The sequence below is a fragment of the Stegodyphus dumicola genome, chromosome 7 (genome assembly GCF_044657685.1).
Source record: "Stegodyphus dumicola isolate Sdum_Otavi_A_Nest chromosome 7, ASM4465768v1".
NCBI lineage: Eukaryota > Metazoa > Arthropoda > Arachnida > Araneae > Eresidae > Stegodyphus > Stegodyphus dumicola.
This window is the reverse complement of record NC_140774.1, coordinates 117,132,357-117,401,476: the sequence shown is the minus strand read 5'-3', so window position 1 is coordinate 117,401,476 and position 269,120 is coordinate 117,132,357. Positions and strand designations below refer to the sequence as shown.

The 269,120-nt window shown below is 33.4% G+C and overlaps 1 protein-coding gene across 7 annotated transcripts; it reads left to right on the top strand.

Moving 5' to 3' along the window:
* The first annotated feature begins 86,152 nt into the window (after positions 1-86,152).
* On the top strand, positions 86,153-244,759 carry Pisd (phosphatidylserine decarboxylase). Of its 7 annotated transcripts, none has more exons than XM_085820745.1 (8): positions 86,153-86,402; positions 203,824-204,002; positions 207,891-208,096; positions 210,799-211,035; positions 215,640-215,774; positions 222,570-222,714; positions 222,959-223,119; positions 243,917-244,759. In XM_085820745.1, the coding sequence occupies exons 1-8, from the start codon at positions 86,329-86,331 to the stop codon at positions 244,025-244,027; spliced, it is 1,248 nt and encodes a 415-aa protein (XP_085676871.1). In that variant the 5' UTR covers positions 86,153-86,328; the 3' UTR covers positions 244,028-244,759. The 7 variants fall into 7 exon arrangements, with proteins under 7 accessions (XP_085676871.1, XP_085676868.1, XP_035209213.1 ...); XM_085820742.1 differs by lacking the exon at positions 243,917-244,759 and adding an exon at positions 236,810-242,528; XM_035353322.2 differs by lacking the exons at positions 86,153-86,402; positions 243,917-244,759 and adding exons at positions 146,665-146,852; positions 236,810-242,528.
* Positions 244,760-269,120: the final 24,361 nt, after the last annotated feature.

Below are 269,120 nucleotides of genomic sequence, written 5' to 3'. Positions count from 1 at the left end.
AGGCTCTCTAAACATAACTAACCTCACCGCGTTCTATAGTACCACTGATACTTCAGCAAACTCTGAATATTACGTTGAAAGATTAACAATTTGCCGAGGCAAGCACACAGGCCGAAACGCATGGTTCTTCAATTTCTAACTAACCACCTCCGCGCTCGTGAAGTAAGAAAAGCACACTTCGAACTCGTTTCCTTTCTATTTAACTCAGAATACTTCCGCTGATAATTTGAATCCTTGCTCGTTCTACTAAAATTTACATACTCTGGCATTGGCAGTTCCAGGGGAAAGTAAGGCTTGACAGAAAAGATAGTTTAAACTTAAAATAAATGTTAGTTAAAATAAATATAAACCCTACAAGGTGAAAATATCACTGAGTGCAATTTGGTTGGAATTAGTCCAACACTGTCAAAGCATTATTGTTATGATTTTACTTGGAATAAACTTTAAATCCTCTTTTATTATAGAAATATTTTATGATATAAGTAATCACTGTAATAAGTATCAGCTGTATGTACATTTTATGATTATTTTTGAATACAAAAGTTTAAAAGAAAGAGAGAGAAAGAAAAAGTAGATTTAAAAAAACACTTTTTTTAAAAAAAAGTTTATTCTGAAAATAATAGTTTAAAATAAATTTTAATTTTTGCCTAATAATTTATTAATGTAATTCAATGTTAGTACAGTCAAAAGTCGATAATTCGGACACCCATAATCCGGACCTCAAATCTACAAACTTTCTGCGCATGCGTCGCTTTGACGTAAGACCTTTACGGCTGCGAATATGCGTGTGCGCATGCGCATAATACGTTTACACAAGCGCGTTTAATGTATAAAGGACGGTATAAGCTAAGCTGAAATTATCTAATTCAGGTAATGTTGCAGATTGCGTTGTTCCTTAATCTTCGAATTGGATCCGGCTTATTATTTTTTGCAGACTGTTACAGCAATTTTATAAAAGTTAGCTTGAACTTTCGATTATGTCAAATAGAATTTCCGATATATATTTACTAATATGTAAAGGATCTACAAAGCAAAAGTATGTTTCGAAGTCCATTAAACCAAAAGTGGAATTGCTGCAAAAAATGGATGAAATATATCCTTTGATTATCTGATCATTCCGAAATATGTTTATCAATTTCACGCTGCTCTGCGGGGGAAGGGAAACGACACGGCGCGCAATGAATTGGAAGTTGATCTGTCAGCACTATCCTTATCTTCAGGGCAGATGTTTTTATTTTATTTGTCTTATAATTCCTTACTAAATGTAGTATTTTATCTCGATGTACTCCATCTTTGATATGATTTAAATCAAATTCCTCCTCATTATAACTCACTTCCAATAGTGAAGAAAGTGACACAGAGGTTATTGAAAACGAAAAAATTTCGATTGACAAATTAGTCATTATTCTCGACACAGCAATTATAGGACTTGACCAGCGGAACTTTGTAACTGAAGGAGAAATTATGTCTGTTTATAGAATTAAAAAGAAAGTATTATCACATAAAACAAAGCAACTTAAACAACTTACATTGAAAGAAATGTTTAATAAAAAAACAAATAAATATTAAGCTCTTTTTTTTTTTTTTTTTTTTTTTGTAAATTTTGATATCCTTTAGATCATAATTGTTCTTTATTTCATAAATTACGGTTTCATATTTTTAATTTTATAACTTCTGCATGCCATCTTACCAGATTTAAACTGATGATCTATAATCTGGAAAAATCGATAATCCGGAATCGCCGAAGTCCCGACGAGTCCGGATTAAAGACTTTTGACTGTACTTATTAATGGAAAAATTATAAAATCTTCCCACTCTTAAAAATATTAAATGCCCACAATTAAATTGCGCCACAAAAATTAAATCAAAATTATATTAATTTTGTTATTTATTGTTCTTAACATCTATAATCGTAATTAGAAATAATTGAAATTATCATCTTATAAGGTATTTCTCCTGCCTTCGTGGTGTAGTGGTCTGCACACTCAGCGTGTAATTGAGAGGTCCGGGCTTTGATTCCCGGCGAAGGCGTTGCTAATTTTTCATCTTGCCTGCTTCCAAAAATACCTAATGTCTCTACAGTGGCTCTAGAACTTAAAGGTGTTGGATGATGATTCTCCTCACCCATGATTTGGCGATTGGGTCCCCTAAAAATCCCAGTTGCTCTTTAAAAAGGGGAGTATGTAAGGTATTTCTCCCGCCTTTCTTAGCGAGCCTTCATGGTGTAGTGGCTTAGTGCGTAATTAAGAGGTCTGCGGTTCGATTCCCGGCAAAGGCGTTGCTAATTTTTCATCTTTCTTCCAAAAAATACCTAACGTCTCTAAAATCTATAATTATTTCTGGTTATTAGGATAGGTTATAAATGACAAACATACACCACCTGGCAGGTAATGGCCAGTAGATTACCTGTAACACATTGACAGATGCATAACAGAACAACAAATGAATTATTCTCAATTTAAACAACTGTAAATGTTATCTATGTAATGGGGGTAATTAGTTTAAATGGTTATGAATATCATTTACACAATCTCTTTTTTAAAAAAATCTGCTAAATTTTTCTTCTTCAACACACAACACCCAAGGCCTCAAGAAGCCTAATTTTGCATTTTAAAGTAAACAAGAAGTAGTTCAACTTAAAAATTAGCACAAATAAAGGTGAAAATATCACTGACTGCAATTGGGTTGGAATTAGTCCAACACTGTCAAAGCATTATTGTTATGATTCTGCTTGGAACAAACTTTAAATCCTCTCTTATTATAGAAATACTTTAGGAGATAAGTAGTCACTGTAATAAATATCAGCTGTATGTACATTTTATAATTATTTTTGAATACGAATGTTTAGAAAAAAAAGAGAGTCAAAATTATCAAAGTCTGCAGTGGTCACCAAGCATAATGTCAACGTAAAAGGTTGCCGTGCTATTTGGTATTCAATTACTGATATTTAAAACAAAAGTTGCTTAAGACATCGCTGCTTGAGTCATTTCTGAAGCTGCCGTAAGTTGATAATCATGTGGTGATGAAAGCAAAAAATTATTCACTAAGTTGGCATAAAGATTGTATCATGTTCAATAAACATAAAATCAGTGATAAACTTTGACAAAATGTTTTAATTTGAGATGTGTTCCAAGCAATATGGTGGCAAAGGAACATAATTATTGATAATACAAATAAAACTAATAAATGATTGTGTTTCTTCAATGTATGAAGGTGTTATTCAGTAATACATTAGGGGTAAAGAATCAAGACCCTCCACTTGCTGTATTTTTATTTATTTATTTATTTATTTAAGTCTACTGTGCATGCTCGAAACTTTAAGCATATGCTAATCGCCGACTATTTCCGAGGCACATTTAATTATTTCTTATGGGACATGTGGTGCCATAAGTCACTGCATTCAGTTTGTAGTCTATGGCGTCTCATGTTCTGCAGTTTTCCACAAAATGCTTAACAAATCTTTTTGGGTTGGTAATATTAAAATTTGGCTAAACATTTGTTTAATATCAGCCGTTAAAATTATTTTATACTTTCGAAATCTTGGCATAATGTTTAAAATATTTGCAAGTACCCTGCACAAAAAAAAAAAAAAAAAAAAGAGAGAGAGAGAGAGAGAGAGAACAGTTCTATATTTCCTGTTCTACTAGGCCGATTGACGAAATTCAACTTGCGTTTTTCATTTCAAAAGCGCCAGTTAAGATATGTATTAAATTTATATATAGCATTTTTATAATATAGGTATTACCATCATCTTAAAGTAGACGTATTTCTAAGCATACCTGTAAAAAATTACAGTTTTTAATCAAAATTTCCGCAGATATATGTGAATTTATATATTGGCGCGTTTTGAAATTTGTCATATTTTTTTAAAGCGATAAAACATCAGATGTAATTTAGATACTTTGTTAAAATTATTTGGAAGCAGAAATGATGTGACTTTTTTCCTTGTGATGTGACTTGACTTATGCGCAATGTAAGAATGTAGGAACGAGGTGCTTTTTTTTCTGCTCCAGCATAATGGAAGGGAAAGAAAAATTGGTTAAGAAGTTAGTAGTGTGAAATGGACAGTTCAGGGGCAGGAGGCAGTGTGCGGTGCAAATTGCGAGGGCGGATTGCGGATGAGCCAACACCCAGAGGCGCAGTAGATAAGGAGTGTGTCAACATTCTTCATTTAACTGATAAGATGACGTCACACTTTGATAAGAGATTATCTTTTATTGATTTTCCGGAGGTTCTTTGTTAATCCATGTTTAGACTTTATATTTTCCTTTGTATTCCAGCTATTTTACTAAGTATATGATGGTTATTTTCTAGGTACCTTTAACGACGATTATTTTCGAATTTAATGATTAATTCAGAAGGCCTTAATTTTAGATGTAATTTTTTTTAAGACTTCCCTATATACTCAGAATTTTACGTTATTTCCTAAATCTTCTGTTCATAATACCAGATTTACTTTCCGTAATCTTAATTACATTACTCATTTTTAGTATTAAATTTATTCTACCCAGAATTCCTTTTAATCAATACTTATCTGTTATATTTTACAAGTGTAATTACTAAAACACGTGTTTTTTATGTGTTATTTTATTCAATGTTAGATGCAGTTTGTAACTTTTTTTTGCTCTTTTTAAAGTTAGCGATCTTCAACATACTCTGTATTTTAACTTATTTCATGCATTTTGATCATATAGATGACCTTTACTTTATTTTAGATGTTACATTTTTAGCTTGTTTTATACATTTTAACCTTCATAATATTCAATGTACTCTAATTTTTAACCAATTTATATTTTCACACTACATACATGAATGCTATTAGATTGTTTTCATACCTTTTAACCTACTCTGAATTTTTAACTAATTTGCTAGATTTTACACTATGTACATGACTTTCATTTAAGTTTTAACTACTTTCTTACGTTTTAACCTTCGTAATTTCAAACATATCCTTAATTTTAGCTTAATTTCTCTATTTTCTTAACATATATATGAACTTTATTTAATTTTAGATGATATTCTTAACGTGTTTCATACATTTTAAACCTTCGTAATTTTTAAAGTACTCTAATTTTGAACTTGTTTATTGCATCTTCCTACCATATACATGAACTTTAATTAATTTTAGATGTATTTTTTATACATTTCTGACACTTGTTTCTTTCTAGTTTCCAAAATACTCTAAATTTTAACTCTTTTTTATAATTTTCCATTGTAATCACGCTTTTGATTTTACTATTTCAGCTAAATTTACACATTTCAATGTAAATATAGAGACAGTTTTCAATTAAACATTTTATTTTAGAACCTTTAACTGTTATTCCAACCCAATTCGTTGAATAGCCTTACTTAGTCTATATTTTATAGTACTGTTTTAATTTGCTTACTGTACAATTTATCATTCTGTAGTACTCTTACCATGAATGATTCTACTATTTTCCTTCATTATTAACTTCATTCGCATTTTCAAACTTTAACATTTCTTGCATATTCTGATATTTTCTTACATCATTTATATCTGAATATATGTTTTTTAAGCCCTTCAGTATTACCAATGTTCAGTTTTGAACCTCGATTGCCATTAAGCTAACTTGATAGGCTCCGAATTTTTAGAATGGATTCTCAGTTTTCATCTATAATTTTAGAACCATTTTCACTGATTTATGTAATCATACAAAATCCTTTCTTATTACTTTGAACGCTCAGTACCTTTTAATTCGGTATTTTTTGCTAATTCACTGCATTCATACAATCATTTTTACACTTTAAATGTCTCGACTATGCAAATTTTAAATTTATCACTTTTTTTTCTGCACCAAGTACGAGTATTATCCTTCATGGACAACGTTCAAGTGAAATTACCGATTATTTACGTTACATGCACAAAGGAAATTCCTAAGATAAACATTTTCAGTATCAAATGAGAGATGAAGGACCATAGATTTTACCCATTGGTTATCATTTCAGCTCTTGAAATTATGTTTAATCGATATACTTTTATTTCTAGTGCATAATGTTAACACATTTCTTCGAACCTAGTTCAATTCCAACTCAATTTCCCTAGACAATTGCATATATAGTCTATTTTTCTAATTTCTTATACTAGGATTTTCTTTCGTGAGTGTCAGTTTTGTTAATTTATTTACCAATATATTCTCTTGTGAATGAAATCTTGTGAAACACTACCATACCTTTACACAACATATATCATTACCAATATACTTATATTTACAGAACGAACCAAAGAAAGAAACAGTAAGAGACATTTTACCAAAATCTCCGCTATATTTTCGAATATTTTAACTTTCATCCATCTCGAATACAGAAATTTATTCATAAATACTCATTACCTCAATTAAATATTCCTTACTAATACCCATTTAATGAGGTATAACCCCTTTAGAATATAAAATTACAGTGTTTCATTTTCCTCTAATTGTACATATAAATTTACATTATAGGAACTTTCTGTGTATGCAATTTAATTAATGCTGTTAAATATCACCTTTTTCTGAGAGAAAAACTTCAAAAACCATGTAAATCATTTAACTTTTCCTGTAGTATTACCACACTAGAGAATAACTTTCTTAGAACTATTTTCTTAGTATTAAGAACTAAATATGAAATAAGCATTCTTCACTGTAGAATATTTAAGTTTTTATCCAAATGAGGATATAACCTTTACCGAATTCAAGATATTTACCCAGAATTCCCAACAAATGTTTAGAAAATGTGCGATAGAAAGCAATTTATTTACCTAAAAATGAGTCTTAACAGATTCTTATCGCCTGCAGATTTACTATCAGTGGGAAAAACCTGAAGTTCACTTTATCTACCCTTGTCAGTATACACAAAAACGTCATGAATCATTCTGTAGTACAATTAACATTTTAATACTCATTAACTAATTTTAATTAACTTTCAATTAAGATTTTAAAAAGAAAATATATTTATGTGACATATTATTAAATTACTCCCAAGCGTTGTTGAGAAAAATGCACTTAAATATCCACGTACACATTAAGAAAATCACACTCATTAGGAACTGTAAACTTTAACAATACTTAAATGAAATATAAAATTTTGTAATGCATTAATATAAAACCTGAGTAACAAATCATTTCCTGTAAGCATCATACGGTTAAAAAGGGTTTTCTTATAAGTTATCAACTTTTAAGAAGTAAGAGTAAGGTAATGAACCAACGTTTTTAGAAATTTTCCTTTATTTTCTAAATCTACCCTTTTGTAGTAACGAGAAAGTTCAGTGACACTCCTATTTTATTTTTATGTAAGCATGCGCATTTCTCCTAATAGACGAAAATCCGAAGATCTCACTTTTCTAAAGATTTAGCTTTAGACTTAACTTTCATTGGAAAAGGAAAATAATTTTACTTATAAAACAGATATCTTCTACTAAAAGACCTTGAAACAATCATGATCACATCTATATGTAGCACTCAGTGATTTAGTTCCAATTTTGATATTGTTTAATCATGCAAGCAACAATTTTCATCTTCAAGTTAAATTTTATGACTGCAACAGATTTTTCAATGGCTTTCATGCTCACATTGTGTAAAAGACTTCTAGTTTTGACTATTTTAATTTATAATATTGAGAAATACATTGATTATTTTCAGAAAACGTTATTTCAGGATCATATTCTACCGCTCTGAAACTTTTGAATAACACTTTCTAACATAATGACAACCAGATACTACATTATTTTTTACAAAAACGTGAAATAGTTTTGGAATTCCTCTTCTAGAGATAATATTAAATTCTGCTTTCACTACCTATTATAACTGTATGCGCTATTTGCAAAGAGAAAAGACTAGATGATAACATAGCATCATATAATCCATATATTTTAAAACATTTAGATCAATTTCAGCAAGGCAAATTATCTACAGAGTTTTCAAATACTTATATTTCTGAAAAAAACTGCCTAACATACCGCTCATTTACTTCTAAACCATTTAAATAAAACCAACCAATTAATAAAATATTTGAATTTTCAATAAAGTTTAGTACATCTATACAGTTATTTAATTCATGAAGTACCAAATTTTGAAAATAATAAGAGATACAAGCGATGAGGGAAGTGACAGCCTGTTAAACTACCACTACTAGGATATGTACATATCCTTGTTTAACAAAGCCTCACTTCCCTCATCGCTTGTTTACCAGCTTAAGATAATAAAATTACCCCTTCTTATTTTAGATGATTCATTTTCAAAAGATTGGATATGTTGGCCATTGTCTTGGAAAGCGTGATGCTACATTTTTAAAAACATGAAATGTGCTCAATATATGAAATATGCATAGAATTATATAAAATGTAATTAATTTTTTGAACAGTTTAATGTATTCTTTAAGTAGGTCCTTGAGTATTGTAGTCTATGTTCTGTATGTAATATGGATTATGCAGCTTTTCTTATAGTTTGTACTGTGTAACTGTAGTATTACGTGAAATTTATGTATGCTGAACTTCGAAAATGAAACTTAAAATAGCTTTGTGCAGTAAAAAATGGTAAGTAATATGGGTATAAAATGTCATTAATTCGTTGTAATAGTTTGCGTATGAAAAATATAAACTTCTATTTTTGGAAAAAATATCAGAAATGTATCAAATCATGTAATAAATCTGGTTGGTCTTCAAGTTCGAATGTAGTGATATAACTTCGAATATAACTTTACATAGGAATATCTGAAATTTTTAATGGGAATTTAGATTTTGGAAATAGTTTTCTATTTTTGGTACTGTTTCATTGCACTAAGTCTTCTAGCTCGTATGCAATATCATTGTTATTCACAAATGTTCATGAAAGATGAAAAATATTTGATTTTTTCCATGAAATTTTTAGTGTCATTCAGTAAGCATCTGCAGTTAAACTCATATGGCACTCTCTAATTAATGTGAAATGATATATATTCTTTGAAAAAGATTGGGCTATGTTCTTAGAATCTATGAAATAGTGAAATGTTTGGTATGAAACGATAAAAATCTTGCACAAAGTTTGGTACATGTTCACTCTCATTACTGAAGATCTCTTCCTAAATTCTGAAATAGTGATGTTTTTACTCTTATTATTTTCAAAATTTGGTACTTCATGAATTAAATAACTGTATAGATGTACTAAACTTTATTGAAAATTCAAATATTTTATTAATTGGTTGGTTTTATTTAAATGGTTTAGAAGTAAATGAGCGGTATGTTAGGCAGTTTTTTTTTCAGAAATATAAGTATTTGAAAACTCTGTAGATAATTTGCCTTGCTGAAATTGATCTAAATGTTTTAAAATATATGGATTATATGATGCTATGTTATCATCTAGTCTTTTCTCTTTGCAAATAGTGCATACAGTTATAATAGGTAGTGAAAGCAGAATTTAATATTATCTCTAGAAGAGGAATTCCAAAACTATTTCACGTTTTTGTAAAAAATAATGTAGTATCTGGTTGTCATTATGGTAGAAAGTGTTATTCAAAAGTTTCAGAGCGGTAGAATATGATCCTGAAATAACGTTTTCTGAAAATAATCAATGTATTTCTCAATATTATAAATTAAAATAGTCAAAACTAGAAGTCTTTTACACAATGTGAGCATGAAAGCCATTGAAAAATCTGTTGCAGTCATAAAATTTAACTTGAAGATGAAAATTGTTGCTTGCATGATTAAACAATATCAAAATTGGAACTAAATTACTGAGTGCTACATATAGATGTGATCATGATTGTTTCAAGGTCTTTTAGTAGAAGATATCTGTTTTATAAGTAAAATTATTTTCCTTTTCCAATGAAAGTTAAGTCTAAAGCTAAATCTTTAGAAAAGTGAGATCTTCGGATTTTCGTCTATTAGGAGAAATGCGCATGCTTACATAAAAATAAAATAGGAGTGTCACTGAACTTTCTCGTTACTACAAAAGGGTAGATTTAGAAAATAAAGGAAAATTTCTAAAAACGTTGGTTCATTACCTTACTCTTACTTCTTAAAAGTTGATAACTTATAAGAAAACTCTTTTTAACCGTATAATGCTTACAGGAAATGATTTGTTACTCAGGTTTTATATTAATGCATTACAAGATTTTACATTTCATTTAAGTATTGTTAAAGTTTTACTGTTCCTAATGAGTGTGATTTTCTTAATATGTACGTGGATATTTAAGTGCATTTTTCTCATCAACGCTTGGGAGTAATTTAATAGTATGTCGCAAAATATACTTTTCTTTTTAAAATCTTAATTGAAAGTTAATTAAAATTAGTTAATGAGTATTAAAATGTTAATTATACTACAGAATGATTCATGACGTTTCTGTGTATACTGACAAGGGTAGATAAAGTGAACTTCAGGTTTTTCCCACTGATAGTAAATCTGCAGGCGATAAGAATCTGTTGACTCATTTTTAGGTAAATAAATTGCTTTCTATCGCACATTTTCTAAACATTTGTTGGGAATTCTGGGTAAATATCTTGAATTCGGTAAAGGTTATATCCTCATTTGGATAAAACCTTAAATATTCTACAGTGAAGAATGCTTATTTCATATTTAGTTCTTAATACTAAGAAAATAGTTCTAAGAAAGTTATTCTCTAGTGTGGTAATACTACAGGAAAAGTTAAATGATTTACATGGTTTTTGAAGTTTTTCTCTCAGAAAAAGGTGATATTTAACAGCATTAATTAAATTGCATACACAGAAAGTTCCTATAATGTAAATTTATATGTACAATTAGAGGAAAATGAAACACTGTAATTTTATATTCTAAAGGGGTTATACCTCATTAAATGGGTATTAGTAAGGAATATTTAATTGAGGTAATGAGTATTTATGAATAAATTTCTGTATTCGAGATGGATGAAAGTTAAAATATTCGAAAATATAGCGGAGATTTTGGTAAAATGTCTCTTACTGTTTCTTTCTTTGGTTCGTTCTGTAAATATAAGTATATTGGTAATGATATATGTTGTGTAAAGGTATGGTAGTGTTTCACAAGATTTCATTCATAAGAGAATATATTGGTAAATAAATTAATAAAACTGACACTCACGAAAGAAAATCCTAGTATAAGAAATTAGAAAAATAGACTATATATGCAATTGTCTAGGGAAATTGAGTTGGAACTGAACTAGGTTCGAAGAAATGTGTTAACATTATGCACTAGAAATAAAAGTATATCGATTAAACATAATTTCAAGAGCTGAAATGATAACCAATGGGTAAAATCTATGGTCCTTCATCTCTCATTTGATACTGAAAATGTTTATCTTAGGAATTTCCTTTGTGCATGTAACGTAAATAATCGGTAATTTCACTTGAACGTTGTCCATGAAGGCTTAATACTCGTACTTGGTGCAGAAAAAAAAAGTGATAAATTTAAAATTTGCATAGTCGGGGCATTTAAAGTGTAAAAATGATTGTATGAATGCAGTGAATTAGCAAAAAATACCGAATTAAAAGGTACTGAGCATTAAGTAATAAGAAAGGATTTTGTATGAGTACATAAATCAGTGAAAATGGTTCTAAAATTATAGATGAAAACTGAGAATCCATTCTAAAAATTCGGAGCCTATCAAGTTAGCTTAATGGCAATCGAGGTTCAAAACTGAACATTGGTAATACTGAAGGGCTTAAAAAACATATATTCAGATATAAATGATGTAAGAAAATACCAGAATATGCAAGAAATGTTAAAGTTTGAAAATGCGAATGAAGTTAATAATGAAGGAAAATAGTAGAATCATTCATGGTAAGAGTACAACAGAATGATAAATTGTACAGTAAGCAAATTAAAACAGTACTATAAAATATAGACTAAGTAAGGCTATTCAACGAATTGGGTTGGAATAACAGTTAAAGGTTCTAAAATAAAATGTTTAATTGAAAACTGTCTCTATATTTACATTGAAATGTGTAAATTTAGCTGAAATAGTAAAATCAAAAGCGTGATTACAATGGAAAATTATAAAAAAGAGTTAAAATTTAGAGTATTTTGGAAACTAGAAAGAAACAAGTGTCAGAAATGTATAAAAAATACATCTAAAATTAATTAAAGTTCATGTATATGGTAGGAAGATGCAATAAACAAGTTCAAAATTAGAGTACTTTAAAAATTATGAAGGTTTAAAATGTATGAAACACGTTAAAAATATCATCTAAAATTAAATAAAGTTCATATATATGGTAAGAAAATAGAGGAATTAAGCTAAAATTAAGGATATGTTTGAAATTACGATGGTTAAAACGTAAGAAAGTAGTTAAAACTTAAATGAAAGTCATGTACATAGTGTGAAAATCTAGCAAATTAGTTAAAAATTCAGAGTAGGTTAAAAGGTATGAAAACAATCCAATAACATTCATGTATGTAGTGTGAAAATATAAATTGGTTAAAAATTAGAGTACATTGAATATTATGAAGGTTAAAATGTATAAAACAAGCTAAAAATGTAACATCTAAAATAAAGTAAAGGTCATCTATATGATCAAAATGCATGAAATAAGTTAAAATGCAGAGTATGTTGAAGATCGCTAACTTTAAAAAGAGCAAAAAAAAGTTACAAACTGCATCTAACATTGAATAAAATAACACATAAAAAACACGTGTTTTAGTAATTACACTTGTAAAATATAACATATAAGTTAAAAGTATTGATTAAAAGGAATTCTGGGTAGAATAAATTTAATACTAAAAATGAGTAATGTAATTAAGATTACGGAAAGTAAATCTGGTATTATGAACAGAAGATTTAGGAAATAACGTAAAATTCTGAGTATATAGGGAAGTCTTAAAAAAAATTACATCTAAAATTAAGGCCTTCTGAATTAATCATTAAATTCGAAAATAATCGTCGTTAAAGGTACCTAGAAAATAACCATCATATACTTAGTAAAATAGCTGGAATACAAAGGAAAATATAAAGTCTAAACATGGATTAACAAAGAACCTCCGGAAAATCAATAAAAGATAATCTCTTATCAAAGTGTGACGTCATCTTATCAATTAAATGAAGAATCTTGACACACTCCTTATCTACTGCGCCTCTGGGTGTTGGCTCATCCGCAATCCGCCTTCGCAATTTGCACCGCGCACCGCCTCCTGCCCCTGAACTGTCCATTTCACACTGAAGTTCGCTAAGTGAATTATTCGTGGCGCAAACTGAAAAAATTGTGCCAAGATAAATTTTTGAATTTCTCCGCAAATCTTGCACCAACTTTTACAAAATTTAATATCTAGGCATAATTTAAGTCGTAGAATCGAAATATGGAAAAAAAAAGGCATTTTATTTCAGAAAAAGTCCGATTTTGTTTCAAAATACCTATGTTAGAACAATGCTATATATAAATCTAATATATATCCTAAGTCGCGCTTTCGAGACATGAAAAACGCAATTTGAATTTTGTCAATCGGCCCAGTAGAACGGGAGATGTAGAATTTTTTTTTTATTATTATTTATTTATTTATTTATTTATTAACGCAGTGTCAAAAAAGAATAATGTCATTCCATCTTCGACCAGTGGTTGAGGGCAGACCCGTTGAAAAACTACCCGAAGTTTTCTCAGCTTTAAAGATGCCATGATGTGGCAAATAGTAAATCATGGGGACTGGGCATTCCTCGGTCACTTTTTGTGTATAATAAATTCTTGAATTCTTGCGATTCATATTCTTGAAGAAACTCACAATAATGCTTATGTCAGGATTTTTATTCAATTTTGCAGAGTAGCCAACTCTCAAAATTTAGGCGAGAGCAGTGACGTAGCTAGGGTGGGGCAAGGGGGGGACATCTGACTGCGGGCACGGCATTCAGGGGGCGCCAAATTGATGTTATGAAATTTTAGAATGAAATGTTTTTCATTCTTGGCACAGAGAAAGGGACGCAAAATCTTCAGTTGTCCCCGGGCCCTGAAAACCGTAGCTACGCCTCTGCGCGGGAGACTCCCGATTTTTGACCATACTGATGCCTACCCAATTTTTAACATATTTCTCCCAACATTCTGTTATTCTTAAAATTTCTCACGATTTTTATGTAGCTTGGCTTAATACTTCGTTATTTGCCCCCCCCCCCCAATCCCCAAAGTGATTTTTGGCGTCTGAAAATGCTTATTTTTCTCTAGATGCATATAAGAAAAACCGAAGTCGTTTCATCACTAAGATATGGCACAATAATAATGGATATGGCGCGTTTCTGCTTTGTGAATAAGAATCTGAAACACATGTCCAAAAACGTCGTGTTTCAGGTCTCCAATGAGAATCAAGCACTGCTGCGGTTAATCTGGCATCAGTGGTGTAGCTAGGGTGGGGCAAGGGAGGACATCTGTTCCCAGGCGCAGCATCCAAGGGGCGCCAAATTCATGCTACAAAATATTTTAATGAAGCGTTTTCCATTCTTGGCACACAGAAAGGGGCGCAAATTCTTCAATTGTCCCCGGGCACTGGAAACTCTAGCTACGCCCCTGTCTGGCATATATTAACCAATCAGTGGCGTAACTAGAACTCTTGGACCCCTACGCAAAAATTTTTCCTGGGCCCCCCTCAATAAATTTAATGTGCTTAAAAATAAAAATTAAAATTAAAATTTTTAAAAAGTTAAAAAAATCAAGGATTTCACGAGCCAGTGTTTTTATGATTAATTTTATTACATCTGGATTATTTGTTAAAAAATAATAGCACATCCTTAGGGAACCAGTTGAAAGGTACGTAACATGAAGAAAGAATAAAAAGGAAAATATTTTCCCTTGATCAACTGTGAAATTTGCTTTAGTCTGGGTATTTGATATCAGATGATTTTAATCAGTTATTTAAGACTTTTTGTGTGCGTGCGAGAGACAGACTTTTCTCTCCTTTCACTGAGATACATACTGATAATAAATATATAAGTCTATATAAAAAAAGGAACATGTCACGTAAAGTATAGCATTAAGAAAAGTAAGAAAGCTTAGTTTTACGGAGATTTTTATATAAAATCCAAGAGGTTTTACATACAAATATGTTTTGAATTTTTATATAAAATCTGCACCAATCTAAGTTTTTTTCGCTTAATTTAGCAAACTTAAATAACTAATATAAACTAACTAATATAAAACATTGAAAACAATATATTCTGTGAAAATAGAAGAGAAACACGCCGAGTGAAACAAAATTAGTAACACAATAACCTTAAGTTTTGTGTAGATTTATGTTAAGATCTCAAACAATTTCTAGGGCAAGCAGGTTTAGGTCCCTCTTCGTCAGAAGTAAAGAATCTACAAGACTGAAGAATAGTCATTTTTCAATTGCGCCAAAATATGTATAAATATTTATTTTTGAATGTTTTTTTTTTTTTTTTTTTTTTTTTTTTTTTTTTTTTTTTTTTTACCAGGGCAGGGTAACAACTTTTATTTTATAATATTAGCTATAATTTTATAAAAGCTCCTTGCCTTCATTTCCGAAAACTCTCGAACATAGTCAGAAAGATCAATTTCTTTAGGTATATTTTGCTCTATAGAAATTAGAGCAAGATTTGTCAGCCTAGTCTCCGTCATAGATCTTAAACAAGTTTGTATGTATTTTAATTTTGAAAAATATCTCTCTCCACTTGGAACTGTTATAGGAAAGTACAGCAAAATTCGAAGTTCCACTCCAGTATATTTGCAAAACATTCAAGATTTTATACATATTCTAAAATGACAAGGAGCTCCGCTCCAGGAACGATGTATTTTGACAGATCTGCCAGTTCATCACAAAGTTACGAAGCGTTCAGATTACTCGAATGTTTGTGAGTTTCAATTTCTAGTCTTTGAATCTATTCAAAAGTTCTCTGAAAGATGAGGGTTCCTACATCATTCAGGATACTGTACCGTAGTATGCTCCGTATTTCCGAGTAAGTTCAAACCTTTCTTCTACAGAACGAATAGCAATGTCTAACGTGTAGAAATACAGTTCTACTTTAAATTACTCTTTCAACACTTTGTATGTTTTCATATGAAGCCTCGTACCCAAACAATCTACGTCGCCTTAGGGTATGATGGACTGGCTAAACGAAGGGTAGATTTCTAACGTTTCTGCCATTTACTTTTCTTCGGAGATGAAATCTATTAAATTATTATTATCACTTCTACAACTTTCTAAAAATGTTTTCTCATTCTGCAGAGCTCCGACAGCTGACTGCAGATTCGTCTTTATACTTTGCAGAATTTACTCGCATGGTTTACATGAATGAGTATATCATTCCAAATAGCAACTGAGACGAGAAATTTTAAATTTTGTCTGCCAAGGATGACGCCGAATGCCATAAGAAACTAGAATAAATATTTTTAGCAAGCTATAATAGTACAGAATAAATTTCCTCCACAAATAAAAAAAAAAAAAAAAATGAAAATGTAAACAATGATTTGTGTTAATTTTTATTTACTTTTTGTTTTAACCTTTAAAAAATTTTGCAAAATTTGTAAAAAAATAGCTCTTTCTGTAACTTTATTTTATTGGCAATAAAATACTGAATAAGATGAAAATAAAAGAATAAGAGCAATTAACTTAAAAAATTTCCACTTAATTTACCAAACAGACAAAATATTCTACTTCTGTGCTATGATTCGGGGGAGGGAGCGCTATATAAGTTATCCCTGAAATAAATATATAATGAAAAGGAAATGAATAATCAAGCCAGAAACGAGACAAGGGTAAAGCCAGTGAGAAACTTACTGCAAGTAAACGGCTAGAGGGGCAAAATTAGTTCATACGAAATTTACAAAAAAAGCTGAAAGCTTTCAGGTTTTATGTTACGCCCAAAGGGGCAGTTTTTTAAAGTTTCGTGTGCTACTTTTATTTATTAAATATCATGTTCTTCCCGCTTAAACCATTAATTTAAATTCAACAGCAATATCGCATGAGCATATCTTTAGAATTTCTGATATACAGTCTCGCGCACTAGCGATAATTTTTTTTTTTTCGTAACAAATTTCCACTGCACGCTTTGAAATCGTTGAGTTTCTTAATCAAAAACACGTTAAAGAGTTATAAAATATGAAATCGATAATAAAACAAATTTCAAATTCCAAATTCAGGCTTCCAGATGCCCATATTTGGTGCAAGATTACATGATTCAAAATTGGATGGCTCTAGGTACCGTTGTTTTACCCCAATGCGAGAGATATAGATACGTTTATGCAGATTTTTCATTATTTAATTTCTTTAAATATAATACAGGGCTGTAATATTTAGTGGCAACAATTTGAAAAGTGAAACGATATTTATAGTGAACCAACGCAAAATGCCAAAACGAAATCAATAGCCTTTTGGGGCTAAAAATTTAGAACTTCTAGCGCAAATGTAGCGAAAAAAATCTAGCGCAAATGTAGCTAAGATTGATCAAATTTAATTTTTTTAAATTTATTGTTTATACTATCAGGAGAGAGTAATATGCTTGTGAAAAAGATTATTGCAACCAGTATAAATACTTAAAGACTAAAAATTAAGCAAAATAAATTGATTTTTTAATCCAAAAAAGGTGCAATTTGCTCTGTTGGACTATTATATTTTCGTTTTGGCTTTTTGCGTTGGTTCACTATAAATGTCCGATTCACTATTCAAATTGTTTCCACGCAATATTATCGCCCTGTGTTATATTTAATGAAATTAAATAAGGAAGAATCTGCATAAACGTATCTATATTTCTTGCATTGGGATAAAACAACGGTACCTAGAGCCATCCAATTTTGAATAACGTACGTTTCCACCCGAATATGGGCATCTGGAAGCCCAAATTTGGAATTTGCTTTATTATCAATTTCATATTTAGTGATTTTTGATTAACAAACTCACCGATTTAAAAGTGATCAGTGACAACACTCTACGAGGGAAAAAAACGCGCGGAACTGTGTATCGGAAATTCTAAAGATATGCTGATTTTTAAATTATTTTGCGACATTGCTGTTAAACTGAATATTATGGTTTAAATGTAAAAAAGATGATATTTAATAAATAAAGGTAACACACAAAACATTAAAAAAATGCCCCTTTAAACGTAATTTAAAATCTGAAACCTTTCAGATTTTTTTCTGAATTAATGCTATATTAAATTTTTAACTAATTTTATTTTTTAAATGTTTTTATTATATTAATTTCCTGAACTAAAATCTGGAAGGATTAATGTAAAAATTCATTACAATAAGTTTCTGATTAACTAGCTTCTGTAATGTATGTAGTTTCTGTGTGATTAACCTTTGCCGGGATAATCCGAAAAAGCATACAAGTCTCTAGAGGTTAAAATTATGCACATTGATATTTATTAAACCTGGGCTTAAATTAGGAACTAAAGCTCCTACTGTAAGCCATCAAGAACAGTGAATGAAAAATGATTATAAATTAAACAAATAAAACAAGGAATAATTAAAATCAAATAAAATGTAAAGTTAAAAGGTATGTTTTAATTTTAAAACTAATGGTATATAAAGAAATAATAAGCAAATCGTAAAACTTATATGAATATTGAAACAAATGAAAAGTAAGAAAATTAGTAAGATAGGATACGAAAGACAAAAGAAAGGAAGATATTGAATACACACATATACATGCAAATACACACATTTACATAATATACACACATATACAAGCAAAAACATATCTCGGGCAATTTGGAATTTATATTTTGTTGACTTTTATGCCTGTTATCAAATTTAATATTGCTTTAGTTTAGTTTTTTGCATCATTTTAAAAATCAAGGATAATGCAAAGAGTATACAGAAATAAACACTTTAATTTAATGATAAAAGAATGGATTGGATTGGATTATTTAATTATGGCAAAGCACACGAGGGCTATCTGCCTAAAGGGAGGGATGCCTACGTGGAGAACTTTTTAAGGGAAACTAGCTCGTATACACGTTACACATGGGGAAAACCACGAAAACGCCTATGCAGCCAGCCCGTTTGTCCGAGGATTAGAACCTCGGACCGAACTACCAGTGTTCAGTGTCTTTACTGCTCGGCCGTTGGTGGGCAATAAAAGAATGAAAGGACATAAGAAAAATTTGTATTTTAGGCAGAATTACAGTTATAAAAACCGAAGATAAGGGAATTACAGATATTTAAACATACATAAGCACAAAAATTGACAATTAAAACTTTTATATAATAATCTTAATATTAAGGTATTGCATTACTTTCCTGTCAATTACAATTTAAGCTGCAGTATAGTTTTCATTGTTTCTAAGCCGTATAATTAAATTCTCAAATAAGAATGTTTTAAAAATATTTTAAATGTATGCAATAAAACACGAAAAGCATTATTATAAAAAAAGTTTTCAATAATTTCATCACTCATTTCGTTTGTTAAACGAATTGTTTATGTTTTGAATTATTGGAGTTCAGATTTGCCGATGAATTTGCAGTTCGAAAACATTACACATTAGAATTACATATCAAGAACTTAAAAAATAAAAAAAATAAAAAATCATGTTTGCATCATCTCTTAGACAAAACGCTCAGAATATGTGAACTATTTCGGGGATCACCCAATTTTTTAGTGTTGTTTAAATGACAATTTGGTTTAAAGTACATTTGCTTTGCTCTTTATTTGTAATTGCTTTTGAATTTCGGATTTGCATATGATGGCTTTAAACCTTTTTTTTTTTTTAAGGTCAATTTGTATAATGAAAAGTTTTATGATTTTTTTGAGTAGTCAATTTGGCACAATGTTATGTTTTATTCTTTTTTCCAAGTGTTTCGAAAGCGTGTAGAGAAAATTCTCGTACATTTCAGATTCGATTTTTCGGTTTTATATCAATTTTAATGTCTTAAATGAAAATTTAATTGATTCTTTTTACGGTTTTAGATCTCAAATGAACCAGGACAATGAAATATGTTTTCAAAACGTATTAATCGACTATTATGAAGCTTTAATTCATTTTCTCCTGATGAGTTCTGAATTGGAGTTTCAGTAAAAGAGAATAATTTTTATAATTTTGTACGAGGGCCATCCAGGAAGTAGATTACGTTTCCGTCTGTGTCCGCTAGGGGCGGGGCTAGCGCGGCCATCTTGGGGTCAGAGCGTTGCGCAGCTCAGTCTGCATCTAGCCGTGCTAGTGAGAGGTTCGTGCTGTGCTCCGTTCAGATACTGTGACGGTTTGAAATGTCTGCGTTAATTGAAAATCCCGCGAGCTGCGAGGTGCGCTCAGTAATAAGGTTTCTGACTGCAAAAAACTGTAAACCGATAGAAATCTATCGGCAGCTTCGTGAAGTGTATGGGGACAACATTATCACTGAAGGTGGAGTGCGTCAGTGGGTCATAAGATTTCAAAATGGCCGAACCAATGTTCACGACGAAGATCGAAGTGGGAGACCCAGCATAGTGACCGCCGAACTTCTCGAAAAAGTCGATGCTAAAGTCCGTGAAAATCGAAATTTCACAATAACGGAACTTTCTTTGACTTTTCCACAAATTTCGCGAAGTTTGTTGCACGAAATCATCAGCGAAAAGCTTGGTTACCACAAGTTTTGTGCAAGATGGATTCCAAAAATCTTGACAGAGGACCACAAAAATCAGCGAATGGCTGCAGCGTTGAACTTTTTGGACGCTTACCATAAGGATGGTGACTCTTTACTCGATCGCATCGTTACTGGTGACGAAACATGGGTGAAACATGTGAACTGTGAAACGAAATTGCAATCAATGCAGTGGGGGCACACAAGTTCTCCCCAAAAACCCAAGAAATGCATGCAAACAATGTCGGCAAGGAAGATGATGGCGACTGTTTTTTGGGACAGAAAAGGTGTAATTTTGGTGGACTTCCTGGAAAGAGGCACTACAATAAACTCTCAAAGGTATTGCCAAACTCTCCAAAAACTCAGAAGAGCAATTCAAAACAAGCGCAGAGGAATGTTGAGCTCTAAGATCTTGTTGATTCACGACAACGCCCGGCCTCACACGGCAAATGTCACTCGTAAAGTTCTTGAATCTTTTAAGTGGGAGTTGTTTCCTCATCCGCCGTACAGTCCCGACCTGGCACCGAGCGACTTCCACCTATTCCCAGCAATGAAGAAGTGGCTGGCTATGCAGCGTTTTGATGACGACGCACAGCTGCAAGAAGAGGTAACGAAGTGGTTGAAGGCGCAGGCGGCCGAATTTTTCGACGAAGGAATTTCCAAGCTCGTACATCGCTACGATAAATGCCTTAATTTGTATGGTGACTATGTAGAAAAGTAGTATTTGAGTGTGGCTTTCATCTGTATATAATAAAATTTGTTTCCTATACTTTGTTTATTTTTTTATTCCAAAACGTAATCTACTTTCTGGATAGCCCTCGTATGTTTTCCCTTTTGAATTTTTATTTTTCGAGTTTGTGCTACTATAAATTCTTATTTTAAATTTGTTTAGATATTGTGTTAAACCTCTTATACACGGTTGCAGTTATTGAAGGAATTGCCTTCCTTTGATTCCAATTTAATTTTAACTTTAGATGCTTTAAGTTTATTTTACTTCAATCCTGCAACTATAGCCCAGGACAAGTTTAAAAAAATTTGTTTTTTATTTTTGGCCTGTCATTATGTTTCTTAATGTATGGAAACATATATTTATATTTCATATTTATCATAAAATATTTCATGTTAATATAACAATACGTTATTAATATTAGAAGACATTTGCATTGTTAATGGTGATAAGTTTGGATTTTTAGATAAATGGATTAAAAATTTAGTTAAATTGAGTTTTTAGTAAGTTTGAAATTATAAGAATTTAGTTTATGTAATATTACAAATCAATAACTTACCTTTATAATGAAGAATTATATTTGAGATCCCTTTCAAATTTAATTTTAAAGAAAAACTTCTTTATGCTCTCGATGTAGTGATGTAGACTAGAGAAATGTCATTAGAATACGAGCAAGTTCAGTTTACTGTTCTGAGTCATCAGTCAATTACAAGTATACTGAAGATAGCATTTCACACTTCAACGCAGCTGTTTAGCAAAGAAATGGAACCTGCCTCCACCATAAATTTCCAGTGTCTTCCCAAGTTGAGTCACAGTAAAACTTTCATCTAAGGTTTTACTGTAAAGATGTCCACTTTCCTTTCTAAAAAGCTGAAACATCTGTTTCCCCCCCCCTCTCAGTCAAATTCTACTATTATTGTCATATTCCAATGATACATAATACATGACCTGCAATATCTTTTAGCATTTCCTCTGTACTATAAATGTATTTCAGTTAATGTATAGTTATTAAATATTTAACAGTAAAAATTATGGATATTCGAATAATTTTAGGAAATTCTTCCACAAGTTTAGGATGACATAATAAACAAATTTTATTGACCTGTATCCAAAGAGCTTTCAAGGTGACTGTGTAATATGTGAAATGGAAATTTTAAAATTAAACCTTCCAAGTTTCAAATTTCCAGAAATGTTTAATAATTTGTAGTTAAACTTATTGACACTAACGTATTTGAAGATGAGTACTCTGTCGCATTTTAAAATTAAACCTTCCAAGTTTCAAGTTTGCAGAAATGTTTAATAATTTGTAGTTAAACTTATTGACACTAACGTATTTGAAGATGAGTACTCTGTCGCATAGATTCTAAAATTAGCATAAATAAATACTTGTTTAGGAAACAAGCATAAAGTTTCTTCATAATTACTAAAAATAAAGTTGTATGAAACAAGTTTTGCACACTTCTTAGAGAAAAGCGAAAAACATCATTTAATGAAAATAGATATTTTTTTTTTAACTCCAGGTGGATCAAAAAGCAAAAATCAGTTAGGAAAACAAAAATCACATATTTAGGATAATATTTTTGATTATTGTTATATTTTTTATTTACGTCTTAAAACAACTATTTCTGGCTCAGAAATTAATTACGTCAGATTTCCAGTTTTTACATTGCTTATAAGTTAAGCCGTATCATTTTTATCTTAAACATTAATTTATTAATGACAAAAATATGAAAAATACATATAATGTATGGGAACATATATTAACGGAACCTATTTATGTCTTGGAAAAGCTACGCAAAAGGGATTTTATGAGTGAAAATCGCATCATTTTCCACTAAAACGTTTTAACTAATTTTTTTTAATTGCGAAAATTATTGAAATATTGCAATAAAAGTGGAAGAATTCTTTTCCATTTGTCTGTGTAGTGAACATTGTATTGTAATTCGTGTTCTTTCAGATGTTGAAATGCAACTTAAAACTATTAGGTCCAACGCTGCCATTGATATGCTTAATATTTTCAGTAATTAATTTATCGAAATTTACGAAGTAGTATATAATTTTAGTTGTATGATGTCATTTTATTATCATTATTATATTATTATTGATGATTTCACGAACTGAATGCTCTGTGCAAAGTAAAAGTACAATAAAAATTAAAATAAATTAAAAGCAAAAGTGTAAATTTTAAAGTTTCATTTCAAATAATGGCCCACTAGCGACCGAGCAGTAAAGTCGCTGAACACTGGTAGTTCGGTCCGAGGTTCGAATCCCACGAACGGACTGGCTGCATGGGCGTTTTCGTGGTTTTCCCCACGTGTAATGTGTATACGAGCCAGTTTACCTTAGAAAGTCCTCAACGAAGGCATTCCTTCCCTTAGGCAGATAGCCCTCGAGACTTTGCTACAATCAGACACGCACACACTTTTTCATTTCAAATAACGATTAGAAAGTACTCCACGAAGACGTTCTTCCCCTTGGGCAAATATTCCTCGAGTGCTTTATTATTATACAATAATTCAATTCAATTCCGTTTAAATAACATACAAATTATTGCGCATTACTGAATTCTAAGCTTAAATGTTTCACGTTGTTAAAATGAATTGTAATTTATTATATTTTTTCAAACGAAGGGAAATTAAAATATTTCTTTCAAAACAAATTTAATATCTTCAGAATTATCTTTTACAGATTAGTGTGAATTTTTGGTAGATGAGTAATTTACAGACTAAGAAACACCACAGCTGTTGTCTTTCCTAAAGCAAATCAATTTACGAGTTCTATGCCCTCAGATTTAATTCTCATTTAGGAATTTTGAAGAATTCCTAACCTGCACTTTATCTGCAATGTGAGAATATTTTGTAAATTTTGATATGAAAAATACGATAAATATTGATTTACTCATTATTTCAAGTAAAAATATTCATCCATTCCATTTCCTCTCCCCATAAGTGAAGAAGTCATGAATTTCGATAAATTTAAGGAAAAAAAATTAACTGGAATATTTGCCGCTTAATGTTTAAGCAACCAGAATGAAACTTTGTGTTCTTTGTTGAAACACAACAAAACCCGTTGAATTGGGATTGCAAAGGGAGTTAGCTTTGTCGAAACATGCCCCTTTTTTCTTTGACCTTGAATTCATTCAAAGATCCCTAAGAAACGGGAAATCTCTCTTTTCTAAATGTGGTGTCATAAATTCTTTGCATTTCCTGGACAAGGACACCATTTCGACATGTGGGTGGGGGCAAAGTCCTTTCATGCCACTACTGCTCAACTTACGTCAATGATTTTGTGTCCTTAAGAAAGGAAAGCATACATTCTTGAGTTAGCAATTGATACTTACGAATGATTTCCCCCTCCAGATTATTAGTCTAAAAAAGAGAAAAAAATCAATCCGCCTTTAACTTTGCCATTTTGGAATGTTTCATACTTCTAAAACCAAAATGTTCCCGTCCCTATACCCTGCTTTCTGGTGCGACTGCACCGTCGTTTTTTACATTGTGAGAACCATACATTCAAACATTCTAGGTAACGCTGTTTCGTCATAGTGTGAGAAACATACATACATTTATGCAGATTCTTCCTTATTTAATTTTTTAAAAAATAGTACAGGGTGAACTTATTTGGTGGCAACAATTTGAAAAGTGATATGTCGTTTATAGTGAACCAACGCAATACATGTTATATTAAATTGTAAAAATCGTTCACATTAATAAATTCAATTTCAAGCTTAATATTAGTTCTGATTTTTGGACTTGGGTTTTAATGGAAATGCTAGTAACAGATTCAATATATGAGCAAAATTAAACGCTTCGGAATGACATATTATGAAAATTTCGAATTGCAAATAATATACCACGTTTCCTAACTTGCAAAGGTCATTCGAAATTAAGTACCAGAATCCTGTTTAGTTACTTCTTTATTTATATTTAGAAAATGTGTCTATTAATTATTCGATCATAATAACGAAGATATAGAAATAAATTAATATACAAAATAATTACATTATAATAAATAGTTACAATTAATTTCCATTTCCACCCCATTGAACCATTCCATTCCACTGAATTGGGATTGCAACCTTTCCTTCAACCTTTTTTACAAGTGTGAGAAAAATTAAGTAATTTCTGCACCTGCGAGCAATTTAATTGGCTATTCTCAAAATAATACCACAAAATATAAGCGTAAAGCTTTCCCAAATAATAATAATAAAAAAAAAAAAAAATCGCATTACAAGGGACACATTTTCCGATTATTGTAAGTTTATCTTGTGAAGAACGAATATTTGTTTTTGTCTTTGGACCTTAACAAAGCTTTTTAATTTTTTGTACGCTCCATTTTGATATCATTCGATGTTCTTAAACGCAATTCCACAGTGCAGAATTGCATTAATTCATGTTTTGCAATCAATGATTAATGATCTGGTTGAAGTATTTCATAATTAGGGAGACTGATAATAGTATTTTTCTATTACAGTCAAAAGTCTTTAATCCGGACTCGTCGGGACTTCGGCGATTCCGGATTATCGATTTTTCCGGATTATAGATCATCAGTTTAAATCTGGTAAGATGGCATGCAGAAATTATAAAATTAAAAATATGAAACCGTAATTTATAAAATAATGAGCAATTATGATCTAAAGGGTATCAAAATTTACCAAAAAAGAAGCCTAATATTTATTTGTTTACTTTATTAAACATTTCTTTCAACGCGCGGATGCGTAAAGCATACCTTACGCATAGCCGAAATTAGAAAATTGCAACCAGAAAACTATTTGATTTGTATTCGTGATATTTATAATGAGGAGGAATTTGATTTAAATCATATCAAAGACGGAGTACATCGAAATTAAATACTACATTTAGTAAGGAATTATAAGCCGAATAAAATAAAAACATCTGCCCTCAAAATAACGATAGTGTTGACAAATCAACTTCCAGTTCACTGCGCGCCGCGACTTCCCCTTCCCCGCGCAGAGCAGCGTGAAATTGATAAACAGATTTCGGAACGGTTAGATAAACAAAGAATATGCCTTTATCCATTTTTGGTAGCAATTCGTTTTTTGTTTGATGGACATCGAAACATACTTTCGTTTTCTAGATCCTTTGGGAGCTCCAGCATCGGAAATTCTATTTGACATAATCGAAAGTTCAAGCTTACTTTTAGAAAATTGCTCTAACAGTCTGCAAAAAATAATAAGCCGGATCCAGTTCGAAGATTAAGAAACAACGCAATCATCAACATTAACTGAAATAGATAATTAGATAATTTTAGCTTATACCGTCCGTTATATATTAAACGCGCACGCGAAAACGTAGTCTGCACTTGCGCAGTCGTAAATGTCTTGCGCACACGAGTAAAACGCCTATGCGCATGCGTCAATGCGGCGCATGTGCAGAAAGATTTTAGCTTTGAGGTCCGGATTATGGGTGTCAGAATTAACGACTTTTGACTGTATTAGAAGGTACAACTAATAAAACTTTTTTTTTTAAACATGCAAGTATTTTTTCATTATTTACATTTAAGAAATAGTAACTGAACTTTCAGATATTAATTAGTTACTATTTAAAGTTAATTTATTATTAAAAATATATTTCCTTTCTACATATTTTTATTATTTTAAAAAATCTTTTTTGTCGTTGAGAAAATTCTCCTAATTTCCTTAAGGAAAAAAAAAAAAAAAATCTGATTTTTGAGTATTGTAGGTTATTAAAAATAAATCCTGCAACTGTTTGTTGCAGTCTCTCTACTAAAATTCGTAAATTACCTACAGCATTTAATTCCTGTTCCTTGGCAGTCATCTGAACAAAAAACTCTACTTGTGCAATCACGTTTATGCGTTTTTACTTCCTTGTACGAAGTAAAAAGGAAGTATTGTAATCGCGAAAAGTTTCAGGGAGCATATTTCAACGAAAATATCCATTTTGACAGCTATCGAATGCAATTTAACGATGTTTCTGCGTCACATCTGTACGTGAGGACAGAATAAAAGACTTTTCCTCCAAATAAAATTATAAAACTGCTTTAAAATGAATTCTGAAGAGAATTTTTCGTGGCATCTGTACGAACGTATGTATGTACGTACGTATCTTTCTCGCACAACTCAAAAACGAGTAGCCTCAGAACGTTGAAATTTTGAATATAGGACTGCTATAACATGTAGATGTGCACCTCGTATTTTGGTTGCAATCGGCCGCACCAAACGTATATAAATATATTTATATATACAGGGTTATTAAAAAAGAAAGAGCAGATTGCAAACATGTATTTATTCCAAACTATAAAAGATAGAAACATGATTCTAACGTTAGTGGATAGAGAAAAGTGTACAATTTAGTACGGGTAAAAGTTCCAATCATGGCCGCATTGGTGCTGTTGTTTGTTCTGGTATTAATTGTCGGTTGGTAGTTTGTAGTGAAATGGCGGCGACACCACAGCAGAAGTCTTTTTGTGTTCTACAGTTGGCAAAACTAGAGTCCATTGTTGCAGTTCAGCGAGCATTTCGCCGTCAATTTAATAAACAACCACCGCCTCATAAGCAAATTTACGAGTAGTATCGAAAATTCGTAGAAGATGGTTGCAATTGCAAAGAGAAAAGCACGAGACGTCCACGCACATCGAACGAGAATGTCGAGGGTTTTCGTACACTTTACAAAAGGAGCCCAAAGAAATCCACATCGCAAGCAAGCAAAGAACTTAAAATTTCTCAACCAACGGTATGGCGAGTTCTAAAACATCGTCTGCACATGAAGCCTTACAAACTGCAGTTATTGAATGCATACCATAATTGTAAACTTTTCTCTATCCATTAACGTTAGAATCATGTTTCTATCTTTTGTAATTTGGAAGAAATAAATGTTTGAAATCTGCTTTTTCTTTTTGAATAACCCTGTATATCCACTCTGTTACTCGGCTCGGTGATCTCAGTTTCTTTACTCTTATATGTTTGTAAATTGCACATATTTTGCTTTAAATATGATTGAATTATGTTGTTCTTATCTTCCGGTTAAGGTTTTTATGCCTTTCGTAAAACTGGAAGCAATATTTGTACAATTTAAAAGCTGTTTAAGTGCGGTTAAGTTTTAAATAACGTGGCGGACATAGTATTTGTTTATATTTGAAACAGCAGAATAGTAGATTTGTTGCCAAATTAGAGAGACTAAGCTTCGCAACAACAAAGATAGCGCCTTCATTTATTATTGCGAATTAAATCATGCTTAATCCTTTCTGGAATTTTTTCGAGGAAATAAGTGCTCAAAATTTACTTCGTAATTTTTAATACAAATATTTTGAGTTTTAATGTATTTTTGCCTTGTCGCGAAGTGAGAACTGAATTAATTGAATGAGAAATACTCAATCGTCCGTGAAAATCTGTTTCTTTTTTTGTTTTGTTTGTTTAATTTCTTTTATGCATCGTTCTAGCTTTATTATAGTATTTGAATAGAACATGTGGCAAACGATTAGATAATTCTTTAAGTGATACTATAAATTTTGTGAGTACGGTGAATCTACGGGTGAAGTTTCCAAATAGCTTAATTTCTTAACTAGCATGCTGTTTTAAATCTTAGCTTGAGAAAATTTTTCGATCATAAAACAAATTTAAAAAAAAAAAAAAAATCCTTTGCTGTATTTGATTGCATTTATTTTTGACTTACTTCTTTTTTTTTAATATTAGTTATTATAGTTTAAGACTTTTTAACTAATGGTAACATCCTGGTTTTTAAGACCAAATAGCGTGTGTAACGTTTTGCCTATACAAGAGGTTCTTGAAAAAGGTTAAGTACACAATGCATTAGTAACGATTTCCTATAACATCGGAGGATTCAGTCTCTTTTTCGAAACTCAAATGAAAGACTATGGAATTTTAAGTTGTTTCAATGTTGTAACTATTTGGAATGTAGCAATTATTTAGTATTAGTAATTTCAGTTTAATTAGTAATTCTAGTTAATTTAATTAGTAATTCAAAAGCAACTAGTTTATAAAACTGAAGGGGGACGAGAAAGGCTTACAAAAGGACAAATTGCTCATTCTTATTTTGCAGAAGTCGGAAATGGTCATACTAAAGCTTTGAGATTGACTTATTTATTAAGGATCGCTGCATAAATTTTGAGACGCACATGTTAGTATGTTGAAATAATCTACTCAATTGTTAGTTTTATTATTATTATTATTAAAGACCAAAGGAGCAGTTTGCCCAGAAGAACTATTAATTTCGTTTCGGCATTTTGCGTTGATTGCCACCAAATATTATCGGTATTATATTTAAACAAATTAAATAATGAAGAATCTGCATAAATGTATGTATGTTTCTCGCATTGTGATAAAACAACTGTACCCAGAGCCATCAAATTTTGAATAACGTAATCCTCCTGCGAATATGGGCATCTGGAAGCCCACATTCGAAATTTGGAATTTGTTTTATTATCGATTTCATATTTTGTAAAACTTTAATGAATTTTTGATTAACGAACTCAAGGATTTCAAAGTGAGCAATGGCAACGTTATATAGAAAGAAACATCTTTATCTCCAGAGCGAGAGACTATGTATCGAAAATTCTAAAGATATGCTCATTTTAAAATTATTCTGCGATATTGCTTTTGAAATGAATTTTATGGATTAAATGTGAAGAACATGATATTTAATAAATAAAGGTAACACTTTTTTTTTTTTTTTAATCTGAAAGATTTCAGATTCAGTTTTGACTTCCCGACAAGGCAAAAATACATAAAACTCAAAATATCTATATTAAAAATTACGAAGTAAATCTGAAACACTTATTTCCTCGAATAAATTCCAGAATGGATTAAGCATGATTTAATTCGCAATAATAAAAGAAAACGTTATCTTTGTTGTTGCGAAGCTTAGTTTCCCTAGATTGGCAACAAATCCGCTATTTTGCCAAGTTTAAAATGTAAATAAACATATCCGCCATCGCAAAATTCATTAGGCTTAGCTGCACTTAAACAACTTTTAAATTGTTGATAACTCCACAAATATTCCATGCAGATTTCCTAAAGGCATAAAACTCTTAACCGGAAAATAAGAACAACATAATTCAATCATTTTTAAAGCAAAAATTGCACAATTTACAAACATATAAGAATAAAGAAACTGAGCTCACTGAGCCGAGTAACAGAATGGATATATATATACATATATTTATATACTTTTGGTGCGGCCGATTGCAACCAAACTACGAGGTGCACATCTACATGTTATAGCAGTCCTGCATACAAAATTTCAACGTTCTGAGGCTGCTTGTTTTGGAGTTATGCGAGATACGTACGTACACACAGACGTCACGAAAAACTCTCTTCAGAATTCATTTTAAGTCAGTTATATTTTTTATTTATTTATTTATTTATTTATTTATTTATTTGAGAAAAGAGTCCTTTATTCTGTCCTTAATTGCGGATGTCACGCAAAAACATCATTATATTGCATTGGATAGCGGTCAAAATCGATATTTTCATTGAAATATGATACCCGAAATTTTTCGCGATTACAGTACTTCTTTTTACTTCCTTGTACGAAGTAAAAAGGAAGTATTGGAATCGCGAAAAGTTTCAGGCAGCATATTTCAACGAAAATCTCCATTTTGACCGCTATCGAATGCAATTTAACGATGTTTTGTGTGATATCTGTACGTAAGGACAGAATAAAAGACTCTTTTCTTCCAAAAAATATATATATATAAAACTGATTTAAAATGAATTCTGAAGAAAATTTTTCGTGGCGTCTGTACGAACATACGTATCTCGCATAACTCGAAAACGAGTAGCTTCAGAACGTTTAAATGTTATATATAGGACTGCTATAACATGTAGATGTGCACCTCGTAGTTTGGTTGCAATCGGCCGCACCAAACGTATATAAATAAATTTATATATATATCTACTCTGTTACCCGGCTGAGTGATCTCAGTTTCTTTACTCTTATATGTTTGTAAATTGTACATTTTTTGCTTTAAAAATGATTGAATTATGTTGTTCTTATCTTCCGATTAAGGTTTTCATGCCTTTAGTAAATCTGTGTGCAATATTTTTAGAATTATCAACAGTTTTAAAGTTGTTAAACTGCCGCTAAGCCTAATAATTTTTTTTGATAGCGGCCATTGTTTGTTCACATTTGAAACAGCAGAATAGTGGATTTGCTGCCAATCTAGAAAAACTTAGCTTCACAACAACAAAGATAACGCCTTCATTTATTATTGCGAATTAAATCATTCTTAATCCCTTCTGGAATTTTTTCGAGGAAATAAATGTTTAAGATTTACTTCGTAATTTTTAATACAGATATTTTGAGTTTTTATGTATTTTTGCTTTGTCGCGAAGTGAGAACTGAATTAATCGAATGAGAAATACTCAATCGTCTGTGAAAAACTGTTTCTTTTTTTTGTTTTGTTTGCTTAATTTCTTTTATACATCGTTCTAGCTTTATTATAGTATTTGAATAGAACATGTGCAAAGATTAGATAATTCTTTAAGTGATATAAATTTTGTGCATTCTGAGCTACAATATGAACAGTGCTGGCATGAGGTGTTGCTGTTGATGATTAGAGAAATTATTCTTTCTGTCTGCGGCGTTGCTTTATTCCTGCAATTTCGTGAAGTAAGGGGAAAAGACATTGCTCTCGCTGCTGAAGCTGATCCTGAGTTGCTGTCGTCTGTTCTTGATGTTCACGATAAGTATGCTTTCATTATTCTTTTCGCCATTAGGTTAAAAGTTATGATTCATGCATATCATGGACAAGGAGGCGATCGAAAACCGTATCAAATCTGTCTGTAATCAGAAATCTGGAAGTTACCAGCGATAACTTAGAAAAACGTAAGCAACTTATGCTTTCTGGGTTTCATGCTTATCAAAATTCTTTTAATCCAAATAATGCGACTGAAGTTCACTTATCTCACGTCAATGCTATGGAAAAGGATACACAAATCTTAGAATTATACATTAATGAAATGAAACAAAAAGAAACCCTAAATAATCCAACACAGGAAACAAGTCAATCTGATATTACTCTTTGTCAAAAATCCAGAATCAAAAAGAAAACCACAATAGATAAAGAAGGATACATAACCCCTAGAATAACTCATAAGAGAACTCTATTAAACTCCGAAATAGAAGAACCAGCTCAAAAAAATAAATTCGAGAAACTAAACCCTGAAGACAATATGGAAGCAGAGGAAGGTGAATTTATTACACCCAACAAAAAAGCGGACACATTTCCCCTATAGTGTTAGCAGACTTCACGGGGGATTGGGATAAGATGAAAGATGATTTTGAAGAGCAATTAAATATTAAAAAATATCTTGGAAACCTAAGTGGAGGCACACTGACCATAAGAGTTTATGACTCAGACAACTACCGCACAGTTTCTGAATACCTAACTAAACTACATATTCCTTTTCACACTTTTAAACTCAATAGTGAAAAGCCTATCAAGGCAATAATTAAAAAACTTCCCAAAACAGCTAATATGGAACTAATCAAAACAGAAATTTCCCAAGAAGGTATCTTAATTCAAAAAATTCGACAAGTAATTCACACTATTGAAGGAAAGCAAGTTCTTCTTCCTGTTTTTATAGCAGAATGTACTAGAAATAAAGAAGGTAAAAGAATATATGATCTAAAGAAACTCAGAGGTCTGGATGTCTTTATCGAGCCTTTTAAAGCTCGCCCTGGACCCGTGCAGTGACATAAATGCCAAAGGTACGGGCACACACGGGACAAATGTTACTATAAACCTCTCTGTTTAAAATGTGCAGAGACGCATACTCATTCACTTGTAAACAAACAAAAAATGACAACAAACCCCCTGTCTGTGCCCTCTGTGGGCAAAATCACGTTTCTTCCTTCAAAGGTTGCAGTAAACATCCTTATAATGTTCAGAAGCAAATCGAAGAATTTAAAGCTTTAAAAGAAAAAAGAACAATTTAAATTTAACAAAAAAGATTTTCCTTCACTTCCTGAGAACAAACCAAAAAATGCATAGACTACTTCAAAGGAAAATGAAAACAATAATTAAACAGAAGACACAAACTCAAACCCACTTGGATTTTTTAACTGGATAAAAATCCAATTTACTCAAGTTAAAAAATTCTTCCAGAAATTTAAAACAGCAAAAACAATATTTGACAAACTAGAGGTCGGTATGGCGGCCTTCGAATATTTCTCAAATCTAAACTATGAATTTTAATCAAACTCATAGTCAAATAAATTTTATCTCAGCTACAAATAGCTTCTTAAAGATTTGTTACTATAATGCAAACGACATCAGATACCAGCAAGTGGATATTTCAAATTTTCTTACTATACATAACATTGATGTTATGCTAGTAAATGAAACGCATCTCCGCTCTTGCGACAAATTTAAAATACAAGGTTACCGCATCTACAGAAAAGACAGAAGACATAATAGTGGAGGAGGAAACGCAATTCTCATTAAAAACCATATCAAAACAGCCAAATATGATTTAAACCCTGCTTGTACTAGAAAATGCTGCAGTACTTATATATAGTGGTTTTAGAGAACCTTTTCTTTTTATCTCCGTCTACAATCCCCCTCAAGCACTCTTGATCTCAATAATCTGAAACTACTTACTGAAAATAACTACCCCACCTTAATAGCAGATGATTTAAATGCTAAACATTCCTCTTGGAACTGTAGAGTCACAAACAGAAATGTAGAACATTTAAACAACTTTTATCCACGATAGTAACATCAATCTCATTGCTCCTACTTACCCAACGCACTATACGCACAACGGTCTCGGAGATATTTTAGATATAGTTTTGATGAAAAACCTTCCTAATATTCCTAATCTTGATGTTCTCCCAGAACTTTCGTCTGACCATCTCCCTATAGTCTGGATCCTTATATTGATTTTGAAAGGTTCTTTAGTTTGCTTTCATCCGTGGTGTTAATCCAATAATGGGACTTCTTTCTTCTCACACATTATTTTATTTATATATATATATTAAAGAGGTATTAATTAGATTACAAAATAAGATTAACATTAATTAAAGTCAATTGAAGAGTACACGCCTGCATATTATCGTGTAGTCCTATTAAGATATACCATGAGTGCACGCCTGCGATAGTCGTGCAGTCACCTCCGACGCTGTCCAAACCCTAACTGGCTCTTCCCTGCGGCAATCAATCGCCAGAGGGAGTTGTACAACTTTTTCCCTCGAATACCAGGGGGAGGGAGGTATCAGACATTACACCCCCCACCTAAGATTGTGATTGGGGTGCAAACCCAAGATCACATATCTAATAACCAAGTAAATTTATATGAACTGATGAAACATTTCTATCATCAATTCATATAAATTTCATGAATAATTTTTCATACAATACAAATTTCTACCTTGATCATTACAATTATCAGTAATAGATTAATCACTATTATTTATATAAAATACATGAAAAAAATGTTCTAATAATTCATAGAAATCATAGCAAATAATATATCATACAACTAACTCAGCATAACATATCTAAACATAAATACCAAAGCATGAAATATGAAAAATTCGATTAAAATATACTTAAACAATAACCATATGAGAATTCTTATCTCCACTGAACCTGTAAAATATAAAAGATAGATATGGTTATTTAATATAACAAATATAGCAATAAGGGGTATGTGTGTTTGTCATATCTTTTAGCTTCCACTTAGTGTTTTTAGTTAGATATTGAATAAAGTCACTTATTTCAATATAGTTCACAGAGTTCAAGTCACACAGAAGCACATAAAGTGTCCACTTAGTCCGAAGTGAATTACTTAGTTCACCATTAATGTCACTTAACCCTTTAACTGTCAAGTTATTTTGATGATTTGGGTACACAAATTGTCACATTTTTTTATTGCAAAAATCAAATGTTTAGTACAAAATAAAATATACTTAAGTAGTTAAAAATTGATATTTTGAAGTACATGGGTAAAATTTTTAAAGTTTTGTAGCCACTGCATATTTGCTTGAGGCGGCTGCCACTCAACATGGCAGTTGTAAAGTTCGCTTCTAGTGGAGCATTATTTTCTAAAAATGAAAAAAATTAATTATTTTCTAAAAAATAAATAAATAAAAGTGAATACCTATTAGTAGTTCAGTAATTCAGTCTTGTGTGGTACAACTGGAAACACTTTTCCAATCATAAACCAACTCCACAATCACTACACCAGAATCGTGTTTCCTTCCTTATCTTTTTTCCATTTTTATCCTTTTTCGAACAACACACTTTGCACTGTCTTGTAGGCTCACGTTTCGTAGGAGTAGGAGGAATATGGGATATAAAATGTCGTTCAGTAAGACGGACAGGGTTATCTATTGTAGGTGGCCTGCCAACATTCTTTTGTCCAGAAGCTGCATCATCATATTTATGTAAAAGCTCTTCTACAACTTGCATTCGAAATTCTAAAAATGTAATACATTTCTCAACTACATTTTTATAGAGCAAATATGAGTTCCAGAGTACCTTGTCTAGTAAATGTAAAAATATCTTTTTATAATATTTTTTCTGACGTTTTCGGATTGTTGGATGAAAGGATATTTCCTGATCACAGCGATCTACACCACCCATAGTTAGACTGTAGTCAGAAACAATCTTAGGCTTGAGTATATCTCCATTTTTTTTATTTTGGAAGCTGACCATGGAAGTATCATGAATACTGCTCATCAAACACTCATCCTTCATCTTCGATTGAAGAATATAAATCATCTACATAACTTTTCAAAGAACTGGACGCCATTTTACAACAAAAAGATCCCGTGCACTTTGAACCAAAGAACGTATAACCTCTAACCTTTAAAATCTTCAGTAAATGCTGTCATCTATTGAATTGAGCACACATTAACTTTTCCCGAGATGTAGTCGGGTTTGACAGAGAGATGAAGCCGAAATAAACGTCTCCCGATATATATTCGGGTATAACAATACGAGGCACTCAAAAAAAATTACCCCGAATTATACTCGGGCGTGACATTTTCGAACATCAGTGCTATGCCCGAGATAATCTCGGGCATAGCACTGATGTTCGAAAATGGTTAAAAGGTTAAAGTCACACAGAGTCATTATGATATATGAAATCGTCAATTAAAAGAAAATTTCCTTTCCCCTTCTTTAAATTTGATCTGACAGTTCTTCTTTTAATTTTTCCCTTTCCGATTTCTCTGCCTGTGGCGTTGTTTCTTTAATTTCTTCATTATTCACCTTAATATTAGCCGATATAAGTCTGTCGTTTTCACTTTCTAACGAAGGTGTTCCCATTACATTTAAATTCTGGCGCTGAATTCCATCATCTGTTGTCTCGGATTCTAGGCTCTTTTCGACTACTATCCCTTTGTCTGATTTTTCTGAATCTCTAAATGTTAACGGTGTAAAGAGGTTTTCATATTCCTTCTCCATCATTTTTAATACATTGGTAGGAATTAACCCTGGCCCCTTTATTTTATCTGTGACCGCTACAATGACTTCTATAGGTTTTGTTAATGTACTGCTTCTACCCTTATTTATCTTAATTAACTTGGCTCTTATTTCTTCCCCGAAAGCTGAACTCAATGTGATGACTCCATAATCCTCATTTACATTTGGGACATTTTCTGGTCTTAAGATGGTAATCTGGGTTCCGCTATCTTCAATACATTCAATCTCCCTTCCATTCATGTTTACTGTAATAAATCTCAGGGGCTGAATAACTTCCTATACGTTTACTTTACGACGACTCCCGAAGTTGCGCGAAATCACTTTCGCAATTACCACGTCGTTGTTCCCCCGTTGAGTCGAAACATTCTGTTCTGTTTGGTTAGCCTTCTGAGGACAGTTCCGCGCTAAGTGCGTTTGGTCGCCACAAATATAGCACTGCTTTGTCCGAAGGTCCCGTGGCTTATCAGAGAAAGTTTTCCCCTTCCAGCTGCTTCTAGTTTGGGAGTGGTTATGGGGGTCTTACCCCCTGGGTTTGAATTATTCTCTCTGCGCTGGTAATTCGAAACTGTTGACCGGGAAACGCAGCTGCATCGCTCATTACTGTCTGCGTAAGAGTTTTTCCTTTCGAAGTAAGAGATCGGTTTCTTTAGCTAAATCTATTGGAGTGGACCAGTTATCCCCTTCACGTATTTTTATATGGGCTGCTGTTTCGCTATCTAGTGATTCCATCAATTTATCTGCTACAATTAATTCATTTAAAGTTTCAAAATCTTCAACTTTTCTTAATTTGCAATAGTAATCCCATGTCGCTCTAAATCTCAAGGCAAATTGTATATGGGTTTCATTTCGGAACCGTTTAGCTTTTCTAAAATTGTCTAAGCATGCATCTGCCGTTAGTTCAAATTCCCTTAGAACGATTGATTTCACCCGTTCGTAATTACGCATTTCTTCGCTTTTAACATAGGTTAATAGAATCGTTGCTTTTTCTCCCAATATATGAAGTAATATTTCTACTTTCATTTCGGTAGGGATGTTCTTAATTTCAAAAGCTTTTTCTAAAGAGGTGAAGAATAAATTCCAGGTTTCTGCAAGTTGCGGTACGGGAATTGTCAATGCCCGAACACTTTTAATCATATCTTCTAATGTTAATGTTCTTTCCACATCGGAATTCCTACTTGTATTACTTTGGATACGAGCCAGTTCTAATTGATTATCATGCACTAATTTTAATTTCTCTAGTTCCAGGGCTCGATTCTCAAGCTTTAGCCTATCTGAGACCGTGCTCCTTAAAATTTCTGTTACGAATTCCGGATCATTTTCACATTCTGAACTTTGTAAAATAAGTTTTCTTAGATCAGCTACTGTTGAGTTAGGAGGAACAGTCTGACCTAATTCTTCCGCGACTGTTACGCCATCCATTGCCCGCCGTAAGAGGGCGCTGTTTAATCTTGCTAGTTTTTCTGTATCATAGTATATGTTAGTGAGTAGGAATACATGTCTTGTCCTGAAAGGTAGCATCGATCTCTTTTGATGAGTGTGCAGTTCAATTTCTGCCCCCTTTCACAAACCATGTGAATTTTTTTTTTTTTTTTTTTTTTTTTTTTTTGTGTCAGGAGTGGGGTAGGGTGAGAATGTGATGGTAATAATGTGTATCATCGAATTTTGTGTGAAAAAATAGTGTGGCGATATGGGAATATGTGTTGCGCGGAAATCGAAACTGAAGGTATTCCATTGTGTAGATTGTGGTGAGTAGTTATTTTGATTTGTTGTAATAATGTTTAGTGTTAAATTCTGTTTATTAGTGTTGTGTATTGAGGTGTTCCTACTTCATAATTTGAGTTGATAGTGTCTGTGTTGAGTTTGATTGTGTTCGTTTTTGTACTCATTGTGTTCTAGTTGTCAATTCAAGGTTGTATTTTTATTTGAATTAAGATGAGTCTGAAGGCGCTTAAGTCATTAAAAAAAGACGAGTTGACGCTCGTCGCGGAGGAATTAGGATTAGTAATTTCGAGCGGGGCGAAAATTGTTACTTTGAAAACTTTAATAGAAAGTTCAGAAGTTTGTGCGAATGATGCTGAATTTGTGCAAAATGTTATTGATAATATTCTAGAGAAAAAGAAAATACAAATTGAGAAACAAAAATCGGAAAACGAAATTAGATTAGAGTTAGAGAAAATAAAACTTTCTCAGTTAGAGGCGGAATTAGCTTTAGCTAACACTAGAAAAGACTTGCTACAAAATCCAAATGTTGAGACGGACAACTCAAATCGAAATATGGAAAATTTAATTAAAAGTGTAAAAACATTAACAATTTCTGTACCTACTAAAGCAAAATCCTTTAATATCTTTTTTCAATCAATTGAAAGGGGTTATAGGACAATACAAGTACCTGAAGATTTAAAAGCTTAAATCCTATTAAATATTTTGGGAGAGAAGGTCACTAATTTAATGGTATATGTGAAGGAAGAAGATATTAATAATTACGATAAACTAAAGTCCATGATTTTAAAGGAATTTCAATCAACCCCTCAAGAGTGCTTAAATCATTTTCGTTCTACGCAAAAATTGTCATCTGAGGACTTTGTACAGTTTGCATCAAGGTTAAGTGCAAATTTTGAATATTATTGTCAGTTGAGAAATGTAAAAGATTTTAAATCGTTATGTGATCTTATGGTTTCGGCTAAAATATTCAGTGAACTTGATCGCGAATTGAAGACCCATATAGCAGTTAAACAGGGAGAGGCATGGTTCGAACCCCAAACTTTAGGTCGTGAATGCGATATTTATTTGTCATCAAAAGGTAAACAAAAACCAGAATCCCTTTTTGTAAAATCATTTACAGGTAACGATAATAAAAGAGCCGATGGAAATAATATTAGTAAACTTCGTAATTATAATAACAAACATATTTCTAATGTATATGTATCTGGAGCAAAAGATCAAACATGTATTTTGTGTAAAACTAATCAAAACCACCCGTTACAAAATTGTCCTAATTTTAAAAGGCTTTCAGTAAATGAGCGTGTTGAAATTATTAAGCAAAATAACCTTTGTTTCAAATGTTTTCCTTCGCATTGTAATGCGAAAACGTGTAGAGCCAGAAATTGTTTCTGTGGGAAAGCTCATCATTCTATGATTCATTTTTATAAACAAAATAAACCTCTTTCCAAAGTAGAGAACGGTGGCGCCGAACAAACTCAGTGCAATGCTTCAGTATCAAGGTCAAGCCGAATACATAAATCATCTGTGCTGTTACTCACGTGCAGTGTATACGTTAGCTCTGTTGATAAAACAAAATTGGATAAAATGACGCGCATATTATGCGATAATGGCTCTGAAAGAAGCTGGTGTACGAAGGCTCTTACTAATTGCTTAAAATTAAAATCAATTAGAAAGGAAAGGTTGTCAGTTTTTTCCTTTCGCTCAGCAAAGCCTACTGAGAAATTATACGAAGTAGTAGAATTAAAATTATCTAGTAGATACAACCCTAACCAGTGTATTGAAATTGAAGTGCTAGTGGCCGATACTATTACAGCGGCATCTGTTTCTGTTCCAAATGAAGCAGTACAAAATATTATGCAGTCCCGCGGATTAGTCTTAGCCGACTGCTGTGACAGTGATATAACCATTGAGATATTAATTGGGGCAGATGTGTTTTGGCATTTTATTGAAGCTTCAGCTTTCGAAAAAATAAACCAGGAAATTACTTGCGTGCCAACGATTTTCGGGTTTGCTTTATAGGGAAGTAAAGATGTTTACAAGCCAAATGTTAAGACTGCAGTTTCAGCGAATTTTTGTGTAACCGCTTCAGATGTTCAGATATTATGGGAGCTTGATACTTTAAAGGAATTAAAGAAAAAGAACAGTTAAGTGTAGTTGATAAAGCGCTGATAGATAAATTTGAGAAAAATTTTAAATTCGTGAATGAGAGATATGAAATTGATTTATTATGGAAGTTTAATTACGATGAATTAGGAAATAATTATTTTTTAGCTAAAAAGAGGTTTGATGAGTTAGTAAAGGATTTTTCTAAAAATGATTGGGTTGCTAATGAGTATAGGAATATAATAAATTACCAAAAACAAAATGGAGTTATTGAGGAATGTGGTAGAGATGAGCATGAGTATTTTATGCCTCATAGAGCAGTTATTAGGGAAGATAAAGAAACAACCAAAGTTCGTATAGTCTTTAACTGCAGTTCAAAATCTAAAGGTAATCTTTCGTTAATTGTTTGGAAATTGGCCCAAATTTAAATCCAAATATTCTTGATGTGATTCTAAAATTTCGTAATTACAAAATAGCGTTTAATGGTGATATAGAGAAGGCTTTCTTAATGATAAAAATTTCTGAAAAAGATAGAAAATTCTTAAAATTTCTTTGGTATTCAGATAACTTTTGTGAAGAATATAAAATTATGAGAATGAAAAGACTACCCTTTGGATGTAAAAGTTCCCCTTTCATTTTGAGTGCTACGATAAAGCATCAAATAAAAAAATATAAGAAAAGTAAACCGAAGTCATTTGAAATGTTAAATTCATCACTTTACGTAGACGATTTATATTATGGTGGAGACAGTGTGAGAGAATCATTTGAGTTGTCGTCGGATGCTGTATCAGTATTAAAGAGTGGTGGATTTAATTTAAGGGAAACTGAGGTCGAACAGTAGAGAATTAGAAAAATTGTGGATAGGAAATGGACTTAGTGACAGTGAGATAAAGGGAATTCAGCAGCTGAAAGTCCTAAGGGTGAATTGGAATCCTGATAGAGATGAGTTGTCGCTGGAGGTGAAGGGTTTGGTGGATTCGTGGAAAACGTTGCGACGAACTAAAAGATGTGTTTTACAGACAGCTGAAAGAATCTTTGATCCCATTGGTTTGATTGCGCCGTTTGTGATACGTAAAAAGTTATTGTTACAGGAAATTTGGGAGAGAGCGTGTGATTGGGATGAGAGTTGCCGGAGGACTTGTAGGAAAAGCGGATAACGTGGTGTAACGAAATTGAAAAATTAATAGACGTTACTATTCCGAGATATTGTTTTCTGGATTGTGAGAATGAGCAATCGGAAGTATATGTGTTTTGCGATGCTTCACCAACTGCTTACGGAACTGTTGTTTATTTTAGATATTGTGAGAATAACGGGAATTACAGAGTATCTTTTATAATGTAGAGTATCACCGTTAAAGAAACTAACGCACTGTTGGTGCTAATGGCCGCCATGGTAGTAGGTGCTAGAGTGGGAAATTATTTATTAATTAGTAGTGTTTCCAAGGATAAAATTGGAAGAATAGTGTTTTGGGGTGATTCTTGTATTGCGTTGCATTGGGTGAAGGAAAGTGCGAAGAGATGGAAACAGTTCTTTGCCAACCGGGTTGTGGAAATTCAGGAAAGATCGAGTCCAAGTGATTGGGATCATCGTCCCCGCAGATTTGCTTACTAGAGGAATCTCGGCTGAGAAGTTGGTACTTAATGAAAAATGGTGGTCAGGTCCAATTTGGCTTCGAAAAAGTTTTGAGCGTTGGACTAAACAGTGGGTTAGAGGGTTACCAAATGTAAAGAGTGCGGAAATACTAAGAGAGCAAAAAAAAATTCTGTCAAATGTTTTGTAGTTCAGCTGGAATTAGTTGAGCAGCTTTGGAACAAATTTTCAGTTTGGAATAAGTTGCAGAGAGTTGTTGCTTGATTTTTAAGGTTTATAAGAAATGTGAGGGGGAATAGGATTTTGACTTAGAAACAAGTGAACTAAAAGAAGCGTATGATATTATAATCAAACTAGTCCAAAGAACTGAGTATAAAAAGAAAATAGCTACTTTAGAGAAAGCGAGAGTGTTAAAGAAAAGTTCTTTAATTTCTCTAAATACGTTCTTAGCCAACAGTGGCATACTACGTGTAGGAGGATGTTTAAGAAATGCCAGCTTACCAGACTCTGTGAAACATCAAATAATATTGCCTAAGAATCATCCTGTTACAAAATTGTTAGTGATATTTTATCACCTTAATTATATGCACGGAGGAGTACAATTAGTTAACTCTGCGATGAAACAAAAGTATTGGATTATAGGAGCAAAAACTGCAATACGCAGAGGAATAAGAAAGTGCGTTATCTGCGCCAGATTTTGCTCCGAGTTTTCGAAACAAATGATGGCTGATTTACCTTCTGCGAGAGTGAATCCCCGAAGACCATTTCTTAAATGCGGAACTGACTTTTCAGGACCACTCTTGATCAGCCCTAGACGTGGTAGAGGAGTTAAACCACTGAAAATGTACGTATGTGTGTTTGTATGCTTTGCAACGAAAGCCGTCCATTTAGAACTTGTTAGTGACCTTAGTGCTCAGGCATGCATTGCAGCTCTGAAACGATTCATAGGACGACGAGGAAAGCCCGCTGAAATATTCAGTGATTGTGGAACGAACTTTATCGGTGCAAAGAATTACTTAAAAGGGTGTACAATGGAGTCACTTGTTACGTACTTGACCAACGAAGGCGTTAAATGGACAATGAATGTTCCATCAGCCCCTCATTTTGTAGGCCTATGGGAGGCTGCCGTTAAATCCATGAAGTTTCACATGAGACGTGTTATAGGATCGCAGATCCTCTCACAAGAAGAATTTTCAACTTGTCTAGTGGAGATTGAAGCCATACTTAACTCCCGTCCTTTAGTGGCTGCTTCTAAGGACCCAAATGATTTTTCTGTCATTACACCGGGTCACTTTATTATCGGTTCCGAGTTAAAAAGTGTTCCTGAGCCTGACATAACAAATGAGAAAGTTCCCATCCGTGAACGGTGGAAATTAGTCACACAGATTTCCCAATCGTTTTGGAAATCGTGGTCAAAAGACTACTTAACTCAGTTGCAAGTGCGCAACAAGTGGAAACTTCCCAGTGCTGATTTACGTGTGAATGACTTGGTGCTAACCAAGGATGAGAACTTGCCGCCACTTAAGTGGAAGATGGCAAAAGTAATTTGCACTTATAAGGGAACTGACCAAAGAGTAAGGTCAGTCAACTTAAAAACTGCGTCGGGTGAAATGAAAAGACCAATACATAAACTGGTCAGACTTCCTATAAATAACTGATTGAATTATTTCTTTCCATGTTTTATAATTATATTTACAGTTTGTTTAAGTTTTATGTGTTGCATTATATTTCAGTTTATATTTCTAATTGAGCTGATGACGGGGTCATGGGGGCTCAGTGTGTTACGCCATCCATTGCCCGCCGTAAGAGGGCGCTGTTTAATCTTGCTAGTTTTTCTGTATCATAGTATATGTTAGTGAGTAGGAATAAATGTCTTGTTCTTAAAGGCAGCGTCGATCTCTTTTGATGAGTGTGGAGTTCAATTTCTGCCCCCCTTCACAAATGAGGTGAACAGCGACAAATATTAAATCTTCTTTTCTTATTCCTTTTACAGCAAACATTTTACCTTATTTTCATGCAATAAGAGACGAAATCAAAAGGTCAGATAAAATTATTGCCTACCTCTTATCTTCTTGATGACGCTCACCACGACGACAAAGTGACCCCACTCCGGACACCAATGTGATGATTGATTCTGAAAGGTTCTTTAGTTTGCTGTCATCCGTGATGTTAATCCAATAATGGGACTTCTTTCTTCTCACACATTATTATATATATATGTAGGGTTCTCTTTTAAATCAGAGCATGAACGTAGCATTTTAAATATGCTTTTATTTAACAATAAGAAATAAAAATAATAAAGATAAATTAAGTAAAGAGTAAAGTTGCAGGATTAAGTTAACAGTCCACCCGATTCATATAATGATGCACAGACAGTCCTTTCACGCAAACATTCATGAGTAGCTTTAAATAATATAATCAGCTAAAGGCATAACAGCTAAAGGCGAAACATCAAGAGAAGAATCAAAACTCCGAAATAAGACCTAAGAAGACCGTCTGTCTTCTTCAACTCTTGAAGGCATGCGAGCCGTCTGCTCGCATCTCCACTCGCATCCACGTTTGGACGCTATCTACTGCTGTCTGGAATGATTCTTACTGCACTGTGCGGTGATGACGTCAGCTGGTACTTCACTAAGTCGGCATCAGGCGTTGATGATTTCCACATATATATATAAGAGGTATTAATTAGATTACAATATATTTACATAAGATCAATTGAAGAGTACACGCCTACATATTATAGTGTAGTCCTATTAAGATGTACGATGAGTGCACGCCTGCGAAAATCGTGCAGTCATCTCCGACGCTGTCCAAACCCTAACTGGCTCTTCCTTGCGGCAATCAATCGCCAGAGGGAGTTGTACAACTTTTTCCCTCGAATACCAGGGGGAGGGAGGTATGAGACATTACAGTCTTCAACTTCTGTGGATTTTATCCCCCTCTCCCTAAAGCTCATACAAAGGTTAATTGGTATATGGTTACCGAACAGCTAAATTCTATAAACAGCAGATCCACACTTCGTTATGACTGCGATATTGAGCTGGAAATCACCAGATTAAACTCCAAAATTCAAAAAGGTATCAATAATGCTACCTATACAGTCAAGAATAAAAATCCTTATGGCATCTCAGAAGAAATTAAATCCCTTATACAAGAAAGAAATGGACTTAAAAAAAGATAGCACATTACTCGCAATCCTACTGAAAAACGTCATATTAATTATTTAAACAGAAAAATAAAAGACGACATCGTCACCCATAGATCAAATTCGTGGGATAATTTTCTAGAAAACATGGATCTTTACCCAAACTCTGTTTGGAAAGTAGCTAAATCACTCAGAAATGTTTCACCCAATCAAATTCACTCCCTGTATCACATGGGCAAATTTCACCACTTCGAAGATTCCATTGCTGAAATTCGTGCAAAAGAATTAGAAAATATTTTTAAACAACATGAAAATAATAATTCGGATCACGAAAAGGATATTAATTACTCTGTCAATAGCATCCTCAAGAGTCCCAGCATTAATTTTTTTACGTCTGCATCTCCAAACGAAGTTCAGCAAATTATTAAAAAATTAAAGAAGCGCAAAGCTAAAGGATATGACATGATTTCTAATGAAGCGTTGCAAGCTTTACCTAGAAGATGCATAGTCTTAATTGCAAATATTTTTAATGCTTGTATTAGACTCAGCTACTTTCCATTGCAGTGGAAACACTCAATCATTGTTAGCATCCCGAAACCAGGAAAAGATCCAAAGCTAGCGAAAAATTACGGACCCATCAATCTTCTGCCAGCGCTTGGAAAAGTTTTTGAACGAGTACTTAGTGCTCGGCTCACCAATCATCTAGAACGCCTTAATCTAATAGACAAGCATCAATTTGAATTCCGCAAAGGCCACAGTACCACACATCAAATATTAAATTTAGTTGAATTTATTGTCCAAGAATTTACAAAAAAGAACGGAGTAGCGGCATGCTTCCTCGATTTCGAAAAAGCTTTCGATCGAGTGTGGCATGTTGGCTTACTTCATAAGCTAATTTCCTTTTACCAAACAGCTTTATCGAGCTTATGCATTCTTATTTTAAACATCGTATTTTTCAAGTGCGCTGTGGTGAAGCAATCTCTTCAAAAAAAAAAAGTGATTTACAGTGGAGTAACTCAGGGCAGTGTTTTAGGACCGAAGCTTTTTACAATATTCATAAATGATATGCCTCTACCTTTTCATTCTAATATACTCAAATATGCCGACGACACAGTCATCCTCACCAGTTCACAAAGTCCAAATAATGCTTTAGAGAAACTTCAGCTCCAAGTCAACATTATTAACAAATTTTGTCAAGACTGGAAAATCAAACTAAATACTGATAAATGCTGCGTAGTTCTCTTCCGCAGATACAGGAAAAATATCAAAGTGAATATAAATATCCGACTCAATAACCAAGATATTCCTGGTGCCAACTCCTATAAATATTTAGGTGTCTATATTGACAAAACCCTAAATTTCAAAGATCATATTCAATATGTTACAAATAAGGCTAACGCTGCTTCCATTGCTCTCTACTCATTAATTGGAAGAAACTCTAAGTTAAACCTCCGTACCAAGAAAAATATCTACATCTCACTTATTCGCCCAATAATCCTCTATGCAGTTCCAGCCTGGGCTACTGCCCGAAAAATAGACAGATACAAATTAAATGTTCTTCAAAACAAAATCTTACGTAGCATAGTGAACGTAAGATAACCCTGGTTCGTGCGAAATTCTCAAATTCACAAAGACCTGGATATCAACCCAATTCACGACCAAATCCTAATTTCTGCACACAACTTCTTTGAAGATATGAGAAATTCTCCCTATGAAGCTATTAAATCGTTTACAGACTATAACCCTACTATTGAGCACGTAGTGAAAAGACCTCGAACGATCCACCACAATTCTAAGTGGTGGTAGTGTATATTATATTGTACAAAATTTTTATTTTACTATTACTCTCCAGTTACTATTCAAGAAAGATGAACTTTGCAAAGTTAGGACTTCATTTTTCATCGATGAATTCTTCGTTTTACTAATAATTTAACCAAGATTTTTACTTTTACTTTTTATTTTTACTATTTCGTATATCGTGTGTTTTAAAATCAAAGTTCGTGGTCAACACCAAGTGCTTACTCTCACTCATTAGCCTTAGTGAGCCACATGACCTCATTTTCGTCTTTTACGGTTTACTATTCATTTAATGATTATATCGCAAGTTTAGATGATTTTCAAGTGTTTCAAAAGACATAGGACTCTTAAATTCACAGATAGATGTTGCTTTTACTATGTTCGAACTTTATTTATTTCCAAAACCTACAAAAAACTTCATTTTTCGAACTCTGACTCCTCGACCAATCTTAATGCCGGACGCTGATCACGTGTTTCTGCTCTTCTAGACTCACACAGAAGCTTAGGCTTTCATTTCGCCTCTCGCCGCCATTGATATAATCTGCCATGATATGCAATTTAGCAAAACTTATTTTATGAGTTCTCTCATTTATTGATCTCGCCTTCGGGCGTGGTGTATTTTTAAATACACCTTTTAAATTTTTAACTTTATGGCCTGTGGTATAATGATAATATACTGGTAAGAGCTCCTAGTAGCTAAAGCCAGCAGTAAAGATATGATCCAAGATCCACATAATATGAACGAAATATAATACTGTTAAGTGGACCTAGCGCCAGAGTGTCGCTATGGTAAACAGTGTAATACTTCTTTGGCGATATGAAGCAACTCCAATGATGGAACACAGTAATAACTTTTATTTAACACTCAAAAAACGCGACATACAAAACAAGAAGAAAAAAGAATACTAACATTTAAAAATAAATTACATTCTTCGTGCGAGAGTCGCACGTGGCACTCGAGTCTGGTTTCAAATATTGCCATTCACAAATACCTTAATGTTCATCTATTTAAATTATTTAAACTACAAGATTTTAATATTATTTAAAGTTGTTACAACCTCTACCCCAACGGAGAGACTTTTGCCGAAAGGAAAAGTTCTGTAAAATTCGAAAGTCTATAAACTCGGCTTGCTCAATTGCTTAAAGAGAAAAGATAACTTCTCTCATAAGTTTCCAAATTTTCAGGCCGAAAATTTTAAGTTTTAAACAAATATTTTTACACCACATTTAAATAGGAAGAAAAGGGACAGTGTTCAAATTAGTCTTCTTTTTTTTTTCTTGACGGCGCCTAGATCTCTTCCATGGTGGACCAGTTCCTCGGCTATAATTCACAGCAAAGCCTTTCCTCAGTTCATCTGTGCCTTTCGGATAATATTCATTTGTCATTTGCTTTCGACAATTGTTTTCTTCGTCTATTACTAGCGGCTTTGATATTAAATCAAAAGCCGAAAGATGATGATAACGCTGCATTGCAAAATGATTCTCAATATTAATTTCTTTATCGTTTTTCAAATTTTCGTGAACATCTTCCACGTTTAATTCCGGTGATTTAACTTCTTCTCCAAATACATCTCTGGATGCTTTATTTTCTTCCTTCATCGGTTCAAAGATCTGCTCTTCAGCTATTTTTCTTTTCCTTTGAGCTCTAGTAGAAACGGCATTAAAATGGTATCACTAAGTTTACGTTCAAGTGATAAACTAATAAAATAAGGCAGTTCAGTGTTAACAGGAAGTAATAACCTGATATCACTAATATTACGTTCAGTGATGAACAAATTATTCAATATCAACAGGAAGTTACGTTCAGTGATGAACTAATAAAATAAGGCAATTTAATATCAACAGGAAGTAATAACCTGGTATCACTAATATTGCGTTCAGTGATGAACTAATAAAATAAAGCAATTCAATATTAACAGAAAGCAATAATCTGGTATCACTAATATTATGTTCAGTGATGAACTAATGAAATAAAAATACGCACGATTATTCGATCTCGGTTGTTTTGTATTTTGGTGCCTCCAAAATAATTATGACTGTAATACTTCTTTGGCGATATGAAGCAACTCCAATGATGGAACACAGCAATAACTTTTATTTAACACTCAAAAACGCGACATACAAAACAAGAAGAAAAAAGAATACTAACATTTAAAAATAAATTACATTCTTCGTGCGAGAGTCGCACGTGGCACTCGAGTCTGGTTTCAAATATTGCCATTCACAAATACCTTAATGTTCATCTATTTAAATTATTTAAACTATAAGATTTTAATATTATTTAAAGTTGTTACAACAGATAGAGTGAATTTTAAAGAATGCATTTATTCTATTGTGGTTTATGCGCTGTCGGCGAAGTAGATTTAATTCAATTCAATAAGTTTAAATGAAACGCAAGAAAAAAGGCGTATAATTTAATATTCCGTACAAGGAAGTCATGTGGTGTACACATCAGATATCTCGTAATTCTAATCTTTTGCTTTCCAGAAATCTCGAGAAAACGGAAATTAGCAGAAATTTCTTGTGACTGATTAAAAAGCTTTAAAAGGCCGGAGAGAAACATCTCAGTTCAGTTGCTTACTCAGTTGTTGTTGTTTACTTTGCTGCTGTAATTTTAAGATCGGATTAGCTTTCTCTGCGCTTTGGATTGCGTTCTATTTAACGTTTTAGTAGTTTAAAATATAACTACTGCGTGATATTGTACAAATATCTTTGAGGAAAAACGTAGCGTTTTGTTATATTGCTTGTGATAAAAATAAATTTTATAAACTTTTTATCGGAGTTGTGCATTCAATGTATTACGAACCCGTACACACGCAACAGTATTTTTAGACTTTGGAAACTTATAACGAATTTTAAAAAATTCTTTCGGCAAACCAAATGTAACAAAATTATACATAAAGACACCAGTATATCATAAAAAATATCAATGAATAGTATTTAAGGGGAAAAAACCAACCTCAAATTGTTCTAATTTATTTATTAACCGATTCCTCAATGCAAATAGAGAATGATGTCAAATATCGCAAATTTTGAAATTAAATATCTCACTCAGTTTTTGTCGTGTGGGAATCAAACTTTATGTGTTTTACTTTTTTTAGCAAGTATAAAATGTTCTGAAATACAAGTATTGAGATCGGAAGAACATGTAAAAAGTTAGATATCGTATTTCATATTTTTATTATTACTATTTGGTAACGTGGATCTTTGCGCCATTTAAAGCACTTTTGTAGTTGAAAATGTGTCTCCAACCGACGGTTGCGAAAATAACCGCATTCCTTGCGTATCTTCTCTCTCTTTCTCTCTCTTTTTTTAAAACTAATTTATTTTATTTGGTCGAAAAATCGAGAGGGGGAAATATAGGAGTAACTTAACTTCGGAAGAACGCAGTGATAGTAAGAACATAACGAATGAAAAGTAGTCATGGATAAACTAGCTGGTAACTATATCACAATATAATTTCTTTAAAAGAAACCTACATTACAATATCTGACAGATATTGAGCAGATATCTGACGGCAATTGAGCTAACGTGTCCAGTTCAATTACCTTGTAAAACCCCAGAGACATTTACATGAATTAATCTTGCACTGAAAGCTACAAAATGTTTTGCATTTAACATCACTAAAAGCAACTGGATATTTCTTTAATCGGGATTTTTGCTATGGGTGCCAAGTTAGAATACAGCGCTACATATTGCAAAGAGAAAGAAACTTGCACTTGGCCACTGGTTTCGGCTATAGTAGCATATAGTAATCACCATTATATAAAGTTGCTAGTTCTCTTTTTATACAGTCCACTCATTTAATTTAAAAGTATAGAAGCATAGTACGTTGGTCCTTCTTAAGCTACAGTAAAGAACAAAATGCTGGCACTGGATAGAAATAAAATAGCGTTAAAAGCAAAACTAACTCGATTTGAAATCGTAATTAAAGAATATAATGATGGCGTAAACAAAAGCGAAATTCAAATAAAGTATAAATCGCTTCAAATTATTTAAATGGACATCAGAAATTTAAGAAACAGGTATTTCGAAAGTGTTGATGAAAAAGAAAATGTGACAGCCATTGATGAAGAAATCGCTGAAGTGGAAGAAAGAATAGCAGTTTTTAAGGTAAGAATTGTGGAAATTCTATCATCATTCTATGTACATTCTGAACATGAAAGTGATTGTAGTAAATCTGATTCTAAAGTACAAATACGTTTGCCAGAATTACCAATTCCTAAATTGTATGCTAAGTATACCGAATGGAATAATTTTAAGTTGCAATTCGAAAACATTATTGCGAGTAATTACTCAATTAACAAATGTTCAGACGCTTTATTATTTAAGGCTTGCGTTAATTGATGAAGCAATATTAATTGATGAAGCAAAGTCTTGAAATTGTGGATGATACTTTCAGTTCTCTATTTAAAGCTCTTCAAGATAGGTATGGGAGAGGTGAAGAATCAAAACTTTTGAAGCGTCTAAAGCAGTGGTCGACAAACAGAGGCTTGCGAGCCAAATGTGGCTCTGTCCACAAAATAACACATGTGGGAGGGCGCACATAAGGGCAAAATCTTGAAAATACAACACAAAGACTATCAAATTTTGCACAAGCTCTCAAAACATATTCGCCAGTGTTATTCCTAGGAAATTTTCTGTACCGATGTCGGCATTTTGATTGTACTAATTATACATCAAATTGTGATGTCGTAGTAATTGTCATATGCCACATTTTAACTAATGAAGTGCTTTGAATTAATATACCATTCAACGCCAATTTTACCTTGAATGAGAAACCAAATAAAGTAAAAATGGAATGTAGTTTCAAAATATCAAGATTTTTAGCTTCTAGACCTTCCAAATTGGAAGTTTTTTCCAGTATCTGAACAGCAATTTTCCTAGCAGCTGAATTTAGGCAATATAAAATACATAAAGAGTGTTTGGGTTGCTTATAATATGAAAAACTTCAAATTGGAAATGTCTAAAAACTAAAACCCCAGATATTTTGACACGAAATTACATTTTTATGTTATTTGTTGTATCAAGTTAAAATTCCTATTGTACTGATCCTAGTAAGATTTTTACTGATGGGCCATTATACTGACTTCAGTACCAATTGTACCGACAAGAATAACACTGATATCCGCGTTCGATTCTGTCCCTGCCTCTATGCGACGCACTCGTTTTATGTCGGTCTGTCCCGCTCCATTTGGTTAATGGTGTGCAGGCATGCATACTTAGTCTCCGACGGCTCTGAAATTTATTGCACCGCATCTATGTATTTGATTGCTCCTACGTGCTTATCTATTTTCGGACTTGTTATTTTAGAGACATGACGTAGTCGAAAATCGTCTAAATAATGTTAAACTGGGGATAGCGCTTATGCGCGGGAGACCAACACTGCAGACCAGCGTCTGAGAGACCTCGTGAGATCGGAGAGAGAAAATTTATCGAATTCGACCGTTCATGATCATTTGAAACGTCTAGGTTTAATCTCAAAGCTCGACAAACTGGTTTCTCATGTTCTTACAGAAAGAAATTTGTGCCATTGACAAGTGCGATTTGCTTCTCAAACGTCAAGAAAATTATCCGTTTTTGAAACATAGAGTCACTTGAGGACGAGAAATGGGTTTGTCTACTACAATGTTAAACGCAAGAGATCATGGAGTAAAAACGAGGAACCGGCTCAAAGCACTTCGAAAGTCGATATTCATCAAAAATGATACTACCCATTTCGTGAGACTCCAAAGGAATCTTTTTATTTTTTTGCTTCTACCGGACAATACAACCATCAATTCTCAAGTGTGCTGTCATCAGCTGGACAAATTGAATGACTCGCTTAAACAGAAGCAACCAGTATTGATCAATACAAAAAGTGTAGTGTTCCACCATCCACAACACCTCATCCAAGTTAACTCACCAAAAGCTTTAACAGCTCGGTATGGATATACTGCCACGATATTTCTCAGATCTGGCACCTTCTGATTATTATTTGTTCCAGTCTCTACAATATTTTTTAGACGGTAAAACCTTTACTTCGGATGGGGAGATCGAAAATCAACTGGATCAGTTTTTTGCCAGAAAAAAATGCGCATGGGATGAAATTGCCAGGAAGATGGCAAAAGGTACTAGACCAGAATGAACGGTATATAATTCAATAGAACACACTGGTTATCATAAATTAAAGAAAAATCACGATTACTGAAAAAGTTACATGTAGAATTTTATGAAACTTACCCACAATATACAACCCATAGTATATTAAATAGCATAAAAAGAAATTACCGGACAATTATGCTAGTATAGTAATTAGCACATATATAAAATGAAAAAAATAAAAGGTGTCAGTTTGCTATAGGAAAAGTACCTTCATTATGGAATATGATCGCCTCTAGAAGCAATACAACGATGTATGATGCTTTCAATTTTGAGGTCTATCAGTTTCATAGGAAGCGAGAGCCATTGCTCTTGCAAAGCAGTTGCAAGCGCGGCAAGGGTCTGAGGAAGCACATTGAGAGCAGCTAGACGTCTCCCTAAATCAGCCCAAACGTGCTCGATAGGATTCAAGTCCGAGGATCGAGCTGCCCATTCCATGCGCACAACTGTTTCCTTTTGAAGATAATCATCTACGATCTTGCGTTGTCGTCCTGTAACAGGAAAGAATTACCTATTGCCCCGGCATATGAGCGTACATAAGCATCAAGGATGTCATCTCTATAATCCTGAGCATTCACGGTTCCCCTTGGAAAGACATAGAGGTCTGTGCGTCCACCCAAAGAGATGCCACCCACAGACCACCTTCGTGAAGCCTTCTACGCACAGTTTACGTTGGCACTCACCTTCCGGTGGCTGCAGCAAGGGAGGATATGAGAAGAGTCTGAGTAGCGGTTCTATTCCTGCGTGCACCTAATGTCAAATATCAGTCATCGGCGCTCGTCGTAGCAGTTGGCCGTCCTTGGCTGACCTTCCTTAGATGCCGAATCTGTGGTTTGAAATTGCCTCCAATGTCTGTGAACCACAGAAGGACTCACATTTAGCCATCTGACAACTTCTGTTTGACTTTATCATGCCTTTAGTCTCCCAATAGCTCTCCATCGTAGTTCTGCAGGCCTGGAGGTCATTGTTATCTGAAGTAACTATCATAGTGAAATATGTGGGCTTGGTCTCAAACATGGACTTTTATGCTCCTCGCAGATTACGTAGTCCGTGTGCAGCACCAGTAATTTGCATATTGCAGGTTTACTCAGCTACTCTTACTTGGCAACATATTCAAATTTTACACGGTTTGGCTTATTTTTGAGAGAGTTATCGCTATTTTTGTTATTTTTACTTAATTTTTGATAACCAGTGTATTTATTCACTATAGGAAAATCTTTCATTTTCATTAAAAAAATTATTTTCCGAACAAACTAATAGCTAAAGCTCTTAATCATTGCCAGTTTAAAGAATTTTAAAGTTGAAATGGAGAGTGAGTACACAGATCTTCTTGCTGCATAACAAAGTACGTTGGTTATCAAGAGAAAACGTTTTGAAACGTTTCGCGTCCTTATTAACAGAAATTAAAGCATTTCTCCTTGAAAACGGTGTTTATTATCCACAACTAACGAATTATCAGTAGATCCAAAAATTTTATTTCATAGTAGACATTATGTCTTATCTAAATGAGCTTAATCAAAAACTACAGGGGAAAAGATACACAATTTTTTCGATGTTAGAAGAAGTTATTCCATTTGAAAACATACTATCTCTTTTTTACTCAAGATTTCGAAAGAGAAACTTTCCAAGCCTGTTGAAACATCGCCAAGAAAATAATTCTGATATTGACATTTGCTATTTCAAAACAACAGTTTTGAAATAGCAATGAATTATGAGAGAAATTATGGGAGAAGTTTTTTTCAGCAGGCTTCAGGAATTCAGAAACAACAAAGTGATGTTAGCTTTTTTTAAAAAAAAAACCTCTTAATACTATTGTAGCAGAATTAAAATTTTCTTCGTTTAATATTGCCATTGCGACTTTGAAATCCAATTGCTGAAAAAAAAAAAATCTGATGTGCACACCGCATGACTTCCTTGTACGGAATATTAAATTATACGCATTTTTTCTTGCATTTCATTTAAACTTATTGGATTGAATTAAATCTACATCATCGATACCGCATAAACCACAATAGGCTAAATTCTTTAAAATTCACTATATTTGTTTACCATAGCGACACTCTGGCTCTAGGTTCGTTTAATAGCGTTACATTTCGTCCATATTATAACTCAGAATGCATATAAATTTATATCATTTGAAGAATTATCTAATCGTTGCCACATATTCTATTCAAATACTATAATAAATCTAAACGATGTGTAAAAGAAATTAAACAAATAAAAAAGAAACAAATTAATTAATAACTAATTAAAATTCACTATATTTATTTACCATAGCGACACTCTGGCGCTAGGTTCACTTAACAGCGTTATATTTCGTTCATATTATAAATCAGACTGCACAAAATTTATATCATTTGAAGAATTTTCTAATCGTTGCCACATGTTCTATTCAAGTACTTTAATAAATCTAGAACGATGTATAATAGAAATTAAGTAAACAAAACAAAAAGAAACAGTTTTTCACAGACGATTTAGTATTTCTCATTCAATTAATTCAGTTCTCACTTCCCGACAAGGCAAAAATACACTCTTAGAACAAAACAACAAATAAATAAATAAATAAATAAAAAGAACGTTGCACCAAGAGGGAGTTCTCCGAATTGGACGAAAATCGGTAGAAATGATGTACATGTACAGAAAAACAAATGATAACAGTTTGAGAAAAATTGGATGATTTATTGAAGTGATAGAGCTTCACAAAGTGTAAAAGTCAGTAACGAGTTTGTCCACCTCTGGCCCTTATGCAATCAGTTATTCGGCTTGGCATCGATTGATAGAGGTTGCGGATGTCTTCCTGAGAGATATCATGCGAAATTCTGTCCAACTGGCGCATTAGATCGTCAACAAAGTGACGTTAATATAATAATCCTGTAAACCATAATGCTCCGAACGTATTCCGATTGGAGGACCCTGACAATAATGCTCCGAACGTGCTCAATAGGAAAGAGATCCGGCGATCTTGCTGGCTAAGGAAATGTTCGGCAAGCAGTAGAAACATGTGCAGTGTGGGGGCGGGCATTGTCTTGCTGAAATGTAAGCCCACGGTGGCGTTACATAAAGAGCAACACAACGCGCATTAGAACTTCTTCGACGTACCGCTCTGCTGAAAGGTTGCTACGGATGATAACCAAAGGCGTCCTACTATGAAATGAAATGGCACCCCAGACCATCACTCCTGGTTGTCGGCCTGTCTGCCGGAAGACAGGTTAGAATCACACCGCTGTCCGGGGCGTCTCTAGACTCGCCTTCGCTGGTTATTGGGGCTCAGTTCAAAGCGGGACTCATCACTGAAGACTATTCTACTCCAGTTAGTGACATTCCAGTGCGAATGAGCCCGACACCACTGCAACGGGCTTGACATTGTACAGAGGTCAATGGTAGTTAGCGCAAGGGGTGCCGTGACCTCAGCCCCCTTTCTGGGATCCATCTGTGGATGGTCCTTACGGTCACTGAAGCACTAGTTACACATACGATCGATGATAATGATGCACCTGGGGCTGTGAGTGACGCTTCGACGATCGCTCACTTTTCACGTTCTGTCATTTCTCTAGGCCTACCGCTTCCTTCTTGACGCTGTGTGCGGCTATGGTTCACCCATTCCTGCCAACATCGCCTAATAGTGGCATCGCGCCTGCTCAAATGTCGAGCTATTTGCCAATAAGACCAACCGGCTTCTTTGAGCTCAACTACATGACCTCTCTCAAATTCTGACATATCAGCATATCGTTCGCGCACCTGTATGCGAGCCATAGTTACTGTCTACCAGAGTACACGGAATGAAGTTCGTGAAGAATTTATGACCTCAAATCGTAATTTCTCCTCTTAAATATTCTGCCAGTTGCGCAGATCAGATGCGCTGTAGCGACAACCGTTCATTCATCAGCAGCCAAAACGTAAACTGTTGTATTTTCCGACGAAACCTGTATGCATATCAATTTGCATCCAATTTGCTTTATATCTTCTCGGTGCGTCGTGGTGCATAAAAACTCAAAATATCTATAATAAAAATTACGAAGTAAATCTTAAACACTTATTTCCTCGAAAGAATTCCATAAAGGATTAAGCATGATTTAATTCGCAATAATAAATGAAGGGGTTATCTTTGTTGTTGCGAAGCTTAGTCTCTCTGCATTGGCAACAAATCTACTATTCTGTTGTTTCAAATGTAAACAAATATGTCCGCCATGTTATTTAAAAATTAGGCTTAACCGCACTCAAACAGCTTTTAAATTGTTGATTATTGTACAAATATTTCTTGCGGATTTACTAAAGGCATAAAATCCTTAACCGGAAGATAAGAAGGACATAATTCAATCATATTTAAAGGAAAAAATGCACAATTTACAAACATATAACAGTAAAGAAACTGAGATCACTGAGCCGGGTAAAAGAATGGATATATATATATATATATATATATATATACGTTTGGTGCGGCCGATTGCAACCAAAATACGAGGTGCACATCTGCATGTTATAGCAGTCCTATATACAAAATTTCAACGTTCTGAGGCTACTCGTTTTTGAGTTATGCGAGATACGTACGTACGTACAGAGACGAAAAATACGTGAACAGACACGAAAAATTCGCTTCAGAATTTATTTTAAATTTGTTTTATAATTTTTTTTTCGAGGAAAGAGATTTTTATTCTGTTCTTACGTACAGATGTCACGCAAAAACATCGTTAAATTGCATTCGATAGGGGTCAAAATGGATATTTTCGTTGAAATATGCTGCCTGAAACTTTTCGCGATTAAAATACTTCCTTTTTACTTCGTACAAAAAAAAAAAAAAAAAAAAAAAAAAAAAAAAAAAACCAAGAATTATGAAACTCGAAATCTAAACGTCTTAGCGTTCACAGAAGCATTGGAGGAAAAAAAAAATGTGAGCTTAGTTAGCACAAGCGATCTATTTTCAAAGAGTGAAGGAAGATATGTTGATTTTTGACCCACGGCAATAGTAATCCTGACTCATATAATTAGCTGAAAACTTAGTGTTTGCTGTTATTTCCTTATTAGGGTCTACATATTCATGCGAACAATCTTTTTCAAGCACAAACCTTATCAAGAATAAATTGAGAAGCCGTCTTATTGATGAGAACTTTGAATCATAATTAAAATTAAAAACAACATGCAAACCTGAGTTACACAAACTTTCCAAGGAGATGCAAGGCCATTGTTCACTTTAGTGTTTGTTCGTCATTATCACAATTTAAGTCTATGTTTACCTTGCAGTTTTATTTTATCAATAAATAGTATCGCCGTTAAGTGTAAAATCAAGTTTTATTCGATATATGTATATAGTTTAACTAAATACCTAATACCTAAACACTATAGGTATTCGACATACGTATTTAGTTTAACTAAAAAAACTGAAGTATCAAGTTAGTTTTGGGGAGTGTTTAGGAATGAAAAAAAGGGGGCAATGTTAAGAATTGAAAAAGGAATGTTAAGATGATTTGGTTATATAGAGAGGATGGACGAAAGAGGATACGCGAAAGGCGTATACAAGAGAAGTGTAGATGGGAGAGCTGGAAGAGGGTCGACCGCAGAGAGCGTACGTTGATCAGATTGAGGACGTTCTTAGCAAAAGACAGCTTAAGAGTTCCTACCTCTGTAATTTAAGTTTAAAAAATGTGGCTGTCAAAAGATATTTCAATCGTTGAGCTGTTGATAACTGGCTCTGTTGACTAATGAGTTTGCCGACCACTGTTTTAGGGGGAACTGTAGAGACATCAATGAATTTTTAATAACATTTGTTTTGCCTTTTTAATTTTTGGCATTCATTTAGCATTTAGTCTAGTAATGTTCACAAGGTGAAAAACACGTGATATAATTGTGCAATTGATTACAAACCTAAACAGAGAATATTCAGAGATTAAATTGTTTATGGATGACAGTAGCAAAATATACTAACTATATTTTAATTTTGTTCTAGCAATTAAAGCTTGTAAGCGTATTTAAATGAAAGAGCGTTAGTAGGCCTTTAAGCATTTTATTATTATTGCCATTAAAAAAAGGATACAAAACCTGGTAACAGATCGAAAAGCGCATTGTCTAAAAACAATTTTCTTTGAAAACCTTTATCAAATCTGTGTTTAGAAATATGAAATATAGATCAAAGAATATATAAAGGAATTTCATTTCTACCATTACAGATGGAAGCGAAAGAAACGATGAAGAATCAAAAATATTTCTACCGAAATAATAGAAAAAAGATACCTTATTAAGTGTACTGAAAAATATTTCTGATCTGGCGTGCATTTCCCTGTGCTTCTTCATAATAACATGTGAATGCGTATGAATTTGTATTTTAAAACTGCAGATTTTCGTCCCTTGATTAACTATAATATGTTACTTTAAAATACGGATTTCAAGGCCACTTCTTATCCCCAAATAATGACTCATAACTATGGCAATGACTGCTTCGGGAAAAAGTTTGAATCCTCTAATTTGATAAAATCTCTTCATTCCCTTTGTGCGGTGATGACGACAGATCACGCTAAGTTACGCTCGCAAATAAGGGTAAGGATCGCTAAAACCATGAAGTTCATATTTTAAAGTAACGGACTATAGTCACAAACTTTAGTCCAACATTTGACTTGCTTGAAAATGAATAATGCTATTGCTGAAAAGAATTAAGGTTTCGTGAAAGCTCGTATCACACATTTAAAATATATTCGAAGAACAACATTTTACACTCATGTCCATAAATTAAGGATAATGCAAAATCAGGCAAAGGAAGAGTTAGAAGCAAAACAAATTTGACTTATTTGTAAAGCTTATTTATTAAACAAAACGTAAAGAGCAAAAAAGATGCTATATGTTTGATATTATTAAAAAAATTAGCGATTTTTTCTCCCTGGAGCAAATTACAAAAAAAAAAAAAAAAAAAAAAAAAAACAATAATACATGGTTGGTATGATTGTTAATACATTGTATGTCTCCCAGACGATGCAATACAGTCCGTACAACGCCTAGGAATGCTGAGTATCAAATTATCGATCTGATCTTGGGGGATATTACACCACTCAAAAAGCAATGCTCTCCGAAGTTCCGGTTCCGGTAGACATGTAGGAGGAGGTTGACGGGCTGCAACTCGTCGGCCAAGCATGTCCCACACGTGATCTAATGGATTCAAGTCCGGTGAGAATACTGGCTAGTCCATACGGGTGATATCCTCCGATTGAAGGCATTCGCTTACGATGTTTGCACGGTGAGGACGGGCGTTGTCATCCATAAACACAAATTGTGCGCCCATATCGCCCCGAAACAAACGTACATGTTGTTCCAGAATGACGTCCCGATAGATTTGGCTTGTCATGGTTCCAATTTGAACATGCAGGTCACTTCTGGAACCCAGAATAATTCCACCCCAAACGAGCACTCCTGCACCACCGTAACGGTGTCGTTCAATGATGTTTTCTTGGTGGTAACGGGTACCTGGAGCTCTCCATATGAAAGTCCGGCGAGAATCAGACTGCAAGCTAAACCTGGACTCCTCGGAAACATCACACAAGCCCACTGTAGCGGTATCCACAATGCATGCTCTCTACTCCAGGCTAACCGCAGGCGACAGTGAGTTGCAGTAAGTGGAACGCATCTGACAGGGCTACGAGCATATAGACCAATCTGCCCTAAGCGTCTGTACACGGTCTGCCTTGAAATTGTCGTACCAGTGGCTGAAGAGAGCTGACGAGACAGGTCTGAGGCTGTGTTCCGCCTGTTTCTTTTGGCAGTAACTACCAAATACCGGTCCTCATTCGACGTTGTAACTCTGGGGCTACCTGTGCTGTAACGTCTGCTCACATTACTATCATCTTGGAATCGTTGCCAAAGCCTGGAGATGACACTCTGGGCAATTCGAAGTTCGTCTGATACTTCCAGTTGGGTACGCCCACATTCCAGATGGCCGATAATTCTACCACGTAAAAAATCATCCAAATGCGTCCTTTGTGTCATAACTATTCGGTTATTGCACTGAAATGCTTATAAAGCACCTGCGAACAATTTTACTTCTTTGCCTTCATTCCTTATATATCACTCTCTTACACTCTCTTCATTGTGACTTACAATCGGTGTCATTTGGTTACTTCCTGAAATTTGCATATGATTCTTGAAGATGTGTGTAGTGATTTTACAGGTGATATATTTATTTTAGAGTTCGATTTCCGCATGACTCCGAATTATCCTTAATTTATGGACATGAGTGTATTTTGCGACATTGCTATTGAACTGAATTTTATGGTTTAAGTGCAAACATAATATTTAATAAATAAAGGTAACACACAAAACGTTAAAAAACGCCCCTTCTGACTTTTAAATCTGAAGTTCAATTTTTCTACTTTATCACTTGATATAAAACAGACAATTATCATGGGTCACTTTGGGTTTAGCATGTAAAGGGGGAAACTAGTTCTCCATTACAAAAGATGGCTGATAATCAGGAATTCCATGCTGTAGCTGCCTGGTTATTGAAAATCAAATTTTTTTTTTTTTTTTTTTTTTTTTTTTTGACTAAAGGAAATTAAAACTCGTGCGTTTTTCTTTCAGTGGCAGTCACTTTGCAGATAAGTTACGAGGTATTTATTTTATTCTATTGCTCTGAAATGGAACAATAACAGTATTTTAAAATTCCTAGGTTATGATAAATTTCTAGCACAGTAAGGCATCTAGAGATAAAATGAAATATCAGAAACTGATATTGCTGATTAGCTGTTCTTTACTGTCTGCCTTTTCATTTCTTTTTGTTGCTTATCTAAATTATTTAACAACGACCGAAAAAAAAGGTAAGCAAATATTTTGCACTCATAAGCAGCAGAGGTATTTTTTCTGCTCTGTCATCTTAAAATATTTCAGTATTCAGTGAAATCGATTTCTATCCGCCAGTGTATCAAATTTGGAAATTAGTTGTGCAAATGTAGTCTTCTTGAGGTAGGAATTTGGGAACAATTGTGGATGTTCTGGTAGGTAAATTCTCATTGCTGCTTCCTTAGCAAGTTCGTCTGCAATTCCGTTACCGATTATGCCAGTGTGCGCTGGAACCCAGCGTAACTGGGGCCTTAGGTATGGCGGAATTTGAAGCAGTTGCTTTTGTATTGCAAAAACAAGTGGGTTCCTGCAATTGGTACTGCCAGTGGCTTCCAGACTTGAGTTCGAGTCGCTCAAAATTTGTACAGATGCATTAAAGCGGCTGGAGAGGTTAATCGCCTTTTTAAGGCCGTTAACTCCGCTTGTAAGACTGAATTGTTTTGATGCAACCTTCGTCGCCATTTGTGTATGGGGATACCATCTTTTATAACACGTAGGCCACTGCCAGTTCCGGTTTCCGCCCTGGAGCCGTCAGTATACATCGTAATTCCACAATTTGTTGTTGGTGAAAATTTTGTGCTAATATTTTTTTTATTTCCAATGGCAGATTATGAAAAGTTACAGGAAAAAAAAAGAACATAGAATACAGTAATACAATGAAAAAAAAAACAGCTCCATTAACCTAACATATCTCTTGCCTACCAGTAACGCTCGGTGAGAAAAGTCTTGCGCAGAGCAGGACAGTGGGGTAGATGGGCGGTATCCATCACCTCTCCAGAGCTGCACAGAGTGCATATCGGAGAAGGAAGAATTTTAAATCTGTGATTATTTGTGTGTGTGATTATGGCAAAGCCTCGAGGGCTATCTGCCTAAGGGGAGGAATTCCTTCGTGGAGGACTTTCTAAGGGAAACTGGCTCGTATACACGTTACACATGGGGAAAACCACGAAAACGCCCATGCAGCCAGCCCGTTCGCGGGATTCGAACCTCGGACCGAACTACTAGTGTTCAGCGACTTTACCGCTCGTCCAATGGTGGGCCCTTAAATCTATGAAGATGATATTGTAGGCAGTCATGTCCGGTTGGCAAGGCGGAATTCAGCACCCGCTCTACGCCTTGGGCCATTACACAGATTCGGGATATCATTCTTCCAAGACTTATGGGAAACACGATGATCGAGATCTTCCTGAGCACGTACTTTGAATGATCTTTTAATAAGATCCCTAACAGTATGGAAAGGCAAAGGACGAGAAATATTCTTCATGATTAAAGCACCCTTTTTTGCCAAGAAGTCGGCTTTCTTATTGCCTGGAATCCCACTGGAGGACTATAGTTTTCTCAAGTGAAGCCAGGGTTTGTAGATAATGTCGACAATCCAATATGTCCTGTGATATGGGATTTTTATCTGAAACGATATCCAACAGAGCAGCTCGGGAATCACTGAGTACAACAGCTCTTGTGAATTTTCCCAAGTGGCATGGTGGCTGGTACAGAGCTGTGCGAATCGCAGCATTTTCACCGTCAAACGCATAACCTCGGCCCACAGGGATGCAAAAAGAGAAAATTTCGGAGAAAACTCCACCACCTGCATTAGGGCCACCAGACATGAGGGATCCATCAGTAAAGATCCGAAGCCACTCTGGCTCAAGGTAAAAAATATTTGATACTTCGAAAGCGAGGGCTCTCAAAATAAAGGGATCCATATTACGTTTCGTTACTTTTTGACTCAGTTCAAGATTAATACAGAAAGATTTCAAATTTATTGGATTTTGTAGTGGAACATGTAATTCTTGTTCATTCATTAAACCAAGTGAATTTTTTAACTGAAAAACTCTCTGTAGAAAGCCCATCTGGGTCTTAGATTTTCCATCTGTCTTGATTGACTTCTTTCCAGAGTGAAAGACATTCAGGAACTCTAATGATCTTTTCCCAGAGAAATAGGGCCTTCTCTTGAATTACGGTTCTTAAGGGTTTATCACCAGTTAACATAAACATGGCGTGAATTGGGGTGGTCTTTATTTCTCCAGAAACAATACGTAAGCACTGATTTTGGATTTTTCTAGACTATAAAGTACATTTTCTACGGCTACAACAAGTCGTTCACAGCAAAAGTCAGAAGGGGGAGGATAAACGAATGATAAGTTTGGAGCAGGGTTTGTCTAGTGCAACCCCACCTTGCCCCAGCAAAGAGTTTAAGGACACTGAGTCTCTTCGTAGCATGGTTGTACAAGTCCTCAACATGTGGCTTCCATGTTAATTTGTGGTCAAACGTCACACCCAAATATTTAAATTTATCGCACAAGGGGATTTGGGTACCCTTATACATCAGCTGAAGACCCAAAGATTGGTGCATGAGTGAGAAAGTCAGGCAGTATGATTTATTTAAGTACACCTCCATATTATTAGTATCACACCAAACTTCCAAAGCATTCAAGGCAGCAGAGAGTTTAGTCTCGATGTTTCTCACTGCAGTTTCCTTTCTAGAAACTTTCCAGAAAACCAAATCATCAGCGTATAAGAGGCACTTGACGCCAGAAATCTCTCGTATTTTATAAATCAAATCATTAATATAGATGTTAAAAAGGGACCAGCTCCTAACAACTCCCTGCGGGAGACCTGTTTTTAAGATCTTAGATTTCGATAGAGCGTTGCCGTACCTGACTCTGATAAGCGCTGGCATGGGAAGTCTCTAATCCAATTAAAAAGATTTGCTTTAATGCTTAGCCCCGACAGTTTCAGTAAAAAGCACTCCCGCCATACTTTGTCGTAGGCAGACTTGAGGTCAATAAAAACTGCGGTCAGGACCTGTCTATTATCCAGGGCGTCCTTGAAACATTGACTCAAGAGGGCAACATGTTGGTTACTAGATCTGGAGTTTCTAAACCCCGCCTGCTCCTCGGCATGAAGTCCGCAAGTTTCTAAGTAATAATTAAGTCTTCTCACAATTATTTTCTCCATAGCCTGTAGAGATATTAGGTTATTTGGAAGCCGGAGAGATGAAAAATTAGCAACCACCTTCGCCGGGAATCGAACCACGGACCTCTGGAATACCGGCCCAGCGTGCAAAACCTTTACACCACGAAGGCACGCTAGGAAAGTGGGAGAAATACCTTACAAGCCTTTCCCATAATACTAGTAAGCGATATTGGTCTATAGTTACGGAGTTACGGAGACTATCCCGATCTTTGTCTTTCTTATGTATGGGAATAATGATAGATGTTCGCCATTCAGCCGGTACAATACCAGTGTTAAATGTTGAAAAAGTGTTTTAACACTGGTATTCTATATTATTGTTCAAAAAGTTCAAAAGTGTTCTAAAGTGTTTTTCCCTCACTAGAGGGCACGAGAGAGAGGCTATACAGTTACCATAGCTACCGAAATTGAATAATTAGGAAACTCATAAAGTTAAGCGCTACAGTGTGAAAAGAAAATTCTGGATAAAACATGTTAAGAAAATGTACTGAAGTATTAATTTTTTTCTTTTGAATTTTTTTTTTTTTTTTTTTTTTTTTTTGTGTGTGTGTGTGTGTGTGTGTGTGTGTGTGTGTGTGTGTGTGTGGTAAATAAAATATGATGTCATGAAATGAAATGGTTGTTTTTCTGTAAAGAAAATTGCCAGCTGAGACATCACGTCAGATTCAACGATGCATCAGAAAAGTAAATGAATTTTGTTCTTGTTTTTTAAATAAGTTATATAAATAGAAACTTCATACGTCAGTGAATTTTGACAACCTCGATCAGCAGTAGTTGATTAATTACGTAGTATAATAACCAGTGTTACAAATTAGATTGAAAAAGATCCAAACAGTCTCAAATGCTTTAAGACCAAGATGGTGGAGAAACTCAGAATGGATTCTATCTCCACCAGGTGATTTTCCACAAGGAAGGCTTTTCAAAGCATAGGTCAATTCGTCTCGAGTATTGGAACCTCAAAATCAGTAGAGGATTCAAATTCCGATTGCTGGAGTGTAGTTTTTTTTGCTTAATTCTTGGACGAATGTATTTCTGCGTAAGTGTTTTTCTTATTAGCTCTACAGAAATGTTATGCAAAAGCATTCGCTACAGAAGAATTTGAAGAAAGTAATTTATCTTTAACTATGAAGGTTTATTTAGGTGAGTCAGCAGGATCATTCATTAGGTTGTCTACAAATTTAAACGTTCTTTTACTATCAGTTTGGTACTTTATTTTTGAAATAAATTCATTAAATGAGGATCGCTTACTGGCAATAAGGGCCTTTCTAAAGTATGAAGATTGCTTTCTCCAAGCCTGAACATCGCAGGGTCGGAAGGTCAACTCTGCTTTTCTTCTAAGCCTGTTTCTCTTAGCTTTCAGGGAGGTCAGTTCATCAGTCCAGAAGTATTTATATTTCTTTTGCCTCCCTCTAGGGGTAGACTTTTTAGCACAAGGTATCATTGTATCCTTGATAATGCTATAAACTTTATTAGGGTTTAAAGTAAAGTTTATCATGATTAAGACCATGTTCTAGCAATTCAGTAAAGAGAGGCCAATTGGCTTTCTTAAAATTCCAAGAGACCTTTGATGGCGAAAAGGGTCTCCGATCCGCTTTGGGTATTTTAACGTCTGCAAGCACCTGTATGTGTCCTGATCCAGGATCTTTCAAGACGCTACGCTTTGTGAGATTATAAAGGTCAGCAGTGACCATCAACAGATCTGGGGTTGTATTTTTACACGTATAATGCAGATAAGTATGGGGATCCTTTTTATCGTATATTAGTTCGAATGTAGTCGAGCTCAAGAGGTCCTGAACACTCCTTCCAGCTTCATTTGTGTCAGAATATCCCCACATGGGAGAATGAGCATTAAAATATCCTAAAAACTAGAATATTTTAAATGATTAGCATAGGAAAAGTCCGGATGGTTACAAGGAGGGCTATATATAGCTAGAATTTTAAAATAAGCTCCACATTTCCATACATCCAAATGTACGACTTCACTTCTGTCCCCATCAACACCCATCTCTTTTATGATACGAAAATTAGCTGTTAAATCTTTCTTGACACCAATTAGTACACCACTGGCAACTTTCTAAATTTTGTAAGTGCGTAAAGAGAATATCCTTTTAAAAGATAGTATTTTAGGTTTTCGATAGTCAAATTAGCTTCCATGATAGTAAATACATCAATGTCCTTTCACACAGAATTTGCAAAAGCTCCGCGCGCTTGGATTGGGACAGTCCGCCATCATTCCACTGAACACTCGAAGAGTATCAATCCGAGGAGGAGGAGACATAGTGCCAGTTTTAGATCTTTTAGCCACTATAAAGTGTTACCAGGTGCACCACGAGGAGGTAGATCTACAGCGCACCCTTTTGTGTTAATATTGTCCTTAAGATTATTACTTGAAGGTAGCAGAGATAATTGTGAGTTTTCCCTTTATAATTAGAACGCAAATATGTTCTGTTCCATAGAGGCCAAGGCGCAAAACACAGGTGAGTGTACCTTCCCGCTCTGCGACCAAGTCAAGAGGCGGAATACCAGTGAACACTTGCAGAACTGTGGTGGGTGTGGTACGGTATCCCTTGCTAATTAGCAGCAGGTGAGGTCGCTGAATTGATACAAGTACTCTTTGTTCATGTTGAGTGAGCGAAGAAGTCCAAATACTTGAACCATAGAGATTAATCCGCATTCTTACTGTGTCGTACCATACTTTGAGAAATTTAGATACTATACACAGACATGCCGTCTCCAGGATTCGAGCCCAAGTTTAACAACATAGCTGCCAGTATTTCTAACTATTATATCGACTAGGGCGTCAAAGCAATTTTGAATTATTTTGATAACTTATCTTAGGCCTTATTATTATAATGCAGGTGTAGATAAATTCCTAGAACATACCGTGTTTTGTAAAACCGTGTTATGCGAGATTAACAACGAATAGAAAATAGAGGGATGCGTTCAGAAAACTTTTGCAAACAAAATACTTTTTTATTGGCTTTCCCTGCTGCCTTATTTAAATTCAGACTTTTTACAACGTCAGATGCTTTTTCTCTTTTAAACAAACGATACAAAATTTGTATTTTCATCCCCAGAGAAATGAATTCTCTTTTAAAAGTTGTTTTCTTACTTTCAGACGTAGTTTAGAACTGAAGTATGATTTCGCGATAATATTTCTAAAAGTGATTAAGCTAATTAGTAACATATAGCCAAGAATTTAAAAAAAAAATATTCTTCCAAAATTCCAATTGCGTAATTTACGCAATTTACCAGCTGAACACTAGGATACATTTTGTGTAAATAATGGGCACGACTCAATTTCAAAAGAATTTCGATGTGAAAGAATGCAGATATTCTCGGAATTTATTTTATTTTTGCGTTTATAAGTGTGTTTTTGTGCATTGCATACGATGGCGCAGTACGTAATTTAATTTTGTAAATGTTTAGAAAATAGACCGAGTTATCTAAATATGTAGAGTTATCTAAATATATAACAGGGCTTGCACATATCCATTAACGTGCTAGAATGAAACTATGTTGCCATGCTATACGAGGTTTCGCGAAATTTTCTTATCGTGTAACAGCGAAACAGTGTTATAATTGAGATACTCCTACTTCGTTTTACATACGGAAGCCTTAATATAGTTAGCCTTACTATAATAGGTTTTTTTTAATACTCTTGCTGAGTGCTCAGTCTGCTGTTGCACTCTTTCTTGCTAACCTATTTTTTTACTTTAGCTTTATTATTAAGCATCATTTTATTAGCGATATGCAATTCAACAGCATAGCAGCATATGCTATTGAATTGCATATGGTAGCATATGTTTAAAAAAGCATAGCGGTATCTGTTTTGAAAGCAGCATATGTTTAGAATTCCCAATGCAGTCTTAAGTGTAGGAATAATTCCCCCCCCCCCCCAGTATTTTCTCAGTTCTTTTCTTACTTAGCAAGATGGCTTGCATTTTTTTTAATTTCAAATCGTCGAGTTTGTAAATCAAAACTTCATTTAAGTTTTACAAAGTATGAAATATGAGATTCGAAATTAAAAATTCATGTTTCCAGGAGTATATACTCGGGTGGAGAACTACATTATTCAAAACTTGATTACCCTAAGTACCATCGTTTTTCTCCAGTGCAAGGAACATTTCATGCAGATTCGTTTTATTTAATTTCTTTAAAAGTAATATAGAGCGATAATATTTGGTGGCAACAATATGAAAAGTGTTACAGCCGTTTATAGTGGACGACGCAAAAGCCCGTTTCGAGACTGGCTGTATTTCATTATAAGAGTAAATTTAATAAACATTTTGCTCTTAGAAAACAATAAAATATTTACAAAGAAAGTATTAGAAGATTTATTTGTTTTTATAGTATATATATGTGTGTATATATACTAGAAGGTCCTGCGGTCATACGAAATGATCACTGGTCTAGATATTATAAATTGTAATTAAAATGATTTGTGCAAAGGTGTCTGCTAATTTAAACTGAATTACCCAGGGCAGGCGGCGAGGACGCTCCACGGGGTTGCTTACTGCCCCACGGAGTTTCCCCCTTCTATTTGCTTAATTGTTTAAAGTAGAGTGCAATGAAGGAAACTACTGGCGGTACATTTCTAAAGAGCCCACCGCTACCTCAATAAATAAAGGTGATTTAAATAATAAAATGTTAATTCACATTTCAAAGATCTCTTTGTACACAACATTTCTTATGTAGATCTTTCCATCATATTTAAGGTCGCCTTTGCAGAGGACCATCCATTATTTTTAATTTTGCGTCCGTTCTTTCACGAACTCTTGAACAGGCAACATAAAGTTGACCGTGTCCAAATGCAGGCTCAGGTAAAAAAATCCCAACACGCTTAAGCGTTTGACCGTGAGACTTATTGATGGTCATAGCAAAGGCAAATTTTACAGGAAATTGTCTACGTCTCAATTGAAACGGCAACCCTGTGCCGCGGCAACTTCACCCCATTGGGTAGTACAGTTACGCAAGCAACCAATAAACTATCGGCGACAAACAGACATTTAAGCCGCATATATATATGGGGTTAAGTAATATCATCTCCTCTGAAAGGGCTGGCTCCCGGGCTTAGCGAAGCACACCGTTGGATTCCTCAGGTCCGTGGCATGCCATTTTGACCATTCGCGTCTTCTTGGGACTTTAATTAGCCGAGATATTAATCAAAAACTAATTTTACCCTACGTTTTCCCTACATTTTCCACTTTCTTTCTTGGGTTTTCCCTATTAGAGGGATTTGGCCACGTGCCAAATTCTTTTTTCTTGAATATCTGCGGAACTGCGCCGATTTGAAATTCAAGACGCGTATCCTCGGATTTCAAAAAATTCTCCGAATCCATCGATACCGTTCTCATCTTCGTACGACTTTAATCGGCCGAGTAATTAATTAAAAACTGCGGAAACGTTAATTTCCGCGCTCATTTTTTTCGAATGGCAACAATAAACTATCGGCGACACACATTTTAGCCGCTTATATATATAAAGATAAACCAAAATCTTTAGTCTGAGGAGGGTGACTCCCACGTGACTACCACTGTCCAATCTGTGTTTTACAGAAAGGATGAATTTGAATATTTTGTTTAGCTAATCTGTTGCACTTAGTTGTGCCATTTGTCTTCATTTAGATCGCGATATTAGTTTAATTATTCCAATCTAGATAACCTGTTTCAAAACTTGATAATTATTAATATTTCCAATATTTCTCATTGTACGCGTAAGCTGGTGACCACCCACGTGACAGGCTCCTGCCAATCATCTCCCTTACTCCACCTACATTTCACAAAATTTGACAAGTTTCGCCTAGTTGGCGCGGCGTAAATCGCCTTAATTAAAAACTTAAGTACCAACGCCTTAGGGCAATTTACCAACAGAGACGGTTAAAGTAGCGGTTGGCTACTAGCCATTGACTCGATTTCGATTTCGATCGATCTTTAGTCTGATGTCTCCCTACTGCTTATCCTTCACTCTTACTAGCTATATTGCACTCACCATCTGCATTTGCCATACAACTCACTGCACCTGTCTGCATGCTTCAATTTAATGCCATTGCTTATCACTGCACAATTTTTATGATGAACGCCTACTTTCGTAAGTATTAAGATTTGCCTGCTCACGCAGCTGAATTTTCGTCGCCCATGGGTGTTGGTACTTCCCTAGTACCATTTATTTGAAAATATCTTTGCTTAGTGCACTTTAATGGGATCTACTGGCGAAAACTCTTTAGTAGTTAATGACCAGAAAAAAGTAAGTCATAAGTCATAAAATCTTTAGTCAAACGTTTTGAAATAATACTCGAACTGATGCTGGTACACTTAACAGCCAGAGCAGCTCTAATGTTATCGCAGAATGTTGTTGGACATCGAGTGATCATCCTTTTTATCACACCATCATCGCGTGCGCAAGATTTTCTTGGGCGACCTTTTCTCTTAAGATCCATATAATTTCTCGAAATTTTGAATTTACTGATAGATTGATGCACACCAGTCTTGCTGACATTTACCTTAACTTATTTCACTTTCAGAAAAGCCAGTGTCAGGCAGGCCAACTATTTTTGCCAATTTTGAAAGAACAAGTGAAGGTTTTCTACCCATTACAATAATTATACAACAGCACTCTGTACGCAAAATCCAAAAAACGAACCTAGAGGAAATGGACAAGTGGAAAGAATTCATCTCACTCTGATTCCAGTCCTATCCAAATTATCCATAGATGATCCAACCTAGTGGTACAAATATGTTGGAGATGTGCAACGGATTTTGAACAGCACTAAGAGCAGAAGCACAAAGAGTTCTCCATTTCAGCTCCTCACTGGTGTTAAAATGAGAAATCGAGAGGTCTTAAAGATTATGGAAATTCTCGAAGAAGAAGAAACAAATATTATGATGAAAGATCGAGAAGATATGAGAGAGGAAGCAATTAAAAACATTCTAAAAATTCAGGAAGAGAATAGAAAAACACACAACAAGAAGAGTAAAGAGACACAGGTATACAATGTGAACGACCTAGTTGCCACACAAAGAACGCAGTATGGAGGTGGTCTAAAGTTAAGGCCAAAGTTCTTCGGTCCGTATCGTCTAACAGCTAGAAAAGGCAAAGATCGGTACCAGGTGGAAAAAGTAGGACACCATGAAGGTCCTGGCTATACCACTACAGCAGCTGATAACATAAAGCCTTGGGCTGTTCCTGTTTAGGACTGTTTGTGGTTCTTCCGCACTTCTCTCTTTTTTTTAAAATTTATTTTCAGGTGCTGTCTTGATGTACCAATGTCACTGATCCGTGTTTTCGAGGGCGAAAACAGAGTCAGGGTTGCCGAAGTTGTGGTAACAGTTAGTTCTGCACAGCCACCAGAGGGCATCACCTATGCGCCTGCAGCGAGAGGAAAGAGGAGGATGTCAGTCATATAGACACATGTTGTTTCTACGCGAAGCTGGTAACTGAAGAACTGTATGATTTCTACGCGAAGGTGGTAACTGAGGAACTGTATATGATAGCGAGCACGAGTAGTAGAACTGTATACGCGCCAAGCAGCTGTTTAAAATATGTAAAGGTTATGCAGAACTTGTATCCAACAAGCGCAAGAAGGCGCAACGACGCTGTCATTCAATTCAATCTGTACCTTTTCTTTTATTTTCATTAAATGTCTGTGGTGTGGAAGTGTTATTTACCTAAGGATAGCATCTTCAACTTCCCAACCACATATATATACTGCAATAGAGGTTTGATACTGGTCCGGCGATTTTTAAGTGGACTGTAACTCTCAATTAAACTAATTTACAAACTACTTTGTAACATATCTTTATCTTTATTATACTAATTTTTGAGAGACGCTCAGGCTCCCACAATCACTCTCTGTTTCGCCATTGAAGCCAACTCTAAAGTAATTAACATTCTTTTTGTAAATAGTAACGATGGCAGCGCCATCTGGCTTCAGAGGGACTTAACACTCCCCCGGATTGAAATTACAAAATTTCAAGAAATTATACAAACATTCTTAAACCGGTTATTAAAGTTAATATATTATTTATTATTAAAGTTAATATAAATTATTAAAGTATTAATAATTATTAATTAATATAATTATTAAAGTTAATATACTTATAAACAACATAATATACTATTATTATAACTACAGCTATTACAATACTATAACAATACAATACATATGCAAAAACATCATTTCAGTTTTCTATCGGAAGAACGGCGATCTTTGTTATCGCTCTTTTCAATTCTCCTGATTTTGTTTTGATTTTAACCGTTCTTACTTTATTGTCAGATCCATGATAGACTTTAATAACCCGACCTAATATCCATTTGCAAATTGGCAGATAATTCTCCTGAGTACCATAGTACCAACAGAAATATTGTCCTTCTCTATCATCCACTTGTTTCTCTGCTGCAGTGTTCCTAAATAGTCATTTGACCATTTCTTCCAAATAATCTGAACTACTTTCGTTGTTCTCTGCCACCGGCTTAACCGATTTTCATTTACGTCTATTATCATTGGCTCCGGAATCATCTGTATTGATCTCCCTATTAAGAAATGACCTGGGGTCAAAACGTCATAACAATCAAAATCATTGGAAATAGGTGTAAGAAGTCTCGAATTTAGTATTCCTTCTACCTGCACAATTATGGTTTCAAACTCCTCATATGTAAAACGCAAATTTCCTATCGTTCTCTTTAAATGATATTTTACGGACTTTACACTGGCTTCCCATAGCCCTCCGAAACGAGGGGACTTGGGAACATAAAGTTCCAGTCTATTCTTTCGGACGTGAAATATAAGGCCAAAGTTTTATCAGGAAAATTAATTACATTGTAAAATTTCTTCAACAGAGAATTTGCTCCTACAAAATTAGGGGCATTATCAGTGAATATTTTCGCACATTTGCCACGTCTGGCCATGAAACGCTTAAGAGTGGCAATTAAAGCACTAGAAGTTAAATCTGACAAAGGCTCAAGATGAATAGCTCGTGTCACAAAACATATACATACACAAATGTAAATTTTATTTAGCACGCCCTTTCTCTGATGCTTGTAAGTCACATAAAAGGGACCGCATACATCCAAACCTGAAACACTAAATGGGGGTGATCTATTAACTCTCTCGTATGGCAAATTGCCCATAATCTGTGAAGACAAAATCGGTTTGCATTTAAAGCATGTCACACAAAGATGTACTGTTTTTCGCGCCAAATCTCTACCACCTAATGGCCAAAATTTTAAACATACTGCATTCAATAATCTTCTGTGCACACTAGAAAAATAAATCTTACTTAGCTTAGAATTTTTTGGTAGGATTGCAGGATATTTCTGAGAAAATGGTAAAGAAGCTTTTTCAAGACGGCCACCAACGCGAATTATTCCTTTACGATCAACAAAGGGATGTAAATTTTTTAAGTTACCTGTTATGTCCTTTTTACAAAATAGAACCTTCTGCTCATGCTTAATAAGCATTTCCTCAGCTATTCTTACCTCTTCTAGTTGAAGAGGGCCTACCTTTCTTGATTCACCTTTCCTGCAATTACAAATAACCCTAAAAATATAAGAAAGAACATTAATTATTCTATAATAATTGTTACTAATATTCAAGAGTTCGTCTAAAACGTTAGAGTTCATGTCAATCAACATAGTTTTCTCAGAAATGTAATTAGAACTTTTGCTTTCTTGCACAAAGGACTCCCTTTCATTTGGTGTTAGGTTCTCAACCTCTGGAACTATTGGTTGTAAGCACTTGTAGGGAAGATGCGGCTCTGTAAAAAATTCTGCACAAGTCCACCACTTAGAATTGTTCACTAGAGAAGAGGCACTAACTCCACGCGTTAGAAGATCGGCTGGATTGTCTTTGGTTGAACAATAACACCATGAATCTGGATTAGTCAACTTCTGAATCTCGTCGACGCGATTTTGAACGAAAGACTTCCATCTCCTGCTTGATCCTTTGATCCAATACAGTGTAACTTTAGAATCACTCCAAAAAAGATATTAGATGAACCTTTACGATCTAAAACTTTTTTAACTTCCGTTCCCAATCTTGCAGCAATCAGTGCACCCAGCAATTCAAGTCGAGGCAAGAAAACTTTTTTGACAGGTGAAACTCTGCTCTTGGAAGCCAGCAAATTCACAGAAATTTTTTCTTGATTCTGTACCTTTACGTAAACGGCTGCACCATACAACTTTTGACTTGCGTCAGAAAAAACATGGATCTCTATATTTTCATCACATGAATCCAAAGCAAATCTTGGAACACTAATGTTACTAAGTTCTGAAAGCTCGCTACACCACTCAGACCACTCGTCGTTCAAATCAGAAGGAAGCTCTTCATCCCATGGTAATTTACGTAACCATAGCTTTTGTAGTAAAAGTTTTATTCTAACAGTGAATGGTGTGATGAGTTCAAGAGGATCATATATTTTTCCAGCTGTTTGGAGGATGAAGCGTTTGGTACTTTTCTTTCTCCTCGAAATTTTCGTCAAACAAGAAGTCTCTATACTCAAACTATCTTCCTGAATGTTCCATTGAATTCCTAATACCTTCAGTATCCTTTCATTTGAGCTTTGGGGATGAATATCAAAATTTTCTTCTTCCCATTTTTTAGCTAAATGATAATCATTCGTCACCCATTTGCGTAGATTCATCCCAGCTCCACGCATAATTTCCTTTGCTTCCCTTGAAGTTTTTAAGGCTTCTGATACATCATCTGCTCCTGTAACAAGATCATCAACATACATACATGTATCAAGAATTTGAAAGGTATCGGGATACACATTTCTGTACTTTTGGTTATGCAGCTTTATAGTTGCCGCTAACAAAAAAGGACTGGAATTAACACCAAAGAGCACACGCTTAAATCTATACACTTCTAGATAATCGTCGGTATTCTGCAAAGGTGTATCAATATTCTTAACAATAAAAATCTAACTGCATCTCGATCTTTCTCAGCTAACACGATCTGTAAAAATGCCTTTTCGATATCTCCTAAGATTGCAAATCTATTAAGTCTAAAATATATCAGCAAGTGAAATATATTTTGATTCAGATTAATACCTGGCCACAAACAATCATTCAGGGACAGACTACCTATTTCATGTGAGCTCGCATCAAATACAATACGCATTTTTGTTGTAATGCTTTCTTCTCTATAAACTGCCTGATGCGGCATATAAAAAACTGGCTTGTTTACTGGTTTCGTAGAATCTAATACTCTTTCTATTATCCCTTGATTTAGGTACTCTTCTAAAGTTTCTCTATATTTCAGGTATAATGTATTATCATGCTGCATTTTTCTCATCAGGATTTTTATTCTTTTTTCTGCGACACCAAAATTGTCGCCTAAATGTTCCCAACGTGTCTTCCAAGGCAGACTAACAATATAACGACCATCTTTGAAACTAACAGTTTTGTTGAATATCTCTAATGCTTTATCTTCATCGTAAGAATTGGGATCATCTCTGATACCAATTGATTCCAAATCAAAAAACTTCTTCAACTGTGCTTCGACATTGTCATAAATTAACCCACAATGCATTAATTGTTTCTCATGTGGTAAATCTTCAATGCTACCGCTTACCAAATACCCAAATGCTGAGTTTCGTAACACTAAATTTGTATTTGGTACATAAATTTGCCCGGATCTTATCAAATCGAAAAATATTTCAGATCCTAAAAGTAACTGAATTTTACTCGGTTTGTGAAAGTCTGGATCAGCTAACGTAACTCCTTGTGGAATCTCAATATTACAGACATCAATTTGTCTAGAAGGCATCAAATGAGTAATTTTCGGAATTACGAAAAACTCTAGTTTACGACTGTATGTGTTTTCTCTATTTAAAATAACTGCACTTATTTTTGATTTCACCGTTGTTGAAATCCCAGATAAACATCCTACTGATACGTTTACATTTTCTCTTTGCAAATGAAGCTTTTCAGCTAATTCCGATGAACAAAAATGAATCATACTTCCACTGTCAAGCAAAGTTCTGGCTGGAAATATTTCTCCTCCATTTCCCTCAATATAAACAATCGCTGTCGATAGCAGGACTCTATTAACTGCATTAAAATTTTTATTTACATTAGCTGTCATAAAACACTCGCTATCCTTATTTATAAATGGCTTTGCGTGACAGTTCAGTTTCGCTACTTCCGTAGACGAACTGGCGTCTGACTTTTGATCCGACAGAGACGCGATTTCGCAACTGTCTCTATTTGGGGAAAACGAAACTTTTTCTCGCTCACAACACAGTAACGAATTGTGCTTTTTTCTGCATACCCTACAAGAGTAATTTGAAGGGTAATTTCTCACTCCATGATTTCCAAAACAGCAGAAACATAAGTTGTGCTTTTTAACATACTCGACTCTAATCTTTAAGCTGAATTTTTGAAATTTAGGGCATTTAAATAATTTATGTTCCACATTACACAGTTTACAAATTAAAGCACGTTTCTCAGTCACACATGAAACCATTGAAGAAACCTTTGATTGACTTACTGAAGCTTTTGATTTAGACATTACTGGAATTCTAGAAGCGTTTAATGTCCTCGCGTGATCCTTTAGAAATTCTAATAACTCTGTAATGTTCGGTATTTTTTCTTTCTTTAAATTCCTTTCCCACCATAACTTAGTATTCTGATCAAGTTTCTGGCTAAGAATAAAGGCAAATATAGCGGATGAAACCCCATCTAACTTTTGTTCTAAACATTCTAACGATCTTACAACTTCACTTGTAACATCAATTAAATTTAGAATCGCAGAAGCTTGACTCGTTTTGAATAACGGGAATACTCATAAATCTTTTAAGATGAGCATACACTTGTTCTCTAGGATTCGAGTATCTTTCTTCAAGGAGAGACCACGCTAACTTATAATTATTATCCGTTATAGCTATCGTTTGGATAATTCTAAAAGCATCTCCTTTCAGTGCTGATTTCAAATATTGCAATTTTACAGCATCTGATAAATTTGGGTTTTGATCAATACTCGCTTTAAACATGTCCTTAAAGGAAAACCAAGAACGCATTTCTCCTGAAAATATTGGTAATGAAATCTTGGGTAAACGCACAACAATATTTTCAGAAATTACTGCATTTTCTACTTTATTTTCTTTAACAACGTTCGACAATCTATTATTTATTTCAAATTCTATATCAATAATACTACTATTGATTTCATCTTGCTCACTGAAGATTTTTTCGATATTTTCTTCACTACTTAAATTGATAATAGAATCAAAAACATTATCGAATTCATTTTGCAGATTGTTAAATTTAGATTTTAACAATTCTAAATCACTAACACTTAAATCTGGCTCACAAAGTTTCTTTTGCAACTTCGATAAGATAGTTTTTTGTTTTCTCTTTTTAGTGAGAACATCTTTCAGTTTCGTAGCCATTTTCGCTACACTTATCAATAATAACACAAACTTAATTCAGAATTTACTAAACAGTTAACAATGAATAGAGTTTCAAGGGTTTTTTACTTACCCCTTTCTTTCAGCAACTGTCTATAATCCACAAACACAAATTCCATAGAAACAAATGGCAAACTCACTGTTTTACACTAGATTATTTACTTAGCCTGATATCCCTGCGGCTCTACTGGACCACTCAAATGGTCCGACGATTTTTAAGTGGACTGTAACTCTCAATTAAACTAATTTACAAACTACTTTGTAACATATCTTTATCTTTATTATACTAATTTTTGAGAGACGCTCAGGCTCCCACAATCACTCTCTGCTTCGCCATTGAAGCCAACTCTAAAGTAATTAACATTCTTTTTGTAAACAGTAACGATGGCAGCGCCATCTGGCTTCAGAGGGACTTAACAGATACTTCAATACTGATGAAATATTTTTGGAAAAAATATGGGCTCAAAACCCTTATTTTAAATTCGATTCTTTTCGAGGAATTATTTAATTCAGAATAAGGGTAACTAAGCAGTTAAAAGTTACCTTACTAAATAATTATATATTTATTAAAAAATTCTGGTAAAGCAGTAAAACAACGAAAATTTGAAAATGAGCAATAAATTCAGTTTTGTTTTTCTGGCGTTGCCCGGTAATACATGGTTGCTTAACTCTGAGACTCATTTGGAGGAAAGAAGAATTATCTTCGTGAAGGATGAACGGAAATGAAATACGTACGGAGTTTTAAACTGCGGAAGTTGAGTCCATTATGACCTTCGTATGACGTCACTGCTAATGAGTCAATCAGGAATTTCTCAAGAATGTTAAAGGAAAGAGGAAAATAGTTATTAAATTTAATAACTGTCTCTTTGAATAAAATAAAAATGTAGTTATTTCATGCACAGTGAAATTAAAATCACTTTTCAGACTTAATTTTTGAGCATTTAGTTGCTGCTGAAGACTACAGAATTATTTTCCTAATGAAATATCATCAGAGCTTTTATTATGGAATTCATTTAGAGACTATATCATGTTTTTAGATTTATAGTGACATAAATTGTACTAAACGTGAACGTTTGTTAAAAATTTTGAAGTATAATATTTTTGAAGAATTTCTATTTAAGACTGATATATATCGGTTACTTTTTAATACAGTTTTCTCAGGATTTTTTTATCATGAATAATTCTTTACATGAAAATCACAAAATTTTATTCATGACATAAATTTAGAAAGAAAAGATTGCATAAAAGTTTTATAGTTATACTGATATTTGAAAGCGGGCGTAAAAAGCATAAAGAAAGAAGACAATAGGATTTTTATGTTATAAATTCGCGTGTTATGTAAAACTATGAGGAAGAATTTTATCTTTTTCTGAGGCATCTAAATCAGGGGTTCCCATTAGGCCCCCTGCGGCTGATTAAATTTTAAAGGTTGTTTATAATGACCATTGGCCCGATTGGGGTCAATAGCCAAATATATATCGGCAATAACCAAGATTTCATTGATTACAAAATTTTACTAATAAAACTAGTAATTAATTGCTTATTGATATAAAAATATATCATGTTTTGTGGAAGAATTCAGAAAATAAATATAAGGAAAAAATAGACAAAATTTATTTAACGCATTTAAAAAAATTAATAATGTTTTTAAACATAAATTTTTGAAGCAATATGTGCAGTATAAAAAGTAAAACTCATAAACACAGCAAAATAGAATTTAAAAAAATACGAAGATAACAAATCTAATCACTGTAAAACCTGCGCCTATTCCTTAACCCATGCCGGCAGCTTAAACTTGCCTACATAAGTTATGCTTAAATCGCAATTACATCATCGATATGTATTATGATATCGATATGTCTATCTTTTACATTTGACAAGAAACTACTAACTACTGCTCTCCCTCGCGCTATAAGAGAAGTAACCTATGCATCGTGTTAACACATCCGTAGTGGAAAAAGCAAGTACACAGTAAAAAGTTACGAACGATGATAGAAAAACTGCGATATACAGTCACATTCGAAGTGTATTTGGAGCTTTCGGCTTTGCTGTACGAACTTTTCACGCAGTTAGAGGAATGGTAAGTTAATTTTAATATTTGCAGTTTTAAATTTCGGTACTTATACTTATGGGTTCTCAGAAATTAACGATGTTACATGAAAAAAGAAACTGCTGACAATGCTCTGAAGAATAATGTTTGGCTTATTTCATTCCCGAGAAACGTAATATTATCTTTATGTCTCATTTGCCAAAAAACTTTTCACAACGGTGCAATGAAATGGTCAAAAATGAGATATTTAATAAGAATGCGGGCAGGTAAAAAAGAGAAAAATATTGGAATAATTTAAGAATCCCAAAGATAAATTTTTAATGTGCTTAAAGAGAAGAGTTGCATCAATTTTGATACCATCGATATCTAAGAATTTCGAAGGAGGATTCCAAGCTTCATATAACATTTCCCATTTAATTGCAAAAGGAGGATACCTGCATACAGTTGATAAAAATTTACTATTACCAGTAATTCGAGAAGTAAAGTTACAGTATGAAAATGAATCCAGATTCAGTTTTTCAAAGTCTGTCGCTCAGTAACAATGCACTTCAACGTCATGTAGATGAAATGGCCAAAACTATTGAACGACAACTTATCTCTGAACTAAGGGTAATAAATTTGCTATACAGCTGGAGGAATCAGCAACTTTAAGGAACAACATTTTAATGATATATGTACGTTATTATAATGATGCTAGAAATATGAGAGAAGGCCTTTTTCTAGCCCTAAGGGCGTGTTAGCCTAGAAGGTCTATTAATTTCGTTTTGGCATTTTGTGGTGTTTCACTTTTCAAATTGTTGTCACCAAATATTAGAGCCCTGCATTATATTTAAAGAAATTAAATATTTAATGTTAAATTAGTAATTAAATATAATTAAATAATTAAATATAATTAAATATATATTGAATTAAATAATCTGCATGAATGTACGTGTGATTCTCGCACTGTGAAAAAACAACGGTACCTAGTGACACCAAATTTTTAATAACGTAGTCCTCCATTCGAATATGGGAATCTGGAAGCCCAAATTTGGAATTTATTTTATTATCTATTTAGTTGTAGAGACATTAGGTTATTTCGATGCTGGACAAGTGAAAAATGAGCAATGCCCTCGCCGGGACTCAAACCACGGACCTCTCGAATACGCGTCGAGCGTGCTGACTACTACACCACGAAGGCATGCTAAGAAGGCGGGAGAAATACCTTATATATTCCCCCTTTTAAAGGGTGCTGGGAATTAGGGGAGCAAATCACCAAATCCTGGTGGCGGAGAGTCATCATTCACCACCTTTTAGTTCGGGCGCCACTGTGGAGACATTAGGTTATTTCGATGTTGGAGAAAGTGAAAAATGAGCAATGCCCTCTCCGGGACTCGAACCACCGTCTCTCGAATACGCGTCTACCGTGCTGACCACTACACCATGAAGGCATGCTAAGGAGGCGGGAGAAATAAGGAGTTTTGGACGGTGCTTGGAAGTAACGGTAACTCCTTTGGCTACATCAAATTTCTTAATTTCTTCCTGCTTCTTCCGAATAGTGCAAATCTTCAATGTCGAAAGGCTATAAGTCTTCGCCAATTCCGTTACTTTTACATTACGCTTGTTTAGCTATGATTTCTTTCTTAATTTCAACGGTCATGGCATCCTTATTTTTCTTTGCAGCACTATCTGAGGCAACAATCTTCTTGGGAGTCACCTGAAATAATTATTTTCACGTTAAACGTAATAAACAACTGACTCAGAAGCGCACAAACACGTAGATCAAAGTCACACCGAGTAATCTGACGAGGGGATTCCCCAAGTCGAGCCGGATCGGTAAATGGCGCCACGCATACCAACAGCCTGGCTCATTGCTCGTTACTGGAGTGAGTGCTCTTATTTAGAGACAAATGTTTCGCTCATTCTTTCCTTGTATCTCGAATTTCTCGTATATTGAGGTGCTCGTACCTCGAGGTTCCACTGCACTGAATACATGCAAATAAGCTTATCTTTTTGAATTGACGTAGTCCTTCATGTGTTTCTGCACAAACTCGTTCCATGATGGAAATGTTCTTGTTGCGGCCACCCTTTGTTGCCTTGCTTTGGTTTTACCACGGTAATCCGCAACAAAAGTTTAAGTTTATTGATGATAATTTTAAACTCAATGATCGAACCGAATGTACGTCCGAAGTTGACACTGTACCGTTAAGAGAAGGTGAAGGACAATAACTATCGCCTCATCAAAGATCGCAATTAAATGAATTATTGAGTCAATATTCAGCTATCTTCCAACCAGGGGGAGAAGCAACACCTTTCATAGAACATCGAATTAAAACTGGAAACCATTCCCCAAATAGCTGCACCACCATACTGAATGAACCCTGCCAAGAAAGAAATCTTAAGGCAAGAAATTGACAATCTTGAAGGAATAATTGAAGAATGCGAATCATCTTATGCAACCCAGTTGTTAACGCCCGTGAAGTAAATGACACTTGATGCCCTCAGTTAATTTTCGATGCAGAGTATCTCGCACATGGCACCTGAAATTCATCAGTCTGTGTTTATGAAAACACTTTTCATTGTGTTTATGAAACCACTTTTCATAAACACAGACTGATGAATGGAGTATTTAATCATTTTGTAGTTGTTTGAAATATATTCCTGTTAAGCTTAAAGCACTTAAATCATAGATGATCACAGTATATGTATATATATATATATATATTTGCCTTTTCGTAGACAGTGGCAGAACACGAGCGAGAGATTATGAATGCAGAAATTAAAAATAGGCGTGGCACAAATTTCCATCAGAATTCGTTGCATTAGGTATGCAGCAAAAAGTAAATCACAGGTCCAATCCTGCCGACGTTTGGTAATAGGAACAAACTTGGAAGCAATGAACAGCAGGAATTTTGATGGCTTAGGGTTGTTGAAACTCCAATCCACAACGAATAAGAAATTTGGCAGTCGAGGTAGATTTAATTTTATTTCAGCAAACATGTTGCGGCCAAAAATAAGTTGGCACATTATTTATGCCTATTCCAAAAAGTTTACATTTTTAATAAATTTGCAGTAAGAAAGAAGGAGCATTCAGACTGCCGTCCACCTAAGCCAAAGCGTAGAAAGCAAGTGCGTTATGTTGAAGGTAAAATCTTAATTCAGGCTGAGTTCTCCATGCATTTTGATCAGATAGTTAATACTGCTGTGAAATTACTATTGGCTGTTTGAGTCGTAGTTCCATTTACATTATCAGAATTATGTAAGGGTCATATGACATGGATTAATCTCGAAATCTCAAACAGCCAATAGTAATTTACAATTTGAGTTAAAGCCAAACTTGTAAGTCGAGTTTTAATCCAATTAGTGAGATGAACTAAAGTAAAGTACTATAAAGAATTCATTTTGAATGTAGTAGTTCCGTTAAGTTAATGGATTTTTAGAAATCTCGAGTTACTATTGCCAAATTGAATAGGAGTAAATAAATTTCTCTGCTGGATAAAGAAGTAGCAAACATTTTTTATCATTAACTAGAGTAAAGTGTCACCCGACATCCTCGCTTTCATGCATGCAAAGCTCTTTTTATAAACATAATAAACAGAATTTAATCTTTGCTATATTTATGAAATAGAATTCAAAGTAATCGTTATAAACATAATAAACAATGCAATCTTTGCAAAATTAATGAAATATAGTTGAAAAGTTGAAAGATTATAAAATAAGGTATAAGGAATTGTACAAAGTTAAATGTATACTGCGAAAAAAAAAAAAAAAAAAAAAAAAAGACAGTTTTATATCTCCCCTGCTCTACTGGGCTGATTGACAAAATTCAAATTGCGTTTTTCATGTCTCGAAAGCGCGACTTAGGATATATATTATATTTATATATAGCATTGTTCTAACTTAGGTATTTTGACACAAAATCGGACGTTTTTTGAAATAACGTACTAATTTTTTTCCATATTTCGATTCTACGACTCAAGTTATGCCCAGATATTAAATTTTGTAAAATTTGGTGCAACATGAACAATGGAGCTTTGTAATTGAACAAGAAATTACGCTTCTCCATATAATTAAATAGAAAGTATTAGCACAAAAAATGAAGAAAATTAAATAACTTAACATTGAAGGACATGTTTAATAAAGGAAACAAATAAACATTGAGCTTTTCTTGTAAATTTTGATTTCCTTAAGGTAATAAATATTTCATATCTTTAGTTTTATAATTTCTACATATCATCTTACTAGATTAAAACTGATGATCTAATATCCGGAAAAATTCCTAATCCGAAATCGCCGAACTCCTGACGAGTCTGAATCTTGGACTTAGTACTGTAATACTGAAAACCAATATTTCATGTAGAATGCACATGACGATTGCATGATTTTCGCAAGAGATATGTTTTCGTCTAAACAAAAATATAATAGTAATAATCGAACATTATTATTCTCTATTTTTAGACCTTTAGATAAAGCTTCTAATTAAGCGATCTACTTTATGAAGAATAAGTGAATAAAAATACCTGTGAATTATTTTTAAAATTAAAAAAAAATAATAAATCGGCCAGTGCCTCTCCGACTACTTCATTTCCGCCCTGTGTTAAAAACATTTCTTATCGGTTTTGAATTTCTGAAAAGAAATCCAATTTTTCCAATAAACAAAGATATTGAATTTCCTCTCACAACTGAATTTCCGTTTCGAAATAAGAACGCCGGAGAAATGAAATTGATTAAAGCCTTTGACATCCCAGTCAAACACGTTTTACTGCACGTGATATAGATGTCGCTCCTTGCATTCATAATTTTGATCTACCAGATTTGGCGTCAAGTTGCTAAGAATTGCGAATAAAAATTTAAATTTAAAGAAAGTATCTTTCTAATAGTAATTTCTGAATTATTTTATTACGAATTTAAAACACCACGAAATAACTCACCATATTTCATTTAAGTTAGTTAAGTTCATATAAGAAGTTGTAAAAGGAAAAGCTTATCTAATTTTTCATTTTAATGTCCATTAAAAAATTAATGATGGAATAATCTTAAAACACTTGAAAATAGAGAAATCGTGTTTTTTTTTATTAGAGTACGTAAAGTTACATTGAATTAATATAACTAAACACTTCTTTATGCAAGTAACATCACATTTACGAGGCCATGATCAAAAAGAATATATATAACAAGGGAGTGCCAATTTTTAAAAGCTAAATTAGAGTTCAAATTTAAGTGTTCTTTACAACTTTAAAAAGAGCAATAATTTTCACGCATTACTCTAGACAGAACTTTCATTTACTTATACATACAGTGATGTATATTATTATGATACAGTGATTTTACAGTGAATGAAGCAAAGTATATAATTTTAAACTAAAATCTTAAATTTTGACATTAAAAAATTTCATTGCTTCCAAGCAACAAATCTTTCAAACAAATTTTAGTTCATTGTTAAACAGAAAATAAGGCCGCAATTTTTTTATGATAGTAGAATTAGTCTCACGTTGATTGATTGCTGTCTGTTTTAATGGGTCTCTCACATTTTGAATGTAATACTGAAATCGAACAGTAATGATCTTGGTAAATCTTCGTTCTGTGATTAGAAAGGAGGGAATTTAATAAACTGGATAGCAGAATTTAAACTGCGTGGAAAATAATTCTGTTTCAACAGCTTGTGCAATGTTTACCTTTCTGAGTTTTTTAAAACCATATCAACCGCAAGTTACAGTTTGTGTTGGCGACGTAAATTTGAAAAGTCAAACCGCCAAAACAGAACTACCGCCAACTGCTCACAATACAAAGTCGTGCGCTGACTCCACATTCGAGGCTGTAGTGAAATAGGAAGGAGAGTGTAATTCTCAGTTCTGCTAAGCGTGTGGCACGTGTTGAGAACGTGATTTTTTTCTGTCAAGTGAAAAGTTATCCGGACTATTCTATCGCTTCCGTTACACTGATCGCATCCTTATGATCTTCACCGACAATTTATTGAATTCGAATAATAAATGATGAAATCGTGGATGTTAGCTGTCATAGTAGCATGCAATGTGCAGCTTGTTCACAAATCTAAGAGTTCACAGTAAGTGGTTAATTTTTATTCTGATGTATTATTTCCTTTTCTTTCTATGATTTAGGTAGAATGAAATTTTATACGTATGGAAAAATATTAAATTGTTGTAAAGATTGTATTTAGTTTATTGATTAAAAGCCGATGTCTAAATTTATTTAAAAAAAAGTGTAATTTATGTTTGTGGGACCAAGGGAAAAAAACCCAGCGTGTAAATAAGAATAGTTTACATTCCAGTCAGCGTGTGCGAACTTTACCATTATGTGGTCTCATGTATGAATTATACGACAGAATTTTAAATTACTAAAAATTAAAACGTACATTTAATTCGTCAGGTAGGTTACGTGCGATTTTGCTATGTTTTATTTTCTGAAGTTTCAATTTCTTTCTCAGAAAGTTTAATTTAACCAGAGAAGAAATTTTGTTCCACTGTAAATATGTAATTTTTGACAACCCTGAGACACTGTTATTCGGAGAATGTTTTATTTTAACATACTTCTACATAATACCGAAACGCATACGTATCATGCAGCAGGGAACAATGAGTTTTAATATGATTTGCTGTTAAGTTTCTAGGAAAGTTTTTGATTTTATTCCCGCCCTTTAAAATTCTCTTTTAACAAAATAGATAGTTATTGCGAATGTATACTGCATGAACGCTACCGTTTATCTTCCAAACAATAACAAAACAAATTCTCATCGGTGCAATAAAGTAATATTTAATTTTCTGTCTGAAATTTTTAATAATACCTAGCTGCTTTTGGATAAGCTCAAGTTTTGTTAACGTTTGTTTAATTTCTATAACTAGTAGTAGACTTTGTTCTACTATGCTATGAAAACAGTTTTCAGAATTTATTTTGCTTCTTGTATTGAAAATAAAACCAAAAGACAAAATAAAATGCTGTAAAAATACTTAAAAATATGGATTTATATACACTGTAGAAACATTAGGATTTTTTGAAGCAGGCAAGATGAAAAATGAGCAATCGCCTTCGCCGGGAATCAAACCACGGACCTCTGAGATACCGCCCCAGCATGCAGAACCACTACACCACGAAGGAACGCTAGGAAAGCGGGAGAAATACCTTATATATACCCCTTTTAAAAGACGACTGGGGTTTTTAGGGGACTCAATCGCCAAATCCTGGGTGTGGAGAATCTTCATCAAACACCCTTTTAGTTCGTGCGCCACTGTAGAGACATTAGGATTTTTTTGAAGCAGGCAAGATGAAAAATAAGCAATCGCCTTCGCCGGGAATCGAACCACGAGCCTCTGGAATACCGGCCCAGCGTACAGAACCACTACACCACGAAGACACGCTAGGAAGGCGAGAGAAATACCTTATAATATAAGCAAACAAATATTCTGTATCAAGAATGTAGCATATAGCGATCTTTTATTAACTACAATAATCGTGCAAGTGTTTAGTACAATATCATTTGGTTACTAATTAATATTAAGTGTTGTATGGAATGCATTTTTACCTAAGCTTCATGTTTCTTATGTTCGTGATCTGAAAATCAAATTGCATTCGGGCGAATGCACGATCTAGAAGCAAATGAACGTGCCGAATTTTTTTTTTTTTTTTTTTTTTTAAGCCCAAAGGGCGTTAACTCAGAAGGGTTATTAATTTCGTTTTGGCATTTTGTGTCTATAAAATCTCTATATGTCTTTTTGGTTCACTATAAATGTCGGTTCACTTTTCAAATTGTTGCCACCAAATATTAGAGCCATGTATTATATTGAAAGAAATTAAATAATGAAGAATCTGCATAAATGTATGTATATTTCTCGTATTGGGATAAAACAACGTACATAGAGCCATCAAATTTTGAATAACGCTATCTTCCACCGGATATGGGCATCTGGAAGCCCGAATTTGGAATATGAAATTTGTTTTATTATCGATTTCATATTTTGTAACACTTTAACAAGTTTTTGATTAACAAACTCAACGATTTCAAAGCGAGCAGTGGCAATACTGTACGGAAAAATAAACATTTTTATCTCCCTGTGTATGAACTCGAGACTGTGTATGAAAAATTCTAAAGATATGCTCATTTTAAAATTATTTTACTATATGGCTGTTGAATTGAATTTTGTGGTTTAAGCGCGAAGAATATGATATTTAATAAATAAAGGCAGCACACAAAACGTTTAAAAAACGCCCCCTTCGACGTAATGTAAAATCTGAATGCTTTCAGATTTTATTTTTATTTATTTATTTATTTATTTTTTTTTTTGGCAGAAACAGAAGTTTTCTTTAGCAAAACAAATTTTTAACTAAATTTTTAATTTTTATTTACTAAATATTTATCAAAACATGCCAGTAATAATAATGAACCAAAGGAAAATAATCCTAATTTATATTTATTTTCTATCTGAAATCTAAGCATTTGTATCTGCAAGAAATTTTTGTTGATTACATTTTGTAATTCAAACGTGTTAATAGCTAAATATTAAAATTTCAGAATGGCATTAAAATCATAAATATTTCTTCACATTCTTGCTATAATAATAATTAATTTCATGATATTGCTAATTAATATAAGAAAAATGTATTCGCGGGTCGCATGCGGCCCGCCAACTAGCAGTTTGAGACCATTGGTGTAGAGCATTATGCTCAACACTGTTCTAAGATTTCCATCCTAAGAAACTGGAATGCTGCAGAGTCATTTCGTTATTTTATTTACCGGGAATGAGAAAGAGTTCATGGACATTTTCTAAGAATATAATATGTTCGTTGTCATGGTAATGGAATCAAGTTCCGAATATTATGCTTCTGAAGAAGGAAAATACGTCTTTCTCTCGAAGTACATCGAATCTATTTATTAATTTTATTTAATTTAAATTAACATAATTTCAAAAAAACATAAGATCTAATTATATCTGCTATTTAAGATGACGCGTATTTGTTTTACGTATTAAAGGCAAATGTTGGGCGGGAGAGAAGGTTTAAGGCAGATGTTTCCTATTAACCAGTTAATTGTTATTTAAATGCGTTTGCCAATGGATGAGGAATGCTGTAGACCAGCTGTTGTCAACCCTTAGAACTTCACCGACCACTTACATATATAATTTTATATTTGGCGGATGACTAATATGAATTAAAAAATTAATAATAATAAAAAAAAATCTGAAAGGTTTCAGATTTAAAAGTCAGAAGGGGCGTTTTTTTAACGTTTTGTGTGTTACCTTTATTTATTAAATATTATGTTTGCACTTAAGCCATAAAATTCAGTTCAATAGCAATGTCGCAAAATACACTCATGTCCATAAATTAAGGATAATTCGGAGTCACGCGGAAATCGAACTCTAAAATAAATATATCACCTGTAAAATCACTACACGCATCTTCAAGAATCATATGCAAATTTCAGGAAGTAACCAGATGACACCGATGGTACGTCACAGTGTTGAGAGTGATATATAACGAATACAGGCAAAGAAGTAAAATTGTTCGCAGGCGCTTTATAAGCATTTCAGTGCAATAACCGAATAGTTATGACACAAAGGACGCATTTGGATGATTTTTTACGTGGTAGAATTATCGGCCGTCTGGAATGTGGGCGTACCCAACTGGAAGTATCAGACGAACTTGGAATTGCCTAGAGTGTCATCTCCAGGCTTTGGCAACGATTCCAAGATGATGGTAATGTGAGTAGACGTTACAGCACAGGCCGCCCCAGACTTACAATGCCGAATGAGGACCGGTATTTGGCAGTTACTGCCAAAAGAAACAGGCGGAGCACAGCCTCAGACCTGTCTCGTTAGCTCTCTTCAGCCACTGGTACGACAATTTTAAGGCAGACCGTGTACAGACGCTTAGGGCAGATTGGTCTATATGCTCGCAGACCTGTCAGATGCGTTCCACTTACTGCAACTCACTGTCGCCTCCGGTTAGCCTGGAGTAGAGAGCTTGCATTGTGGACATCGTATTAGTGGGCTTGTGTGATGTTTTCCGACGAGTCCAGGTTTAGCTTGCAGTCTGATTCTCGCCGGACTTTAATATGGAGAGCTCCAGGTACCCGTTACCCCCCCCAAAAAAAAAAAAAAAAAAAAAAAAAAAAAACATCACTGAACGACACCGTTACGGTGGTTCAGGAGTGCTCGTTTGAGGCGGAATTATTCTGTGTTCCAGAACTGACCTGCATGTTCAAATTGGAACCATGACAAGCCAAATCTATCGGGACGTCATTCTGGAACAACATGTACGTTTGTTTCGGGGCGCCATGGGCGCTCAATTTGTGTTTATGGATGACAACGCCCGCCCTCACTGTGGAAACATCGTAAGCGAATGCCTTCAATCGGAGGATATCACCCGTATGGACTGGCCAGCATTCTCACCGGACTTGAATCCAGTGGAGCACGTGTGGGACATGCTTGGCCGACAAGTTGCAGCCATCAACCTCCTCCTACATATCTACCGGAACTTCGGAGAGCATTGCTTTTTGAGTGGTGTAATATCCCCCAAGATCAGATCGATGATTTGATACTCAGCATGCCTAGGCGTTGTACGGACTGTATTGCATCGTCTAGGAGACATACAATGTATTAACAATCATACCAACCATGTAATATTGGTTTTTTGTGAATAGGTTTTTTTTTTTTTTTTTTTGTAATTTGCTCCAGGGAGAAAAAATCGCTAATTTTTTTAATAACATCGAACATATAGCATGTTTTCTTGCTCTTTACCTTTATAACTAAGCTTTACAAATAAGTCAAATTTGTTTTGCTTCTAACTCTTCCTTTGCCTGATTTTGCATTATCCTTAATTTATAGACATGAATGTAATTTTAAAATGAGCATATCTTTACAATTTCCGATAGACAGTTTCGCGCACTGGAGATAAAAAGTTTTTTTTTTCCCCGTAGAGTATTGCCATTGCTCGCTTTTAAATCGTTGAGTTTGTTTCTCAAAAATTCGCTAAAATTTTACAAAATATGAGATCGATAATAAAACAAATTTCAAATGTGTTCTTTCACATGCCCATATTCGTAGGAGGATTACGTCATTCAAAATTCGATGGCTCTACCGTTGTTTTACCACAATGCGAGAAATATACATACATTTATGCAGATTTTTCATTCTTTAATTTTTCAAATATAATGCAGATCTCTAACATTTGGCGGCAACAGTTTGAAAAGTGAAACGGATATTTATAGTGATTCAACGCAAAATCGCAAAACGAAAACAGTAGTCCTTCAGATCTTATAAATAACATATTAATACGCAAAAACAATATTGAACTTTCCAATACATGTAATTCTAATTTTTATTCTTTAATATAATTTTCGAAACATTTGGTGTTCAGCAGCTTGCCTTTATATGGAAATTCAGGCTACCCCCTGATTATGAGTAACAATTAAAACACTAACATGTCACTGATACACATATTTCGCTTACATTGGAAATTATTATATGAAAAGTACAAAAATCTAACCTTCACATTTCCGTATCACTGAAAAGGAACTTCACGAAAAGCAAGAACAAACAGGCAAACGCTAAGCGATATCAATAAACTGAAAGTGTTATGCCGCCATTTTTTAATTATTATAAACATAATAATGATCGTTTACTCAGCAATGGCGCCATCGATCAACAGTTAGACATAACAACCAGTGATGCAATTATAAACAAGAATGCAGATGGTTCTCATTAAAATCCATAAAGTTGCCTATTGACACGGAGAAAAATTGTATTATTAACGACTACAATAGCATATGTTTGTAATTCAAAAGAAAAGAGAATTCCAGTTCGCGCTATTATTGATAAAAGCATCATATCCATGGATGCCAACTCTCACTTTCAAATGTCGCTAGATAAACCTGGAAAAGTAGCTAAAACGTCGCTGAATTCAGAAAGAATTTCACTGAAAGTAGTAGCTAAAATTAAAAAAAAAAAAAGTATAATCCATATTTCATAATAGGTTTTGTTATTCGTTATTTTTTAAACTGAATCTTCATAAAAATATAAATAATGAAGCAATTTTTCTGCAGACCATCAAAATGTTTTCACGGACCACCGGTTGGCGACGGCTGCTGTAGACTACTGTAATTTGCAATCGTGTCAAAGGAAGCCATGGATGCGATAAGTTTTTGCTGATTATCAAACAATTTTATCATGTCATTTGTCTGAAAGCCAGTGGAAAAGATCCTTTAAATGTAATTAAAATAAAGGAATAATAAATAAATAAATAATGAGTATTTTTAATTTGTTTAAAATATAATTTTCCTCTCTATTTTTTAAAAATCTCTGCAACTGAAAAATATAATTTTTAATGTTAAATGTTGTCAAAAAAGGCACATTTTACCAGTAAATACGCTTACTTTTGTTACGTATTTAGAATTCCTAAAGTCATCGTTGAATTTACGCTTAAAATAATTTGTAATCTAAAAGCCTTATACTTAAAGGGACTTCAGTGCCTCCAATGTCTTTATTGAAAACTTATGTAATTAGAGTATTTCATTGCGTATTTTCCCTCCAAGCGTATTTTCTGTCCTAGTAGCAAATTCTGAAAAATTTTAAAATATTCGCATTATATTCCCCTTCTTCTATTTATTGTATATAGTTCCCCCCCCTCTGAAGGCTAGTTTATTGATGTATTGTATCTTCATTATTTTTATATCTACTCAGTGTATTCAGTTTCTATCTGTGTTTTTGTATTAGCATGTCATCCATTTTATTTCCCCTTGCATTTATTATTTGAAACTTACTTTGCGCAAATTCTTCATTAAGCTGCACAGACGTTGGAGGTGTTCTCACACTTAAGAAACTTTCCAAACGTATGATTTCACCGTACTTCTGTTGTTTATGTTTCAGTTCACTGTAGCCTTAAAGTATTATTGTAGCTGATGTATTCGATCTTTCGAAATCCGGATCTTTTGTTCGTTGTCCTCCTTCGTTCCTCTGATGTCCCTCTTGGGAGTTGTAATCAAGACTCATTCATCAAGACCCTAGGGCTTTACAAGATAACAGAGCTGGAGCTCAGTAGCCGTCAGATATCGGCTCAATATCCGTCAGATATAATATTTGGCATTACGATGTATTCTTTATCCATGACTGTCTTACATTTACTATGTTCTTACTGTAACCGCGTCCTTTGGAAATTGAATTGCTTCCATAATTTTTCCTTGTCAATTTTTGGACGATAAAATTAATTAAAAAATGGGAGAAATACGTATGCGAGGAAATACTTTATGAATATTTTAAATGACACGAATTTATCATGGTGTATAAATAGGTTTAATTTCTTCCGAATACAAGAATTAATAGTATTATTTGTGTAATCATATGCGTACCTGAATTTGGGAAGAGATTTAAAAATATTTTCAACTTACAGGTTCACCAGTCTTTGCTCCAAACCTGTTAATTAGCAGTTAATATCGTTCATGTGCGGTTATAAGTAACTATTAGTGGCGAGTATCATCACGAATTCTTTTTCCTTCACAGAAATTTTACTTATCACTTATTGAGTCAGATTCTAACTTTAAATCAAAAAAGCTTAAGATCTTTTGTAAGATAATATAGAGTAAAAGATTCTAAAGGAACAGAAAAGTTAAAAATAACAGAAAGGGTTTCTTTTGTTGATGCAGTTAATTCGATTAGTGGTTTAGCTTGATCTTCAAACTAATAGAACCAGTCGATTAGTGATTTTAGGCCCGCTACAGAGAAAATGGTTGTGTTTATGTCTTTGGGGAGCATTAAAAATGAAAATACTATTTTGGGTAGGTGAAAGTTGGTTAATATTGGTGAAATAAAAATCTAAGGGAATGTTATTAAAGTTACTTTTTATACGACTCTTACTTGGACCCCAAAATTGAACCAATAATGTTTTACTTAGAATTTATTACTTTTCCCATCACTGGTACATAGACAAATCAGCAGAAATATTTTTAAGACTAATAGTTTTTACTACTCTTACAATGAAACTGGCAGCTTTTGTAGCTGGTATTAAGTATTTTAAACAGTGCCCAGTTGCGAAGTGCATTCTTCTTCACACCATATCCTGTAGTGTACTGCTACCAATTTTCAGACTGTCTTCTATTATTCTATATCCAATGCATAAAAGTTAACCATGCGTAATTATCACTTCATCATACAGGTTGTTTTACTTCACAGTACCGTGAGTACCATCACCAACCACTATAGAAAAACAAAAAATGAAAACTGCATTCAATCGGAAGACCGTTATATAAGGGGTTAAGTTTTACACATTTTATAGCTATATCCCAGTTAAATTTAAAAGAAGAAAATTATTTGAATCGGGTGAGGCAAAAGCAGTTAATTCGCTGAACTGTGGGCGCATTTGCCGATTATTTCGACCGGTTTGATTGATTATAACTCCTCCTATTCAAGACTGTCCTACATAAATTATATTTCATCTTTATTGTATCATAAGAATAAACTGAATTTAATTAAAAAAATTAAATTTAAATACATAATTAATTAATTTTTTTTACTTTTATAAGTATTTGTTAAGAATTTAAATTTGTTTAAATTTAAATTCATCTTTATTGTAAATATTTTCATAACAGCGCTAATTAAAGCTGTTGAATTTGACAGAATTGGAACCAAAGCATTCTTCCGTGAAGAAATGCCGAAACAAAAATTTAAATGAAATTAATGCAAACAGAAAACTTTTACCATTACGGTTGCAAAATTACACAGCTGAGAAATTGCGTTATGTAACCTACGAGCTTGCGTGAAAGGAACTGGAGCTTATTGGACAAACGTAAAGAAATTGAAAAAAAAAAAAAAAAAAAAAAAAAAAAATTGATTCAACTTTCTTGGATGTCAGTGTATTGAATCATAAAACTGGACCACATATAATTTGAGTTTCAGTAAGAAGAGATTTTTAAAGAAATTACGCACTTCTTGATATAGATGGGCGTAATAAGAAAACAGTTAGAACAACATATAAATTCATAACATAGTCAACATTTATTAATTTCCTTCCATTAAATATTACAATAATCAAATTTGAAATTCGATGAATTTTTCAAAGGAAACACTGTTCGAATTTCATAATAAAAGTTTGAAGAAAATTAAGAAATTGCATAAATCGTGCGTCTTGAACCATGGAAGTTAAGAAAGGCGATTAAATTTTAGGCACAAAAAACTTGATACTTTTAAATGTTTCTCAGGAAAGTATTCAGATTTTGTTTTGGAACAAATGCAGTCATCTGAGATAACTGACGATAAAATTTCCAACATCATGCTTTAATTCCAATGTGCCTTTTACTTTTTCTTTAACTACATCAATCAAGTACGCAACAATGCTTTTCACAGCATGGCTTGCTTGGTATAGTTAAAAGTTAGTGTTGTTTCTGTAACAGTGCATGTATTCAGTTGTGGTTACGTCGCACTTAATAAATTATTATTTTCTGTTTAAGGTAATTTTGCTTTTTTTATTAAATATAATGCTATAAAACATTTTATTTCTTTGTACGAAGTATTATAATCGCGAAAAATTTCGGGTATCATATTTCAAAGAAAATGATATTCATTGATCGCTCTCGAATGCATTTTAAAAATTTTTGTTTTGCCTGGCATCTGTACGTATGAACAAAATAAAGGACCGTTTTTTCCAAAACATATTGCAAAACGGATTTAAAATGGATTCAGATGATATTTTTTCGTGAAGTCTGTACATACGTACGTAAGGGCACTCTAGGTACAATAGTTAGGGGTTGACTCTTACAACATGATAGCGCGACAATTCATTTAGCAGTCTTCATAACTGAACATTTAGACAATAAATAAATAAATAAATAAAAATAAAAATTCAACATTTCCGCATCCGCTCAATAGCTCAGATCTCGTACCGTGAAACATTTTTCATTTCACGAAGTTAAAATCTACAATTAAAGCTCATCGATTTGATGACCTTGAATAAATTGAAAGAAACATTGATATGGATTTGAACCGCATAACTTTGGACGAATTTTGCATTCTGGAAGAAACGATGGCGCAAATCCGTTGAATTGCAGAGGCATTGTAGTGAAGGTGTGTAGGTCTGATTTTTAGTTAATCTATATAAATAAAAAAAAAAAGTGTCCGTGTGTTTGTCTTTTATACAAATTACAGATTTATTCCTATCACGTACGCTGGACCTTCAAAACAAGAGAAAAATCTCTAAAATTTCACAAAACCACCTCACAGGGTCCACACTCTTTATATGCATGTATTTTATGATAATTAATTGTACTTTTAATAAAAAATTCACTGATTTGAAAGCTTTGTGTTGCCACTCTTCAAATCGTGAGATATTTATGTTTCAAATTTATTCAGAACACTCGGCGTTATAAACGAAGTGCATTGCCACTCGGGAAAATACAAGATATTTATTTGTCTTTCTAATTTAATAAATAAACTCAGGGATTTAACGAGCATTGCAATTTTCTGAATAAAATATTTTTATCTTTCAAGCAGCTGTGCGTGCTACACTCATGTCCATAATTTAGGGATAATGCAAAATCAGCCAAAGGAAGAGTTAGAAGCAAAGCAAATTTGACTTATTTGTAAAGCTTATTTATTAAACAAAAGGTAAAGAGCAAAAAAAGATGCTATATGTTTGATATTATTAAAAAAATTAGCAATTTTTTCTCCCTGGAGCAAATTACAAAAAAAAAAAAAAAAAAAAAAAAAAAAAAAAACTATTTACAAAAAAACCTATATTACATGGTTGGTATGATTGTTAATACATTGTATGTCTCCCAGACGATGCAATACAGTCTGTACAACGCCTAGGCATGCTGAGTATCAAATTATCGATCTGATCTTGGGGGATATTACACCACTCAAAAAGCAATGCTCTCCTAAGTTCCGGTAGACATGTAGGAGGAGTTTGACGGGCTGCAACTCGTCGGCCAAGCATGTCCCACACGTACTCTACTGGATTCAAATCCGGCGAGAATGCTGGCCAGTCCATACGGGTGATATCCTCCGATTGAAGGCATTCGCTTACGATGTTTGCACGGTGAGGACGGGCGTTGTCATCCATAAACACAAATTGTCGCCCATGGCGCCCCGAAACAAACGTACATGTTGTTCCAGAATGACGTCCCGATAGATTTGGCTTGTCATGGTTCCAATTTGAACATGCAGGTCAGTTCTGGAACCCAGAATAATTCCACCCCAAACGAGCACTCCTGCACCACGGTAACGGTGTCGTTCAATTATGTTTTCTTGGTGGTAACGGGTACCTGGAGCTCTCCATATGAAAGTCCGGCGAGAATCAGACTGCAAGCTAAATCTGGACTCGTCGGAAAACGTCACACAAGCCCACTGTTGTGGTGTCCACAATGCATGCTCTCTACTTCAGGCTAACCGCAGGCGACAGTGAGTTGCAGTAAGCGGAACGCATCTGACAGGTCTACGAGCATATAGATCAATCTGTCCTAAGCGTCTGTGCACGGTCTACCTTGAAATTGTCGTACCAGTGGCTGAAGAGAGCTGACGAGACAGGTCTGAGGCTGTGCTCCGACTGTTTCTTTTGGCAGTAACTGCCAAATACCGGTCCTCATTCGGCGTTGTAACTCCGGGGCGACCTGTGCTGTAACATCTACTCACATTACCACCATCTTGGAATCGTTGCCAAAGCCTGGAGATGACACTCTGAGCAATTCCAAGTTCGTCTGATACTTCCAGTTGGCTACGCCCACATTCCAGATGGCCGATAATTCTACCCCGTAAAAAATCATCCAAATGCGTCCTTTGTGTCATAACTATTCGGTTATTGCACTGAAATGCTTATAAAGCGCCTGCGAACAATTTTACTTCTTTGCCTGTATTCCTTATATATCACTCTCTTACACTCTCGTCATTGTGACGTACCATCGGTGTCATCTGGTTACTTCCTGAAATTTGCATATGATTCTTGAAGATGTGTGTAGTGATTTTACAGGTGATATATTTATTTTAGAGTTCGATTTCCGCGTGACTCCGAATTATCCTTAATTTATGGACATGAGTGTAGTTCAGGAAAGAGTAAGATATTTAATTTTTCTTTCAAATTTATTCTGTTATTAAGTACAGACTAAGTGATTTAAAAGCTATAAATGAAAGATTCATTAAAATTTTTATTAATTACTAAACCATAAAAATTACACTGGCTAGAATCGTTAAAGTGATCTACATGCGCAAAAAAGGGTGCACGTTTGTTTGTGTGTGTGTGCATAATTCTTAAAACTGTACAGTTTTAGAAATTTTGCACACTTGACTTTCAGAGAAGAGGAAGGTAAATATAAGATTTCAAAAAACTTCCCCAGAGGTCAAGACATTTATATTAGAACGTTGCGCCCACGACGCAGATCCTAGTTGCACCTCTCCGTTAATTGCGTTCCCGCTATAAGTGGAAGTCATAAATACTAAGTAAGGAATTTATATCTGTGATTTTATAAAAAATAAGTATTAATATTTCAACACAGTTTCAATTTTGAAATCACGTCTCTCATCTCAGTTTCACGTCGTAGCTGTTGCGTTCCCGCTAACAGTTCTTCTTAATTCGTTCAGTGGCCCCATGTTTGTCTACTTTTTAGGAGTGCAGAACTTAATAGAATAGTAAAGAATCTTCAAAGCAGAATTTAAGTGCTCTCTCTCTCTATCAGTTTTCCACCAATATTTCGAAAACGGTGACGAAATCGGCCCAAATTGGATAGTGAAAAGCTTATTTCTGAAAAAAGAGATAACCAATAACAAAAACAGTATCAGTTCCTAGTACAAGGCGCTGTGTTAGTTCTATACTGTTCTACAGTTTTATTCAAGCTTTGTAAAATTTTGCGCGAATCAGCTTGAACCAAAATGGGAAGAAAATCACTGTCTACCTGAGATTTCGAAAAAAGTACCACCATCCCCTTAAACGAACTCTTTACTCCGCGTAAAGCCGGGCAACGTCCGTACTTCAGTTAGTTGGCAATAAAATTGTTCTGTAAGATATTTCTCAGTATTTAATTGTCGAACATAATAATAATAATAATAATGTGAAGATCTTTTAGATTACGCACTATATTGTCACTAATGAGCGGATACACAACTTGACTTGGCCTGTACTTCATTGATACACGTTCGTGATCCTGTAAAATGAGAGTGAGCTCATGTGTGTACTGACTATTTCTACTGAGAATGGTCAAGGGAAGAAGGTTAGTTTAGGTTGTTTGACTATGGCGAAGCGAACGAGGGCTATCTACCTAAGGGATATCTCCGTGCAGGATTTTCTAAGGAAAAATGACCCGTATTTACCTTATATGTGGGAAAAATCAATCATGCAACTAACCCATTTGCCTGGGCGAACTGCCAGTATTTAGTGATCTTTAACCAGTTTTCCACTGCTGGTGCACGAAGAAAGTGGTTGGCGCACTTATAAGCAAGAAATGAGATTACAGCAAGATTGCTGATTATATGATCAGAAGTTTTTTTTCCTGTTTTAGTAACAGCGGCATCGAGAACTAAACAGTAAATTCGCCGAACGCTGGTAGTTCGATCCAAATTCAAATCCTGACGAACGGATCAGCTGCATGGATGTTTTTGTTGTTGTCTCGTGCATAATCTAAATGCGAGCCAATTTCTGTTAGAAAATCCTCCACGAAGGCATTTCTTCCCGTAAAGCAGATAGCCTCTAAGTGCTTTGCCATAATCTAAATAATTCAGTTCAATACACTCTAACAGCTTTATTATCAAAAGGGAACTCTCTGCTGCTAACAACAGATCTCTAATAATTGACTTTCTCAAGAAAAGCCGAATTAATAAAATTGCGTTCTTCATCTCTATAGTTATTTTCGTCTTAGTAGTAATATGAAATATATGAAACTGTAGATGTCTACAGATGACGGTCATATATTAGTTGCAGTAAATTATTTCCATCAGAAATAAAACTATTTCCAGATATTTAAACTAGCATCACATATACAGCAATAAAAATAAATACCATGAAGTAACTTTGCTCAAGACGACTAGTTACAATTCCAGACTAGTGTAACGTCGTCAGCTATTTTCCCACGGCTCCCACGAAGTCTGGGAAAAGGAGACTTCAAATGGGCGCCAGATGACCACCCTGATGACACTTACGAATTCTTGAGGTCGAACGTGACCCCCAACAAAGTGCGGAAAGCATATTGTTTTTACGAAAGGAGAAAACTTTCATACAAGTTCTCACGGGTTGTGGAGTGTCCATTGTGTGTATGCGATAGACTGTCGCCAACTGCCCGTTTCTCGAAATAATTTAGATAGACCTCCCAAAAAGACGTTCTGAATTTTCCCACGGAAAAATTTCAGTTTCTCAGGCTGTCAAGACAGTATCTGAGAACAAATCAGCGCCTGTTAACCAATGGAGAGATGCTCCGAAAAAGACGTTTAGCGAATCACTGCAGCAGACGCACAAGACACGCCCAGAAAACCTGGACATAAAAACAGTGAGTGAAAATAATTAGAGAGATTTTAGTCTGAAGAATACGCAGTCGTTGCGTAGAGAAGAGAGAGCCTTTCTCTTGTATTTTACGGCTCTTCCCGAGTCGCTAGTAAGCTTTAGAGAGCCCCTTTCTCTCTTGTGTATTTTACGGCTCGTCCCGAGTCGCTACTAAGCTCTGTCAAGAGCGGAAAAAGAAACTCTCAAAGAAGCGTAGCCGGACTTTTTCTCCGCTACCTCTGTTTGAACTCAAGTGATTATCGTTTCCTATTGCAAACGGACTGTTTTACTAAGCAAACTACTTTGTTATGATAAGCAGTTGAACTTACCTTAAAATTCGATTTGTTTAATTTAACACCTATCTTCCATTATTTTATTTACGCTACCCAAAATAAAAATCTGACTGTTCTAAAATCGCTACAGCTAGAAGATATGTGTTAATTGGTGGCAGCGGTGGGATCGTAAAAACCCAATAGACAAACAAAGACGTGATCGTTTTGGAGAACCGTCCCGGTTCTTATCTTCATTCAGAATCAGCCGATTCTAGCAGTGGAAAAGAATTCTTTCGCAGTAAAGATTGGAGAGTTTAACCAGCAGCTGAAAAGGGATCATCGATGAGAAGCGTTCGTGAAGAATCAACTACTACAAAGACTAGTTCCGGAAGTGCCTGGGAAAGAGTGTGAAGTAAAATTCTCCCTCGAGTGTAAAGACAAGACATAAGAAGTCTAGACAAGAGTGAAGTGTTGTGAATTCGCGTTTGGTGTTTACCACCCTCTGTGCAGTGAAAGTGCTTTTGGTGTTTAGTGAAAGAAGAATCGCCCAGTCGACTATTGTTCAATTGGTTTCCTTCTTCGGTCATTGAATCGCGTGGGCAAATAGAAAAGAAAGGAAAGAAGAGCTGTTATTTTTTTGTCTGCAATGGGTAAGTTGATATGGCATTATCTTTTTAAAGAGGCATTTTAATGGAGTTTGTCTTTTGTGTATCGAAATTATATGTTTAAATGGTTACTCGTAAATGTTTTGTTTTTGATGAGTAGAGAATTTTATAATAGTATTTTCAACCTTTAGAAAGCACGCATCAGTTGTAAATTGAGTCAATAAGTATTGCTCTTTGTGACTAATATTCTTTTGCCAATAAGTATTTAGCAATTTTTTTATATATACTGCATTAAGTATGGTTATGTGTTAAGCTGCAACAGATTATTTAAGAAATGCTTAATTTACTTTAATTTTTTTTCCTATGTTGCTAATGGTACGTATTTTATGTCATACATACCATAAATTGCATTGCTATGTTGTTTTACTGTAGTATTTCTGGATAGTGTGAAACTTTCAGAGTAGACAAACTGGTACCTTTAGTTTTATTTTATTGTATCATTTTAAAATTTTGTCACTGGCAAAATGTCATATCTTGGCAAGGGTAGAAAGCAAGACCTCATAAATCTGTCTGTAGAATTAGGTCTAGAAGTTCCCCCAAATGCAAAAATACAAGATCTTAAAAACCTCATTGTACAGAGCCCTCAGTATGACAAAAAATTCGTCGAGGCAACACTAGAGTCGATTATCGAAGCGCGAATCGAACAACATAGACTCGAAGAAGCCGAAGAGCGTAAACTTGAAAGGGAAAGGGAGAGAGAATTTGAATTAGAACGTCTAAGGTTGACAAACGCCAATAATGGCAGAGAAAATTCTCAAAATAATATTCCGAGATCTATGAGAGATTTCCAAAATTTAATGCAGAGATATAATCCCGAATCATCGGATATTTCGCTTTACTTAGCGATGTTTGAGCGTCAGGCTCGCAAAGCGAAGGTGGAGGAAGGAGACTGGGTGTCACATTTGATGGCTCTATTGCCAATGGACATTGTTTCTATTATTCTACGAGAGCCGGAACAGGAGCTAGATAATTACTCCTACGTAAAGAAAATTCTTTTGCAGCGGTTTAAGTTGAACCCAGAGGCGTTCCGCGTCAAATTTGTTCAACACCAGCGTCGTGCGGGTAGTTTATATAAAGACTTTGCTTTTGAGTTAAAAAACTATCTAGATGAATGGTTAAACGGAGTAGACGTACGAGATTTCGATGCGCTAAAAGACTTAATGTTGACGGATCAAATTAAACGTCGAGTAAACAGCGAAATTCGCGAACACTTCGTGGATGAGTGGCCGAGTATAATATCTTCTGCCGAACTAGTGAAGAAATTAGATGAATATGAAGCAGTACGAAAGTCCGTAAAAAACCAACAGGTTTTACTAAAAATACTGAACAGGATTCAAATATTAACGAAAGGAAAAAAGGAGAATTTTCAGATCGAGTACGTCGCCATGATAATGTTTCGAAAGAAAAAACTGCGGAGAAATGGAAGTCAAGTGTTTTCGAACAACGGAGAATACCTAGATGTTATGAATGTAATTCAGATAGTCATCTCCGACCTCAGTGTCCTCGGTTAAAAAGACAAGAGGCCGCTGAAGCTGTAAACAAACTAGGCACTTCAGAATCTCCAGATACATGGCTAGCTCCCTATATGAGTATAGCGAGAGTAAATAATCGAGAAATGCCTGTACTCCGAGATACTGACTCCACTATCGATCTGATCGGATGGGACCAAGTAACACATCAGATGCTTCTAGGAGAGACAGTGTGGGTTAAGCAGCCGCTAGATTTACATCCCTGGTGTTTACCCTTGGCTCGAATTGAATTAGAGGGAGAGGACTTTGGGAAAGTCATTACTAAAGCCGCAGTGATTAGCTCCGACCTGAATCAAGAATATTATCTTCTGGGAAATCGAACAGCCCGATTGATAGAACAGAATAAAATGCAGCCCCATAAAATCAATGCTGTTATGACTCGCAGTCAAACGAAAGCTTGCAGCAGGAAAGAAAATTCCCCCTAGCCAAGGTCCAGAGAACAAAGAAGTTGAGCGCCCCGCGGGGCGAATGAATGACGAGGAGGAGGGTGAAATTTTCCCCGTCCAGTCAGCTAACGTCCGAGGCAAAGAAAGGGTGAAGTGTCCTCACCGTTCGGAGAACAGGTCAAGAAATGGACAAATCAAGATAACAAAAGCGGTCATTAACCCACGAAGTGCATGGACTTCTTTAGATTTACGAAGAAAGCGAAACATTTCTAAGAAAAAAACGCTGGTCCGTCAGGACGAATTTTTGTCTGAAATCCCGGAAGAAAGAACTCGGAAAGAAAGAAGTGCAGGAAGACCCCCGGAGCGTTTCCATTCACGATGTGCTGTTCGGAAATCTGAAACTGAACATCGAAATCGAACAGATCACTGGCAAAGTAGTTTTCAAGATAGAAACACAAAATATTTAGCCGTAAGTGGGAAACCCACAGACATAATGAAAGCTCATAGGTGCGAAAACGCACCAAATGAATTGAGATTTTATCTGAATTAGGTACCAATAGGAGCCGACAACTTGTTTTGAGTACAATAATTTTTTGTTTGTTTTGTTTATTGTAGTACTTTGTATTTGTATATTGAGTGTTGATCCTTTTAGAATTACTTAGGATTTATTGTGTTCCTTAGCTTTATAGTACAGTTGCAGCCTTGCAACTTTGAGGTAGTTTACCGCCCAGGCAAATTGAATAAAAATGCTGATGGGCTGAGTCGTTTCGAATCGGGCGAAACATAGAGTGTAAAGAGGTGATCATGCCAGTTTCTTATCTGAATAAGTATTTTGTATACAGTAAAAGTGTAATATAAGAATATATCATCAGTTATTTTGTCCCTTTGTTAAGAATATTTGTGATGTGTATGTGTATATATATAAGTGTGTGATTCTGATTTTAAATATTCCATTAATTCTCGCCTCTAAAGTTAATGCCTTATTGACTTATATGTGAACTTTTCAATAGTGACAAGACTAGTACTGTTATTAATCAATGTAGCTGTGTTCCTGTAAAGGTGTGTTTGAAAGTGTTATCGAGAGAACAGTTTATTTCGTGTCATTTTTTAAGTTAGTGAAATGATGAGGAGAACTTTCCTCTTCGTTTCAACTCGAGAAAAGTTCTTCCGAAGGGGGAAGGAATCTATAGCTGTAACGTCGTCAGCTATTTTCCCACGGCTCCCACGAAGTCTGGGAAAAGGAGACTTCAAATGGGCGCCAGATGACCACCCTGATGACACTTACGAATTCTTGAGGTCGAACGTGACCCCCAACAAAGTGCGGAAAGCATATTGTTTTTACGAAAGGAGAAAACTTTCATACAAGTTCTCACGGGTTGTGGAGTGTCCATTGTGTGTATGCGATAGACTGTCGCCAACTGCCCGTTTCTCGAAATAATTTAGATAGACCTCCCAAAAAGACGTTCTGAATTTTCCCACGGAAAAATTTCAGTTTCTCAGGCTGTCAAGACAGTATCTGAGAACAAATCAGCGCCTGTTAACCAATGGAGAGATGCTCCGAAAAAGACGTTTAGCGAATCACTGCAGCAGACGCACAAGACACGCCCAGAAAACCTGGACATAAAAACAGTGAGTGAAAATAATTAGAGAGATTTTAGTCTGAAGAATACGCAGTCGTTGCGTAGAGAAGAGAGAGCCTTTCTCTTGTATTTTACGGCTCTTCCCGAGTCGCTAGTAAGCTTTAGAGAGCCCCTTTCTCTCTTGTGTATTTTACGGCTCGTCCCGAGTCGCTACTAAGCTCTGTCAAGAGCGGAAAAAGAAACTCTCAAAGAAGCGTAGCCGGACTTTTTCTCCGCTACCTCTGTTTGAACTCAAGTGATTATCGTTTCCTATTGCAAACGGACTATTTTACTAAGCAAACTACTTTGTTATGATAAGCAGTTGAACTTACCTTAAAATTCGATTTGTTTAATTTAACACCTATCTTCCATTATTTTATTTACGCTACCCAAAATAAAAATCTGACTGTTCTAAAATCGCTACACTAGTTTGATCTTCTGTGGAAGTGAGCATCTTTGAAAGGTAATGATCTTATGCCGAATAAACATAGTAGCGTATTTGTGTTCTTAAAACCACTGGTCACTTTCAGAAGTCGTCATTTTGGGAAGTAGTTCACTATAAAAAAAAAAAAAAAATTGGTGTTATAATTTCTATTTGAGCATGGGAATTTAACAACCTATTTATATCTATGGAAAAGCGCTACGCTTTTTCTTATTTGCAGTATTTATATAATTTTGTTTCCCGCGGAACGCCCATTGTTTTTTACATATGATGGGACATTATGTGGTTTTTGTATTATAACCTTGAAAGTGAGTATTTAATGCCAGCATTATCCGGAAACGCAGACGAAACGGAATAAAAGTATGAGTGCATCACGATTTATATCCGCTTTGCGGCTTTAGTCTTCATTCAAAAATGTGTTTTGTTCAGAATGACAGGAATAGCAAGTACATGACTAGTCCTTCCTACCCTCGCCGTCTTTACAGGATGACTACAATAATAAAAGTTAATGACAGTTGCAAATTCCGGCATCCAATTCGGATTAAAGTAAATATTCTAAAGGTAATTTTAGGACTGTTTTCTGAGCAACAATATTTATTCGAATTTGTATGAAGCTCAGAAAAATTCTTACAGTTCTGATTTTTGTTTAAAAAATATTCCGTTTTCTACATTAAACGAATTTTTTGAAAATGATTTATAAAAAAAATTGCCACTTACAGCAAACGTTTACGAAATAATAACAATTTTACTATTTTATTAATTATTTATGAAATGAAAGTTTAATAAATAATTGATAAAATATTGAATTATTGCAAATTCCGTGTTATCTGGTATCATTGCAGTTGGCCGTATTTTCGTTGCGACTTTTTCCCCTCGACTAAGCCATTTCTAGGTAAAAACAATATGTACATAAATTTAATTAATGTTTATTATATATGCCTTCAGTATCGCAGTCGCTTCGTGTGCAATTTTTTATCTACGCGTTTGCGATAAACATTTTTAACATCTTTCTAGGCTTATTTGAGTCGCTATATTGCTTGTGTAAGTTACTTCAATACCATTTATCAATGATGCATCTAGCCATTGCACAAGACGTAGCCACAGGATGGCAGTCGGATAATACTCGTATATAGAATTGATAATTATGAGCTGTTTCAGTGTAATTATTTTTAATAAAAGGTGTTTCAAGCACTATATATGACATGTAACTTGATAATAGATTTATTTTATTTTAATATGTTTTTAAAATTTATGGTAGATTGAACTGATGAACTCTAGCAAACGGAAACAGGAAGTGTTAACTATTGAAATGAAAATGAAAGCTTGAGAACATTGCTTAAAATGGGAAATTCCAAAATTTTATTGGATATAGGAAAACAAATGATGAACGTTTGGCAGAGGAAAAGGAAATCCTTTCAGTATCAGTAAGTAAATTGAATCTGAAAATAGCTTTTAAAAAAGGTGATACATTATGAAGAAGCCAAAAATTTAATTTCTTCATGATGTATTACGTCAGTGGTCTCAAACTGGCGGCCCCGAAGCGGTTTTATGCGGCTCGCAGGGTACTTGTCAATTATGTATTTGTTTCAAATACGGTGTTGCATAGATTTCAGCATTTTAGTTATTTGAAGTCCACCATTAAAAACGAACATGAATATCGCACCAGAAAATCTGTAAAGGGAGCTAAATAATTTATAATGCCACATAAATCTTATTCAAAGATTTGAAGATACATATATGATCGCTATCTGCAAAAGTTTCTCACATGATGGTAAAGAATAAGTGTCATTTTTGGATTTAGCGCTAAAAATACATTGCCGGCCACCCAAATTGCATCACCAAGAAAGACAAAAGATATCACAACAAAATTTATGTAGTAGATAACATGTTGACCAAGTATCAAATGATTAAATTTATAGACTTCTGTGAAGTGTGGTTCCTTCCAGAATCAGTAGCCAGAGTAGCCGCCATTGTTAGAGATCACCACAGCCACACGCCTCGGCATTGTTTCAAAGAGACTTTGGATGTGTTCTTGAGGTACAGAATACCAAGCAGCTTCCACAAGTTGCCTAAGTTGATCTGGTGTGGCAGCTTGGGATGTAATCTGGGTCAATTGTTCAGCACCATAGACCACATGTTTTCTATCGTCGAAAGATCCGGAGAGCGAGCCGGCCAGGAAAGCAATTCAATCTGGCGATTGACGAAGAACCCTTGGACAATGCGTGCTACGTGTGGTCGCGCATTATCCTGTTGAAATATGGCTGTGGGCAAGCCCTGAAGGTAAGGAAGGACAACTGGCTCCAACACCTCGGTGATGTCACGCTGGCTGTTTAAAGTACCGGGAATGCGTATTAGAGGAGTGCGAGAGTGATATCCAACACCGCCCCATACCATATTACCCGGTGCAGGACCAGTGTGGCAGTGCATAACGCAGCTGTTCAGCATCCTTTCTCCACGGTGTCTCCAGACTCGAATCCGACCATCGTGGTGTTGCAGACAGAAGCGTGACTCGTCAGTAAAGACAATTTCAATCCATTCTGCCGTCCACATCCTTCTTTCATCACACTATTGGCGGCGGAGACGTCTGCGGTTCTGCGTCAAGGGTAGACGAAGCAATGGACGTCTTGCGGACAGACCACTCGCTGTAAACGTCGTCGAATGGTACGCGCAGACACCAGACGATGCGTTACAGACTGAATGTGCTGTGCTGTGGTTCGTGATGTGACTGAGCGATTCGTCACTGCCATGCGCACAATGTTTCTATCATCACGTGAAGTAGTGCACTGAGGTGGATGTGATCGAACACGTCGGTCCGTCGTACCCTCCTGCATCCAACGGTCACATATCCGCATTACAGTTGTTTGATTTCGTCCAACACGACTACCGATTTCCCTGAAAGACAATCCATACTCTCGGTAGTCCACTATCCTTCCTCTGTCGAACTCGGATACTTTATCAAGCGATGATCGCTGTTTACTACGAGGCATAATTGATCGTATAAAAAAAAAAAAAAAAAAAAAAATTGCCGAACTTGAAATCGTCGGAAACTCCAAGCCTTAAATACCGCTTTGAAGTGGCGCCACAGGCGCGCGAGATATGCGTCTGCGCTGCAATTCTAATCATTTGCATATCTCACCTCCGCTAATGTATGTTGTAAATTTCGTGTTATTTGCATGCTTCCTTCAGGATGCTGCATTTACGGTGGCCAGCAGTGTACATAAGAATCAATTATCAAAAGTTAAAAAACACAGCCATCGCAGGCTTGTATAATTTCAAGATAAGTTTCTCCACTAAGTTTTGGGGCAGAAAATATGTTAACACTTGAGCACACTTCCTTTGTGTTCAATAATTTCGTGAAAATGCTTATAAGGTATAAGTCTACAGTAATACAATATAAATTCTTATTCAAAGATTTTGAAGGTATATATTGTATTAAATTTTATTCCTACTTGTCAAGAAATAAATCAGCTTAGTTGCAAATTTTTGCACTGAGAATAATCGCTTTGTTTGGGGATATATTTACATGTGAACAGCTTTTTTGAAAGATGAAAATTAATAAGAAAAGACCAATGACCAATGAAGATTGTTTTTAATAATTTATTTACGCAGGGCTGCAAACTTTATGAGAATCGAAACGCCGTCAACTGTGAAGCTATAAGAAACAGAGGATTTTATAATTACCTACATACAAAACATATGAATTTTTATTTATGTGTCGAAGAAAAATGTCATAATAAAAAAAAAAGACTTTGCTATCATTTTTTATTCTCAAGTTTTGTCCTACTTGGAAAGTTTTCATAATTTGTTTGAATTAAATGTGCAAAAAATAAAAGTGTCTTGCAGACCCAAACTTTAGATTTCAAATAGAAAATGAATACAGTTTTGAATATTTTTCTTTCGCATACTATTATTATTGTTTACGTATTTTTTGATAAATATTTAGTAAGCGAAATTTAAAATTTAGCAAAATTAAAATTTATTTAAAGTTTTTTTTTTTTTTTATTTTTTTGATAAAAATTTTTTTTAACGGCCCGTCAGCTCTTTTCAGATCGTGCATCCGCATGCAGTTTGAGACTACTGCATTATGTTATTGGTGATGCATGCTCGAAAAAAGAACATTTCTGAGTGTCCAATTTTGAATGAAAAAAGAATAAGAGAGATGTAAAATGGCATAAGAATGTCAGCAGTGATGTGATTTTGGTCTAAAACAAAAGCTGAAATTAAAACAAATATGATATTTTTTAACTAAATGAAAAAACGTGTAATAAGTATTTGTCCATGTACTTTTTATTATCAAATATGCAACCCAGAAACATTACTTATATAGCTAAAGTAATGTTCTGAAGGGGTCTCCCACCCCTCTTCCCTTATCACCAAACAACTTGGGAGAACTTTCGGCTTGTCATTTATATTTTGAGTGCACAGATACTCTACATTTACAATCCTTACAACTACAAACATCCATGCCTTCTCCGATGCATGAATGTTTGTAAATGTAAAGTTTTGTAAATGTTCTCCAAGAATTCGAACGCGAAACCTTCGGTATGCCAGTCAACGTCACTAACCACTGTACCATTTAGATGGCGCCTAAAACCTAAAAATTATCTTTAAGGTGTCAGAAATTGTATGATAAATATATTATTTGAAGAAGTAATGTGCAAATAATAACGTTCACCTATCCTGAATCGAGATTGTAGCGTGCTATAAGACTGCAAGTTGGCATAGTAAAAATGATGACATGTTTAGGCTGAGCCGACGGAAGTTGTAAAGCTTTGATTAGAAGAGCGATATAAATGCTAATTTGATTAATAGCTTACAAGAATATAATAATAGCAATAATAATAATAATATCGTATTTCCTCGCGTATCCTACCCCTTTTTTATACTAATTTTATCGTTTGAAAATCGAGGAGGGAAAGTTATGCGAATCATTTAATTTCTGAAGGTCGGAGTAAGAACATAACAAATGAAAAGTAGTAATAAATAAACTGCAAGTAATTATTACAATATTATTTCTTTAAAAGAAATCTACATTCCAAATATAGTACATAATATTAACATTATAGTATCTAATAAGGTAGCTTCATTTCTAATTCTTATAATTGCACCGTTCCCATTCTTAATGTTGTCTCTGCTACTCCTTAGGCCTCAAATCATCCATAAGTTATAATAGAAGGTGAATGTGTAGCAGACTTAGCGAAATGGTAGGCTGAATGTCAGTTCATGGTCGCTTCGCTATGATGGGTACGATCATGTATTACGTCGGTATTAAGTATAACATTCATTCAGAAGGGAAAGATTTCGCATGAACTTCGCATGTTGTTTGCTTTTCTTTTATTAAGAAGAAAACAATTACTACGTGGACGAATCAATTTTAAAATTTAGGGAACTTGTTTTAGCAACAACGATGATAATGATAATAATGAATAATGATGATGACAATTATAATATTAAAACAGAAACTTTATTCTTATCTTACTTCTTAATTCGTGCACGAATGCGGTTCAGTTCACATGGCGAAGGCAGTCGTGTGAGTCGCAACGGAAAATTCATTGTTGTGCCAACAATGCGAATATTTTATATGCAGTCATATCTATAGGAAAATGAAAATAAATAAATAAAAATAATAAATAACTAAGAAAACTGTAGAAGATCAAAAAAAAAAAAAAAAAGTATAAAGGTGTCCTTTCAAATTTTTTGATAATTCACTCATACGAAAAAGTTACTTTTCAAATCTTACGCTGAGATTTATGTCTTCTGCAATACAGTCATGGCCCTGTGCCAAAAAGGTTACTGACCCACGAGGACAGTCGAATTCGAAATCGTCAAGCCTCCCGTCTGTGATATGCGAAAAGGCAATAGAATTTCCATATACGTATAGATAGATGTGCTGTTTTTGCTTGTAGAATGTTATTTTACCGTCGATTTCCTTACTGATATTGTCTGTATGAATCTTTCGCACTTAATTCTATTATTTTCAGTGTATAAGCAATAAATGGTTTGAATTCTTAGAAATACGAGTATGTCTTTCGAAAACAATGAGTTCGTGATATCATGAATTTTTTTAGGGTATTTCACTTTCATGAATAATATATCTCTGGTAATATAGCATTAACAACCGGAATTCTTTTGTTTAGAAGTTTTTTGTAATCGTTTGCAACATAATGCATATTATATGACATAGTATTTTCCTTTTACCTTTAGCTTTTATTATTGTACAGCTGGTTTAAAGATTCTTTACCGTCCTTTAAATATCTTGAATAAAATAAAATGTAAATTTATCACATATTCCTAGTTCTCTGTAAACTATGTGTTATATGTTTATGATTTGATTGTTCTGTCTTTAATTTTCATTGTTGACTTTTTTCAACTTTAAGATTCACAATAACTATCAAGATAGAAATTTGTTTAGACTTAACAGTACTATTCAAAATCATGCAGTAGCCCTCTAGCGGCCGAGTGATAAAGTCGCTGAATACTGTTAGTTCAACCTGTTTTCGAACTAACAGTATTCAGCGACCTGGGACCTGTTTAGCACAAAATGGAAATGAAGTTACGCCTTGTTTGCTCTACAATAATCCATTTATGACATCAAGGCTAAATGATGTTTTTTTTTATACATTCATTTAATATAATGCGGTGGGAAGTCAACATTCACGGAACAGGGAAGATCTTCAAATAAATATAGGATGCCCGGTAAATCTGAATACTTTTAAAAAAATTATCCGAAAAATAATAATAAGAAGAAGAAGAAGAAGAAAAAAAAAAAAAAATACACCTGACAAATTAGAATGCGGTTTGCACTTATCACAGAGGTAGTTTTGGGGAGGCAAAAATAAAGGTATTTTCTATTAAAGGGAGCGCCACTTAGCGGCAGACATAAACTTTGCGGCGAAATCTAACTAGAAAGCGATACCTTGACGTTACGCAATGAAAAGAATAACTATTTTATTTATCGTGATTGAAGTCGTTTCAGTAAATGCGTGTCTGCTAATTGCTTCTTTTTTTCATTGGGTTGACATTAACCCGTTAGGCGCCCTAGTCTTACGTTGGATGTCATTTCGAAGACGAGAATTAACGAAAAGTGATGTTTTTAACAAATCGGGCTGAATCGAGAGTATGGTGATTTTAATGTTTGTTTACTGTCGAACCTGTGTTCTCAAATTTCTTTATCAATCTGCGATTTATTGTTCCGTTAGGTACACTTTGAAGTTAAAAGATTGCATGAGGTTTCATAACAGTTTGTGCATAACACTCACCATTCTTGTAAATAAGCTTTCATAATCAAAACTCGTGGTTTCTTTGTGTAGCGCTCCAAATCGACGAAGTTGCAGAGAAGCTGTGAAATGAACAGACAGTGATAAAATGTTAATCTTACCAAGTTAAATTAAACTCAATGTTCTTAAATCGGAACATCTGCCTGTTGTAAGTACGTGAAAATATTTTCCATTTTCTAAAAGTAATATTTTTTTTTGTGGGCATATTAAATCCGGCGCTTTTGTTGGGATACCCTATATAGCATGGGTGTCTAAACTGTGACCGTTTGAGGGCCGCATTCCAAAGAAAAAACATTTGCGGGGTTGCATTTCAAAGAAAAAGAAATTACTTGGCCACACATGCAATATTTTCTAACAAATTAAAATAAAAATCAGCTCTATGTTGCTTTATTAAAATAAATTAAATTCTTTTTAGTATTAATTTTTTTATTTTGAATTAGGTATGTATAGGTATACATATTTATTATTAATTTGTACAAGTTTCGTTTCATTTAGTTTGGATTTCATAATGATGGAAAAAATTCAAATTAATGAGTTGGATGAATTTGCTTTTTTTGAACAAGCAATTCAATATCGGGTTCAATAGACGAGGTTGCAATTCTTAATTCATTTTCAAGATATTCGTCAGTGATCTTTGTCCAATTTTTTTTTGTATGCTTCATTCTTGAAAACAATTGTTCACAAATATAGGTACTGCCAAAACCTGAAACCATTAATTAAGCATGATTGTGAAAATTATGATATTTATAGCGGGGTAGGTAATCTTTATAAAACTTCAGTAAAGAAACATTTTCAAATTTTTCTTTCAGTTGAATTTCCCTTTGCAGTTAATACATCATGACATACTAAGAGGTTTTTATTTAAATTTTTATTTTAAAATAAATGCCAATGAATCAAATTCAAACATTTATTTTTTTAATAAAAATGTGTAAATTTAAATACTTTCATAATTTGCGTTTAGGTCGCATTTTAAAGATTTTTGGGCCGCGCTTTAGACACCCGTGGTATATAGGGTGGAGAATTAATGGCGACCATATTACTTTTACCGCTGTTGGTAAATCGTAGTTATATTTTATAATTAAACAAAAATTGAATCCTCCTTCTTGCATTGTTATTAAAACCGTAGTAATATTCATCACATTAGAAATAACATGGTTACCTGACATGTTACTGAGGATAAACATCTCTAGACATGAGCTAAAGCATGATGTTATCAGTGGATAGTAACTTAGAAGTAGTTGCGTGTTTTTTCCTTTTGGTAAGATCGCGAGAATATGCAGCTGAAGGAAGCTAAAACCAATCGGCTTCTTGTATAATCCGTAGATTTTGACAATATGCATTTCTCATATCTTGTTGATTTAGATCTGTGTTTTTTCAAAAGAATTATCTGTAAACAACGTTGGAAAATTTTTATATGGTGCAATTATGTGAACCAACATTTAGATATATTTTTAACTGTTTATCATAACGGTACACAATTATAATTTTTACTGTTAAAAGTCGTGATGGACAGGACGTTAGAGAAATGCAGTACCATTCCGTCCAAAACGTCAGTAATGGCGTAGCTTACTAGTATGCTTTAGAGTTGGGCGATTCATTTCGGATTACCGATTACCGTTACTGAGCGAATGAATTTAGATTCCAGAAAATGGAGCGGTAGCTCTTTTATAGTTCACAGCGAACCCTTGTTTGAAGCGTGACAGGAATAACGATGTGCTATTTGTTCACGAACTGATTCTCTCTACTAAGCGAGCGAATGCCTGTTTCGCCCCCCGAAAAAAAAAAAGCTGTTTTAGAATTCATCCATCAAGAGCTCTTGTTGGAAGCGTGGCAGGAAAGTTCGATTTTCGTTTTAGAAGAGAAAACGTTTATTCTCCCCTCTTAAAAAGTGAGTTCAATTTTTATCATTTTTCAACTTTATAAAATATTTTTATTCTAATCTCTAAACTATAGTTGAAAGAAATCATTTCTGGAATTAGTGTTTGATTGAGTCGATTCTTCCGATCTTATTGCTTTTCGATTCTTTCGAACCATTCTCAGTAATGAGGATAAAGCGTTATAAGAGTTCTATCTTCTCTAACTGCTCTCGATTCACTCCTAATTCCCAATTTTTTCATCGTTAGTGATTGATAAGTCATAAAAAAGAACTGATTCAGTAAACGAACTATTCTGATCCGATCCCATAAAAGAGAGGTTTAACCAATCTTTTTGTAAGAGTTTTCAGCAGAACTGATCGGAACGTAATATTAAGATGAGATTAAAAATTATGATCGTTTACAATTGATTTGCCCTTTTTTAATTCGCTTTGTGTTTGTGTCTTTTCATTTTTAATTGTTGTTCTTGGTCAGTAAAAAAAATAGCTGATTTACTGTTTGAATTACCAATTCCTCATTTCTAAATTCCTTCGGACTTCTAAAATAGCGTTTGGTTTGTTTATTTAATCCGTTATGGCAAAGCCTACGAAGACTATTTCACTAACGGCGGTTATCCTTCGTGGAGGGCTTTCTAAACGAAATTGGCTGATAAACACATGACACATGGGAAAATGATCTAAGATAGCGAATTAGTTCTTTCAGAGTATTCAGACCAGCTCATTTCACTTTGATAACCTGCTTATATTATTTCAGTTTTATTCTTTTGTTAGGCAAGTTCATTGTTTTCCTTGCAATAATTTATGTGAAGAGAAACTGTCATACTTTTGATAATAGCTTATCAAGAAAGAAAGAGACAAGTTTTACAAGTAATCATAAGTTATCTAAACTTTAACAAAGTACCTATACAATAGGTGAACTTTGACAGTTACATTCAGGAAATAGCTGTGACTAAAATAATACATTTGAAAGTTTCATGTGAAGTTAATTGCATCTTTCTAACTGGCTTGCTGCCTAAATGACATTTGTTGAGGTGTTTCGCTCTTGTTCGTCCTTTATTCAATGTGATGTTTCTTTTTCATTTATCATCAAGACAGTGCAGTTGCGATAGTTTTTAATTTCAGATGTGAGGAGAAATATTATGCAGAGAACTTTCTTCCTTCCCCCCGCCCCGAAAAAACATTGCGGTGTGAAAATTCAGTTTAATGTCTTTGGCATTAAAAATTAAAAATTCATAAAAAAATTGAAGCATAAGAAGAAAAGAAAAAAACCAAATATTTATATTTCTCTTCTTAAATAAATAATATATATTATTGCCGTGTTATAAAACCAGATCTTTGTATTAAAATTCAGAAAGATTTCTATTTTAACTGGCGTTTGTTTCTCTATTTTTTTTCGTGGGGGGGGGTTAAGGAAAAAGAAGTAAGCAGAAAAATATTAAAAAATTGGAAAAGTATATAGCTAATTAAATAAAATTGGAAAATATATAGAGAGAAGTTTGAAATTTATTAGTTTCTGTCAAGTTTTATATTAAAATTTCTTTTTTTAATGCTGACGATAGTATACCCAAGAATTAAAGTTATAATTTTCGCAATTTATTAGTTAAAGAAAAAAAGTGCTAAAAACCCAATTTAAACATATTTATGACAGTCACGGTAAAAAAATAATACTAATAGCAAAATATTGTTAAGAAATATAAGTGTAACAAATTTTTAAATGAATAACTTAATCTGTACTGAGCGATGTACTATTTCATTACAATAAATATTCAGCATTCTTATGTATTGTCCGTTAGCATAGGTATCTTTTATTCTGGGAACGATTAATCGCAAAACGAAAACAGTGAAGAGTTTTTCTCCGAGATGATTAAAAAAGAGGATTTGTTACTACTGTTAATTCGTCTTTGTAATATTTTGTAATTAGAAATGTACATATTTGTGTCCAAATGAAAGTTAATTAAAATAAAATATATTCCTGTTTGTCTTCGCAGTCCTAAATAGAAGTGCAATCCTAATTCGGCTGCTTATTTTGATAGCAATTCTGTGTTACCAAAATAAAATTACTTTTCTAGCAATAACCGCCTTTAATTTAAATAATGCTGAATTCTAAAAAATCCGTGATTTGCTGAGAATAACTGTAATAATTTTAAAAGTTCATAAAATTCTGATAAAACTGTTATTGGCTACAAAAATAATACCCACTTTACCCGCCCAGAATAAGAAATATATTACTATTCTGTATCTGCTTATAAAATGTACTCAGAAGGAGAAAAAATTAATTTAGGAAGCGTCTGTACCTGATATGCATTATTACGTACAACAAAGCACACGAGGGCTGTCTGCTTAAAATTCATCACTAAAAATTTTTTACTAAGCATATTGGATTTCATTCTTAATATTTTTTACTATTTTCTTTTAATCTTTTAATTCAGAATCCATCATTTTTGCTCAAAAGTACACATTTGTTCCGATATGCGACAGAAAAAAGGTCACTTGAAACATTTCGCAGGAAGAAATGGCGTAAAGCGAAGAATCTATTGCCATTACTTTAGATGAGAAAAGTTTCTAACGTTAAGCATTTGCAGATCCACCTTTAAATATAGCGTAAATAGAATCTATTTTCCTTAGAAAGTCTGCACGAAATCATTAAGTAGAGAAGGATCATTCATAAGAAAGGATCATTAAATAGAGAAACCCATCTTAATTTAATTTTAAACGTGATGTATCAGTGGTTCTTAACTTATTTTATCCCATGCACCCCTTTCCCCATCGCTAGAAGGTCATTCGCTGCCCTTTTTTCAAAACTTGAAGACTATATGCATACATTTATTTAGATTTAGATTTTTTTAACGTATTTTTTTAATGAAACAGCAAAAAGTATGGAAAGTGTTGATAAATACCGAAACTTGAATAAAACTAATTTTTTACATTCGTAAACTAAAATTAAATGCTTAACAATTAAGAACTAGGCAGACCGCATTCGTGCAGGGAGGAATCCCCTCCCATCGAGAATCCTTATGATTTATATTGCCAAATGTAACATTTTTTTTTTGTACTTGCTCGTATTTAAATCTTTTAATATATAAAGCATACATGCAACATTAATATTACATTTGTTCTTATTTAAAAGCAATATTGACAACTGCTTTATCAACAACAAATATTTTCAAAAAGAAATAAAGCAAATGTTTTCCAAATCAAGTATAGACGTTTTTTTAAAAGCACTTTGTGAACTCCTCTGCTTGATATGAATAGAAATGATTTTCGCATTTGTTTCTTTCATTTTTGAACTGGAAGAAGACTCCGCGTACGCATTCCGCTCATAAATTTTTGTTGCAGCAATATCGTGTCATCCAGCCGACTCAGAAACTTGTAAATTATTAGTGTGGGTCATTTTCTTTTACTTGGCTTAGAATAATAAATTTCAGGTTGTGAATGCAATATTCTCTATTTAAGAGCATCCTAGTGTCTCTGAAAAAAATTGCATGATCTTCAAAACAGCATATTTTACCTTATCTGGAATTATTTCCTGATCATTTCATGTTAACAAGACTTATTGCAGTAGAAGTTTGTTATACCGTGCTTTGAATTATCTAGTTATACCCAAATCGTATCTAAATTTGAACCAAATCTAAAAATATTCAAAGAGTGTAGTTCTCTTGTACACTGTTCTGGTAAACACATTATTTTGACGTTTATTAAGTTGCTTTAAAATGTGGAAGGCGATGGTTAATAAGAAGCGACATTTTACTAGTCTTTATTTCTGAAAAGAGATTTGTTTGATTGATTAAGGTGAAGCACACGACAGTTTTCTACTTGAAAGAGGGTGGGATTTTCTAAGGAAAACTGTCTTACTTAACACAAAAGGTAAATATGAAAACTCCACATAGCCAGCCCCCTTGCCTGGGTTAGAGTCTAGGTAGAATTCAGGAGACTGAAAGATATTTTTAATTGGAAGGGTTAAAAACTGCTGATTAAAAACCATCTTGAGATCTCTGGTTGTAATATTTCAGTCAGAGCGATAATTCGCTTGTCTGTCAGTGTGCTTGTTATCATGTGTTTCAGTGTCACTTGAGAATTATATAACTCTTTAGAAGACGTTAATTTTTTAAAGCATTATCGTTAAATCAAAAACATCTATATTTTATGTTATATCCAGTTTTTCTTATGGTTTTGTAAAGTTCTGCTATGTCTAGAAGTTTCTCTCAATGTCCTTCAGATCCTACTGAACTTCAGAGCGAGTTATCGCTTTAGTCTGAAGCAAATGAGCAATTCGTAAGAAGGTTAAAATAAGCTTTTACTTTAAATGAATAGAAGGCACTACTTATGCGACAGAGAAACTTCCGCTACTTGCGGGTATTTAACATAACATAACAGGAAGTAATTTAAATATAGGTAACGTAGTCTTAGACTACACACACAATAGACTACTTAAGCTGGCTCAAAATAAGTAACGGCGCATATTTAAACGTCGGGCTAGCAAGATGTTAAAGCCAGAATAACTTTGAAGAATTGGCGATAGTAGGTAACTCTCCTTGGCGAGGCTGCCAGAAGCTCTAACTTAGGGGTTTTCAAACAAGGGGGAAATTTCGTACTTTCAGAACATGAAGATAGGCAGTAAGACATGGAGGTAGGAAGTCCTTTCTTACCTCCATGTTTCAGAGGAGGGGGGGGATGCGGTCAAACTTTTACTTAGTTGTTAAGTATTTATTTTAATTTATAAATGTAAAAAACTATTTTTATTCAAATTTTAGTATTTACCAACATATTCAATACTAGTTTAATTTATAAAATACATTAGAAAATAATCAGAGTATAATAATCAGTAAATATATATGCATTTTTCAAGTTTTGAAAAGGAAGGGGGAGTGATCTTATAACAGTGGTGAAAGGGGTGCATGGGACGAAAAAGGTGGAGAACCCCTGCTCTAAAACATTCAAACCTTCTGCTTGTATGTTCTGAGTACACAACAAGTAATTTGAATTCGGGGCAAAAATAGGTAAAGAAGAAGTTAAAGTTAAGTTCAAATCATAATAAATGTTTAATTAACATAAAATCCTAGAATTTTAACCTGTATCATAACTTTTCTTTTCCGCTAGCCCTCATCAGAATGCAAATAAGCGTATAGAGTATTTAAGTCAAGAATTTTGAAAGTTTTACATATAAAGCTTTTATCTGCGCCACTCACAACTTCATTTTCTACCGCCCAGCTGTGTCCGTTAATATTCTGGCTTTAGCTAGCCGATGTTAAAACACGCCATTAAAGTTTTGAGCCACCTTAAAAAGTCCAATTTATATTAATCTGAAACTGATTATATCTTTATAACTGATTTATAACTGATATTAATCTGAAAACTTTGTGTTTAATCTTCATTTCAACTAATTCAAACTTAATTTCAACTTTATTATTTTAAATACCCGTAAGTGGAGAAGTTTGTTCGTACATACAAATTGTGCTTTCTATTCAGTTCAAGCTTAAATAAAAAGGTTAATTAAAACTATCTTGAGATCTGGTTGTAATATTTCAGTCAGAGCGATAATTCGCTTGTCAGTGTGTAGAGACATTAGGTATTTTTTGGAAGCAGAAGAAGTGCAAAATGAGCAACGCCTTGGACGGGAATCGAACTACGGACCTCTGAAATACGCGCCCAGCGTGCTGACCACTACACTACAAAAGCATGCTAAGAAGGCGGGAGAAATACCTTATAAGTGTATAAGGCTCTGAACGGCTTAAACTTACACAATTAAGACCTTATAAATTTGCCTCTAAGTCTAGGGTAATTTCCCTTTAGTGTTAGGCTTTAAGCGAAGATATCGTTAAATCGAAGTTGAACTGCGCGATTAATTTAAGAAATTCAACGATTTTTGGCCTAGCTTCATTTAAGATTTTTAAAAACCCCATTTTTTCTTTGTTTATTAAATAAAAAAAAAATTGTAATTTCAAAAAGTGTAAGTGAATGGCACGGTAATGAGTCTGAATTCGACTTATTTATCCTTCTATCACTTTTTGGATCAAAGCACTAAAACTTTCCAGCTTATTTATTTTTCGCACGGGTGGAAGACAAAGCACTTTCTTAATTGTTTTCAGTATTATGTCAATTAGTGTCAGCAGCTATTTGTTCATTTCACCTAAGCGAATTTTAACTTCGTCACATACCATGCTTCCTTAATAAAGTATGATTAACGCTTCGTATCCTGGCAGTAGGCGATAGGTTTACTGATAGTCGAATTTCGGTTTTAATTAATTTTCCGCGAAGCTTATTCACTAATCTTCTCATACGAAAGTTTTGTTATTGACAGCGACACTATGCACTTGCAACATTAGCTTGTAAAATGTAATTACTAAATAAAGAACGGCGTTTGCTGTATAATAAAGGTGCACAATCTCTATTTGAATACAGAGTTTCTCCTTTATAACACGACACTGAGGTCGCATTTACACTCGCTTTTTAAGGCAATCTACGCTGTTTTGAAAACATAGCATTCCAAGAAAAGTGTAATATTTATGGTGTATCTTCTGTGATAAAATGGTTCCATATGCTGTGGTTTCGGATGGTAAGCAGGTATCTCCGAAAAATTGTGCATGTGTCAAGCAATAAAACTGATTTTTCAAACGTTGACGGTGCTGTTTGTAACTCAGAAAATGGATCACATTTTGTGCAGTAATCCGCAATCAGAAGTTATTGTCTACTTCCGCTTTGTAACATTTGCTAACATCTGCTTCAGTTTTGAATTTTTATCAATCTGAAAAAAATTTGCGGTGTGAGAAACAAGAGATAATCAGAGAGTTCAAGGTCTGGGGAATGTGGTGGGTGTGGCAGAATTTTTCAGGCTAGCTCTGCAATTTGAGCATGTTACATCAAAGCAGCATATTGTCTGATACAGTCGCAGCATGATGTGTTTTTTATTGAACATCGCTGGCCTCTTTTCTTTCACTGCTTTATTTTAATCATCCAATTGCTGACAATATCTTTTTAAATTTAGCTTTTTACTACATTTCAAAATCTTCATTATGTATTGACCCTTGAACGCTCACCCTATACACTGCATTCTCTTATTCTGGCTGAAACTGAATTTAGAGGGTGGATGGAATAAGTTGTCCGGGCTGACATTACGCTCTTTTCCTAACGATGCTTTCGTAGGTTTGTAACGCTCTTCATCCCCATTTGTCATCCAGTCCAAAAAAGGTTCGTTTTTGTTCCGAGCAAGCAGAGATGTGCATATGACGACTCGATCAGGCAAATATTTCTCATTTAACTCTTGAGGTACCCATTTGGAATATTTATAGACCAATCCTAGTTTCCGAATATGGTTTTGTGGTTGTTGAGTTCAATTAAACTTTTCCGCAATCTCCAGTGTGGTCAAAAATAATCTTGCTCTGTCATGGTCTTGATAATATCGTCATCGATCAAAGGTGGACACCCAGAGCGTGGCTTATCATTGAAATCACCTGCTTCAAATTTTTTTAACCATCTGCTGCACGTTCTGTCCGAAACTGCATTTCCGCCAAAAAGTTTTTCTTAATTTTTGACATGCTTCTGTAGCATTTCTTCCTTGTTGGAATTCGTGCAAAATACAGTGTTGTAATCGGTAAGGTTTACATGACCGCGCCTCACTTAATATTGATATGAGACACTTTTGCTCCCGTTCTCTTTAAGTGACGAAGTCACGCAGTTAGGTTCCTGGGAACGTTTCCCTACCCTGTGTATATCAACGTAAAGTGGTATGCATAACTTTACTATTTTTCGCATAGCATAAATTTTAAAGTCCAAGAAAATCGTGAGCGTTCGTAGTAAAATATTGTAGACTGAAGAAGTAGCAAATATGATAAAAAATTTCATGATGCAATTATAGCAATAAGAAATAGTACATGAATAAGCAATTTAGCGCTGAATATGTAGAAAATTTAGCAATTTAGGCATTATAGTAGGCATAACTGGTGTTGCTCCAGTTAATTTAGAAGAGTACATGTGCATAAATGCAATGGTAAAGAGAAGGAGAGTTATATATGTCTCAAATAAACATGTGTAAACCCGTTAAAACTTGAAATAATATTATTAGACATAACTTTCAGGCAGATCTTATAATTTGGAAAAAATAAAATTTTTAGCTAAGAGCTAGTGAAATGTAAAAAAGCGTGCGTAATAATTAAAAAAAATAACTGAGCATTATAATTTTGAAGGTTTAACATTATCTTCTTCGATTGAATTTGTTTGGATTCTTTAATTTAGGCTGAAAGCAAGAGAACTATGGGCTTCTAGGAGATGGAATCTGAGAGTTTCTGCCCCTAACGTTCTGCCATCAACCTTTCTGTATCTGTTTCAGCTGTAAGTAGATAATTAAGACGAAACGAAACACGTATTTTCTATGTTGGACCTAGTAGTATGCTTTTGTTCATATCGTTTTCCCATTTAAAGCTAAAGAAAAAAAGTACTATTTAAACTTCGAAACATTCGAGCCTTATCTAAAACAAACAAGCTGCGAAAACCTGGCTAATGCAAGGAAACATGGCCTAATAGGTTGGGATGTGCTGGATTATGTTTCGAAGTACCTTAAAATTACAGTACTGCACATTTTCTTGCATTAAGTAACTTTTTATAGCTAAATTTAATCACTGTCATATTAATTTCAGCTATGTTTTAAAATATAATTTTTAAAACATACCATGTGCATTTAAGAAAGAAGTGCACAGACAGATGAGATTTTGATTTGCGCTCTCTCTATCACACACATACACATAATATATATATATATATATATATATATATATATATATATATAGGGTGATTCTAAATTGTTTTTCCAAATTAAGAGGGGTGATAGTACCCATCCAAAGCGCAATAATTACCATAGAATATAGGGTCGCATTCCATTCTGAGAGACAGAAAAGAGGAATATTAGAATTTCAACCTGAACTTACAACAGTTTTGGGAAAGCGAATAGACGAGACCAAAAGTTTCACAATCAGATTTATTGTACAGTGAAAAACTCGCAGAAGGTGCTCAAAATGCCGACCATACGTGTCATTGTATAGTTGACATAGGAACGACTGGCGCACCGTCTCGAAGATTCCTGATGACTTGTTAAGTTTGACCGCGGCAACAACGATTCTCGCAACGAGATTTTAAGCTGAATCCACATCTTAAAATCTCGTGGCGAGTCCGGTGAGCGAAGAGGCCAAGCCGATCCGTCCGATCCATCGTGCGGGTTATGTGGCATTCAAAAAGTTACACACCGTGACGGAAAAAATGTGCCAGAGCTCCATAGTGTATAATCCACATGTCTTTCTGGATGGGGAGCAGAACAGCCTGCAATAAACTGGAAAGCAATTCTTCTAAAAGGATAAGGTATATTGCGTCGGTCAAACGGTTTGGTATCATGTAAGGGCTTACCAGGTAATCACCTAGGATCACCTTGTGCCCAGACGTTAAGGAAAATTTCTGCTGGATATTTATGAGGGGTAGGGCAATGGGGATTGCTGTCAGACCAAACGTGTTGATTGTGCACGTCGAAAATGCCTTTTCTACTAATTGTTGCCTCATTACTAAATAATATTAATGCAGGAAATCGTGGATAGTTATTCCTCATTCCAAGCATTCACTGCACAAAGTCTGCCCGGCAGGGATAATCATCTGTGTCCAAAGATTGCACTTTTGCACGTGGTAGGCGTGCATGCTTTCCTCGTGTAAATTATGCCACACCACTGGCTGAGAAATGCCCATTTCGTATGCCACCGCTCACGTACTTGTTGAAGGAGCTGCTTCAAATCTAGTAAAATTTGCTCTTCCATTTCTGCCGTTCGTGCATTTCGCGAACGCCCTGCATTTCTTTTTGAAATGGCAAAATAACCGGTTTCACTGGAAAAGGTTGGATGACTTGGAATCCGACGAGTTGGAAATCGCTGTTCGTACAATCTTCGTGTTTCGCATCCATTTCCTTTTGCTTCATCGTATGGTGAGGTGAATATTTGCTAGTTTCTCGTACGTGTACTCCGCCATAGCATTCACTAAAAGTTTCAGACGATGTTATCAAGGTAATACTTGTAGCGATGATGATGCGCCGTCTTCAAGGACACCGTTTGCTCTGATTGGCTTTCTCCGGTACCAACTAAGAGCAAAAGTTTGATGCTGCTTCTTCTTAATTCAAATTTGCATACGGTTAATTCTTGATAGTCTCATTCTTCTTCCCCAGTGCGCTTCTACTTTCCTCTTTTCTGCCTCTCAGAGTGGAATGCGACTCTATGTTCTTTGCATGTAATACATTGATTAAGGTGGGCAAAAAAGTTTTTGAAGCTGCTATTTAGGTACAAGCACGATTTATCGTGATGATGTCAACGGCTGCCTTAGAATAATGGTTAATCTACATCTATAATCTGTATTACAGAAAAACATAAAAAGAGGAATAATCCATGTTATAAATACAGGAAAGTTCCGCTAACTCGACATGATGTGGACTGAGAGCCTGTTGAGTTTACGGGTGGGTTTTTCAAAACTCTTAATATTTAACCCTTTGATGTGCGCGATATTATTTGTATTATAAGGTATTTCTCCAGCCTTCATAGTGAACCTTCGTGGTGTAGTAGTTCTGCACGGTGGGTCGGTGTTCCAGAGGTCCGTGGTTCGATTCCTGGCGAAGGCGTTACTAATTTTTCATCTTGCCTGCTTCCAAAAAATACCTAATGTCTTTACAGTATAATGTTTTAACTAAAAAACTCTAAAAATGGAATGTGCAAACTAGAGACAGATAATATATGAATTAAAAAATCTACTCATGCCCATTGATCTGTGGGTGGTGGTCGCACTATGAACCAACGCGCGTCTAGGACATTGAAATTTACTAATGTAGTAGGAGGGGGAACTTACCTTTTTACCGTGCGCATTTCCAATAAATGACGAAATTTGCGAATTAAAAAAAATGTGTATAAGAATTGCATTATATATAAATTTTGTACAATATTTTACAAAGTAAATCGTCAGAAAGAATGAAAAAATAAACTTTTATGTAATTTTTCTATAGCAGTGAAAACATTGGAACGTAAGAATTAATGGCACAATGCCAAAGCGGCAAAATTTACAGAAAAATAACCCTCAAATCTTTGAACAGAACAGTAAAACATATATATGAATAATAATATTTCCGTGATTCCATGATCGCGATAGTTAGTCATTCCGTGATCGCGATATTTACATGTAATATTTGCTCTGATTGGTCTAGAAATATCTTAAAAAAAGTTCCTACAAAGTTTTCGAGTTGCAATGTCGAGATATAAGGAGCAGAGTTTGCGGGACTTTACTGTAATAGCAGCTATAATAATAATAAAAAAATACTATTAAGAATTTACGTCTGTTTTCCAGCAGTTGAATCTCCAGACTTCATTTGGTTGAGTTACTTAAATAGTATTCGAAAACAAAAAGAACACTCTATAAATAACGAAAAAATAAACATCATTAGAAATAAAGAAAATAGGTTATAAGTAGCATTAAAGAACAATATTAAGATACAAATTTAAACTGTATCATTGAGTTCAAAATCTAAAAACGTCGTTTAGAACGTTTTACTTTTTGAGTGATGGTAATTTTTTCATGCTTAGCAATAAACAAACTTAATCCTTTTTTATTATTGCAGTTAATCTGCAACATGTTTAATATGTTTCCGGTTAATCAGGTGATGGTGGTATTAATTTGGTATTAATTTTTTAATACCAAATTAATTGGTATTTTACTTCCGATATAAAGGTGGTAAACCATATAAAGGTAAATTCATTGTAACTGGCACGTCACATTTGAACATGGGAAAACTATATGAAGAAATATTTATATATTTAACAGTGAAATTCAGAGCCATTGTTATGACGTTTCTGACAGCATTTTGAGTGAAAGATAAAAAATAAAACAGAAAAGTACAAAACACAATTTTTATATATTAAAAAAATTAATTTGTTTTTAAGCGTTTGTATTTTTTTGTAAAATCGAAATTTTGATCACGAATAGTTTAATGCAATCTACATACTGATCTGCAATCGAACTCCATCTACGTACCCACAACTTATACTATCTGCTGATTTGAACGTACCTTTTTCCCTGCGTGATCTCATTCTTCCTATTCGTCCTCATTTCAGTTTCGTTTGAGAGTAAAAGTTTCCTTGACGATAATTTGATTTGCTTTGTTGCTTGGTAAGTTATTTCGTGATCGCGATATTTACATGACAGTTTAAGCAACGTCGTCGTAATAACCGAAATGACAAGCAGAAGCGTTATCAAGCAGCGTTAGATGAGAAACTATTACCGTAAGCTATGCAAATTAACTCAGAAAATAAAAATCATTCAATAGTTTGAATCGTTTACATTCTAAACAATTTAATTATTTTTAGTTGGGAAATTTAATAACGCCCAAAATTTAAATCTTTGTATTTTAGCCAGTGAAAGCATATTCGTATTTTTACTCTAAGATTACAAATTTGTTTCCGAATTTCTGACTGTCGAGTGAGATGCAAGACCGGATTAGGGAGAAAGATTTTTTACGGACAATCGCCTAGGTCACTAGGCGTCATGGAACGATAAATGTGTTATAAAAAAGTGGTTATTCTGGTAGTAATAGCTATGTTAAAAATGCTAGAGGTGTGTTCGCCATGCGAAAATATCTTCATCAGCCACTTGTAAGATGCTGTATGAATAAATTGGTGTTCTTTAGCAGAAGCTTTAGATTTGAATTAAATTATCCACTTGAGCAGATTTTTCTCATACCTCCACAGATTCTTTACTTTTGGTAGAATTCACTTCACTCTGCAGCACTGAACTTGCTTGTAATTGATAAACATTCCAAAGTTAGCCAAGTTATTTGTTACTGAGATCGGCGGTATAGTTAACAAATCTATCACGATCAAGTGAATTTTATTTTATTAAGCCATATGGATTAATCGATGATTGCAGAACAGCATTAAACCAACAACAGTTAAAATCACTTAAAATTTTTTTTAAATAAAATTTTGCGTATATATTGTGATGAGATGCATGTGTTGATCTGCACGAAATATTTCTTGAAAATCAAGGTAGCCCAAATACTGTTTCCGGTTCGACTTTATTTTTTGTCATAGGATAGTTACTTGCAAACAGACAACTGCACTAAACACGAACGGATGGTCTCCATGTATAAAATATACATTTTCTATGCCATTGAAGGATTAAAATATGGACATCCGCCAAAAGAAGGATGTCAATGTTTCTAAAGCATGCAATATATTTGTATTCTATTATCCCTTTATTTGCTGGAAGCAAACCTTTGTGGTATTCGCCAACGCCCACAACATGGTTGTTAAAACACGAACTTTTTTACTTGTCGCCATGTCAATTTTTATTCGTTTGTTTCTTTTGAATTACTTTCCATGTTTATATATTAAACATCTGAAAGATAATGGATAAAATATGATTACACATGTTTCCAAATCCTAAGTGTATTAGGCTGTTTGTATAATTAGTGTAAAAAGGGCCGTTCTTAAGTAATCATATTAAGAACTCTCCCTTTCATTAACTCTAATTCTTTCTCCTCGTATTTCACAAAGAATAGCGCGAAACTTATACAAGTTAGTTATAGTTCTAATAAAATAAAACAAAAGCACAATAGTGTAGCAAAGGAGAAAAAATGAGTGGGGAGAAGAAATTAAATAAACTAATTAATTTTTTTTAAAAATAAAATAATAAAAAGGTTTTAATAATCTATATTGAGAAGGAAGTTCTGAAAGCAAAAATTGTCTCTTTAATCCTTAGAATTTATATATATATATATAAGGTGAATTGGTCAACAACATCGGAGTTTTAAATTATTGTCATTAGGAAATTTAACTTACTCTCTGTCCCTCTCAAGAAAGAAGAAGAAAGCTTCAGAATTACTTTACCTCTGAAAATCACAATGCAGACGTTTCAGTCCAGAGAAAAGGCTTTGAGACTGAACATTTAAAAAAATGCTATTTACATTTGAAACATTACTTAAACGGCGCCGAAATCGTTCTAAACATATATAAACACCCTTTATACTTGAAGGATTCCTAAAGTATGAATTCACAATATATAAATGACACTACAGTTAGAAGGGAGGTTTGAGTTGTAAAACATCCAATAGTGAGAGGAGTATCATTTATCTTTCTATATATTTTTTTAAATGCCTGGTGTGTATTCCTGTTCTGTTTTATATGTACTTAAACAATTGCTAAAGGATTAATTAACAGCCTAAAACCTACTATAATTGGAAGTTAAATTTCAGTTGTAAATTACATTTATCTTTTCTGTATTATTTTAAGTGTACGATGAGAATTCCCGTTCTGTCACCGTATTCGAACGCAGTTATATGTCTGCGCCTATTTGTACTATTATTAAACACAAGCAAATTCATACTGTAAACCGAAACTTAACACAATGAGTAAAAAAAAAGGCCTTATTCGAGCAAAAATTAGAAAAGTTTTTTGACATAGAATGTCTTGCAGCCTCTATAGTTGACGCAAGGCTCTTCATTGTATTGCATTTAAACTCCGTCAGCTATACTTCGGAGAAAAGATCATCTCAAAAAGTTACCCCTTTACAACTGTAAAAGAAAAGAAATTCTCATGCGAGCTACCAATAGATCGCTACTGATGTCTTGTCAACTACTGGTGTAGAGCATGGTGTATTATTAAGTATTAGCTAATTTCCCTTTGAATTCTTCCTCGAAGCACTCACTTTCTTAGGTAGATGATCTTGAGTACTTTGTCATAATTAATTTACCATTAACCATCTTCACAATCCAACTTTATGAGAGGAGAGAACTGGAAAAGGAAGTTCTGAAAAATTAGAGTATGAAGAATTCAGTTCAGTACGATTACCTTTCACTTTCGCGCACTCTATTTCTAGTCTCGTAAACAGGAATGAGCATTGTGTAAAAGGGTGAGAGGGTAAACGTGATTGCATCCAAGAAAGAATGAAATGAGGAGTGATTGCAGGAAGCTGTTTAGTCGGCGAGTACAAAAAAAAAAAAAAAAAAAAAAAAAAGCCTGTGCATTTGACTGTTCCATGAGTTACTTTTTTCTCACTTCAGCAGCTAAAAACCAGTTTCGTACGTGATGTAAAGGACTTTAATAATATTCTTTAGATGAAATATTCAAGGTCGAATTTCAAGAGAAAGTATCTGGCATTATTTTCCTGTTAAATGTACTTCAAAATTTCACCTTATTTCGATGACGAGTAACTGAAATTATTTAGGTCAAACGGTGCGAATCGACCTCGTGAATCGGGTGAATTTTTATCTGCTTCTACAGAAAGCGTTCGTAAAATATTTAAAAATGTGATGCAATTGTTTTAGGCAGTGGCTCATGTAACTGAGGAAATGAACTGAGGTTTTATTTTTTTTAGTACTTCCAACCAGGGCTTAATTTTTCTCCCGTGTCTTTAATTTTGTTTACGTTCTGCATGATTTCATTTAGTAAGACATCTAAAGAAGAACAATTTTATATATAGTTAAACCGGTTTTACTTGTTAAGAGCTTTGATTCAAAGGATTGAAATGTAGTTACAAAATTAAAGCGAATATTTTGTATAATATTTTTTTAATTTAAAGAAAGGTTTATGCTAAATATTAATTGAGTATCCTTTGAGCAAAATAACACGTTTTAATTGCGGTAGCATGAATTCTATAGTCATTATTTTAATATTATTTTGCACTTCTCTCAAACCCTCTCTTCTTGCAATACGATAATTTTGCCTAGCTTTTACCTGCAATAATCACATATTTTCTACCATATTAACTGTTAGAAGCTGTAGTCGGATCACAGACTGCGTTTTTCAGTGGTGCAGCAAGTGTGACTGTCGTGTTTAAAAGTGATGTATTAACTGCAGTTTGCATTATTTAAAGTTTCATTTTAGTATGTCTAGTTAGTTCGCTTTATTCTTGATGCTATCGACAGACGCTAAGTTTCTGACTACTTGTGCTGATGTACAAATGTAAATAAATGCAGAACTACTTCCATGATTTGTTGTTGATACAGTAATTTCTTTTGAATCTAATTCAGTGTAAGACTTCTGAAAAAGTCTCTAAACATAAAAAAGAAGGGATTCCATTTATTAATAACCCAGAGTCTCCCAGATCCATCGCGGTTGCGCCATTTCGTTTGGAGACCGAACATGATAGTCTCGCTAGACATCTGCACTGCACCAGATCGGCATATATGACAGTCCCTTGTGCACTTTGTGCAACCAGTATTTTGACATGGACAGAGATCATTTTCTAAAATGCTTCTCGTTGAAGGAAAAAAACCTATACAGTCGGTATTGGCGGGTTAGAAAGTTGATGCAGTTGACATCCAATTTTTTTAATGCTTAATTAGTCATATGTTATTCCATTTTCCAGCTTCGATGTAATTATTGTGATTGTAATGAGGTTAATTGCTGTTTTGTCTTTTTGTAATTCTATTTTTGTATTTTTTCATGCTCCAATCTCATGCATCTTTGATGCAAGGGGGCCAGTGGTGTATAATCAACTGCCTTTACAATAATAATAATAATTTTATTATTTTTATTATAAAATTAATAATAAGATTATTACTTAATATTGCGCAGTAATTATTATGCGCAATAATAAAATTATTACTTAATAATATTATTATTGCGCATCAAAGTGTATGCTTCAGAAATTAAAGAATAACACTTATTTTATTCAATTAATATATTATTTGGAATTCAAGGCATTTTTTTCAAGTAAATGCTGTAGTGATATTGCAATTTAGTGCATTCAACTAGGAAGTTGATGGTTCCAATTCGAGCTAATGTTTTCAAGGTTTTGCTCCAATAATAATCTTTAAGATATTACAACAGTTATGCGTTATTACCGTCATAAAAATTAAAGTTAGAACGATACATGGTAAGCAATTTACTGAGTAGTCAGAAAGGTTCCAAAAACGTACCCTATCAGTTTTATGAATCACTGTATTTATGTATTCATCGAATCCTGAATAAAATGTGTGTTTAGTTGTACGGACTCGTCAATGTATCAAGCGAATATCTGAAGTAGTCTGATATGCTGTCTTGTTATGGCTTATTATTGGTTTATTATGTTTTGTTATTGTTTTTTAGATTGATTGAAGTATCCATATTTTTCATTCATTCATTAGTCCACAGTGCAATGCCATACGCTGCTCTTTTAAAAGTACAATGGTACCTATACGTCCGCTTTGAAATACATCCAACTTGGTATACACCCTGTTCGGACGCGAAAAATGTTGTTTTGAACATGACATTAATTTGGAATACGATTCGATTTCAATGAGTTACGATTGCGCTAATTACTTTTTTTCAAAACAATACTACGATTGCCTATAAACGCCAGTATGTCTGTTGCTACTATTCGGTAAACAACCTACGCTAAAACTCTGAATTTTCACATGATTTTGTCTTTTTCGCGTAAATGGTTTTGTAAGTTTATTAAAAAAGAATTTTTAAAGTTATTGGGAAGACTCAAGCAATCAAAAAATTGTTACAAATCACCATTGAGGTGATAAAAAAGATTTTTGGAACGTATGAAGATTGCATGCGTATCCGAGACTTGGCTATTGCATACCGTATGCCGAGTACTATGGTGTCTACAATCGTGAAAATCTAAGACGCTGTTAAATCATCCAACGCTGCGGAGGAGATCAAATCGATTGCCAAGCAAAGATCAGAGACGTTACAGCATGTTAAAAAATTGCTTTTAATCTAGATAGCAGAAAAACATTTACGTATAATATCATGTGCAAAGCTTCATTTATGTAATCTGCATTTGTAGTTAGATATTAAACAGTGTTATAATAATTACGGGATTTTTTATATGAAGGTATTAATTATTTCCCCTGTATATTTTATTGGAAAAGTACTTTGGTAATATTTCCAATTTGGCATACGTCCAAGGATCTGGAACGAATCAATGAAGTATACTGAGGTATTACTGTAATTACATTTTCGAGTAGAATTTTTGGTAAACTATCTTAGTAGAAATCGTCAAACTTTCAGAATATACGCCAGACTCTATAAACTCGTTTTTAAAATTTATGCTTGTGGTATTTTTGTGTGATAAAGGAAACAGAGGTGAAATTTTTTTGGGTATACGGTATTTTGCCACAAGTCGCTAAAGGAACCATGTTTTAAATACTTTCTCAAAGCGATCACTGCGAGATTTTCATCATAAAAAAACCAAACTCGTTTGTAATTAGGTTTACTGATTGTTTTTGGAATAAATATATAGCTGAAACGTAAAATATATATTTATGTATGTAATATATAATTTTTTACAATAATTGTTCTTTTTCTTCCGTAAAGTTCACCAAGATGGGGACGATAATATGTAAGCGACTTTAAAAAAAATTTTGTTATATATTTGTATATTTGATTCTTTTTTATGCATTGGCTATTGCTATGGCTCGTAGTTTTTGGGTATCAATGGTAAGTTCTGGTTTCTTAATACCTAAATACTTGATTGCTATGAAACTATCAACAAGTGTTAGTGTTCAGAAACTTTTATTTGCTGTGTAGACCTTCATCAAAAGAGTATGGAATTGATGAATTTGTTTATTGGATAACCTGATGCAAACAACATTTATTTTAACCTTTTCTATGGGTTTCAGACATGTATATCCCACACGTTCATAAAAATGATCAGAAAGAAATTTCAGTTTTTTTTTAATATGGAACAGGAAATGAAAGACTCAGTTGATTTGTTTTTCTGTTCCTTCCTGTAAAAATTGCTAACTAAATAGCCTTAATATTTAAAAAATTGGTCCGTATAGCTCGCAGGAGTCCTTTAGACATTATTTTGTTGCTATTAAAACATTTAACTGTTTCACTCTTTTTTTCGCCGAACTCGAACCAAAAATATGTCATTTTTTTTTAATTGCATTTTTGTGTTAATTTTACACTTGTAAGTAGGAAATCACATTAAAAGTAACATTTATAATAATTTTAAGCATTATAACAACTTTTTTTATACTGCAGATAAACTATTATAATAGTTTACCTGGAAATTATCTCTTCTTCCGACACCAGCGCTTAACAAGGAAGTTACATTTACGGTTATATAATGTAAATAAATACGATTACTTTACAATTATATTCAAGTACTACAATTGCTTTTACTTAGACCCCCTTTTTTATTTATTATTAGAGATCTTATTTAGTATGATATATCGTTCAGTGATATATCTTTAAAAAAAAAAAAAAAAAGGTGAGAGACACAGTCCGGATAAAAATACCAAGAGTTTCTTTTCTAATTAGTTTGCTGTTGTCATTTTACTTCAGTGGACACACATCTTGCGGGTCTTAATTTTTTTTTTTTTTTGTTTTGTTTTTTGTGGGGGAGATGATAGATAAAATCATCTCTAAATCTGTGTTTCTACTAGTCTTAGTGGAGCTGGTTAAACATCCAGAAAGACTTTTCCTTTGCCTTCTACTGTTGCAGCCTTTCAGTCAGTCAAACGATAATATCCAATAGAAACTGCAAATTCGCGCCTTTATCGGCATGTGTTTTATCTTAGTTTCGAAGGCATCTCGAGAACTACTCCCAGACTCATTTAGAGACATTTCAGCTTCTGATTCTGAAACACAGTCTGAATCTCAGGAAATTAACTGCATGCGTTTTAAATCAGCCTTTGTTTTATGGTTTAAAAAAACAGTTTTATCTACTTGTACATGAATAAAGTTATCGAACAACAGTAAAATTCATGCGAAAAGTTATGCACTGAAAGATAAAAATTCGCCGAATCATGCAAATAGCATGAAACAAGCGTCCGCTTTTGAACCAATCGGAACAGAATAAAATAGACTTGACAAATTATCACTTACGGGCATCAAGTGCAATCGAAATGACTAAGATATTAAAAATAGAAAAGATGTGGACAAAGTAGTAAAAGCTACAGAGAGATAAGACTGCCTGTATAGCGTTCTGCCAAATCAGTAAAGGTCCGAGAGCAGCGCTTGTACGGCGTACTGCAAAACAGGCAAATGGTTATCCACCATGGCAAAACATGCGAAGGTTGTCTGCTTAAGGGGAGACGTGCCATCGTGGAGGAAATAAGCTAGTATTTACTTTACATATAGGGGAACTTACGGAAATGTCCATGCAGCTAGCCCATTCGCTGGGATAACATTCTTACGATTCAGTACGAGAATAAATGTGAGATTCTGTGGAACCATGCCGTTTTTTGCTTTGAATACTATTTTCAATAAAGTGCATGAAATAATGAAATTTTATTATAGAACAGACTTTTTTTGTTAAAATCATTTTCCCCACATATGCACGAATTTGTCTCCTGAGCATATTAATGTTAGGCTAGGCTAACTATAATGTAGTTGGGCTTGGTGTAGGTGATGCATTTTCGATCTACGATATTTTCAATTTGAGGTGAGTTTATGAATACTTAATCCCATTATAGAACAGTAAAAGCACTTGATTTCTTATTGATTTATCGCTGGTGAATAAGCGAATATCAATGGGATTTTTAATTTCGGGTATTCAGATACGTAATGAGAACCATAAAAAAGGCATATGTAGAATTTAAGATTCACACAAATTATTTGAATATACGTCTAACAAATTCATCCCAAAATAACGACACCTGAGACTAGGAGAGCATTTTACACCCGAAGGCAAGCAAAAAATATCTTGTGGCCAGCTAACCGTAGTTAGCGAGGTAAGGTACATTGAAGATCAGCAATTAGAAGATGCAGAGGCTAGCTGCCTTCGAATCCGCCTCAAGGAATATCAATGAGTGTTGTGAGAATCCGTTGTCTCTTAAATCTTCAGATCCCATTTTGCGTCAATTCCGAAAAAAAATGTTGCCCACTGGATTTCCAGCAGGCAGCTAGCCTTCGTATCCACCTGCTATTATGTTAAACGTCTTGTAGCACAAAAGCTTTCGGCCAAAGAATTCATTGTAGTGTTTGGTGATTTTAATTTTTATGTTAAATTTAACTTCCACATCTACCTTTACCTTTTTTACATGTTCTTTAATATGTTATATTAATATATTATGATTCGTAAATTATGCATTGTATGTTCACAGGACATATAGTGTTGATCAATATAGTGCTTTAGACTTCTTTGGCCATAGAAATACACTGCGTTCGCAACTTTATTGTGGAACACTGTAATATATGTGGCCACAATAAAGTTACTCATTTTAATAAAAGAACCATCTTCTTCATACCTTAATGTATTCTTTAAAGTTGTCAGAACTGCTCAGTTTATCGAACGTCAGTATCTTAACAGTAACGTATAACTATAAAACGTGGGTTTAAGCAAAATGTTTTTGCTGGTTTCCTGGTTGCACTATGATTTTGCAGCATTTGCTAATCCCAGCTATCAAACGAAAACTGAAACTTTCATCGGATAACTGCTGCTATGTAGATATGAAAGTTTTAATTTTGGAAGTAGTGTTATTTGGAATAGTGTTATCAGTTTCAGTGCTATTCATTATCAGCTAATTTTTACTATCAGTACTTTTCATTTTTCAGTAATAACCATGTGAAAAACAACATCGCTTGATTATGGCGCAACGAAGAGCATGGATACTGAGCAGCATGCCATGAAAATTTTGTATGCTTCTTCATTATGTAAACTATTTGGGATACTGACAAAAAATAAGCACACGATCTCACCTTGTTTCTTTAATATCATTTCAGATTCACATGCTTCAATGATAAACATTCAGATCTGCTTTTTCTTAGCATCTATCTTCATGAAAATAACTGAATAGTAAACTTTTCATTAATTTAGCTACTTAGAAAATCTTATAAACTCTTTAAATTCACATAAAAATGAAATGAACAATTTTATGCTGCATCAGGTTAAGCACAAAAATACTTCCTATTGTTTATTTTGGAACTTTGTGCGCTCAGTTTCAGATATAAGTAAACGATAAACTTTTTACTTGCTGATAGTTAGATAATCTATATATGTATAGTTCGATAATCGATAAATGTGCTGTTAGTTCTATGCAGAAAGGAGGTTTTAGTGCATTTCAGTTGTTGAAAGAACAGTTCTACAGTTGAAAGAAATCGGTTTAGAGAGTTAGATTTTCATTGAGTCGTTTTCTCCCGATCTCCTCATTCATTCTTTTCGCTCTTCGCTCCAACGTGGTCCCAATCCCACTGCTCGTTCGATTCTTTCCACTAACCTAATTCACCCTCTCTAACCGCTCTTGATTCACACCTCGCTCCTGACCTTTTTCATTAAGATTATTGTTAATAAGCGGTGATACATAAAAAAGAACCGATTAATTTCAATGAGCGAATGGTTCTGATCTGATTCCATAAAAAAAAAAAGCGATTTTGTCCATCTCTACTAGGAATGACTCTATGTAAACCATGGCCCCGTTATTCCGGAATGTGATGTCTAATCCAAATACGGAAAATATGATTTTTAAAGGCGCTTTTCATGATAAGTTGTCGATTATGTTTATTGTACTATTGATTCTAACCATCTTGTATTATGCTAAACAAATATATCTTTAGTTAGATTTTAATGGTGAGCAGTATATATATATATTTATATATAATTTGAAACCCAAATGTTGTACGATGATTGTAAATCTACTTATAATGAATTAAATGATAAGTGTTTTTCCAGAAATTCATATCATTAGGCAGTTTTCTCATTCAGTTGGGGAAAACCGTACGAAATAACTTTATAAAATTCTGCACCATAAGGAACGATTTCATTCTGCCTGAGTATGTAACAGACTATGTTAAATGTCGTTTATTGTACATATAGCGAACAGTAATAAAAAGTGCGCTTTTATTGCATTTGTCAAATGGTCTTTGATACTTTTTAGCTGTCTTTATTATTTATTCTTAAGCCGGAATGTCTGTATCGTATATTTAGTGTCAAGGGCATTTTTGATCGTTATTCTCCTTTTTTTTTATCCTTTGTTTATTTCCTTTATGAACAATGAGTGCAAACTTGATTTCTAAAAGTTTCCTTATCTATATAATTTATTTGATTTCAACTTGATTTCTAAAAGTTTCCTTATCTATATAATTTATTTGATTTCAACTTGATTTCTAAAAGTTTCCTTATCTATATAATTTATTTGATTTCAACTTGATTTCTAAAAGTTTCCTTATCTATATAATTTATTTGATTTCAACTTGATTTCTAAAAGTTTCCTTATCTATATAATTTATTTGATTTCAACTTGATTTCTAAAAGTTTCCTTATCTATATAATTTATTTGATTTCAACTTGATTTCTAAAAGTTTCCTTATCTATATAATTTATTTTCGCAAAGCAATCGCCTTTCAGAGGCCACAATTGTATTATTGGTCAGAGGTCGTCGTGGGGATATATTTTACTTTTCTATCGTAGCTATATGTGGGAAGTTACAAGAATTGTGAAAAAAAAATCAATCTCAACTTGTATATCTTTAGTTTTCAAAAGTTTGAACTTTTTGAACAACTCCAAGCAACAACAGGTTTTTCAGGTGACTATATATATGTGTGTGTGTATGGGAACGCTCAACACTCTGTAAACGTAAACATTGATCAGCTGAATGCGTCCACGCCATGCACACGTTTTTTTAACGCCTTTTTCCTAAGCAACATGACTGATTTTAAAATCTATCATGTTGCTCCACTGTTTCGCATTTTTCATCAAAATATGTAGATGAAGTTAGTTTTCTATAAAAGAGAGACTCTAAGAAAGTGGTGTTGTGTCGTGCTGAAACATTTCTGCAATTGTCTGCCTTCAACGGTGTATTAGTTGGTCATTTGTCTGTGAAAGAAAAGTAATAGTTGTATATTAGCGGAGTCAAGTTAGATTTTAAATTAAAACTTTGTATTGTAAATACCTTGAATAATTTTGTAGCCGAAGTTAATTTTGTTAGTTATTTATTTCTCTAACTTCTAGACGAACTTTAGAATTAAATTATTATATTTACTTCGGTGTCCGAAAAGTAAAAAAAGTCATTATTCTACTTTCAAATGTAAACAAAGGGCAGTGTCAAGCTTAGTACTACGTAAACAACTTTTAAACTGTTAATAATTCTACCACTGTTGCATAAACATTAACTAAAGGCATAAAAACATTAATTGGAACATAAGAACAACGTAGTTCATTCACTTTTAAAGCAAAAAATACGCAGTATACCCATATATAATAATAAAAAAACTGAGCTCATCGAGCTGGGTAACAGAGTAAGTATATACATATATAAAAGTTGGTGTGGCCACTGCAAGCAAAAAGGGACGAGCCCAACTAACATGTTAGAGCAGTCCCAAATACAGCCTTCAACTTTCTGAGTCTATTCGTTTTTGAGTTTTGCATTCATTAAGTACTTCACGAAAGTGTCTCTTCTGAATACATCTTAAATCCATTTTACAATCCGTTTTGGAAAAAAAAAAGAGTCCTTTATTCTGCCCTTACGTACAGATGTCACGCAAAAACATTGTTCGGGTGGATTCGAGAGCGGTCAAAATGGATATTTTCGTTGAAATATGATACCCGAAATTGTTCGCGATTACAATACTTACTTTACGTAGTACAAGGAAGTAAATAATGATTAGATTCGCACCAGACGATTTGTTAAAGATTTTTATGCACCAACTGAGCTGTCGCTGGTTACCAGTGTGCTCTTGCACATACTTCTGCTAACATAAATTTTATTGTCTTTTTGGCTTTATTTTAAAGCTTCGCTTTCGTTGCCCTTACGCATGTAAAATTCGTGTGCAAAATATTTAAAAACATCGTATCTTTAGAATTCCTAGCAGAGTGTTAGGGGTACCCTCTCGAGCGGCCAGCCGCCTGGAAAAGCTATTTTGAAAAAGAAAAAAGTGTATAGTGATTTAAGTTACTCCAGCTAGTAACATTTCATAAAAATATTTAATATTTCTATTTAGACATCTCATGATTTAAATGCCTTTTATATTAAAATTGATCAGACTAAAAAGTAAAAAAGAAAAAAATTTTTAAGAACTGCGTTTATTGCTTTTGAGTCGCTTGGTTTGCTACCGAGTTACAGAAAGATTAAATTGGAAAGTTAAATACCGTACGCTTTATTAAATGGAAACACGCTGGTGCGTGAAGATAATAAGTGTGCTGTTTGAGGCAGTGCTTTCAAATAGCCGAATTTGTGGATTGAAATCGAAAGATAAATATGTTAAATTTTGATGAATGACAAGAGTTTGACGCGCTGGAGATAAAAATATTTTATTTGAAGTAGTATTGGCACTTCTCGCTTTCAAATCGCTGAGTTCGTTAAATAAATACTAGCGAAATGTGTACAAAATATGAAATTAAAAACTTAAAGCAGAAATTAAAAGCAGAAATTCGGGTTTTGAGGTGCCCATGTTCGGGTGGAGGACTGCATGTTTTAATAATTAGATGGCTCTAATTATCGTCGTTTTCCGACGAACATACATGCAGGTTCTTTATTCTTTTTAATAATACATCACGGTAATATTTGGCGCTTAAATTTTCGAAAAATAATTCGGACAAAAAGTGAGTTTCTAGACTAATAGCACCTCTGATGCTAATAAAAGGAGGCTAATTTAAAGAATCCTAGAGGCTACAAAGCTATCATTAGATTATTATTTGGTCTAATTTTACTTTAAAAAAAGGTTTGAGATGTAGTAAGACTGGCTGCTCAATACAACGAGGTATGGCTAGAATAACTGTACATCCAAATGAAAGCAAAACGTTTACGACTTTTCATTCATTTTTTAAAGATTTTTATTTTTAGCTGTTTTCTATTTGCGTTTCAGAAGCAGTGCTCTTTGCATTACCTATCTTTGCCTAAAGATAGAAAGAAGTGGGTCACATTATTAGCCCAAGCTTCTAGAAGTTTCTCTGTTACTTAAATTGTTCTTTTTAGGTTGAGTAAGTCAGTAGGTCACGAATAATTCCTGTCTAGAATAATAATGGGATCTTTCGCTGTTATATTACCTTACTACTTTTACTCACGAAATGGTATCGTATAATTAGTCGGATATTAAAACGAATTGGTTTTTCTTTGATCTTATGCATTATTTATTTATATATGAACTATTTTTTTCCCCAAATCAGCCGCCTCAGCCGCCTTCGGCTTGGCCACTACTAAGACCAGAAATGGTGGTCACTTTATTATGGAGGCACCTTATAGGTGGGCCATCTTTGCCGCTTATGAAGAGACGACAACCATGCCTTCTCCGGGATTCGAACCCAGGCCCTTTGGTATCGCAGTCAGCTTCCCTAACCACTATACCGTCTGGGCGTCATGAAGAACTATTAAAATTTAGGAAAGTGGATTATTATCACTTTTGTATTTTAACTGGCATCTTCGTTAATATGCGGGAGGAAAGTCAGAATTGAGTACACAATTATAAGGTTACCCACATTATGGGAAACACTGCATATTTTATAGAAGAACGGATAAATTATGTACATAGGTATTTAATACTAGATATGAAATCAGAGTGATACCTTGTTATACGTCCGCTTAAAATACGTCCTTTTTGGTTCCGAAACTTTTTGTTCAGAATTCGACTCAGTTCGTTGAGTCACGACTGCGCGCACTATGCTTGTCTATCTCTTTCGAGAAGACTATGCTACGACTGTTCATGAGCGTGAGTACACCTGTTGCTACAATTCAGTAAACAACCTGCGCTGTAACTCTGAATTTTTTTGTGTCTTGATGATTCTTTTAACAGTTTCAGGGATAATTTTTATTTCAAGTCGTTCTTCTAAATATGCTGTAAGTTTTATAGCACTAATGTTTGGATCTTGCTTAATTTTTCATATTATAAATCTCAGATTCCTAGCTGTTAGTTTCGAATGTGATTAACATTTCAGTGCATTTTCATCAGTTCCACACAATTTCCATCGTTTCCGTAATATCAAAGATAGTTGAACACTTTATAGTGAGGAATTTTTGGATATTTGGAATACTTTTCCATCTTTAAAATGCTGAATATTTAAATTTCTCACAGAAATTGTTATTTTTAGTATCTTTCCATGTTCACTTGAGATATAAAAACATTAGTATATTTTGCTAACACAGATAATAATTTCCAAATGCACGTGATAATTCTTGTGATACATAGTGTCTTGTAAAACAAAGAATTGTAACAAGTAACAGCATGTGCCAAAACATATTGTGAATTGAATTTCGAGTGTCAACACTTTTTGATTAAATTATTTTATTTCAAAGAATATTTTGATTTGATGATATTTGTTTTGCAAAGACGTAAAATAGGTAAAAAATAATTGTATCAGAAATAAAAAAATGGAAGTATATATTTCTATATTAGTACAAGATCTATGCAAATAAATTTCAACAACACGAGTGCCCGAAAACAAATGCTAGCCTTTGTATGTACGTAAATTTACTTGATTTATTAGAATGTAACGTACAAAAAGCTATATTATTAGAAACATTTCTGAAAATTTCAGCTGTTTGGCCTTCGACGTTTCCTGAAAAATTAAACTTCCGAGCATGGACATTTTTAATTATTAAATTTTAATGGTCATCGATTCATGGTTTTATACTAATGATCGTCATCGAGAGAGATTTTAAACATTCGAAGAATTACTTACTAGCTTGGTGCTAAAAGCAAATTATGTCGCAGCAGCGGTATCATAATATGGTTTCAGCCAATAACAACATAATATCCGCAACCGCAGAATGACCGAAAGCGCTATAACAGAGAAACACTGTATTTTAATTAAACATTCATGGAATTTCTATCGAGATAAATTCGCTGTCGTAAGTGTCAATTCTATTGCCAAACCAGGAAAGTAACTTTTATTATTTTCTGCAAGCTCTGCTAGAATCCAATTTCTGAGCAGTATTAACGGAAGTATGTCGGGTTTCTAGTGCTGCGATGGTGTAATCGCATTTGTTATTAATTCTATAATTCTTTCACGGCATATTTTTGAAGTTATCAAATAAAAGTATGTTTCGTATTACACGGATCATTCACTTTTTATTTTCCTAGCATACTTAAAAGTTATGTTGTAACTTTTCGTAAAAAAGAAATGAATGTACTAATTTTTGTGATATTTAAAATAAAGTTTCGTGAATTTCTTTCCACGAGAGTGATCTGAAGAACTTAAATACAGAGCTATCTAGAATATTTCACGAGAAAATAATGAACTATTCAAATAAAAAATTAAGATGCGTATTATGCTATTATTTTATGTCTACTTTTGTTTTGGATGTTAAAGAGAAACTCATGAGCTGCGATCCAAATTTGTAGTAGTTATAAAGCTGCATAGTCTGTCTTTTATTTTCAGTTAAAATAAACATTGCTTTTCTGATTGGACATAGGCTATCACGTATTTTGTTTAATTTTTCGCTTTCGCGTTTCATTTAAGATACCTTTAAACTAAGAAACAAGATGTTATGTAGGGTATTTCATGTGAGACGCATCCTGTCTTTTACAGTTATATGTAATTTAGGAAAATGAACATGAGTAGGAAAACAAGAATGAAAACAGCTGAAATAATTGTTTGAAACTGCCGTTAATTTTGTAAGGTTTTTCTCCCTCTTTACCCCGGGGCTTCGTGGTGTAACTGAAAAGCATGTTCGACTAGTAATCGGAAGGTCCGGAATTCTAGGCCTGGTGAGATGTTTTACGTTTCCTGCTCCAAAATAAAATGTCTAATAGTCTGTATAAGTGGCGCCCGAACTAAAAGGTTTTGGACGCTGATTCCTTACGAACGGGTTGACGATTTTGTCCCGGCTATCTCAATTGCATTTTAAGTGGGGGAGAATGTAATGCATTTCTCCCCTCTTACTATGTGCCTTCGTGGTGCAGCTAGAAAGCACATCCGGCTAACAATCGGAAGGCTCGCAATTTGAATTCCGGCGAGGGCGCTGCGCATTTTTCACGTCCTCTGCTCCAACATATTGCTTATTTTTGACATCTCCTGCTTCTAGCTAATTTGTTTCCATAGTTGGGGGACGCTATCTTTCTCAGTCTGCATTGAAAAACTACGAACTCTGACGAGATCTATATATCGTATACCTTTACATATGTAATGCATACATCTTGACAAGGTTCGCGTATTGTTTTCATAAAACTAAACCAGTAAGAAAAGGTTTGCTTCAGTTTAAAGTAAAACTGTATGTTTAAAAAAGTAACTTAAGATAAACCGTGGCTATATACCGATACATCAAAACCTCGGAATACAAACTGGTCGTATCGAGTGGTCATGTGTTGCATGAATAGAGATGCTACCAAAAGATAGGCTTTATAATAGATATTTCGTAGTTAATGGAAATGGATGGCAAATCAATTGGAAGACATTTTCTATGAGCCATCCTGTATAAGACAATTTTTTTTTCGATAGTCTAAGAGCCAAAGGAGTATTAAAAAGAAAATTGTCGAATCAGTCTTTTATTTAAGCTTGCAATTCCATTTTGTCTTTTGGAACATCTAAATAGCACGTCACAATTTATCACAATTAAATGAACATGAAAACTTATTAAAGTACTACACATATCTGCATCTTTTTTTTAAAGAGGATGGATATCCGCATTGCAAGTTTTAAGAAAGAAATATGTAAATTTTTAAAAAATTTTGAATCATATCAGTGAGTTTGAAAGAAAAATGACTTCCGTTACATTTGGACAAACATATAATTGCTTCTTATTACATGCTTTTCATGTATACGAAAAACATTTAATAAGAGCTATAAGCACATAATATCAAAATGTTATTTCACTCGCCCTTTTTATTGGAATATACATAACACAGTCTTTTAAGAATAAACCCAACATTACATTTACAGCTTAAAATGTAATATATTATATTTTAGGCTGGCCTCCGTAGAGATTTCCCTTTGAGGAAATTCGCGATGTGAAAGTGCAACAGATCTCATATTGAAACATTTTAAACACAGCTTTTTTTCCTACCTTTCAAGAGCTTTAAAGATATGTATATTATTCATATGAGTTCATACTCGTTATTCATATGAGTTATTAAAATTTCTTTTAACTCATTGTGGTTTGTTTGTTAACAACTTCTTTATTTAGGGTTTTCAATCATAGGCAGTTATCCTAATAGGTTTTATTGCCTGTTGTGAGTACTTTAGCAGAAGTTTTCCGGTTTGAACAAAAAATGTCCCGGTTTAAGCAAAAAATACTATTGTAAAGCCTATGTGTAAAAATATCCGTTAACTATTTTCCCAATTGCCTTAGAGAGTTTATTGCACTTCCCTTTTCTGAGTGCCATTATTCTTATATTCTATTCGCTATTATTGAAAGTATGAAAGGCTTCATATTTTAAGTTTAGCGACCTGTGTTTAATACTAAGAAAATAAAAAGAAAAATACTTTGCAAGAAATATTGGCTTCCGCACATGAATAGCTCTTATTAGAGTTACTGAATTTCAGTTCTTCTTGTTTCCACTTTTAGCACAGAATAACTTTTTCATGCTTAAACTCATTTTACTATCGGTTGAAAATTCTTCATATATATTGGAACGTTTTTCCTGCCGTAACAAAATGTAGAATGTTAGAAATTATTTTGATTAATTATACTATTGATATAAAACGCCATTTATGTTATTAAGAATTGTGTACATTACTTTTAATTTTGTAATTCTGATAAGCAAATTTAAAAGATAAATTGAAGATAAAGGATTTGATAATTATAAAATACATAACAGTCAAACTTATAAAAAAAAGCAAAGATGAATTTATAATTTAGGCAAAATTCGACCTTAGACTGATGTTGGTTGAATAAAAGCACTGATTGAGAAGGAAGGACCAGAGATCGATTCTGTTGAAATGCGTAGTTTGCTTTTAAAGCGTAACGAGCTTCGAGTGCCTAACTGTTTTGCTGTTTTTTTCTTTTTAAGAAAACGTTTCTTGAGATAAATATTGTTAAATTAATTGCTTTACTGCAAAATCCTTGCGCAAGCGATCTAGTAAAATGAATGTATAACTACTTATAACTACTTAAGACTTTTTTCAATAGAATAAATGCACAAATCTCATGTAATGTTAATTTACGTTGAAATAATATCCTAGCAATCTTGTTCTTTTGCTTTTTTCTTTTCTCCCCCTCCCCCGTTTTGAACAGTATATGTTAAATATAAGACCATACATTATGTGCCTCTAACTTCCAGGGATAATTAAATTGTAAACTGATAGCATGTGGTAACTGCTCAGTTTAACAATTTTTAAATGTTAAACTGAAATGTGCATACTGAGACTAGACTAGTTTCTTTTTAATCTTGTAACTATTCAATTTTTAAATCCTTTTTGAATTTTTTTTAAATTTTTAATCGAAAAACTCTTCGAAGTCTTAGACGTTTAGAAGTTTTAATCGAAAAACTCGTCGAACTGTAAATACTTTTCCTCTCTTTAATTGTCAAATTTGATTTATTCAGAATGGCATCAGAAAATTCAGGTTACCTTAAATATGTATGAAGCACTGTTAATAATAAATATTTTCCGGGAGTACGTGTTGATAATGCATCGTAAAATGAACTCTATCGCGTCGCTGATAAGTAATGTACGAGCGCAATAGGACATCCAGCTGTGTGCGAATGATGGTTACATATATGTATTTTTTAATTCGAAATCAATTTCGTTTATGGCTGACTACCCTACTTCATAACCTGTCTTGAAAGCACCTGCCATATCTTATTGCTTGTTCAAAAAAGATTTCCGGATTCTGCGAAAAAAGGTACAGGATACCAAAATTATGAGAAAAGAAATCTGTAATCTGTTCGAGTCGTTGTATTATGCACAATGGCGGTCCGCGTTGCCAAGGCAACGCTAGTGTCTTGCAGCGTAAAGGCGAATAACACCGCCGTAACATCATTTTTGCTGTGATTAATTGCTGTGCGGGTGCCGAAGGAAAAAAAGAAATTGGTTTAAGAAAGGGAAGCACTTCCATCTTTAACAGTGTGCCTCCCATTAATGCAATAATTGGTTTCGTATTGAGTATACGTATTACCTGGAAAGCTACGCCTGTTTTCTTGCTGTTGTTTTTGCTCCATTTATTTTTGTGAAAGTGAGCGGTAAGTTTTTATGTGTTTTTCAAGAAATGTCTGATGATAAACGATGAAAAAACTCCCTCCTTTTCCCGATCGTGTTTTAAAATTATGATGCCAATTTCTAAAAAGAAACTTTTAAGCTAAGTTAATTATCCGTAATAATAAATATTGAGAAATTTAGTTCTTTATCTTTTCTTCAAAGAAAGATATAAAATAATATGAAGGTAAAGAAAGAAAATCTGAAAGGATTCAGATTTTAACGTCACACCAGATGATTTGTTAAGGTTTTTATGCTCTCACTGAGCATCGAGGTTGCCGGTCTGTTCTTGAACTTAACGTGCTAATACAATCTTTTGCTTTTTTGTGTTATTATTAGGTATCGCTTTCTTCGCTGTTACACCAATTAAAATTTAAGAGAAAATCACAAATATTTAAAGAACTGCATATCTTTAGAATTTCCGTTAGAGTGTTAGGACGAAATACATTATTTTATATTTGCTATGTTATTTTTTGAAAACTAGCTACTCGAGCGACATGCTGCCTAAAAGAATTATCATACAAAAGAAAAACGAAGAAAAAAGCATATGATGATTTTAGTTAGTCCAGCTAGAGTCATGTCTTAAAAATATTTAATCTTTCTACTTAGAAATCTCATGATTTAAATGCATTTGTTTAAAAAATCGATCAGATTAAAAAGTGGAAATAAGAACTGCGTTCATTGCTTTTCAATCATTTGGCTTGCTACTTAGTCACAGAAAGATTAAATTTGAAAATTCAGTATTTTACACTTTACTGAATGGCAACATACTGGTGCGTGGAGATAATAAGTATTCAATTTGAAGCAGTGGTAGCAAGTTACTTTCAAACAGCTAATTTGTTGCTTAAAACTGACAGATAAATATCTTATCTTACATTTTGCCGAATGACAAGAGTTTGGCGTTCTGGAGATAAAAATGTTTTATTCTGGAGAGTGTTGCCACATCTCGTTTTCAAATCGCTGAGTTTGTTGAAAAAAAAATTCTTTAAATTCGCACCAAATGTGAAATAAATCAAAAACAAATTCGAAATTCAAAATTCAGGCTTTCAGTGCGCATGTTCTTGCGTGTATTACAAATTTTTAATATGCAGTGTGTCTAGGTGCCGCAGTTTTTCTACGCTGTGAAGAACATACATACAGATTTTTCATTATTTATTTTTTTAAATAATAGATCGCAATAACGTTTGGTGGCAACAATTCGGAAAGTGATTCGGACACAAAAGTGATGCGGACGAAAAGTGAGTTTCGAGACTAATGGCAGCTCTGGTGCTAACAACAACATAAATTTACGTGACTGATATCCACCGTGTTCACAAATATCCTTTATCCCCCCCCCGGGGGTCGACTTAGAGAACTCTGCGAAGCTACTGGCTAGGATCTGTACCTAGGCAGTCTCGGCCACGGGGGATAAAATTTATGAACTTGGTGGTTCTGAAGCCCCTGGGAAAGGTTATTTATTGGCCGGCCTCGGGGACTGGCATGTCCTGAGCGGTGTGGAGCCGTAGCCGGAGGGCTTGGTTCCCCTCGGTTTGCTGGGTAACGGCTGTGATACTTCTTTGGCAATATGAAGCAACTCCAATGATGGAACACAGAAAAAAACTTTATTTAGCACTCAAAATGGCGACATACAAACAAGAAGAGAAAACATATTCTAACATTTAAAAATAAATTACATTCTTCGTGCGAGAGTCGCACGAGGCACTCGAGTCTGGTTTCAAATATTGCCATTCACAAATACCTTAATGTTCATCTATTTAAATTATTTAAACTACAAGATTTTAATATTATTTAAAGCTGTTACAACCTCTACCCCAACGCAGAGACTTTTGCCGAAGGGAAAAGTTCTGTAAAATTCGAAAGTTTATAAGCTCGGCTTGCTAAATTGCTTAAAGAGAAAAGATCTCTCGTAAGTTTCCAAATTTTCAGGCCGAAAATTTTAAGTTTTAAACAAGTATTTTTACACCACATTTAAATAGGAAGAAAATGGACCAGTGTTCAAATTAGTCTTACTTTTTTTTCTTGACGGCGCCTAGAGCACTTCCATGGTGGACCAGTTCCTCGGCTATAATTCACAGCAAAGCCTTTCCTCAGTTCATCTGTGCCTTTCGGATAATATTCATTTGTCATTTGCTTTCGACAATTGTTTTCTTCGTCTATTAGTAGCGGCTTTGATATTAAATCAAAAGCCGAAAGATGATGATAACGCTGCATTGCAAAATGATTCTCAATATTAATTTCTTTATCGTTTTTTAAATTTTCGTGAACATCTTCCTCTTTTAATTCTGGTGATTTAACTTCTTCTTCCAATACATCTCTGGATGCTTTATTTTCTTCCTTCATCGGTTCCAAGATCTGCTCTTCAATTATTTTTCTTTTCCTTTGAGCTCTAGTAGAAATGGCATTAAAATGGTATCACTAAGTTTACGTTCAAGTGATAAACTAATAAAATAAGGCAGTTCAGTGTTAACAGGAAGTAATAACCTGATATCACTAATATTACGTTCAGTGATGAACAAATTAAATAAGACAATTCAATATCAACAGGAAGTTACGTTCAGTGATGAACTAATAAAATAAGGCAATTCAATATCAACAGGAAGTTATAATCTGGTATCACTAATATTATATTTAGTGATGAACTAATAAAATAAGACAATTCAGTATCAACAGGAAGTTACGTTCAGTGATGAACTAATAAAATAAGGCAATTCAATATCAACAGGAAGTTATAATCTGGTATCGCTAATATTGCGTTCAGTGATAAACTAATAAAATAAAGCAATTCAATATTAACAGAAAGCAATAATCTGGTATCGCTAATATTGCGTTCAGTGATGAACTAATAAAATAAAGCAATTCAATATTAACAGTAAGTAATAATCTGGTATCACTAATATTATGTTCAGTGATGAACTAATGAAATAAAAATACGCACGATTATTCGATCTCGGTCGGTGCCTCCAAAATAATTAAGACTGTGATACTTCTTTGGCAATATGAAGCAACTCCAATGATGGAACACAGAAAAAAAACTTTATTTAGCACTCAAAATGGCGACATACAAACAAGAAGAGAAAACATATTCTAACATTTAAAAATAAATTACATTCTTCGTGCGAGAGTCGCACGAGGCACTCGAGTCTGGTTTCAAATATTGCCATTCACAAATACCTTAATGTTCATCTATTTAAATTATTTAAACTACAAGATTTTAATATTATTTAAAGCTGTTATACGGCCCACTGCGACGGACTCGCCCATGCGACTGGTAGGAGCATTAGACGACCGGTGCTGCCTGGTGAATTCCAGGTGGTGCGCTGCTTCCCTGGAAGGGTAATAGTGGAGGTTGAACCTCCACGAAGTGCCCGAAGGGGGCGTAGACCTGTAGTTTGATTTATTTCAAGAGGCAGGGAAGCCTGAAAAAAAAAAAAAAAAAAAAAAAAAAAAAAACCTTTATCCAGTCTCAATTTTTGCAACTACACTATTGCGAAATCTACGTTCCCTGTACTTATATTTAAAAAAATTTTATACTAATTATAGGAAAAAATTTATTCCTATATGAAAAAAAAAATGACGGAGATATTTAATTTCTTACTTAATATTTAATATTTAGGACACAATGCATATTGTTGAAAGCATTTGATTGCTTTCCAGACCGTTTGCGTTCTTTCGCAGTTGAATTTAAATTTTGTTTCTAATTTATAAATTCATACTGTTACTCGCTAAACATAAGGGTACTTAATGATAATACAAATATTGTAGCTACAGTAGGCGCTGCTTAATGTGATTACGTTTATGTAGGATTATTTGGATAACATTATTAAGCAATGAGAAATAATATGTTTCAGAATATCAGTAGAATGTAACTGATTTAACAGAGATATAACTAATATTCGTAGGATATTCCTGATCTCAGCATTTATAAGAAATTCGTCAATTTCATCATTTTATTCTTCAGGAATTTATTAAATGATTTTCTTGAATTTGTTTCAGAAAGCGTCTAGCATGTATTTTGTGTCACAGTCCTTTAGAGAGGTTCGTGGATTGAGGTAAGAAGAAAGAAGTCCTTTCTTACTTCCATCGGTTTGTGGTAGAAAAAGAGGGTTGGGAGACGACCGGGTTTTCTCCCACAAACTTGGAACGGAGTTGTACTGTTAGTGCGGCGGGACTATACCTGTACGAAATTTAATCCAATGATGAAATTCTGGTGTCCCGCCCATTTCAACCTGTAGCTGTTATTGAAGCTACAACTTAAATTTTTCCCGACTTTTTGGGAAATATGTTTGGGATATTTTTCAAATACTTTCGCGCGAAAAAGCAAAGGCATTTAGAATCCCACTTCATTATTCGTTAATTCTGATAAATCTAGTCGATCTTCGTAAAACCTGAGAAACGGACTCCTTTGCACATAGTAGTCTTAAATCAAAACCAAGCTGCTTTGCGGCTTATTGCTGCTGTTTCATAATTTCTATGCTCTATTTTAGTAGGCTTCAAACTAGGGGTCGCAAAAAATTTTTTGGAGCTCGCAAGGTTACTGAAAAATTGTGTAATAGGCGTCCAAACATATTTTAAAGTACATAGTCCTGAGGCTCTGGATCGCAATACGGCCGGAGCACATAAAATGAGGTTGCGATTTTAAAACGTTTGGGAACAACTGCTCTATTTCGACTTTAGATTATTTAGCGATCTTGTCTTTTATTTGGTGGCATTACTTGAGTTTAAAAAATTAATTCTGCGGTATTTTGATAAAATTAACCGAATTGTTGCTCACAATAAGCGGTGTATTTTCTATGTTTTCGTTTACAAACGAGTGAAACTTCGGCAGTTCAATAACAATATCGGAATGATTTAAAAGCACCTCTTAACTTTAGCCCATTTGCTTCTCTTTCATTTTCTTTAGCGACTGCACACTCTTATTCAGTTCATTTTCTATTAGCGATGTTAATAGAAAATGAACTGAATAAGGTATTTGCATTTATTTGCAAAGGTACTCTATAGCAAAACACTTGGCCTTGGTCCGAATGATAGCATTAACTGCGATCACATTAAGCGGTGCCTAGTACTGTGTGCTATTGTTTATTTGTGTATGTATATGTCTGTGTATTACCTAGTAATTTTATAATTGTGTATTCTTTAGACATAAGAACGGTTTCTTTGAAAAGAAACTTGACGAGGACAACTGAATCTGGATATTTACCCAAATCTGATCTCCATCTTCCTTAACCCTTCGGCGGTTGGCAGATGAGCAATTCTTTCTTCTCAGACAGGTGCTATATCTGTCAGTCCTAAATTTGTAATGCAAGCTGTGTCCGTTTGTACCCATTGAAGAGTGTAACTGGAATGTGAGTGTTGATAGCCATCAAAACGGAATAGTGTTCTCCCTCAGATTTGAAGCAGAACTGCATTAGTGCGGCGGGATTTACACCTGTACGGCCAATGTTAAATTTCTGGTATCTCACATGTACCTGTGTAGAGACTATTAGGTTTTTCAGAGTGAAAAATTAAAGGAAAACCCACTGTACCTTTGCCAGAAATCGAACCACGGAGCTCCCAACTGGTTGGAATGGTTAATTTACACCACTAGAGTATGCACCAGAGAATCCAGTAATTCTCTACGTTCTCTCCTACTGAAAGGGGCTCCTAAAGTTGACCAAAGTTAGGTGAGATGATTTATCATCGCCTGGTATTTGGTGGACTAATATCGACTAGGTCTCGAGTATTTAGTTTAGGCTGCAGGAACTTAGATCATTTTTCGAAAGTAAAACGAAACAATAAATCAACTGTGTTCTTCCTGGGAGTCGAACCACGAGTCTTCCTAAGCTAGCTGGACTTGGGCCTGCAGTATTCTAGCATTAATAGTGCTAGGCTAGGCTATCTGAATATGGCAAAGCACTCGTCAGCAAAAAAAGTGTCCACCACTTTTGTTTTTCAGGGCAGGCAGCAGTCTAGCATCAAGAGCTCTAGGTTCGGTTGCTTGAATATCCCCCCCCCCCCAAAAAAAAAACCGCCACCCAAAGGCTGTTTGAGTAAGGTGAGGGATGTTTTCGTCCAGAACTTTCGAGGGAAACTAGCTTGCATTCATATAACACTTGGGAAAAACCAAGTATGCACTTAGTTCTTTCGCTTGGAATACGAACTCAAACCGATGTCTTAACTACTGGTGAGCGAAGAGTGTTGGATAGGTAGGAGTAATTTATTATGACAAAGCACTCTTTCAAACGCTGCCTGCTAGGTAGGTAAGGTTGATTTCAATGAAGTCATTCTAAATGAAATTATGTCGTACATAGGGAGAGCCAAGGAAATTGCAGCTCAGCAAGGTTTTTTGATTTTCAGCAAATCTTCTCCTTATTGCAACAAATTTCGTAAAATGTAATCATGCATTGTTTTAGTTACATAAATCTCTCAGCGTTTCGTTTCTTCAAATATTTTTCTTTTTATGTCTTTATACTTAGCACCTCTGTGACGTCTTCAGCTGTCATTCAGGTGCTCTCCATTTTTGACGTCAGAAGATCTTTTTTCGTTTCTCACTATCTCTTACAAAGCAGCTTCAAAGGAGAGTCAGGGAATGAAGCTATTCGTAGTAACATAAAAAGCTTAACCTGTCTTCTTGAAGCAACAGAACTTCCTACTGACGTTTGTACAGTTTTAGAAATTTACCTCATGTGTCTGTACTCGTAATTGCTTACCATTATAAATCTGTCAAGAAATGAATGCATTTTAGTATTTTATCTCTGTGTGCTCCCTATTCTCCCCCCTTTTTTTTCAGGAAATAAAGAATTTTTCTTTCGTTGCGAATAGCCTTTGCTGATAAGGAATTCACCTTCTCTTTCGATATTTTAGGGAAGCATTGTCGAATAATTTTGATCTTAAAGGGTGTTGGAAACCCAAAATCTTCAAAAAATAGTGATTTCGGATTTTTGCATTTTCAAATTCTCTACCCTTTTATCTTTCTAAAAGTACCTATCTTTCTAAAAATAATTTAATCTCTATGAAAATTAGAACTGTAAAAAATCTAGTTTTAATTTGTCATCGAATGCTTTGTTAAATAACGATTTTTACATAAAAACGAGTTTTTCTCAAAACGTGATTTTTATATACTCGATGTACCTTAAAATTTTTATGGCTTATTTATTAAGTTTCCTAATATTTACTGAAATGAGCTTTTTGTGATAAACTAAGAAAAAAAGAATTTTGTGCAAGACAAGTGATAAATTTTACTCTGCCTAACAAAATACTCTGTAAATTACTCTAAAATTCAAAATGTTTCAAAAGCTCATTTCAGTAAAATCAGATAGGTACACTTTAATTACTCAAAAAATTTCAAGCGACTTTTATCAAAAATCTACAGCAGATTTTTGATAAAAGGTACATCAAAAATAGCCAATTTAACATTGTCGGTATAGGGGTTGCTGATACCCCTTAAATATTTGTCATATCAAGGTAAGTTTCATTTTCATAAATCGGATTTAAAAGGTACTGACGTTAATCGAATACCCTATATCTTAAAAGAGAGAGAATTTTAATGCTTCGAAAAAGGTTTACAGATTTAACACTCTACGTTTCCGGCTTTATGCACATTTATTTTTATATTTATATAAGTATATCTATTCTGTAGAAGTATAAATAAATTTGAAGGTATTCTGAAATTTATACACTTTAGAGAAAATGCAAAACCATTCGCATTTATGTGTATAGCCAACTCTTGAAATATACTCCTGCTTGTTTTGCATTATTGCAGAAACGTTTCGAGAATTTTTCAAAAGTTGTGTTTCTAAAAATGTGTGTTGTGTAGTATGTTAAAGGAAAAGCGTGATTATGTACTTTTTATATCACAATTTATTAAAAATTTAAAAAGATGCAATGAATTCAGTAAGATGGTGGGTTATCAAGCTAACTGAAAAAAGCAAGATGCTAAGGAAATTATTCTTATATCAATTATAATTCACAAAAATACAGGTATTTAATTCTCCTGCTTGATGAACGAATCTGCTAAAATAGTATTTTATACTCATTTTTGAACTATCTAAATTAAAAATGTTTGCTGCAAAAATTTCTAAATACAATTTTCTAGTTTCTTACATTCATATACTTGTATATTAAATATCATTTCAGCAGAGTTAGAGTGTATCTGTGTTGATCTTTTATGCGATGTCCTAAACTTCAAAAGCACTGCATGAAAATTTGCCGACAGTAATTGAACATTTCAAATTCCCCTCAGCCGCAGGTCTGCGCAAGTATTTTAACGACTTCCCAAGTATGTTCATGCAAAATATTTTCATTTTGTGCTTCTTGCAGCAGTACATGCATTCAACAGCTCTGCTTCGTTCTTCAAATGGGATTTTTCTTTTAATAAAGTCCATGATGCGCATTTCAAAGTGCGAAAGTAAGCTCAGAATGCTAATACAATAAAAGAAAAAAATGAAACTTATATACAAAAATGTACAGTATTTACTGCGCACATCTGTGAGTTTGTTAGAAAATTCTCTTTGGTGTTGAAGTGTGCGATATAAGGTCGAATAGTCGAACCTTCTTGTAGCATTTCAGAGTTAAAAAATATTTATGTGGCTGAGGTGCTTGCAATAAATTGTACTTTCGAAAACTTAAAAAAAAAAAAAAAAAAAAAAAAAAAAAAAAAAAAAAAAAAACTGTTTAAAAAGCTGTGAATATATTCAAGTTTTAAATCCTTGTGCAGTCTTTGATTTCGGACTAGGTAGTGTGCATTGGTAATAATTCTCAAATACCGGTTTTTCATGCTTGCAGTTTTCTGCCAAATTGAAATTTAGTCGCTCCCCGATCAGAGAGACTACAATAGGACTCCAGGCACACTGGCGGGGCTATTCAGTTAAGAACTAGAACAAAACCTTTGAGGCACCTCGTTTTCATAACAGCGCATCTTGGGTAACAGAGAAGCATTGTAACTATTCTGAAACCAGACCGCCAAAAAATTAACCTTGGACAAACCTGGACCAATGAAATAATTCAAATTAATGTTCGTGTACTACATACAACAGACCTTGAACACGGACTATGTCTTCAAGAAATAAAGCAAGCCATTTAGATTTTTTGGAACCATTCGGCAACTTAAGCCCGCACAGCGGCGCGCATTTTCGCTTTTTAAAGTTGGTTTTATTATTTGAAGGTTTTCCCAGTTTTGAGGTTTCTTGTATTCTCTTTTTGTTAATTTTTTTTATATAGGCCTGCTTTCAGTAGCCGGGAGTATATTTAACGAGACACAACCATTTAGTTAGCCGCGTCCGCGGCTAACTAAATGTAATTACGTCAGTTTTTAGAAATCACGAGGGTGTCTAGAAGGGGAAAAACTCCTAGAAGGGGGAAACGGGAGCGGAATATAGGAAAAGAGCCAAAGATAGGGCCGTACAGAGAAATAGACTGCAGCTAATTTGAAAAGAAAAATGATTTCATGGAGGTGAACCACCAGACCATGCCGCAACTTCCAATGATGCTGGATTTCTTGCAACCTGCATGTCAAAGATGGAGAACCTTCCTCAAACGGTCTACAAGTCAGCATTTGAGAGAACAACTTTTTCCATCGACCTCAAATAAACATTTGAAGGACGTGAAGCCTGGCTATAAAAAAGCTCCTAATTTAGGTGGGTGTGGGCAAAAGACTTTTAATTTGTCGGTTAGCCAGTCACAGAAAATATGAGTGATCAGGAATGTTCTTTCTTAAGCAACCAATCTATATTATTAGCCAGAAAACATTAGACCTTAGATCCACTGAACATGATGGCAGGCATTTTATATCTTCTGTGGGGTAGAGAAAATAATGAAAGGATTAAAATCTTGGCTTATTTATTCTAAAACCAAAAATTCAAACTTCTGTGCACCCTGTAAGATTTACCAGAAACATGTCGCTGCCACAACATCAGCATTGTGTAGTATAAGCTTCATTAATTAGAAAGAGCTTCAGAAAGATAAACTGAGCACGAAGTATTTAAAATCTACAGAGAATGCCTGAGTAAGTGGGAAATTCGAGTGCAGCAAATGAAATCGTGTCAGGGCATCGATCACGACAGTGAGCGACTAATTCATACGGAGAAAGAAAACTGGTGGTTGCGTATAGTCATGGATGCTTTATTGTGTCTTTCAACAAACAGACTTTCAGTCTTTGGGTCTGATGAAACTCAGAGCAGCCAATACAAAGTGTCTTCGGCGAAGTCAAGGAATTGTTTTTAATTTAATGTCGAACAGGCGAAAACAGTTCTACATAGCATTTTAAACGATAAAAGAAGTCAAATACTACACAATAATGTTCGACTGCACTTCAGATGTGTCTCGTACGGAACAAATGAGCCATGTGATTAGATGTGTAAAAAATGTGGTCATGTGTGTGAAATAAGAGAAAGTTTTATTGATTTCATAAAAGTTGGTGGAAAGACGAGAGAATATACTTCTCAGCGGACTGATACTTGATTGTTTGAATACTGGACAGGATTATAGAAGTGAATGAGCTGGCCGAATCTGTGCTTGAATCTTGTCAGTGTGCAGTCTGCCTCATTGTGCCGGAAGCAGTTAACCTATTCGAAATTATCCAGAGGTATTTTCCTTTTTTATAGGATCCACTACTCAATGGAATATTCCGAAAAAATGTACAAAAATAAACTTAAAAGGAAGCAGGTGAAAGACCTTGTAATTTGTTTATCGGAAATAGAATTCTTGAAAGAAATTAAAGATATTTCTCTTAATGCGGAATTAAAACACGAGGCAGGACATCTGCTACATGCTAAGAAAAATTTTGAATTTATTATCAACTGGACAATATGGGCTAATGTTCTTCGAGAAACCAATCGAGTAAACATATACCTATGTTTTGCAGGACGCTTTTTACAATATTTGTATTGCGTTGCGGAGTTACTCTATACTTCCAACAACATTCACAAATTGTGACCGAAATTTAAGTAAATTAAAAACTTTCTAAAAACTGTCTGGATCATCAAGGAGCTAAAAACGTTTATCAAGTGTCGCGATTCTGACAATCGAAAATCTAACTGCACATCAAATTTAATTATGGAGATGTCATAGACTTACTTGTAGAACAAAAGGCTCATAGAGTAAAGTATTAATTTTTGTTACTAATTCCATATTTTAATAGCGTTGAAGACAGGGAAGAACTTAAAATTATTAATGAAATGGGAAGTATAAATAAGAAGATAGGAAGTACGCATACTAATCTGTTCCTTTTACAGCCCGCATTCTGTATGCAATGGATCCACGAGTGGCCAAATGGTTAAAACCGCTGAATACATGTAGCTCTACCTGGCTTGGGTTCAAAACCCAGGCAAACGAGCTGGCCGCATGGTTGGTTTTCGGGGATTTCATCATGTGTAACGTGAATAGGAGCCAATTTCCTCTAGAAAGCCCTCTACGAAGACATCTCTCCTCTTAGGCAGATAGCCTTTTATGTACTTTTTTGTATGTATCTTTCCTTTTAAATTAAAAAAAGAGGGCACATAAAGAATATGTTTGTATAAAATGGGTTTTATGTTTAATCTCAAATCCTACCCTACTTAACATTAAACAAAACAAAAAAATTAGAACTTGTTAGAGAAACTCAGAAGAGGATGGGCGAGAGCAGCAGTTTAAGATTTTGCTCCACCTTCGGAAAAATCCCAGATACAGCGCTGTTTCTTGGGCCTTGGCTTTACAAAACTGAGAAGACACCAGCTATGAAATGCGAGCCACGTGGGGCTCACGAGTTGCGGGTTGGGCATCCCTGTTTTATATCATACAAGGTGATGTTGACAGATAATGAATAATAGATGATTCATTTCTAAAAAAGATAAATATGGAATGCAATATTGTGAATGCATTAAACTATGTTTTTTCATTGATTAGCTTATCATAAGAACATTATTGTACAGTATACAGCATTCAAAATGTGCATTAATCGAAAGGTTTAGAGTTACCATTAAGGCTTCCTTTCAACAGTGAGATATTATTTATTAGCATCTGCAGAAGTTACAAATTATGTATGGAATTCTTACAGTTCGGAGATTGGCATTCATAGTCCTTGCATTATAGAAAAAACGAATATAACAATTCTTGTGAAAGAATTATTCTTTCGCAATGCAAAATAGTAAACGAGTTTAGTCAGATGGATTTAACTATGTTGTATTAAAATATAAAAGGATAGTGAAAGATAAAAGCAGAAAAAAATTCCTTTATGATGCAAGATAATAATATAAGCCTGCGAAGTGAAATTTTTAAAATTTATATTGGATTTGTAATTTTTTGTGTTCTTAATCTGAATGTGGTATAAACTTTTATCCAGCATGAACAGTTCCAACGAACTTTTTTAATACAGTTTAAATTTTTGGAATATTTCAATATTTTTCACCATCTTCTGTACTTGATCTGTACCTGTCACCGGCGGCTGATTTCAAAGGACGTAAAAGCGTCCTTTGAAATCAGTCGCCGAATCTGTTGTTTTATATTTCTTCAAGGAGCTGGACGCTGTCATCCTTCCAGGCTCTTAGAAGGTCCTCTCTGTTGGAAAGCCGCCTAAAGTTTTAGCCTGTTCTTCACACAAGGGAAACTGCCCGAAATCATATAGAACAAATCTTAACTGCAGAGAGATTGTTTCAATAAATGCAGTCTAATATTAGCTAAATAATTGATATAGAATTTATAGCGAAGTGTAAGAGCTTTGTTGAGTGGAGAAGCCATGAATCCTGGCGGATGAATACCTTTGAGTGATCATGAATACGGTTGAATACTGGCAGATGTTTTTGAGAGCTTGAATAATTCTCAGGAGGGGTGCTTTTACTTTGCTATGACTGCATTTTATGTTTCCAGCATCAAATAATCTTTGCTCTTCTACTGTTCATGAAGATTGATACCATTCTCTTTACAGATCTTGATTTTCGTACAGATGTGGGCATGTTTTCAACTTCTAATATCCAGGCGTTCTTCTGGGCTTTTGCGGGCAGGCCAGAATAATAAAACTAACTTTCTATCCTTTTGACATAGCGTGATGCTCCATTTTCAAACATTTTGAACTTCTGGCGTACCGTGAAACACATCATTCTAACTTGAAAGTTGCCGTACAGAATGACATGGATTTCTTAGGTAGGAATATTAAAACGGCTAATCTTTGGAATATGGTAATGGGTAGTTAAGCGACATTTTGGTAAGGCGATAAAGGTTACTAGCTAGGACTTTAGCAGTGTACATGGATAAAGTCAAGAGTGTGCGCAATGCCATTTTTGTGCAATTCTGGGATGTTTTCTTAAGTGAAAATAGGTTGACGTGTACATGGATGATACCGTGTATGTGCAATTCTTAAAAACGCGGCAAGCAGTGGGCGATTCTGCACTTTCTCCCAATTTCGCACCTAATCTTCGTCATGATAGGGCACTTTTGTTCCATAAAAGTTCTAGCATAAGCGTAATTCGGCTAGCAGATTGTTGGAAAAAAATTTTGAGTAAAAAAAAAGTTTTTTTTAAAAAAACATGCCTTTACTTCGTGAAAACAAAATGGCGTCAAAAAAAAAAAAAAAAAAACTAGCAGGTTGCTGTAGCAGGGTTGGTCGCCAAAGTTTCGCCAAAAAATCGCCAAGTTACCATAATTCGAAGATTAACCTAAAACACTTCTTTATCTGACGATAAGTTACACAACTGTCATGTCGAATATATTCTTGACAGAAGCGATGTTCGTTTTTTGCAGTGGATGAGGTTGGACGTTTTAATCTTGAAACGTCTTCAAGCTTAATTTTCCTTTTTAGAAATCTGTATTACCGGTTGCATCATACTGCAAAACCTTTTCGGTGACCCATGAGTTGCAGTACCCCGCACATTTCTGTTCTTCTTAATCAAAATCATCCAGTGGTGGGATAAAAAAAATTTAAGGACCGTTTCCCGAGTCGGTTGCCTAAACAAACGTTAAAATTAATTACCCAATAGTTAACTAAATAAATTTCAAAATTCAAATTTAACAATCGGTTCGCTGAACTGGTTACGCCGAACTGCAGTTTTGATATGAATGGGAATGCTATGTTCTTAATATACATGTAATTTAAAAATAAGGAATGAAGTTCTAAAATGGTTCTAAAATACTAAAACAAATTTCAAATCAAGCTCTAGAACTGCTTAAGATTTAATTATAAAAAATGTAAATTTGAAGGGGGAAAAGTATAAAATTCTGAAAAAATTCTTTAAATTGAATTAAAAAAAAGAGAAACTATTAAATTTTGTAACCAAGTAAGATGCAGATCGAAAAACAATTTTTTTAAAAAACGTTTTAATAAATTTTTGAAGAATTAAAAAAAAAATAAGTGAATATGCAAATTAATTATTCAGTATTTCTTAACTGTTCAAGTTTTAATGTTTTAAGTTATTACCCTTAAAGAGTCGATTTGGATCATTAAAATATGAATTATTAATTTGATTTTCACTTAAAAAATTTCTTCAAAAAATTTTCTAAAATTTTTCTGTAGACTTTTTTAAAAACATTTTTCATTTTATTTGTGCTACATTTGGTTAAATTAATAGTTTCTCTTTGTTGAAATTCAGTTTAGAATTTTTCCAACATGGTATGCTTTTTCGTCTAATTTGCAATTTTTTGTTTTATATGTATATGCACACACACATACACATTTTAAGAAAACTTTAAAACATGATTGTTAATGGAATTTAATTAAAAAATAAAAAAAATTGAAAATCTGTTTAAAATCCAAAATTTAGGCATAACAGTCTCGAAATTTAAATATTGAAAAGATTTGTGTTATATTTCTGCTGCTCAACATATTTAGCTTTATCCAACTCATGAATCAAGGAATTATCCGTGGTATAAAGTGTGAACGCAAGTATTAACATTTAAACTTTGATTACTATCGAACTCGTTCAGCGAGTACTTAAATTTTTCGTCAAACCGTTTTTCCTGTATTTTGGACGGCGGGCAGCACCAGATGAGAGTTTTTCGGCTTCGCCTTTCTCGTTACCCGTGTTTGATCGTGTATCGAGATTCTCTTCAAGCTTATAATTTTTCGCATGTATTTGTAATGTATCTGTTTTCATCTAAAGAATATTTGTTTATTCATATAGAATTCAACATCTTCCTTTTTTCAACATTTTCAGATGTGAATCATTTCAACCGTACTTTTTGATTTCCACACTAACATTTGATGTGTGACCCTTTCTAACATAAAGATGAACTATCATTCCATATAACGCGTCTATGCGTAATTTGAAATGCATAAGTACTCTTCTAAGCGTACTCTGGAAGTATTGTGCACAATTTTCAAAAACAATTCACATCGAAGAACACCATATGTACTTTGTGTCTTTCCTGGAAAGCTTTAAAAACATCACGTTTACGTTAGTGTTGGTTGAAGACAGTACGCAAAGCTAGAAAGTTATGTAGAAAGCAGCTGATGAAGAATTACAGACTTCGAAAGAAAGAATTTTCGAGAAATGTTCGTCTATATCCGTGCATGAAGTATGAAGCTTCCTGAGTGATCGAAATCTTCTTCGTCTAAAATAACCATTATAAATAATAAATACACTGACTTAAAAAAAATTAAATTTCTATAAAAAACAATAATGGAGTTACTTTAAATAAGTGTTTTGCTTATTTGCCTTCCAAATCGGAAAAAAAAGATTCTGTGAGCCATATGGTATAATAATCCCGTCTAATTAAAAGTGATGTATCAGTATGCACTGCACAAGTATGAAAAATGAAAGGAGCTAATTGAAAATTTCAGCAACATAGAAACAGCTGAGCATAGTGCCCATCAGAAGGACGTATGCCGGCCAATCGTATGACATTCTAGAGAGAGAAGGTTTCTGAGAATCAGGTTTAATGAACGAATGATAAATTCTGTGTGGGGAAGAAAGAAACGATAAACGCAACCTTGAGCATCTACCTGATTATTCCCGATAACGTATAGCAACTTGAAGACCCTTAAGTTTACCTTGATTTTAGAGGCCATCATCCTTGACAGCTTACGTGCAACGACTCGTAAATTAAATTGAGTGAAAGAAAGAAGCCTGGAAAACGTGTGTGAAATCACGTGACAAAATATGGAACAGGAAAGCTGATGAAGTAATTGTTTTTGCCTTATAAATTATCTTTAAATGTTGCTAGCATTTAGAAGTTCAATAATAAATTTCTTTTTATCTTTCCGATAATAATCAGTATAATAAAAACATCAGAGAGGTGTGTGGGGAGAGTGCTCTCTGGCCAAATTTCAAATTAAACTTTTTTGTATACATTGTATTCCTTTAATAAAGGAAACGGGAAAAGTTTTGTACTTTTGATAATTTTATACACCATTAAGCAAATAAAATAAAAAAATATTTATATGTAACTGTGCACTAAATTAATATTCCCCGTCTGAAACTTCTTTTTCCTTTCCTTTTCCCCAATTTTTTCCCCGTATCTGTATGTTAAGTAAATTCTCTGTATAGTATTTTCACATACGGTGGTTCAGCTCACTTTATAATATGGCACTCCTTTGACCGACGGTTCTGTCGTAAAAAAGATGGCGCTATTAGTATTTCATTTGACAGCTGGTAGCTGTTTCGCGTATTTTTGCTATTTTCAGTTAGTCTTGTTCAAAATTTCGCGTTTATATAGCACTCGCTTTCTTATTTAGAATGTTTAAAAAATTGTGGTCAAATTCCATGACTTAAAGTTCTTTAAAAGAAGTTTCAATTAGAAAGTTCTGTAAAAGAAGTTTCAAAAGAAGGTTCAGAAGTTCTGTAAAGAAGTCACTCTGAATCATTGAAAACAGTTTAAGGCCTTCTTGTGAACAATCTGAATAGGTTGAAAGTGATAAAAATGAACCATTTGTGAAATAGTTAGTTAACTTGTAGAGACATTCGGTATTTCTTTTGGAAGCAGGCAAGAGGAAACATTAGAAAAGGCCTTTGCCGGGAATCGAACCACGGACCTCTGGAATACCGGCCCAGCGTGTCAGAACCACTACACCACGAAGGCACGCTAGGAAAGCGGGAGAAATACGTTATATACTCCCCCTTTTAAAGGGCGACTGGGGTTTTTAGGGGACCCACTCGCCAAATCCTGGGTGAGGAGAATCATCATCCAACACCCTTTTAGTTCGGAAGCCACTGTAGAGACATTAGGTATTTTTTTGGAAGCAGGCAAGATGTAAAATTAGCAAAGGCCTTCGCCTGTAATGTAACCACGGATTTCTGGTATACCGGCCCAGCGTGCAGAACCACTACACCACGAAGGCACGCTAGGAAGGCGGGAGAAATACCTAACTAACGACGACATAGTTTAAATAATGTTGAATAAACGGATAGCAAAATAGAGAATGACAATGAAGGTAATTCAACCAACATCACCAGGCGTGAAATGTTACATGCATTTGTGAATTTCGTGGAGAAAACCAAAAAATGTGATATTGGAGAAATAATAAACTTTCATATTCTACAGAATGATAAAAAAACGAGAGAGTGAGAGCGCGGAATCTACTGCTGAAGAAAATGGACATTCGGACTTCATTTGGAAAGACTTCGTGTACTGAGAATAATTACGATTTAAGCAAAAGCTGACTAAATATCACTAAACCATGAATAAACTTGCGTATTAAGTTTTGCTTATTAAGTATGTTTGCGCTTTTACTACAGTAGAATTTCTCGTAACTAGCAATATCAAAATGACGGCACTTTTCAAAGTCTAAATTTGAATCTGAAATTTAGGCTTAGGAGATAAAAAAAATATGAAATGGGCTACTAATCTGGAGATTTAAATGAGGAAAGCATTTGTATTATGTTTCTGTTGCCTAACGTAATAAGCTTTATCTAACAAATTAATTATCCAGAATATAAAGCTGGAATTACCAATAACTTTTTGTACGTCGATGTGCGAACTTCAAAGGTAGTGGCCATGACTTTCAGAAATAATTCATATTCAAAGAAAGCTGTATTTGCTTTAGCTTTTGTTCAGAAAGGTGGAAAGAACATTACTTTAACTCACTGTTGGAGTTACTCTATAATCAGGCTGGAAGACAAAGAGTAACAAAGATTGTATTGACAGTATAGCATGTTCGACGCCCTTTGACGACATCTTGGACTTGGATTTAATTACATGCTCGAAGAAGATTAGTTTTAGTGAAGAGAAGGAACAGTCTTGGATGATGTAGATAATTTTGGTCCTATCTCACTCTATCAGGATGAAGGCAAAATTATCGGACCTGTGCTGGGAAGTGGGAAAGTAGAAAGATGAAGGATGACGACGATAGAATACTTAGCTTGGAGACAACACATAGATTAAGCTGACGAAGAATTGCAGACTTTCATAAGATTTATCGAGCAATGTTCATTTATATCAGTACATGATGTTGTGGAGATTCATTGCATACTCAGCAAATTTGCAAAACTTCGGGGGCAATCTTGTAAGCAGGCAAACATTCTAAGTTATACTCATATTAAGACACAATAACACGCCGAATAAATACTAATTCAGAAGTCAAAAAACAAAAATCAGCGTTATATTTACAAAATTTTCACAGGACTAGTTTCGATGGTTTTACCGAACCACCATCTTCAGCTGCAAAACCGCAAATGAACAAGATAGGAAATAATGATTAGATAAGATAAGAAAGCCTGGACAAGAATAAGCAAGTGGCGCCATCTGTTGGCGAAACCAGAACTAAAACATAGTTTCTCTAAAAGCCGAAGGCAAATTTGGATTGGAATTAGGATCGTTAACAAGAACAGAAAGATTTTTATGAATGTGAAATGCCTCTAGAAAATCCAGTTCTCCAATGGAAGATGTTTTTTGAATAATTTTAGCAGCAGAAAAATTGAAAGTGCGATTTTCGGACCAACAATGTTGAGCAACAGAAGATTTCTGTGTTTCCTTTTTTCTAACATATGCCTCATGTTCTTTGACGCGAAATTTTAAGGCTCTCTTAGTTTGGCCAATGTAAATTAAACCACACTGGCAAGGAATCCTATAAATACCCCAGGAATTCATATCCGGAATGGGGTCCTTGAGTATAGAAGTCCGAATTTTATTGATGGGAGTGTTTGTTTATTCTCCCATCAATAAAATTCGGACTTCTATACTCAAGGACCCCATTCCGGATATGAATTCCTGGGGTATTTATAGGATTCCTTGCCAGTGTGGTTTAATTTACATTGGCCAAACTAAGAGAGCCTTAAAATTTCGCGTCAAAGAACATGAGGCATATGTTAGAAAAAAGGAAACACAGAAATCTTCTGTTGCTCAACATTGTTGGTCCGAAAATCACACTTTCAATTTTTCTGCTGCTAAAATTATTCAAAAAACATCTTCCATTGGAGAACTGGATATTCTAGAGGCATTTCACATTCATAAAAATCTTTCTGTTCTTGTTAACGATCCTAATTCCAATCCAAATTTGCCTTCGGCTTTTAGAGAAATTATGTTTTAGTTCTGGTTTCGCCAACAGATGGCGCCACTTCCTTATTCTTGTCCAGGCTTTCTTATCTTATCATTATTTCCTATCTTGTTCATTTGCTGTTTTGCAGCTGAAGATGGTGGTTCGGTAAAACCATCGAAGCTAGTCCTGTGAAAATTTTGTAAATATAACGCTGATTTTTGTTTTTTTGACTTCTGAATTATACTCATATGTTATCACCGAGACATGGATTTCGATGACACATGCATTTTTTGCACTTTTTTATTATTTTCCTCTTTTTCATTTTTTAAAGTTTTCAGCGTATTTGGGGACCTTTTTAGGGTCTTTTTGGAACACTTCAGAGCATTTTGAGACATACTCTAGTAATCAAATAGGAAAATAAAGTTACCTTTGAAATAACACTGTCTCAACGCCTATGAACTCATTTTCACTAGGCAGGCATGTTCTATTCTCAGAAAATTGATTATGAAGTCTGTTAGTTCTATCGATCACGACAGCCTTTTTTCACAAGATGCGAGTGTCACTTCTAAAAACTTTTCAATACAGGCATTTCTTAGCTGTTTGAGACTTTTTATACATGTTCAGTTCCATAGGATTACATGCAGAGAGGAAAAAGCTATTCTACAGGCGCATCCTTGGAATTACACAATCATTGCTGTGTGCAGTTAGTTTTTCTACCTTACTTAAAATCTCCTTTTATTATTATTTTTTTTCAATCACCTGGTGTAATCCGTGGGCGCTAAGTTGGCGAGTGACCTTGGATCCTTCATTTTAAAAAAGGGATTATCGCATCGGAATACCATTATTGCAAAAGAGATTTGGAAACGATACTTTGCGGAAGAAGAAATGAAGTGACAGGCATGTGTAGTTATTTGGGTTTTAATCCATTTTCAATGTTTGTGAAGCGTGGCGTGTTTATAATGTTATTTATATTTTTAAAGTCATGTTTTCTCATTTTAAATGCATTTTACGCCCATTTTTAATGGAATTTTCAGTGAATTTTTAGGTCATCAAAATCCGGTCCCTGGTCATCCATCACATTAAGAAATTCGTAACTTTCACGTGTAATTTTAAAATGTTTTATTTTTTAAAGTAAAAAATCATGCGTACGTATTTTAATTTTAAATAACCTGCACTTGATATGATTTATTTAATAGTGGCCGATAGTTCGAAAAATATAATCAACTTACTTCGCATACTGCAATGAACATGCTCGCAAAACATGGAGATTTAAGTTCTAGAATTCTCGGGAAAAATTTCTAATACAGAATCTGTGAGGTTCCGTTGTTGCCGGTTTAGAGAGATTCTATTGTATATGCAATTTTTTTGCATTCCTGAATACAATGAATAACTCGAAAAAAATAGTTTTGTGGCATTATACAATTTTAGTTCAATAATTAGACATCACTAAAGTCCTAAACGTGCTGGATTATGTAAGATTTGCTGTAGATTTCGACAAAGATTCTCTGAAAAGTCTCGAAATACGATACAGATCTGATGAACGAAATTCTTTGAAATCTTACACAAGAACGTTTTTTCCTAATGCTCAGTAATTTTATTTTTAGACATTTAACAGTTCTGCCAATTCATTGTACCTGTATTCACCTATCCTAACTAGTTTCTGTATGTCTTATACTATAATTAATTCTTTTATTTAATTTGCTTGAATTTTTGGGGCTTGGTCAGGAACGTTCGTTTTGTGAGTATATTATTATTGTACACTACGCTTTATGCGATCGCGGTTAATGTTCGGATATCGAATTTCCAAAGTCCCGTCCATTTGTATACGAAAACACATCGTTTATTATATTCAACAATTTGATTAATATTATCATAGTATTATAGAATATTTTTTAAACTGAGAGTCGCGAAATAAGTTTAAAAAGGTTTTTAAAAATTGCCAAATGACAGAGAAATGTCGCCAAATAAGGGATTAAATCATCAAACAATTTGCTTTCGATTTTAGTCAACCATTTAAATTAAAATTAAACAAACAAACAAACAAACAAACAAAAAACTTTAGTAGGGTTTAGAATTTGAATAACTTTAAAGATACGAACATTTACATTTGCCTAATTAAAATGCTGTAAATATGTTTATACGTTTCTTGATATTTTTGTATTAAATTAGTTAAAAGTAAGTCCTTTGCTATTTTGAAGGATATTTTTTCCTCATCGTTTAATGTTATCAAAAAAGTAGCTGTAGACAAACATGATTACATTAAGCTGCGCCTACTGTACTAATTATGACATCTAAAGGAAATAGAATCGCGCTTTCCAGTTAACAATTATTTACAAAAAGTTACTTAGCAAGTGCATTTAGTTTCGTAAACTTATGTGAGAAGATAACTGCAATGGGTATTACTTTTTTTTAATGCTTGTTTTGCTTTAAAGTACAATTAATTGTTGAAGTAAAATACTTAATTTTCAAAAATAAGTTTCCATGTATTTAAAAATAAATGATCTACAGAATAATTAGTTTTCGTAAAATTGTCGATGGATTTCGGTGTTTCCCATTCACTTCACTCTTTTCGGTGTAACTGAAATACGAGAACTTTTGCTGCCATGCTGTTGCCAAAGCCCAGGCTTCATCAATCTTTTGTAAAATAATGTTTTTTTACTTAAATGTTTTTGTGTCTTCAGTGCTTTAGTTTTATATTGATTTAGACGTTTGAAATCCAGGAAATTTCCGGAAATCATTGACATGGACAGGGAATCCCGCAAGAGAAACAAACAGTTCCGCTTGACTAATGAAACAAATGATAAATACATTTCCCACTGGGAGAGGAATGAAACTCCAAGCGGGAGTCTATTAAATTAATCCATGTACTAGTATCTCAAGCCTGAATAGCCATTCCGAAGGGAAAAGAAAGAGCCGGGATGACTAACAGGAAAAATCTCATTTTAATTACACTCTGAAAACCAGTTATCTTGATTAGTAGACTTTTCTAGTTAATTAATATGGATGATGTATAAAATGCTTAACATTATGCATTTTTAAGAAGAAATAAAGATTTATTGATATAGTATTTGTCTTTTCTTAGTTACTAGCTTAATGATTAAGAGACTAGTTGATAAAATTATATTATCTGTATTATTTTGAAGTTAAGACTAGGAATATATATGTGAAATAGTTTGGAAGTGCTGAAGAAAGATGTAGATGTATAATTGTTAATGTTGACATGGAGATGTGTAAAGAAAAAGCGTGCATTTATGCCCGATTTTAATATTTTCTTTTCATTCTCGTAGTCAAACATTTTTGGAAGCCAAAATAGATAAACCGGCTAATCAAGCGCCTGTTTTTGAAGAACTACGTCGACACCGTATAAAATTTTGAAATGCATTTGTAGTAGCAAGCGTTATAAAGTTATCGGGACAGAAGTAAGAGCGAATGCTACGCATCTAAAGTGAATCTTCGATAAAGATTGATTTTCTGTTTGTTTATGACTGCCGGTAGAGTTCAGTTTGCAAAATTATCTGCGTCTTGAGCGTTCCGTAAGAATCATATGGCATGGATTAATTTGGGTGAGTGATGCATTTTAGGTATTTTTACAGAGGCTTAGCAAAGCAGCTAATTCTTTTAGGACAGAAAGGGGAGATAACCAAATTTGAACAAAAGTAGAATACAAATGCATCATATATCTCCCTGACGTTCAACACACTTCCTCTGCGCTTCGAAAATGCATGGATTTGGAAAAAAATATATATATGTTCGTATGCGCAGCCAATCGTGCACCGCATGTTTTTTTTTTTTTTTTTTTTAAATTCATATTTAAATACATGTTTTTTCTCTTATACTGTGCAAATATTAGTTCTTTTGGGGACTTGTTCACTTTCAGTTCAATACGGGATTCATTCTAATTCGATACCTTGCACTGTTGGTAAAGAACACTATATAAAGTTCTATATTTACAAGGCTATTTCTTTTTTTTTTTTTGTTTTTTGTTTTTTTTTTCTGTTACTAAGCATCAACCCCCCCTAAAAAAACTCATTTTTAAACTTTAAATTGTGAATATTTAAATCAGCGCTGTTATTACAGAAATTATGCATATATTAAAGTGTTCAATATGGTTTAACAAATAATATTTCAGAAATTTGTATTATTCTTTGCTTAAAGCTTAAATTATCATTAAATATATTTTTTAAAATTTTTTTATATTTACTAACCCAAAGGTCGTTATCACAGAAGGGATATTAATTTCGTTTTGGCATTTTGCGTTGGTTCACTATAAAAGTCTGAATCACTTTTCAAATTGTTGCCACCAAATATTAGAGCCTTACATTATATTTAAAGAAATTAAATAATGAAGAATCTGCATGAATGTATGTATGTTACTCGCATTGCAAAAACACAACAGTACCTAGAGACATCAAATTTTGAATAACGTAGTCCTCCACTCGAACGTGGGCATATGGAAGCCAAAATTTGGAATTTGTTTTATTACCTGTTTCATATTTTGTAAAACTTTAACGAATTTTTGATTAACAAACTCAACGATTTCAGAACGCTCCGTTAACATTAACATCGCGCGCATTTTCCAAGCACGGAAATTTTATGCGCGATGTTTCTTTACATTTCTTACTGGTATTATGTTGGTAGCGTAGCAACGCAAAGATATTACAACGTCTAACGGTATTTTCCGTCGAATGATTTTGAATGTCTGTATCACTTTTCAAATCCCTTTTTGAATTCCCGTGAAAAAAACGTCCCTTTGGGTGTAATATAAAATCTGAAAACTCTCAGATTTTTTTTTTTTTTTAAAGTTCTAGGAAAGTTAGACTTTTTTAGGTCTGAAAATTTCCTTAAGACTAAAATTAAGCTAATAAAAGTATTTTTACTGTACTGATGACTCTAGATTTCTAAAGTTGCAAACGATATCCTTTGTAGAAGCAAATAACCCCCCCCCCCCCCAAAAAAAAATTATTGCACAATGATTATAAACTTAATTTATTAGATTTAAACGAGATAAACTTTGCGCAGCTGAACAAGTTAAACTGTAAGTTCAGTTGTTGAGCGAGATAAATATGATTTAATACTTATAAAAACCATAAAAACTTCTTTGGATTCTAATTTTAATTTACTATAAATATTAATTTTCATCACTTTTATTTAATTGTTAGATTCCGAATATATTTTCTTCAGCCCGTATCAATCGAATGCAGTTCTATGTAATACAGTTTGTGTTGGATAATCAAAGTACAGTCAAAAGTCGTTAATCCGGACACGTCGGGACTTCGGCGATTCCGGATTATAGATCATCAGTTTAAATCTCGTAAGATGGCATGCAGAAATTCTAAAATTAAAAATATGAAACCTTAATTTATGAAGTAAAGAACAATTATAATCTAAAAGGTATCAAAATTAAAAAAAAAAAAAAAAAAGCTTAATATTTATTTGTTTACTTTATTAAACATTTCTTTCAATGTAAGTTGTTTTAAGTTGCTTCGTTTTATGTGATAATACTTTCTCTTTAATTCTAAAAAACAGACACAATTTCTTGTTCAGTTACAAAGTTCCGCTGTTCAAGTCCCGTTAAATGTTGTGCCGAGAATACCGACTAACTTGTCAATCGAAATTTTTTCGTTTTCATTAACCTCTCTGTCACATTCTTCATGTCTTTATCCATTTTTAGCAGCAATTCCACCTTTTGTTTGATGGACATCGAAACATACTTTCGTTTTGTACGATCCTTTGGGAGCTCCAGAATCGGAAATTCTATTTGACATAATCGAAAGTTGAAGTTTACTTTTATAAAATTGCTCTTACAGTCTGCAAAAAATAATAAGCCGGATCCAATTCGAAGATTAAGGAACAACACAATCATCAACATTAACTGAAATAGATAATTTTAGATTATACCGTCCGTTATACGTAAAACGCGCACGCGAAAACGGATTCTGCGCTTGCGCACATGCATATGCGCAGTGGTGAAAGGTCTTACGCGCATGCGTAAACACCTATGCGCATGTGTTAACGCGGCGCATGCGCAGAAAGTTTTTAGCTTTGAAGTCCGGATTATGGGTGTCCGAATTAACGATTTTTGACTGTATTTCTTAATTTTCTCGCTTCCTCTCAGATATAGCGCTTTTGAGTAGGTGGTCATAATGTTTTGGCTTTTCAGTTTATTACTATTAAGTATTGCGTTATATATTAAAAAATATATGTGATTGTAAAGCGTAATTATTGATATGAGATTAATTTAAAATTATAGAGAGTTTTATAATAATGCTATTAATTAATTTTATTATTTAATCTAAAATTACACTAGGAATTTATCAGTTAAAAGCTTGTTAAGCTTGCATCATAATTCTGAAACATTCATAAACATGTCTGTAAGCATTCGTATGTCTCAAAAATGCATTAAAAATAACTGCCGACAGAGCTTTCTCGGTAAATCAGTTTTCTACGGTCTAGCCACCAAACGAAAGAGAACTAATTCTTACTTATACACTTTGACACTAGATATAACTTATCTGTTTAATAAAATGTACAGCGTCTTGAGAAGTCTGGAAGATATAAGCATTGTCATCTAAAATATATCTCGGTACTTTATAACTTGCTAAGAAAATCTTATCTCGTTAATCCGATGATGACAAACCTCCATTCGATCACTAGAATTCGCGACGCCCTGTATTAATAAGCTTACGATGACGTCATCGGTGCCCTTGACTTTGCTGGGACCTTGGAAAACCCGTATCGCACGCTTAACATTTTTACCTGCCTTCTAAGAGTAGTATTGTTATATGTGGTAGCTGTGTATCTTCTACTACCGTGACTAATGGACTAAGCGAAATGGCAATTAGTTTATAATGCTTTTTGGCATTTCTAATTTTCCCATATGCAGAAGGAAGTAGCATCAACAGTCCTTTCCCATCAGAAAAATAATAGATTTCGAAGTATGTTTTTCTCACTAATGCCATGTTTATGATGTGCTGTAGATCAGTCTTTACTGTATATATGTGGTATAACTTCTGATCTGTAAAAAGCTTCGGATAACTCGGCAAACTGAGATTTAGGTAATGCGTAGCTTTTGCTCAAAATGAAAGCTTAAAAGTGAAGAGTTTAAATGGTTTGCGTTTCTTTTATCTTTAAATGTGTCGGGTAAAGCAGTTTTAAAAAAACCGAGGCAAACAACTAATCAGTTACAGTGTTAAATCGATATACGTCATTAATCCATTCCGGATCTTTGGACGTTTACCAAACTGGACGCACACTAGACGAACATTTCCATTAATAAATAAAAGGGAATTAATTAATCCGTTCTTATAAAAATATCCCGTTGTATTATAATAACATTGTTTAATACGAAAATACAAATGCAGTAGGTGAAATATATATTGTTCATAAATGAAGCACTGCACATGATACGGCGTATTAATGTTTTACTGCTGTTCGGATCAAAAGCAATTTTTAACGTGCTCTTACATAACTGATCTTTGTTTAGTAACCGATTTCACGCCTTTCGCAACGTTAGCCGTCTTTGGCATGCAGTATCCAGATCTCGGATACGCATGCCATCCTCATACTTTTGAACATTCTCTTTTTCCCCCCTACATGATGATCCTAACAATATTCTGCGTTGCTTGACAATTCTCATTCTCTTTCCCAAAACTCACTGTTAATGAATTTACATAATATTTAGGGGGAACCCACACAAAAATCATTTAAAAATTTAAAGCGGGGGTTTTTTACTGAATAGTAACAACAGGTGTCTGACTCTCACGGATAGTCTCGAAAGAGGTATACAAGCGTATTGTGCACAGTCGTGATTCATAAAACAAGTTATGTTCCATACAAATATCATGCACCAGTCAAACGATTTCGCGTCCATACAAGGCTTATACCAATTTGGAAGTATTTTAAAGCGAACGTATACCGAGATATTGTATATAGATACTGTCAACTAACTGAATCCTGTAGGAAGATCCTTACAAATCGCAGAACTGATTAATTTCTCAGCTGATCGTTCAATTCCACTCCCCAATGAACCTTCTAACTTTTTTGGTCACCTGTTTTAATGAACTTGTAAACTTTAATGATGCCCGCATGGTAGGGTGAGAAATTTTGAACCGTTAAAAACCACAGCCGAGGCGAATAGCACAAAAAGTACAGAGAATGCGTAAATGGACTGTAAACTGGTAAAAGCAGTTAAGGGAATTAATAGCCAGTCTCCAATAAACTGGAACTGGGGGGGGGAGATTGATGAAAAAATAAAAATTTCGAATTCTGCATTTCAGCATTCAGTTCGATTTATCGAATCTCTGTGGTATTCCAAATGTTATGTTCCTAAATGCATGTAAGTTTATGCGCATTACTGTCTTCCAGCTGCGTTTTACATAGGTTATAGGGCCCTACAATTGGCTGAAAGGCTAAGACTGCGAAACACTGGTATTTTGATCCTGATTAGAATCTCAGCGAACTGGCTAGCTCCAAAAGAATCTATCTGGGTGCTTTCATGCTCTTCCCCTTTCGTGTGATGTACATATGAACCAATCAATCAATGTACTTATTGCTGGGATCTCACTGTTCATACGTGACGTCGTGTCCGGCTCAGTAATAAATATGCCGCAAGGGCGCATGACAGTGGTATGTCTGGACCCAGTGTCAAGAGAAGTCGGAATTAGATATGAGCCAATGAGCCAGTTTCCATTATCAGTCCTTCCCGAAATCATTCCTTTCCTATGGCAGATAGCCATTGCGGGCTTTTCCGTTAACTGTTTAAACCAATTACATGCTTTATGGTTGAATGCAGGGATTTAATATTTGTCGAGGAATGCGTCGTGTGATGCCAAAATATCGAGAAGAGTGCAGTTGATTTTTTCTTCCCAGATTTGGTTCGAGAATTTTTTCTGCCCTCCTCCACAAGGGACAGCGGAAGAAATATAAATGAAAAAATTGCATTTTGTGACACATTATTTGTTCCCTGAGCTTAGCTCTTGAGTGAATGTTTCCAGTTTCTCAGATAACCGATTATATAAAAATCGCTGAACACTGGTAGTTAGACCCGTGTTCAGATCATGGTAAACAAGTTGGCTGCATAAGCATTTTCGTGATTTGCTCCATATGTAAACTGAATACGAATCAGCTTACCTTAGAGAGTCCTTCACTAATGCTTTCTACCCCTTAGGCAGAGAACCCTAATGGGCTTTGTGTAGTTGTAATATCTTAGATTAAATAAAATTCCTTGACGGCTAGAATACTGAAGAACTATGTAACGACTATTCGCTGAGTTCTTGAAGCGTAAAACTAAACTAGTGTTAGATAAATTTAATGAGTAGAAGCTGCACAAAATCAAACTCACGTAGTTGGCCCTTAAGTAAGAATCACCGGCATATACTAGCAGGCACGTATTAAGTATGGCCGTAGAATAACAAACTTTAACTAATAGCAACAACGTGGTCGAAGAGCAGAACGCTCTGTTCTACTGAAAAATATTGTAACTCAAGGTCAAAGCAGTGCTTGAAAAGCATTATTCTAATAATGCACCCTCGATAAAAAAATTATGAAGATGTTGTTTAAGCACTGTTTCTTTATCTGATAGCCAATTCTAATTTTGAGCATTTTGTGATCGTTTATAGGAATCAATTTATAGGAATATATTAAATGGAATATATTATCGATTTATAGGAATAAGTAGATTTGGTAATTTGCTACAGTTGTAGAGACATTAGGATTTTTTGGAAGCAGGAGATGTGAAAAATGAGCATCGCCTTCGCCGGGAATCGAACCATGGACCTCTGGAATACGCGCCCAACATGCAGACAACCACACCACAAAGGCATGCCAAGAAGGCGTGAGAAATATCTTATATACTCCCCCTTTTAAAGGGCGACTGGGGTTTTTAATGGACCCAATCGCCAAATCCTGGGTGTGGAGAATAATCATCCACGACGCTTTTAGTTCAGGCGTCACTGTAGAGACATTAGATATCTTTTTGGAAGCAGGAGATGTGCAAAAATGAGTAACCCCTTCGCCGGGAATCGAACCACGGACTTCTGGAATGCACGCCCACGCCCAGCGTGCTGACCACTACACTGCGAAGGCATGCTAAGAAGGTGGGAGAAATACAGTGGTTCCTTGTTTTCATTTAGCATCAGTCTAGTGTCTAGTTTTGAAATTCCCTCACAGCGCGTAGTTTCCTAAATATCTTCCACAAAATATTCCGGAAGGAGTTCCTATTGCTTTCAAATAAATGCATTCCATACTCTAAAACGTCTGTCGACTCTATTGCTTCTTTCTCGGAACAAAATCTCCATTATGGTCATTAGTTCTGATGTTAGCAGCCTTCGTTGCCAAGGTGGCGCTAACCACTTTCCTTTCGACGCGTAGCTCAATAAATATGCTGAATTTTTGACGTTGATGACGCTTCGATCCAACTTGAGAACGGCTAGTCAACTGTCTGAAGATATTATTATTGACTTTTGCCGACGTGAAAATTTCCTACGAAATTTAAATTAGCTCGTAAAAGATGCTGACTATAAAATAATCTCGTGAGCAGTTATTTGATTGCTACGAATGTCAGTGAAGTTCAACAAGATTGCATGCTAGAAAGAATAAAACTTCATTAATTTTCGTGTAATTTTCATCTCCATTTTTTTTTATTCAGCCTGTTTTAAAAATTTTATTTAATTTCTTTAAAATTATTTAATTGTTCAAAATCATAAGAATTTAATCATTTAAATTATACTTTCATCGAAATTACCGTATTTTCTGGCATATTTTTCCTTTTTGCTTTTCTTTCCTACCTCCCAGTCGTTTTAGGGTAAGTTCTCAAAATTTTAAAAATATTTGCGTAATTTTTCCCTTTCACAGTACGTTCAGAGAACGAGCGTCCTTAAATTTTAAAATGGATTAGTTCATGTAGTGATTGTTTTCACCTTACTGAGATAAACCCTTGCAAAATACCTGCGAAGTTCGCGACAGATCTTTGCTTTCTACTGCTGAAATTTATGCCATCCTGATACAAGAACCGACCTATCACATCGATACAAACACGTGCACATTCACCTTCTCTAATTATTTATGGATGATGTGAGCCCTAAGGACTAGCAGAGACAATAATAAGAAAGGAAGATATTCAAGTTACAGGAAAATAGAAATGAAGCTATCTTATTACATATTGTAATATTAATTTTACTACGTATTCTTATTTGAATGTAGGTTTCTTTTAAAAAATAATATTAGGATGGTTATCTGGAGTTTTATCCATAATTATTTTTAATTTATTGTACTCTTGCTGTAACCGCGGCCTCTCGAAATCAAATTATTTACATAAATTTCCCCTCTCGATATTAGAGCAATGAAATTAATAAAAAGGGGAAAAATACAATAATATGCATTTTAATCATTTTTGTTAGTAATATGGACGTCAAACAAAGTATTATTAATTAAGCTTGATATTTATGTAACTTTTCGTATTATATCGAGTCCTTTGCAGAATGCTCTATTTTTCACATTAGCTAACCTAATAATTAATTAGATTCTTTTTATAATATACTCAAAATATGCATTTAGAAATTACCATAAAATGTATTCGTGTGTCATGTTGCTAAACTTTTCTTCCTCTGATTTTGGTGGGGAAGCCCTCTCCAAGAAAAGCTCGTGATTCTTGTCCAACAGACAGTTCCTTGATATCGATTCGGACACGTGCTTGTGAGAAAGATACCCATTCGTGACACTTATTGCTCTTGTTTTCAAGGCTCACTCTAACTTAACTTCCATGCTCTTCTCCAATTCTTGTCTGAATGAACATGATTATGTCTCTTGATGTACATTTCCGAAAATTGATTGCTGTGGGAATAGAGGAGAGGAAAAGAAAGTTCTCGAATTATCGATCTCGGAGCAAATTTCGAAGTCTTGGTGAAACACTGGTGTAATGGAATATGCCAAATTTCATATTTTGTAAGGAACTATAAAATAGGATAATTATAATAATAATCAGAGGGAAACGTAACTCAAGGTAGATTTTAAATAGATTAAAGTTGAGTATATATTTATTTACATCTTAAAAATCATTTTTACTAATCATTTAAGTAAAGCAGCTTGATTCTACGGAAAATAAGTAAACTGGTAAGCTTCCGTTTCTCTATTGAATCTAATAAGCGAACACGTGAAACTCGCTGCGGTATGAAATACATGGAAGAAATTGAAAACTAGAGAACAAATCCAACTTAAAAGTTGTGTATACATTTTGATTCTTTGCGATAAGATTTAATTAAAATTTTATAATAAAGAAATAATATTAAATAAAGATTAAACGAAGGTGGATCAACTATTTTATTGTTTTATTTTACAACATGACTCAAACGCTGCGCAAAATCACTGAAAAATCAGTCCTTTACCCAGATGAGTTTAAGAAGCCTCAAAGATGAGTTTATTAAACGCAGGCTTAGCATGTATTTGGTTAAGCGGCTGAGTTTATTAAATAGTAAGTTTAATAAGCGGCTATTACTGTATAATAATATATAAAAATAGCTGAAAATTCTGCGGTCTTTTTCAAGTTGCGGCCAACAGAGCCACATTTCTGAACTATATACCAAAGAATTTTCAGCTGTTTATTATATCATTAGGTTTTTTATATTATTTTATTGAGCTATTTTGTTTTTAATTTTAATTTGGGTGCTTCCTGTTAGCTGTTTAACCACCATTTCTGATTTAGTTATTATGATGTCTTTATTATTTAATTAATTGCACAGCATATTGCGCAACTTTAATATTTAATAATCTTAATTTTCACATTTTTAAACTTTTGTTTATGGTATGCTATTATTATTTGTGTTATTTGTTTCATTATTAGCCCAAAAGGTGCTATAGTCTCGAAATGGGATTTTGTATTGTTTACTATAAACGGCGAATCAGATTATTGCCACCAAATATTATCATCTCATATTATTTTTAAGGAAATTAAATAATGGAGAAGCTGCATGAATATATGTATATTTCTCGCATTGTGAAAAAACGACAGTATCATTCAATTTTGAGCAATCCAGTTCCGAATAACGTAGTCCTCCACCTTAACATGTGCACCTGGAAGTCCGAATTTTAAAATTCAGATTTGTTTTATTATCTATTTCATATTTTCTAGAACTTTAATTAACTTTTTTATTGACAAACTCAACAATTTGAAAGCCAGCAATGGCAACACTGTTCGAAATAAAACATTGTTATCGCCAGCGTCGCCACCTCTGTATCGGAAATCCTAAAGGTATGCTGTTTTTAAATGTTTTATTATTTTATGTTTAATTGAATTTTATGTGGCTGAAGTGCGAAGAACGTGATATTTAATAATGTTAACACACGAAACTTTAATAAAATAAAAGTTGGAGCTTAACTGTGAATAAAATGATGCAGACTAATAAAGCTAAAAAGACATAAAGAAATGAGTTAGCAGGAATAAGTGCAACAGTAAACTGGTAGACTGCAAGCTCAGGGAAAGCGTAAAAAATCTCAACACATCCTTTTTAATTTTGCTTTTTTCTTTTCCTTTCTTTCCTTCTTTCTTTCTTTATATATATGTATTTCACACAGTTTTCCCCGTTGGTGAGCATATTAGTCCTAGTTATGACATCTGAACGCAGAAGAATCGTGAGTTCAAATAAGCTGTCATTAACATCTGTAACGTTGCTATTCTTAGCGAGCCGAGCATTAACTAACTAGACGTTAACAGACTGTGTAAGGAATTATCCTTAAATGCGACTAAGTCCAGAGAAAGGGTGTAAGCGAACCGAATGTATTAACTGTATATATTCGTACCGATTCGTGCTTACAAAAGTCAACTTTTGGCTTAACTTAAAAGGTAACAAGTTACTTAAAATAGAATAGAATTAAGTTAGCCTAACGGTTTTTCACAGGTCACTTTAACGCGCAGGCAGGCTCTGACTCGTAAAAATAGGCATAAACAAGTGCATTGGCTGGAAGCTCTCTCTCTATCTACGTGAAAGCCTTAGTTGACAGTAACGGTTAATAGGAAAGTTGCTTCAAAACAAACGGTTAAATAGCTTATAAATTCCCACACAGTTAACCGTCTTTTAAAAAATATAATGCATTTTTGTTATTATTTTGGTTGCCTTTGCTGAAAATAGAAGTTAATGTCGAAATAAAGTACTTAATGGTCAAAATAAATATGTATACAATAAATGACATAATGTTGTTGAGAAGAATAAACACTTTGCTTCAAATACTTATTTTTACATGGTTTTATTATTTTTTCCTTTTTGTTTCTTTGTTGGATCAAATGATCTGAATATTTGATCCCTTTCTATAAATTGGATTTTCATGGGAATTTTTCACACGTATGGGTCTGCAATGGCAATACAGTATTTCACAGCAGCCTTTTCGAAGTCTAGTTGTATAGATATTTTTCTTACTTAGAACTGTTTCCTTTTCGCGGAGTCGTTTTGACGGTTAAACTGTCATGAGCAGAATTTCGATCCACACGATTCGGTGGAATGAAAAATGGTTTTCTACATAACAGTTTTGTAATTTTTTATCATAATTTTCCAAATTTTGGCTGTTTTTCAAAAACGTTCAAATTTTTACCTATCGCTCAGTTGTTGAGAGTGATAAATTTTTAAATTAAAGCACTAAATCCTTAGTTATTTAAGTGACAAGGACTTCTTTTCTTTCAAATAGCGCAACTTAATACATTCATCGGAAAATCTCATTCTTAATCATTTCATCATCAAAAACGTTGCCCAATATGCACCAGAGGAAGTGACTGATTTCATACGTCCAAGAGCGGGGAAGTTCTGTTCCAGTTTTGATGAAGAACAACAACCCGGGGGAAGTCCGAGGTTTTCACGTCTCTTTGCTTACCTACAAGCCTCTCGAGAGGACTTTGTGTTTGCCAGTATTTAATTTTCCCCATGCCGCATAGAAATTATCCACTTACAAATATCCAAGCCTTTTCAACGATTTAAGCCTGCGATAAACGATGCAGCAACCCGCAGTGTTAACCACTGCATCGATTAAGGCGCCTAACTCAAACATTGATTTTGGCGTCTCTATACTTTTGTCAATTATCACGAGAAAACAAATTAGTTAACAGTATAAATGAACAAAATGTTTCAAAGTTTATCGGAAAATGTATGGCAGCTTAGGCTTATCTATTACTCTAACCTCAATTTCTGTTGTTTGCTTTAGATTGCCGCTAAATATCTGCTTGCTAAGATTTTTTTGCAAGACCTACCTGTAGTCGAGCTGTGAAATCCTTGAATACTAGTAGTTCGACCAGAGTTTAAATTCCGACCAACGGGCTGTCTGCATAAAATTTTTCGTAGTTTACCTCATGTACAACGTAAATATTAGCTAGTTTCCCTTAAAATAGCTTAAGACGAAGTTAGATAACCCTCACGGGTTTTGTCTTAGTTAAATTAATGCAGTACAGCCCGATTCTTCCCGAATGAGTCAGGAGGAGCCAAAGTTTTAAGTCAAATTTTGCTAACACTGTAATTTGCATTCAACTGTACTTTGAATCTTTGTTGAAAGGTTGTTGTTCTATGCGCAAGTTAGGAGTTCTATTTAGGTTTATTTTCAGTTTTGTGAATGTTAGGCCGACGAGTTAATAAAGACTATTTATTTACTAGCTAAGAAGTCAAACGGAACAGAAAATCATTCCACAATTTTTTATGGGTATTGAGTAGTTAATTGGTTGCTTGAATCGAATACAGTAACTGTATAACATCTGATCAAAAATATTATGGTAGTAAAAAATAGTTTTAGGGCATTTGATTAAAATCGTGGAATTTCAAAAGCTATTTTATATACCGTATTTCCTCGCATATCCCCCCTAGCGTTTTAGCGCTAGGTTCAGAAAATCTTAAAAAGTGTTCCCATAATTTTATCCTTCTTCTTTTATACAGAATTCCCCCCTCTGAGGTCTGGTTTATTGGTAAATTGTATTTCCTTGATTATTTTTGTTTTTATTCAGTGTCCAATTTGTATTTGCATATTAGCATTTCATGCATTTTATTTTCTTTTGCATTTATTATTGCGATTCACCTTACTTCTTTTATTAACGTTTCAACTCATTGTAGCTTTGTCTACTGCTGATATGTTCGATCTTTTGAAATCTGGGATTTTTAATTACCCCCTTTCTTCTTCGTTCCTCCGATGTCCCTCTTGAAAACTGCTGCCAAGACTCACTTATGTGAAGTGCCCTTGGAGCTTTACGACGAAACTGAGCCTGATAAGCGCGACTTGTCTGGCTCAATATCCATCAAATATTGTAATATTAATATTACTGTGTATTCTTATTGGAATGTAGCTGTCTTTTAAAGAATGATATTGTGATAGAAATTAGTAATTTATCCATGACTACTTTTCATGTGTGTTCTTACTGTAACCTCGTTCTTCAGAAATTAAATCACTCCCATAATTTTTCTCTGGCGTTTTGTGGACGGTAAAATCAATTCAAAAATACCTGTCAAAAATGTGAAGACATGTAGAGGGGGGCCGAAATAATACCGGATTTGTAACCGGATATGTATGCGGAAATGCAATTTGACGGCAGTATAAGGCGCTGCTGATCGGTAGGTAAGAGTGAATTCCTGGTGTACTCGTATATATTTATTCCCCGTGTAAAATTCGAATGTCATGTATTACTACACGGTTACATAGCTCATGGACACGCTTTTTATCTGCGGGCCTACTAACGAAACCAGAGCAACTGTCAATGGAAGTACTCAGGAATCATTCTCTGTACTTTCTTTGAACAGTAGCTCCGTTTCCTTGTGCACACTCAAAGATAAGATGCATATATATATATATGCATATTAAAGAGCCCCGAATTCGTGTAGCGATGTATATCAGTCGAAATCCGGTCGGAGAATGCCATTTTACGCCATTGCATATAGCTTTGACCTTCCGTTCAACAGTGCTCAACGCGCTATTTTCAATGCTAAATTCCATTGCAATATCTTGTTTTCTCGATCCTCCGTATATTTTCTTACAAATTCATAGTTCTTTTTGCCTGATATTCGTGAATCACCCTTTATATGAAAAGCGCATGTCTTTCATAGCATAGTTTGACCCTATTCAGTTCGATTACTTCAGGCACTATTCTCTTTAGGAATATTATTTGCATTAAGAAACTATAACGAATTTTGATTGCCCTGTGCGCTTAAAAGGAATTTCTTATTCTTTTTATTCAGAAACATTCATTATTTACCCCTCTTTTTCTTATCTTTCTTTCATTCCTGAATAATATACTATCGAGGTAGAAATGAACAACAACCAAATGGGTAAGAATAGGGCTATGACAACTGATAAATATAAAATGTTGACTTCAAGAATATCTTCGTGGCTTGTTCCGTATGGGAGAGCGAATAAGAATCAATTTCTGGTAGAAAGTTCCCCCTCCCCCATGCAGGTATCCTCCTAAAGGCAAATTGACATTTTGTGCTTGTTAGCAATGCCAAATTACATACTTACAAGGCCTTCGAGGTGCAGTTATGGATATTGTGTATTACATAAATGTAGTTCTTATCAGTGTTGTGTGTTATCGATTATAATTTAAGGAAAAGAAAATAAAACTGTGCCTGTGGATGTTGATAATGTAGTGTAAATGCTTCTGCGAGCTTCGCTTGCTAATTATATCTGTTCAAATTCGCTCATTTAAAATAATCGATTCCAGGGCGTAGTCAGAAAATATTTTTGGATTAAATTGTTTTCTTTTTGGGTAAACTTTGGTGTTCATTAGTACTTTGCAAACTAGTTATGAATTTTATTTCTGAAACTTTATTTGAGAATCTTTTGATAGATAAATCAGAATAAGTTTCTGAGATACAGATCTTGAATGGAAAATGTTTTAATACGAGAGTATAATTCTTTATGTTCAATAAATTCACGAAAATGCTTGTAAGGTAGTTCTTAATTTACAGTATAATATAAACTTATTCAAAAATTTGAAAATACATATTTTATTACCTTTGTAGAGACATTAGGTTTTTTTGAAGCAGGAGACCTAAAAAATGTATATTGTTCTCAACAGGACTCGAATTTTCGGCCTTTCGAATACTCGTCGAGTATGCTTCCAGTTATACCACGAAGGCATACGGAAGGGGGGAGAAAGTATCTTATATACTCCCCCTTTTAAAGGGCGACTGGGGATGAAAGGACCCAGTCGCCTAATCCTGGCGGTGACGAATTATAGCCCACCCCCTTTTAGTTTGAGCTCTACCTTGTAGAGTTATTAGTCCTTTTTATAGCAGGAGACGTCAAATATATGCAGTTCTCTCGCCGGGAGTCGAACCCTGGACCTCTCGAATACGCTCTTATAGTACTACCGTTACACCACGAAGGCATGCTGGAAGCAGGAAGAAAATACCTTATGACTTGTTCCTTCTTGTTAAAGAATAAATAAGCTCAGTTACGAATTTATAATCAGTTTGTGACCAAATGATCGAAAGATGCCTTCACTCTATTTACATTTGCAGCACGAAGTATGCTGTCTCGAATGATGTTATTTTAGTTCTTGAATAATAGTAAAATTCTGTTTTCCCTTCCGCTCCTGCCTGTACTTGTAGACGGTATACTAATGCATCTAACAGTTAAATAGATTTATTGCAACTTTCACGTGACCACACCTTTCATGCTAGTATTTTGAATAGAGGAATATATTCTGTATATTTATGTGCAGTCTTCGCTAATGTATACTGGAAAATATATACATGGCATTGGAAAAGGAGTTGATTTCCGTCTATCGTTGAAAGTGTTTGATTTGTGTACTATTAATAAAAAAAAAATTAAAACGCTTTTATAAAATAAGCTTTCATTTAAAACTCGTAAAATCAACTCGTATAATGAATTAAAAGGAGAAAAATAATTTATCATATACTTTAATGGCAACGAGAAATTATATAAGTCTCTTTACAAAATCCATCTATAACTATCACGAAGAGCACGAGGCGCCCTTGATAAAGTTATTAATACAATGGCTTGTACTTTTAAAAATGCAATTCTGGTATTAGATTTCATTATTTAGGCATTCATGCTTTTATTCGCAATATGAGGCTTATCTAGCGAGTTTTATGTAGGTTTCCATCGATACTGATTGACTACATTTTTGTTGAACACTGGGGTCGTTAATCTACATGTCTCATATATTCATCTAAATTAATTTATTTGCTTTTAAGAAAATATTTATTTGATGTATTAGCTTTTTACATTAGAATTACGGAGGGAAATAATTAAAAACTAGTGAATACATTTAAAACAAGCTTAATTTGACTTGGCTGCAAAGAACAAATGATCATGATTATTGGGATTCCGGGTATTTGGAATCCACGCAATTAAGAGTTCGGCAATACTTTTTAAATATCTAGAGAAATTCGCCATTAGGAGACAAAGACTGGAAAATAGGTAGCATATTTAAATGCTTCAATTTGTTCTAAGAATACAAGTCTCATTTCATTTTGTTAGGATAATATTATAATACATATCGATGTATGTATGTTACTTAACTTGTAGTATTTGAATCTTTATGGTAAGGGGCTTACAATTCCCCAAAGCACAAGATTTTTGCATTGTCCTGCAGTAAGCCGTTAGGCGCTCAAACAGTTTTGCAGGATATATATCTGAAGTTATATAGTCACAAATTATGTATATGGCATATATTATATTATAATTCTGCTTTTTAAAGTATACCTAAGTAATATCACACGCACATTTCTGCTGTTTTGCTGCCAAGTGGTTTGTTTTACGATTGTACATTTTTGCACTTTCCCCTTTGGAGTATACAGTATCATCCTTATGTTGCAGACACATATAATTTATTGAATAATTTTCGAAATAAGTCCTTTAATATCTGCTTGCGGGTTATTTTAATAGCATGCAAGTGGAACATTAACATCTCTGGAAACTTTCTTTTTAATAGTTAATTCTGCTTAAAAATGAATTAATAATATGTTACCTTTTCGGCGTCTATGGTAAAAATGTTACAGATACTTTATTATCTTGATATTTTGAATCCGGGAACTTTCTTATCCAAAATAGGTCTCCTATTCATCTCTTTTCTTTAGCTACTGACATGTGTCCGTCGCTTTGAAAAGTGGAACAAAAGACCTGCTTCTCTAGGCAGCCGTCTTCTGCAAATAATTTAATGATAGATGGTGTATTGGCTGAATTTCGCTCACACCGTTTTTATTTTGAAGGAGAAATATGCGCGTGACCCAGAAAAACATCCTAAATGAAAACTGCGCAGTTTGTATTTACAATATTAGCTTGTTCAAAGGAAATATTTTCTTCCTGAAGTCTTAGAACTATTTGAAAATGAGGGAAAAAGTTTTCATTTACTTTCCATTACGTGTTTATTAAAATTCGCAAATCTTTTAATTGACTAATAGTTTTCTCTAAATGGATGAAAGGATAAAACATCAATTTCCCCCTTCCCGCGGTGCCAGTGTACGAACTTTAGATCTTCCAAATTCTAGTTGGACCTGCTGACCACTTACACCATAAGAACATGTACGGGGCATGCATTGATTCCGTATACCCATGCGGAAATGCCATAATTCCCATATTTAAAGTAATGAGAAGAGGCATAGATCCAATTAAAAAATTCCTTCCAAATGTTATTAACACTGAAAGAGAATTAAAGGATGATGCAGGGATTAGAAGTGCAGTCTGAAACAGCTGCAGTCCCTCCACTGGCCGAGCGGCTGAGGTCGCTGAATACTAATAGTTCGACACGGGTTTTAACCCATGCGAACAGGCTGGCTGCATATTTAGTTTCCATGGTTTTTCCCGCGTGTAACATGAATACGGACCAGTTTCCCTGAGAAACCACGAAGGCATCTCTCCTTTTAAATAGATAGTCCTCATGTTACAATCAAATAGCCAAGCCTAACCTAACCGGAGAAGTTGCAAAATGCTGGACTTGATTTTTACCTAAAGATAAGGATCTGTTCTTATTAAATGAAGAACACAAAGACTATTCATAGGTTAGGAAGTCCTAAGAGAATTCCAAATTGGAGTTTGATGAGCTAAGATAGATAATGCATTTATTTTTTGGGAGATGATGAATCTTAAGTTCGGAAGAGGTTCTGATGTAAGTAGAAGTCCATAATATCAGTTCATTTTTCTCTAAAAATCTTATATTAGAAAAGGCGAAGGGGAAAAAAAAGTTTATGTGTGGCTTGAACGCACTCAGCTGATTAAGGCAAAGTGATTCTTCTTTCCTTGCTTTCTTCCGCAACGTGGAACCATTTATGAAATTATTTCTTAGCTGCGTGTGCGGAAAAAGTGGGTGAGTGTTATTTAGCGCTCAGTATGTCGTAATATATTATTATGTTGCAGTTAAAACAGTTTTTTGGTCCGAAGTTTATATATTAAAGTACTATGCATGTCTATTATATGTGTAGATTAATAAAATCTTAACAATGTTTTTACTCGAAACATGGTGTACAACGTTGTTTTTAATTAATTTCATGAGTTAATTTATTTTGTTAACTTTACTGCTCATTGTTGAAGTTCGAGTTTTGTAAAATAAAGTAATAAAATGTTTGGTCTATCAATCTTCTAATCTGTGTTTAATATTAAATATTTATTGTTTAATTTTGTTTAATTTTATCGGCAAGTCCCAAAACGTATATGCAATTTTAAAATTGGATTTATTCTCTACTTTTTAATTATCCCATTCTCATTTCCACGCAATTCGTACTTTAGTGAGCTTCACGGCTTCGCTTATTCGATTCACTAAAGAATTGGAAACTTACTACTTTCTTATAAAACGCGAAGAATTCGAAAGTCTTTTCAGTTTTGCCAACATAAACAAAACTTCTGCATTGTAGAATTGCAGCATCTGTATAGTAAACACAAAGTTTCATAAAGACAAATGACCTCGATATTCAGTTGAGACCATAAAATTACTATTTAGGTTTTGCTTATATTGAGAAATTTCTGAAAATCATCCAAGACTTTTCTCTGCTTTTTTTAAGATATTCTCGCTTTCAAAAGCAGTGCTTCTCAATCTTTTTTGTTGCATGCACGCCTTTTACCATTTCTAGACACCCATTCCCCCCATCCGTTCCAAAATTCAAAAAATTGTATATATATTTATTTACATTTAGATGATTTTTTATGTGTTTTATAAATTAAACAAGAAAAAATATGGAAAATATTGATAAATACCAAAACTTGAACAAAAGTAATTTCCTATATTCATAAATTAAATAATCTCTACATATAATAAAACAAAGAGTCTGTGTGTGTGTGTCTTTTGTTCGCGTTGCGCGTAAGCTAATAGACCCACGGCTACGAAATTTGGTACATAGGTGCATCTAGACAAAAGCCAGTGCACCTAGAAGCGATTTTTTCGAAATTCGAATTAGAATGTTTTTTATTTTATGTTTTGTGACGAAATCGCGTCATTTTGAGACATAATGGGTATAGGAAAGCGAGATTTTACTCTACACACTCCATTTTCACATCGTCAAGAAACGTGGGCACTTAGCTATTTTACGGACTTAAAATAATTTTCGTGTTCCAATAAATCGATTAAATACGAATTTATTTAACAAAGGAAGTTTAACACCTTTTCAACGGGATTTTTTCTAAAAAGGTTTATTTAAAAAAATGTACTGTTTATTTTTCTTTGATTTTTGGGCATTTTAAACTTTCATCCTTGCAACTGCTTTTGCAAAACGAATTTTGGAAAAATGATAATATTTTGTATTTTTAAAAAAATTTTTAAATGAAGCTTCCGAGTACACTTCTCACATCTCACATCTTTACAAATGTGATTTTGGCAACGATTTTCCTTTCTTATTGTTGTTGATAGATTTTTGATGAAATCGCATTATTTTGAATAGTTTCATTCTTTTAGAAATATGGGTTTGGCAACAATTTTTCATCGTATTTCTTATGTCACTGTTTTTAAGAGATTGGCATATTTTATTGTCATTTTTTATATATATAATACATTTATTTTATTTATTTTATTTATTTATTTATTTTTGATAAAGTTGTTCTGCAGAGTAAAATTTTGCGCGGAATTTTTTGTTTTGAGTTTCTTTCATGTTATTTTTTGCTTATTTCACTATTTGTAAGATACTGAAAAGTTTTGCTGATTTTTTTTTCTTCAACGGAAAGTTGGTTGGTTAATTTTTTTATTAGGATACTTAATATTTGTATTAAGGGATATATCTTATTTCATTGTAATTTTTTTCTCTTGAAAATATATGATAAAATATCATTAATTATATTTTGCTTTACAGATTTTTTTTTTTGTATTCTTTTATGTTATTTATTGCTCATTTCACTGTTTTTGAGATATTGAAAAGTTTTGAGTGATTTTTTTTAGGAAACGAAGTTCTTAATACCCTTTATACCATTTGAGTTCTTAAGATTTTGCAAAGGGAAGTTGGTTAATTTATTTATTAGGATAATTAATATTTGTATTAAGGGATATTGCTTATTTCATTATAATTTTGTTATACGTAATAACTTTTTTTTTTTATGAAGTTGTTCTGCAGTGTAAAATTCTACGCAGTTTTTAAATTTAACGTTTGGTGTTCCATTTAGCCATTTTTTCGGTACATGTAAAAGCCAGACGAAGACTGGCAGCGAAGCTGCTAGTTAACAAATAAATGAAAGACTGACCTTATTTCTCCCTGAAACTATAAAAGTGCAACTGATTTCCTGGTTGAAAACCCCTCCTGAAAAGGGGCTTGATTTTGTATAAATCGGATGCGAAATGTATTCTTTGAAATGGTTAAAGAAGTATACCTTTGCTTTCGCCATTTACTTATTAAATGATTTAAAGGACATCATCGATACTTGATGCCCACAAGTACATAGCCTTATCGATTTTCTTTCCATGTATAACTGCATTATATATGAAGTCGAGACATTAATGTCCTCTATTGCAAGAGAATTTGAAGCAGAATTTGAATCATTTCTTTCTGTCATGTTTTCATGTTATTATATTGCAACAGAATTCCAGTTATCCAGATTCCGTCTGGAACTCCATTTATCTATGTTCTTTCTTTTCTTTCTATCCCAAGTAAAATTAAGACTGTTGTTAATTTATTCACCTATTAACTTTTCAGCATAAGAAAATGATATAAGAAAATAAATATTTTTATATATATTATTAAATTAATTTAAACGAACATGTATGACACGTACAGTCAGCTTCCCCCCCCCCCCAAGAAAAAAAGGTGGGATACAGTTTTATATCTTCCGTTCTACTGGACTGGTTGACGAAACTCAACTTGTGTTTTTCATATTTCGAAAGGGCGACTTAGAATATATATTAGATTTATATTTTGCATTTTTCCAACATAAGTATTTTGACAGAAAATGGAACTTTTTCTGAAATGACATGCCATTTTTTTTTTCCCATACTTCGATTCTGCTACTCAAATTATGCCTAAAAACCCAAATTTTGTAAAATTTGCTTTGAAATTTAATTAGTAAATCGGAAATTTACTTTGACGCACTCTTTTTTTTTTTTTTTTTTTACTTTGGCAAGAATAATACACTTGGCGAAGCTCTCTGTTTAACGGCAACCTATTTCAATTTCCCCTTCATTATGCGCGTACGGGAAAAAGTACAATTTTTTCTTTCTTGCATATATTTTTACTTCATATTATTTTTTTTTAAGTACAATTGTTATTTTTAGACATTTTTTTTTTTCTTTTTAGAACTTTATTTTAATTATTTGAGTTGCGTGGTTGAATTATAATTTTTGAAGCAGTTTTTTTAAAGATTTCTGTTTATTCATTTGTATTGTGTCCTTCAAACGTGTTTGTTCTAATAAATGATTTTTTTTTAAAACGTGATTTAATTTGTTTGAAAAGCATTTCTTTCGAAATAATACTTTTTCACCCAGTTTTCGTCACCACGCCTTTGAAAACTGCATTCTGCATTAAGACAGGATATACCGTAAAGCACGGTTTTAATTTAGAATTCTATGTTTACAAAAAAATTTCCACGCTTTTATCACTATGCCACTACTTTACATAATTTTATCATTCTATATTTAGTTTTATAAAATATTATTTGAATTTCTGATTAAAGTCAAATTTTTCATTTTTTAAATCTCAAAAATCAAATAGCATAACATAAAAATAAAGACCCGTGATTAATTATTTTATTGAGGCTTTCATTAAATATATCCGCAGTTATCCTTGATTTTTTATTCGCTGTATTAACATAATAAATTTTAGTTAAAGGTAATTTCTAAAATGTTGGGCGAGTGCCATAAATAGTTGCTCATTTTAAAGTCACTTAGAGTTCGTATAATTGGAAAACAATCACTTAGGTTTGGATATATCTTAATGATTACAAATTTTAAATAATATTAATAATGTTTAGCCCAGAAGGGATAGTAATTTCGCTTTGGCACATTGCGCTAAAAATATGTCGGTTCCCTTTTCAAACTGTTGCCACCAAATATTACAACCCTGTCTTATATTTAAAGAAATTAAACAACGAAGAATCTGCATAAATGTATGTATGTTTCTCGCATTACGATAAAACAACGTTATCTAGAGCCATCAAATTTTGAATGACGTAATCCTACTGCGAATATGGGCATCTGGAAACCCAAATTTGGAATTTGGAATATGTTTTTACTTACTTTGGAATATATTGACGAGTTTTTGATTAACAAACTCAACAATTTCAAAGCGAGCAATGGGAATACTCTACGGAAAAAAAAAAAAAAAAAAAAAAATTATATCCAGCGCGCGAGCCTGTGTATTAGAAATTCTAAAGATACGCTCATTTTAAAATTATTTTACGATATTGCTGTTGAACTGGATTTTATGGTTTAAGTGCGAAGAAAAAAGCTTCCAGATTTTACATTACGCCCAAAGGGGCGTGTTTTTTAACGTTTTGTGGGTTACCTTTGTTTGTTAAATATCATTTTCTTCGCCGTACTCACTTTGAAACAGTTTGTTTTCCGTAACATTCTTAGCTTTTAGTGTGTATTTAAGCTGAAGGTTTTGAATCTTTAGTTGAGAGATTTCCTCACGATCACGTCTTGCTATTAGTATTTTTAACATTTTATTTAAAAATTATATTCCAGCTTTCGTATTCTTTCCTAGCCGATGCTTTAAAATACGCCTGGTAAAATGTATGAGCCAACTTATTTTATTTAATATTCAACGTTTCTACAAACCATCCTCCCGTCTTTAGCTTAGATTCCAAGAACACGAGCCCACCAGCGGCCGAGCGGTAAAGTCGCTGAACACTGGTAGTTCGGTCCGAGGTTCGAATCCCGCGAACGGGCTGGCTGCATGGGCGTTTTCGTGGTTTTCCCCATGTGTAACGTGTATACGAGCCAGTTTCCCTTAGAAAGTCCTCCACGAAGGCATCCCTCCTCTTAGGCAGATAGCCCTCGAGGCTTTGCCATAATCACACACACACACACACACACCCAAGAACACGAAGTAAATACAATAATAGCAAATGTAACTGAAAGTTCATTTGCATTACGGCTTTGTAGTTTAAAAAACTAACGCATTAGCAAATATCTTCTGTTTGTTCCTGGGAGTATAATAATATTTTAATTGCAAATCAAGTAGTAAATTAGAATCCAGGGTTTCTATTATAACTGGAAACTAGAGTTAAACCTAGAGACCTTACCAGACAGCGAAATATCGCTACGTCTTGAGCAACCTACAAAATACAGAAGTTTTAAATAACTTTTTTTTTTTTTTTTTTTTTTTTTTTTTTTTAATTTTACCTTCAGGTTGGAACATAAAGATACAACTTGTGCTACACACGAAATTTCTACAACATGTGGATATTTTAAATTAACAGAACAGACCCTTAAATTCGAACAATAATACGGTAGTCGAAAACTATACATTAAATATAATAAGCTGGCTCATATAGTAGTTTTCCGGCGCTTATTTAAAGCATCGGCTGGCAAGAATCCTAAAGCCAGAATATAATTTTTAAACAGAGCTGGCTAAAAATACAGCGAAACGGAACTTCCAGAAGTTCTCTTAACTAAAGATTCAAAACCTTTAGCTTAAATTCACACAAGGCTATACAAAAGGAGAAGTTAGTACTTAAATCAAAACTGGTTAATTAACATATACTGTACGAATCTAATAACCTGGCTTTTAATTTAAGCGGTCTCGCTAGTGGCTGAGCAGTTAAAAACTACTGACAGTTTGCCCCGGAAACCAACCTAGGCGAACGAGCTGACTGCATGTTTTTCGTGATTTTCCGCATGTGCTGAATACGAGCCATTTTTCCTTAGAAAAGTCCCCGTGATGGCATTCCTTCCCTTTAGACAGGTAGTCTCCATGTGCTTTGCCATATTGAAATAACTAACCAACCTAACTTAGCGCGATTTCTAAACTAAAGCCAGAAATTCATCGAAGTTTTGTGTCATGATTCGAATTCAGATCTTGAAAATCACTATTTGACTTTTAAAAATGTGTTTATTCTAAATCCTTTGTTTACATAAAAATATATTTTGCTTTTTAAAAAAGAATCTTTGATGATAATTAGGGACATTTCCAAACATAAAGAAAAGTTTTTTTTTTTAGAAATTTAGGAAAAGTCACGAAATACCTTTGGAAGTAAAACATTTTGAAATTCAAAATCATTTTTATTTGTTGCCGTTGCTACGCAGAAAAATAAATAAATAAATAAAAATAAAAATCTTAGTAAATTTTGCCTCTGTTAAGCATTTCTTAGGGGGCAGCATGTTTTATATATTTTTTAACGCATGTTTTATATATTTTTTAACTGAGAAGTATTGAATGCTTATATGATGCACAATTTTGAAATCAGCAAAGTAAATTTCGTTGAATATAAAATGACGTTAACTAAAACAGCAGACGATAAAGTGGTGAAGGTAAACATTTTCTGCTGCATTTTATACTCTGCTGCATATGCGAGAGCAACTTTCATGGATTTGATACTGACATCTGAATTTACGAATATAATTTTATTACTGCTCATTTCTGTTTGTAGAACCAACTCAAAGTTATTGCCGTTTTTTCTTTTTTCCATTGCAACAATTAGCTTATGGAATTATTTTTTCAGTCCGATAATCGGGAAATTTTTATTTTTAATAACGATAAAAGAAGAAGAAAAAGTTTTAGGCATTCCCCGTTCCGAGAAATTAATCTCACTACGGGTCCACTCCCCCTTAGGGCACATCGTGGTGGTTCAACCTCCGCTATTACCCCTCAGGAGAGCAGCGCACCACCTGGAGCAAGCCCCAGGCAGCACCGGTCGTCTAATGCTCCTACCAGTCGCTTGGGCGAGCCCGTCGCAGCGGGACATTACCCAGCGACCCCGGGCGAGACCCCCGGGTTACTAGTACCACGCCGCGCTAGGACGTGCCAGACTCTGGGGCCGGCCAATAAGTGACCTTTCCCAGAGCCTTCAGAACCACCAAGTTCATAAATTTTATATCCCCGTGGCCGAGACTGCCTAGGTACAGATCCTAGCCAGTAGCTTCGCAGAGTTCTCTACGTCGACCCTCGGGGGGGATTAATAACGATAAAAGCTGGAGAAGCTTTCAGAGATTAAATTCTGAGTTCATTCTATATTTCCTCATTCCAGGACGATTTAAAAAGGTGTGCAAGTTGATGATCTCCTAGCATAAGAAATGCTTACAGGATAATTAAAATAGATAACATAACGCTAATATGTTTAGTAAACAGCTTGCTAAGATGTTTTGGGAAAATATTTATTCAAGCGTAATCTGTTCGACATACTGAATCTAAAGAGGATTATTGAAAATCTTTTCACATTCTGATGACTACAGTAGCTGTTGCGTTATATTTGCTGGTATAGTGCAAAAATTGTAATATTTCATGAATGCTGAACTTTTTAAACTTTTTATCAATCAAGCTGGAAATCTAATATTGCGAGAAAAAACTCCTCAAACAGTAGAAAGTATGACGGCTGTATGAAATTTTAGTTGTTTGTGTGTAATATCGACATCCCGCTACAAGACCTGGACACTTAGCATAATGTTATAAAGTGCTTTTTAAAGTAGTATTGTTACTAAGTTCGATGTATTTTCACAAAAAAGTTTTCATATTTAATTTAAGTATTGCAATTCGAACATTTGCCAATTTTTTATAACTATTAACCTAAAATCGATGCTCATTATAAAGCGAACGCAATCGTAAGAACGCGGAGTTTCCATATGCGTTCGTCTCTTAGGAAAATATCTTATAGAATTCTTGAAAAAAAATCCAATGTTAAACTGCTTTGGAACCTTTTAGGATTATGGCCCATATTTCTATAAATTAGATATTCTGTACAATTCTATAAAATTTTAGATATTGTTGCGTGCGTACGGCTTCGTAATAGATTGAATGCATAAGTTAATAAAATTCATTCTTATCACGGTAAATGGACATTTCCCTCAGAGATATTCGTACAATATCACGCAATATAATCAGAAGCTATCCTTTAAACTACTAAAAACGTTAAATAGAACGCAATCCATAGTGCAGAGAAAGCTAATACGATGAACAAAATTACAGTAGCTAAGTATACAACAACTCACAAAAAAACTGAGCTGCAATATTTTCTCTCTGACTTTTTATAGCTTTTTAAATCAATCGCGCTAGATAATTCTAGCAATTTCTGGAAATAAGAAAAAGTAGAATTACGGTTACAGCTAACATAGTAGTCAATTACATTTAGTCAAATTAAATTACCGAGCTAAACTTTTGTTCAATGTTAAATGAAGGTGCTCCTGTATTTTTACTTTTCCGGCGTAGCTTTCTCTTAAAATTTGTCACGCGCTGCATTGCACGGGGAAAGAAAACAATTTTAATCATAATTCTACTAAAGATATATAACTAAATACGAAATTCGTAACAATGTAACTCCTATAGAGTTATATAAAAATATTCTAAAAGAAATATAAGTAAATATTCTGTAGAGATTTATGCAGAGATTCTACAAAACTTTTTACTGTTTCTAAAGGTTCCAATCTTACATAATATGCATAGAATTAACTAATAGATTTCTAGAGAGAAAATATCAGATCTAGTTTATGGAAAATTGGTTGTAGTCCTAAAGAATTCTAAACAAGTTTCCTTACTTAAATTTTTCTATAAAAGTTCTTATAAAAGCTTTGGAATACTTAAAAGCAGTAAAAATGATCGAAATTTTCTTTTTGATTAAAACAGAATGAATTAAGTTTTCTTCATTTAGCAGAATATTTTAATCTAAATTTTGAAACTAGCTATAACATGGTGGGGAATTTTCGGAATAGCTGTGATATTTTCCCCTGATGACGAATTTCAATATCAGTTTGATTTGAAAAAGTATTTAAATAAATATAAGCACATTTTAAATAAAATTTAATTAAAATTTAAAAAAAATCATTTATCTTGTTGAGTTATATACCATAATTAATGTCATGATTTCAGGAATTAATTTTTTATAATTAATTATAATTTTTATAAATTAGTTTTAATATTTTAATTTATTTTATGATTTACAAGATTTTACGCTTTTGCAAGATTCAGTTTTGTATAAGCAATATTACTGAAAAAATTACATAAAATGTTACATAATTTAGAAGCTAAGGCACGCTAAGCTGAAGGAAAAAAGGAAACCATATTTTCTTTTCAAATATGTATTCTTGTGTATCATTATATAGTACATCGGAGAGGGGATTGCTTTATTTACATCTTGAAAAACTTCTCAGATTTCTACAGAATATCGTTCTATAAATGCTTTATTGATTTTTCTAAGCAACATATTTATAGAATCCTGTTCTGTAAAAGTTGTATAAAATTCTATGGAATAATATGGAAAAGCATTTATATTGATGATTACCTATAAACGTCTGTAAGAATTTCTGTAGTGTTCTATAGAGCTTTCTTAAAAGGTGTAATTTCATATTTCTAGTAATAACATCCATATCATAGTACAGTCAAAAGTCGTTAATTCGGACACCCATAATCCGGAATGATCTATAATCCAGACCTCAAAGCTACAAACTTTCTGCGCATGCGTCGCGTTCACGCATGCGCACAGGCGTTTACGAGAGCGCATAAGACCCTTACAGCTGCGAATATGTTTGTGCGCATGCGCGTTTAATGTGTAACGGAGTTATACGCTAAGCTAAAGTTATCTAATTCAGTTAATGTTGCAGACTGCGTTGTTCCTTAATCTTCGAATTGGATCCGGCTTATTATTTTTTGCAGACTGTTAGAGCAATTTTATAAAAGTAAGCTTGAACTTTCGATTATGTCAAATAGAATTTCCGATATATATTTACTACAAAGCGAAAGTATGTTTTGAAATCCGAAATCTGTTTATCAATTTCACGCTGCTCTGCGGCAGAGGGGGGAGGGCAGAAACGTCATTATTAGATTATGATAGATTAGAAAGATTATGTCAAATAGAATTTCCGATATATATTTACTAATATGTAATTTGTATCTACAAAGTGAAAGTATATTTTAAAATCCGAAATCTGTTTATCAATTTCACGCTGCGGATTGGAAGTTGATTTGTCAGCACTATCCTTATCTTCAGAGCAGATGTTTTTATTTTATTTGGTTTATAATTCCGTACTAAGTGTAGTATTTCATCTCGATATACTCCGTCTTTGATATGATTTAAATCAAGTTCCTCGTCATTATAATTCGCTTCCGATAGTAAAGAAAGTGACCCAGAGGTTATTGAAAACGAAAACATTTCGATTGACAAATTAGTCGGTATTCTCAACACAACAATTATAGGACTTGAACAGCGGAACTTTGTAACTAAACAAGAAATTATGTCTGTTTAATAGAATTAAAGAGAAAGTATTATCACATGAAACGAAGCAACTTTAATTGAAGGAAATGTTTAATAAAGTAAACAAATAAATATTAAGCTTTTTCTTTTTGTAAATTTTGATACCCTTTAGATCATAATTGTTCTTTATTTCATAAATTACGGTTTCATATTTTTAATTTTGTAATTTCTGCATACCATCTTACCAGATTTAAACTGATGATCTATAATCCGGAAAAATCGATAATCCGGAATCGCCGAAGTCCCGACGAGTCCGGATTAACGACTTTTGACTGTACTTCATTACCGGTTTTTTAAGCGGCTGCTTATCAAAATGAATATATCAAAACAATACTTAGCAATTTATGTAAATGTACCAAAACAGGGGGTTATCTAGTTAAAAATGGCAAAGAATGGTATGCAGTAGTAATAAATTTTATTGCTGTTATTCAGTATATTATGTTAACTATCCTTAACATAAATATTTTGTTCAATTTATACTGGTCAAGTTTCATATCAGCTGAAGCTACACGCTAAAATTTTGGAAAATTCGTGAGTCAAAGCTAAGTTTTAAAGAACGGCAGTTAGATATTTCTGTAATTTTCATTACCTACATATTAGCGCTATCACCTTGTTTCAGTCTGACGACTTTTTATAGAAGAAAAAGTGTGATAGTTTTTACTTGAAAACATATTCATACAAGCATACATACATACATACTAGATTTGAACGATCTGCTCTGGAACTGATTCAAAGAACAGATTCACTTTATTGATTGAATTTCCTCTTATTCCAAAAACGGAATTACAGCTGTTTTACAGTTCACGGAAAGCTCTTGTTGGAAGCCTGCCAAGAACAGAGATCTACTATTTTGATTTGATTCTACTATCGATCGTTCACGATTTGATTCACTTTACTGGGCGAGCTTACCCCTAATCTGCGAAAAAATAAAGGCTCTGTTGTTGGAAGCGCCCAGGAAAATTTAAATTTTATTTTAAGAGAGAAAATAATATATATCCTCCCTTTTAAAAGCAAATTTAACTTTATCTTTTCCCAACTTATTAAAAAAAATTATTCTAGAATTTTTCCTGTAGTTCTGTGCAGAAAGGAGGTTTTAGGGAATTTCAAAACTACAGTTGAAAAAAATCAGGAGTTAGCATCTGGTTGAATGAGTTCTTTTGATCCCACGCCTCGCTTCATTCTTTTTAGCTCTTCACTCCAGCTTCGCTAATCGGTCTCGATTCCTTTTCTCATTCAATTTTTTCAGCTCTTCACTCCACCCTCGATAGCCGCTCTTGATGCACCCGTTTCTCCGGATCTTTTCATCAAGGTTCGTGTTAGTTAGCGATAAGTCATAAAAAGAACCGACTCATTTCAGCGAGCGAACTGTTCTAATCCAATCCCATAAAAGAGCAGTTTTGCTCGTTTCTAATATATACGTATATGTTTTGCACTTCAGTTAGATATTTATGCCGAAAATCAACCAATATAAATCTATTTATAAAAGAGTTTTTGTTTCTTTTGTTTTGGTGGTAATTTCATAGTGGCCGCTTTAAAAAGAGATTTAAAACACTAGTTCCGGCTAACAAGTTTGCGGTAAAATACTATATCTTGTAGAAATTGTGCCGCAATTTCTTCTGCTGCACACAAATCCTATAAAAGCATATTTCACAGTTGAATTTAAAATAAAAATAACACATTACATTATAAAATCCGCTGAAATTTAGAATATCCTAAAAATATCCACATAAAAATGATGACTTTACTTTGTTAGAACTAAACAGTTGTTATTCACGTGGGTTACCAGAGTTTGACACATTCTTTAAATTACTAAGGCTCTAGAACTAGTACGTAAATACCTAATTTTTAAAACCAATACACCATTTTTTAATAAAAATAAAATTTTAAAGTAAGTTAACAAGACCATTGCATTTATTAATTAATGTGATTACTTGTAAGCAGAAATAAATAATGTTTGTTGCTCAAAAAATAATGTTCGAACGCTATATGAATATTAAAGATATGAATGTTGTTCTGAACACTTCACCGAGCAGAATTTTATTCTTGTTTTCACCTTTCCCATCCGGATTATAGTTGTCAACTCATTTAATAGGAGTAAATTTGAAAGGAAAGTAAGACTAATATCCTTCAAAATAATATAAAACGCTTTTCAATCGAATGAAAATGCAATAATTTGAAAAGTAGAACTAGTTGTTTTTCTTTATTGTTAACCTGTATGCATTCCGTCAGAAACACAGTGAGTCGCGATTTGCGGGGCGAATTCAGTGGTTCCTGCGCCCTTCTTCCTAAAAAGACAAATTTATTTATTAAGGAGAAATGGGAAAATTACTATGACAAACCATCAGAGTAAAATAAAGCTGTCATAGCCATTACAAAAGAGAAAAAAAAACATGAAATGTATGTAGAATATATGAATGGAAAAATGTATGTATGAATGCCTGTATGTGCGTATGTACTACGTACCGTATGTATGTTATATGCATACACACACGCATACCTACGTATTTACATATATATATGCATGCATGCACACACACATATATATATATATATACATACATTTTTTAATTCGGTGTAGATAACTGAAAAGTACCAACATATTTCCATGTAACTGAAGAAAGTTTTCTTTTGTAATTAGAACCTTCTAGGTATTAAATGTAACAGGTTGGATGAATATTTCAGTCTAGCGGCTAACTAGGTAGTAATAGAACTTTGGTGAGGGAATTTATTTATTTTATTTAAACATTTAAGATATGGTATATCCTATTCAGTTTCTACCAGAAAGATGATTGTAACCGATGTGTCGACTTTGATAACAGTTGTCTTCTATAAGAGCTGAATTTCTCCTTTCTTTTTTCATGCGAAATTTCTCATTTCTTAGTCAGACAAGCAAAGTAGATAGATGACTAAAGATTATCAAAATATTTTCACTTTTCAAGACCGCCGCTAGAGCGCGCGCATTTCACTGCAAATGCGAATTATGTTTTCTGAGAGCATGGTAACCGCATACTGTTTGAAAGTATTATGTTACAATCACAGCGAAATATGAGTATGTTATGACAATATATAACTAAAGTGATCAAATAAAATGTCGAAAATATGTAAAGATTTTCATTAGTTTTGAATGTTTCTTTTTATCATAAAGATTGACAAATACTTCAACTTCTGCTTACGTTCACATGTTATCCTAAGTTTTGCTTTAACTTGTCTGCTTCAGGTAATCTCTAAACGTTTTGATAAATATTTGTTACGTGTGAAGTATTTCTTAGTACTGGAAATTTCTAAAATATTTCAGGTATATCTTTGTATAACTATGTCAAGTTACTGATATTATCGTTCCACCTGATGAGTGATAATTTTCGGTTACGCAGTATAGATTTTGCATGCGAAGCAAAGATAAGGTACCAAAAAATTGTGTGTAATATTAATTTTTGCATATATCTGGCAACATTATGTAAAGCATGAATTTTGATTTATTTCCATTAATCTTTAATCTGTTTTCCACTTGCATTTTTGTGATATATGTATTTACTTGATATCATAACTTAATGTCATCTTTTGAATCTCATATAAGGGATCATGTACTGCGAATTAAAAAAAAAAAAAAAAAAATGCTTAAATGATTCCTTTTACAAGAATTGAAAAATTTCACCATTCAGAATTTATTATTTTTTAAGGATAAACATTCTTTAATATCAAACATGAAATTACATTTCTGTAAAGCATCTGGTCTATTACTTTTGGTGAGCCCGGTGTGTGCTGTGTTTATTGTGTATGTAAATTTTATTTTTATTACTTCATATTTATTTTTTATTTTGATCGCTTGGACCTTTTTTGTAATTTACTGTATGCTAGGAACAAAATTCAGATCTCAATAGTAAATATGTGCAAAATACACAAGCACTGTAGCATGTCAATTAGTAAATTTTACTGTCGATAACTTAATTGATTCTGTTTTAAAGATTTTGTCTAGTAACATGTAGTCAGGCAATAAATAATATTTTTGGCTATCATTGAGAATTTAGATGTGTAGCTAGGAATGAAAATAAATGAAAACAGTCTGATTAATTATTAATGATGAATATTTGTTAATTTCCGTTAATTGGGTTTTCATCCGCAGAGAACCCGTATTTAATTAATACAGTGATGAATTTTAAATGTTGCTGACGAGTCATGTTGAATTAATCTACAACAATTGCTGAAAGCTATTAGTTAAAAATTAACAAAATTTATAACTGAACAAGAAAGTCAAGGTACTTTAGTTAATATTTGTTATTTTTCATTAGTGGATGATTGTTAGTAATCTATCAAAACCTTGCTTAACAGTATTAATTAATCCTTTAGTTAGTGTGTTATGTTTAGTTAAATCATGTTAATAGAATGTGTAGTAAGTAATAAGAATAGTTACAATGGTTTATTTGAATATAGTGAAACTCGTAAGAACTATCTGTTTTAATTCATGGATGACTTCCTTCCTGGAGGACTCTCTAAGGAAAACTGGCAAATGTTTATGTCATGCATGGTAAAATCTATGAAAACCAGTCATATGGCCAGCTTGTTCACCTGGATTTAACCCAGGTCAAATTACCAGTGTTCAGGAATCTCAACTTCTTGGCTGCTGGCAATCCAAATAATTATGGTATATCTATGCATGGAAACATTATGCATTATATCTAAACATTTGGATTGACCTTCTATTTTGTAAAACTAAAGGTGTTTGAATAGTATTTGACATTTTTCCATCTTCTTATGCAATAGATGATCACACTATAAAAATTTTTAATGGGATTTGAAGCTGAATAAATATAAATTTAGCTTTAGCTTTTTGCAGTTAAAGAATTTTTGTATATTGTGGATAAATAATAAAAATATCAGAAAAACAAATATTTATTCCTGTGTAAAAACACTTTATATACATGCACACATCTATGTATGTGTGTGTATCAAACAATTTAAGTTTACAAGAAAGCATTTTTGCTAATTGGCATGAAATAAAAAAGTAATCACAAGAAAAAGTTTTCATAATTCAAATTTTAACTCGCGAGTAATTTTATGAATGTTTTAATATTTTTTGTCATTTGTAGTATTAGTTTAAAAAAGTTTTCATTAGGAAGGACTTTATCAAGGCAGATATTGCATGACAAACAAAATGCCAATGTGTTATTTTCTTGCATATTGTTATACTGGGAAAGTGTGATTTCTTTTTCTTGTAGCTAATCTCACTTATTTGATCTAATCAGAACAAACCTACGAATTTTATCATACGAATTCTGTAAATGTCAAGAAGTGTAGGATTGCATCTGTCATTGGCATGAGGCTTGAGAGTATCATATAGGTAACTCTTGTACAGTTTTGCCCAGTTCTGCCCAAATTTTGAGGGAAGCCCAGGAAATAGATCCAAGAGACCTGGGCTCCTCGGTATTGTAGCCAGCATCACTAATCAATGTTCCATATGGACAGCATTAACTTGTTATAATAGTTATTAACATTTAAAATTTGAAAGCATTTTTATATGATATTGGCAAATCTTGTCATCAAAATTTTTATGGATTTTTAAATTAAACCTTAATATTTATGTTTTTTAACATTGATATAATCATGAATTTAAAAATGTATTCACTATTGTGGTAATCTTTTTATTTTGTGTTATAATACATGCATTGTGTGAAATATATTCTGAATAAACATATTTTAATGAAGATTTATTTTGTAGCAATTAGAAAGTGTGTGTTGTCTTCAGGTAATTTAATTGTTAATGACAGATTTTGATCTTTAACAACATGTTTTATGTTATTAATTGGACATTTATTTTGTAGGATCAACTATCAGAGCAGTATGATTGCAATCTTTTCATTATCAAATTTACAAAATCCTACTCTCTATTCTGGGAAAGCATCGCTAAGCACAAGTTGCATATTATCACCATATTCTGAGATTACTAAAAGACTGCTAATTGATTCCTCTGTGAATTGCCAGGTTCAGCATTTTGCATACAGTAAGTGTGTTAATTTTTAATTATATCTTATGTATTGTAAGTATAATTTTTAATGTTTTGTTTAAATGGACATCATGATTTCATTTGTGTCATTTATTATCATTTTAAGAAAACTTCCTCCTGAATATTAAATAGAATAGATCTGTTGGACCTGAAAATTGGAATCTGACTTAGCATCAGTTCCTGATCTTGACCCTCAAGATTGGCCTAAATTACATACTATTAATATTGGGAAAAAGCACTGTTTTTAAATAAAATACAGCAAAACAGGGATATCTCTGCTTTCCTGAAAATTGCTGTGTCATGTACCTCAGATGTCATATAATATTCAAGATGTTTTGTTTGAAAATTGGTTATAAAGTCAAATTTATAATTTCCTAAATATAGAGCTTACAAAACATTTCTTATTATATTTATTACGTAATTCTGATAAACAAAGTTTATCCTGTTTCATGAAATCTGTATTTGGCTCTCATTTTGGGAAACTTCCTTAGAAACAAGAAATGCTTATGAATGCATAAAACTGTATACTTTGTACTCATCAGTCTGCTGCCATCTCATCTCAGTCATGTCAGCATTTTCAACTGATTCTTGACTCTGAAATTTTTGTTCTTTTGCATTTTGACTGCTTTCAGACTGGATATTCTTCTCTCATTCTGAAATATGTTGGAAGGAAAAATATATGTGTACTGTTTAATATCTATTTTATTAATTATATTTGAACCAGGTGAGTTGTTAATATTTAGTTTGTCTCTTATCTGGTAATGACTGTTTGTCTATTTAGTCTGGTAGTGGCTGAAAGGTTTTTTTTTTTTTTTTTTTTTTTTTTTTTTTATTTGAAAGCTTAGCAAAGATATGGATTCAATTTTGAATTTGATATATATATTTAAATATTAGATTTTTTAGCTAAAAGTTTCAGTCTATTTATGTTTTCATTTTTTTCCCTTTCTAATGTAATTTCATGATCTTCATTTATTAAATTTGAAACAAGTACTGTTTCTCATCATCTGTCCGTAAATGGTGGTGAATAAGATGCTGTTTTACTGCAATATTTTTTGCAGTTGGAGTAATTGATGTAAAACATTTCTTTAAGAAAAATGTATCATTTTGTGACAGCAGAATATGAAATTGAGTTTGTAAGGGTTTATCTTGTAATAAGTATTTTAATTATACTTTTTAATATCAGATTTTTTTATTTGTAGATTATATGTCTTTATGAAAAACTTGAAAACATTAAGAGCAATCCATATTTATTTTAATCTTATTTCTATTTTATTTCAATTTTATTTTATTTATTATTTGTGTTTCTATTTTATTTTAATGTTTGATTTTTTTTAAGCTCAGCATGGAAATATTTTATTGCTGAATTGTTATATTACAAAGTGAAAATTAAAATTATTTGTATTGAATGGTATGGGTTGAAGTTAAATTATAAAAACGAGCATTGGATTAACTAAATATTATTTAATGCAATCAAATAAATATTAGTGTGACAAGCTACACAAACATAGCACTGATACAAGATGGAAAAGCGCATGTTAGTTATGCCAATCGGAGAACACAAAATATACGTCAGATTTAAAAGAGGAGATCAATATCAACACTTCTTCTGATTTCACACTTTATAAGTATTTTAATTATACTTTTTAATATCAGATTTTTTTTATTTGTAGATTATATGTCTATGAAAAACTTGAAAACATTAAGAGCAATCCATATTTATTTTAATCTTATTTCTATTTTATTTCAATTTTATTTTATTTATTATTTGTGTTTCTATTTTATTTTAATGTTTGATTTTTTTTAAGCTCAGCATGGAACTATTTTATTGCTGAATTGTTCATAAATGCCCCATATTTTTCAAAAACCACATATACTAGCTTTTGTGAGACAGTCAACTATCATAATGTCAGTTGGCATTTTCTTAATTATAATTTTGCCCTTATAGCATGAGGAAGTGACATGATGAACAAGATTGATATGCTTAGTACGAGCATGAAACATGCTATTTTTATTAAGGTCAATAGTGCGTTTGTTGTGGCAGAAAAATTTTTAGTTTTTCTTTTGGCTGGCAAATTTAATTCAGCCATGAACTTGCAAAGCCACAGAGCTTCTTTAATTGCTGTGAATAAGGCTATATACTCTGCCTCAACTATAGAGTTAGCAGCAGAGGATTGCTTGTTATAGGTCTTTGCATCCCAAAGTGTGGGATCGGCTGTACGCTGTAATTTTAACCCTTCGCATTTGTACTGTATCGTCTACACTCGAACAAATATAGTTTTAAGTAAACTTCCTGTTTCTATTCAGGACTCCAGTGATGTTTCCAAAGTCCACAAAGTTACCAACAAAAGATATTCTGTTTGGCATCAGTTGTACCATTATTGGCGACTTTATCGTTTGCGCCGGCAAAATGGAAAAGTACCAAAATTTATTATTGTTATTTCTTGCATTTAAAATTTTGTTAATTCATGGTATTTTTATAGTGCTGTGCCATATTAAAAAATAGATGTCGCCTTTCGTCTCATAACTTGGCAAAAAATCAGTTGCCAGTAATTGGCAGCTTTTCAGGTGGGGATGTGGATAATCAGAAAGCATCTCTCTCTGTCTCTCTCTTTTTAAATGGTATATTAATGTTTCTGATATCACATAAAAATTTTCACTTAATAAAATTTAATTAGATAAACACTCTAAGAATGTATGTAAGTAACTGATGCTTGTCTTTGTGCAGAGGTGTATGTAAATGTTTGCTAGTTTTTTAATATTTATCAATAATTAAAAATATTGAAAAAAAATTCAGTAACGGACTTTTCTTATTTTAATGCTTGAAATAAAATAGAAAAATAATGCAAAAAATTTTAATTACCATTTTTTACATAATTACTACTTCAGGTGTATTGAACAGATATGCTGGTAAGTAGAACTGTAACTTCTGTACACTGGAAAGTGGAAAAAGAACATATCAATTATATGACAGAATGCAAATTGTATAAAATGTGCATGAGTAAAAGATTGCTAAATATTAAATAATGATTTTAAAGTTTTTGATATAATTATAGGATTTTGTCTTTCACCAATGAATTTATTGTCCAATAAAAATTTTATTAAAAATTAATGGATACTTTTACATTAAAACCATAGCATGCAGTTTTGATGCTATCTTGGTGTATTTTGACTTCTTCCTTTTCCCATGTCTTTGGGTCAAATAGACAAAAAAGAACGATCAGGAACAACAATAATGAATATTCTGTAATTCATGATAACATCCACTAAAGAGGGAAGAACATGTCCTACATTATTTTTCTTTGTGAGCATTTTTTTGCCATCAATTCCTCCAATTTTCTTGCATCCATCAATGTTATGATGAGATAAGAAATAGACTTATTCATCTCTTATGTAATTATTCCATAAGTTAATGAGTTATATGGCAGTAATGAAAAGAGTGTATGATCCAGCAAACCACAAATGTGTAGCCATTTTGGTTTTGAGTCGTCCTTTTAATTTCATATATTCAAACGTAATCTTTCTTGGAAGAATACCTTAATTCTTGAAGAAAAGTGACAGCCACTTTATCTCTTGGCAAATCTGAAGTCATGGAATCTTGGTGGGGGGGGGGTTGCTGATTAGATAAAAAATGTGGTGGTTATGAAAGCAATTATTGTCTGGAAAAAGCCAGATCAAACTCACAATATCTTCTGTGGAGAAAATATGTCAAAACAAAGTGCCATATGTTATGATTTTTAATAGAAAAGTATCCATTAATGTTTAGTAAAATTTTCTTTTAAAATTTTTAATTATTTATTAGTGAATGATATATTTCTTTAGGTTATATACTTCATTTATATCTAGTTTATGATATGCATTTTAATTAGCTTTTTTCCTCTTTTATAGAGTCAAGTGCAAGAGAAGAGACATGGCAAAAAATAAAAGTTAATCCTCTGTTACGCTATTTCCGAACTTTAAAGTGGACACCTATACCACTGGGTGTAGGATTTGCATATATAGCATATCAACAGTTTAGGCATGTTAAAAAACGAGAGTCATCTAAAATTGCAACTGCCTCAGATCCATCAGATCTTTTAGCTTCCAATTTATATGTAAGTGACTTAGTCTTTCGTATTAATCTAATATTTTTGTCATTATTTGTTAATTCTACAATGTTTTGCTAGTAACATATAGTATATACAGTACAAAGTCTTTAATCCGGGCTCGTCGGGACTTTGGCGATTCCGGATTATAGATCATCAGTTTAAATCTGGTAAGATGGCATGCAGAAATTATAAAATTAAAAACATGAAACTGTAATTTATGAAATAAAGAGTAATTATGATCTAAAAGGTATCAAAATTTACAAAAAAAAAAAAAAAAAAAAAAAAAAAAAAAAAGCTTAATATTAATTTGTTTACTTTATTAAACATTTCTTTCAATGTAAGTTGTGTAAATTACTTTGTCTTAGTGCTAATACTTTCTCTTTAATTCTATAAACAGACATAATTTCTTGTTCATTTACAAAGTTCCGCTGTTCAAGTCCTGTAATTGCTGTGCCTTGAATACCGACTAACTTGTCAGTTAAAATTTTTTCATTTTCACTAACCTCTCTGTCACTTTCTTCATGCCTTTATCCTATTTTGCAGCAATTTCACTTTTTGCTTGATGGACATTGAAACATGCTTTTGCTTTGTAGATCCTTTGGCAGCTCCAGAATCAGAAACTCTTTTTGACATAATCGAAAGTTCAAGCTTACTTTTTATAAAATTGCTCTAACAGTCTGCAAAAAATAATAAGCCGGATCCAATTAGAAGATTAAGGAACAACGCAATCTGCAACATTCACTGAAATAGATAATTAGATAATTTTAGCCTAGCTTATACCGTCCGTTATACATTAAACGCATGCGCAGAAAGTTTGTAGCTTTGAGGTCCGGATTATAGATCATTCCAGATTATGGATGTCCGAATTAAAAACTTTGTACTGCATTTATAAATAATATACACTACTGCTCAATTTAAAATTATGAAAGCATATATTTCACTTTAATGATAGTTTTAAAAATTACATTCATATTAGATATATATATGTATATATATATATTATATATATCAATTTTCTGTTGCAAAAACTTGTATACATTACTCAGTGTTATTCTGTACCGGTCCTGTCTGAAACTGAATAAAAATTATTTAAAGAGAGGTGATATTATGTATCATTTTTGTTAAGTAATTATAGAAGAAAGAGATCAGAGGAGAAATAATGATGGAATAGTTCAGAGGAAATAATGATAATTTGTGGAAAAAGTGAATGCCAAAATAATTGAAAATAAAATGCTAACTTAACTATTTCTACCTTTTATTTCGGCGAGAATGAGAGGTTGTAATCAATAATAAAAAATTTTTCTTGGTATAAATATAAAAATATGATTTTAGATATTTTTTTGCATTTTCAAAAATTAATCTAGCCGTCGTACAAATTGTCATAGCTATTAGAAATTATGAGCATTCTTGCCACTGAGTTACAGGGCTTAAATATTTAAAGGCTTACTGTGTTTGTTTTGTTGATGGCTTCACAAAAACTCTTGGTGGTTATTGATAGTTTTTTTTTTTTTTTTTGTTTTTGTTTTGTTGTTGTTGTTGAAACTTTTTGTTTATTGAGATTGGAATTTCTGAATCAATAATCAGTTTATTTCTAAAATTCTACTATACCTTTTAGAAATTTTTGAGAATATTAAGAACTCAACATTTTAAGGAGAAAAGTGTGTTTCAGGAAAAAAATTGTTTGGAGGGGAAGTAGGAAAGAAAAATCATATAGAAGGAAAATTGAATACATTGTTTCATATATTTTTTCATCTTTTTAAACTTAATTATAAATGAATAGTGTTTGTTTTATATACTGACATTTTTTATTTATATATCTTTTCGGTACACATAGTTCGGTCAAAAAATCTAAAAATAAAGCATTTAATTTTTTTTTTGAAATTTTGCATTATAATTAGTTACACAGAGTAGTATGTTTTTATTGCAAATTATCATCTTACTTTAAATAAATTAGTTTATAATTTATTTGATGTTTATATGATTTTTAACCAAATAAAAATTTTGAGAGATCTTTCTCCGCATTTTTCTGACAATGAATTTTTTTGAAAATGGGTCGTAGGCAGCAAAAAGACAATCTTATTGACTGGAATGGCAACAGTGAAAGGAATATATTTTTTGATTCTGGTAGTAGTTAAGATAATCTATTAGCAATCCGTTTTTTTAACATATGATAGTTACAATAAGAAAATTAAAGATCTGCATTCAATTAATATAAAATAAAAAACTATATGTAATTTATTTCCCTTGCACATTTTTCTCATAACGCTTCTGTACATATACTATTGTGTTTGAGTAAATAGTATTTACTATTTCATTGTGTTCAAAGTATTATACATATTGCATTTATAAGGAATCTTATATTAACTAGAGGCATAGTTATGGAATAGTACCAAATCTATATATATTCTCACCAGTGTAACTAACTGGAATTTTTTTTTAAATCTATAACTTTGTATTTTAATAATATAGTTTTTGAGCAAAATGTATTTTAACTCCAGTGTAAATTCTTATTAATTAAATTGTTTTAGTCCATTTTTCTGTTTTGTTCCCATTTTTGAATATTGTTTCTCTTTATCTTGATATATATAATAAACAAGGTTTTTCTTTTAGCGCTGACTTCTTTAGCTTCCAGCCTCTTCTTTTTTTTTTTTTTTTCTTCTTCTTTGTGTGTGTATGTATAATATACATATATTATATTTTTATTTCAGGTTTCATTGTATACCATGTTACCTCTTCGAGCTGCATCAAGGTTTTGGGGTTGGGTACATAACATTGATCTTCCTCAACCTATCCGTAAACCTGTTCTTAATTTATTTATCTCAACATATGGTTGTGATCTTAAAGAAGCTTCTGTAGATGATCTGATGTATTATAAAAATCTTAGAGAGTTTTTTGGCAGGACATTGAAGAGAGAGGTTAGGCCCATTCATCCAGGAAATTGTTTGGTATGTAGTTAATTTGTACTTTTTATTTAAAAGAGCAACTCTTAAAAAGTTTAAATAAATTTCTTAAAATCAAACAAATAAATAAAATTTCCAGTGCATTTAAAGCAAGGGTGAGCAAATACTTTGAAATATGGTTTAAAAAAGTCTTTTAAATGCCTCCTGCTGGCAGAATGTAATGATCTTTTGTGGTACTTCTGTTGTTGATATTATGAAATGGCATTGGAAAAGGGGAGCAAAAAAGGTGGTTCCTGGTAGAAATTTTTTAAATGATTACAAATATGTCAAAAAGGGGGATCTGTTCCTATAGGTCATCAAATGGTTGACATACTATGTACTGTTTCATTTTGAAATAGGAACTTAAGGTGAAATGTTCTTTCACTAAGCTCCCTTTTCTGATCAGTATTATTATCTCAACCGTATTCTTATCTCATTTTTTAATTTCTAAATTAAAGCTCTGAGAAATGATAGGTATAGTTTAGTTGTCAACTATGACATCTGTCGATTCCTGAAAAATGCTTGGATGTTTTTAAGTATCAGGTAACCAAGACAGTTTCCGTGATTTTTGAGAACAGTTACTTTTGGTGCATTAGTGAGGTCAAATTAATTCTGATGACATTATTTGCTTATACTTCTTTCAAACTTTATTCAGCAGAGAACTGTTTAGTGCATTGCATGTATAGCTATTGGTTTTGTAGGAAGTGCAATCTTCAAAGAACATGCCATTGGAAAGGAGAGTTTAAGGCCTATTTTTTGCTTTATGAGTGCAAATTAGGAAACAGCTGCAGAATCCGTTAAAAGAATATACTTCGTGCGTGGAACAACATCAGTGAGTGAATAGACTGCTCCAAAGTGGTTCAGCCAATTTTCTTCTGGAGACAAGAACCTTGAAGACAAGCCTCATCTAGGTCGTCCTATCCACCCCTGAAAATGTCCATCTGGAGGAAGAAATTAAGCAGAATCCACATCAAACCTGTAAGGAGCTTGCACACAGATTTGAAGTATCTGATGAAACCATTCAATCACATCTTCATAACCTTGGGATGACATGGAAACTAAGCACGTGGATTGTTCATGTTCTATCCAAGGAGAACAAGCTCCAGTAGTTGAACATTAGCTTGTCTTTGCTGTTGTGCCATAATAAACCCTCGTTCCTGGACCAAATCTTCATGTGTGACAAAAAATGGGTCACCTATGATAATCAGAAGAGGAGGCATTGTTGGTCAACTTCTAGTTCAATGCCATTGACTGCTAACCAGATAGCCATTAAAAAAGGTAATGCTATGTTTTTGGTGGACCAGTGCTGTCATATTCTACTATGAATATTTAGAAAGCAGAAAAACCATAACAGTCAATGTCTGCTCATCACAGATGCACGGTTTCAACCAGCACTGGTCAACAGAAACAGAGTCTTTGTTCTTCATGATAATGTCAGACCTCATACGACAAAAGTGACATCAAAGAGGTGATGAAAACACTGGTCTGGGAAGTTCTGCCTCCATCACCCTATTCTCCAGACACTGTCCAATCTGAATACTGCCTAGTTTTGGCTATGGATAACCACTTGCAGGAACTGCAGTTCCGAAAACATGATGAAATTTTTTTTTTATTCTCCAGAAAAAAGGATTTTTTCAGAAAATTTATAAGCTTGTATCTTGTTGGGAATAGGCAACTGAAGCCAATGGTGATTATTTCTAAGAATAAAATGGATATTTAAGATTTTTGTGTGCCCTTTTTGATGTGTGATGGAAACCACTCAAACTTTCTTGGTTACCTGATATGTATTGCCTTTATATGTAAAATATATAAATGGAGGGATATCTAAAATAATCAAGTCTCTTTGATAAATTAGTGATATGGGAAGAGGGCTAAGAGGCTCTTTGATAACCTTAGGATGTTCACCAAAAGTTGGATCCATCATGGATTTGGTCTGGATTGTATAGATTAGCAATATTAGCAGTTCACAGTAAATGTGCTACAGAATAATCAGTATCAATTTTAAAATCCTCCAACTTGAGGGTTTTTTTTTTTTAAATTAAAAAATGAAAGTATTACTTTAAAGATTAAAAGTTATTGTATCTTATAACTGTTAAAAGTTATAATAAAAACTTGCATTTTAAAAAGAATGAAAAACTGAATTGGGTTTACCCCATTAAATTTTTATTACATCAGTCATATTTTTTCTTAATTTCATAAAAAAAGGATAGTGTTTTTTCATTAAGGCCATACCATGCTTTTGCCTTATATCCACAATATTCCTTCATTTCTGTGAATGAATATGAGAACAGCAATAAGGAAATGTTCTTAAGTTTCAGGACAGAATGCTTAAAACCCCATTGTATGGAAGAACAGGGCATAATTAAAAAAAAAAAAAAAGAATTTCTTAAAGGACAATAAGCTTTTGTAATTTCTTCAATTTTCTGTCCACTGATTTTAATGTTAGGATGTGATAATGAGGAATTGGCACATATCTCTCTTATGCAAATATTCCAATCCTCCTGTATATAAATATTCAGTATCCAAGTTGCATTGTGATTCATTTGATGCCATATTATTTAATCTTCGACATCATAAGTAAATGAATAATATGGCAGTAATGAAAGTAGTACAAAACAGCAAACTGTGTTTGTGTGTAGATATTTCCCCCCTTCCTTGCTGCATAAATGAAGGCTGCATAGCCATTTCAATTGGAGTCTCATTTTAATTTCAAGCAGTGATTATTCAAATACAATATTTCTTTGTGAAAAATAAATGTTTCATGAAGTAACAGATAACTGCTTATTTATTTCTTGTCAAAACCAAAATCAGGAAGTTCATTGCAATAGAATACAAAGAAAAACTATAATTAGATTTAAAAAAAAAGAGGCTGTGTTGAGCAATGGTTATAAAGAAACCTATTGCTAGAAAAGAAGAAAACCAAACTGGTGCTGAGGAAAATATGGCAGTACAAAGCAAAAAAGTGCCAATTAATTTGGCTTTAAAAAAATACCGAAAAGATTATCGAAATATTCGCCTGAACAGCAAAATTTACATATTTATCGCTGAGACTTCAGGTATTGAGCTTTGTTATAGGTTTTCTACTAGCAGCAAACTCAGTTACTAAACTGCCTGTTGGGCATCGTTTTTGATTAGCTGACTTTTTTTTTTTTTTTTTTTTTTTTTGCGAAATATACTTGTAATTTACCTATTTGAGTCATTACAATTAGTGAGATTTACTTACATATTACAGTTAGTGATAGAACTTCTTGAACTTGTCATGTAAAGTTCTTAAGTTTTTCTGAAAAAAAATCTGAATTCAGGAAATAGATCTTTAGCAACATGTTATAAACTTTGTTTTTTAGGTTTCTTGGAGAATTAGGTCTCTATACTTTTATTTGTTTTCCTGTGCTGGGCAGAAGTCTTCTGTGCATCAGATTCAGCTTTATATGTTTAAATACAAAATTATTAATTTCCTAATTTTTGGACCCATAAATATAGCCTTTTCAATTATGGTTTTACTATTTTAAGGATTTTGTTTGGAAGAAAGGGAAATTTCTGAGTTTTTTTTAAAATTTTTTTAAAGAAATTTTGTCAGAAGCTATCGGTATTATATTGACTCAGAAATTATGTTTTTAATTTTTCAATGCACCTATTTTATATTAGGATTTTCATGTGTTGTTTCTGCTGATTTGAAAGTCACTATTAGAACCAACGGAAGGTTGAATATCCTAGTTTTAGTCCAAGTTGTAGAGCTATTGCTTTTAGATTTCCGCTGACATGTCTATCTTGAACATTCGTTTTTTCAAGTAAACATAAGCAGATGGCTCTGTCAGTGCTATCTGTATGTATTCTAACATTATCTGGTCATATTCATCTTTTTTTAGAGGGGAGGGGGTTTCCATCTGCTGTTTGGGGGCTTATGTTCATCTGCTTTTCTTTCTTTTTTTTTTCTTTTTTAAAGAAAAAATTGCTTTATTTATGTGCAGTCCTCATGTTTTTTGACTGTGTTAGTGCTTCATGTTTTTATAAGCGAAGCGTTTATGATACTGTAATAAGAATTAACTCTTAATACTTCTCACAAAACATGCAGACTTTCATGCTTACATAGAATAGATTTCATTCTGTTAATCTTGATGTCATTATTATTATTATTATTATTATTATTATTTTTGTTAGATTATGGTAGTGTTAAGATAATTTAAACCAGAATGACCTAAAAAATTGTCAAGATGAAGCGAGACTAACCACTGACATTTTGTATTTCTGTAATTTTTTGTAGTTATTTCCTGTTGGCAAGATTAATATATTTATTAGCAACCAATTAGGTATTTTCATGAAATTTTGTATTGTATATGGCCAATATATATATATATATATATACATGTCATGGTTATGTGATATTGTAATTTGATATAAACAGATATTATTAGTGCAGTTCTTCAGCAGTACTGATGAGAGGGGGTTTTAGTACTATGTGATTTCGCTCTCTTTTCATTTTAAATCAAATTGCTGTTAAATGAAACACATTTTTCATGATGTAAAATGCTATTAATACTTTAATATACTTCACTGTTACATTCGTTAGTTATATGTATTTATAGTTATTTACTTTTGATATTATTTATCAGGTTAGTCCAGCAGATGGACAAATACTTCATTTTGGAGTTATTGAAAATGGTCTCATAGAGCAAGTCAAAGGTATTACATATTCCTTGAAGTCATTTTTGGGACTCCAGCCATCGGAATCTGATGAAGAAGTGAAGGTTTGTAATTCCAATCAGCTGTGTTTGAGAATTTTATTTTATCAATTTTCATACTAATTTATTGTCAGTAATTGTAGTAGCAGCATTGTTGGTAGTAGCAATTGTTAATGAATGAGAAAATTAGTTGCTTATTAGAACATAGCATATTTTTCTTTTATTCCTCTGCTATGCAGTTTGCATTTTCAGTTGTATACAAACACATGCATATGTTTGCTTAACACATTGACTGCTGTGGGGGTCACCAGTGGCCAGAACTCAACTTGCACGACCACTGGTAACCGCAGATGTGACCAATAGTAAAAGTACATAATTAGAGTAAATATTAATACTGATAAATTTTTAAGTATCATTGTTACTATAATGGTATGAAGAAATTAATGGCCCCTAGAACTTGCCATGGGGGGCATCACGAGCTGGCGACACAACCAATAGTAAAAATGCATAATTAGAGTAAATATCGATATTCATAAATTTTTAAATAATACCATTTTTACTATAATGGTTTGAAAAAAATTAATGCCATACAGAATATGTAAAAATAATTTTATTAGTACAACGAAAATATGCATATTTTGTTTTCCACACTATGATGAGTTACGTGAAGCATAGACAAAGAAAAGGTGAACCAAAACAGTTGGTGTAATATGTCACCACTTTTTTAGTGCAATTCTTTGCTATTATTCTCCCTAGCTATTTTGAATTTATTTCATTACAGACTTTGCAAAATCGTCATACATTTTGCACACTCCCCCCTTTTTTTAAAAAATTCCTGACGAGCTTTATTTCCATCCATAATTGTTTGATGAAATGAAGTCTTCATCATCAGAACATTTCACTAAAAAGATTGCTAACTTCATCCTAAAATCAGGAATTGAAATATTTTTTCGAGTTAATTGTTTGTATAACACAACTGAATTTGCAACACAAGTATTCAGTAAATGGTCTGTTGACAATTTCCTGTACCTCTTTATAGTTTTTATCAATGGTGAACAGCAGTCATTTGATCAGTCAAATTCAACTGAAGATTTTCCTAAATTATAATCTACTACCATTTTTGTCTTCTCATATAAACAAAATCTTCTTTGTACACTTGTCATTTCTGCAGAATGTTTTGTAAATAACATTAATACATCTCTTTTATCCTTCCATATTAAGACTGTTATGCAATTTTTATTTTCTTGCACGATAAGACCTCCACCTTTTGAATTTTTGGGACACCTTTTCTTTTGGATTGCTTCACCGTTTTTTCCGCAGCATGCCCTCTAAATGCATGTGCATTGTAATGAATTTTTCAGCAAGGTCTACACTTGTGTAATAATTATCTCTGCAGGTAGTATATCCAAAATATCTTTACTAAGAGATAATATAATTTCAGATATTTTGTTTTCAGATATTTGAATTGTATTTTTGTCTTTACCCATGTAGACTTGAAATGAATGAGTTAGTCACTACAATTTAAAAATTTTGATTCCATATCTATGAGGTTTTTGTTTTATATATTGGTGAAATACTATGAGGCCTCGAAATGACATTAATGACTCATCCACGCACAATGTTTCATGTGGATTATAATATTTTTACTTCCTTGTATGAAGTAAACGGGAAGTGTTGTAATCGCGAAAAGTTTCAGTCAGCATATTTCAATGAAAATATCCTTTTTGATCGCTATCAAATGCAGTTTAATGATGTTGTTGCATGACATACTATGTACGTAAGGGCAGAATAAAAGACTCTTTTCCTCCAAAAAAATTATAAAACAACTTTAATATGAATTTAAGGGAATTTTTCATGGCGCCTGTATGTATGTATCTGGCATAACTCCAAAACGAGTAGCCTCAGAATGTTGAAATTTTGTATACAGGACTGCTATAACATGTAGATGTGTACCTTGTATTTTGGTTGCAATCGACGCACCAAAAGTATATAAATATATGTGTATATATATATATCAACTCTGTTACCCGGCTTAGTGATTATGATCTCAGTTTCTTTAATCTTACATGTTTGTAAATTGTGCATTTTTTGTTTTAAAAATGATTGAATTATGTTTTCCTTATCTTCCGGTTAAAGTTTTTATGCCTTTAGTAAATCTACATGCAATATTTTTAGAGCTATCAAGAATTTAAAAGTTGTTTAAGTGCGAGTAAGCCTAATCATTTCTGCAATGGCAGACATGTTTGTTTACATTTCAAGTTTGAGAAAATAGCGGATTTGTTGCCAAGCTAGAGAAACTAAGCTTTGCAACAACAAAGATAACGCCTTCTTTTATTATTGCGAATTAAATCATACTTAATCCATTCTGGAATTTATTCAAGGAAATAAGTGTTTAAGATTTACTTTGCAATTTTTAATATAGATATTTTGACTTTTCATGCATTTTTGCCTATTTGCGAAAGGAGAACTGAATTAATTGAATGAAAAATACTGAATCGTCTGTGAAGAACTGTTTCTTTTTTGTTTTGTTTGCTTAATTGTTTTATACATCATTTTAGATTTATTATAGTGTTTGAATAGAACATGTGGCAATGATTAGATAATTCTTCAAATGATATAAATTTTGTGCGTTCTGAGTTATAATACGAGCGAAATATAATGCTGTTAAGTGAACCTAGCTCCAGAGTAACAAATATAGTGACAAATATAGTGAATTTTAAAGAAATATAATAAACAAATATAGTGAATTTTAAAGAGTGCATTTATTCTATTGTGGTTTATGCTACGATACTATCTGCATCAGACAGTGCCCAACTAACTTTAAAAACTTGCCAACCGTGCCTACACCAGGCTTTCGAGGTTTGTTCTGAACAGCAGGTTTCTCCCTAGGCAACCAGCAGCGGTGACAACAGCCAGTCTTTTGTTATGAATCATGCTGATTATGATTTTACTTCTCATTTTAACCTATTCTGCCTGACATAAATTCTACCTGCTATTTACTCAACCTCTAGACTAAGCAATTATGTGACAAAAATAAAATAAAATAAACATAAACATAAAGCTAACTGTTAGTAAAACATAAATACAATGTCACTTATCTTCTTTCAAATATGTCCAATTATTTTAAGTGTAAAATATTTAATGCTACTTGATAAATTTCATAAAGTTTATTTTATTCTCAAACTTTTTAATAATTATGTTAATTAAGTTATGTTTAATAATAATGCATCCTACATATGGATCTGTTTTATTTTTAGGATGGTATTACAAAAGTGAAATTCGGGCATTGATGATATTTTTAATTCAATTTATTCAGTTCCCCATTTGCTCATAGGTCTTTAATTTTTTCATTATAGGTCCTTAAAAATCCTTAAACGTACTTAATTTTCGTGTACAGAAATGTGTATGAACCCTGTAATTCTTTTTCATAGTCTCATAATAAAACGAAATAGCAGCTTATTTTGTATATTGCAGTATATCATCTTAATATATGCTGGTTTTGTGGCTGATTGATAAGAGAAATCTTAAGTTGACTGCTTTAATGTAATTTATTTAACATAATAACTGCAAATTAGAGTTAGCAATTGATATGTTAATCTGTTCAAAAGCTGCATTTATTATTATTATTTTTTGAATGGGACTGTGATAATTAATAACCAAAATTCACTCAAACTACATATTGTTATATATATTTGCAATTTTAGGCACCTATTTAGTAGGCGTTAGTTTTATTCTGGTTTTAAGAGGTAGGTTTCCATAATGATTAGTTTAACTTGAGATTTGAATTTTTTACTGCTCATTCTCTGACACTTCTTTCTGAGAGGCCCACTAGTGGCCAAGTGGTAAAGTCGTTGAACACTGGTAAAGCCGGCTGGCTGCATGGATGTTTTCATGGTTTCCCCCTTGTGTAACATGTATACAAGCCAGTTTCCATTTATTAATAGAAGTTGGTCCCCCCTTTTGCATTGATGACAGCCTGCAGATGTCTGGGGACTCTTTCCACCAGTTTTTCATAGGTGCCCATAGGAATTGACTTCCAGGTGTCCATCTCAGCAGAAATGAGTGCTGGCAGTTAGAATGGTCGATTTGGCTGGCTATGTAATCTGCATTCTAATACATCCCAAAGGTGTTCCACAGAATTAAATCGGGGCCAGTCCAGTTTTAGAACACCTATTTAATCAAACCATGCCTGTGCAAATTTTGATGTGTGAATGGAGCAGTTATCCTGCTGGAAGAGAAATGGGCCTTCCCTGTCTAATCATAGGAACTAAGGGACCCAGGTCAAATTATGAAAATCACCCCCACATCATGATGCTGCCACCGCTAAACTTTACAGTTGCCATAATGCAATCACTTAAGAAGTGCTTAAGAAGGATGAAAGTGTATGAAGGGCATCCGTCAAGCACAGATGTGTGCATCAGACTGCCATATTGTAAAGTGAGATTCATAACTCCAAAGAACATTTTTTTATCACTAAGTATGATTTCTCTTTTAATCCATTCGGCTTATTTTGGATTTTGTTAAGTAGTATGTAATTTAGAATTTTGTAAATGGAGCAAGGAATGGTATTTGTAAATAAATAATTTTACATCACAAGGAAGTAAACCTGTCTGAAAAAAGTACTGTTGCACAGAATGGTTTGAATATTGGGAGTAGAAATAAGCCTCCGCTATTTGACAAAAAAAAAAAAAAAAAAGGTGCCACTATTAAGTTATGGTTAAAATTGTCTGATGTGAAACATCATATGTCATAAGGTTAGACTTCTGCTAACAACCATAACCTTGAGATATTACTGATTTTTATATCAGCGTCATATATTTTTTCGTTCTTTGAGCCGAAAGAGTGTCATTTGCAGGAACTTTTTATTTACTTTAATTTGAAGAAACCTGCAGTTGAGGTACATCGATTACTTGTAGAAGCATATGGTGAGGCTGCCTTAAGTGAGATAAGTTGTCGTGAGTGGTTTCAAAAGTTTAAGAATGGTGAATTTGACATCGCAGACAAAGAATAGAGTGGAAGGAGGAAAGTGTATGAAGACATGGATTTGGAAGCAATATTTGATGAATAATTCATAATGCAAATAGAACTTACACTAGGAGGGACTCAACAAGCAATTTCACATTTTTTTAAAATCTTGGAAATAATTCAAAAGCAAAGAAATTGGGTTGCATTTGAACTCAGGCTGAGAAAAATTGAACGCTGCATTTTATATGTGAAATGCTGTTTGCCGGACATAAATGAAAGGATTTTTTGCATCGTATAGTTACTGGTGATGAAAAAAGGGTCCACTATGATAACTGAAAAAGGAAAAATCATTGGGACCACCTGGCCATGCTTCAACGTCAGCAGCCAAGCCAAATATTCATGAAAAAATGTCATGTTGTGTATATGGTGGGATCAACTTGGTGTCACACGTTATGAGTTGCTCAGACCGAACAAAACCGTTCCTGGGACTCTCTACTGAACATAATTGTTGAGATTGAGCCTAGCAGTCAAAAAAGAATGCTCCCACTATTACTTCAGACATGGCAAAATTAATCTCCTATATTATAACTCTGATCCACAGGCGGCGGCGATCAAAACCTTCTCAGAAACACTGAAATGAGAAATTCTTCCCCCTGTGCACTCGCCAAACATTGCTCCTTCTAATTACTACTTGTTTTATTTGAGGATCTATGGTCTGTCTGAGAAGTTCTTTACATCATATGAATATACCAAAAGTTGGGTTGATTTGTGGATTGTCTTGAAAAAATGAGGCTTTCTTTCTGCACGGTATCGATATGCTGCCAGAAGATGGGAAAAGGTAAAGGCTAGTGATGGACACTACTTTAAATAAAACATAATATACAGTTCTTTCATAATAAATACCCAATTTTTGATAAAAAAGGACAAAGACTTATTTGTACTCCTGATAGAATATTATTATCTTAAAAACTTTCTTCTTATTTAAGAATAAGATTTTCAGCAAAGTGTATCATTCTGTCAAATGATGAATGAGCATAGTGAGTTTTTTTGTTTTTGATTTAAATACTAAACCTTTGTAATTAGTTTCATGGTTTTAATCACATAATAATCAGCAATAATTTAAATTAGAATAAATAATTTTGTCAATATTGTAATGATGTATTCAGTGGTAAGCTATGAATATTTTAGCGAAGAGCTTACACTTTATATTAAAAAAAATCAAATTTGAATTAATCTCTCTTTTTACAAAAACAGAAAATACAAATAATTATGTATGAACAGAAAAAATTAAAAAGTCTAAAATAAATAAATAAATAAATAGAAATAAAAAAATAGCATAAAAGTAGCATAAAATAAAAAGTAAATTTAACTATACAGCACATTTTATGTTAGAAGCTGCCACAGTTTTTTTTTTCTTTCATATCAGTTGATCTTCTAAAGGCTAAGAAATGTTTTTACATAATGTTTAGAGTTAAATTGTCTTAAAGTTTTCTCATTTAAGGAGATTGCCATTCAGTCTGAAAGATGTTTTACAGTCAAACAAGATCGTGTGGCAATATTGCTCTTCGAGTTGAAAGCTCATTCAGCTTCATCGCTACTGATAGGGATCGTTTCCTTAATAACTTCCTTTTTTAAATTTTAAATATTTTGTTATGCAATTTTCCTCTTAAAAACATCTCAATGAAATATGAAAAATATTGTATTTTTATTTCATTCTTTAATATGAAATGACTGACACGAAGACTCGTTTTTCTTGAAATAAATTAATGAGCAAACAAAAAGAACAAGGAGCTCACAGATTAGAGACAAAGGGCTTGTTTGAGCCCTCTATAGCTTACCACTTTATATATTATGTAAATAATTTTTTTATTGTTTAAAGTTATTGATCTCCTATAGGTAACTGATGAGCAGTGTCATAAGGCCTTAGTATCACATCACAAGAATGCATTATATCATTGTGTGATATATTTAGCTCCTGGTGATTATCATAAATTTCATTCACCTGCAGAATGGACTGTAGAACATAGAAAGCATTTTCATGGTAATTTTTTCTGTTTAATCTTAATTGTTAAGCTTTATGTTTCATATTTAGTGAAACATAAAATATTTTCTTATCCTTGGATTATTATATTACTTTGAGCTCTGTGTTGAAATAATTTAATCATAGCTGCTATTTGAATAAATCTCAGAAAATGTAAATATTTCTATTATCTGATATTTTTAACAAATAAATAATCAATAACAACAAGTTTTTTTTTAAACATTTTAATGAATTTTGTTTTTAGGTGAACTGCTGAGTGTTCGTCCTGGAATCGTGAATTGGATTGCTGGTCTTTTTAATATAAATGAAAGAGTTGTGTACACTGGACATTGGAAACATGGATTTTTTTCCTTAACTGCTGTGGGAGCTACAAATGTTGGCTCTATCAAAGTATTTTTTGATGATGTAAGAACAATTTTTTATTTCCATGTTTCTTAAATTGTATTACATGTTAGTTCTTAATAGTATATATTTTATGTAATAATCTTTAGTATTTAAAGGACTCACATTTATCAGAAAATCTAATAAAGTAAAAGTGAGTACTTCACGCGAGATGGTGGGTTCAGCCACCAGAATGCACATATATGGGCTGGTGTATTGTAGTATGTACTAGTATATACTACAGTTTCTACTACATACACATATTTTACAATAATATCTCTACAGTGCACTCTGTATACTGTAGCATATTCTACGTGATCATCGGGATTATGCATGCAGTGTAAATATGTAGGCACAAAGTAGAATATTTGACAGAAAGTACTGTTTTGATTGCAATGTTGGTATTTCATTATTTGCCAAAAGATGCTACAGGTATAAGAACCTTTACCTTGGAAGGCAATGGATATAACAGAATCTAACAACTAAAGTGGACATTTGCTGTTGAAAAATAAATTCAGCTCATTATTATAAAAAATAGATATTTTGCTTATATATGTGATTCAAGCCATATAATTCTATTAATACTCAAGAGAATTAGTGTTTCTACAATTTTCCAAGGGCTTAATGTAACTTCTGATTACTTTTCTAATACTTTTTGAAAAATTTGCAGACGTTTGTTGGCATATCTCAAGATTCTCATGATTAACACAGTCTTTGCTGCCATATTGTATTAAATACGGATTTTCTGTTAGCACAAAATGTTAACAGTAGTGATTATGTGGATGATTTAATCATTACAGAAATTAGCATTCAAGGCTTTGTTATGTAGATAAGAGCTTAGTTCACATTGTTATAATGTATTGTTAAACATAGATTAATTAATATAGCTTATGGAACGTGTTTCTGTTTAATAAATTTTTAGAGCCATATTTAAATAATTCAGTGTCAAAAGTCTGAATCTAATATTTTAAACTAGACTCATAAGATAACTAAAGACTTTTTTTATCCAGTATTTTTATGGAATCTAAATATTATCACTAAAAAATGTGCTCTATTCAGATAATCAATTGGTTTTCAACCTTTGCTTCATGTCCTCCTTTTACCATTGCTAGCAGATCATCCCCACCTCCTTTCTCAAATTAGAAAATACACATGTATTTATTTATATTTAGTTTATATTTTAACCCTTTGCACTCGAGCGATGCTACTAATGCACCTAAGAGATTTGAAGCATTTACTCAAGCAGTGCTGCTGTGGTGCACAGGAGGTTTAAAGCATCCACTTGAGTGGCGTCGCAATGGCGCCTGGGAGGTTTGGAGCGGCCAATTGATATGCGATAAGATATTCTTATCTGAAGTACTTTCGTGGACCAGTCTCGGCTTGCATTCTCAGCCAAATCTTAGTTTACCAATCTTAGTTTAATCTCAGCATAGCATTCACTTGAAACAATCTTGGCAGTGAGTATTGCAGTTCAAAAGTTCTCATGCTCTAAAAATATGGATCAAGATAAAATCAGCTCAAGTTCAGGCGAATTCGAGTTTTCAACAACTGAATGAAAAAATTTCATCGGATTACACTACAAAACAACCAATTACAGTAGAGAAAATAGTGACAAAGTAAGAGGTGCGAGACGATGGAAAATTATAGATAGCGAAAATAAAGCTGAAATTGAAACTGCGGAAGATGCATGCAGTTCAGAATGGGTACTTTGCAGGGAATGCGAAGAAGTGCCACCAAGGGGCAAAACCCCACAGTATCAGGCTCATCAATATCAGCTTTCCTAATCTAGTCGAAATCGTCTCAAGTTGCTGGTTCGCCTGAGCGAAAAATACTTTAAATGCAAAGGTTTAATGGGTTTTATAAATTAAACAACAAAAAGTATAGAAAATGTTGATAAATACTAAAACCTGAATAAAAGTTGTTTTTATATTCATAAACTCAAACTGTACACTTAATATCTAAATAAAAGGCTAATTGCACCCCCTGAAACTATTAAATTTCCTCTTGGTTGAGAAACTCTGAGGTAGTCACTATTTCAAAATTTAAATTGTTGTTTTTGTTGTTGTCGTGTCCATATTACATGGAACAATGGTTGCCAGTTGGACTTCTATTTTCCACCCCCAATGGTTGGACTTCTATTTTCCACCCCCAATTTTGAGGGAAAGCACCCCGGGGTGAAGGATTTGGGGTTCTCCCAACCCTCTCCACTCCCACTAATCCACATGAGAGGACTTTCGGCTCGCCGTGTATTTAGAGTGCCGCCATGCCACACCGAGACTATACATTTACAAACATCCATGTCTTCTCCGGGATTCCAACCCAGGCCTTTCGGTGTCGTAGTAGGCGCCCCTAACCACTATATCGTCTGGGCGACTTGAATTAGAAAAGAGTATTTACTTATCAAATTAACCTTTTAGTGTTTAAAGTAAATTTTTCCATTTCAAATCTAGTAACAGGAAGTTAAGTAATACCATATCTTTTCAGAATGGCAATTATGTCTTCATTTCGTGATCACATTATTTTGGATCTAATTTTGCATTAGTTTTAACTTAGTTAAGTTTTTCATTTTAGGCAATTTTATAATAAGGTGATCAAAGCTGTTTAACATTTTAGTTTTATTGCCATGTAGGTTGTTTAATTTTGCTTTTAATCACCAGTAACCAAATGCATTGATTACATAATTGATCTTTCCATTTATTCTTTGTGTAAAATACAAGTATCCTTTAGAGAAACTCTTTTAATAGAAATACCTTTCAAAGGCAGATAGCCATCAATTGCTTTATTATAACTAATGTAACCTTATAATCTTCCTTTCCCTATAATTCATGTTTTGATAATTTGAATTTAATGTTTGCATGTATGCAATAATTAGGAAGTTATAGACATAACAGAGAATATGATTTACAGAATGATAAAGTTTAGCGCATAAAAGATAAAAGTAGTAGTTCTAGCTTCTTTACTTTTATAAAATTTATTATAATGAGTTACTATTTTAGGATGGAAGTTGGGAATAACTAAATTAAAATGAAGAGTTATGGGACTATTGCCAATTAAATTTATAATTTTGATTTACATATTTTCCATCATGCCTATATATAATTTATCATTAGAAAACTTTTTAATACCATCTCCAAGGAACAGAAATTCAATTAAAACCATAAATTATAATAATAAATAAATATTTTATACAGTATTTTAATTAGTATTTCTAGACTTCTATTGCAGTAAAAACCATAAAAAAGTAAAAAGAAAAAATTCTGAATTGCAAAAATACCAAAATCAAAAGTAAACATTTTAAGTATTGAAAGAGTAGTTATTGTGATTTACTGCAGATTAATTGACTAGTCAAGGAAAACAAAACCAATCTGCTATCAATTAACAACTAAATTAAACGAAAGCGTTTTGTCATTCTTCCAAGTAAGGACCCAATTAATATTTTGCAGAGCCAGATCACAAGTACAATCTAAATCAATAGAATATATTAAATAGCAGCTATTAGTGCTATTTATCCAATTTTATGCATTCCACCAACATATAATCTCCACTTCTTATTTTTAAGTTTAGAAAGTTTTTCTGCAAAAATATTACTGTACTGAAGGTTAGCACTCTCCTTACTTTTAACTATTGCTTGTATCTCTCAAATTGAATTTATCAAATGTCATTCCACTAGATGACAAAAAGTTTCCATTTCTATTTTTCATGCATAAAATTCTTTCTTTTTAAAAAATATTTTTTTCGGGATTCAATTTCAATGCTTCTTTCTGGCTTACTTCATTCAGATCCAATTCTACTAACTTTCTATAAGGAGATAATATATTCAATATTCCATTAGTAAACAAATTATTATTATATTACTTTGCAGCTGTTACGCAAGTATTAAGAAATTTACTTCGCTCAATGTATTTCAATTAATTCAATCTTTGATATATATGAGGTACGCATGAGTAACACATGCCTACAAAAGTCTAGATAACATTACCTAGAAAAATAGCAATCGTAATTGAGATAGGAGGAGAATGAGTATGAGATTTAATAAGGAGAAGTAACATACGTACATAATAATGGCTTAAGGAAGAGTACAGTCCCAACACAGACACGGATGCCAAAGTTTACATATCACGTTGCAGCATAAGATTGAAGTTGTTACACAGATGAACACAGGCTGGACTGAACTCTGACTGGCTGCCGGGGAAAACTCGTTGCTCCCCATCAGCCCATACAGGTTTATTGTTTCGCCAATTGGTGGTTTTCTTTAGAATTTTTGAGTCTGTATCGCCTGTTTGGCACTGCCGCTGCATACTCCCTTTGCAGTGTAACATACCGAATTTGGAGGTCAGATTAATGGTCTAGAATGGGTGATATAAATGTTCGAAGGTTTTTCCACACTCTAGGAAACAACTTGAGAAGAGTCCATTGCCATAAAGGCGGGTTTCAGATTATCTATGGAGATCGCTTGCTTAAATTCAGGGTCGTCTTATCATTTTTCTAAGTCCCTTTTAAATGCGAAGTTAAAGTATTTGATTCTGGGCTACGTTGAGTAAAAATCGATGGTAAAAATTTAAAAATCCTAAATATCTCTGCAAATTTTTTACCGTTTTAGGAAGTGGGTAGTTAAGTATCGGTTTAACTTTTCATCAAAGGCTTGATACCGTCTTTATTAATTAAATGTCCCAATAAAAATATTTCAGGAAAGCCTAAACACATTTCGAAGTGTTAATTGTCAATCCATATGAAGTTAATCTTTCAAAAATGGTACGTAAGGGATATTTATGATAATTTTCTGTATCACTATAAATATCAAAATATCATCTAAGTAGACATAGGCAAATCTTAGGTCTCCAAGAATTTCGTTCATAAACCTTTGAAAGGTTTGAACTGCTCCGCACAGTCCGAATTTAAAAATGGAAATTCAAAAAACCAAATGGGGTGCAACTGCAATTTTTGATATATGATCTGGATGAACTGGTATATGATGATATGTCCGAACGATATCGATTTTTGAAAAAATGTTCTTTACGCTACACGTATTAATAAAGTCTTGTAAATGCAAAATCTGATATCTGTTGGGTTCGGTGCGCACGTTTAATTTTCGGCAGTCTCCTACTGGCCGTATGTCTCCTGAACTTTTAGAAACTACATGAAGAGGTGATGACCATGGCGGTTTTGATGGCCTACAAATACTTTGATCCATCATAAAGTGGTATTCTTTTTTTACTGCTTCATTTAACTTGGGGCTTAACCTATGTGGTTTACTATGCACATGAAGACCGTTTGTTTCGATATAATGAACTGTACTATGCTTTACTGTGCCCAAATCAGATTTTAACTTCAATAAGTCCGGAAATTCTTTCAAGATTCTACGATATGGTAAATCATCTGATGTTAGCTTTAAGGAAAAATAATTTTCAGAATCGTAAAAAGAACCAATTGAGTTATTTGCGTAGTATTATCGATAAGCCTACTTTGTTTTAAATCGATTAAAAGATCAAAATGTCTTAAAAAATCGACTCCTATTATAGGCACTGGTACATCGGCGATTAAAAACTTTCAAGAAAAGTTTCGTTCGAGTCCTAAATTCACGTTTAATAATTTTGTACTGTACGTAGAAATTCTCTAATTATTTGCGGCAAATAATTGTAGTGAATCAGGATGCATTTTCTTAAACTTAGAAGTCGGTGGCACACATGAAACATCCGAGCCCGAATCTATAAAAAATTTAATCCATTATCGTAAGCATGTAAACAACATGAATGCACGACTGCTGACAAGCTTCAATCGACAGCCACTACTACTAGTTTTCCTGGGCCATAGTATTCTGAGAAAAAGAACAACGTACTCGACATTTTTTATGCATTATTACCAAATCGCGAATGAAAATAACAATAATTGTTAATGCTCTCTTGTGAATGATCACATGAAAAACTACCGCAGTCTCTTATGTGGATCCCGGGGGAATTCATTTCTCTTTTTTTCACGGGGAAGTCGCTCGACTTGTTTATTTAGGGCAGTGATTTCATTCCTGAAAGCCTTAATATCCCTGAAGGGGGTAGATGAATCATTCGACTTGCTGGGGGAACTCGCAGCAGCTGCCTGGACAGCGAATGCACTACTGTTCGTTGGTGTGTGCACTTCAGACATTATTCATTTTTGCTAAATTATCTAAAGATTCAGAACTTATTGATAAAATGGCATGCACCTCGGAAGGTAACCTTTCCAACCATAATGATTTTAAAAATTCATCAGTTATACATTTTCCACCCAATTCTCTCATTTTTCTCAATAAGTGAGATGATTTGTCATCTCCTAAATGCAGTTTGGAAATAAGCATGCATATTTACTCGTTTTCCGAATCCGAGAATTCCGCTATAAACCTAGCTGTTAGGGCATTCTATTTTTCCGTCGCGGGGGGATTAAATAAAATACCTGGTACCACGTAAAGAGTTTCAGGGTCTATGGAAGAAATCACGTGGGTATATTTTGTAATATTTTTACTAATCTTCGCTAGAGCAAAGTTACTTTCAACTTGAATAAACCAAAGCTTAACATTATTTTTCCATTAAGAGGGGATTTTAACTGCCACATGCGAGATTTGTGCCGCCACATTAGCTTCATCATTGGTTTGGCCTTCCGATCCTGGCATACAATTATAAATATATCATAAATCGTTAACTGAAGGAATTTCACAGGAGCGTAGCTAGAGGGGGGCAAGGGGGGACATTTGTCCCCGGGCGCATCATCCAAGGGGCGCCAAATTGATATTATGAAATTTTAGAACTAAATGTTTTCCATCCTTGTCAAGCAGTAGGGGCGCAAAATCTTCAGTTGTCCCTGGGCACTAAAAACCCTATCTACGACTCTGGAATTTCACTATGCTTTAGAACTTAGGTATCATATCAAATAGTCATTCAATATCTCAATAAAATTGCGAGCACAAATATTACCCAAAGATCAATTTTAAACAATGAATAATTAAGTTTAAATTAAAACTATAATTTTAAAGCAAAAAACATCACAAAATGTATTAAGACCAATCACAGATAGGGGGGAAAAAAATTCACCACATACCTGTAAATTTTCCTTAACAGTGTGATAAACCATGTGTAATCCGTACAATAAAATGAGAAGGAAATTAAAGGAAATAAATAGGATGGAGCATTTTTGACCCATAAAAAAGAGCATTCTCATCAAAATAAGGCATAATTTTAGCTGTATAACAAAGATTGAGACAGATAACCATTAGGAATCTAAAAAAGAAGGAGCAAGAGAAAAGGTCACCAGTGAGGTAGATACAGGCGAACACGTGCCTACAGAAGTCTAGATAACATTAACTAGAAAAATAGCAATCATAATTGAGATAGGCATATACCATTAAGAATGAGATTTAATAACAATTATCCATCTTTTTAATTCAGGTACTTCCCCTCTGTATTCTAAAAATTGAAATGATGTTTTATAAACTGCATCTCTGGAAAACAAATGCATTAATATCTGCGTAGCATAGTACTCCTGGCTAATCATTATTAAAAATGTAAACAAAGTATTCCGATATAAATGACTTGCTGAAGTGTGCATACGATGTTTCTGTTCGCTCTTGCTTTAACTACTTCATGTCTCTTGTCTTAGCTGTATATCTCTTGTTGTCTAACAGTGTGACTTAGTGTATATAGATTTATGTGGTGAATATCAAACTGATTGTAGTTTCCATTCATCTGTTATGCATCCTATTTATATATGAGCTATATCTCTATAAAACATGTTGGCCATGTCTGCTAGGTGATTAGTTTCATCATCTGCAAAATAATCATATATATACATATGTGTGTGTATTAAATTATATATATATATATATATATATATATATATATATATATATATATATAATATAGTACCAAAGATGAGTTAGAGCCCATAGGGGGAAACTGTTAACCTGTTTGCGAATAGTATTATGAAATTTGATCTAATTGTGAAACAATGCACTTTAAAGATAAATAAATGCACCAATTTTCTTATGACTTTGCTGTAAGAGTCTCTGGAAATAACATGGGTAGTGTTATTAAACTATTAAAGATTTCGTATAATGGTAATTGGGTATACAGTTTTTCAAAGTTGTCGCAATTTATATTTTTAATTTCTATATCTTTGGCCGTCAACAACAGGATTGTCAATAATAGTACGTAGTTATTGATAATCTTTTTGTAATTGCAAATCCAGTTCTAATTGTGTTCCTGATTAGTAGAACTAGTAATGATGCTGAGAATTCATTTAAGATAGCAAACTTTAAGTCTATTTCTTTTATGTGGTTCTTAGTGCCATTGGCGATGAATATGAATTTTAATGGGGTCTTGTGAAATTTAGATAGTACATAAAGGTTAGGAAACCTATTGTCTGTTGAAACAGTAATTTTAAGACTGTGGTGTAAAGCTGATTTTGTTTTTGACAGCAGTTAAGCTTGTTTCATTTTTTTTAGTACTTTGGAATTCTTTTTTTAATGATGTTATAATAAAATACTGTTCAAATGTCTACTGCTTTTAACCAGAATTAATTTAAATCAAAGTTCTGATGTTTAAGATCGCTAGCCATTTTGTGTTAAAAGCGAACTTGTAAGATCTCACGCTATTTTATCTTTCAAACAACCTTCTAAGATTTACCAGAATCTCTCCTCTTTTATGTTATACACTTCAAACGATTGGACGAAGATTATTTAGCTAAGAGCCCACCAAATGTACTATTCTAGAAGAACACCCTTTTTCATTTACCTTACTGTGTGCTTCTGTCCACCCATCCTTTTTTAACGATTGTTTAATGTTTCTCTATGTGGCAACCCTACCAAGAAAAGTTCCAACCACAGAATTTGGCTATATGGCCTTACACATGCATTTCTGTTAAGTAAATTCAGCCATTTTGTGATGAACTTCAAGAATGACAATGGTAAGTTCTTTCCCAGCTTTTAATTTTTCTATTTCATTTTCTGTACTTACTTTAATTTTGTAGCACCAAAGTAGATTAAATTTCCCTTTTTCATTTGTTACTGTTTTGAAATAAAATAAGATAGGATTTCAAGTTTTCTCAAGACACCCCTTTTTTAATTGTAAGTTTAATCTTTTGCAAAATGTTGAATAATTTATGTAAATAAGTAAATTATGTTTCAAAGTTTTTCTGTACAGTTCTACTAGTTTTTCTTAATTGTTACTATAATTTTGTAATTTTAATTTTTTAATTTTTGAGTATTATGCTTCAAAAAGATTTTTATTTATATATGATTTAAATGTCAGAGTATAAATGGCATTTTGGGGAAGCTCGACGGCAGTGTGTTTTTCAAAAAAAATAAATTTATTTAAAATAGTTTAAAGTCTTACCTTGTCGAGAGGAATGAAATACGTTATTCAGAACTCATTAATTGACCCAGTTTGGTGTTTCAAATACTTCCTCCTTGACAAGTTCTGTTTGAAACATTAAATAGGGGTGATTAATTTATTCTTTTTTATCATATTTCATTGCTTCTTTTATAATCATTTTAATAATTGCACCACTGTGCTTAACAAGTTTTAACTTGCTGTAAAATTTCTCTAAAATTTTTTCCCTTTAACTTTTAAGACATCTTATATTTACCCTACAGCTTTTTCCTCAGAGAGGATAATCAAGATTTTTATTCCTTTTGAACTCTATATATGATAGAGATATATATATGAAGAGCTATATCTTAAAATAATATAGGGATAAATATTGTATTTGAAATCATATGATATCTCTTAAATTAATATTTCCATAAATAATGATTTATATATGCAGGAAAATAATTACATATTCTACTGAAGAATGGAATTTTTATGTAGTACTTGATAACAGTTTTCTTTTATATCATAGTATGCCACATTTCATTATTTCATTATGACATTGACTTGAGTTTAAAGTTTGAATTTGAGATTTTTTTTTCAGTTTGCACATCTTTATGCTTGTGAAGTACACTTGCATCCTTGCAAGTTAAAAATCAGACCCCAAACTAAGTTATGAGAAATATAAAATCATATTTTTCAGGATCGGAATAGTGAGATTTAGTTAGATAATTAAGAGCTACAAGTTACAGATATAAAGTATAAATATAAAAAATTTAAATAATTTGTAATTTTTCATGTTGCATTGCCATTGTTTATCTCTTTTCAAAGAAGTTTCATATTATACCAATAATATTATACCAATAATTTCATATTATACCAATATGTTTTTTTAATGCCAAGATCCTGTAACCTTGAGAATACAGTGCACTCTCAATTATCCAGGTGCGGATTATTTGTGCGTGACAGTGACCATACACACACTCAATGCTATATGTGAGATTGTGTAAAAAACAAACATGCACAAGCTCCGTCATATAGGAGGATTTTTTCTAATATAGAAATCAGAGATTTATTTAATTATAAAGAAGTCAAGGCAATAACTGAAGCTCTTTGGCAAAAAACTAAAAATGTATAATTATTCTAAAATGCCAACTGACATGATATTGAGAAATGGTTAGACGACAATTTGACTGAATTGGGCTTTCGGTGCTTGAATGAATCAGACATAGTTTCAGATGTCACAAGACAGAAGAGATCAGAAAGTGATAATGAAAAATAGAAGCGAAGAAAATATGGACAATACAGTTGTCCTGAGATAACGACTTTTGTTCAAACTCTATTGGACTTTGTTGATCAAAGGTGATAAATTATGCTTCAGAAAATAACGAAATTTGGCAAATATTTAAACATTCTCAAAAGAAAAAGTAAAACTGTGAATTTTTTATTAAATATACATACATATGCAACATATATGAAAATTGGTAATTTGGATTATTTATGTTTTTCAATTATCTGTGAGCTGCTTCCCTGGCACTACCTCAGATTATCAAGAGTACACTGTACTGCATTGCATGTTGTTTAATAGAATTCAAGGGTCAGATTTTAATTTAAAGAAATTTTAGTTAGGGTAGGGTTGCCCCTCATTTAAAGAAAAACAGTTAAAACAGTCTTCAAGGTCCTTACTCTATTTGGGAGAATTTTTTGTGCTGATTTTCTTTTCCTATCAACCCTCCCTCCCTAAAAAAAAAAACAGTGTTTCACAAAAACTGCTTTTTTGCTGTTTCTCTCTCTCTCTCTCTCTTTTTTTTTTTTTTTTTTTTAAAGGGGGCAGGACTTGATTATTCCAAGCAGAATTGTTTTGCATTTGAATGATCAATGTACCTTTGCTTTCCCCAATTAAAGCCATTACTTTCGGGTTTTTTTTTTTTTTTTTTTAACTAAACTGGCTTATCAAGAATGAACCAAGTTTGCATAAAACAGTTGAACCAAGTTAAAGAAAAAAGTCTTCAAGGTTCTTACTGCATTTGAGAGAATTTTTTATGCTGATTTTCTCTTCATACCAACCCTCCCCCCCAAAAAAAACAGCGTTTCACAAAAACTGCTTTTTTGCTGTTCTCTCTCTCTCTTTTTTTTTGGGGGGGGGTGTTTAAAAAAACGGGGGAGCTTGATTATTCCAAGCACAATTGTTTTGCATTTGGATGATCAATGTACCTTTGCTTTCCCCAATTAAAGCCATTACTGTAATATTTTTTTAAAAACTAAATTGGCTTATCAAGAATGAACTAAGTTTGCATAAAACCATGGTGAAGATCTTATGATTGTTTTGAGATGGCACTCTATTATATTAATCACACTGATTGATGATGGTGTGCGATGTTTTTTTAATGGCATTACAAATCTTTCATTTGCTTAATCCCGCCCCCCCCCCCATGAAAAAGGACAGTTTCTAAAATTAAAATATTTTGGTTAATTTAGTTCTGCGGTTAAACACCAGACAGTAAGGTTTTTTCCCTCTATATTAATGTGTATTATATGCAGAGTTGATTCAAGCAATTGTGAGCCCTGATTAAGCTTCTTCTTAGCTCACTTGCCTAATTTTTAAAAGGAAAAACAAAAAATATTGCATTTTTCAGAGATGTTTTGATATAAATATGTATTTAATATATATATATTTTATAACTAACAATTTTCCATTAAGATTAAATATCTATTATTGACAATTAGAATTAATATACACTGCTCGACATTGAAAATACAACAACAAGAAGGAGTGGTCAGAAAGTGACGAAATTTGGAAAAAAAGACAGAGACAGCAAGTAGCAATAAGTGATCTTTATTTCAAAATGATATTCAGAATACAGAGCGAGAACGGCGTTGGCTCAGTAGGCTGTTGGACCACCAGGGACAGCGATGCAGGAAGAAACACGTCTAGGCATAGAGTCAATGAGAGTGCGGATGGTGTCCTGAGGGATGGCTCTCCATTCCCTTTCAACCATTTGCCACAGTTTGTCTTATGAACGAGGCAGGGGCAGAATCTGCAAACCTCGTCCAATCACATACCACACATGTTCGATTGGTGACAGGTCAGGAGAGTATGGTGGCCAGGGAAGCATCTGTATACCTTGCAGAGCATGTTGGCAGGTGCAAGCACTGTGTGGTCGGGCATTATCCTGCTGAAAAATTGCATTAGGCAGCCCTTGAAGGTAGGGGATTGCCACCGGCTGCAGTATATTATCCAAGTATCGTTGGGCCATCATAGTGCCCCAAATACGAACTAGAGGTGATCTGGAATCATAGGCAATAGCTCCTTAAACCATTATGCCACGTTGTCGCGTGGTCGGGCGTTTCACAGTTACTGCCGGATTAGATGTCTCCACGTCGACGCCACACACGTATGCGCCGACTGTCACTGGATAAACAGAAGCGTGACTCGTCTGAGAACACGACATTTCGCCATTCTGTCATCCACATCACTCCAGTCCGGCACCATTCTAAACGTTGGCGTCTATGCTGTGGGGTCAATGGCAGTCTTCTTAATGGACGACGTGAGTGCAGCCCACTTTCAACCAATCGACGGGAAATGGTTCTGGTCGGCACGGGAACATCCAGGGTATCTTGCACATGCTGTAGAATCGCGGTGCAAGTGACTTGCGGGACCGCCACAGCTTGTTGGCAGATGCGTCCATCTAGGCGTGCTGACGTCACTCTGGCTGCACCTGCACCCCTTCTTCTTCCCACATTTCCTAGTTCCAACCATGTTTGCCATAGCTGATGCACTGTGCTCGCATCCATGTGGGTATCAGCTGCGATTTGACGTAAGCACCAACCCGCCCTTCTGAGTACGATCACCATACCCCTCGTAAAATCATCTATCTGCTGGAAGTGCCGTCGTTGATGGCGGCCTGGCATTCTCTCGTATTACACGTATCCTCCGGGACAAAAACCAACTTTCTTCGATAATTCGTCTGGTAGAAATAACAACACGAATATTGCCCATTCTGCACGTCCCTTCCCTTATATCTTACTATCTTACTTACGTGCGTGAGAGCTGCGCATTTCACATCATTCGAATAACTCAGTGACATGCGTCTACTCTAAAATTTTGCATAAATTTCTGACCACTCCTTCTTGGTGTTGCATTTTCAATGTCGAGCAGTGTATTATAATTATTAGTATTGCTGGAATTGTACAATTATTGGGTGATTTTAGGTACCTCTAAAATCTGGAGTGCTATAATTAGGGTGTGCATGTAGATAAATGGTTTCCTTAATATATTAAAAGTTTGGAAGTGTATTAAAAGTAATGGAAGGTAACCAATTGTTCATATTAGTTTAAATTGCCTAATTGTGTTGAACTTACCTTTCTTACTTAAATTTCAGACACTACAGACGAACAGGAAGAAATGTAGAAAAGGAACTTATGAAGAAAAACATTTTGATCCACCTGTGATTATCTCAGAAAAGGGGCAGCCATTTGGAGAATTTAATTTAGGTTCCACTATTGTTCTCATATTTGAAGCTCCCAAGGATATTCAGTTTAGCATAAGAAGAGGTCAAAAAGTAAAATATGGTGAACTGTTAAGTCTTTGTAATGCTTTATAGCATAACATTTGTATCTCTCCTTTATGTACATGTTGTTACTAAAATCAGACCTTTCTTAAAAAATTATGAAGATTATTTAACTTCCCAAGTACTTTGTTGTGTATTACTTGAAAAAAATTGTGGAAGCTTTCTTCGATATAATCTTCATTTAATTTTTCTGCAATTTAGAATTTCATAAATTTAAAAAAAAACTGTATTTTGGGCATCTTTTTAAAGATTTGATAAATTATGGATTCATTTTTATCAGATCATTACTTGTCATATGTTGTTCATTGCATTTGTGAATTCATTCACTATATATTTATTGAGTTTTTATTAGAATATTTTTATAGAATTGTTTGTAAAGTGCCATTGTACATTGCCTTAGACCAACTGTGATATATATAATTTTCCTTATATTTTCTGTTATTATTCTTTAACTAGTCTGAGTGCTTCTGTATATTTGCCATTTTTTTGTGTTTGTGAATGCTAAAAAACTGAATTTAGTTTGTAAAAATTAACAGTTCCTAATATTTATTCCTATGGGAGGAGTGTCTATTAAAAAAAAAAATATCTCCTTAACTTTAGAATTTATTTATACAGGAGCATTAAATTTACTGCATCTGAACTCTAATGTTTACTTTAATTACATTAGGAGTGTACAAAATAAAGTTTTTGGGCTTGCATATAAATGTTTTTTTATGAGATTTTTTGCTTCCCACAAATTAGTGTTGGTTGTTGCTAGGGTTATTTTCTGGGTCTGATGGTTCTTGCTCTTCAGTGATATTAGTGCATTGGATGCTGTTATATTTTTTATGCTTGTAAATAAAAAAGTTTAAAATATATTATTGTTGTTACATAAACAAGACTGTAAACATAAGCTCTTTAGAGTTCTTAGTTGCTGATAAAAATTCTTTAAATTTTGTTTATTTTGTCCTAAGCAATTAAATTTTGACATTGAATAGTTAGAAAAGCTATGAATTTTTTGTTGTTTGAAAAATTAGTTGTATCATAGGTGTTAAAAGGCATAACACAAAATATGCATGTGCAATTTTTTTCTTGTCCATGTAACTTTGATTGTGACAAGTGGTATTTGCTGTGTATAAAATGCTAAAATTTTCTTTACATCCATTTCATATTATTTGCAATCATGCAGTTACATTTCAGTTCCTTTAATTCTCAGATCAGGTTGTATTAACACATTTTTGTTATCATATATTATGACATAAGTATTGTATGAATGCCATTTTCTTTATTACATTTTGCTCTGCTTGAAAAGAAAAAAATAGATGGCTCTGTTTAAGTATGTACTAGAACAAAGTTCATTCATTATTATTCAGGGAAAATCATGTTCATTTACATATCCCTTTCTCCTCCATGTACTTGAGCATTTGAACATAATAAATTTGACATTGAAAGTTACAACGTAGAATTATAAAGGTGTTAGCATTTTGTTTGTGTACATTTCAGTTGTAGTAATGCATATTTCAGAAGCAAAATTAGATTAAATTATTTGCTATAAATATGATAGAAAGAACTACAAAGAAGATAATTAATAATTTAGAACTTCAAAGAAATTGTCTATCTATATATTTTCATTTTCTTTAAATATATAAAAATGAAAGCCTGAATTTTTTTAATGTGTATAGAAGCATGAATATTTGAGTCTGCAGAACTGAAATATTATTCAGCATCTTTTTCTTGGTATTTTTATTTGCATTTTTGATTACTTTTTAAGGATATTCATATTTAATTGAAATAACTGATGGCATCTGAAGAATGTAATGTGCTAATTAACCTATAAAAATATTATATTGGGTTGGCAACTAAGTAATTGCGGATTTTTTTTAGAAAATCAAAGAAAATTTTTTCATAGAACTAAATAACTTTATTCTGTAATGTATTGCCAATTTTGATCAGTGACCTTTTTCCATCTTTCAGGCAGCATCATAATCCCCCGTTCATAAAACTTCTGGTTTTTATTAGCAAAAAACTGAATCAGGTACGATTTGACATCATCATCATTATTGAAATTTTTACCATTCAAGGAGTTTTGTAAAGATCGAAACAAAAAGTAATCAGATGGTGCAAGGTCAGGACTATATGGTGGATGTGGCAAAACATCCCAACCAAGCTCCAATAATTTTTGGCGAGTGACCAAAGATGTGTGTGGCCTTGCATTGTCATGGTGGAATACAACACCTTTTCGATTTGTCAATTCGGGCCGCTTTTCTTCAACTGCATTGTTTAATTTCGTTAGTTGTTCAATGTAGACATCAGAATTGATCATTCGGTAGGGTGGTAAGAGTTCAAAGTAGACAATTCCTTTGTAATCCCACCAAACTGATAACAAAAACCTTCTTTTGATGTTGTTTGAGTTGGTTTACCTGGCCTGCTCCATGATCTTTTCCGCTTGATATTGTTGTAAACAACCCATTTTTCATCGCCAGTTATCAGCCGTTTTAAAAATGGATCATTTTCATTACGTTTCTTTAGCAAATCGCAGCTGTTAATGCGTTTCTTTCAGATCGTGAGGAACCCCTGTATCGAGTTTTTGAACATAGCCAAGTTGTTTTAAGTGATTTTCAATGCAGGTATGTGATACATGAAGCTTCTCTGCAATCTCATGTGTTGTACTGTGACGATCCGAATCGATTATTGCTTTGATTAGGTCGTCATCAACTTCAACTGGACGACTAGAGCATTTTTCATCTTTGAGTGAAAAATCACCAGAACGAAATTTGGCAAACCAATTTTGACACTGCCGTTCTTTTAAGGCTTCGTCACCATAAACAGCACATAACTTTTTATGAGCTTGCGATGCGTTTTTCCTTTTGCGGAAATAAAAAAGCAAAATATGATGAAAATGTTCCTTTTGATTTTCCATTTTTCAACGAACACCAAACGAAAACTACGCAACCGATCAAAAAACTTTTTTTACTGATTGACAGCTGAATTGCCAACTATCAAATAACAAAATGAGTTTTACATTTGTACTACGTCTGCAACCTTAAAAATTCAACTGAAGTCATCTATGAGTGAAATCCGCAATTACTTAGTTGCCAACCCAATAGTATAATGCTAGATGAAAATAGTTTACAGAAAAATGTCAAATTTAACTTTTTATTTATTTTTTAAGTACTGTAAAACTGAATGTAGATTTATGTGTATTATAATTTCTTGATTTTTGTATAAAATGTGTTGAAATGTGATATACATTATATTTTTCACATTATGAAACTTTATTTTGAAAACATTTCTATTTTCACTAAATGTTTAATTATATATTCATAATTAAAATACTAATTATAATGAGATAGTAACAAAAACCATAATTTAGGTAATTTCTAAAATTTAAAAATTGCATAGTTGTTAAGTAATTTTTTTAAATAAATTTATATCATTTGAACTGTGTAGTATATTCATCAATAATTAGCTAATAATTTTTAAGTCGTATCAAGTGTTATCACACTTGACTATCAAAGAATGTACATTCCGGGCTTTATGTATATATATTGAAAGAATGAGTAAAATAAATCAGTGTTTTTAGTAGCTAAATAGATTTAGGCATCATAGGTAGAAGAAGATTGTGAATTCTTTTATTATTGAGATTATTAACTTTAATTCTCTAATGTGCATTAATATGAAAAAAAAAAATCTATTACATTATTAATTCTGAAAACTGGCTAAACTCTATCTTAGAAAAAAAGAAATTAAAAAAAAAAAAATTATTAGAAACTATTTTTTAAAGTTTTGTAAAGTATTTAAAGTGCCTTATAATGCCTTACATGATAAATTATAAAAGTATTAAGATATGACATTTCATATGAGATTTTGAATGAAAACTGAAGATTTCATAATGAAATTGTCTATAATATTTCTGTCCCCCCAAAAAAAAAGACATGCAACTACAATTCAATCAAAAAAAATATTGTGTGTTATATAAATGTAGTTTAAATATTTGATTTTTTAAAATAAATAAGTAATAGTTTCTGTTTAATTTTTTACTTACAATGATGTTTAATGTAAGTTTTATTTAAGTACTTATTATTATGATAGCTGTGAGATATTGTAACAAAAAATGCTGTCTTCAGTTAATATTGTTGATATTGTATTCAGCACACTTTTATTGTATTTTGAAATTTTGATGGCATGATATTTGTGTTGCAACAGAAAGTTTTGGTAGACAAAAATATATGTGTGTTAAGTGTTGTACCTTTTTGTTAATTTGTCTATTTATGACCTAAATTTTAAATTTCTTGTATGTTAGATAAGGAATTGAAATATTTACGTATTTACCCTTCCCCCCTGTAGTATGGTTAATTGAATTTTTGAGTATATTTTCCCATAAATTGCAGTCAGAACTTCAGAGAAACTAAACCATGGTATTCAGTTAATTTTGGGCTTATAACAGTAGCAAAAAAAATGACTTGAAGTATTTTTTTTTTTTTTTTTTTTCATTCCAAAGTGAGTGCTTTTCATTAGTCTAAAAATTTTCTTTAATTTGATTTTTAGCAGAAATTGCTTTGATTGATAGAGCATATATAACAGTATAAATATGTCTCTCTCTCTCTTTTTGGCAAAAAGGGGGGGAGGAATATTTATGACATTACACATGTTAAGAAAATTTTTGTATACATATCTTATGTATGCAGAAAAACTGAAATGTATTTTGTTAGGAGTATGGAATCCCTCATTTTATAACCAGGGAGTATTTACCTTTTTCTCACTAAAGCACTTTGTCCAGCATTTAGCTGAGAAGTTTACCATATATATGCTGTTTGCATAATAAATGCTACGAGCTTCAACTAATTTCTTTTAAAATCTAAAACATTAAGTTTCACTTTTTACTTTTGAACCAATGTTGTTCATTTTCTCTTTTCTCCGTCCAGTTTGTAAATAGTACTTGCAAGATTGAAACTAAAATAACAATAGATCTTGGATTAATTTCTCTCAATATATTTATTACTTAAGAAATAACCATGTCTTGAAAATTGTATTAATTGTGAATTTTTGACACTTACTGTACTAGTTCGTTGTATGCATAACTTTTTAAAAATGCTTGAAGTCTGTTTCTTATGCTTAAAATTGTTGCATGCAATTAATTGTAACATCACAAATGATGTGCATCAAAATATGTATAAAGTAGTAAGGATTCCGTTTATAGCTATATCCATTATTTAAGATGAAATAAAATACTAGGATGAAAAGTGTACATTTAAATGTAGAAATATCTGCTTTGTTAGTTTGCTTAAATCTTGTGTATAATTTTAATATGCTATTGCTTTTGTACATTTGTTATTTCATATATCTTTTTTCCTTTATTACATATAGTGTAATTAAGTTATTTGTAATAATTTTTACTCCATTCATTTTTTTGCATGATCAGAGTATTACCTGTATCAATTTTTTCCCACTGCTGTTGGGAAAGATATGTATTCACCACGTGAAAACATTTGTTTTATATGTCCTTTTTTTTACATATTATGTTCTGTAAAATAAAATGACGTGCAGTTATTTTTGTTGTTGATTTATTTTTAAATATTTCACGTTAATAGCTTGGTGAGTGTCTAATTTGAAAATATTCTTATTTCATATTTTAGTGAACTTTTTTGAGAAAAAGATTGTAACATTTTAAATATGTAATGTAAAATATATGTGCAGATGATATGAACTATGACGATGAATGGTTTTTGATAGAAAAACAGCAGTGCCGATGAACGACATTTGATTTCAGTATAATTAGTAGAATATGCACTTAGTAAGTAGCTCATACATTAATAGCACATTAGTGCAAGCAGCAGAAGGGGCTTATTGCCATTATTCATTTTATAGAGTGAGTTTCATATCTTGTTTGTTGAAGTTAAAAACTTAGGAGAATGAAGAATCAATTAAAAGATTTAAGGCTTTCTTTCCAGAGTGCATTGTCATGATATTACCATGTTACCCATTGAAAAATTAATGACAAAAAATATTTTTGTTGATACTATCATTAAGTAGATTAAATTGTGAGCTTTAGGGTGTGCGTGAGGCCTTTGATAAATTTGTCTCTCATTTGTAAGCCCCTTGTTCTTTTATTTATTTGGTTATTTATTCTAAGAATCTTTCATGCCATAGTCATAATTTGACAAATATTGAAACATGAAATAAAAACGAAGTATTTAGGGTATTTCATTAAAATGGCTTTAACAGGAAAACTGCATTAGTTTTGTTGTAGTATAGAGACAGCTGGGGTCATTATGGAGTTACAGAGACACTAGCAGTTAAGATTTTCTAAGGAAAACTAGCTTGTATTCATGTTACGCATGGTTAAAAGAAAATTCCCGTGCATCTAGCTCATTCATCATCATTTGAATTCGGGCTAAATATCAATGTTCAGTAATTTTACCACTTGGCTATTGGTAGGCAAGTGTAAGAGGAGGTTTATCTTTTGATAAAAATTTCTAGAAGTTGCTTAATAATTAAATGCATATATCATTAAACTCTTTTGGGTTCAAATTTTTTACATGAATTAACTCATTTTTAAAACTCATTAATACTTTAAAAAAACAATAAATCTTCTAAGTCCTCAAATGAGTGAAATTTTTTTTTAATCAGTATTATTTGGGATTTCTGTGTAGTTAATTTGTAGATTACAATGTAATACTGGCATAGCTTTAACTACACCAAGGTGTCGATAAGTTTAGATACTGAAATCCAGAAAATAAGTTTTCCTTATGCTGTGGAGGGGGGACTATTTTATAGAAAGATTTATTGCTGTAGATTTAGCAACTGTTCAGTAACTTTTCAACATAATTTCCACTGGAATTAATGCATCATTGGCCTATTTTTAAACCCCGATTTTGTAGATTTCTGGCACCTGTGATGCATTGTTTCTGCTGCATATAAAAAGGATTTTTTTTTTAGGTATCAGAAAAGATGGAAATCAGTGGGAGCGAGGTCGGGATTTTATGGCTGGTATTTGTATATCACCCAGAGGAACTTCGTCAGAAGATCTGTTGTGCAGTGAGTATATGAGGACAAGAAGATGCAAAAGTCAATCCACCATGTCACTTTGTTTTGAACAGACTGATGGAAATGTTGCAGTGTTTCACAGCAACTGTTGGCTTTCATGCTGCCACTTATGGTTAAAAATTCAGTGAACTGAGTGCCCTGTCTGTCCCAGAACAACCTACATCTGTACAGTCTGCTTCACTTTAATCTTTCTCACAGATCAATTATGAAACCAAGCAATACTGCTGCTTGCTTTATGAGATAAAGTTGTGCAATCCATATTTCCAGGATTCATACAGTCCTTAAAAGTACTTAAAATTCCTTAGGTTTCTTTTGGAAAGTCCTTATTTCAGTCCTTTTGGAAAGTCCTTATTATTATTGATTTCCTATTTTGTAAAACTTTAACGAATTTTTTATTAACAAACTCAAAGATTTCAAAGCGAGCAATGGCAACATTGTACAGAAAAAACATTTTTATCTCCAGCATGTGGTTGGTTGGTTGGTTTGTCCGTATTATGGTGCAAAACCTAAGAGGTTATACACACCGAACCACATGTCAGACACTTAAAACACAGCTGATAGACAAATGAAAAGTATAAAATTCAAAACTTATGAAATGATCAATGCTTAGATGAAGTTGGGTGTAAAATTTTAAAACATGAAATAATTTAAAATAGATTTTATTAAATTACTAATGTGTAACAGCAAGATCAAATTAAATTATAAAGACCTGTTTCTTTCAGGTACTCAAATAAATTTGTATTGGCTTCTTTTCCGATTATAAGGTCCAGAGTCAAGTCTTAAAGTATTTCATTCGAAGTCTGTTAAAATGTGGACATACTATTAAAAAGTGACGAAAAGTTAAAACATTATTACAATATGAACATGCAGGTTGAATCTCGGCCTTCAACAGATAACCGTGCTTGGCTCGAGTGTGACCGATACGAAGGCGGGTTAAAATTTCCTCCTCCCTCTGGTTTCTGTTTGTCTCCCAGTACTGTAATTTAGATTTGACACTTTTCAATTTATTCAAAACCTGATCATCCCAGAATAACTGCCATTTAGTTGAGATTCTCTGCTTGATAGCTATTTTGATATCATTAAAAGGAACAAGCGGATTCAACAAAGCAATTACAGACTTTGTGTCTGCCAGCTCGTTGCCTTTTATGCCGACGTGTCCATGGGCCCAGCAGTAAAGAATATCATACCCTTGGCTCTTTAGTTTTTTATGCATTATTAGAATGTCTACTAGCAGAGGATTTCGAGTCTCGGAAAAATTACTTAAAGCTTTTAGAGTACTTAAAGGGTCTGTGTAAATTATAAACTTTTTCTGGATTTGTTTAGAGATGAATGTAAGAGCGATATACACAACAGTTAATCCAGCAGTAAATACAGAACATGCATTTTGCAATCGTTTGCTTTCAGTGTGGTTCTGAGATACAAAGGGCGCTCCTATATGACCGGCAGATTTTGAACCGTCTGTATAGATGGGAGTAAAAAGTAAATTCATCTCAATGCTTAAGAAAAACTTGCCTGTATATTACCTCATTAGTGTCAATCTTATTAAGATCTTGAAACACATTCAGTAGCTCAATTTTAGGATTATACCAAGGTGGGAATTCTAGATACTTTACTGCCTGGACCTTGATATCAGACAAGCAAAATTTTTCTATCAGCATTTCTGTTCTTTCTAAGAAAGGAAATACATTAAGAGGTCGTGCAGAAAATAGAAGTTTGTGACAGTCCTCAAGCCTATAGACCTGGAGGAGATGATCAGATTGTGACATAATATTGAAATACTGGTAAAGAGACAATTGCTCACGCCGTAGTTGAAGCACCGGCTCATAACAATCCAAATATAGGCTCTGGACAGGAGACGTTCTGAAAGCTCCCGAACTAATCCTCAGGGCCTAATGATGTATGGGATCAAGTTTCGCTAAAACAGAAGGCCGTGCAAATCCATATACAATTGAGCCGTAGTCTAATCTGGCGCGTACAAGCGATCTGTAAATACGAAGTAAAGAGCCACGTTCCGCACCCCAGGGAATGTTCGCCAGTACTTTTAGTAGATGTACTATTTTGAAACACTTCTTCCTTAAATATAACACATGAGAAAGAAAGGTAAGCTTACGGTCAAACACTACACTTCAAAATTTTACTTCAGACAGAACTGGAATCAACGAGCCGTGAAGGTAAAGCTCGGGTTCAGGATGAAGGTTCCGTTTTTTACAAAAGTGCACTCATACACTCTTCTCTTTTGAAAATATAAAGCCCTCACCATCTGACCACTTTTGAATTCTACTCAGAGCGATCTGCAACTGTCTCTCCACGTATCTCATATCTGACCCTTGACGACTTATCTGCAAGTTATCAACATATAGTGAACCTGAAATGGAAGGAGGAAGTTCTTTTAAGACAAAGTTTATTCTTAGCTAAAAAAAGTAAAACTAAGAAAGCAGCCTTGAGGCACACCTTCTTCTTGACAAAACAGATCTGATAACACTGAGCCAATTCTTACTTGAAAAAATCTAGCCTTCAATAAATTCTTTATGAAAATTGGCAGGTTGCCACGCAAGCCACTGTTGTAAAGATCACATAATATGCCATATCTCCATGCTTTCTCATAAGCTTTTTGAATATAAAAAAAATATTGACACTAAATGGTTCCTTTTGACAAAGAGCCGCAGTCTCTAGTAGTAGTAGGATGGAGGTTTCCAACATAAGCATATTATCCAAAGTTGTTCTACCTTTACGGAAACCACTCTGATATAGTGAGATTACTTTGTATTTTTCTAAATAATAGACTAGGCGGCGGTGTACCATTTTTTCAAATAATTTGCAAACGCAATTTGTAAGAGCGATTGATCGGTAATTCGAGGGATTTTTCAGATCTGATAACACTCTCAGGTTTAGCTATCAGGATGACAACAGCTCTCTGCCATGCACTGGGAAAGGAGTGATCCTTCCACACTCGATTAAAAAGGGTAAGAAGTGCACCTAAAGACTTATACAACAGATGCTTCAGCATATCATAACTGATACCATCCAGACCTGGGCATGATCTGCGTGTCTGCATCAATTCTCTACTTAGCTCAAACATGGAAAATTCGCTTTATATGTCTCGCAGGTGGAAGAGCTGAAACGAATGGGAGCTTTTTCAAAGCGTTAACAGAAAGAAATGCCGGTGGGTAGTTCCTGCCACTAGAAACGGCAGCAAAATTCTCACCAATCGCGTTCGCAGTTTCTTCTGTTGTGCTGATTACTCGGCCATCTTTTTCCAGAAAGGAAAGTGAGTAGTCTTTGTACAGTCCTTATGCTTTTTTAACTCTTTCCCATACTCGCTTACTAGACGTAGAGGTTGATATTCCAGACACATAGGACATCCACGAATCCCTCTGGCTTTTACGCCTCACTGTTCTTGCGTTTGCTTTAGCTTTCTTGAAGGTAATAAGGTTTGACAAAGTGGGGTGTTTATGAAAATCTTGCCAAGCTTTCCTCTGTTGTTTCAGTGTATCTTGACATTCACGGTTCCACCATGGTTTTGCGTATTTAGGAACCTTTGTTAATGTTTTTGGAATAGAGACCGTAGCTGCTTGAATGATGACATCTGTGACTGCTTTCACAGCTACGTTGATTGGCACATCTTTTACCATCTCTTCTGTAATCTCTGCCAGAGACGAGAAGAGTTCCCAGTCTGCCCTAGTAAGAATAAAACGGGGAGATCTTGAAATAGGATTTACTTCATCTCGCGTTATAGCTACAAAAATAGGAAAATGATCGCTATCATAAAGGTAATTTCCGACACTAAACGTACAAAAAGGCAGTAGAGATGGTGAACAGATAGCCAGATCTAGAGCGTGAAATGTCCTAGTAGGTTCATGGAAGTAGGTGTTCTGACTGTTTTTGAGGAGACAAAGGCAATGGTCTTTAATTATTTGCTCATTTTGTCTGCCTCGGGGGTTTCTATCTCTACTTCCCCAGAGTGGACTATGTCCATTTAAGTCTCCTATGATGATAAAGGGTTTAGGCAGCTGTTCAATTAGGTCATCTAATTCTCGTTGAGCGACATGATGTTTTCGGGGCAAATAAACAGAACAGACTGAAAGTAAGCTCCGTATATTTACTTGGATGGCAACAGCTTGGAGGCTGTACTTAAAGATAGTGGACTAGAGGGATAGTTAAGTAAGGTCAGGAGGCCGACACCCCCGCTCACATGCTCACCTGCAAGATTATCTTTCCTCGTGAAACAGTGCTTCCGAAGCTTTCCTTGTTGAACGGGTTTTAGTAAAGTCTCTTGAACTGCCATGCACACATGATGATGTAAATCTATGAAATTTTTAATATTTTCAAGATTTTGGTGGAAGCTGTGACAATTCCATGAGATGAGGGTGGCCATTATGATTGTTGTTTGTTCTTTCGGTGCTGTTTTTTAGATTTTCGTGGAAGTAGGTGTTTTGGGACATCTAGTCCCTCTTCCACATCCATCTCAGAATCTATACTATCAGAGCTGATGCTCCCAAAAGAGCTCAAACTGGGATCCTCGAGAGGTTTTAAAGTTTTCTTAGTTTCTTTACTGTTTTCACCTTGGTTATAAAATGTTTCTTTGTTCTGTTGAGCTTGATGTTACTGGTTTCTGTGATTTTTTTTTTCTTTGTATATTCTGCGTACTTACTGATTTAAAGGATTTTACTGCACCGTCATAGGACAAATATTTTCGGGGCTATGCATCTGTTACCAATTTTCTTGCTTCTGCATAAAATATGTTTCTCGTTACTTTCATTGTCTGCACCTCCTTTTCTGATTTCCACCTAGGACATTGTCGTGAGAATGCTGTGTGGTTTTCTTTGCAATTTGCACATAGTGGCTCAGTATTGCAATTTTCGCTGTCATGGCCTTCAACAGAGCAGCGTGCACATGTGATTTTCCCACGACAGGATATTTTTGAATGGCCAAAGCGCTGGCATTGGAAACATCGCAAAGGGTTCGGTATGTAAGGTATTACGGGGCAGTGTAAGTACCCAGCCTTAATACTTTTTAGCAGATCAGGCGACTTGAAGATCAGGATTATATGCTTTGTATCAATCAACTGACCTTCTTTGCGCATCTTGATCCGTCTGGCAGCACAGACATTCTGGTCAGACAGCTCAGAGACAATTTCCTCTTCTGAAACGTAGAAAAGGTCGATCTCTGAGATAACACCACGAGAGACATTGAGTGTTTTATGTGCTGACACTTTAACATCGATTTATCCAAGTTTATTCAATCCAAGGAGTGTTGTAGACTGAGTAGCTAATAAAGTTTCAACAAGATCTCCAGAGCGCAACCGTTTGATATTCTTCGGTTCTCCAATTGACGATTGGATGTACTTTTGAATTACGAATGGTGACAGCTTTTTAAGATTGTCTGTGATATCATTTTTGACAAAAAATTTTCGTGGGCTTGTTGGATTGATATCTGGATCTGCATTTACATTTGTTTTTACGCGTTTTGATGCATAATTATGCTCATTTGTATTTATTAAAGTTGTTTGAGTCATATTGAATGGAAAATTAAAATTGGAACCCAGCAGCCCCAGCCACCACGGAGCCCAACAAGGGGACGCAGAAACCTGGGCCAGGGTTAACCGGGTCTATACGCAAACTGAAGCCCCACAGTCGGCTTTCCCGAAAGCAGGTAATCCCGAGAGCTTATCCTCAAGTCACTGACACAAGGACTAGTGACCAGCCGATTGACACTCGTGAGGACGACTAAGGTGCCTCCCGTTTAGCTGAAGCAGAGGCCAAAGCAGTGTGTTGGGGACAGTACCTCGCCCCTGAACTACCAGGACCCTCATTTCCAGCGACACGGGTCTCCACGCACGGCAAACACGTGGGCAGTTTTCTCGCCACTCGAAAACTTGAGACAAGGGCTTTTCCAGTTTCTTATGACGATCCCCAACCTCCGAAGAGGAAAACCACAAGGGAGAAAGGAAGGAGAAAAGTATCAGCGTAGAGGAGAGGAGACAGAAAAGAGGACAGATCACTGGGGCTCCAGGATCGTGACATCCGTCTCGCCAAGAAGATGATCCCCTGAAGGGCTAGGGTACCTCGGGATTGCCACACCCATACTCACAAAAGTGAGCCCCTGAGGGGCTCCAGCGCGGCGATATTGCTGTTGAACTGAATTTTATGGTTTAAGTGCGAAGAACGTGATATTTAATAAATAAATGTAACACACAAAATGTTAAAAAAAACGCCCATTTGAACGTAATTTGAAATCTGAAACATTTCACTTTTTTTTTGTTGTTGTTGTTGAATTTTATGATGTTTGCATTACATGAAATAGTCAGAGACGTAGATGTTATTAAGCATTTTCAAATAAACAGAGAACAAAAAAATTTTCACCACATTACACAAGTTAATTTTTTTAGTAAATTAAGGATAGGAGAAAATCAAAGGTAACTTGGTATTAAAAGAGCAAATTGAATAGGCTAGAAGAAGTATAAGTAAAGTATAAATAAGTATGAGCAAAGTTTCCATAGATGTAATATAAACCCGCTTGACTATTGCGCCGCTATATCGCAGAGGGACAAATTATCATCCCTAAATCGCCAGGTGTACAGGAAATTGAGGATTACATGATTCGTTTTGTTTTGTTTTATACGGGCGCAGCCCTTCCGCCTGGTTTGTTGAACCTTATGAAGAAAAACGGGCGCAACCCTTCCAACAGCAAATGACACGAGCCGGCCGTGTCCAAATAAAAACAAAATCAATTTAGCAGCTTAACAAGAAGAAAAGAAAATTAGGTTAGTATACTAAAAAGAATAACACGGCACATAAAAACGCAAAAACATTTAAGCTGTCTCTGCACCTTTGCATATAAAGTCTTTCTCTCCCTTTAAGGGTAGTTTCCATAAATTGAACGCTTTCAGTATGTTAGCTCGATCAATCAGAGATACCGATGACATGTTTATGAGAATTGATGACTTTCATAATGTCTTGTGCAAATTTTACTCCTTCTGTTAAATTTTGAATCATTTCTCTTACATTTCTGATTCCATGTAAGGCTCTTACCCACCCGGTGAGTGTACAACTTTCAATAAAATGAATGCAGTCACCGGCAGTATCACATTTAAGGCATAAATTTACCCCCTGGAGGTGGAATCTCTGTAAGTACATAGGAAAGCGTCCATGCCCTGTTACTAACTTTATCGCAAAATATAGGCATGTTCTTCTTAATTATTATATTTGACAAGGCCTCTGATCTTCTAGGAGACACATTCCATTGATCAGACCAGGCCTTATACATGTGATCTTTCATTTTGCTAATTGTAACTTTTTTAGAATGTTGTAGATCACCATCAGAGATCCCATCCCCCAGGGCAGCCTCCTTTGCCAGGGAATCCACCCTCTCATCCCCAATGATACCAAAATGGGTCTTTACCCAATGAATATTGATTGACATTTTGTATTTTAAATTCATATAATCATTTTTAATTTTATTCATGATATCATTTTTATGGTCCGGTCGAGAGAGGGTGACGAGTGCTGAATAGGCGTCCGAGTATATATGAACTGTACATTTATAGATCAAATTGGACTTAATCCATTCCAAGGCTTTATAAATGGCGTATAGCTCTGATTGATAAACTGAATTATGTTTGTCCAGTATATATTTTTGATAATGGATCTCCAAACCATAAAAATATACGACAAACGCACATCCCACACCTCCCTTGAAACCGGACCCATCTGTATTGATTTCATATTCGCTGGTAGGCAATACATTGCAATCAAATAGAATACTATGTCTCTGTCTTGGATGAATCGAATTATTGTCAATTTAGGCAAATGCGTTGCTCTCAACCTGGATTCCATCCAGAATAAGAGAGCTTTCTATTGAATATTGTAATAGGAATTTATTGTAGAAAAATTTATAATGAATGGAGAGAGGGGGAACCCGGCCAAAATACATGCGACTTCAGATGAAACTGTTCTAAAGCATCTAGTGATAATCAGAAGCCATCCTCTTTGTATTGAATCAAGCTTAGTTCTCAACCTGACAAGCTCCCCTGCCCGGCGGCCCCAAGCTCCGATACCGTACATAATCTTAGGTATAATAACATTGCCATAGAGATTTTTCAGAATATCACTCTTGACCTGTAAAGTATTAACGTTAAATTGAGTTCTGTAGAAATTTGAGATCTTGTCGGTTGCTCTATGGATATTCTTAAAATGTTCTATAAAAGTCAGTTTTTCATCCAGTGTGACACCCAGATATTTAAATGTACTATAAAATTTGATGTTTTTGTCAAGAAATTTAAGTCTTGGATTCCTTACTTTTTTCCCTTCTTTTGGGAAACAAATTCCACAAATTTTAGCCATGTTAAATAAAATATTTTCTTCTTTAGTCCAACTATTTAGAACGCAACCCAATTTCCTGAAATGGGACTCAATTTTATCCAAAGAAACATCATACATTAAAAATAATAAGTCGTCTGCGTAACAATAAGTGGAAACATTAGGTATATTTACATCCTTGAGCAAATTATTTACAATAAGGCACCAGAACAGGGGAGCGCTACAGGAGCCCTGGGGACAACCTTTATTCATGGCATATTTAATGTTGAATTCTCCAAGTTCTCCCTTGTAGACCAAATACCTGTCTCTGAAGTAATCCTTGACTGTGTCAAACATTTGACTTTAAACATCAAGTTTCTTTAATGTGTACAAAACAGAAGACCATTTTACTCGAATGCACTCTGGACATCAAACGAGACCAGGGCCACATGATAAAGTATTCGTTTACATCTTATTTCTTCAACTACTTTATAAAGCGTAAGATCTGAACTTCTGCCCTTACGAAAGCCATATTGAGAGTCTGAGATATAATTTTTGCTATAAGTAACAAATTGAAGTCTATTAGTTATCAGTTTTTCAAGTAACTTACCCATAATATTCAGTAAACATATCGGTCTAAATTTATCATTTGTTTTTGGTATAAGAATCAGCTCTCCAGTTTTCCATGCTTTAGGAAATGTATTTAGATTTAGACATTTATTGTAAAGAAATAGCAATAAGGAAGGGCAGGATGAATATAATGTCTTAACAATAGTAACCCCGATCCCGTCCGGCCCAGGGGCAATTTTTTTCACGAAAAGAGGCAATAGCAATATCAATTTCAGTGTATGTAAAGTTATGTTCGTTATTAACCTGGGATTCATGTAGAATACTTTCAAACTCAGTGTCACTAAAGTTTTCATCCAAATTCAATATGTCTTTTACAAGTCCTCTACAGTGTTCTTCCAATGTGATATCTTCCTGTCTTTTATAGAGGATGGTCTTTTTTCTCCTTTTCTCTGCGGCAATTTTGTAGAATTGATCATAATATTCTTGGCTTCGAAAAAATAATCTCTGCCTAAATTCGTACTTTGTCCTTTTTATGGTCTTTTTGTATAATGCCAAGTATTTTTTAATTTTTTATAATTCACTTTCCGTGTTAATCTCAAGGACTCTGACAGATCCGGAACCTGACTGCTTTTCCTAAAGGATCTAACCTGACGTTTCAATTTCTGAAGAGTCGGAGTCCATCATGTAACATCATTGTCTTTTCTCCTGGTTTTCACAACTAGTCTTCTTGCAATCTCCCTCTGAATACGCATCTCCATATCAAAAATTATTTTATTCAACTCCTCAGCATCTTGACAGTTGTTAATATTATCCTCCAAATCCTGAAAAAATGGAAGTAGACCCTTTATGAACCTCCCAACTCTTCCTTTATGTCTAGAGCAGATAACACGACTTTTTGTCGATTCATAATTACTCTCCAAGTTGACTGAAACATAGCGATGGTCACTCAAAGATTCACAGTCTAGAATCTCCATATTAATATTTTCCATGCTTAAGTCAGCTGAGCCCAGAACCAGGTCTGTCCACTCTGTTCCAACAGGAGAAACGAAAGTAGGCGGTGAATCACTTTCATTAAAAAGAATCAACTTCAACTGTAGAATAAATTCCGTAGTTAAAACACCCCGTTGATCAACAATAGAAGCCCCCCAATTAAAATGTTTTGAGTTAAAATCACATGAAATCAAAAAACTATTGTTAAAAATCTCTCAACAAGTTCTCCAATTGAATTAAGTGTTCACTGATATTTTCCGCAGGAGAAAAGTAGACCGAGATAATAGAGAACATTTTCCCTTGTTTGACACAGGTAATACAAGTAATAATGTCAGAAACATAATTGACACAGAAATTTATATTTGTATTGGTAATAATAATAGCAGACCTGCCGTTTTTGACGTTCACTGATCTCCATTCATTTTTCTGATATGTCAGGTTGTCCCCAATATAATAAAGCTCCTGCAAAGTCAGGATATCAGGCATGTATTGTATAATCTTTTCTGAACATGTAAGCTGGGCAGATGCAACAGCACAATGATTGAGGTTAATGTTTAAGATCTTCATAGTAAAATCAATATAATTTAAGATGATATAGATCAAAATAAAACAGTTTACAATAAAATTCATTAGCTAATATCCAAATTTCTATATACAGTTAAAACTCCAATTCAAAATTAAAATTTCTATATACAAGTAAAAACAGCTTTATACAAAATGTAGTTACTCGCAACCGGGAGGGAATCAGAGCATTCAATCTTTCTAGAAAAATCTTGAGCAGGAACAGTATTCAGACAAAATAAACAAAAATAAAAAATTACAATATTTAAGTCCTCATTGCAGTGCAACTGTTCGAAAAAACAGAGATCAAATATCAATGTGATCTTTTAAAAATCTAACTTCTTCTTTATAAACCGGACAAGAGCGTGAAAAGGAATCGTGAGCGCAATCATAGTTAGTACCGTATCTCTCTTTATACTCTAAACAATTACCGCTACCAAGATTGCATTTTTACAGTCTTTTTTCTCATGATTAAGAGAGCAAGTTGAACAACGTAATTCAAATTTTCAATTTTTTCTAGTATGCCCGAAACGTAGGCATTTAGAGCATCTCTTAGGGTTCAGGTAGAGACTCGCGGCGTAAGATTTCCAACCGAGTGCCAGTCTCTCTTCTTCGAGAACTGTGCTTTGGCAATCTGAGGAAATAACACCTGACGTACACCTGACGAGAAAGGTGAGTAACACCTTTCTCCTCTGCAGGAATTCGAAACAGCGCTCTGGCACATTCTCCAGAACAATGACATTCTTCTTTTAATTTCTTCATAATATCTCCATCCTCAACATGATCTCCCACATTATATAAAATGATCTTAGGTTTAATAAATTTGTATTTTCTGGGCCTTACAATAGTTTCCAATTTCTCTTCTTTTAGAATAGCCTTCTCCAAAATAGCAACCTCGTACTTATCCTTTAATTTTACGATCACATCTCCGTTCATTCGAGTAAACGAATTGACCACTCCAATACCCAATCTGCCAGGATCCAGCTGATGGGTTATTTCATCGTAAATATCAATCTATTTATCAATTGGTCTAAATAAAATTTCGTTATCTTTTCTTCTGTCCCTTTTAATCTTTTTTTCTATATCTTTATTCGCTTTTTCTGCAATTACTCTTACTTCCTCCTCCTCCATCTTACACTCACCTGCTGCTCCATCAGCATTTCTTATTGAAATCAGGTCCTTAATCTCTCTAATCTCTTCCAAGACCTGGCTCATTCCTTCATCTCTCCTTCTGAAATTCTCAAAGTCAGTTTCATTTGTAGAACATCTCTCTATCCATTTAGCAATAAATGTCAGGCCAGAAGATAAATCATGTATGCTATTCTCGGCAATTCGTTTATCTCTCATAGTTTCAATAGTGTCGAAAAGACCCTGAATTACTCCTAAAATATCGGACTTTCCAACATCTTGTTCAGGTTCTCTATAACTTTGACTAAGACTATCTTTTTTTCGTTAATAGAGACATATTTTACACTTCTTAAATCTTGGTAAAGCACTACGATAAGAGTACTATATTATAAAATCAAAATTTTATGAATTCAATATCTTAAAACTGAATAAAAACTTTCTATAATACAAAACACTCAAACAGACAGTAAAATCCTACAGCATAAATGATAACATAATTTTTAAAGCAAAAACTAGAGTTCTAACGCAGGAATAAAAAAAAAAAATACCCAACGTGCAGCGAAACCTAGATTTTGGTGCACGAAACTAGTTTCAGCTTTTCAACGGGCGGGAAGTCTTCAGTTGATGGAGCACCAAAGAACATTTTTTAAGTATAATTCAAATAACTTGCAATGAGACTTCTTAAAACAATTCCTCAATACTTCGAAACATCAAATGTTGGGCAGTTACTTCTAGTAATAAGATAATTCAAAAAATTTTTAATCACCTGGCAAAAGGTCTAAAATTACAAGTGCAACACAAAAGATCTAAAAATATAAACACTTGGCAGCCACGCTAAGCCTACCTTCGAAACATGTAACTAAGAGTATCCAAAAGTTTTAAAATAGCAGCCAGAATTTAACATAAACTTATACAAGCATAAAATCAAGCATTTAGATCAAAAGCACGGTAAAAAAATACCATTTGCACGGACTTTTAATACCAAAGTGACCGAAAACAGCTCTATCAACAACCGTATGCAAATGAGCTGCTACGTGGACTTGAAAATTTAAACTTCTTCAAACCTTGTAGAAATCCAACATCATGCACAAAGTAGCACTTTTCCACAAATCGGAACTCGTAAGCAATCATGTAAGAGCACTTTCACCAAGTAAAAATCAAAACACACTGGAAAATAAGCAATTTAAGAATCACACTTCAAAACACCAACCAACATGGCAGACAACCTGAGCAGATCCCCTCATACTTACAGGATTCGTTATAGGACAAAACTTTTCGTGATCATTTAAACTCGGATTTTTGTAGATTCTGTCACTAAAACTAAATAATCTAGTAATTAATCTTGGCGAACCACTGATTTGATTTATGTCGATACGGCAGGGGAGGGGGAAATGGTATCATAGAACATTGTGTTCTTGACAAAGCGTGCGCGAAAAAGTATTAAGGCTGGATAGAAAAGTTAGAAATAATGGAATAAACTTGACGTCACGAAAGTGAAGCCAAGGTAATGTCAGCAGCAACACATCACGGCTTATAATGGCCGCTATACAGAGTACAGATAAGACTAAATAAAACTACACCGAGAGCAAATATCAACGTCCGCAGGCTCAGAAAAGTGTCTTCAGGCATAATTTGCATAAAATATTTTTGAAATTTTCATTGATCTTCCTGGTTTTACCATATATACATTAGCTTTATAGTTCTCATTTACACATTTTCATGTACCTAGATATTAATGTATATTATTAAATTTGAAACAGTTAGTTGTAATCCTTGTGATTTTTCTATATAAACTAAGTAGAAAATCTTTTACGTTAAGGATTAAAATTATAACGCCAGACTTATAAACGTTCAATATGATGAACAGCTAACATGTAGACAACACCGATTCGAATGTAAACAAAACTAACCAGAAATTCACTTATGGCAGCGGTCATGATAAGTCATGACGTCATACCGTGACGTTTCATGGCTTCATTTTCATTGCATAGGACATATGGGTGATGCTTTTCCCATTTATTGTAATCTTCTTGGGATCCCCCATGTAAGGTAAACTTAGAGTAATTTTCCCCTCTGCGGTCTGACGAAGCCACTCCTGTCTTGGCAAAGCTTTCATTCTTAACCCATATATTCTTTATCAGAGCTGTTTACCTACTGGAAATACGTCATCAGATGACAACCATATATGGGAATATTGGAGTTACCATAATGAGCTCTTTCTCCTTCGTTTGGGATTAAGATAATATTCGCCGGTCGTTCCCTGTAGGAATTAACGTTGTTTCCAAGTCGTTATTTTACCAATACAGTCAAACTCCGCTATGACAAATTTTGAGGTGCCGGAAATCCGGTTCCCTATATCCGATCCGATCAGAAAATGGGTTATCTCACAAAAATGTATTAAATTGAATAGCGAATCAGAGAGGGAGGAACTCATTAACATTGTCACATATACGGAAGGAAGTGACAACAAGTCTAATTAAAAAATGATATTAAATTCTAAATACAATTATCATTATGCACAATTTTGGCTGTGCATTAAATTTGTTGGTTATTTAATACTAGTTTCATTATACATTAATAATTTTACGCGATGCATTATTTAACATAATTCTGATGCTTCCCCTCAATTATCCTTCAATAACTATGATTAATTATTTTATCCGTACCACTATAAAATAATTAAAACAAAAATATATTGACGAAATACGTTTAACTTTTACTTAATTTCTGAGGACAAAAATTATCTGTAATTTTTTACTGAAGCAGATTTCGGGAAAATAGTCATGATTACAAAGCAAAAATGCAATAACTTTTACAAGAATACCCTATGTTTTGGCAAAAGAGCTAAAAAATGCAAAACCTTAATTCGAAGGGCAGTAACTTAGAAAGCATCTATATATAAAAAAGATAATGATTAAAATTTTATTACTTGAAAGAAGAATCAGCTCTATAGTCCCAAACTTATATGATTCACTATTGCCTCCTTCCCTAAACAGCGAAAATTTCTAAATTTTCATCATAGTATCAGCCTTGAATAGAGCGCTGTCTGACAGCTCAATCAAAGAATTTGAACGAATAAGAGAATTCATTTATATTCTTTAGTTCTAGGCGCTAGGTTTACTTAACAGTAGTCACTAACACCATTGGGATAAGATTTGCTTATGGCTAAGGTTCTTCTAAAACTTGGTTGACATCTGTCCTGCAGACCTCTTGTTTAGAACACACAGAAAGTCGGGATGAAGGTAAAAGAAGCGTAAAGATGTTTTCCTTTGCGAATGAAGATCTTAACACTCTAAACGTGAATGATTTTAAGTGTTAGCAATATTTTTGTTTAATTTGCAGAAATTAATATATATATATAAGTTTCGAACAAAGTTATCTGTACAGTTAATTATATCCGAATTTCATACTTCTGAAGGTTCGCTACAACACTATAAAATTAGCATTAAATGTATAGGAAACTGAACGGAATCTAAAGATTGAGTCGTTATATCCCGGGGGTTCGTCATAAGCCGCGTTCATTTTAGCAAGATTCGACTATATTATATGACTACAGTGTAACTTACTTAAAAAATAAAGGAATAATTAATGCATAACGATATTACAAAACATAAATATGTGTAGTTTATCTTTGGTGTAACCGTAATGCATTAATTCAGCAGTTAACACTCCCCCGCCCCCAAACACACACATACACTCACACACACACACATCATTATACTCGTACTAGCATCAAACTACATAGTTGTCAAAATCAGGATATGATAAATTTTTATTCAATTAGTATTGGTATTTTATATATATTTCCTTTTTGCTTTCTCCCAAGCTGGATATTATGTTTTTATTGTTGAATTGTATCTCCTTGTATTATGAGTTATTAACTTACATCTGTAAGCCTCGTGGTCATGGAACACGAGGAGTTTCGTATTTGTTTATTTAATTAAAAGTAAACTCTAAAAGGAATACTGAAGGTAAACATAGACATGCTGCATCGAAACTTTAGCTTTCATTTTTACTTCGTTGTTTAATTTTTACTTCCTTGTTTAATCTATATCTCTTCTCTTTGACATCTACGTTTCACAAACAACAGATACCAGCTATATCTGAAACAGAAATTTATCAAATTTTATCTCACAGCTTTTTAAAATATAGGAAACTAACGGTGATTTAATAGCTTATTAGGAATAGAAATAAAAAAATTTCATCATACTCTTTTTAAGTTTTGAAAGAAGAATAAATAGGTTAAATTTAAAAAGAAGTCACGAAAGTGGGTTACAAGTAGACGAAAACGTCAGGGAGAGCACGCAAGGCGAAAACATCCTCGTCCATTAAAAAAAATCTGATGTGTACACCACATGACTTCCTTGCACGGAATATTAAATTATACGCATTTTTTCTTGCATTTTATTTAAACTTATTAGATTGAAGTAAACCTACTTCGCCGACAGCGCATAAACCACAATAGAATAAATGCATTCTTTAAAATTCACTTTGTTTACCATAGCGACACTCTGGCGCTAGGTTTACTTAACAGTATTATATTTCATTCATATTATAACTCATAATGCACAAAATTTATATTATTTAAAGAATAGAATTATCTAATCGTTGCCACATGTTCTATTCAAATACTATAATAAAGCTAGAACTATGTGTAAAAGAAATTAAGCAAACAAAACAAAAAAGAAAGTTTTTCACAGACGATTGAGTATTTCTCATTTAATTAATTCAGTTCTCACTTCACGAGAAGGCAAAAATACATAAAAGCTCAAAATATCTAGATTAAAAATTACGAAGTAAATCTCAAACACTTATTTCCTCGAAAAAATTCCAGAAAGAATTAAGCATGATTTAATTGGCAATAATAAATGAATGCGTTATCTTTGTTGTTGCGAAGCTAAGTTTCTCTAGATTGGCGACAAATCCACTAGTCTCCTGTTTCAAACGTAAACATCAATGGCCGCCATTAAAAACAGACTTAGCGGCAATTAAACAACTTTAAAATTGCTGATAATTCTAAAAATATTGCACACAGATTTAATAAAGGCATAAAATCCTTAACCGGAAGATAAAAACAACATAATTCAATCATTTTTAAAGAAAAAACAATTTACAAACATATAAGAGTAAAGAAACTGAGATCACTGAGCCGGGTAATAGAGTGGATATATATTTAAATATATTTATATAAGTTTGGTGCGGCCGATTGCAACCAAAATACGAGGTGCACATCTATATGTTATAGCAGTCCTATATACAAAATTTCAACGTTCTGAGGCTACTCGTTTTTGAGTTATGCGAGATACGTACGTACGTACGTACAGACGCCACGAAAAATTCTCTTCAGAATTAATTTTAAAGCAGTTTTATAATTTTTTTGAAGGAAAAGAGTATTTTATTCTGTCCTTACGTACAGATATCACGCAAAAACATCGTTAAATTGCATTCGATAGCGGTCAAAATGGATATTTGCGTAGAAATATGCTGCCTGAAACTTTTCGCGATTACAATACTTCCTTTTTACTTCGTACTAGGAAGTAAAAAAGCAGTGAGAAGACATCGCAGTTCTAAGGCATCATGGTGTAAAACATCTTCATAGCAATTAAAGCGGTTCAAATATATCGCAGGGTTTTAAAACATCGTCATAAAAAATGCTGTGGTAAAAATTAAAGCCGTATACAAATCATCGCATGACGGTAACATCGTAAATATTTGTTTTTATGGCTTTAAATTTGTAGATGCATATTCGGATAATAATTTTAGAGCGCATGAAGGAATGAAGAATATTCATGCTTCTATATTTCATATATGGAATTAATATTTTTTATATGATTAATTAATATTTTTTTGCTAAAAGAGCAAGAAGGAAACTTAAGCATTCAAAAACTGAAAATGGATAGAAAATTAATGTTGCGTATAGCAGTTAATATAATTTTAAATTTATAGACTTCTCAAAAGTGATTATCTAATTCATTCCTTTTATGAAGTGATATTGGCAGTTTTTCCTAAAAAATATAGTCTAAAAAACTAAAAAAGAGAAGATGAGAAACTGCATGAGATTGCCTACATTAAAATTGCTTACTTACCCAATTGTAAAGTTATTTTCTTTTATTTTGTTTATCTGATATTCTTTTAGTAAAACTTAAATCTTATTTTGTTTCAGTCGGCTGAATAATTTTTATATAGATCCCCATGCAGTTATTCATCTTCCCTTTCCTAATACTTTTACATAAAAAAATGTCAATACCACTTCATAAAAGAGATTAATTAAATAATGACTTTTTGCTAGTTAAGTACACACATTTAAAATTATGATAACTTCTATATATAGCATTAATTTTCATTCATTTTCAGTTTTTTAATGCATAAGCTACCTTGTTGCTCTTTTAGCCAAAAATTAGTAATTAATCCAAGAACATAAAATATAAAGCTAAAAATATTTTTCATTTTTTTTTCTTGCGTTGACAAACCATTATGCGAATATATATTCACAATATACAATCATTAAAGTCAGAAAAACATATACTTGTAGATGCTTTATTTTTTACAAGATATTTTTGCGACATTAAAACTGCGATATTTTTGAACCGCTTGTTTTCGCAATGTTTTAGAACTGAGATGTTTTCTTTTTGCTTGCGTTTCTCTCACGATGTTTTGTACGATTACGTTTTCGACTTGCATTGTTTTCTCCGCGACACTTTCGTCTACGATGTTTTTGCCGCAATTTTTCCTCGGGCACAGCTAAAGGATACGTAGTGCGAATGCATAATGTGCGGCAGGGCTTATTTTCTAAAATTAGAAGTGATGAAGACCTACTGTATGCAATCAGGAAAGAGAGATAAAATAAATAAATAGAATAACTAAAAAAATAATAAAATAGAAAATTATTAAAAAAAGGTTCTAAAACCTTTTCTAAAAACTTCATTCCACATATAAGAAGAATCTATATATATAGATTATATAAGAAGAATGAAGTTTTTATATATGAAGTTTATAATATGAATATTTTATAATATGAATATTTTATAATATGTTTATAATATGAATTATTTTATATATGAAGTTTTTATATATGAAGTTTCCCACATATAAGAAGAATGAAGTTTTTAGAACTTCATAAAGTCTTGGGAACGATTCGTCTAGCAGCTGAAGGCCAAATTAACCCTTTTTGGTTGCAATTGGCCGCACTAAAAGTATAGAGTATATATATGTATACACGTATATATATATATATATATGAAATGTAATTTCTCATACATTATTTGTTTTGTGCAGCCGGGGCAACAGGAATGAGACAAATTTTGGAATATAAAGTGGTAGGTTTATTTTAGCATCCATCTCACAAGCCTTCTCCTCGTACCTTGAGCAGAAGCCCTACTTATACATATGTGTACGTCACGAGACTCCTCCAATCAGCGATATTAATTGAAATCACGAGGTGACGCTATCTTCTCATCAGGAGTGTTCTTAAGTACTTTATGTAACATGACAGACTTATGAGTTTGGCGATTTGGCGGGCGCCAACAGGTTAATATCTTTTATACTAAAGAAAGGATTTCGCCAAAATTTAGGAACAGGGATGCAATTTAGGTAGAGAATCGCCAACACGTTATTAAGCAATATTAATAGAATTTAATTTAATCAATTAATTTAAAAATATCATTACATATATATATATACATACATACTCTATTTCTCAGCTCAGTAAGCTCATTTTTTTTTAAATTTTTGTATGCTGGTAAATTGCCTATTTTTTGCTTTAAAAATCATTGTTGTTTTTCTTATCTTCTGGTTAAGGTGTTTATGCCTTTAGTTAATCTGCATGCAATAGTTCTAGAATTATCAACAATTTAAAAGTTTTTTAAGTGCGGCTAAGATTAATTTTTGTTTACGACAGCAGTCATATTTGTTTACAATTGAAAGTTAGCAGAAAAGTGAATTCAATTTCTTCATCTTCAGTGTCTTTTTGCCGAGCGGGACCAAAATTAAACTTTCATTTTTTTGCACCGAAAAATCTGCCTTGTGTCTAACTGGCCGAGTTGCTTGTTTTTTGCATAGAAAGTCTAAACCTAATTGTCAAAAAAAATATTGTTTTAACTGTATTTGGTGTTCATGACCAATCATGTCATCCGTATTATTCCACCTTTTTGCCAGTCAAGAATTAAATTTAACTCCTTTCCTTTTTCTTTTTTGATATAATTTTGAAGAATGGTGTTTTTTACTGGAGATTTTCTAAAGAACTTACAAATTTTCCTAATTTCTGAAATTGATTGTTTGTAATTTTTTTCTATATTTTTCAATTTTTAATGAAGGTATTTTGATGTTTTACTTATTTTTGCCTTGAAGCGAATTGAGAACCGAATTAACTGTATGAGAAATATATCTCTAATGAAATTCGAGGAAAAAAGCTTAAATGAAATGCAGCAAAATGTGCGTATAATTTAATATTCCGTACAAGAAAGTCATGCTGTTCACACATCAGATTATTTTATTCTTATATATTGGTAAATTATGTATTTTTTGCTTTAAAAAATTATTGAACTATGTTGCTCGTATCATCATCGTTGTTCGTATCAGTCAATCTGCATGCAATAGCTGTAGAATTATCAACAATTTTAAAGTTGTTTAAGTGCGGCTAAGCCCTATTTTGTTACCATAGCAGCCATCTTTGTGACCATTTGAAACTTTGCATCGTTATTCAAACTTATTGAATATTAAATCAAGTCTGTTTCTGAACCTTCAGTGTCTTTTTGCCGAGTGGGACCAAAAGTAAGCTTTCGGTTTTGGGCAACGAAAAATCTGCCTTCTTGCCCGCCGGTTGCTTATTTTTGCTTAGAAACTCTAATTTGAATTGTAAAAATTGTTTTTTTTTTAATTGTTTTAACTTTATTTGGTGTTCTATATTTTTATAAAGCTATTTCGACGTTTGATGTATGTTTGCCTTGTTGCGAAGTGAAAACTGAATTAATTGAATGAGAAATCTATCTCTAATGAAATTCGAGGAAATAAGTTTAAATGAAATGCAGGAAAAAATGCTTATAATTTAATATTCCGTACAAGGAAGCTATGTGGTGTACACATCAGATTTATAATTATGTACATGTAATTTATTTTTTAAAGTGCATTTCTTCATTTTCTAATATTCTCTGTGAACCGTGATATTAATCTGTGATTATTTTGCACAAAGCAATTTCTGTGGTGTTGTACTCTGAAGTTCACTAAAATTTGCAAAAGCTTTCTTTTGTTTATAAAAGTTGCGACTGAAAAATGTTTGAGAAGTTCTAAATGGTTGGTACATTGAATGAGCGCCTATGTTAGGTAATTCACAATGCAATGAAAACGGGTGTAAACTAAAATAGTGAAGCTTTAAATACATTAACTAAGCTACCAAAAGCGTTATGCATCACAAAAACTTGGACAAATTCAGATAAAAAAATTTATTTTTACTTTGGTATTACCTACAGCTTAAAATATCTAGTGCACTTCCTCTTTTTTTAATCAGGTTATCAGGACTTATCAGCCTTGTCTGATAATGAAACGTACCTTGCAGTTTATCCAAATGCGTAGGCACTAATCATCTTCCCACTGATCGAAAACAGAAAAATTCTGTTGCGGAAAATTGTTAGAAAGAACTGGTAAATATAATAACCTTCAATTATCGTGAATATTCTGGTTCTCATGTTTCAGTAACCAACACGTATTGTACTAATACTGTGAAAATGATGATGTAATGCATACTGCCTTCGCTTTGCGGATTCCCTATGAGTTATTTATTTCATTGATGCTAGGAACTGTATTGTAATTGACATTGTACTGAAACTTTGTGGAATATCAAATTTACTGACACTTAAAATGTTTGTAGTATATCGGGTACACTACTATGGCGTATTAGGACATTACACAAATTGTTATACTGTAAGAGAATTATTTCACTAACTAAAATCATTAATCATTTTCACATTAACTACATTTATGTCAAACAAAAACGAGTCAGAAGAAGCATGGTCTACACTCGTAAACGAGCTAGACTATATTGCTGAGTTACAGTTACAGTCGAGGTGCCTGAGTTGCCGAGAGTGCCTGAATCAGAATTTTTTTAAAACGTGGATGTGAAGGGTTTATGGTCTATGTATATTGTAAAGTGCCTTTGCTGAAAATTATGCCGAAAGTATATTTTACGGCCGAATAGATTGCTTCTCTGTCATAAGTGCTGTACGTTTGCTCGGTAAAGCCCAGTTTACGAGAAAAAGAGTGTTAGATGTTGCAAGTATTTACTATTTGATATATTTAATACACTGTTATAGCAATATTAGAAGCCTCAGCCGTCAGGGATAGCTGCTGATGAGGAGGATGGTAAGCGAGAGTTGCGTAATTCCCAAGTTCACGTATACATGCTTAAAAATGCTTGCATGAAAATATCATCCCTAGGAAACGGTCTTTTTTTTTTAGTCTTTTAGCTGTTCATGTAAGGGAGTTTCAGGTGTGAGCAGCGTTATGTATGAAAGGCTTGCAGAAATTAAGCATTTGTGTAAAAAAAAAAAAAAATGTCTGAACCCTGTAATAGTTTCAGGTATTGGAAATTCGGCTATAGCTTGAGTTTCTTCAGAGAAGGATTTACCCAAGAAGGAGGGTCGTATAAGGAATCCCAGAAAGACCATAGAGTATTTTTCTACAACACAGTTTTTCAGTTCGGTTCAATATATGTTGTCTGAGGCGATCTAAAACTTACCTAAGATGATAGCTCTGGTACTTCTTCTCATTTGACGATGTCATGAGAATATCGTCCAAATTAAGGTATACAAATATCTAGGCTACCTGCGGAAAAAAAAGGGGGGGGACAGTTCTATATCTCCCGTTCTACTGGGCCGATTGAGAAAATTCAAATTGCGTTTTTCATGTCTCGAAAGAGCGACCTAGGATATATATTAGATTTATATATAGTATTGACTAACATAGGTATTTTGGCACAAAATGCGACTTTTTCTGAAATAACATACCAAATGTTTTCCATATTTCGATTCTACGACTCAAATTATGCCAGATATTAAATTTTATAAAATTTGGTGCGAAATTTACGGAGAAATTCAAAAATTTATCTTGGCGCAATTTTTTCAGTTTGCGTCAAGAATAATTCACTTGGCGAACTTCTTAATATACAGCAACCTATTTTCTTTTCCCTCGCATTATGCCATGGAGGTAGGAAGTAAGATGGAGTCGCCCTAAACAAGTTTCTCCCGTACCCTGCTCTGAAGCACCGGCGATCCCTACGTGGTGACCAAAACATTGGGTCATTTACCATTGAGTTCTATCGGATTTGACGCGTTCGGATGTAAATATTTCGTAATTACGTCGTAAATATGCATATAAATGTATATATTTTCTTTTTCTACAACACTCCAGAGTCCTAAGTATGTGAAAACAACATATTTTTAAACAACATTTCATTCTGAGCGGAATTAAATGCTATACTTTTCACATGACAGTTTTCTCAGAATGGTTTAATTTGAATGAAATATTTTCACAAGTTTTCGTTAATTAAATTAAGGTAATTCGATTTAATTCGGTTAAGGTACAAAAATTAAGATCAAAGTTTATTGTATTATTAATATTAAAATTATGCATTATATCTTTTCTATTTATAGAGCTTCTTCCTAAAATACTTTCTTAAATATGACATGATTTTTTGACTTCTGAGGCATCTTTTAAATCGGAAAATGTAAGTCAATTTATAATTAATGCTCTATTCGGTTCATTTTAAATTAGAGAATTATTAGGAATTAGCGAAATACTTTAAATAAGTATTTCGCTAATTCCTAATAATTAAATAGGTATTAAATAGTACTTGACTTTCTCTGAACATTTCTAAAGGGGGGAATTTTTTTTTTTTTTTTTTTTTTAAGTATTATTTAAAACTTGTAACTGAGTTAATTATAAAATGTAAGGGGAATAATTATTTTAATTACACTTATCAAATTTTTTTTTTACTCTTCATTTCAACAATACATATTCCCAAACTCTTTATTACGTTCTTAAGTGCGCATCTCATAGCATTTGCTTTACAATACCTTTTAACAGATTGCTTTCCAATACGAACAATTCTTGCTTAAATAGTTTTATAACGTATTTGTCAACAGGATCTCAATTTATGTTTACAATTCAATATTAAGGTTATTATATATTTAGATAACATTTATAATCATTATAAATTAGATACATTTAATAATTAGATTTCTTCACAGTACTTTCACAGTTGTTTATAAGTGAATAAATTCTTCATTTCAAATACATTTATAAATAATTTAATCAATATTTATAAATAATGTAATTAATCAATATTTATAAATAATTTATAAATAATTTAATCAATATTTTTTAAAAACGTGGATGTGAAGGGTTTATGGTCTATGTATATTGTAAAGTGCCTTTGCTGAAAATTATGCCGAAAGTATATTTTACGGCCGAATAGATTGCTTCTCTGTCATAAGTATTGTGTCAAAGGCAGATACATGCTTTTTGCAAGCACATGCATAAATACCCATACATATTTCCTATTTTTCATTTCCGGCATGTGCAAATCTTTAATTTCTGTGCATTCACTATATTTTTCGTTTAAAGTAATTTACACTAATTTAGCATACACCCAAAAGTTTACATAAAAATATATATATGAATATAATTTGAATCAAAATTGTAAGTATTATTTTTAATACCCACTCAAACGTCAGTTTTTCTTCAAAATTCCTCCACGATGGCATCTCTCTCTTTAGGCAGATAGCCCTTGCATGTGTTACTCTATTTAATAAAAACTTAATCTGACATATGTGTCTAATTACAAATATTTTAACATACATAATTTTATATTTATAAAACGTGTAACCCCAAAGTGATTATTTTTCAGATATATAAAATTAAAACGATGGGTTTAAAATGAGCTGCAGTAAAGCCTCTCCTCTAAGAAATTTTAAAAGGTATATGTTACAATAATATATGGATGTGAAAAAAATTTGTTTTATTTAAAACATTTTGACGTTTGGAAAATAAAATAAAAGTAGCGAATACTCTATCAAGGGTATCGAAAGATGTATACAATTTTAAATGTACCTTAAGGTATTTTTCATTCTTTAAGCATAACATTTTTCTTAAAATCTATATTTTTGTAGTGCAACAGCTCATAATTTTATAAAACAAATTCATAATCAAAACCGCTGTTTTTAGTTATCGAAAAAAACCAAGATGTGATTTTTGCGTAAATGTCACTAAACTATACAAATTGCTATTATCCATCACACTATGAATGTTTCTTTCATGCGAAAGTGTCCCTTTTTCGATTTCTCAAAATCGAAAAAGGGACACTGGAACTGTCGTGTGTCGAAATACATACTATCAGAATCTTGTCAAGCGAGCTTCTGAATGTAAACAAAGAACACCCCATCTGGTGACCCAAGCTTCAAAGCAGTGCTTTACTTTTAGCGCGGTTTGGCCCCTCCTCCCTTTCCTACCTCCATGCATTATGCCAGAGCGGAAAAAAAGGCATCTCGTTCCTACCTTTT

What these genes read in the sequence shown, in the direction of transcription:
- Pisd (XM_085820742.1), top strand. Translation starts at nt 86,329, where the DNA reads ATGATGAAATCGTGGATGTTAGCTGTCATAGTAGCATGCAATGTGCAG. An exon ending in TTCATCCAGGAAATTGTTTG is followed by an intron (nt 211,036 to 215,639) that starts GTATGTAGTTAA and finishes ATTATTTATCAG; the next exon opens with GTTAGTCCAGCAGATGGACA. An exon ending in ACATAGAAAGCATTTTCATG is followed by an intron (nt 222,715 to 222,958) that starts GTAATTTTTTCT and finishes TTTTGTTTTTAG; the next exon opens with GTGAACTGCTGAGTGTTCGT.